The sequence below is a fragment of the Carettochelys insculpta genome, chromosome 28 (assembly GCF_033958435.1).
Source record: "Carettochelys insculpta isolate YL-2023 chromosome 28, ASM3395843v1, whole genome shotgun sequence".
Classification (NCBI taxonomy): Eukaryota; Metazoa; Chordata; order Testudines; family Carettochelyidae; genus Carettochelys; species Carettochelys insculpta.
The window spans coordinates 1907842-2175208 of NC_134164.1; the positions used below are offsets into that span (position 1 = coordinate 1907842).

The 267367-nt window shown below is 56.6% G+C and overlaps 14 protein-coding genes across 43 annotated transcripts; 8 read left to right on the top strand and 6 right to left on the bottom strand.

Annotated features, from left to right (window-relative positions):
- Positions 1 to 408: 408 nt before the first annotated feature.
- Positions 409 to 16200, bottom strand: SNX11 (sorting nexin 11). 5 transcript variants are annotated; one of them, XM_074979165.1, is made up of 10 exons: positions 16128 to 16163; positions 14487 to 14725; positions 13716 to 13848; positions 12713 to 12915; positions 8154 to 8205; positions 7551 to 7637; positions 6163 to 6263; positions 5523 to 5621; positions 5035 to 5244; positions 2449 to 3589 (listed from the first exon to the last, which is right to left on the bottom strand). In XM_074979165.1, the coding sequence occupies exons 4-10, from the start codon at positions 12808 to 12810 to the stop codon at positions 3472 to 3474; spliced, it is 765 nt and encodes a 254-aa protein (XP_074835266.1). In that variant the 5' UTR covers positions 12811 to 12915; positions 13716 to 13848; positions 14487 to 14725; positions 16128 to 16163; the 3' UTR covers positions 2449 to 3471. The 5 variants fall into 5 exon arrangements, with proteins under 5 accessions (XP_074835269.1, XP_074835268.1, XP_074835267.1 ...); XM_074979168.1 differs by lacking the exons at positions 2449 to 3589; positions 12713 to 12915; positions 13716 to 13848 and adding exons at positions 409 to 741; positions 8426 to 8597; XM_074979167.1 differs by lacking the exons at positions 2449 to 3589; positions 12713 to 12915; positions 13716 to 13848 and adding an exon at positions 409 to 741.
- A 4439-nt stretch (positions 16201 to 20639) lies between these two features.
- CBX1 (chromobox 1) lies at positions 20640 to 40593 on the top strand. 2 transcript variants are annotated; one of them, XM_074979255.1, is made up of 5 exons: positions 20640 to 20822; positions 31122 to 31297; positions 31975 to 32152; positions 33147 to 33241; positions 33781 to 40593. In XM_074979255.1, exons 2-5 carry the CDS (start codon positions 31158 to 31160, stop codon positions 33923 to 33925), a joined length of 558 nt encoding a protein of 185 aa, XP_074835356.1. In that variant the 5' UTR covers positions 20640 to 20822; positions 31122 to 31157; the 3' UTR covers positions 33926 to 40593. The 2 variants fall into 2 exon arrangements, with proteins under 2 accessions (XP_074835356.1, XP_074835357.1); XM_074979256.1 differs by lacking the exon at positions 20640 to 20822 and adding an exon at positions 25717 to 25936.
- A 151-nt stretch (positions 40594 to 40744) lies between these two features.
- On the bottom strand, positions 40745 to 59093 carry NFE2L1 (NFE2 like bZIP transcription factor 1). 5 transcript variants are annotated; one of them, XM_074979250.1, is made up of 7 exons: positions 58988 to 59093; positions 56539 to 56750; positions 55725 to 56236; positions 45935 to 46150; positions 45010 to 45099; positions 44446 to 44607; positions 40745 to 43850 (listed from the first exon to the last, which is right to left on the bottom strand). In XM_074979250.1, the coding sequence occupies exons 3-7, from the start codon at positions 56232 to 56234 to the stop codon at positions 42531 to 42533; spliced, it is 2298 nt and encodes a 765-aa protein (XP_074835351.1). In that variant the 5' UTR covers positions 56235 to 56236; positions 56539 to 56750; positions 58988 to 59093; the 3' UTR covers positions 40745 to 42530. The 5 variants fall into 5 exon arrangements, with proteins under 5 accessions (XP_074835351.1, XP_074835353.1, XP_074835352.1 ...); XM_074979252.1 differs by having other exon boundaries at positions 59016 to 59064; XM_074979251.1 differs by lacking the exon at positions 58988 to 59093 and adding an exon at positions 58373 to 58456.
- An 11055-nt stretch (positions 59094 to 70148) lies between these two features.
- Positions 70149 to 85193, top strand: COPZ2 (COPI coat complex subunit zeta 2). 4 transcript variants are annotated; one of them, XM_074979207.1, is made up of 10 exons: positions 70149 to 70409; positions 71458 to 71532; positions 75390 to 75471; positions 75968 to 76059; positions 76442 to 76497; positions 77171 to 77248; positions 78032 to 78083; positions 78194 to 78219; positions 81394 to 81432; positions 84013 to 85193. In XM_074979207.1, the coding sequence occupies exons 1-10, from the start codon at positions 70302 to 70304 to the stop codon at positions 84053 to 84055; spliced, it is 651 nt and encodes a 216-aa protein (XP_074835308.1). In that variant the 5' UTR covers positions 70149 to 70301; the 3' UTR covers positions 84056 to 85193. The 4 variants fall into 4 exon arrangements, 2 of the variants coding, with proteins under 2 accessions (XP_074835308.1, XP_074835307.1); XR_012642726.1 differs by having other exon boundaries at positions 70151 to 70409; positions 71464 to 71532; positions 78194 to 78314; XR_012642725.1 differs by having other exon boundaries at positions 70153 to 70409; positions 78194 to 78314; positions 84013 to 85192.
- A 31006-nt stretch (positions 85194 to 116199) lies between these two features.
- Positions 116200 to 127870, bottom strand: CDK5RAP3 (CDK5 regulatory subunit associated protein 3). The gene is made up of 14 exons (XM_074978859.1): positions 127804 to 127870; positions 124849 to 124894; positions 124079 to 124210; positions 123468 to 123568; positions 122832 to 122880; positions 122039 to 122217; positions 120964 to 121100; positions 120250 to 120394; positions 119445 to 119573; positions 118958 to 119036; positions 118182 to 118270; positions 117253 to 117458; positions 116892 to 117063; positions 116200 to 116501 (listed from the first exon to the last, which is right to left on the bottom strand). Exons 1-14 carry the CDS (start codon positions 127807 to 127809, stop codon positions 116436 to 116438), a joined length of 1536 nt encoding a protein of 511 aa, XP_074834960.1. The 5' UTR covers positions 127810 to 127870; the 3' UTR covers positions 116200 to 116435.
- Positions 127871 to 134689: 6819 nt separating this feature from the next.
- Positions 134690 to 141235, top strand: PRR15L (proline rich 15 like). Its single transcript, XM_074979062.1, has 2 exons — positions 134690 to 134918; positions 139161 to 141235. Exon 2 carries the CDS (start codon positions 139183 to 139185, stop codon positions 139492 to 139494), a length of 312 nt encoding a protein of 103 aa, XP_074835163.1. The 5' UTR covers positions 134690 to 134918; positions 139161 to 139182; the 3' UTR covers positions 139495 to 141235.
- A 4238-nt stretch (positions 141236 to 145473) lies between these two features.
- Positions 145474 to 154889, bottom strand: PNPO (pyridoxamine 5'-phosphate oxidase). 2 transcript variants are annotated; one of them, XM_074979226.1, is made up of 7 exons: positions 154785 to 154889; positions 152828 to 152952; positions 150884 to 150983; positions 150230 to 150283; positions 148759 to 148887; positions 148483 to 148553; positions 145474 to 147869 (listed from the first exon to the last, which is right to left on the bottom strand). In XM_074979226.1, exons 2-7 carry the CDS (start codon positions 152881 to 152883, stop codon positions 147704 to 147706), a joined length of 576 nt encoding a protein of 191 aa, XP_074835327.1. In that variant the 5' UTR covers positions 152884 to 152952; positions 154785 to 154889; the 3' UTR covers positions 145474 to 147703. The 2 variants fall into 2 exon arrangements, with proteins under 2 accessions (XP_074835327.1, XP_074835326.1); XM_074979225.1 differs by having other exon boundaries at positions 154717 to 154852.
- Positions 154890 to 155039: 150 nt separating this feature from the next.
- LOC142002635 (uncharacterized) lies at positions 155040 to 164553 on the top strand. Of its 7 annotated transcripts, XR_012642696.1 has the most exons (8): positions 155040 to 155074; positions 155856 to 156140; positions 158502 to 159172; positions 160554 to 160624; positions 161181 to 161387; positions 162373 to 162619; positions 163778 to 164049; positions 164420 to 164553. XR_012642696.1 is itself a non-coding variant. In XM_074978880.1 (7 exons), exons 2-7 carry the CDS (start codon positions 155926 to 155928, stop codon positions 163885 to 163887), a joined length of 1521 nt encoding a protein of 506 aa, XP_074834981.1. In that variant the 5' UTR covers positions 155040 to 155074; positions 155856 to 155925; the 3' UTR covers positions 163888 to 164093. The 7 variants fall into 7 exon arrangements, 6 of the variants coding, with proteins under 6 accessions (XP_074834981.1, XP_074834986.1, XP_074834985.1 ...); XM_074978880.1 differs by lacking the exon at positions 164420 to 164553 and having other exon boundaries at positions 163778 to 164093; XM_074978885.1 differs by lacking the exon at positions 164420 to 164553 and having other exon boundaries at positions 162373 to 162603; positions 163778 to 164093.
- A 1606-nt stretch (positions 164554 to 166159) lies between these two features.
- On the bottom strand, positions 166160 to 185287 carry SP2 (Sp2 transcription factor). 2 transcript variants are annotated; one of them, XM_074978879.1, is made up of 8 exons: positions 185225 to 185276; positions 181197 to 181359; positions 174264 to 174340; positions 172885 to 173838; positions 171222 to 171522; positions 168087 to 168261; positions 167813 to 168006; positions 166160 to 167408 (listed from the first exon to the last, which is right to left on the bottom strand). In XM_074978879.1, exons 3-8 carry the CDS (start codon positions 174324 to 174326, stop codon positions 167308 to 167310), a joined length of 1788 nt encoding a protein of 595 aa, XP_074834980.1. In that variant the 5' UTR covers positions 174327 to 174340; positions 181197 to 181359; positions 185225 to 185276; the 3' UTR covers positions 166160 to 167307. The 2 variants fall into 2 exon arrangements, with proteins under 2 accessions (XP_074834980.1, XP_074834979.1); XM_074978878.1 differs by lacking the exon at positions 181197 to 181359 and having other exon boundaries at positions 185225 to 185287.
- A 27139-nt stretch (positions 185288 to 212426) lies between these two features.
- SP6 (Sp6 transcription factor) lies at positions 212427 to 218294 on the top strand. Its single transcript, XM_074979257.1, has 2 exons — positions 212427 to 212481; positions 217217 to 218294. The coding sequence occupies exon 2, from the start codon at positions 217254 to 217256 to the stop codon at positions 218292 to 218294; it is 1041 nt and encodes a 346-aa protein (XP_074835358.1). The 5' UTR covers positions 212427 to 212481; positions 217217 to 217253.
- A 5429-nt stretch (positions 218295 to 223723) lies between these two features.
- Positions 223724 to 229662, top strand: SCRN2 (secernin 2). Of its 3 annotated transcripts, none has more exons than XM_074979210.1 (9): positions 223724 to 223787; positions 224798 to 224972; positions 225122 to 225303; positions 225609 to 225808; positions 226338 to 226553; positions 227090 to 227255; positions 227728 to 227908; positions 228189 to 228358; positions 229054 to 229662. In XM_074979210.1, the coding sequence occupies exons 2-8, from the start codon at positions 224799 to 224801 to the stop codon at positions 228345 to 228347; spliced, it is 1278 nt and encodes a 425-aa protein (XP_074835311.1). In that variant the 5' UTR covers positions 223724 to 223787; position 224798; the 3' UTR covers positions 228348 to 228358; positions 229054 to 229662. The 3 variants fall into 3 exon arrangements, with proteins under 3 accessions (XP_074835311.1, XP_074835312.1, XP_074835310.1); XM_074979211.1 differs by lacking the exon at positions 223724 to 223787 and adding an exon at positions 223812 to 223832; XM_074979209.1 differs by lacking the exon at positions 223724 to 223787 and adding an exon at positions 224121 to 224469.
- On the bottom strand, positions 229632 to 236812 carry LRRC46 (leucine rich repeat containing 46). Of its 4 annotated transcripts, none has more exons than XM_074979213.1 (9): positions 236560 to 236812; positions 236200 to 236302; positions 235482 to 235590; positions 235226 to 235333; positions 233969 to 234015; positions 233323 to 233432; positions 231747 to 231816; positions 230501 to 230676; positions 229632 to 230144 (listed from the first exon to the last, which is right to left on the bottom strand). In XM_074979213.1, the coding sequence occupies exons 1-9, from the start codon at positions 236567 to 236569 to the stop codon at positions 229738 to 229740; spliced, it is 1140 nt and encodes a 379-aa protein (XP_074835314.1). In that variant the 5' UTR covers positions 236570 to 236812; the 3' UTR covers positions 229632 to 229737. The 4 variants fall into 4 exon arrangements, with proteins under 4 accessions (XP_074835314.1, XP_074835313.1, XP_074835315.1 ...); XM_074979212.1 differs by having other exon boundaries at positions 235181 to 235333; XM_074979215.1 differs by having other exon boundaries at positions 229846 to 230121; positions 235181 to 235333.
- Positions 236813 to 236954: 142 nt separating this feature from the next.
- Positions 236955 to 244826, top strand: MRPL10 (mitochondrial ribosomal protein L10). Its single transcript, XM_074978888.1, has 5 exons — positions 236955 to 237040; positions 238473 to 238639; positions 239782 to 239946; positions 242136 to 242280; positions 243447 to 244826. The coding sequence occupies exons 1-5, from the start codon at positions 237001 to 237003 to the stop codon at positions 243716 to 243718; spliced, it is 789 nt and encodes a 262-aa protein (XP_074834989.1). The 5' UTR covers positions 236955 to 237000; the 3' UTR covers positions 243719 to 244826.
- Positions 244827 to 247825: 2999 nt separating this feature from the next.
- On the top strand, positions 247826 to 266866 carry OSBPL7 (oxysterol binding protein like 7). 5 transcript variants are annotated; one of them, XM_074978912.1, is made up of 23 exons: positions 247826 to 247964; positions 254607 to 254764; positions 255185 to 255307; positions 255937 to 255990; positions 256235 to 256348; positions 256595 to 256717; positions 256848 to 256974; positions 257140 to 257243; positions 257712 to 257816; positions 258058 to 258187; positions 258354 to 258481; positions 258999 to 259169; positions 259564 to 259695; positions 261124 to 261208; positions 261584 to 261897; positions 262690 to 262827; positions 263161 to 263224; positions 263343 to 263421; positions 263494 to 263638; positions 264061 to 264205; positions 264566 to 264692; positions 265234 to 265356; positions 265818 to 266866. In XM_074978912.1, the coding sequence occupies exons 2-23, from the start codon at positions 254642 to 254644 to the stop codon at positions 265924 to 265926; spliced, it is 2763 nt and encodes a 920-aa protein (XP_074835013.1). In that variant the 5' UTR covers positions 247826 to 247964; positions 254607 to 254641; the 3' UTR covers positions 265927 to 266866. The 5 variants fall into 5 exon arrangements, 4 of the variants coding, with proteins under 4 accessions (XP_074835013.1, XP_074835012.1, XP_074835014.1 ...); XM_074978911.1 differs by lacking the exon at positions 247826 to 247964 and adding an exon at positions 249266 to 249349; XM_074978913.1 differs by lacking the exon at positions 247826 to 247964 and adding an exon at positions 249266 to 249349 and having other exon boundaries at positions 264061 to 264142.
- Positions 266867 to 267367: the final 501 nt, after the last annotated feature.

The following is a 267367-nucleotide window of genomic DNA, read 5'->3' on the forward strand; positions in this document are numbered from 1 at the left end:
GCTGGGACTAGTCTGCCATGCGAGAGCTTGCTCAGGCAGCTTTTGCCACCTCCCCGTTGTCATTTTGTGAAGTTTCAGTCACAATGTGCAGCAGCTGTCAAAAAGCAGATAGAATGTTGGGACTCATTAAGAAAGGAATAGAGGGTAAGCCAAACAGTATCTGATTGCCGCTATATAAAGCTGTGATACGCCCACAATCTTAAATATGGCCAACAGATGTGGTTGCTTCATCTCAACAAAGATATCTTGGCATTGGAAAAGGTTCCGAAAAGGGCAACAAGCACAAATAAGGGTTTGGAAGAGATGCCTTATGAAGAGCAATTTAAAAGACAGATTTTTCAACTCAGAAAAGAGGAGACTAAGTAGGGACAGGAGAGAGGGCTATAAAAATCACAACAGGTGCAGGAAAAGGGAATAAGCAAAAGTTATTTACTTGTTCCCATAACTGGGATTCAGCAAATTAACAGGTAGCAGGTTTAAAACAAACAAAAGGAAGTTTCTTGTCCCACAGCCCATGCTAGGCTTGTGGAACACCCAGCCAGAGGCTGTTGTGAAGACCAGGACTTTGACAGGGTTCAGAAAACAACCAGCTAAATTGATGGAGGTCCATCAATAGCTGTTAGCCAGGCTAGGCAGGGATGGTGTCTCTGGCCTCTGTCAGGAGCTGGGAATGGGCGACAGTCGGGATCACTTGATGACTCCCTGTTCTGTTCACTCCCTCTGGAGTACCTGCACCGGCTACTGTTGGCAAACAGGATACTGGGTTAGATGGACCTTTGGTCTGACCCACTCTGGCTGTTCTTATGCAGGCATCAAAGCATTCCCTGGAGTGGATTCCCTTAGCTGCAACCCCCCCAGCACCAGAATGTGGCATATAGCCAGGGGCAGGGAGGAAAGCACCTGCTAGCAGGGAGGCATTTAGGAGGCTTCAGTTAGTAGATTTAGCCAACACATCCAGCAACTGAGTTTCTGGTGAGCTGAGTCTTTGGGCTGCTGCCCTGGAGGGACTGAAATCCTGCTCAGCCGATTAGCAGAGCACCCACAGGTGTCAGCATAGGTTTGTCAAGGTCATGTGCATCCACACCTGCTGCAGTGCATATAAAACTTACTCCCCACACCCATGGAAAAAAAAAAATCAGAGGTAATTTTGTCTGGTGAAGGCTGCTGCACTCAAACTGGTGTTGAAGGGCAAACCCCAGGGCAGGCTGTGCCCTCGCAGGTGTCTCTGAGCCAGACAGGCCCTGGCAGAGCCAGCCACATGCCCCAATTCAGTACACCTGGCCTCAGTACCCATTGCTCTTGGCTTGCCTAGAGGTACATGCCTGCCCTGAGTGCTGCTGGCCCTGCTGCTCAAACCGCCACTGCTGGTGCAGTGTGGGGGGCAGTCTGGGGAAGCAGCCACCCCCCACTCCCACCAGGTCTGGCAGTTTTGGCTGGGCAGCCAACCCCACCCGCTCCTGGCTGGAAGTTTCTAGATCAGAGCTGCAGGCACAGCTGGCCTCACAGCTGCACCATTTGGAGCTGTGCTCTATGAATATTCATGAGGCAGCCCCAACCAATCAGCAGAGCAGCTACCATTAGCTAGCATCTGTCAGGTTTTTTAAATGAACTTCTTTTGACATTTTAGATTTTCCTCTGTAGGTTTCGCCCTCCCCTCCCCCCCACATGCCCAAGTAGAGAAGGGGGCAGGGGGAAACAAACCCTCCTGCAGGCTGACACCTGAGTTACACACTCTCTACAAGGTCCTATGCCCACCCAGCCCCAGCCATGAAACTGCACCCAGTGCTGGGTACTCTGCCAGCCTGGCCCCAGCAGCAGGCACACTGCTCGCTGTCAGGGCAGCCTGGGCTGGCACACTCAGGCTCTGCTCACATGGGCTGCGGAACAGGGCAAGTGCTGTGAGGGAAACTGAGTCATGCTGGGCAGTGTTTCTGCCTCGAAGGTGGCCCTCACCTGCCCCCACCCAGCCCTTAGCATGTGCCTGCTCCACTGAGCTCTCACAGGACCAGCCTGCAGCCCCGGCTGGTTCTCAGCCCCACGCAGTAAGCCCGTAACATGGCAGAGGGAACAAAAGACTGGTTATGCACCTGCAGCTGGAGAGGGCTGGCAGGGCGGTCCCAACTTCTGTCCCCTTGCTCCCCATCTCCCCCCAACAAAGCCATACACTGGCACCTCAGGAACCAAGTCCCTCTGCTCCCCCTTGCCAGGGGAGCCCCACTGTGTCATCTCCCCTAGTACCAGGTCTGCTGTCCCAGAGCCAGAGAGAAGCAGGTTCTCTCCCAGGGGGCCACCAGCATACCCTGCCACGAGGAAGACCCCTTCTCCAGGTGCTGCTGGAGGGCCCCACTCCCCACTGTGAAAGCCATCCAGCTCAAAAAGATGCATTTCCCCCTACATGTCACAGTGCTGCCTCCCCCAGGCTGCCAGACACAAAGCACCAGCACCATGTGGCCTGTGTATTCACTTTTATTTCAGGCCAGAGCAGCTCTGCTCAGGGCTGAGGCCAGTGTGCAGTGGGTGGAAAGGCACAGGGAGGTGCCAAGAGCAGCAGCATCAATGGACCCAACAGGCTGAAACAAGAGGGTAGGGCAAGGGGGATCTTTCCTCAGCTGACAGTAGGGATCACCCCCTCTCCCCCTTCACTCTTTCATTGGCTGGTCAGCTCTGACCAGTCCGTGCTAGCCCAAGGTTTGGTCTCCAGCAGAGAAGCAGCTATAGACTTCCCCTGCAGAGGGGCACGCAACCAGCCTTCTGGCCTCATCCTCACCCCCACCACCCACAGCAATGGAGGAATCAACCCTGCTCTCCCCCCACCTCCATGGGAGCTCCCTGCACACCCAGCTGTGCCAGGAAGTGCCCAGGTGTGGAGGTGTATCTGGACCCAGCGTGTGGATTTCCCACTCAGCACAACTGAGGGGAGGCCACCCTGCAGCAGCTGTTTAAATGTGGCTCTCGGGGTGTGCAAAGCAGCACCACTGGCACCTACACAGCTGCTGCCAAGGGGAACACAATGCAGTCTAGCTCTAGAGACAAGAATCCACTGAGCACTGCTGGGCCAGCTGACTGGCCTGCTACAGGGCAAGGGAGGCAGCCACTGGGCCCAGGGATCCAGGAAACAGCTCCTGGAGGATCTGATGAGCCTCAGCCTTCAAGATCCTGCTCCAAGGGGACAGAGGATCAAGCAGCTGGATTTGGGTTCAAACTCCCCCACAAGAGAATGACCAAGCCCTTGGGAGGAACAAACATGGGCTCTACTGAGCACTGGTTCCCTTTGCACAGAGCTCCTGCATCAGCCGAGAACAAGCCCAAAGGCAGCAGGAGGTGGTCAGTAGCTGCTGGCAGTGGAGGGGCTGAGGAAGAGGATGACATGCCCCATATGGTCCCAATCCTTCCCTGCTGGCTAGATCCCCATCTCTCCGCCAAACAAGAGCCATTGCTCCCAGACAGGGCATGCAAGATAGTTGATGCCGCTTAGTCCGTCTCCAGCCGCTCCACCGGAGAATCCGAGTGGTTGTCTTCCATGCCGAAGTCGTTCCAGAGCAATGGGGGTTTCAAGCCACTCTGAAGAGAGGGAGTCCCCAGACCAGCGCTGCTCCAGAGAGAAAGCACAAGAGGGTGAGGAAGGAAGAGGGGTTCCAGGCTAGAGGCTCTGCCTCCCCACTCCAGAACAGACCTGGATGCTCCACCCAGCCTGCCCTGGCTAACAACCTGGAGCAGTGAGGTACTGATGCAGGAGTTGCACAGGCCCTTTGCTCATTCACCCTGCGCTCAGCTCCTGTGACCGCTGGTGCCAAGCGGCCAGCAGCGTTAGGACCTGTGCAGGCCAAACCTTGCTCCCCGTCCAGCTGACCCCCATTGGAGCAATCCTAGGGGGAGCTGGCGAAGTTGTCATTCCCCCACCCCATCACACAAACGCGCCTGGGGGAGGGGGGGGGGGCGGGGAGAGCATCAGGTGGCTTCCTTTCAGCCACCTGCCCCCACCTCTGTGCCATGGGGGCCTCTTCTGCAGCTAGCCGAGGGGCCATACAGAAATTGGTACTAATCCTGGGCACAAGACAGTTCTCTTGTTAAAAGATCTACCACTGTAGCCACAGGTGGGGGAGACAGGAGCTTGGCTGGCATCCTTTCCCCTGCTGAGATCTGTCCTCTCACCTGTGTCAGTCTCCTCTCCTGGCCACTCACCCAGAGCAGAGCCTCTTCAGCCACAAGTATCAGAGAGGTAGCCATGTTAGTCTGTATCTTCGAGAACAACAAGAAGTCCTGTGGCACCTTATAGACTAAGATATTTTGGAGCATTAAGCGGGTCTTTGCCCACGAAAGCTCCTGCTCCAAAATATCTGTCAGTCTATAAGGTGCCACAGGACTTGTTGTTCAGCCACAAGGTGGCTTTGCTACTGGAGCAAGACAATCACTCATCACCCTGGCCATCTGACAATGCTCAGGATGCAGACTCAGCTGAGCTGGGCTGGCCTTGGGTCTAAACCAGGAGGTGTAAGTCCCAAATGTGCAGTGAAGCCAAGGGAAGCAAGGTAAGGGATGAATCTGGTGGGGGCTCAGCACTTAACACGGGGAGCCAGAAAGGAGCCATACAGGGAGCTGAGCCCTTTGGCACATGCAGTCCCTATATTTCCAGGCCTACCGATGCCTCTGGTGCATTGCACATGCTTGTGCCTGCTGAGCACAGATGGACTCTGGACTGATCCTTCCTAGCAGATGGAGCACATCAAGGGGAAAGACTCCAAGCCAGCCAGGACAAATGCTGGAGATCACGTGAATTAAAGCCTCACCGCTCTTGGGAGGATCATACCAAGCACATTTGACTCCACTTGGTCACAACAGCTGATGCAGTGGCTGAGCTGTGGTAAGGCCGATAGCTACATTATGAGCTAGGCTATTGGGGTACTCCTGCTTTGTTTGGAGGAGGCACAACTACACCTGATTAACACAGACCAGCTCCACAAGGGGATTGATGCTTTGCCTGCTCGCAGCTATTGGTCTTGCTGAAAGCCAACGCACTCTCCACTGCCCCAGTACCTGCCATAGTGTTCTGCCCCGGCCCCAAAAGCAGGGCGGGCATCTTCCTGCACCCAGCCGCAGTTTGACATGGCGTAGTGGAGGATAGCATCCGTGACGGTCAGGGGGCTCTGGCCCTGCACGCAGGCCTCTATCTCAGGCACGGACAGCTGGCTCTGCAGGAAGAGATGCAACTGGCTGTCTGACAGGAGCACCACGTTCTGCATTACCCTGGAGAGAGACAGAGTATATACAACACACTGGTCTGCACAACACCATTTCTGTCCCATGGCAGTGTTACCTCCTCCCAATCCAGGCTCCCTGGTGTGAACGTGCCTCCCTGCTTCCCCTCAAGCCAGGGAAACTGAGGAATTAAGCAACCTCTGTCCTACTGGGAAGCAGGGCTGAGAAGTGAATAGCCCCTCACCCATCTCCCAAACCCATTTCGGCTGCACAGTGGAGCAAGTGCCAAGCCAGCCATGTGGGAGAACAGTATCTCTTCCACTCACTTCTCCAGGAACTGCTGGAGCCCCTGTCTCCGATTCTCAATAAACTCATCAGTGCTGCATGCAAAGAAGGTGGATTTCCCTGGCAGCTCCGGGACGGGCCTGAGGGAAAGAGCAGAGGAGGGAAAACAGCTCAGGAGCTGCTGGTTCCTACATCACAGGAAGAGGTGAGGCAGGAGGAGTGGCTCAGCGTCTGACACATGCAAACAGCAGAGTGTGTTTTTACTCACCCAACCTTCAGAGACTGCAGAGATCCTGGGCCCAGCTTTACACAGCCAACCAACCCCTGCTACAGTGAACAGGAAACCCCCAGGGAGAGAAGTCCAGTTCTCACAGAGGCAAAAATTCAGATGCTGAGCTGAAGGAAACCTGGCCCTTGGTTAGGTATGTACATTGGTGCTGGGCACCCACTCATGCCAGCCCAGCATGACCAGCCTCCAGTCAGCTACTAGGGCTCAGCTCACCTGACTTCCACCACCCCATAAAGGAGCCTTAGACTTGGAATTGGTGGGTGCAGTCAACTCTATGGGCCAGTTTCTATTGCCCCAGCTCTCCACTGCCTACAATGCCTCATCCTACAGGAGGGTCAATCTACCCCACATCTCTGCATTCAGGAAGTGAAGAAGGAATTTTACACACTTACACTAAACCAGCATTTTTCTGCAGCTGCTTCCTCAGCCACACAAATTCACGGTACCGTCTGCGCACACACGACGTCTTGGCGGTAAAGGCCTTACTGTTGGTCTGTGAAAGGAGACATGGGAGCAGTGTTCTCTGTAAGCTGAGCGCTTGGGTGGCCGCCCAGGAGAGATTCATTGGATGCCACCCAGCTGATTGGCAGAGCACCCACAGCCGGTGTGTGTTTCTATTGGTGGTGCACATCCACCCATGCCTCAGTGCACATAAGATGTATTCCACACATGGATGGGAAAAAACTGAGAGAACGCAGTGTGGGAGGAGCTGAATGGTCAGAGATGGCTCCTTGTAGGATGCCCAGAGGAGTGGGGGGGGAAAAACAGACAAGCCAGCTCATTCTTCCGATAATGCCCTGCTGTGCCATGTGACCAGGGGAATGTTCTGATCTGAACTAGAACATGACATTAAGTTGCGAGCAGAGCTTCCACACTCATTGACATCAGTGGGAGCAGCAGGACTGAAAGTGCAAACTAGCAGGAGAGTAGGGGGTGAGCATGACTTCATGGCCTGAACGCGGAGCTGAAACCTCGCACAATGCTCTGATCATGGCCCCAACTTGCTGCTGGAACTTGTTCTGACACCCAGGCAATGGGGTCATAGAATCCTAGAACTGGAAGGGACCTCGAGCAGTCATCCAGACCAGTCCCTGCTCTTACATCACAGCCAAGCACCATCAAGACCATCCCAACAGGTGTTCATCTGACCTGCTCTTGAAAATCTCCAATGATGGAGATTCCACAACCTCCGTAGGCAATTTATTCCAGTGCTTCACCACCCTGACAGTTAGGAAGCTTTTTCTGATATCCAGCCTAAACCTCCCTTGCTGAAATTTCATTAATAACTGTAATTACCTAAAGAGGTGCCCACAGAGGCAGCTTCCCCTCTGGTTGGGGGCAAGAGATAAAAGATCAGCTAGTTAAAGCCCAGATAACTAGACAGTGCTAAGCAAGCCCTATGCAGAAGAATGCTGCAGCCACCTCTGCAAGGGGATGGGATCAAACTGCATTAACTACAAAGGGGAATTTTGGCCAAGGAGCCTCTTTCAGAGTTACTATCAGAGCAGACTGGGCAGTCTTCTCGGAAGCCAGCATTGAATGTGTCCAGCTGGAAGCACGGACAGGCAGAGCTGACCACACTGGGATTTGAAGTGGCTGGAGTGGAGCAGCCCTGGGGCTGAGTGTCCAGCGCCCTGCACAGCCTCGTACACCACTACAAAGCAGTGCCAGATTGGAAGGTAGCATTTTACACCTGGCTAGGCACTGGGGATGGAGACACCCCAGGGCAGTGTCAGAGTCGGGGCCATTCCCACAGTCCCCTCAGCCGCTCTGCACTCACATGGAGGAAGATTTTGTAATCCACATAGGAATTCCAGGAGCCTTCGTTCTGGATCCGAGGGTCCTGAACACGTACAGTGGTCAGCTCCTGAGGGCAGAGAAACATTGCCTTACTCCAAGGAGAGGTTTGCAACAGTCCCATGCAAGCCTGCTCGTGACCTCCTTTCACCAAGCTGTCACCTGCAGCCCAGAGCAGCCAGTGGCAAGGCCTGCAAGTGAAGTGACAGAACAGGCAAGTGCTGCTGCCTTGGAGAAGAGGGTAGAGAATCTCAGGAGCACCTGACTCCGGAGAGGAAGCAGGCTGAGATTCATTCTCCCTGCAGAATCTCCCCAAACTAGTTCTCCCACCCCTCTGACCCTTTCAGGCCCACACTGCAGCAGCTGTACTAGGCAGACAGCACCTGCCCTGACCACCCCTCCTGGCCCTGCAAACCATGCTTGTCAGCCAAGGGTTCCCCACATGCACAGCTCCCGGTTAGCTAGCGCTAACTCACTCACCACTCCAGTTCCCCCTTGGTTTGACTTCAAAGCCTCCATGCGCCCCGCAACCTGCCAGCCCCCCAACCCCAGAACAGGAGAGAGCAAAAACTTGGGAGAGCCTTACTTCTTGCTCTTGATTCTCCAACATCCTACAGCCAGAGCCCAGAGAGAAACATCTGTCCAGATGAAAGCAAACAGACAGACCCCCAGTTAGAGGAGGCAGATCTGACACTAGGAGACAGGTGTGTAGACTTGCCACTGGCTCACATGGTCAGTTCCCCTGCACTCCTTCCTCTCTCCACACCAGGTCCCACATTTCCCTCCCCCCACCAGAAAGATTCCCCCTACACCAGGACTCCCCATTTTCTGCCTGCTCAGTCCCACAGCTGTGTGCACCTCTCTTCTGCCTTCTCTCATGCCAGGGTCCTCCTTCTCCACCCTGACGCCAGAGGTACCAAGTGCCCTTCTCCGACTGGTTACTTCTCTTCTGTCTGGGAGATCACTAATTCAGGTTTCTTAAGCAAAGCTGCCTTGGGATAAGAGGGAACGTCCTCTCATGGACTGATAACTGGTTAAGAGACAAGAAACAAAGGGTAGGGATAAATGGTCAGTTTTCAGACTGGAGAGTGGTTAACTAGTGGTGTACCCCAGTGGTCCATATGAGGACCAATCCTATTCAACATATCTATAAATGATCTGGAGAAGGGGGAAACAGTGAAGTGGCAAACATCTGTAGGTGATACAAAACTGCTCAAGACAGTTCAGTCCAAAGCAGACTGAAGAGTTTCAAAAGGATCTCACAAAACTAGGTAACTGTGCAACAAAAATGGCAGATGAAATTCAATGTTGATAAACGCACAGCAATGCCTACTGGAACCCATAATCCCAACTGTAGATATAAAATGATGAGAACAAAATTAGCTATTATCAGTCAAGAGAGATCTTAGAGAGTCACTGTGGATAATTCTCTGAAAACCATCCACTCAACGTGCAGCGGCAGTCAACCAAGCAAACAGAGTGTTGGGAATCATTAAGAGATACTAAGACAAAGAATATCTTTTTGCTGCTATATAAATCCATGGCACACTAACGTCTTGAATACTGCCCAAAGATGTGGTCACCTCATCTCAAAGATATCTTGGCATTGGAAGAGGTTCAGAAGAGGGCAAGAAAAAGGATTAGGGGTTAAGAGCCTTGTGAGGGGAAATTAATAAGAGAGGGACTTTTCCTCTTAAAAAAGAGAAGACTAAGGGGGGACATAATAGAAGTCTATAAAATCATGACTGGTGTGGAGAAAGTGACTAAAGATGAGTTATTTACTCCATCCCACAATGTGAAAATGAGGTGTCACCAAAAGGAAATAAATAGGTAGCATATTTAAAGCCCACAAAAGGAAGTATTTCTTCGCACAATGCACAGTCAACCTGCGGAACTCCTTGCCAGAGGATGTTGTGAAGTCTAAGACTATAAACAGGGCTCAGAAAAGGGCTAGATAAATTCATGGAGGACAGGTCCATCAATGGCTCTTAGCCAGGATGAGCGGGGGGGGAGCCCCTAGCTCCTTCTGGTTTGACGCTAGGAATACCCAACAGAGGAGAGATCCTTGGATGATTCCCTGTAAGGTCCCTGTCATTGCCCACTGTTGGAAGACAAGACACTGGGTTAGATGGTCCCTTGCTCTGACTCAGAATGGGCCTTCTTATGCACTAAACCATTTGGAGGAGAGGCACAGCAGCGATGGTGGGGGTTGTTCTACTGGAAGAAAGTAACAGAACTCAGCAACGAGTTCTTTGCTGTACAGCCTGTTTGCAGATGTGCTTGAAGCTGTGGATCTGGTAAAGGGTTAACAAAGTCTCTGTACCTCCCCCCTCCCCATTTTCCCCCCCAAAAATGCGATTCTACCCAGAGATGTCTATTGATCAGACCCCATGTTCAGAAGCTACCATGTTCTATACATCATCAGACTGAGTGCCCTGCCTTGTAAGTTCAGCCAACAAAGGTGCAAGGGGAGTCCCCCATGTGCCCCATGAACAGAATAATGCACAGGAAAGGACAACATGTCAGATCTATATTAGCCTCCTCACATCAATGGGGACAGGGGTTGAAAAATGAACACCACCAGTGATGTAGTGATATGGACCTAACACCCCAGTGCAGACAGCATGATGTAGATAGCACTTCTGCCAACATAGATACGTCTCTGAGAGATGAACTGAAGCACAGTTCACCCATCAGAATAAGAGCATCTTCACGAAAGCACTACAGGAGCATGGCCACACCCTTTAGCTCATCATGGGAAGACGCGTCCTCAAGCAGGCCCTCCTAGCAGCGATGCTCAGCCCTGCCGTATGGGAGAACTGGGTTCACAGCTGAGCATCTCATTGCAGCAAGGGGAACTGACTCTGTATCACAGATGCTGCAAGGGTGCTTGGGTCTGAATAGCAATAGCACCCACACTGAGGGACAAACCTGCAGGTGGATTGTATAGACCATTCAAAAAACACTTGTGGAGAGAGGTTTTACCTTTTTGTAGCACCTCATTCCACAGCCCTTTCCAGTCTGTGTACACAGCATACTGAAATGCTGCCAGCTCTGGTGAGGAACAATATTCCACAGCTGCACAGCAGTATCAGAGACTGATTTAGGTAAAGGTCCTTTCATAAGAAGAGTGACCTAGGATCTTTAGCTATGCAGGGCTGAAAGAACCCTGCTTTGAAGGTCTAGTCCAAATGGCCTGCATGCAGGATGTGTGGACTGTCACTTTACCTTGGAAAGGTGAAGGGTTGAGTTAGCCTCACTAGATTTTTTTTTTTTTTTTTTTTTTTTTTTTTTTAAAAAACTGCTGCCAGCCACCTTTTCGTCCCCTGCCTCCAGGTAATTATTACGCTTTGCGCCCCACCCCAAATCTTCCTTTACAGATAGGCTGTTTCTGATTAGAAATGCAACCTTTCTGTTCTGTGTATCGCACCTAGCACAATGTTGTGGTGATGCACATCATAGCAACTGGTGCTCCGAGAGGAGCTTAGTTGAGTTCTCCAGACTAGGGCTACGTCTACACGTGCCCCAAACTTCGAAATGGCCATGCAAATGGCCATTTCGAAGTTTACTAATGAAGCGCTGAAATGCATATTCAGCGCTTCATTAGCATGCGGGCGGCAGCGGCGCTTCAAAATTGACACAGGTTGCCACCGCGCAGCACGTCCAGACGGGGCTCCTTTTCAAAAGGACACCACCTTCTTCGAAGTCCCCTTATTCCCATGAGCTCATGGGAATAAGGGGACTTCGAAGTAGGCGGGGCCCTTTCGAAAAGGAGCCCCGTCTGGACGCGCCGCACGGCGGCAAGGCGCGTCAATTTCGAAGCGCCGCTGCCGCCCGCACGCTAATGAAGCGCTGAATATGTATTTCAGCGCTTCATTAGTAAACTTCGAAATGGCCACTTGCATGGCCATTTCGAAGTTTGGGGCACGTGTAGACACGGCCTAAGAGCTCAGTTGAAAGGACAGTTCCTAGCTACCCCCTTCTCAGACCTTTGTGGCTGTTTTAATACCAGCCATGCAGGTGCAAAAACATAAGCCTGTGGTTTGGATTCATCAGGTGCTGGATGTACGCAGGCTGGAGGATGGCTAAAGATGGGCCTCAGCTTCTGTTACACCGCAGAGGAAATAATTCTCTTAAAATAACCTGTTACTTTCCTTCACTCCCTATGCTGAGAACATGACTGATTTTTTTCAGTTCACCCTAACAAAAGCTCTGCCCAGCCCAGTAAATTCCTGTGGCAGAAAGACAGCAAGCAGATACCCCAACCTCAGAAACATGATAACCCTCCCCAGCCCTGGTTTTTAGTCTCATCACAATGTACCTGCCTCAATTGTGTGTTTTGCCAACACCCACGCAACCTCTGGGGAAGGATTACACTTCAACCTGTGCTAGCCTCTCAAGCAACGTCCCTGCTAGCCTTTTCCATCCCTGGGCCGGACTGTTTTCATTCTTGTGCAAATGAAACGTTTTACACCATGCACCTACTTGTGTAAGTGTACACCACCAGCAGAAACAAGACCCATCCCAGAGCGCCCACAGCTAATTAGAAGGGCAGCATTTACAACTGAGCAGCTGCACACGTGCGGCTTATACGGAACACTGCTCCCAAGTTGTCCTGATAAGCGATTCAGTGGCATCCGTGTCACATGGTGGTTAGAGCAAGAGACCACACCACTATCATCAGCTCTTGGACAAGCAGCACAACCCTTGTGCCTCACCTTCCCATCAGTAATTCAACATTTGTACTGCTGTAGCCCACTGGCCACAAGCCAGACCCCACGGTGCAGTATAAACACCCATCTTTGTCGCAACAAAGGGTTAACCAACTTTTGTAAAGCATCTGGGAAGAACTGAATAAGAGGCGGAGGCTCTTGTAGTAGCCACCAAGCTTTAACAATTGAGTTATATCCATTATGTACCACTTCCCTTGCTCTACCCCTTCAGTGATTCCCAGCTGTATTTGCTGGCCCATCAGTCAATTTGCTGCACCATTAAGTGCTGGCTGTTGGGAATACCCATTCGCAGCATAATTGGCTTCAACTCTCAATAGTTTGAAGAGAAACAAAGTGAACAACAAACTGTGGCCACAGTCCAGCCAGTGGGACCCTGCAGATTTGCAAGATAAGGCTCTGAAACCAGTTTAACCTGCTTTCTATGTTGCAGACACATTTGGATCCCTCATCAGGGCAGCTGGAGCGTGTCCTGCATTCCCTTCTTCCAGCTGGATAGTCTGCAGCCTGCATTTGAGGGATAGATGTATGGCTTTGACTGCAGTGTTGCTGGAGTGACGTCTGTCCCAGAATATTAGCAAGACAGGGTGGATGAGGTAATTAATATTGGACCAGTTTCTGTTGGGGAACAAGACAAGCTTTTGAGCTTACAGAGCTCTTTGTCAGGCCCAGGAAGCACATGCAGTGTCACAGCCAAATACAAGCTGGAACAGATTATTTAGCATAAGGAGTTAACCCACAATTCAAGAGCCCATTCCATGTGAAGTGATACATTACCCCCTCTCCTGTCATAGGGGCCAAACCCAGGATAAACACCTTCACCAAACAAGCTGGGTATGGTACTATCTTTTATCCAGCCAAGGTCTGTGGGTGGAAGAAAGACACCCAAAAAGGACACTCTGCCAGCGAGTTAGATCATATCCAGGAAAGGGCCATCCCAACACTCTGAACCTGCTTCAACACAGAAGGAAAACCAAACTGAACCACACATCCCTATCTATCACTCACCATCCTGCCCTGTAATTTATCAAACTACAACCCACACTTAACAGGGCAACATCTACACAAAAATCCATCTTGAACCCCCTTGGCAGGCCTTCAAACACCCCAAGCTCTCCAGGATCAACTTAACACAGCACCAGACCCTGTCAGCACACTTCAACACATCTCCATTGTTACAATGGCCAACGCTGTGACGAATCTCTCTGGACTAACATTGTGTGAAAAAAAGAAGAATGAGAAGGGACAAAACAGCTTTCAAGTATCCAAAAGGTTGTTACAAGGAAGAGAGAAAAAAATAGTCTGCTTAACCTCTGAGGACAAAACAAAAGGCAACAGTGTTAAATTTCAGCAAGAGGTTTAGGCTGGACATTAGGAAAAGCTTCTTGTCAGAGTGGTTAAGCACCAGAATAAGTTACCTGGAGAGGTTGTGGAATCTGCATCCTCAGAAATATTTAAGAGCAGGTTGTGTGCAGAATATATGTGAAAATATGGCCCTGGCTTTGAGTGCTGGCCACCTGAACAAACAAGATGTGGCATATACATCACCCCCTGGGGAGAACATGAGAGAACAGATCACACATGAGATGATAGTCACATTGCTTAATGCAATAATGGAAGTTGCTCAGATAGTACAGTGAGGAAGAACAGATCAAAACATATAGAAGAGAACCAGCACCAGATGGCTTAACTCCCATGATCCCTCTCCTCCCCAGATATGCACAGTTAACACTGTTGCACCCAGGAAGTAGCTTAAAAGCATCAGTCCTGTTCTCATAGTCTCATATATCCAGAAGGGACCACTAATCTGATCTCCTATCAGTTTAGCTAAATTAGAAACACATAGGCAGAGACGAGGGGAATCAATAGTTGCCAAATAGCATCAAATTGGAAAGAAGAATTCAATTTTCCAGCAACTGAATGGCAGAGGACCCAGCCTAGCCTATGTGCCCAAATGAGACAGAAGCCGGAGAAAAAAGACTGAGGGATGATAAGACAGATTATTTATGGTGTGTTGACATGGGAGATGATTTCTGATCAGTTCCATATACATGGATACTCTTACACCTTATCTGAATCAGCAATGGATTAAGATCAGGTGCAGAATAAAGCAGTTTTACTCTAGAATAAGAGTATTTACACATGGAGTTAATCAGGACCAGAGAATCCATCTGAAATTGACACCTTACCTTATTCCTGATTCATTTTCATGCCATTAGAAGAGGTTAGGTGCAAGGGGAAACTTTTGGATCACCGTGCAAAGACTATCTGGACCTCTCAGAATTTCTTTTGAAGACCTGGTCATGATGATTTTTTCCTCTGATAGTCCCTAGGGCACCTGCTTACTGGTTTTAGGGAAGGCACTGCTGTCTGGTGTTCACTTGTACATTAGAGATGAGAAGGAAATATAAGGTGGTGCTCTGAGGCCCTATAGGAGACAATGTTATACTCACTGTGTAGACAGATCTTAACCCCGTCATCTCTGGCTGTGGAAGAGCACTTTATATAACCAGAAACACGATTTTAACCAAGTAGTTAGTAACATGTGCTTTTAAAGAAATTTAATGCCTCATACTAGGAGTGAATTTTTAATATTCAAGTTGTCACTCTGCTTTTTGGTGGATTTTTCAGAGGATAGCTTTATGTGTGTTTGTTTTTTGTTTTTTTTTTTTTTAAACAAAAAAGTTCTTAGCCCTCTTGACTGTGGAAACTGTGCTTTAAAATGTGACCCTTAGAGACTCAAAACTAAAAGCTAAATTTTAAAAAACTATTCTCTTTGAATCTCAAGATTTTAACCTGATCTCATGACTGACTCACGATTCCTAAACAGTTCCAGTTGACAATGCTAAGGGTGTCTTTACTAAGTTTAGCTAAATCAGTATGTGAACCAATTTAAAATTCAATTAATGCCACTCTGAATACAGGCCAGGGCCTTAGTTTTGTTGTGAAGTATAAAAGACATCTAGGAGACCCTACAGGAAAATTTAAGAGTGTTTTTTGGTGGTGGTCTTTTTTTTTTTTTTTTTAAGGCCTTAAAATAAAGAACACTAGCTTGTCTCTTTTGCAGAAGAGCTTCCCAGAAGAGTCAAATGTTTGCTTGAGGGCTCTCACATCCTCTTCTTCCTCCCTAACTGAGGGTGTGTACTTCCTTGGCCTCCCCAGTGTTTGTTGAGAAAACATTTCAAAATCCCCAAGGTTTTTTTAAACCGTCTGAATGAAAGTTACCACCACACTGTGTACAAGCTTTGGCCACACTGGGCATTTCTGTCCAGAAACCCCCACCAGTTCCATTACCTGCACTGCTAACCTGGTGTTGGCATCCCAGTTAATGGGGGGATTCAGACCCAAGGCTGGGCCAAGACTCCAAGCAACCTGGAAGTCTCTGTGCCAAGAGCCAACTAAGATCTAGATTCCCAAGGAAAGTCTTGTGGGCTGGGTTTGCAGGAAAAGAAGGGAACCGGTCCCACTTCATTGCTTCTTTTGCAGGACACCTTCAGATTAAACGTGTTTGCTCAGGACCGTCTTTCAAACGGGGTCGATTCCAAAGCCAGACTTGACTCGCCTTTGACTCTCCCTTCCCGAGAAGCTGCATAATTTGATGGCACCCCGTCCCCCTCAAGCCTTTGGAAAAGGGAACAACCCCCATACCACCCCCTTTGGACATGACTCCCTCCCCATACCCAATACCCCCCTTACCCCCTCCCCACTTTGGACACGGGTCCCGCCCCCAAGTGCCCCCCACACATTTTCCACGTGGTTGCCTCCCCGCTCCACACCCCCCAGCGCCCCCTGACACCCCCGGCCCCTTTAAAACTGCCCCGACTGCTCACCTCCTCGGCAGGACAGCAGTAGCTAGCCAGGGCGGCGCCTTTAAGAGGCGACAGGCTGGGTCCTGGTCCCTTATACCGGTGCACCAGGGCTTATTCCGGTGAGAGCCCGGGGCAAGCTGGGAGCTGTAGTTCTAGTCTTGCAGGGCTCCGCCCCTTCGCCCGGTGGAGAGGCTGAGCAGGAGAGAAAGCGAGAAAGCAAGAAACTAGGAAAAGAGAGAGAGGGACACACCAGGGTGACAGACAGACATAAACAAACAAATAAATAAATAAATAAATGCTGGTGTGAAGAGGCAGGCAAAGACAGGGAAGAGGTCGAAATGAAAGACAAAGGAAGAAGAGTGAGAGAGATGGACAAAGGAGAGCCTGGGAGGGGCTGGGAGATGAGTGTGCTGGAAGAAAGAAGAGGTGGAATCCACCACATGCTCTCACATCAACACAGCCCTGTCTATGCAGGGTTACAGTTAGTAAAAGGAAATCTGAATAACACCTTTGAAAGACAAAGCTGGGAGCTTAACTTAATCATTTTGCTTGATACTCAACATGATGGACTGCATAGGAACACTGGATTTATTAGTGCTACAGGCTAAACCCCCTGCCCCCCCCCATATTCCTCCTCTATTTCCCTTCCTCCAAGGTGCAGCAAAGGGGACTTCACTTTGGCCAGGTCTACACTGGCCGCAATTTCCTGGGGCACCATTTTGTGCATGCACGAAATAGCGCATTCTGGGGTCAATGTCAACCCCAGAACACCTTGTGAGCTGCAAGGATTGAGGAATGTCAGCAGGAGGAGCACTTGCGTTGACATTCTGCAGTGAGAACAGGGACCAAAGTCAACAGCTGTAGAATCGATTTTAGGTGCACAATTGGCATACCTCAAATTGCACAGCAGCCATCAACATTCCCGGTAAGTGTGGATGTAGCCTTTGAATAGTCCCTTGACTTGTGGTAGCTGCTTACGCTAAACAATCTGTTCAGCCGAGTACTCTGACTACATTTCCCAGGCCTGAAGCAGAGCACTGAGAAGCTTGAAAGCTTGTCTCTTTCACCAGCAGAGGTTAGTCCAATAAAAGACCTTACCTCCTCAGCCTTGTCTCTCTAATATCTTGGGACGAATATGGCTACTAGAATACCACATATCACCAGAGGACAGCAGAAACACCCTTCCCCAGCCCTCCATCCATCTTATAACCCTCTCCTATTTCACCAAGTCCTTTGCCACTTAGTCCATAGGGGATTTTTGGACATAGGACATGTAGCCAACTACCATTCTTTTGTCATAATTCTCACGTCATTTGACTTTTTTTTCTGAAACCATCTTATTAGGTAGGAATTTCAGGTTTCATTTAAAATAAAGTATATTTCTAGCCCTCATGAGTGCACAGAAGGTTTAAACATATGAACTGAGTGAACTCTACAGGCTCAGAAAACAGAACTCCAGGCTCAAAGCCAGAAGAACAAAAGGAGTGTTCTCTTTTTTCTTTGAACAGGGTAAGCAGCCTTCTTTCACATTACATGTGGTTAGTACTACAACCACTTTCTCTCCTGTTTCAGTTTGCTTTAACCAACATAAAACTACCCAAGCAGCAAAGTGTTGAAGAGAGGATGTGATGGTGTAACTACCAACAGGTAGACTTGAACCTAGGCCTTCTGGAGCTTAGTGCTTGGGCACCTACAGTTTGAGCTAAAAGTCATCTGGCTGGCAGTTAAGACTATGTAGGAAGCTAGTTCTTTCTCTGTAAGTGGTTTAGGTACTACCACATGGGACAATAAGTGTGTGCGTTACATCAGGAATGTTTTGTTCAGGCCCAGTAACAGGAGTCTCTAGGGAGTCAATATCCCTACCACCTGACTGTGCCAACCTTTGGTAAATCAACTTTCTCCATCCATGTGCAGAATAAATTTTATGTGCACCAAGGCATGTAAGACTGTGCGCCACCAGGAGAAACACATGCCTAACTCTGGGCACTCTGCTAATCAGAATTTCTCCTGAGTAGCCTCGCAAGCACACAGCTTGCAGGGAACATTGAACTTGACCCATTTTGCTTGGCTGAGTTCTGCAAATACAGATCATTCCCGTGTGTTTGTCAGTAATCATCAATGTGGTACCCTGACAGGTCTCCTATTCCATCTATAATGATAATTGTTCATCTACATGCATATGCTCCCTCTGTATATTATATTAGCCCTGTGCAATTGGTTAATATAGTAGACTCCAAGAGAGCCCCAAAGGACTACAAAATCAGAAAAGGCTCAAAGGCATCCAGCCAGGTTTATTGTCAAACGAAGTACAGTACTAGTTGTCAGCAAACTCTACCAAACCACTATGCATATGCACCCTGTGACAATGGATTCAGCTCAGACAAGGAGAGGTCTTGCTGCCCTATAGGCAGTACCCCTTGGAGTACATTTTTATACATAGGTACAAACAAGTTACACATCACTCCTGAGGTGTCAGGTTGCCACGCTCTGAAGTTGCTTAGTTACAGCTCATTACCTTGTGTGTGAGGGTTCTGTCACTATCTGTCATGAAGTCATTTTAGACCGTGTCCTGAACCTAGGTTGGTATATTCCCGTTATCTGTGAGGTATGTGCCGGTACTGAGATGTTTAACAAGGTGTTCTACTACACTCCCTCTGGAATGGGTTTATGGCCTGTGCTCAGCACCTCTTAGGTATGAGTGTTTCCATAATATCTGCCCTGCTCTTGGCAACTTCTGTGTGTAAGAGCCTGCCTCTTTTCTCACAGCTTCCCTTTTCTTTCTATCAGCAAAGTCTTGACCATTGTGGTCTAAGCCTCAGGCCTCACACCAGACCTGTGATACCTGGGCTTATGTTTCAGGCCCACACCTTTCATACATGCAGAAATTTGTGGGTATGCATGAGCATGCACAACCCATCGGTATAATGTATATTGTAGTTCTCCTACAAAGAATTGCTCAAAGATCTCACCACCATTAAGTAATATAGCCACAGGGGAACACACTGGCATCGAAGCTCCTGGGGCCTTTTCTTCCCAAATAACAGTGGCTGTTGGGTATCTTAAGGTGTTTTATCAGTGTATTGTTTTCTAGTATGTTACAGTGAACAGTGTTGTGTTATATCTGTGTTATATTATATTAAGCACCCCAATGACCTCGGTCAAGGGACTGACGATGATGATATTATATTGCATTGTATTGTTTTTTGGTGTATTGTTGTGTAATGTGCTCTAGTGCAACCTTTCTCAACCAGGGGTACATGTACACTTGGGGGCACTCAGGTCTTCTCAGGTACATCAACTTGCCTAGTTTCACAGCAAGCTACATAAAAACACTAGTAAAGTCAGTACAATCTAAAAGTTCATTCAGACAGTAACTTGTTTCTATTGCTTCATATGCCTTACGCTGAAATGTGAGTATTTCTATTCCAATTTATTTATTTGATAATAAGCTGGTAGAAATTCAGCAAGATTTCATTTGTTGTCTTCTGTAATAATGGAGCTGCAGAGGTGAGGCATGTGTCCTCCTACCGCCAGCTGACATTTGTGAAATCTCCATCACTGGCAATAATGAAGAGCAGGATGGGCATATGTCAGGGATGATCTAGATGGTGCTGGGTCTTGCTGTGAGGGCAGGGGACTGGATTTGGCCTCTTGAGGTCTCTTCTACTTCTAGTATTCTATGACTCTCACATCTTTCTCTGAAGCATCTGGAACTGGCTACTGTCAGAGACAGGATGTGCGCTAAGTAGACCTCAGGTCTGATCCACTCTGGAGAGTCCTGTGTTCCACTGGGGCAGGGCAGGTGGGTCAGGTTTTCATGTGAGTCTTCCTCACTGGGAGGGTTGGAATTTCCTTTTTGGGGGAAACTGGAGAGTCTCCCCTTATCGCCTGCCTCCTGGAGCTGGAGCATTAAGCCCCTCTGTCAAGGTCCACCCAAACCTTACCCATCATATGCATATAGGACCCATACACCTAGGGGTGTGGGTCACTAGCTCATGCGGTGGCACCTAGACAACTTACAGAACAAGTCCCCTCAGCAGCCTTTGCCAAGAGCCAGCTGGCATTTAGAATCATAGGATCCTAGGGCTGGAAGGGACCTCAGAAGATCACCAAGTCCAGCCCCTGTCTGAAGCAGGATTAACCCACCGGAGGCGGGGGTGTTAGTGTCTGCAGCAGCTCCGGCACAGACGTCCTGGGTTCGAGTCTGCCTGGGTATTTGGGGGGCTGGGAATCCTGCTATTGTCCGTCACAGAATGTCGTAGCCTTCAATTTCCTCACGTGCTATTGAGAAGGGCAGAGGGGGCAGCCCAGGACAGGGAGAAGTGGCTGGGACTCAACACAGCGAAGTTGCGTGGCGCTGCCAAGCTACCCCTACGCCCCACCCGGACTACGACCCCCAGCAGGCAGCGCGGCGAAAGGCCCGCGGCGCTTCGCCCGCTGGGAGCTGTGATCCGCGGAGAACTTCATATCCCATCGTGCGGCGCGTGGGGGCGGGGGTCGCTGCGCAGGCGCAGTGCGCTCGGCGGGTACAGGGAGTTGCTGGGCTCTTTTGTTTGGCGGAGGCGGAGCGCGAGCGGCCAGGCCTGTGGCGCGGCGCCGACGGTAACGGTTCCCCGCCGCCCTCCGTCGCCTCAGCCCGGCCCGGCCGCCGCAGCGCGCAGCCCCCCCCCCCCCGGCTCCGTTTCCCCTCGGGCTCCACTGGCGAGGCTGTGAAAGGTGAGCGGGGGCGGGAGCTGTGGGGTGCTGGGACTGCTGGGGGGGCAGGCGGCGGGGTAATGGGGGGGGGGAGCCAGGAGAGCGCCCGAGGCTGGTGGGGGAGGGGAGCTGCAGGGGGGTGGGGACTGGTGGGGGAGGGGAGCTGCTGGGGGGTTTGGCTGGGGGGGCTGCGGGGGGGCCGGTTGGGGGGAGGTCAGGGAGCTGCAGCGGGACTGTTGCAGGCCCAGGATTAGCCAGAGCCTGGAGCTGTGGGAGGTTCTGGGGGAGCTGGATTTGGAGGGAATTGCAATAACGGTCGGCGGGGGAGCTGGCAGTGGGAGCCACGTGGGGGTAATGGGGAGGTTTGGACTTGGTGGAAGAGGGCAGATGCTCGGAGACATTGCAGAGCTGGCGCTGAGTGGGGGGAGCATGGGGAGTTGGGTGCGGAGGGGAGTTACATCAGAGGTCTTGGGTGAGGTGTGGTTGTAGGGTATGAGGGCTGCATGAGGAGTCAGCGGGAGTCGGGGGTGTGCTTGGAAGGGGAGCTTCACAGAAGAGAGAGCCCAGGTGGTGGCCTAGGTGTGGAGCTGCAGCTGGCTAGGAGCTGTGGGAAAGGGAGAAGATACAGCTGCACCATGACATTTGGAGAAGCTATTTGTGCCAGTGGAGGTGCTGCTCCATGGTGGCCCAAGAGTGTGGGGGCAGATGGCGCTGCACTGAGGGCTGCCTTGCAGGGAGGGTCGGTATGGAGCTTTGGGAGGAGAGGACAGAACAGACTGTAGTGGAGTGGGTCTTGTGGGCAGGAAATGTGGTAGTGGAGCTGGTCTGAAGAAACAGGGTGGGGGCACTGGACGTGGAGCTGCCTTCATAATGGGAACAATGGGGTATGTAAAGAAGAAGCTGTGCCTACAAGGGGAACCAGGCTTAGGGGAGATGAAGCTGCACTGGGAGAAGTGAGGATGGGGCAAAGAAGTGGTGTGGAACTGGATTCAGCTCCAGAGTGCCAAGGAGGGAAGAGAACAAAACTATGGAAGGTGGGAGATGGATGGTAGGAGACAAATTGCTTGATCGCTGTCTTCGGTTCACCTCCTCTGGGGCATCTGGCATTGGCTGTTGTCAGCAGACAGGGTACTGGGCTAGATGGACCTTTGGTCTGACCCAGTATGGCCGTTCTTATGGAGCAGCACCAGGAGTACTGTGGATATTTGAATAGATGGTGATGGTACAGCTGCACCAAGGGGACCTAGGGAGGCATTGAGATTGGTGACGAGTTGGAACTGTATCAAAAGTTCCTGTGTGTTGAAAGTGGGAGGGAACGGGATGGGTGAGACTGGGGCTGACTGGAAACCTGAAGGTTTACCAAGGGTGTCTGCTGGGGTAGCTCTCCCCTTCTGAGACGGTGGCCTTGGGCTGGGAGTGTTGGGGATAATGAAGTGGCAGAGGCGAGGCATGTGTCCTGTGACTGCAAAATCAAGTGGTACAGTAAAAGGACTGTTACAGTGTTTTGGTTCTAAATGTAGGTTTTAGTAATTAAAATAAAATTGCTTTTTAAAAACTTAACTCGGGATTCATAGAATCCAAATTTTTCTTATGTGACAGAAATTTGCTTGGAGTAAGCAGCTCCTGCCAGGCTTGCAAACTGACCATCACAGCCTTTTGTGGGTGTGTCTACACAGTGAAGTTATTTCAAAATAACTTTGCGAGCATCTACACAGTGCAACTGCTATTTCAAAATAATTTCAAAATAACAGATGCCTCATTTTGAAATTGGCAAAGCTCATTGTATGAGGAATAGTGCCTGTTCTGAAATAGGGGCTGTGTAGACCGGAAACAGAGCCTGACCTGAAATAAGCCATAGTGCACCCAATGCCTCTGTTTTGAAACAGACTATATTATGTGTGGATGCTCTATTTTGAAATGCATTTAGTGTGTAGCTGCACTATTTCAAAATAAGCTATTCTGGAAAACCCCTTCTGGAGTAGTTTATTTCAAAATAACACTGCTCCGTAGAAATAGCCTGTTAGTGCTGGAGAGCTAGGCAGTGTAACTGACTAGAAATAGACAAGTCAGGCTGTTGATTAATTGTTTTCTCAATCTGAAATAAAAGAATAAGAAATGGCAGGTTACTTCCTTTATTCACTTGCCCTAAATTCTCCATCAATGCTGAAGATTTCATCTTGCTTTGTCTCAGCCCAGGCTGTTTGAGTGGAAGTTATGTTCAGGTCTAGAGAGTGCAAAACTTGATACACTTGTTCCCATTTCAACAGAAACCTGTGTACTGTCTTTCCCTTGGCAAATGCTGAATAAACTTGGCATGTTCAGAGTCATCAAAGAGGAGTGTGATCCTAGCCAAGTTTGGCAAGGGCAATTGGGGGAAATTAAGTAATAAAGCATTAAAGTTCCACTTAATTTTTAATCCTCTGAGTCAATGGAGTTGGACTGAGTGCATTCAAATGAAAAAAATCTCTGAATCTTCACTGTGTTTATGTTCACTTAGTCTTCTATCTGTAAGTTATCGAAGTCTCCTCTAAAGAAAGCACATTTTGCAGCTAAAGAGGCTGATGCTCCCTCCATCCAATACATCTGTTTGCTTTTTCTTGGGCTTGCTTTGTAATTCTTTGGCTACCTGGATGCTGCTCTGCAGCAGGCCATGCAGTAAAGTGTGGTCGTGTTGTTGCCAGAGTTGAAGTCTTACCCCTCTGTCTGCTATTCTTGTCTCGGTAAAGGAGGTTTTTGTATATACTTTAGGTTGGGCCCCTTTCCTCATTGCCTTTACTGGGGTTTGAATTCTTTCAAGTGGTTTAATGTGTCTTGGATTTTCCTTTTAACTGCTGACATGAAGCTCTTCTCTCCCTTTCTAATGTTCTGTTTTAGCCCTTATAAAGAATGTCTCTTTATCCCCTATGCTGGTGCTTAACATGGTCCAGTGAGGGTGGGAAATGTTATCAGTTAAGTCCTTTTTGATCTTGGATCAGAAAATCACTTTAATGCAGAGTTGGCTGTTTCCCAGACAATAAGCAAAAGATAACTGAAGCTGAATATTAGGAAGAAAATCTTAAATGTGAGGATTAGACTGTAGAATAGCAATGAACCTGGTTAGATCTGACCAATTTCACCAGGAAAGTAGTGGGGCACACCCTATATTGGATATGAGGGTGGGAAAAGTGACTTGGTATCTCTTCTAACTGTAACCTTACGTGAATGAATATAGTGATAGTGAAATCTGTTTGCTTGAGGACTCTGGAGAGCAAAGAACAGGTACAGCATGGGTAACCCCAGGACAAGCTCACTCTTCTCCCCATCCCATCCCTCCCCTCCATGCTCCATCCCCCCACTCCCACAATTGGTGCATCAGTCCTGACAGGGGTGACAGTGCCATTTAGCATTTCTTGCCTCTGGTGCTGAGGTTACTTGTTCTCTGGTGATGTGGACACTTGTTCATTAATTTCTGAGACTGCTGGTGCACTCAAGTCATCAAAGGATCTGTGCCTTTAAGGCCAAAATCTCACTGGAAACAGGACAGCTTCTTAACGGAACTTGTCCATTTAGGGCTGGTCTGCAGTAGAAAATTCGGTTGGAATTACTATATTGGTTAGGGGTGTGAAAAATCCACTCATTTGAGGGGTATATTTACTCTAACCAGGCCCCCGGTAGATGAAAGAATTCTTCCATTAACCTAACTACTTCCCCTTGGGAAGATGGATTGCCTTTGCTGGTGGGAGAATGTGCTGCTGTCACATTTAAAATTTAGACAAGCCCTTTGATTACTCTTCGGGAAGTGCAGGCTCTGAGTTTTTACTATCACTGGAGGCTGTAGTGTCTTCTCTCTCAAACTTCAACAGGGTTTGTCATTTTATTATGGTTAAAGACACTGATTTGTTTAGCTTTCAAAGTAGTAAGGACAATATATGCACTATGTGTAGGAATAGATTGGAACTGCAAGCTGTAGCCAGTTCATATATCTGCCCAAAGCCTCTTACTGGATGCAGGCAGTTGAGGGCAAAGCCAGATGCAGTTTCTGGCATAGAAACTATTCCAAAAGGAACACCGTCAGCATGTCAGGGTCTCTGCAGGAGCAGTCACAGCGCTGGACGATAGTTCTGCTAGTCAAGAATCAATCTCCGGAAAATCAGCTGTCTGGTGACTGTTATCTTGTAGTATCTCAATTAAAATTGAGACTGCACCAGCGCTTCGTGTCTCATCTGTGCTGATCCAAAGCACATTATGTGGGAAGTGTACTGTATAACACAGTCCATGAGCTGGTTGCAGTAGGTAGGCTCATCGACCACAGAACCAGTTGAATGATCTCCCTAGCTGAATATTAGACGCTTTTTGCAAACACGCTCTGTCTCTAAGCATTAATCACAGCGTCTGCAGCATCTGTGACTGAAATTCACTAGGCCTATGGGGAAAAAGTGTGTCCCTGCAGAGAGACTGGAGCCCCAAGATCCAATCTGGTTTCAAGTAAGTCAGGTGCCGTTGCTGAAGCATGGAGCCTCTTGGAATTCTCCTTTTACCAGCAGTGCCTCAGGCTCTTCATTGCCTCCCTTTGTGGCACCTCTTCCTGTATTTTTGCTGTAGGGAGTGGAGTATTAAGCTGTCGCCTGAGGATCTGCTGGAGAATTCCAGAGCCCTCTGTGAGTGAAACCTGAGCTCTCTGCTTCCTGCTGCATTGCTGGCTCCTTCTGGGGGATTAGATGTTGGTGGTCAGAGTCTGTGCATTGTTGGAGTGATGTGGTGCCAACCAGCCTGGCCTCCCTCAACAGCAAGACCGCAGGCAATCCAGAGCCTGATTGCTTTGGGTTTGCCTCTGTTTGGCATCTGATGAAAGGCCCTGTCAGTTTGTATTTAAACCCAGGAGTTTAGAAGGAAGCAGCCTTGTTGCTCACTCTTGATGTGTTTTTCTCAGATGTCTTTTTAAAATGCTGCTTCCGCATTCCAGCCGTCCCTGATGAATGAGATGCTGCGTGCCCTCAGTGCCCAATGTCAACAACAGTGCAGGCATCGGCAGAGCAAGCTTCCACCACACGACCCTGCCCTTATTCCTGACCTGCAGGAGCCAGATATCTGTAGCAGGAGAAGATCAACCTTTGACCCCACCACTGAGGTTGCCAGCAGTGGGCTGGTTAGTTTAGGTGAGATGTGGGGTGGGTAAGGGAATAAGATTAGATTTGGGCATAAACTTTTGCACAAAGTTTATTATTCAAAATGCAGTCTTCGGTGAGGTGTACACACATCCCTCGTTTAAAGAGTACTTTCCTGTTGAGTACTTGCTAAACGGAGGGACACGTATACCCACCTATGTTCACTAAATGAGTGAACTTCCCCCACTAATATGAGCAAGCCACGTGGTCCCTAGCTGGGAAACAGAGAGACCTGCACCCCCTGCGGCAGCCCTAAACTGCCCCCAGCCTTAGAACCCCCCTGCAGCCCCAAACTTCTCCCAGTCTTAGGCCACCCCATCCCTAAACCTCCCCCAGCCTTAGATTCCCCGAACCCGATGACAGCCCTAAACAGCCCAAGCCTTAGACACTCCTCCTCCTCCTGTAGCCTCTTCACTGGGACTGCTAGGCTGGGTGGCTCCCAGCAGGTAACAGTCGTTAAAACCAATTAAATCAAGTGTTAAGCTTTCAGCACCTAAGCATAAGGTAATTGCTATCTCTAGTGATAGACATCTGCCTGAGGCAGCAGTGTTAAGAAACTGCAAATGGCTTCTTTAACAGCCACATGCAGCTCTGAACTGCTCAGCTGGTGACCTTAACAAATCTAATAGTGATCCATGTTTGGGTCCCAATCCCTAGGCTGGGAATCCCTGCTCTACATACATATACTACATCCTATTTCTGGTGCCGAACTATTCAAATACATCACAAAAGTACCTGAAATGAACTGGTTTATATCAAGTTACAAGCACTTGGAACAAATCAGAGACTTTTACATGTATTTTAATGGGAATTTAGTTTCACTCTTACAAGTTTTCGCCTACGAGCAGAAATTTGGGAACCAGTTGTGCTCATATGGTGAGGGATGAGCATATTTGCAAGTTTGGTGTAAATTCACCAGATACATTCAGCCACACTATCTTTTCAAGGTTGAGGCACTGCTCACCAAGTATGTGCTGGGAGGGAAGGACCTACTAATTTATAGCCCAGCAGTTAGTGTTTGGCAAACTGGGGTTCAGTTTTCCCTTCTAGCTGATGTCAAGAAGGGATTTGAACTTGGGTCTTTGGTGTTGTAAGGGAGTGGCATGGACCCTGGGCTGTGGGATATCCGAATGCAGATTTCTCTCTCCCTCCTCTTGGGACTGGGCTGCTTTATATCAAAAGTCTTTGAATTAGGCGCTTGAATTTGAGCCTGCCACGTCCTATGTGAGTGCCCTGACCATGAAGCTATAGTCATTTTCACTTTGTCCCTGCTCCAGTGGCTTTTTAATGATCTATACAAAGTGGAGCAGCTTTCCTGTGAGATACTGAGTCTCCCAACCCTGCCCAGCAGAAGATTCCCCAGGCCGGTATCTGTGGCGCTCACCTAGGGTGCGGGCAACCTAGTTCAAATCCCTTCTTCACATTAGGCAGGGTGGGGGAGGGGAGTTAAATGTGGGTCTCCAAAATCCCTGGTGAATGCCTTACCCACGGTGTTAAGCGTTAGTGGGCCAGAAGCACAGGTGGTACCCTTCTGATAACACACAGCATTTTGTGTTCACTGAGGTTTGTTTGACACCCCCCCCTTTTTTTAATTTGCCAAAACTTTTTGCAAATTTCAGGTTTAGTTCATTGCAGTTCTGCATATTTTCGAACCCCAAACTCAGTTGTTTGCCCAGCTGTGCTTGTGTTGTGGGACACTTAATCACTTGAAATGGCATTGGGACTCCTGGCGGGCTCCAAGGTCACCGAACAGTAATTGGTGTAATGGATCGACCTAGTCTAGATTCCATTGCTACACCTGTGAATACCCCATTCATAAATGGGGCACAGCTTTCAGCATTAAGGCAGAGTGCTGCTGAGGGCCAGCTCTTTGGGAATCTCCGTTATCAGGAAATGGCTAGCCCAGATTCTGTGGAAGTGGTTGCCTGATGCCTGTGCTCAGAGCAAGGCCCAAAGGACAGGTTGCCTATTGGCAGCTGGAGCTAAATTCTGTCTTCCAGCAAACCCAGTTCCAGTTGCTGTGGCTGAGATGACAGAAGGCTTGTAGTGCGGGTATTGGGTCTGAGTGACAAGCTAGGGTCCAGAATTGAGCAACTGAGATCAGTGTGAGAGAGGGTCACAGGGCCCCACATCCAGTGAGTCATGGCGTTTGCCTAAGGGAAAAGCCTCAGAGGCTCTGCCTTTCCAAGCACCTCACTGCACACAGAGCATCTAGAAGAAATGAAATAGGGAAGTGAAGCAGCGCATCTCTTGACTGTGTTCTTGACTGTGGCTCCTAAAAACTCGGCCAGCGGTGGCTTTGGTGTTTCTGAATTACACTGCCCACAGTGAGGTCTGTTTGGTTTACACCTGTGCCTCCCTCCTCAGCGGGTCTTGTCAGTTGAAGAAGAACTTTGTGTGGCTCAAAAGCTTGTCTCCCTTACCAAAAGACGTTGGTCCAATAAAAGATGTTACGTCACCTACCTTGTGTCTCTCATTGTCAGTTGCATAGCCTAGCACTGTCATGAGCATCGTGACCAACTGTGGGGTACATACAGAAACAATACTTGAGCTGTTGAAACAGGTCCCTCAGTGCAGAGGATGGCCCACAGGCTCAGCACAGTTACAAGTCTCTTAATTTTCTGCTCTTCAAGCTAACCCAAACTCTCAAGATTTTTGCGAGTGGCTGTTTCTCACATGCAATACAAAATGGCCTCTCTGTTGGAGAAAATCTCTTGACAGGTGACATGTCTGACCTCGCTGTAGTCGTTTGCTTGGCAAGGTTTCTTTCATTAGGATCAATGGCATATTGTTCCATAGCACTTAGGCTGCAAAAACTCTGCCAGCTGCACAAACTGTTCTGGTTTGACTGGAAAAGAATAATTCCTACTGGCAGCGTGAGCATAGTGGTTAAGGTACAGGACTGGGAGTCAAAAGATCAGCATTCTAGTCACAGCTTTCCTGCCGCCCTCACGCAGATAGTGTGTTGCACTTTGTAGTATTGACCAAAGACTTGCTGGTTGTAGATTTCTGCCCTCCCTCCCTTACCAGGGCAGATCCCCAAGATCTATTTACTTCCAACTAACATGGGGCAGCCACTATGTTGACTGGACCATGCTGCCCTAGTGTCATGCTAAAATGTGAGTGCAGCTACTAATTGAGACCAAAAATCCTTGGTGGCTCAGAATGCCACTTAGATGGATGGTGCCAGAAACACCTGTACTGTAGGGAGGATAGAGGCATGGGTATCAGAAGGCCTTTTCATTGTAGGAATCAAGATCTGTGATAGGGAGTCTCCATTCCTGGGAAGGTTGAGGCACAGGCCCCATGCATGAGCGGGAGGTGTTTGCAGAGCTGTCGTGTTCTGCTCCTGGAGCATCCTGTCAGTTGGGCAATGAATTTGGCTTGCTTGCAAGGCCCAGCTAACACTTGACATGGATGTGCCTTATTTGCAGCAGACTCTGCTTGTGTGACGAGGAAACACAGAAGCCAGAATATTTGCCCGTTATTGCATTCCCTTTCCTGAGGAGCAAACTATCAGAGGAATTAGCCGGTGGCCACAAAGTGAGTCAGTGTCAGAGCTCCCTGCCCACGCCCTCCACTGCTTCCTAATTGGTGCTGGGTTTACATGGAGCAGCTCATATTTAAACAGCAGTCGAACATGGGTGACACCCATAGCTTGGGTAGGGAGCTAACTAAATATCCCAGGCTAAGCATGATCTAGCACCTTCCCCCAAAGCAACAAAAGGGGAGTTGATTATAAGGGAATGTGTCAGGAAGCTACCTTGGAGAAGAAGCATTTCTGATACCTGTCGTGCTGTTCTGCTGCTGCTATCTTGTTTGGAAATGCTTTATGCAACACAGAGGTTTGCACACTGAGTTGAACTAAGTAGCTGAAGTGAGGAAGGCTGGTCAGGTGATGAAGGCATACAATAGGAACAGCTGTACTGGGTCAGATCAAAGGTCTACATAGCCTGCCTTTCTATAGTCGCCAATGCCAGGCACTTGACAGAGCTTGGGTGACCTGCATTCTGTTTGTGGCTCTGTCCCAGACTCCCTGTGGGGTTAGGTAAATCATTTAGTCTCTGTGCTTCAGATTCCCATTGGTAAAATGGGAATTTCGCTGCCACACTGGTGCGTTTTGAAGATAAATGTAGTTGTGGAAGTGGAGGCAGGGGCTATAAATTTCTAGATAGGAGACAGAAATGAAGCAAGACATGGGAGGCCATTTCCCAAGAGGGGTAGTTCTGCAGCTCATTGGAGAATGGCTCAGGCCTGTCCTGAGTGTGGCTGTTTTGTAAGGAGGAAAATTCCTATTGCTCTGCTATTGGGACTTTGCTCTGCACACAAGCTGGTATGGTGGCAGGTACTATGAGGTCAGAATTTGGCAGGCAGGACAGAGATCCCTGAAGGTGAGGATGGGCAGCTTGAATGTGATGGGGTAAGAGATGGAAACTGAGGGTATGGGGGGGTTTGACTGTTTTGCCTGGAGAGGAGACTGGATGTATGTGTATCTGTTTAATAGCATTATCCAGTGGGAAGCCTCTTATCTTAAATGAGCAAGATTATTCTGCCAGGCAATCGCCCTCCGCCTCTTAGGCGTTGAACCTACGGTAAACCCCCAAAATGCGTAATTCTGAGTCGCACTTAACTTGTGTTAACGCGAGTTAAGCGCAGCTCAAAGCTGCTCTGTGGCTGTCTGCTGCCCAGCTCCCCTCTGCTGGTGGAAGCCAGGAAACTGACCACTGGTGTGCTGGTCTGTTTCCTGTCTCCTGTGAGTGGCTGGAGCCTGGCTCCCAGGAAACTGCACACTGACCAGCACTGCTGCACTAGTCAGTTTCCCAGCTCCTGTCAGGGGCTGCAGCTGCTCCTGTCAGTGGGGGCAGCCCAGAGTCCGGCTCAGCTGCTGCCCAGAAGCACAGCTCTGCAAGCAGAGGGGAGCCAGGCTGCTTCCTGTCCCCAGCTCCCCTCTCTTACATGGAGCCAGGAAATTGACCAGGGCTTGTGCCCTCCTCAGTTTCCTGGCTCCCCCAAGTTGTGCGGGAAACTTGACTTACACAGGGATTGCAAGCCCCGCATAAGTCGGGGGTCTACTGTATGTATGTTCTTTTAGAAAGCAGTATTAATGTCCCAGCCTCCTTGCGTTGCAGCTCCTCCCACTCCCACCCTGACTTGTTTGTGTGTCTCCCCACTTTAGCAGCGTCGCCCTTAAGCTGAAAAACTGGCCAGCACAATGGGAAAAAAGCAGAACAAGAAGAAAGTGGAGGAGGTCTTAGAGGAAGAAGAAGAGGAGTATGTGGTGGAGAAGGTCCTAGACCGACGAGTGGTGAAGGGCAAAGTGGAGTATCTGCTCAAGTGGAAAGGCTTCTCAGAGTAAGTGGACAGGATGCAGTCCAGTCTGTGATCCCTCCTTGTGCTGACAGTGTTTCACTGCTAGTCTGGGGCTTGGGAGGCCCAGGTTCAGTTCCCTACTCCGGTACAGTCTCCATGTGTGACCTTGGGCAAATCACATAGTCTGTCCGTGCATCAGTACCCTGGCTGTAAAATAGGGATTATTGCCCTGCCCTGCCGAGGCTTGTGAAGATAAAGATGATATACTATATTGAGAGAGCACCAGTCTAGCTGGGTGGGCAAGAAGGTCTCACTTCCCTCCTGTGTGAGGAACCTTTGGAATGGGCTGGTCAGAGACCATGGCAGTCCCCAGCCCCACCGTCCTCTCTCGACTGGATGGTCAACCCCACTTGGTATATGGGGGAGACATTGCCTTAAAGGGTTCCTCTTCCTCTCCCTAGAAAGCCAAGTCTGAGCTTGTCAGTGAAGTGTTGCTGCGCTGGCATGCGAGTGGATTACATCTACCCACCAGAGCAAGTCTGTGAGGGGCAGCAGCTTTGACATCTCTCTCTTCCCCCCCAGTGCAGGGACCCAGAACTCAGGGTGTAGAGAGCTAAAGTTCTGGTAGCATCTCTGTGGGCTCATATCCAGGGTCTCCCTTCACTGACTCTGAGCCACAGGCTCTAGTAGTGAGAGCAAGCTGTCTCCTTTGTTTTCAGCGAGGATAATACATGGGAGCCAGAGGAGAATCTCGACTGCCCCGACCTCATCGCAGAGTTTCTCCAGTCCCAGAAAACTGCGCATGAGAGTGAGAAATCGGAGGGGAGTAAACGCAAAGCTGAGTCTGACACAGAGGACAGAGGGGAGGAGAGCAAACCAAAGAAGAAAAAGGAAGAGGTGAGGCAAGACAGCTGGGGAGAAGCTCTCCAGCCCCTCACCTCCAGGGAGAGTTGTTCCTGGATTCATCACTAGTCGGTAGTAGTGAGAGAAGAGGGCAGGGAGCCAGCCCTCTGGTTCTAGGTGCAGCACTGCTGCAGACAGCCTGTGATGGTAGCCAGCCCCCTTCCCCACTCAAAATAGGTGATAGTGGATGCCAACCCCAGAGAGGGGCTTGTTGTGTCTGGGAAGTGCTTTAAAATCCAGAGCTGCCCCAAAATGTTCTTTCTCTTCTCCCATTCCCTGCTCAGGGGCAGGGGGTCAGAGATCCAGCCACCCCTCCCGAGCCCCAGGGGTCAGCTGATAAGTCTGAGGCAGTGCTTAGAACCAACCTGAGGTGCCCTCCTGGGATAGTGGGCAGAGTGCACCAGTGCAATGACGGTCCCCACACCAACCCCAGGAGTCCCTGACTATGGGGAAATAGTGTCCAAAGGGGACTGGGGTGCCGGTCACCAGGACAAAACAAAGGAAGCGGGTGGGGGCACAGAGCAGCAAACCCAGGCAGTGCCCGCTGCCCCCAAGGGTTGGTGGAGTCTGCAAGTTATGTGCAGACGAGAGAGAAGAAAAGGGCCTCACTGCCACGGACAGCATGGGCATGCGTCTCTCTCCTGGTCCAGCTTCGTCCTCTTGGCCTGATGACTAGTGGCAGGAGGGAGTTGCCAAGCAAGGTTTCAACTTTGTATGACCACAGCCAGGGAGATCAAACAAGTCCTTTTCTGTACATCATGGGCAGCAGCAGGCAAGCCCCACTGCTCTGCCTCAGACCTTGCAAACCTCCTCGTAGTTCGTGGGGCGTTGAGCATGCACAGCCCATTCCGCTCTCTGCAGACACACACAGCCTGAGGGGTGCCCAGTCACCCACTCAACAGTCCTCCAGCGAAGTCTGCATCATTGATGGCACAGCAGCTCACGCATGCGCCAGCAGCTTCTAAAAATGTCCCTCTTTGTCTTTCAGTCAGAGAAACCACGAGGCTTTGCCCGGGGGTTTGAACCTGAGCGGATCATTGGTGCCACAGATTCCAGTGGGGAGCTCATGTTCTTAATGAAATGGTGAGTGTCCGTGTCCATCACTTTCTTCACTTACTCTGGCCAGAGAGACAAGGAGCGGCCCCCCCGGGGCGGCCTGGCTAGCTGGCCTGAAATCTCTCTCCATGGCGCTGTCAACAGGCAGAACCTTTGAGAGTCCTGAAGTCTCTGCCACAGGCACTAACTTGGGCAGAGGAAAGCCTCCTGTTCTGTGCCTGGAATAGAGCCGCACCAGACACAGCTTCCCCCTCAGTTGTGTCAAGGAGCACTGGGGCAAGAGGCATCTAGGTCTGTTTAATCCAAGCTGTGGCCAGAGGTGGGAGCTCCTTGTCTCGCTGGGTGTTGCCTACTGCAGCTGAGATGTATGGGGACAGGTCTCCAGCTTTGACCACTGCTCCCCACAATCCTCTTGTTTGGTGGGCTTCCTGTCCTTCAGCCATTTGGAGTGTTGCGTGGAAAACCCATCTGACTGAGGCCTTCCTTGACGTACCTGCTGCCTCTCGGATCACTCCAGTGATATCTGCTTCCAAGTCCCTTCACTGTACCTCTGCTTCACCCTGTAGGAAGAACTCTGATGAGGCTGACCTGGTCCCTGCAAAGGAAGCCAACATCAAGTGTCCCCAAGTGGTCATCTCGTTCTATGAGGAGAGACTGACATGGCACTCGTACCCCTCGGAAGACGACGACAAGAAAGAGGACAAGAACTAAGATGCTTGTTCTGGCCAATCTCTGTACAAAGATCAGATCAGACTGGGTTTGAGCGATGGTGAGAATGCACCTCAACTTAGAGAAGAGGTGGCTTGAGAAGATGCCCTTTGAAGAGTGTGGTTTCTGTGCCCTGCAGCTGCTCAAGTGTTCCATGTAGCTCAGTGGACACCAGTGTCCAGCTTCAAACCAGCCGGAGGGGAGGGGGGAGGGGTCATGTTTCAAGGCTGTTTGTTCTGCAGCTTTCTGGAGAGGAAGCGAGAGCCCCTTCTGTGAAGAATGGTTCCTGGTGATGGGTAGGCTGGGGAAAGGGAGAGCAGACGGATACTGCATGTTCTTCAAAGACCATCTCAGCAATCCACAGCCTTCTTCCCCATAGTGTTAACTCTGCATTTTTACAGCGTAGCATGTGTGTAGGTTTTTCTTTTTGCTATTACTGGTGTATGTTTGTGGGGGGAGGGGGGTCCTTTTGTTTAATGGGGTGGGAGGTGCGGTTGACAGTGTTCCAGATCCATGACCAGAATCCTTTTTTATAATCCTCTTTAACTTAAACCCCCAAGTATTGATAATAGGACTAGGGGGCAGAGACAGTTGTATGAGTGTGAAGCTGTGAATGTCCCTAGTGCTGTTGTGGGGAGGCATGCAGCAAAGGTGCAAGCCTGTAATTAGCAATGTCTCCAGACACACAACTGCCAGGGCTGCTGACATGTGCATTGTGAGAGGGAGGGAATTGGTGCCAGTTCCCTTCACAGCCTTTCTGCCCCTTTTCCGTTCAGGTGCTATTTCGTGACATTAGAGAAAGTTCTGATTTCTCTTTGATTTCTTCTCAACCCCAATGGGTTCTGTCCAGCCAGCAGCATTGGGAACTCCTTTATTCTCTGTACGTATGTGATCTGTGCCTCCCTGTTTTTAATCCTATTTGTGTAATGTGGGAGGGAGATGAAATCAGTTCAGAATCCTCCATCACAAGTGATTTGTTTTCAAACCCAAACTTCAGCACCGGAGTCAGCTCCGTTCCTCTGCTGAAATTTTTTAAATCAAACGGATTTATTAAAAATACTGAAATATTTAATGTTTGGAGTCATTAGCGCTCCTGCAGGCTCCTGGCACCTCCTTGTAGGGTGATCTGTATCTAGAACTGCATTGTACAAACCTTTTTTTAAACGCATGTGTTTAGGTTTCTGTGAAAACATTGTTTAAATGTAAAGTAAGTGTTTGGATTTTAACTTCATACCAAGCTCTGTCCGTTTTTTGTCTCAATAAAATTTTAGATTTATAATCCTGATTTTACTTCTCTCTCTAAATTGCTCCCTTCTGCAGCTGTTGTGATGGAGTCTTCCACAAGCATAGAACAGTTAACGTGTTGCTGCAGCTGTCTGCTTTCAACAGGCCTGGATTGCTGGTGCAGAATGGTTTATGGGCCTGTGCCTTTGTAAATCAGGTGGCAACGGAGGCAAGAATTCAGACCAGACAGCAGCCTATTTATTTTTACTTTCCATCTGAAGGGAGCAAGTGTCTGGGAGGTTAGTGTCAAGTGCAAGCTCCTGAGTCAAATCTCCTGGGGCTCTAGCGTTTCCTGTAAAGGAGATGCGCCTTGATTTTGGTAGTCTCTGACCAGTGAGTGTTATGTCTGGATACAGTTTGCAGCAGTGGAATTGCATGACCATATATATGTAACATCACACCTTCCCATGCTCTTCCCTGCTTTGCCACTGTGTGGGGAGGTCACTTAAGTAGACTGGGCTACATTTTCCCAGAACCTGGGAGCCTGTCCATGAGGCTTCCTTCGTGTGACAGCCAGTGCTGTTACGAGGAGGAGGGAGGAAAAATTATTCTCCTTGGCCTCTGATGATAGGACAAGAGGCTTAAATTGCAGCAAGGGAGATTTAGGTTAGACATCATGAGAAACTTAGTAACCATCAGGGTGGTAAATCACAGGAGTAAATTGCTGAGGGAGGTTATGGAATCTTTGTCACTGGAGACAGAGAAACACCCATCAGGTATGATTTGGTGCTCAGTCCTGTCGTGAGTGCAGTGACTGGACTGGATGACCTCTTGAGGTCCCCTCCAGTTCTTGAATTCTGTGCCGTGTCATCAGCTTTTACCTCCCTTTAGCAGTGCTTTTTATAAAGGTCTCTTAATGGGGCCAGGGTCCCAGGAACTTCAAAACAAATCATACCGTAAAGCCTCCCTGAGTCCTGTACTGACCCATTAGGACTGACAGAATGTTGCAAACTGGCAAGCAAGAACACACGTCAAGAGTTCTGCATCACAACACTTACGTTGGCATTTTGTTTTGGCCACCTCACATGTCATGGTAGAATAGGAAATGTGCTGTTGCCTCTTCTGACACTCTTTGAACCTTAACACTGGGGTCTGCTGTTACTGGGAGGCAGACCCAATGGCCGAGACATTAGGTTTTGGAGTTATGTAGTTAGGGCAAGAAGAAAGAGTGAGTGTCTAATTGTTGATGGCCAATGACAGCAGGGTCAGCCAATCAGAGGGCTGCTGGTTTAGTGACATGAAACTACAGCCAAAGGTATCAGAGAGGTAGCCCTGTTAGTCTGTAGCTTCAAGAACAAGAAGTCCTGTGGCACCTGATAGACTAACAGAGATTTTGGAGCATAAACTTTTGTGGGCAAAGATCCACTTTGTCCGATGCATGAGTGGGGTTGTGCACCTTCTGAAGTCCTGCCCACAAAAGTTTATGCTCCAAAATGTTAGTCTGTAAGGTGCCACAGGAGTTCTTGTTCTCTACAGCCAACTGGAATCCAGGTTATATGTGCACTTTGCCTCTGCTGGGGCAGTTGAGGGTGTTATGCCTGTATTAGTGTCCAGCCAATGGAAGGTAGTAAGGGTTGGATTCCATAAAGGGTTCTGGTGAAATAAATTGCAGCAGGTAGCAGAAGAGGCTTTAGTGTAGTCAAGTGCCCATGGACTAACTTGCTTATGAACAGGCTGTCTGGCTTTCCTCCTAATAATGTTAATCCTGCAGCAAGTGGCTGGAATGGGGCAGGGACTGATGAGCTAGTGTCTATTCCCACCACTATTAGGAGTGGGGCTTTGAGGGACTCTTTCAGGAGAGCAGAAATGATTTCCCCAACAGTCAACAACACCAAGCCTTTCACCAGAATCCTACATTGTCTAGGGGAAGTTGGGGTGGGGAGGCTGCCCTCCAGGTGCTTAATGAGACTGTTAACATTGAACTGGCTGGCCCCAGGGGTGAGTAACAACAGAACAGCCTGATGCCTGTTAGAAATGACATTCCCTCACAGCTCTTGCTGAGAGCATAGAAACAATCAGTGGAGAAATACTGCCTGCTTTTGAAAACAAAGAGCTCCACTTCACCTGATTACAGAGCAGCAGGGAAGCAGCTTGAGCCATCCCGTGCTGCCTGAGGGGGAAGGCAGCAAGAGAGATTGTTGGTTAAGCCCCTTCCCCTCTACCTCGAGTTTGTATTAAGAGGCCAAAGTCTGGCTGCCCAAAGTGACACTTGACAGCTTTGGGCAAACAGCCCAGAAGTGAATGGAACTGTCAGGGAAATATTCCTCTGACTTGCTGCTTTGAAACTCTCTGGCATTTGAGGCAGAAGTAGCTTTTTTTTCACTTGTGGTCTGTGTGCTGGGCAGGCTGGGAAATTCTGACTAACTCTCACAAGCACAAATTTCAACCTAGGCTCAGCCACAAAGGTGGGGAAAAAAATACCCTGTTGGAATTGAGCCTTCCCCCACTGCTTTCTGCTGGACATCAGCTGCAAATTAAGAACCAGTTCCATGGTCAGACACACAGGTTCTCTCTCTCTCTCTGTGGTCTCAGGAAAGTTAATGACTTGAACTTGCCTTTCATACAAAAAAGGAGGAACCTCTGCTCTCCCAATCTAGCTTTTAACTGAGCATTGAGAGCCTCTGGTGAAAGGTACCATCCCCAGGCACCATCAGCAGTTGTAAAATGAAATCCTGGAACCAGCCCTGGGGTAAGTGAGCTTTGAGCTGTAGCTCTATTTGCTCATTTTACAACAGAGTTCACAGGGGCAGGCTCCAGCCTAGAAGGATGAAGGCTAAGCAGGAGGGGGGCAGCTCCCTCTTGTAAGCATTTACAAGAGCCAGGGGCTCACCTGCAAATGCTTATATGGCTCCTGCTTAGGTGAGTTTCACCCAACAGGGAGAAAGGTGGGAAAAATGTAACAATTGACAGGGTGTCTCAGCTCTGTGTGCAACCTTGGAAAATACTTCACCCTGACTAGCTCTCAAACCAGGAATGCCCCTGTTGCGTCAACTCCAAGTAGTAGTACCTCCTCGGGAGACAGCAAAATTTAGAGTGGAACTACCAAAACTCCTCTTGAAAAATGCATCTGGCGGCATTTCTAATACTTAAACAGTTTTACATTATCTGCCTTATCTCCATTCACTTTGGAGCAAAACTGGAGTGGTTCAAAGTCCTCACAGAAAGACACACTCATTCTGTGAAGGATGTTCTAAATCCTGCAAAGAAACCTGTTGGTCTCACGCAAATACTTTTGTATAAAATCTTCACTTTCCTCAATCAGGGGTGGGGGCCTAGTTGCTATTTTGATGCACTGAGTAACAACAGTGGCAGAGATAATTTTGGAAACTTCCATCAGTTGCATGGCTTCTAAAGCTGGTGAGACTTGTTTGCACAGGAGGCCCCTTCTGCCCTATGTAGGTATTGCTCAGACAACCCTGGCAGTGGGTGCTGTGCTAATCAGCAGGCTGCATTTGAATTTCTCCTGAGCAGCCACAAGAGCAGCCTGCTTACATGGAACTCTGCTCCTGTCTCCTACTGCTCGCTAAAGGGAATGAACAAGTTTATGTAAAGTATCTGGCAGACTGTCATAACAACCTGTCACCCTTTAGCCATGGCTGCTGCTGAGAAGTGGGGGGTTCCTGGGAGCAGAACAGCAATGCTGCCTTGGCCTCTGACACTTGACACTTAATAGTAATGGATGGCCCTGGCTCTGTTTTAGGCTGCATACACAGAAGCAGGATGCCTGGTTTCTTTTCATGACTGTCCATGACTTGCAGTACGAGCTTAGGACAGAACACACCACTACTGCAACCTAGGTCTGTACTTTTCCCTCTCTGGTTTAATCAGCAGTCAGTTGGTCATACCGAGAAATAGAGCAACTTGTTGCTTATTGAAATAGTCCACAGTAGGCTGCAGTGTTTGCAGCGTGAGGTTATTCCCCATGGCAGGCTGCAAGCATCAGTCCAGGGCACATGCTCCCCATAATGTAATACAGCTTGTCTAAGGGTACCTCTAACTACCCCATAGATTGACTCAGTCAGGGGTGATCTTCCAGGGTTTGATTTCACATGCCTCGTGGGGACACGTGAAATCAAACTAGCAGGGGTTGACAGTCAAGCCCCTGTACACCTCAAATCTCAAGGAGTAAGGGAGGTGGATGGGAGACTCTCCTGTCCATCACCCTGACAAAAGCCCAGTAAGTCAATCACAGCTACACAGATTCCAGCTAGGCCACTTCCCATAGCTGGAATTGCATATCTACAATCAATTCAAGGTCTAGTGTAGATCTGGCCTAAGCTGCTATCAGGACTGTGTTTTTGACTTGACTGGCACTAACCTCTCTCCTATTCCTCTTCCCTGTCGCCAGCTCTTGTCCCAAGAATTTCTGGAGAATTGCTGCAGCCAGAGGCAAATCAGGCCTTGCTGTCACTTGCAACTCAAGGGAGCCCTGCCAAACCCATCACATACTAAGTCACCCCTCTGCCAAACTACTGCTGAGTAGGTAGCAAAGGAATTGGGCTCAAGGAAGCCCTGCATGTGACCACTGAAGAGCCCATAACAGTGCACACCAAGTCCCTCTTCATTCCTGAGTTAACCCTGCCAAAAACCTCTCTATACACTTGCCCAATGCAAGAAGTGGTCACAACTCTGCCCCGCTGACTTTGTCCTAGGGGAACCGTTCTTGCATTTCATTTGTACTTGCAGAGTGCCCTGCATTTCTTTTTGCTAGACAGTTGAGACTGCTGCACATAGGTGGCCAGCAGTCCTGCTCCCAATATATGCTCTCCCAAGCCACATCACTCTGGGCAGGGAAGGAGGTAAGATTTTAGCAACTCGCAGTTGCCGTACAAAAGGCAGCTCGTCTGAGCAGCTGTTTTCCTTGGAACATCCCTACTTGAGCCCACCCTCCCTTTCATGCTGTTTTTCCTTAGTTTATCCCCATCAAGAACCACCTGCCCTCAGACGGCTGGGGAAGATTAAGGCCTCAAGGGTCCTGAGCAGTTGATAAAGCATGAAACCTTTTAACCCACTAACCCAAGTCTGTAGCTTTAGTTTACCAGAATTAAGTTCAGTTTGGTCAGGGACACTGATGAAAGCCTTACAGCAGCAGCTGCTGCCTGCTGGAGGGTATCCCAGCACACTTAAACCAGATACACAATTCCTTTGAGGATATTTTATTTTAAAAGTCTGAACCAACAGTGAGGGAGGCACAAACTGAGGTAGCACCAAGCTTTTTTTTTTTTTTTTTTTTTTTTTTTTAAAGTGATAGGCTCTCCTTTCTCCTGGGGAGGCACCTGTTAGCTAGAGGCTGCAAAGAAGCCCATTTAAAGGGTTTTTTTATAGTTAGGAATAAGAATTAACCCAACTCCCAACCCTTCAATAGTTAGGCCCAGTTCATGCTCAAGGGACAAACCAACTTTAGCCCCAGAACATCTGGCCATGGAGAGGAAGCAATTGTTGCCGAAAGGGCAGTTATACAGGAAAGTGCCACATAGGGTCATTAATATTTTAACTTCCCTTCTTCTAAAAAGAAAGACTCCATGAAACAAATGCACATACAGTGAATAAGCTATTTTATTTTTGTCCTGTGCTCACACTCTCTTCTCCTCTCCCTGACAGGTCACAGATCATTAAAATAAAGTCTCTAAGAGGAAAATAATTTAAAACATACACTCACAGCTCTGTTCCAACCTCCCTGCCCCCAGCCACCTCTCCACTACTTGTGCTTCATCTCATCCATGTAAGAAAGTAAAGCCATTGAGACACGGAAGTTAAGGTGGTCCTAGCTGGCCCACCTCCTACTGTTCCACATGAGATCATGGTACAGTGAACATAGTAACCGAGTGCCCTAGAGCTCTCGTCATGATGCACTCTGACAAGATGCAGCCGCTTTTGAAACAGCCTGGAATACATGTTTTAAGACTGATGTCTTCTCCTTCTGCAGTGCTGTAACATGAAATCAAATGTCTGCAGCAGACCTCTGCCCTCACTTTTCACTGCAGACACTGCCTCCCTCACCCTGGTCTGCATCGGATGCACAATCTCCCTTCCTAGGTCCTCACACCATATTACGTGCACAGGAGGGGCTGGGAAAGCCATTTTGCTTTTCAGTTGCTGGTAAAGTCAGTACACGCCCAGCTGTGCTATACTGTAAATACAGCTCCGAGCATTGCCTTGGTCTCACAGGCCAAGACCATCAGCAATCCCAGCACTAGGGCTTCTCTCTCTCTCACTCAACACAAGCACTCCAGAGCCTTTTGGGAAATCAGGGCAAAAGCCCTAACAAACGAAGCGTGGTTAAGAAACAGGAATTCTGACGGCTATCTACTTCTATTTTAACAAGCCCACTTCCTGGGGTAGGAACCATCTGCCCCCCTTCTTGTGTTGTATGCCAACCAGAATTGCTACACCCCAACACTATACGTGTCTCCTGTCAGGCTGTCCAGCAGCCAGTTCCACAGCCTCCTGCAGCTGGAAAGGAACTGACTGCAGGCAAGCTTTAGACTCAACTGCACCCACCCCCTTCGGCCCCAAGCGGATCCTCAGCCAGTCAGTGGGAGAAGACAGCGTTTGCATGCAGACTACTGCTTGCCATCTCATCTAACACCAGGATGCTGGCTCATTGGCAGTGACATGCTCGTGAGGGATATATCATCACACTGGTTCTATTAACCCTTTCCAAGTCCACCTACCCCAAAGATGTTGTGCAGTTGCTAAGGTCCACTGCCCAGGAAGGGTTAACAGCTCCTCCAGAGATGGTAGGAGCGCTCTCCTTCCTCCTAGCCCCGTCCATGGTTACTCAGACTGGAAAGGGTTAATGAATGCCTCACCATTTGGTGTCTGTGTGCACACTGGTCTGATCTAGGAAGGGAAGTTGGTTACGGGAATTAAATCAGGTTCTCTCACACACCAATGTCAAAACTGGTTCAAAAAATAAACCAACTACCTGAAGTCACAGAACTTTGGAAGTTCGGAAAAGTCTCTCTCCTCTAACTTTAAGTTCATTCGCGTAAATCTTTTTTAAAGCCAGTTCCTAAACAGTAGTTTCTCTGTCTCCTGCAGATCCTCACCACCAAGGATGCCAGCTCAGTCCCCATACTCAAAGGGTTCCAGGCCACAGAGGGAGCTGGGCTCACCCAGTTCATTGTATGTTGCTCCCTGCTCACTCCCAGATGGGAGCCATCAAACTCCAGGTGCAGGTCCCGGGCCCTCCCCCATGCAGCAGTCTCTTCCTGTACACTGACCGGCAGCAGTCACGTCTGAGAAGATATATTGGATAAGAAGGCATGAAAGTTCCTCTAGTACTTCCAGGCTCAGCCCTTCTCCTCCCCGCCTCCCCGGCTCACTTCCTCCTGTCCTTCTGTTTCCTCTCCTGCCGCCTAGCCTGCTGGTCTGCCAAGGCTCGAGGTATCAAGATCACACTGCCGTCACTGGCATACTGCAGGGAGTATCGATTTGGAGGGTAGGGCTGGCCATTCTCATCCCGCAGGCGCCCAAACACTTCCTGGTACAGGCTTTGAACCTTCTGTTTCATCTGGCGAATGGACTTGAGGAATTCCACCTTCTCCCTGAGCAGTTTGGACTTGTCCCTCTGCAAGTCTTCCACATCCCGTTCCAAGTTCAGGATGGTGTCCAGTTTTCTCTTGCGGCAGTTTTGGGCAGCCATTTTGTTCTTGCCCCGCCTCCTGATGTCCCGGATCAGGCTCAGCTGTGCCTCACTCAGCTGGTACTTGGAGAGAAGTTCATTGAACTCCTCCACTGGGAGGTTTATGATCTTATCGTTGGTGAAAGGGATCTTCATGGCTCTAGCGCGATGCTCATCCCGGCTCATCTGCTTATCCAGGAAGTCTGACTGCTTCTCCTTGCTGCTTTTCTTTCCTACGTTAGGCAGCTGGGGCTCCTCAGGGTCCAAAGCCTCAGGTGCCATGTTATAGGTATGGTTGTGACCAACATGCTCCAGGTAAGGCAAGTAGCGTAGCTCTGATGGGTCTTGATAGCTCATGCGGCAGAACTTACTGTACTCCGGCTGGTATCCAACTGCCCCTTCTGTTTCTTCAAAGTCCACGTTTTCAGAGTCTGAGTTATAGCCTACAGCTCCTTCCTCAGAAAAAGAGGAAGAGGAGGAGGAAGAGGAAGAAGAGGAGGAAGCTTCTGAACTACTGAGAGAAGCAGGACTATGGCTAGAGTCCAGAGAAAGCCCTGAGTCAGAATCAAGCTCTTCTTCCAGCTGAGAGGCTTGCACTGGGTTGAAACCTTCTTCAATAGCCAAGTCCATCAAGCTGATCTCATCAAGCATGGCTTCATCTAGAAGACCCCCTAAGGGGTCCGGCAGTTCAGGGCCGGTTGTCTCATTGACTGTGCTGTTCAGCTGTGGTGGGAAGAAGATCCCACTCAAGTTGGTAGATCCAAAGGTGGTGTTGAGGCCAGTGGAGTTGTCAGGAGCCAGCTGGAGAAGGGCTGAGCTACTATCCATGGAGGGGCTCTCAACCTCTGAGCTGAAGAGGGAGGAGAGGTCCTGTGTGCAGCTACCCAGAGAGGCCTGATGCAGGCTGACATTCTGATTGATGGGAGTGTTTGGAGCGAGACTGTAGTTAGCAGTCAGCAGGTCTCCAGTTGTGCCATTGTACAGGATTTCTGCACTTGTGTTGTTCACTTCCATAGCCTGGAAGAGATCAGAAGCGGGTCAGCAAACAAACTGCTGTCCTCCCCCATTTCCCATGTGCACTGCAACTACCACCAGAGGTGGAGAAGGGAAAAGGGAGCAGCCCGCAGAGATCACAGAGTGAGCTAGTTCCAGCAGCACTCGGGGAAACGTGCAGGGGCTGCAAGACGTAATCAATGAGAAATTCCCCTCCCCCATAGTCCCGTTCCTCCTTCCCCCCCCGCCCCCCACCACCAAGATGCAGTTTTAAAACTGCACACCAGGGGCCAAGTCACAGTGGCTGCAGCTACGGCCCCCAGACTATCACTGCGCAGAACAGTCGTCCAAGCACTACACCGAGCAGCAGCAATTACCCTCACCTAACGGTCATTCGGCACGTTGATGTACTTCCACTAGCGCAAAGGGGATGGAGGCATGTGCATGGAGCATGTCCAAGAGCAATCCTGCTCTGCATCCACACATGGCTCAGGAATGGCCATGATACACGGAAGCCCCTCCGTCAGGCCTGCTGCGGGAACCCGCTGAGAGAGAAGAGGGAGCCATGGGGACCAGACAAGGAACCACCATCCAGCTGTGAGCAGGAACAAGAACAAACCTGCATTTCCATTATCGACATAAGGTCCTGCCACTGCTGCTCCAGATCGAAAGGGGACTCTGTCTCTGGCAGCAAAGGGGACAGGAGCCCGTTCTGGATAACTGAGGAGGCCCTTTCGGTAGGTACAGCTTCGCTGAGCTGGGAGGCATCTGCAGCTGGAAACTAAACACAAAGCGCTGTTGGTCCACATCTGGTCTGTGAGGGAGGCAGCTCAATAAAGCCCTGAATGCCGTTCAGGCCCCACTCTGCTTTGCTTTACCCCAGCCTGAGAACTAGCTGATGGTACTCCCTACAGTTTACTGCAGACTAATTAGAAACAAAGTCAGAAGCCCTTAATTAATTGTGACCATCTTCCCCACTGGCTGCTTCACAGGAGCTGTGCCTAGAGCCTTCTTAGACAGATTAACCCAATTTACTGCCTCTTTAGTGCTCTCAGCTTTTTGTCTTAAATGGAAGGCAAAAGGCATCAAATCCCAATGCCCCAACAAGCACAGGCTCTGGATCGGTCACTCTTAGAAATGAGTAATGGAGAAGTGGGCTCCCTCTGCCAGGGTGAACACTCACCTCCGAGTTCTCCCCAAAGGGGAAGCTGGCTTCCAGCAACCTAAGGCACTCCTCCAGCGACAGGGCCGTCTGATCCGCCACGCCAGGCACCTGGAACAACAAATCATTTCAGCACAGTGCACTGAAGGTTAAGGACCTCCCTGAAGGGTAGCACACAAGTTTCTGAACCAAGGATATCAGAGGCCCAATGGCTTAGCATGTCCTTCAGATAAAGTCCAAACATCCAGGATCCCCTACACTTCTGCATCAAGCTGCAATCACCATCCTGCTAGCCAAAGAGCACCTGCCATGACTCTCTGAAGCTAGTCCATAGTGTCCCTACATGGACCAGGGGATCACATGGAGTCCCATTTGAGTTAGTTTCCTGCTTTCTTTTCTCAGTTAGCTTCCCTGACACCTGCTGCAGAGGGAGCGAGAGATTCTAACTTCCCACAGCCTAGCGAAGAACTGTCAGTGCCCCACTCATCACAGTACATTCTGCTTCTCAGGCCTTTGTAGAACAGGATCCAGTGACTCCCACTCCCAAACCACTTACTGGAATGAAGCTTTGTCAACTTTCAGAGACTCTGGCCTTGTCTTACTCTGTTTAGTAACTCTGGATGCTCCAGCCCACCTCCCAATAGCAGATAATCAGGCTGCCAACAGCTTCCTAGTGATTTCCCCTAGTTCATCTCTGTATTTTGAGAATCCCAGGCCTGGGAGTCAAGCTGCTCTCCAACATTGCACCCTGTTATCCAGATGGGTGGTGGTCCTCTTTGTGTCCCTCCAGAGCTTCCTTCCAGCTGCTGGGCCAAGAACATCTCCACGTAGTGCCACCGCCAATAGCTAGCTAGGTGAAGGTTCACTCTCCTCCCGAGCTAACTGGATCCCAGAACACTGCAATACCCCTGCAAGGAGGGGTAAGCCCTGCTCAGGAGTCTGTTACCTGCGCAGGGAAACTCTCCCCCGTCTCTCCATCCACTAGCACGTTTCTATCCAAGGTCTCATTCCCTCCGCTCCTCCAGCTGTCCCCGGGCTCCCTCCCATCACTCAGTTCTTTGTCCACTTCGCTCTCCTTCTGGCGATGGCTGTAGTCAAAAATCTCTCGCCCAGCGCCGAGATCAATATCCTGTCTCCACAGGATGTCAATCAAATCAATGTCCTGAAAGACACAAGATTTCCTTCAGCACCTGGCAGACTCATCTACCCCCTGCCCATGGAGGGAAGACCCTCTTCTCCCTTTGCCCTCACTGCTGCAGCACAAGGTCAACCTCCCCAAAAAAGCATTCCTTCCACTCTGCAACATAACGCCCTCATTCCAACCACCCTTCCCATTCCAACCCTCCCACCCACTGCAATGCCTTCCTTGTGGCACAACAGCCTGTCCCCACCCCTCCATTAGCACCGGATATAGTTCCGACCTTCCACGATGGCTCCTGTCACATACCCCCACCCGATACCAGTCCTTCACCCCGGCCTTGCACAGAGGCCAGCAGCTGTACCTCCTTTGCACAAGCAGCTATGGTCATTTTGCCCTGCTAGGTCTCTTAACAGCAGGCAGGCAAAGGAGCCAGGCTGGAGAAATATCAGCACTTCTTCGGAAAGCGACTTTAGCCGACTCCTCCCTGTTCTCCATGCTCCGCAGGGCCCGCCTCAGGAAAAAGGAGCCTGCAGCTTTAACGCCGCTGGCTTGCACGATGCTGGCTGGATGGCGAGAGCCAATTGTCATGCAGCATTGCTGCTCCACGGAGGAGCTTGCATCAGCCTGTGGTACCATTCTCCACATTTGCATAAAGGGGCGGAGTGCACTGGAGAGGAAAAACCCTGCATTCCCAGCCACCTGATGCAACTTGAGATCCTGGCCGCCAGCTTGCTGCCGGCTCCCCACTTGTCTACAGACCGCAAAGATGCCAGCCGTGCCCAAGCCCCTCAGCACCCAACGAGAGCTAGCCCAGCTCCCGCCCTGCCACTCCTTTAACCCCATATTGAGAACCCTCATCTCCCCCACTCACTGCAGGTCCCAGTGCAAAGCATCTGTGTGCCGGAGTGTAAGGGGAAAGCCCAATATGCATCTCCTGCTCCAGAGCATCAATGTGATCAAGAACCCAAACCCCATCATGTCATGCACCTGCAAACCCTTCTGTCTCCTCACAGCCACTGCTACCCACAAACCCCTCCTCCAATGCAAGCCTAACTTAGGGCCCACCTCAGCCCTGAACGGCCTGTGCTGGTTCAAACCTCAAGGGCCTTTTAACAGGACCAGAACCCCAGCAGGCCTTACCCTAGAATTGTCTCCTGAGCCTGGGCAGTGCAGATCCCACCCCGCTGCATCCCACAGCACAGATGGTTTATGTTACTGAAAAATTATGGCAGCCGATTATCGCATAGCTATCAATGAGTCCATAGTGCCCTTCCCCACACCTCAAAGCAAGGAGGCAGGACATCACTGCCTCCTTAAAGATCTCCCCCGCCCCCACTCCCTTGAAAAACGCTCCCACAGCTGCCATGCCATTTGTGACTTACAAATATGGTCCAAAGGAACCCAGAATATCTCCCCCCACGACTCCAAGAAACACAACCAGACCCCCTATGTACTAACCTCTTGTGAGGTCAATATCACCATAGACCATGTATGAAGTATTGAGGATCTACAATGCACAGCATCCTAAATGCTACCATGGAAGCATCCCAGCCCCCCTTTTCAGCCCTGAGTGGTCAATATCACACTCTCCCCAAAGACTGGTCCCTCAGGCCCAAATGTCTCATCACCAAGACATCAGCCTCCCCAGGGAGCCTCTCTCAGACTGCCCCAGGTATCTCCTCTGATCCTGTCTCTGTCTCCTAGGACAAGCTTCCTGGGTCTCTCCCCACCATCTCTGCCTTGCCTGCAGCAGCACAATCAATGCCAGAGCCATAGAAGGGTTAAGGTAAGTGATACCTTTTTCATGTCCCCAGCTGCTGCTCATGGAGCTGTCCCGGCAGATCATGGTCTATGTGGGGCGAATTCCAGGCAGGCAAAGCTGCGTGACCCAGCCACGATGCCGCACAGACATCTCCGAGTTCAGTAACTGAGCTTTTTTTGGCAGGTCAGACCTCTGGCTGTTTGGAAGCCCCCTAACAGCATGTGATCCACAGGTGCTGTGCTTCAGCCAGCCAGGCCTCCACCCCCTCCTCCTTCCCTAAGCCAGAGATCCAATAATCTGCCCGGCTTGTTGCTTAGGCAGGAGTTAGACCGAATCCCCACCCCCTGCTCATTGCTGAGGCTGCAGCGAGATGGAATCCCCACCCCATGCTCAACGCCTAGGCTGCAGCGAGACCAAATCCCCTCCTCCCCCGCCTGCCTGTTACCTAGGCTGCAGCCAGAGCCAATCCCCTCCCCCAGGTCACCGCGGAGGATGCAGTGGGAGCCAGTCTCCTCCCTCTGCTTGTTACCTAGGCTGCGGCGTGAGCCAATCCCATGGCCCGGGTCACTGGTGAGGATGCAGTGGGAGCCGGTCTCCTCCCCCTGTGCTCGTCACCTAGGCTGCGGCGAGAGCCCAGCTCCTCCCCCCAGGTCGCTGGAGAAGCTGCGGCGAGCAGTGTCCCCCCCACCTCACCCCACCCGAGGCGCTCAGCTGCTCAGGGCTGTGTCTCCTTGAGGAGATTCTCCCACCACCCCACTGCCCCCCCAGCTGCCCCACCCACAGATCACGGGGATGGTGCAGGGGAGCTGGGACAAGGGGGGTGCTGAAAGCTGCTGAACCAAATGATGCACGTTGTACAGACTGGAAACCACTTAGAGGCGGAGCTGCTGCAGCGCCCCACTCCCAGCACCTCTGGGAAGAAGGGAGTACAACATCCCCCAGTCTCTCTCCACCCCCTCCTCCCTCTCCATACTCCACAGGGGCCTGGCCTGAGGTGTCAGGGGGTTTGGCTGAGTGGCAGCTTTGCCAGGATCCTTTACATTCTCCCTAGAAGTTACCAGCAGCTCTGCTTCGCCGTGTCAGGCGTGGAGCCTTCCCTGCCCCCATTTCTCCAGGGCAGGGGAAGGGACCCAGCTTTGGTGTGGTAGGGGCCCCATTTCCTGCAAGACCAAAACCCACTAGAACATGGGCAGCTGGCCTCCCCCACCACCAAGGGAGAAATAGGTCAGAACCAGAGACAGGGAGTCTGTGCCGTCTGCACATGTGCAGTGTCGTCACTGGAAGACGGGAGGAGTCGCACATCATATTTGCATGCAGAATTGAGCAAGCATGAGCCAGTCATGGACCTGCACTCATCACTCCCACACCAGCAGGAGAGCGAGTGACAGGCAGTGCTATTCCAGTCAGACCACTGTTCTGTGCACCTCGCCCCGGGCGCTGCATCCCCAGGGACAATAATATTCTTCAGGAAGGTGGAGCCCTTGCATTGTACGATTCTGGAGTAAGCTGCTCATAAGAGAAGTCTCTGCCGGTTCTGCAGACCCCCAAGTTTCACCTCACTTAAAAACCACATGCTTACGAATCAGACATAAAAACCAAAGAAAAGCATCACAGCACATTGACTGAGAAGTTGCCGACTTTCTCATTTTTAACAGAACTGTAAAACAAAACGAGCGCTCTGGAAGATAGGGTCAGAATTCAAGATGATCTGGCGAAATGGAATGAGTAAAACAGGACGAAGTTTGAGGAGGACAAATGTGAAGTACTGCACTTAGGCAGGAACTATCAGTTTCACCCACACACCATGGCTTAGGCTACACTAAGGAAAAATGTTGGAAAAAGATATGCAAATTGGGCACCGCAATTGCTTTGCTTTCAGGAGAGGCTTTCCCAAAGTTTGGCCCGTCTGCACAGCACCAAATTTCGGAACCCCTGAACTCGTCCCACCCCCCATCAGGCCATCCCTTCTTCCTCATCAAATGAGATTTACAGGGATGGCAACAGAATGTGTCTGCTTTGATGTGTTGTTGAAGATGGCAGACCTTTTCCGAGAGACCTCCAGTAGCCCAGGAAAGGGCTGCAGTCTAGCTCTAGCCAACGGGAAGGGACTCCCTAGGGTGGAGTACTGCAGAAAGGCATCTAGGGGTCATACTGAACCACAAACTAAGTAGAAGTCAACAGAAAGACACTATTGCCAAAAAAGCAAACATGATTCTGGGGTGCATTAACAAGAGTGTCGTGAGCAAGACAGGAGAAGTAATTGTTCCACTTTAGTCATCAATGATTAGACCTCAATTGTAGGGCTGTGTCCAGTTCTCTGCACCATATTTTAGGAAAAATGTGGAGATACTGGAGAGGGTCCAGAGAAGAGCAACTAGAATAGTTAAGGTCTGGAAAATATAACCTATGAGAGACTATTAAAAGAATTGTTTAGTTTGGAAAGGAGAAGGCTGAGAGTGGACTTGAGATGGTGCATCCCCTGCACTTGCCTCCAGCCTGGGATGTTCCTGCACCCCACAGGGCAAGGCCCATCACCTTGCTCTGGATATTGCAGTCTGGCCTATCCCCTCCATTGTTACAAAGGGGCATCTTAGCCAAATAAGAACATCAGAACAGACAGACAGGGTCACCCAAAAGTCTGCCAAGCCCAGTGTCCTGTTTTCCAAAAAGAGTGGCCAGCGCCAGGTGCCCCAGAAAGAATGAACAGAACAGAAAATCATCAAGTGATCCCTCCCCTGTTGCCTATTCCCAGTTTCTAGCAAACAGAGGATAGAGACACCATCCCTACCCATCCTGCCTAGTAGCCACTGCTAGACTTATCCATGCTGCAACCACACACACCTGGTAGCAACACGCGGAACAGGGAGCCGTATTAGGTCCTGTGGGACACAAACTGCTGCTGGGGGGGTGAGTCACAGACACAAAAAACAAAACATTCCCACATAAGTCATGCTACTCCTGCTCTGACAAACCTGTCGCTTTAATTATAGGAAAGAAAGAAATAAGAGTTCCCAGTTCACTTTCTCTGTGTCATTCATCCCCCACCACCTCCTGTTCCCCCTTATTTGTCCCCTCCCCAATCTTAAACCCTAGCCTTTTCGATCTCTTTATAAGATTCTGTACAAGTTTCAAATCGTTTTTGCTCCGAGTGTCTCTCTTCTGTTTCCACTATGTCCTTTATCAGAGGGGTAGCCGTGTTAGTCTGGATCTGTAACAGCAACGAAGGGTCCTGTGGCACCTTATAGACTAACAAAAGTTTTGAGCATGAGCTTTCGTCAGCACAGACTCACTTCATCAGATGCTGGATGTCCTTTAGTTATCCAAGTCCCCCCACCAGTTTTAAGTACAGGGGACATTCCCTGGCTCCCCGTGGAGCTCTATGGAAAACTCTTGAACATTAAAAATGCTCATTGTGAAATATCTATTTTTTGATCCTTATCTGACGCAGGTCATAACATCTGGATCCCAAGCTAATGTCTGCAATACCAGTGCTCGCAGATGCTGATCTAACCTCTAGTTCTGTGTGCGCGCACACATGCAAGCCTCCCCTCCACTGGTCCCCCAATTCCACTCCTTCCCCAAGCTCCAGCCCCAGAGCACAAACTGAGTCAGTCTGCACCTATGGCAGAGCTAACCCTCACTGCCTGCAGTGTCTGTCTTCCACTTCCAAATACAGAGCTACTTAGAGGCCTCTCAGAAGAGCCAGCATGCAGAGTGGATGCAGTTTACAGTCTTGTGGCAAGTTAGAACTCAGGACTGAGAAGCCATAGACCTTAATTATATTCTCAGCTCCACATCTGGCTGGCTGTGTGATACTGAGCCTCTGTGCCTGTTTCACCACCTGTGTAAAACGGCAATAGTTGGCACTGGATTTTGTATCCACAGATCTCAAAGCACTTTAACAGAATGAGAAGATATCTTCATCCTAACTTTACAGATAGGTAGGAAATGTGTCACCTGTTTAATGAGTTTTCTTTTTGAAAGAGCTTTGACATCTACAGAAACAATGCATAAGCAGTAAATGCTATTTCAATACTTAAAAGGCAGTTCTATATAGGATTGCACCTCCCAGGAGTCTAAGCAGACACCTAAATCCTCTCAACCAAAAAAAGGAAGACCCCATTATCCCTCATCGTTAAGGTTAACTGAAACAGTATGTCCTCAGCTGGTCACTATCTGATAGCCATCCCTTAGGAACTGACAGTAAACAAGCCTGCTCAATGCAGACAGCCAAGTGTAAGCAGATCTTACCCCCGTGCTAATACTGCTACCAGAGCAGTGGTTGGAGGCGGGGGCTTTGTCATACCGGGATAATACCTAGCACCAGCAGTTCATCACATGTTCCACTTGGCTGGGTATTTTTATCCTCCTCTTGTGGAAATGTTAGAGGGACTTCGTAATCCACAGAGCTAGTCTTTCCAAAGACCAGTCAACAAAACAACAACAATTCTCTCCCACAAGCTGCACTAGAGAAGGAAAAAAATCTCAGACAAGAGACAATCAGGACAAAATAACACCACTCTTGGGATGCTAGAATAGCAAAATGAGGAAGAACAAGCACTGGGTTACTTCCAAAACCTCCCCAGGAAATCCCACCCCAAGAACAGTCTCCCCTACTCCTGCAACCAGCTACCTAACACTATCCCTATCTGCTTCCCACAGGATTATCAGCAGGAGAGTCAAACCTCCAGCCTGGCTCAGGTGAATTTCAATTACAGCGTCTGCCAGGAACTGCAAAGCACAACACAACACACAGTTGACAGAAAAGCTTTTAAGTCCGGCTACATTTACCAGCCACATAACTGAAGGAGGTTCAAGGTTCCAGTCAGAGAAAAATCATCACTTGGACTAAAATAAATGGGCTTGTTTAGTTTAGAAGAGAAAACAAAGAGTGGTTTTCAAGTACCTAAGAGAGAGGTACAAGGAGGAGGGAGAAAGAAAAATTGTTCTCCTTGGCCTCGGAGCATAGGACAAGGAGCAACAGGCTTAAACTGCAGCAAGGAAGGTTTAGGTTGGATGTCAGGAAAAGCTTCCTAACTGCCAGGGTGGTTAAACACTGAAATAACTTGCCTAGGGAGGTTGTGGAACCTCCATCATGGGAAGATATTTAAGAGCAGGTCAGACAGACATCTATTGGGGATGGTCTAGCCTAGCTTTTCCCAAAGCATGATCTGGAGAACAGTACTGGTCCTTGGAAAAAAATACTGATCCTTAGAAAATATACAAACTACCGCTATGTACTATTATTGTTGTGAATAAATAACACACAGTGAAAATGTGTACTTTAAGACGTGTTTATATTTTTGGGCTGCAAAACTTGTACTGAAAAACCTGGTCCCAACTACATAAAGTTTGGGAAACCCCGGTCTAGACAGTGCTTGGCACTGCTGTGAGGGCAGGTGACTGCACTCGATGACCTCTCGAGATCACTTCCAGTTCTAGTGTTCTGTAACGACTGGCATCAAGACTCCATGGTTTGTTCGTAGCATCACATCAGCCACAAGCACAGTCTTGCACACCACTTGGGGATTCAGAGGGAGGTATGATACACAAGCTCATCGGAAGAGGAGGGTGGGAGGCAGGATTTCCTAGCATTGCAGGCCATCAGAGCTGAACGTAAACGGGTGGGGGGGAGGGAAGAAGACCAGGAAAGAACAGTGTCCTAAAGGAAGTCAAAGAGCATTTTCTGGGTACAGGTTTAAAGAACAAAAATCTGTGAGGTGTGAACCTGGGTTCTTAGTGACAAATGGAACAGAAGAGAGGAGAAAACATGCACTTGAATATGTAGAACACAGAAGAGAAAAGGTTAGGAAGTCATCACTCCCCCTGCCCAAAGAAAGGGGAAACAAAAAAACCACCAATGATGGTAGTCCAGACAAGGACACTTTCTACAAGGCTCGAATCTTGACATTCCAGAAGACTCGATTGCAGTGAATCCAGTTTGAGCTGGCCAGGTTTGCAGCAGGATCACTGCAGCCTGAACATGGAGAGCTTACCGCTGGAAAGGTATTAAGCACACAATTTTAGTTAAAAAATTACAGCTGAGTGAGCATCAGTAGACCAGTAATGATACCAACCTACACACCACACAGATCAGCAGTAGGATTCTTCCTATAATCAACTTTAGCTCCTTCCCAAATACCACCCCCACTTCATAGTCACATAGTACTTGTATGTGGAGATCTTTTGATATTACCCTCATTCTGAAAGGGAAAGAAAGCCCAAGGCACATAAGGGGCGATCTTATGGTGAAGCCACAGGATGGGAACAGGAGATCTGAATTTCTTTCCCGACACTGCCACAGACTCTGTAGACTTTGGGCAAGTCACTTCATTAACCTGTGCCCCAATTTCCCATTTCCTCTTTCATCTGACTGGTGAGAAGCTGGATTTGTGTCAAGATCAAGTGTTCTGAAATCCTCAGATGGAAGGTGCCATAAATTATTACTTATCGAAGATCACACAGGAAGTAACAGAAATGGAAGTAGAAAGTACCTCTTATTGGTGTTTAGAGCAGGGCACTGAGAATAACACTGCCAAACTTGGCTCTTAGACCAGGTCTACATTAGGACAGGGGAAAAAAAAAAAAAAACGATATAAGATATGCAACTCCAGCTACATGAATTGCTTAACTGGAGTTGATGTACCTTACATCGATTTTCAATGCTGTCCCCACAGCAGGAGGTCAATCAGAGAGTTTGTCCTGTTGACTTCCCTTACTCCCAGCAACTACAAGGAATATCGGATTGACAGAGGGATGGGAGGTGTCCCTACTAGACCCACTAAATCAAACCCAGGAAGATCAACAAGCCGTTAGCCTTTGCTCTTCCCCAGGGCAGATGCACTTTCTAGTGGGCAGGAAAAAAGAGTCCCATACTCAGGCAAGTTATGCTCCATGCAGGCTCTGACAAAATTGTACCATTCAGTAGATTATATCTAAAGCAAGTTTCACCTTTTTCCTTTCCTGGATGAATATTTTACCATTAGACACACCAACGTGATTTCATGCCTACAGCTGTGCTGAAATCACATGACAGAAATCCAAGGCAACCTCAATGGCTGCCTGAAAAATTCCCCAGCTTCTGACTCTAGAGCTCTGCCCCTGAGCTTCATCAGAGGAGATGAAGGATCAGGAGAGTTTGGAAATTTCCATGCCTACTCTCCACCCTACTTAATAGCTCCTCTGAGCTGCACAGTTTAGGAGAGAGGTTGCAGTACTCATGCAGACATTTTCCACTGGAATTCACTGCTAAAAGCAGAATACGACGACACAGGAAAGCAAAATCTGAACATGCCTTGACAAAGAAAGCAAATGGAAAAAGTGTAGCAGCTGCTGGAGGGGGCCAAACACGCGACAGTGCCATAGCAACTAGGCGAATACACTCAGATGGAAAAGAGCCACTTTCTAATTCACCATCCTCCCCACTCTATGTTGACAACCAAGCTGTAAACATTATTTGGACAAACTTCAGAGCCAAGTAATGTACCACGCACGTGATTCATGGGCCATTACCCAACACTGGGAAATAGAAGGTGCTAGTGTATTATTCTCATAAATACGAAGTCTCCACTCAACCTGAATTACTGACTAGCCTCCCAGTTTCAGACAAGACACAGCAAAAGAAAATGCCCACAACATCCAAAGTCAATAGTCAGTTCAGTGCCATGCAAGTTACAGATTTACAAGGGACCCGATATTCAGAGATCCTGGGCATGCATGGCTCCCACTGACTTCAGGGGGAGTAGAGGAAGTCACAAACTCCTTCTCTCTCACCGAAGTCCTCAGAAAGTTCCCTTTCTTTCTCATGCATCTTTCTTAGAAGGTGCTGCTTACCTCTTTGGTCAAGTCTCCATTCACAGGAGGAGCCACTGCTCCCAGGTCTTCCAATTCTTCACCAAATCCTTGCTCAGCTCCACTCTCCCTCAACCCATTGTCAGGACTGGTCCCATCTTGTAGGCCACTGCCATTCTCTAGGGTGATAGCTGGGCTGGACTGGGCGCTGGACACAGAACCCTCGGGGTCTCTATGCACCAACCAGGCATTTACTTCAGTGGTGGGCACCTGAAACCTGTCCAGGGCCCTCACCTGATTGAGAAGCCTGCGGGCTGTGAAATAATAGTCCAGGTCTACACTTTTGGGATGGATGCCATATCCATCCAAGGTGTTCCGCAGGTTGTGGAACTGGGTCTGGGTGTAAGCAGAGCTCTGGCCCAGGATGATTTCCCTCAGAGGGGGAAGCTGTGAATTCAGGTAGGTATCCACGTCCACACGAACACCTATCAAGCTGAGTAGAATGGTGAATTGGATGAGTCCTTCAGTGAAATATTTCTTCAAAGAAAGCATTTCTGGAGGAGGAAAAAAGCAAACATTGGTGGAAGGTTAAAAATAGCCACAGCAAAACCTGAGAGCTCAAAGTATCATAATTCACCAAACTTAAAAGTTTAAGGAAAATTCAAAACTCCAGTTTCAGTTCTAATTGTTCAAAAGTCATCAAGTTACTCAGACGAGCCAAATTTCTGATCTAAATCTCCAGAAGGAAGTAATTTATACCCCGGTAAACAACGTTAATTCTCCAGTGTTCTCCCCTCCAGAACTAGAACTGTTTGATAACAGCCTATGAGGGTACATATAAACCCACATGACTTACTGTCTCAAAGTCCTCATGCAGTCACTTCTTCCCGCCTTCCTGATTCACCACACTGCTTCCAGAGCAGGGTGCGTTCTCTGTGACAGCTAGCTACTGCTCCTCTGGCTCCTCCTGGTTTGAGAAGCTTCCTGAAGGCAGACGGAAGACTCAAAGGTTTTGAGCAAGGAAGCGTTCGGTGCCTCCTCCAGTCCTGGCTGCGGTTGCATCAGAAGCTGAAATATAACCAGAGAACAGACACCATAAGACGCTGACGAGACATCGCCCTACACATTACACATGCAGTTACTATACTGGGAAGCATCAGTTTCACGTTGGTATACAAACCATGTACAAAACCTATTTCCCTCGGAAGGGTGGTTTGCTGACAAAACAGCCACAAGCACACACAAAGCAAAAGTTATCTTTTGTGTCAGGCTTGTCCGAGTACCCCTCCCTGCTCTATTCTTAGGCTGGTGCATCAGCTTCCACTCTCTGGAGCAGGAATTCAGCTCTGACTCCCTTTCACTCTTGTTTTCAGGAGATTAGGATCATTAACAGGACTTTCCAAAGCAAATAATTAACTCTGACTGCATCCGCCAATGAAGGCAACATTGCAACACACTAGGGCTTGCTACCTTCCTATGCAGTCCTTTCTCCTCTGCCTGCCATCACTCACAAGGCAGCTTTAAAAAACAAACAAACCAAAAACATGCTTATGATGCCTTTATTCCAACAGGAGACTTTCCTGTGCAATTCACCAGCACAGCAAAGCATCCCAACTGCGAAGAGCGCAGTCTCCAATTCCATAGCAAAATTTACACCCACCATCTGTCCCTTCAAACACCTGTCCCATTTCAATGCATCTTGAGGATGTCATAGGGTACACCCCTATTCTTCTCCTCTACCTATGTCTCTTTTTTTTTTTTTTTTTTTTAAAAACAGGTGTCAAAGGTTGCCAGCTGCGGACTCACCGGCATCTGAGCACAATTTGTTGACATATTTCTGTTCTCAAACTACCAACACTGGTAGAAGTGTTTAAATTAACCCCTACTTCCCAAACCTCAACTGCACCTTCTGTTACTATCTGCAACCAAGTAACCCATCAGAGCAAAACAAGCACAATTTCTATTTCTGCCCCCCACAGTTGTTAAAAGCAAACATCTAGTTAAACTATAAAAGAATTCTGCCCAATTTCCAACATTAATTTAATCTTTGAGCATCTTTTTTCAATTGTTATCAATTTAAACTTTCACAGTTGTAGGAAATTATGAGGCATGTCAAATAATTATTTAACAGCAGTGGATGTTAAGATTCAACAAGTTAATGCTTTATAACCATTAAAACCCAAAATGTTGACATCCCATGTCAAAATACATAAAGTCAATATCCTTAAATCAAACGAATAAATTCTCATACTATTTTTTCATCAGTTTGCATATATATATATAAAAAGAAATCAATATTTACTGAAGTTCACAGACAAAAATCTACTTCTTCCAACCCTCCTTGTAATTACAACTCTCTCACTTACGAGATCTCTTAATCCAGTAGCCAAAATATTTGTGTGTGTACTCGACAACTTTTTATGATTTCAGTTGGCCACAAAATGGAAAGGAACACGGAGCCCCTCCCCACCCACTTTCGGTTTCTTTTCAACACTTTCATTCCAGTGTCTAGGTCACTCTGCTTTTCTGAGCTTTCCTTCCCTAGAACAACAATTTGACCCTTACTAAATCTTCACAGCGACTCGACTCGACCCAACCCCACCCCCATGGCGCTCCTGGCAGCAACAGGAACTCCCTCAGCGCTCAACATTATGCAAAAAATTCATGAGACCATAGTAAGGGGCGCCCACCTCTTCTTTAAATAGCATCGTGGGGTCCGCAGCACTCAAAGCCACCCACCGCACACCTCAAGACTCTTTCGTTCCCGTCCACGCCTAAAAAACCATCGCCGCTTAACAATTCTGCTCCAGCTGTTTCACCCCATGCCCTCCTCCGCCCCTTCACCTCCTACAACCGCCTGATTCACCTCCCACCGGACCCCCAAAACAACCCCCCTCCCCAAAGCCACCGGGGGAAATACTCCCACACGCGCCCCGGTAGAACCCCGGGCCGGAAGGGAACTGCCCCGTAACACGAGTGTGCCTCCCAACCCGCTCTCAAGACCTGCCCCCCACTGCGGAGGGGACATGCACCAGGGAGGGGGCAGCCTCCCCGTATCCCCAGCTGTCCCACGTGTGCACACGCACCTCCCGCCCGGCTTCCCCCTCACCCTCCCCACGAGATCGCCCACCAGCCGATACCCCCCTTCCCTCGCCAGTCCCGCCCTGCACATACCCCTGCCCCCCACACTGCCCCTCCCCCACACTGCCCCCCCGCCCCTCCAACACCGACCCCTCTCTCACCCCCCCCCCCCCCCACTCTACTCCCTTTCCGCCCCCACACCCAGCCCGGCCGCTGCCCGGTACCCGCTCCGCGCGCTCCTCAGCCACTAGCCTCCAGGCCCCGCACGTAGCCACCGCCGGCCGGCCGGCCCCACGCTCTCAGCCCCAACAGCCCCTTCCCTGCCACCGCGGTCCTGAGCCCGCCCACATGGGCCTCGCTTCCAATCCGCCTCCGAAGGGATGGAGACTGACACGGCGGTTATCAAATCGGGAAACGAGGAGTTACACCGGCCCACCGCGGCTGGGGAATGACAGCTAAAATACCCAATTGGAAATCGGCAAGGTCATCCTCTCCCCCCCCCCCCACACCCGCCCTCAACAAACGCCACTTCAGTGAGGCAGCGCCTAAGAACAAGTGCGCGCTCGCGTCACATTGAGTGACACCACAGCAGACCAACCGCATGGGCAACTCGTGCCCAATGACAGCAGTTCGCACCAATCCTCATACGCACTTAAACACCGCCCCACACAGCTTATATGACGGCATCATGGACCAATGACCTCATGCGGATCAACGACTACTTCCTTTTCCCTGGCTGTTGCCATGGGCGACTGGGTGCTCCGACCTAGGCCCAGCAGCCAGGCCTGGGGAGACGGAGGCTGGACCCAGCCATGTGCCAGCTCTACCATATCTCAGCTCTCCCTGACAGCCCTCCCCAGACGCCATATTGTCACTCATGTGACTCCTGTTTTCCATCCCACTGGAGGGCCTTGAAACTGCTTCGAAGTGGCCCACTGCCAGCCCCAGGGCCTCCAAACCACACACTGCCATCCTGGGGAGTCTTAAAAACAACCGCCATTATTCCAGGGCCTGGACACCACACGCTGCCACCCCAGGGGCCTCGAAACCATCAATTTCCGTCTCGGGGCTCTTGAAACCACACAGAGACCTCAGAGCCATCCTTAAACTGCCCACTGCCATCCCAGGGTCCTAGAAACTCCTATTTAGTCCCAAGTAGTAAAAAGCCCAAAGAAATTCAGGGGCTCTAATCTGAAATACTATGTCTACAAAACAACTTTATTTAAAAATAAGCTATTCCAGAATATCTTTTTTCAAAATAGCCCCTATACCCTGTCTACACAGCCCCTATTTTGAAATAGGCGCTATTTCTCGTGGAATGAAGTTCACCAATTTTGAAATAAGCCGACAGCTATTTTGAAATTATTTCAAAATAGCGGTTGCGGTATGTAGATGCTCACAAAGTTATTTCAAAATAGCAGCCATGATTGCAAAATAACTTTGCTGCGCAGACATACCCTAGGAGACCTCATGTACCATCTTCTGCATACCCCTAGGGAGAAACATTCCCCTGCCTAGGAAATTTAAAAAAAAGTGGATTAAGGGACAGATTTACCCAAGGTCCCACAGTGAGTCAATGGCAGAGCTGAAAATAGACTAAGAACCTTGCCTGCCAGCTCTGGGCTTTAACCGCTGACTCTTCATCCTCATCTCAGGAGCTAATCACTGATTTCTAAGGTCCTTGATCTAGTGCCAAGGTACTTGTTTGACTTTTTTTTTTTCCGGTCCTATGCCTTTGCTAAGTTTCTTGAGTTTCTGACCGTTTTAGACTAGGCACAATGCAGTCCCCTGAGTTCCATGGCCTTGACTATGCAACATTCTGCTTTAGCACCTTGGGCAGAAACTCTTCTTTTCAGATCTCACTGTTAAGTCCTTCTTGTTCTTAAGATTTGTGCTCCGAGGGCCTGTGTATCAGTGGGGCCAATATTCCCAGAGAGGTAGCTGTGTTCGTCTGTATCTTCACAAACAAAAAAGCAGTCTTATAGTACTTTATAGACTAACAATATAATCTATTAGATGAGTTTTGGTGGGACAGACCCACAAACCATGGAATTGTTCCAGGAACACCACCCAGGAACTGTGTTCCCTGTAAGCTGAGCACTTGGGGAGCCACCAAGCAGAGATTCAGGTGCTGCTCAGCTGATAAGCAGAGCACCCACAGCCGATGGGGTGTGTTTCTGTTGGTGGTGCACAGCCACACATGCCTCAATGCACATAGCAAAATGTATTCTACCCTGGGTGGAAAATGTTAGAGGGACGGCAGCCCAGGGTTCTTTCCACTGATGGATACCTTGTAAGTTATTTAAATAAACAAGCAGAAAAGGGGTTTTAGTGTCACACATCATCCCATCCCAGCAGGTAATCTGTATCTTTCCCAATTGATCCTGCCAGCCACAGCAGTGCTTGTCAGGAACACAGCAAACCCACAGGGTCAGTGAAGCCCCACATGGGTTTAGCACCAATACTCTTCTCTGAGACACAGAACAGGAATTAGTACCCAAGCCTCTCTCCCACTGTCCCTTTGGGAAAGAGGCACATGGTGAGTCCATCCTCAGCTCCTCTGGTCAGCAGAGATGCCACTTGTGGATATGATTTTTTTCCTACAGCAGACAGCTGCAACTGGGAGCTGGGCTCAGCCCATGACCCTACTTCACATAGGCCAACAGCTGGACTCTGCACACCTGGGCAGGATTTGAACATGGCAGAGAAAGGGGCTCTGTGATGATCCCCTGAGCAGTGTGTGAAGCAGCACTATGGGCTCCAGGGGAGATTAGGCAATTCCCTCACTGGAGGTTTTTACAAACAAGACACCTGTCAGGGATGGCTGAGGTGTACTTGTGTAGCCACCCACAGGTAGACTTGAACCTAGGACCCTTGGGAGCTTAGTGCAGGAGCCTGTACAACTTGACCTATAAGCCAGCTGGCGCTCAGCTCAGCCAGTAGAGGAAACTCACTGGCAAGGTCGAGCACCTCACGGTGAGCGTTCAGGTGTGGGAAGGCCACTGGGGAAGTGATCCCCTGCAACGGCTGCTGCAGTCTGCCACCTGGCCCCTGCCCCAGGGCAGGGGGGGATGTTAGGGCTTTGCTGCAGGAGGGTGCCAGTCTGAGCATGGGTGGAGGTGTCCTTGGGCTGAGCCAAATGAGAGGATGGGATGGGGGTGCTGTTTGGAGGGCCAAAGTGAGGGGCGGCTGGAGAGGGGGCAGACAGTAGGGCCAGCTGGAGAGCCACAGGTGGAGGAAGAAGGGCAGAGCCCACTGTGGAGAGTGTTGGTCCATATTTGAACACCTCGGCTACGTCTACACGTGCACCCAACTTCGAAATAGCTTATTTCGATGTTGCGACATCGAAATAGGCTATTTCGATGAATAACGTCTACACGTCCTCCAGGGCTGGCAACGTCGATGTTCAACTTCGACGTTGCTCAGCCCAACATCGAAATAGGCACAGCGAGGGAACGTCTACACGCCAAAGTAGCACACATCGAAATAAGGGAGCCAGGCACAGCTGCAGACAGGGTCACGGGGCGGACTCAACAGTAAGTCGCTCCCTTAAAGGGCCCCTCCCAGACACACTTTCATTAAACAGTGCAAGATACACAGAGCCAACAACTAGTTGCAGACCCTGTATATGCAGCACGGACCCCCAGCTGCAGCAGCAGCAGCCAGAAGCCCTGGGCTAAGGGCTGCTGCCCACGGTGACCACAGAGCCCCGCAAGGGCTGGAGAGAGAGTATCTCTCAACCCCCCAGCTGATGGCCGCCATGGAGGACCCCGCTATTTCGATGTTGCGGGACGCGAATCGTCTACACGTCCCTACTTCGATGTTGAACGTCGAAGTAGGGCGCTATTCCCATCCCCTCATGGGGTTAGCGACTTCGACGTCTCGCCGCCTAACGTCGATTTCAACTTCGAAATAGCGCCCGACGTGTGTAGACGTGACGGGCGCTATTTCGAAGTTAGTGCCGCTACTTCGAAGTAACGTGCACGTGTAGACGCAGCTCTCCTGGCCCCGAAATTCCTGCATAGGGACCTGCTGTGAGAGGGAGCTTTCCCGGCAATTGTCTGAAGATGGGTGGCTCACAGAGGGTGGATCCGTCAGGAAGCTAAGGCATTTAGCAACACCACCCAGCGGATGGCTATTTATGTAAGCTCAGAGCCGAAACAGCTGCCTAACTCAGCCTTCCTAAGCTCCTGCCCCAGGGAGGGAGCTTACAGCCTGGCTGACAAATGGGACGTCTGAGACACCTGTTCAGGCGGAGGAGGGTGTGGAGGCCATGCTGTATAAAGCCAAAGCCTAACGAGGCTGGGTTACCTTGTGGCATGGCTAGCAACAGAGCCAGCATCTGTCCCAGTGCTCACTTCCCCAAGGGGTCAGTGCGTTGGTCATTTCAGGGGCAGGCAAACGGCTGCTAAGAAGGCGGAGAGCAGCCAGCAAATGAGGATCCCAGTGGACACAGATCTGCAAAGAAAGAAAACCCAAGGGACACGCCTGGAAAGCTCTGTGCAGCTTTCCCAGAAGTTCCTGACTGCAGCAAGATTTTGCTCTCAGCTGCAGGTCAAGGTGAAGCCAAGTCTGAGTTTGTTCTATATAGGCCAGGGCTGCCTTACCAGCTGCAAGCTGCAGCTCTTAGCTTCTGCTCTCTGACAGCAAGCATCACTCAAATATCAGGGAAGCCAGGGTGTGGCCTTCACCGAGGAAAAGCTCCATCCCATACTCAGTCTGATGCAGTAATAGCAACACCCTCACAGTCCCAAGCACAGCGAGGGGGCCTTCACACCCAGGTGTGTGACTGGGCAGGGCTGGGAAAGGAGTCAGGCTGCCAAGTGAAACATCTAGTGAGGAGCCAGAGGGAGAATGGGCAACCCAGCAGCATGAAAGCAAGGAAGGAAAGGAACCCTCCCTCCCTGTTCCTGCCCCACTCCCCACCTAGGAGGAGCCATGAGGTCCGATTCTCCATTGCTCTGCCCTGTGTGCAGCCATTTACACCAGTGCACAGTGTGCACAAGGCTTTGGAGAACTAGGTTCTACTCGGTGGCTGAACATGAGTTGCCCTCTGAGCCATGCAAGGCAGCCAAACAATGTTATAAATCTGCTGGTCTTATTTACATACAACTCCCCTGTTCTGTGGCCAGCCTAGCTGGGGCAGAGTACTTATGTTCCAAGCTAGACTGAAGGTCTGACCACTGGCTTGGGACACATGACTCCTGAGTAAATCTAGGAGGCATTTTTTAGCAACTTTTTGTTCTGGGTGAAAAATCAGATTTGGCAGGACCAAAAGATTTTGCAGATTCATGTCCATTTCACCCTTGTTTGGAGGGGTGGGGAGGGGGAAAGCCCTACCAAAAATTCAGAACCCCCTCACGTGGTCCCTTTTTTCCATTCCAAAGGACTTCTCAGTTACAAATTTTCTTCTCTGTTCTTTTAAAAACCTTTTAAACTTAGAAATCGAGACAAAATGCTTGAAGGATTAACAAAACGTTTTGTTTGTCACAAAACTAATTCCCCTCGCTCCAACTTTTTAGGTCACCACAAAGTTTCAAAAAATTGTTTGTTCGTGGTTTGTCCCCAAAGGGGTTTTTTTCTTGTTTCTCGGGGTGGTTTTGTTTTGTTTAAATGTCCTCATCCAGCTGATGCTGCTCTGGAACTCCTAGGCCAGATTTTTGTCACCTGCCCTATCTCTTTTGTGCCTCTGGAAAATCACAAAGCAACCAGAAACTGACCGGCTCTGCTAGGCACAGTGGGTGGAGGCAGGGGCAGTGACCCAGAACACATTGTGCTCCAACTACCTCTGGTTGGGTAATGCCAACAAGAGCAGCCGGCACTTACAAATCACAACCGGCCTTCAGGGTGTTCCTATTGTAATGCACTTCTCTGACTGCCTCTGCCTCGGGTGGGGCTGGTGGAGAACTGGGGAGCAGCATCACCCTCCAGCAGGGGTGGGCAATAATTTTTGAGGAGGGGGCCGCTCCACAATACTGGTAAGTGGTCAAGGGCTGTTCTCTTCCATATTTGGGGAGGGGACGCAGAGTTTGGGATGGAGGTTGGCTGCAGCAGCAAGCTTGGGGCAGGGGACCGAGTGCAGGTGTCAGGCAGTGTGGGGCCTGAGAGGGGGTTTGGGGGAAGGAGGTGGGTTGTGGTCCAGGGTAGGGGATTGGGTGCAGGGTCCAGGAGGGGACATGGGTGCAGGAGAGGATTCTAGCCTGGGGGAGGGGTGTAGGAGCAGGTGCAGGGGCTGGGAGGCAGTTGGGGTGCAGTGCTGGAGGCAGGCGCTGGCCGGGAGGCATTCTCTAAGCAGGTCCCAGCCAGCAGCACCCTCCCGCTGGTTTCCCTGCCTGCCAGGAGCCCCAGCCCACTGGCTGTTCCATGTGGCTCTATGTTCCCCAGGGGAAGGATTTTGCACACTGCTCCCACCCCCAGCAAAATCTCTCAGCTCCTACTGGCAGGAAACCTGCCAATGGGAGAGGAGAGATTTTGCTGGGGGCAGGGGCAGCGCACAAAGCCCTTCCACTTCTGCAAAGATCTGCAGGGAGCAGTCGGCTGCTTTGACTGGTGCTGCTCCCTGCCGCAGGGGGGGTCACCACAGGCCAGATTAAAAGGCTTTGTGGGCCGGATCCAGCCTACGGGCTGTACCTTGGCAAACCTCTGCCCTGGCTGGAGGCTGCTAAATGGTGAATCGTTTCACAGTAAAGCCCAACTATTGATTATAGCAGAACGCCAGTGTTCCAGTCTTCATAACCGTGAGGAGGTGGCTTTTTGGGTGCCCTGCAGGGCTCCAAAGCTTTGTTTAGCTGTAGCTAAGGTAGCACCACTTGTGTTGCAGTTTAGGGGTTCTATGGGAGCCGGCTTCACTCAGGGTCTTCAGCAGGGCCATCAGCCCCCCAATGAAAGGAATCAGAGCAGCCCAGCTTACAAGCCCGAGCAGCCCTGCACACAAAACTGACAGAAATGGAAGCGGCACAGAGCGCGCACCCGAGTGTATGTTTTACAGCTTGTCCTCCGTGAATCCCCAAAGATCCGGCGTAAGCTCCTCCGGGATGGTTTGGCACAGACAGGCCTGCTGGATCACTCCGGAAGGGTGATTCCTTCTAGACTGGCCACCAGGTCTCTGATTTCACACCCCGCCTCAGTCTCATTACAGTTGGGGTGTCCACCCCACGGGGGTTCACCACTTTACAAAGAGGAAAGGAAACAAACTTCTGTCTGGAAGGTCAGTCTTCTGAGCAGCAAAGCCAAGGGACAGCGTGGAATTCAGTTCCACCCACCACAGAGGCAGCCCTGCAGAGACAGGAAGCCCAGAAGGGGGGCAGGGGGGGCGGCGTGTTTTATGCCATCCGATCTAGCTGTCCCTGGGTGGGTTTATTTTTAGTTTCGTTTCTAAGCTATTTGAGGGGAGTCGTTCATGTCCAAGTCATGTGATGATTGATTAAACTCCGCGGCCGCTCCCTGCATCAGCCTGCGCTCTGCAGTTAATCTGACATGGGGAAGCTAAGAGGCAGCTGAGACAGGAATTCTGTGCCCCAATCCTGGACTCCAAGCCAGGCAGGTGCCCACACGCAGGCCCCACGAAATCAATGGGCAAAAACCTGCCCACACAAATCAGCTGTCAGGATCACAGCCTGCTTAGGGACCCAGCGCTAGAATTATTATGTGTCACGCAGTAGCAGCTAGTCATGAATCAGAACCAGTGTTCTCTGTAAGGTGGGTGCTTGTGCAGCTGCTCAGGAGAGACCCCAATGCTTCCCAGCTAATTAGCAGAGCGCCCACCACAAGGTTTGTGTTTCTACTAGTGGCACAAATTGCTTCGTGCACAAAACAAAATTTATTCCACACATGCCTGGAAAAGGTTAGCGGGAACATTGCTCGAGAGCTCAATGTGCTAGGCGCTGTACAAACACAGACTGTACAGATGGCTTCTGCCCCCAGAGGTGACATTCTAAGCAGCCAGAGTGCTCAGCCATGTTTATTTGAATCTTAACTACCACAGAACTTCTTTTACCCAAAATATAATCATGCACCACAATACTCACCATTTGCACTGATTATTCTCTCAGTTCCTGGAACCCTCAGCTATGTAGATTAATTGCCTGTTTCTCATTCCCATCAGCCAGTCATGGTCTGGCTGCAAATCATGTAATTTAGGCCTTCCCCAGGTATTATATCGATGGGGCTCTGCTGGACTGGTCTAAGCACCCGAATGATGTCTCTCAATCTGGAGCTGGACCTGTCAATTGCATGGCAGGATGCCATCCATTCCAGTTCAGTCTGGCTCAGTAGAGGCTCAGAGTCATTATTACAGCTGTTCAGTGGAATGAGTTTGGTGGGTCTCAACTCTCAGGTCAATTTCCAGTGAATAATTGTTCCTCCATTACAAGAGCCCACAAATTAACATTTTCTTATCGGTCTCAGGCCAGAGGGAGAGAACTCCAGCTGCTGTTTCATCAACCCACACTTCCATCAGGATATTCTGTTTTAAGGCTTCTACTCTCCATCCTCTTTTCATGCACAAACACCGTCATCTCCCCGAGTGAGGTGCATGCCCTTTTCCCACTGAAGTCAAGAGCAAAGCACCCAGGGCTCAAATCTCTGGTGTTTGCTCTGAGCTGTGTTGTGGGATGGAAAGCACCAACCAGACTTCTCCAGAAGCCATGCGCGGCAGAGGAGAGTGGGTCACAGGGAGCTGCAGGAAATTGCAACAGGCATCAACTGGCTGAATGCAGAGGCAGCACAGCATGGGCACGAGGCTGTCTAATAACCATATGTGGACACTTCTGTAGCATGTTCTGGGCCCACCTCTGTGCTGTGGATGTGCAACAGAGAGGGAGAAGCTTGGGAGAGGAATGGCTTTAAGCAACCTTTCTCCTGCAAGATTTGGGGCAGCTCACAAGTCAGTGGGACTCCTATCATAAAACCAGCCTCAAAGGCTGCTTTAACTCACAGATCTGCCCCTCTGGCTGCACGTCCAAAGCTCGGCCCAACATGCCTCCTTGACAGTCGCTGGCACCTCAGGACTACAATGGAGACTGCCTCTATGTACAACCTGTGGTCAATAACTCCCCTCCCCAGGCACAGGCATGGGAAGAGGTGGGTGAATGGACATTAAGACGCAGCACAGCCCCAAACATTTGGGTGTTCTGTGCAGCTGCGTATTTTGCATATGGGTAAGGATGACTCTGCTGCACCTGTTTACCCAAACTGACCTTGGCCCACAAAATTCCAGGGCTTAAAGGCTGTATGTAACATGAAAGGAACAGGGAGCCTAAATCTCTAATCCTTGCTCTGCCACTCATTCTTCCTGTGGCCTGAAGCAAGTCTCCATGCCTCAGTTTCTCCACTGGGCAAAGGAGGACAATGATAACTAATTCACGGGGGGACTGTAAGGCTATTCGAGACACTGTTTTCTGCACCTGACTGTGAAAGGGCTATTATAATCTGTTGGTTCAGTGGTCTACATATGAGGATAACGGCCTACTGTTGCTGCCAGTTAATGGCTTTGCTCCTTTGGCTCAGCAGTCCAAGTCTATTATGTATTTCGTCCAGAGGGTCTTGGGTGCAGTCCCTGCTGATGACCCATGTGGTGGATGGGAGGTCATTGCACAGGTGGTTCATGAACAAAGAGAGACGTGGGTACTACACAGTGCAGGTTGCCCTGAAAGTCGCAACCTCAGAAGGACAGTAAGCAATTGTTCTCCATGCCACTGAGGATAGGACAACAGGGCACTAGTTTAATTAGCAGCAAGGGAGACTTAGAATAGATACCAAGAAACACTTTCTAACTCCCATGGTAGTTAAGCTTTGGCCTAGGCTTCCCAGGGAGGTTATAGTAGCCACACCATGGCTGGGTTTTCAGAAGAGGCTGGACAACCACTTGTTAGGGATGGTTTAGGTTTACCTAAGCCTGCATTACCCCAGGGGAATGAACTTGATAGCTTCTTCAGATTCCTTCCACCCACCACTGCTATGATACTAGGCACAAGAGAATGGTGCCCAGCACTGTGAGGTACAAAAGGGAAGACTGCAGACAGCAAGATAACTTTTCCTGCACTGACAAGATTTTGTGGATGGGTCTTTCCTAAAGGCGGGGCCGGGGTGTGTGTGTGAATCCTGCAGTCCGCACTCGGGCAGAACTCCCAGAGACAGCAGTGGGAGTTAAGCCTCGACCAAAGGCTGCAGAATTTGTCTCATGGGGCGCTAGTGGAAATTGCCCATACTGCCTTCAAACATGCAGTGCAGAAAAGTCAAATACTGGAAACAAACAAGGCCAGATTTGCAAAAGAGCCCATCATCCAGTGCTCAGGGCCACTGTGTCAACTGTCCCCTACTCTGATCCTCAGCATCCAAAATGCATCCAATGTTCTGGGAACTTTGGGGTATCCACCCCCCCACCCCGGTAACCAGTCCCAGAGTCTGTCTCCTGCAATCCTAATGGTTACAGCGAACAAGGAACTAAAACAGGTGGCATTTCTGCAAGTCACAAATCTGACCCCTCCAACTCACACAATGCCGTCCATGTCTCCCTGCAGACAGGCTCTTGCTCCTCACCTGTTTGCTCCTCTTTCTCACTCTGGCATCTTCCCGAGCTGATCTGTTCCTGGGCACACGCACACGCACACGCACGCACATACACACGTGCGCACGGTCTCCCAAGGGTCTGTTTGAGTTCTCATGCTTTCACGGCTCCCACCCGTCGCTGGCATGGAGCTGCCTGAGTTTGAGCTGCAGGATCCATAGGTGGGGTGAGCAGTGAGCTCATCCCCAGTTGAGCTACAATCCTCATCTTCTCCTGCCTGCTGCAAGGCCCTGGGTCAACAAAGCCCTGGGCCATCTGCCAGGACAAGTGACCTGTGCCTGTTGGGAGGGGGGCAAAGTGAGGGCACGCAGCTTCAGCAATTAACATCCAGGGGCATATCTGAGCCATCTTGAGGTGCACCTCTAGGCCAATATTGACATCACTGGTGAAGATATTGAGCAGAATCAGTCCCCAAAACAGACTCCTGAAGAACCCCATTTGCTCTGCCCTTCCAACTTGACTATGAACCATGAATAACCACTCTCTGAGGACGGTTATCCAGGCGGTTATGCAGGCACCCGATAGTAGCCCCATCTAAGTTGTATTTGACTAGTTTATTGATAAGAAGATCATGGGAGGCCACATCAAATACCTTACTAAAATCTAAGTATACCACGTGCGCTGCTTCTCCCTTACGCACAAGGCTTGTTAACCTGTCAAAACAAGCTGCCACATTTCCTGGCACCCATATGCCAGGGCTTCCCCGCCCCCCGATTGCAGAAGAGGTCGCTTGTTGTGTTGGGGGCACCTCCCCCTAGGCCCCTCCATGACTGCAGATTGGGGGGAGGGTCCTGCTTTTAGCCAGCCCCCCCCCGCCCGTTACAGGGCCCTTGCGTGGGACAGGCTCTCACCTCTGGGGAGACCCCGAACCCCCGTTAGCGGGCGTCCTAGTGAGAGGCGCGGCTGGCCGGCCTCCCCCGCCCCCCCGCGGCAAGGGCGGAGCGCCCCGGCCGAGCGCTCCGTGCAGCGGGATGCAGCGAGCCGAGGCCCGGCCACGTCAGCAGCCCGAGGGGGCTGCACCGGGGGGCGGAGGCGGCGGGGACCGGGCGGCTGGAGCCATGGAGCCCCCGGGGCTGCTGGTACGGGGCTGCGCGGACGGGCTGCGGGCGGCTCCCCGGCCCGGGACGGGGCTCCCGCCGCGATGCCAACTTCCCGGCCGCCGGGCGAAACTTTCTGCGCGGGGAGCCCGGGGCCAAGGACCGGAGGGGAGCCGGTGGGGGGGCCCGGGGGGAGTTGCCTGGGAGGGCTTGCAGGGGGAGTACCTCGGTGGGGTGCCCGAGGGTTGCAGGGGGCTACCCGGGAGGGGGTTCTGGGGAGCGCCTTGGGGAGCGGGGCTCGCAGGGGGTTCCGGGCAGGAGCCCGAGGGGGCTTGGAGGGGGAGTGCCGGGGGGAGTCCTGGAGGCAGGGCTGGGGAGGGAATAGCCCGGGGGACTTGCAGGAGAGTCTCTGGGGGAAAGCACCTGGGGGACAGGGCCAGGGAGATGATCCTGGGGGAACTTGCGTGGGGCATCCCCTGGCCGAGGCTGGGGAAGGGACCCCCAGGGGATAGCCCCGGGGGGAGCCAGGTGCTTGCAGAGGGAGTCCCCTGGGGGAGAGAAGAAGAGGGGAGTCCCAGGAAGCAGAGCCCTGGGGAAGAGGGCAGTGCCAGGGGGCTGCAGGGGAGCCAGTGGCAGCTGCAGTTCTTGGAGGGGCTGAAGCTCAGGGGGCTCTGGGGCCAGGTCTTTGTGAGCCCTCCCAGTCCAGATTCTGGGGCCAGGCCTCTTTCTCAGTCTCTGCTCCGAGGCCAGGCCCGCCTCAGTCCTCTCGGCCCAGGTTCTGTGGTACACTTGGACTCGGACTCTGGAACAGTCAGTGCATGACAGAACTTGGGTTTGGATGGACCCTCTCGCACACCGCCCCCGGCCCTCACGCCCCCACTGGCTCCTCGAACTGGGGATCGGGCATGGAATGGGGCCTCTGGCTTGGTGGGGAAGGATCAGAACCAAGCCATTGGCAGAGTGCGCCAGGCCCTGGCAGGAGATACCACTGCCTCCCCATTTCAGCCTAAGCGGTCTCTCAGGGGAGGTGGGAGCTCACAGGCCCAGTCCTCCTGGGGCAGCCTCTGGCTTCACACTGTCCTTGTGTCAGTTTCAGGAGCCTTCCCTCTACACAGTCAAGGCCATTTTCATCTTGGACAATGATGGACAGCGACTCTTAGCCAAGGTAAATGCCCCCTGCCCTCAGGGAAAAAAATGCTTAATCCTCTGTCTCTGGCCTCCCAGGGAGATAGGGATTAGCTAGGGATGCACCCAGAGTTCCCTCTAATTTTTATCATCCATGAGTGGAATAAATTTTATGTGCACCGAGGCATGTGCAGATGTGCACTAACCATAGAAATAGAATAGTTTGTGGGCACTCTGCTAATCAGCTGGGCGGCACCTGAATCTCTCCTGGGCAGCCACCCAAGCACTCAGCTTCCAGAGTGGCGAGCAGCAAAGATGGGGCTGTTGCTTTGTGGAGGCCCCTGCCCGTCCCCAGCAGTTCTAGCCAAGGTTCATTTCTCCTTTGCAGCAGCCTGATGTGCTTTAGGAGATGTATAAAGCTACCTGGGCAAAAGTTACATCCTTGGCCACAGGGACCAGCATAGAGGGCACCTGTCAGGACTTCAGGTTCAATGCTTGGCACTGCATGACCTTGGGCAAGTCATTTAAGCGCTCAGTGCCTCAGTTTCCCTCATCTATAAAGTGGGAGTCATGACACTCACTCTGCTCTCAGAAGCCCTTCGACAAGTCCAGCCAGGAAGCACAGATCCAGGAGCAGGATCAGATCCTTTGAGTAGAGTGTTCCCGTGCTCATCTCCCCGCACCCGGAAATCAGCCACTGACCTGAGCTGCTCTTGCTTCCTCCATGAGGCCTAGTTATCTGTAGGTACTTGCTAGTAAGGCAGCAATGTAATGAGCACCCAAGACCTGCAAGACAATCGCAAACAGCTAATGCAGATCGTAGATCACCACAAGAGAGAATGCTGCTGTAGTGACTTAACTGCTGGTAAGGACAGGTAGCCACAAGATGCTAGTCTGACCACAAGAATGACATGGTAACTAGTTGACGTGTATGCTGCTAAGCTTGAGTGAGTCAGGCTAGTGAGCTATCACAGAAGGGCAACCGCATTAGCAGGGCGAGGAGATACAAAGCAGGAAAAGGGGGCTGTGGATCTAGCATGGGCAGTGTCAGCATCCCACCTGCGTGTGCGCCTCGGGAGAGGCCAAGTTGACAAGTGGTGATGATGATGATGATGATGGTGTAAAGGAGGGTGACACAGCTCGGGACCTTTTGCAAAGAATGGGGGGAGCCGTGGCCGCTCAGCTGCGCGTGTCTGTATCTGCACTGCCACATTGGAGCGTTTGTAGCTTTGTTATCTCTGCTAACAAACCAGTGCAAATTTGGAAGTGTGCGTCTGCGCAATGCACTTGTGCACGTTGGGGTTCCCAGCTAAACTTTAATCCTGGGCAGTGGGTGGCACCACAGCTTGTTGGGGGACAAGCAACGTCAGCCTCATCCCTTCCAACCAAGGCCCCCACCCCCACTGTGGCCACCAGCCTCTGCCGTGCCCCCACCCTCCCAAAACACACACACAATGGGGCTTGCTGGCTCCCAGCCTGGGATAGCATGGCTCTGGAGAGCCGGTGGGTGGTGCAGCTGCAGCATTCCCCAGCCCCCCGCCCCAGCTTCTGCCACCACAAGAGCAGGCTGGGGGAGGGAACCTGGGGGCCTCCAGCAGAGCATGGCCACTGCCAGGTGAGGCAGTTTGAGAAGGCATTGCTTTTCCCCGCCTCCTGTACATGCCACCCATGACTTTAATTCTAATATCAGCCTGTTCTTGGGACAAGAACCTACCAAACCCTGGAGTCTTAACTGGGAATTGTAGTACAGCAGATTTACTGCCGTGGTGTCCTCACAGGTCTTTGGCTCCGTCAGTGATGATAACCAGAAGGCTGCTTGTGTGTGTAAGTGAGTGCGTGCGTGAGTGCGTGCGTGTATATGTGTGTTCAATGAAGCAGGTCCACTGACCACAGACCAAGTAAAGATCGAAGGCGCCCAGCCAGGGTTTGCTGCCAAGAAAGATATAAACAACAGTTGTCACATATATTATGCTGATACACTGTACAGATGTACCTGCAGCAATGGACTGACACAGCCAGTGGGAATTCCACTGCCCCCTAGGTCAGACAAAGACGGTCTCCCCAAAACATCATGTTATATACAGGTACAAACAAAGCGCCCTATACTGCTGAGGTTTCAGGTTTCCACCCTCTGACATTGTCAGGTTACCACCTTCTGATGCTACTTAGATACCACCCATCTCCCTGTACCTCGTGGTTTGGTTAGATCATCTCTACCCATCATGCTGTCATTTTAGACTCTTTCCTGAACCTGCCTCTGTATCTGTAACGAGTAGGTATCAAGGTATTTTTTAATGAGCTGGTGAGACCTTGTGATTTCAACTTATACCAATTATTGTTCTGCACTTGGACCAATTACCAAGGAGTGTCCTATACTCTCAGCCCCGTTTGTGCCAAGTCCTGTTAGCAGAGGCCTGCCTCTTGCTCACAGCTTAACTTTGCTTTGAGCTGTGTTTTGTCCATTGTTGCTGGGCCTCAGGCCTCACACCAGGACTGTGCTGTATGGGCTTAGGCCTTCCGTCCTACTACAGGAATTCTTAAGTAATCAATGCCATGAATACACAATTCATAGATCAGGCAACACCAATAGACTTCTCTACAATTGAATGTTACACACACACACACACAAGCAGGCCTGCTAACAGGGCAGGGCAAAGGGGGCAGTTGCCCCGGGGTCTGGTGTTTCAAAGGAGCCCAGAGCTCTCAGTGCTGCCAGCTGGCGCTCCAAGCCACTTTGAAGCTCCACTGCACCCAGCTCTGGGGGTAGGGGAGGGAGCTGACTGCCACAGGACCTGCCCCTTCCACCCCAGGTCATGCCCTTTCTGAGGTCACAGCACTGGGTCCCCCTCCCATCTGCTGTCAGGCCCACATGGAACTTTCACATGACAGATAACAAAAAAAAGTCCATCAACCACTTGCTGTGCTGCCTGCGTTTCACCCAGCCCTGGGCTGTTCAGAGTACGAGCTTTGTCTTTGTAGTGGTCTGTAAGACACCTGGCAACTTTCTCACTGTAATAGCATTTAAAGACAGAGTGGTATGTTCTGATACCTCCCTCAGAGGGGCAGGGCTGCTTCATGTGCTCTGGCTGAGTGTTGGGCTAGTGGCGCTTTCTAATGCCCCACTTCTGGGAGAGTCACGGGGGCTCATGGAGCAATGGACACAGATTGCAATTTCTGTTATGATTGGCACTGCGGTAGCAGCTAGGAGCCACCATCATGGACAAGCACAGAACAAAGACAGTCCTGCCCTGGAGTGCTCCAGTCTACATCTACAAGAGACTGAGCAGTGCATGGAGCACATGGAAATCGCACAGAACGGGTGGGCATGCTAGGAAGGGTCTCCCCACACCTATTCTTTGTCCAGGCTCTGCAGATGCCACCACCTGGGGGAGTTTCTGGGAAGGAGTTGAAGTGAGACATTGAAGTGGCCTTGATGTGCTTGAGATAAAACAGGGATCCCAGATCTATTTAAGTGATGATTTCCAGCCACTCCAAAATGTTCTTTTATATGTCTGCCAGCACAGATAGCCTTTTGGGGGTCTGTATGGATTCTTTATCCTGGATCTCCTTTGTAGGAGGTCTAGGTTGGATATTAGAAGCAAACTATTTCCCTACAAGGGTGGTGAAGCTCTGGAATGGGTTATCTAGAGAGAGAGAGATTGGAATCTCCATCCATGGAGTTTTTAAGTCCCAGCTTGACACAGCGCTGGCTGGGGTGATTTAGCTGGGGTTACTCCTGCTTTCAGAAGAGGATTGGATTCAGTAACCTATTGCGGTCTCCTCCAACCCCCTGATTCTGTGATTGGTTCCTTCTAGCCAAGCTCACCTTCCTTTTTCTGCCTGTCCCTTTGGCTGGTTCCAGGGCTGCTCTAACTCCTTTGCTCCTGTCCTCTGCAGTACTATGACGCCACCTTTCCATCCACGAAAGAACAGAAGACCTTTGAGAGGAGCGTTTTCAACAAAACCCACAAAACGGACAGTAAGTAACTGAGCTTTGAGCTGGGGACCAGAAGATGGAGAGGAGGGTCTTTCCTGTTTGTTCTTCAGGCCACTGGCTGCTTATATCACTGAGTTAAGATTAAGTTTGCCAACAGTTGGGTATCCCTTGGGCTACATCATAATTTCTATTTCCATGGGCCTGGCAGCCCAGGAAGGGTTGCAATATTGATGATAATACTCTCAAAGCAGTCAAGAGAAATAGCGTGAGGACACCAGCAAGGCCCAAACAATGCCTCACATCTGTGCATACAACAGCTGGCCCAGGTGGTTACTACACCTGTGATGAGGCTTCAGCTGAGCCCTGCTGGGACTGTGAGAAGTGGTTTGGTCAGTCCCCTTTGCCCCGTCCCACAGTTCAGCACGAGAGCTTCAGGAGTCGCACAATGCTCTGGGACAAAAGCAGTCACAGGCTGGCAAAGACTATTACAGTGCCAGCCCGACACTGCCTCTTCTTTCTCCTTCCCCCGTTGCGGCAGGTGAGATTGCCTTTCTGGAGGGGCTGACCATCGTCTATAAAAGCAGCATTGACCTCTTTTTCTACGTGGTGGGCAGCTCCCAGGAGAACGAGGTAACTCGCTGCGGCCGCTCCGCCCTGAGGGTCAAGGAGCAGGCAGACCAGCCCGGTGCTGGGTGGCTCTTCTCTCCCCAACTCGACCTGCCCAGGGGCAGATAGGTGCACTGTTCCCAGTCACCAGGACCTGCCGTGACCGCCTTGGGCCCTGCCCTGGCGTGCTTGGAGGAGGACATTGTCTCTTTTTGATGTTCCCCGGGGTCCTGGTACACAAGTGTGTTCTTAAGAGACTCACTGATGCTGCAGCCGTGATGTCTGTCCAGCTGCCAGGACTGCTGTCCGTCAGGCACCCCAGAACCAGGGGCTGCTGGCAGGGAAGTCTGTTTGGGCAGGAGTGCAGCTGTGTACTGCACTGACCCATGTCTCTCTCCTCCTTTAGCTGATGCTGGTGGCAGTTCTTACCTGTCTCTTCGACTCCCTCAACCACATGTTACGGTGAGTGGGGGCTGCAGCCAGAGCTCCCGATTCTGTCCGGTGAGATTGCCCAGGGACAGGCTCCAGCTCTTTGCTTTGCCCCAGACCTTGCCACCCCAGGTCTCCAAGCGCTGTACCCACGTGCCAGAATCAAGTCTCAGAGCCCAAACACCACTGAGGGGCTCTGCGTCCTCACTGGGTACGGGCAGTGGCTAGCACGCCCTGGGTGCAAGCAGAGTTCCCAGAATTCCCTGGGGTGAGGGCTGTTACACTCATCACTTTACAGATGGGGCCAATGAGGTGCAGAGAGGGAAAGTGACTCACCCAACATCACCAAGCGAATCAGTGGCAATATCCAAGAGTCCCAGTTCCTATTCCAGGCGGTAAGCGCTAGCCCACACCTGTTCTTGTGGCTGGAAGGGAACCCAGGCGTCCTGGCTTCCAGCTGATTGGTCTCAGCATGAGACCCCCATGTGATAGGCAGAGCGCTGGAGCATCACCCATCTGGGACACACCAGGGCCTCTGGTCCCCCAAGCAGCTGGCGTTACTCTGTTGGGAGGAGACGGGGCTGGGAGTGGCGGTCGGGTCTCTGCCACTATGGTGAGATTCGGTGCTCCGGAGCAGTGGCAGGTCTGGGTGTTGGTTGTACAGAGCATCCCGCATGCTCACCAGCTTATGCTGCCTTGTCCACAGGAAGAACGTGGAGAAGCGCTTCCTGCTGGACAACCTGGATGGGGCATTCCTCGTGGTGGACGAGATTGTCGATGGGGGGTGAGGCACCGTGTGCTCTGGCTCTTGGGGGCTTCGCTTGGAACTGGGGAGGGGCAGTAAGGGAGAGGGCAGATGGGCTAGTCAGGCAGCGAGTGGAGCAGGGCTCAGAGCTGGGTCTGTCACTGAAAGTCCCAGGGGTTTCAGGTGCAGCCTGGCTGTCCACTCAGGGTTGGAACCTTCTGCCCTTGGGTCTCCAGTTCAGACCCAACCCATCATAGTAGTCAGAAGCCTTCACCATCAGGTGGCTGTTGATGCCAGCGTGAACTGGGTTTGGCAGCTGTCAGGCCAGCCTCTGATGGGTCAATTACAGCCACTGTTGCTGCTTGCCAAACCCTTTGTCAGCCGAGCACCAAACACAGCAAGAACATCATTAATTCCACCTCCCCAGCTCTTACACCCCGTTCGCTATCCATAGACCTCCAAGCACTTTGTATCGCCACCCCCATTTTACAAATGGGGAAACTGAGGCACAGGGCAGGAAGGTGGCCTGCCTAGGGTCACTCAGCAGGCCAGTGGCACATCTCCTGAGCCCCAGTCTAGTTCCTTTTCAGGGCAGAGGTTTGCCGAGGGAGGAAGCGGGGAGAAGCTTGCCCAGTTAGTGCCTGCATTGTACCCCTTCCTGGGGCAAGGATGTTGGGGCTCAGTTTCCATGGCTGTTCCTCTGGCCCCTGGCCCTAGACCAGAACTCATACCCCTGTTGTAGCAATGGGGAGCAAATGCATCATGAAAGGGCCCTTAAGTGAGCCATGATCTGATGGGAAAATCTCCTTGTCCTGTTTGCAGGGTGATTCTGGAGAGTGATCCTCAGCAAGTGATCCAGAAGGTGAACTTCAGGGTGAGTGTTTTCTGGAGCCCAGCCCCACACTCTGCACCACGGCTCCCCTTCACTTCTCTGCCCTTCCAGCCCTCAGCTCTAATCTCCCTCTTTAACTCTCTCCAAGCCAGGCGGTCTCGGAGCCTGCGGCGTACGGGTTTGTTCTCTTTGATTACATCACCGGTAACTCAGAGCAGAGTGACGCACTGCCTGCCAAGGGCAGCAAATAGGCAGCAGCCAGCGGGGAAGCAGGTGTGAGGTCACTTCCTTCTAAGCATGTCACCCGTGGCCCCCCTGCGTGGCCCTGGAGAGCTCTGGTGGGCTAGCTGGGGAGGTCACGCCGTCTTCTGCATGACACAGATGATTTTGGAGTGGCAGTCAGGCTTGGAGGGATTCTGTTTTCGTCAGCGTGTGTTATCCCTGGTCAGTGTCTGCCTCCAACCAAAAGTCTTCCCCAGACAAAACTGAGGTGGAGGGTGGGCGGAGGGACAGATGTCCCCATGGACACATCCCTCAGCAGCTTCCCGTGAGGCAGAGCTGCTGGGCTCAGAACACTTTTCAGAACATTCCCAGGGGATACCAGAACTCAAGTCTCTTGCTGCCTAAAGCTGCGTCTGACAGGTCTGAATATGGAATACTCACAGTGGCAGACGACTTTTATAATCAGACTGACTGCCAATCTCCCAGCAGACCAGAGAGCCTGCTGGGCTAGGGCTGTGGGGAGCAGCTCTGGGTGGAAGGGGTGGGGCTGAGGGCAGCCCACCCCGCCCCAGCCTTTAGCACTGCTTGGAGCATGCATCCCTGCGCTCCAAATTTAAAGGGCCTGGGACTCCAGCCACCACTGCTGCTACTGCAACAGCAGCTAATGCCCTGGGCCCCTTTGAATTGCTGGGCCCTGCGGCAGTTGCCCGACTCCATCAGCAGGCCTGCAGTCTCCACTGATGCTAAATTTTGACTGCCCAGCAATGAGCATCTATCTTCACTTCCTGCCAGGATGGAGTTATTTGATTAAAATATTCTTTAAGAAAAGTCCTCCAGAATAAACCTCAGTTGCCTTCCAGAGGGGTTAAAGCTGATGGGATCGTTCCAAGCCTGGAGTAGCCGTGTGTGCCTCCTCTGGGCCTGTCCTGTTTGAACTCTGGGCTCAGAGGAGCTGGTCACAGTCTGAGCAACACTAATGGGGTGAGAGTTTCGCAGCTTGTTCAGGAGTTTTTGGCAATACCGGTTGGCAGTGTTCTCTGTAAGTCGAGCGCTTGGGTGGCCACTTAGAGGAAACTGAAGTGACACCCAGCTAATTAGCAGAGCACCCACAGCCAGCAGTGTGTGTTTCTATTGGTGGTGCACATCCACATGTCCCTTGGTGCACATAACAAAATTAATTCTGCCATGGATAGAAAAAAATTAGAGGGCCCACTGCCCGTCAGATCTGAGATTGTCCCCAGACATGAGTTTCTAACCTTGTGGGGTTACTGCGTAACAGTTCTGCCCAGGATGTGATTACCTGGTCATTAGCAGCCTGAGACATTGTCTCGCTGTGGAGTTTGGAGGGTCAGAGATATAATGAAAGTAACCAGTCACTCTGCCTCCCAGGCTGCTAGCCAGGAGGATATCCTCAGAGCACATTGCTGTTGGATCCCAGCACCGCATGTCAAAGGCATCGTGGGCTGACCTAGAGAGCTTCCCAGCATGCGTTGTTGCATGGTGGTATGGAAAATCCAGCATGGTCGACACGGGACACCCTGGGGGAATGGTGCTCCAGGGACACACTGAATGACCTTCTCTGTGTGCTGCCAGCTGAGCTTCACTTGCTCTGCTTAGTGCCACGGTCTAAGCTGGAAGCAACGACAAGTGAAACCGTCCCAGGCAAGGCTTGCCTCTTCCGTAGCATCTGAGCCCAGAGCTGCCCAGGCATGTCACTAGCTGGAGCGGAGACGATTGTTCTGTTTAAGCAGAGAGTAAACAAATGCAGCGGACACGCCAGCTGCACTGGCATTCCCTAATGTAGCTCCCCCAAGATTGTCAGAAACAGCTGGGATGGACAGCGCTGCTATCTCTGGCTCTCTGTGTGTACACATAACCCAAGCCCTGGGCAGAGAGTGGCGAAGGAGAGTGGCATTCCAGCCCCATGACATCACCCTGGAGTGGGGTTACAGGGCAGCGTGGAGAACTGAACAAGCTCTCTTCCTTGGTTCTCTTGCACTGGGTGTGCGCACGCATGGGCGGGGCGGGGGGAGATACAGTAAGAATAAGCATCGTAATACCAAGCATGGCTCTGTCTGAGGATCCCAAAGTGTGTCAGCTTGTAAAACTTGCATAAGGTCAGGGGTCTGCCAGGTTCAGACTACCCCTGGCTGAAATGCAGCCACCTCTGAAGTGGAACATGGCGGCTGTTTTAACAGGCACTCAGCACAACAGGAAGTGAAGCTGGATTCATTCAGATTTGCCTAGAGGAGGAATTTAGAATGGTAGATGTGATCACCTGAGTGGCATTGGGGTTAATGATCCATAATGCCCAGGGGTCTTTAATGCTAGCACACCATGACCTCAGGTTGGCGTGTCATCCAAGATCTGACCCACCAGAGATCAGCTTACTCTAGCCTCAGGCACTGACCCCAGGGGTATGCCAAATCCCTACCATGCTTTTGGAAAAAGCCTCCCCAACCACTCCCACAACCTCAGTGGGGCTGATCCAGCCTGCACCTGCTTAGCTTCCTTGGAGTGACAGGATGCCAAAGGGAAAGAGCAGATGAGGTAGGACCCAAGGGGATTGGTGCAGGCAGATGGCTCCTTCGCAGAGGCTGAAAGCAGGTGCCATGTGGGGCTTTGCCCCAGTGGGATTCCCCAGCATGACTCCCGGGGGGCTGTGTGCCCCACAGCCAGCATGCTCGCCTCCCCCTGCACACTGCCCAGGCCCAAGCTGCCCAGACACAGAGCGGCTTCCCACATGCAGCAGAGACACCGTCTCTCTCCAGAGCCCCCCGTCAAGCCCCGGTGAGCAGCTGCAGCTCAGCGAGGAGCAGGCTGGGTAGAGCCAGGGAAGCCACAGTTTGGTCTCTGCTCTTGCCTTTGCTGGGGAGGCTGCAAGGTACACTGAGCTGGGTTTGAAGTGGCGACCCTTGGGGTGCCCTGGCTTAGCTCCCGCTGTCCCTTCTGGTCAGAGTTACATGCACCATGAACACACTGTTGTCCTGCCCTCTGTCAGAGCTGCACCCCTCTGCCTGTATGCTTACACCTGCTCTCCCCAGCACGTGCCTTGTCTGATTCACCCCCCACTGGCTCCCCTCCCCACCCAGCTCCCTCCTGAAACCTGCCTGTCTTTGCCTTCCTTTAGGTGGACGACAGCCCTCTGTCCGAGCAAAGTGTCACCCAGGTGAGGATCCCGTGACTCCCCTTTCCTCTTTGGGAGACTGGCATGGGCAGGCAGTGACTGGGCAGTGGAGGGGGCCTGGCACAAGGGCACCAGCATGGAGGAGACCGGCACTGCACTGCAGAGATCAGCTCCTGGGCACATTGGAAGTACCCCAGCCAGGCTGTGACACACCAGGAGTGTCCCAGTACCAGGGGGCACACATGCTGGGGGTGGGTCTTCTACCCTTTGGGGCTGTTTGCATACAGGTGCTTGTAAGAATGCCCTTAGGAGCCGTAGCCTCAGCACCGCACCACCCGTCAGTAGGAACCCTCAGCTGTCTGCATTTAAATCCCCAGGTCCCACTCACAGCAGTGTGTGAATGTCCCTGTCTTTGGCCAAGGCAGCTTCACAACCCTCCTGGATGTGTAGCAATGTTCTTATTGAAAGACATTGCGGCACCGAGAAGGGAAGTGAATTAGCCCAGTTCACACAGCACATATCAAATGCAGGAGAGGAGTTCTCCAGTTCTGAGTTACAATCTGCTTGAAATCCCAGCAGACACACATCCCCCTCTATAGCCCAGGCATGCTGATTCCCCTTCCCCTGGCTCTCACCACTAGGCAGCACTTTGGGGTGGGAGGGCAGGAGAATGCTGGAACAGAAATATGCTTGTGGGCCCCAGCAGGCTTTGCTCTGCTGAGTCCTGCCTGGTAACAATGTGCCTGAGCGCTCATAGCAGGTTTCTGAGTCACCCGACCAAACAGCCGTTCGGCCCGGGGAGTGGGTAGCTGGGAGACAGGGTGGCTTTCCCTGGGTAGGCTGCTGGCATGACATGCCAGGTGCGGCAGGTCTGTCTCCCAGCCAGCCTGGGGAGTACCAGCACAAAGCTCGCAGTGCCCCTCACACGCTCTCTCCTTGCAGGTTGTTCTGTCTAGGCTAATCCTGTCAGCATGAGCCCAGGGCTGAATCTCTGTCTAACCCAGCACTAACCAGCTCCTCTCTCCAGGCAGAGTAAGTGACTTCCACAGCTGGGGCTCATCTCTGCACCAGCCCCTGTTGCTTTTGGCTGCTGGACCCAACAGTCACTTAACCCCTTCCTTCCCTCAACTCCAAAGAACCAGAAAAAAGAAACCTCCTAGTCCTGGTGTCTGCCTTGTAAACACAGTGTGGCCAACGCATTCAGTCGCCCGCTCACCTCTGTAAGGGCTGGCATCGTACCACTCACTCCCAGGGAGCTGTACTAACCTTCTGTACTAATTCCCCATGCCCAGGAAGCTTAGCAAGCTTAGACAAATCACTGTGCCCAGCGCTGGGTGAGCCGGGTGGCTGGCACAGAGAAGCCACTTGTGATTGGAGAAAGAATGGTTGGAGAAGGGCACGTTACCTAGAGAGGTGGTGGACTCTCCATCACTAGAGGTTTTTAAGTCTTAGCTTAGCAAAGCCCTGGCTGGGATGAGTGAGCTGGGGTTGGTCCTGCTTTGGGCAGGGGACTGGGCTTGATGACCTCCTGAAGTCTCTTCCAGCCCTAGGAATCTCTGAGTCTAAGGAGTGGGTAAGAAGAATGTTGAATCGTGACTAGACTTAGGGGGAGTTGCCCATTTTCTTTGGCAGTATATGGTCAGCTGTTGTAACGTTCCCAGCCACTGGATTCCTTTTGCTGCCTCTCTAGACATGCTGTTGTATGTCACTGCCATGTGCATCCAGGGTGATCGCAGCTTGGAGTGACTGGACAGGCTTATAGGTCTAAAGCCATTTCCTGTCCGCACAGGTGAAAAAGCCCCCCCCCCCCAATCTGGATCAGGCACTCTGTTTGGGGGTGCCACTGTGAGCCCTGGCTTTAAGGATCAGTTCCGCCAACGTTTCCGCCCAGCTGTGACATGCAGACCCCAATGGGAAGCTCTCCTGATCACAGGCGGCTCAGTCCACAGGTTCTTTTTAGGATCCAACTCCAGCTCCAGCAAACTCCGGGGCTGGGTGGCCCCTGCGGATTGGTGCTTAGTGTCCAGGATGTCCACTGAGGCTAGATTGGGGTTCCTGAACATACGTAATTTCTGGGAGTAGCATTGCTGGCATGGGTAGAGCCTCCATATGGAGGGAGGGGAAGAGGAGAGAGATATGCCCCCTCCACCCTGCTGCTGCAAAACTGCGGCATCTTTTTGGGCTCTGAGCCCAGACAGCAGCCTGGGGGCTTTTGAGAACATGGGAAATCTGCAGCTTTCTGGGAGCTGGGTCCCTGTTTCCTTCCAGGCAGGGAGGCAGCTGGCTATAGATGTACTCAGGCTGAAGGAGCTAAGTCACCCCCTTTTCTGGAGACCTTGCACCCAGGTGTCACCTGCATCCAAGAGGCATGTCTGCCATCTAGTGGCTATTTGGGGGAAATCGGGAGTCCAACCACCCTGCTTATGTCATGGATACACACCAGGGATCTCCCTCCCTCAAAGGGGCAGGTTTATGCTGGCACTGAATGGGTCTCCTGGTGCCCATGAAGGAGTCCTGCTAAGTTCATATGGAGTTGTAATCCCATTTGCAGAATCCGTGAGGCTGTGGGGCTTAATGTCTCTCTGTTTTTCTTCTTCTTCCTCCCCCTCACTTCCTTAATAGGTTCTGCAATCTGCCAAAGAGCAAATTAAATGGTCCCTGTTAAAGTGAAAGTCCCAGAGGAGAGTGCCTGGATCCTCCCCACTGGGGGGGTAAGAACTGTGACGACAAACGATTCCTCACCCTATTCGATCAGCCGCTTGCAGATTGGCATGAAAAGTCCAATAAAAGGTTGGGGGAAGGGTGCAATATAGCTGACAGGCCTGCTGGGGGGCTCCCACCTCAGCAGCATGGAACTCTGCATGCTAAAGGGGAGGGTTTGGGGGCGGGAGAATTAACTGGTTAACAGCCCAACGTCTGTGCTGAAGACTAGATTTGATAGCGATGTAACAGCAGAACTTGGCCCAAGACCCGGGAAGAACTGCTAAACGACGCAGCGTTGTTGCTTTTATTTCAGGAATGAATAGGAGGGTTGGTTACTCATATTTACACCACCTGAAGTGTGGCCGGAGCATCAGCTAGAGTTGGTTGGGTACTAGCAGAGCCAGAACATACTAGTTGACTCTTCCATGTCACCAGTGCAAAGCTGTCTCCTTCTTTTGAAGGGCTGTTGCTAGCACTTGCCCGCTTGTTGATCCATGCCACGAGCCAACTTGTGCTTCTCATTGAGGGTCTTGGGCCCTGTAGGCACCACCTGAGACTTTCAAAAGCAGAGAGGAGACTTGCACGCCCTTTTCTCATTCATCTTGGGCTTGTTGCAATATCTCAGCCACTTTCATAATCTCTGCCTGTCTCCCAAGGTAGCCAGTGCTTTGATCCCAGAAGGGAATGGCCCTGCCTGTGCAGAGGGTCAACATGAATAAATGCCACTGTCACACCCTCCCACGTACAGCATGCACAGGAATAATTGTCACCCTGTCGGAGTTAAACCAGAAACATCCCAGGGTCCAGCACGACTAACCCCCAGCTCTTATGAGGTGCTTGTCATCAGTAAATCTCAAAGCACTTCACAAAAGGAGGCCAGGTCATTGTATAGATGTGGGAAACTGGAGCAGTGATTTGCCCAAGGTTATCCAGTAGAGTCAGGAGTAGCACCCCAGTTTCCTGAGTTCCAACCCAGCACTCCACCCACTAGGCAGCACTGCCTCTCGTGTGCAGCTTTTGCACTTTTGTAAAAACAATCCTGCGTTTACAATCCACAAATAAAGTTTTATAGCACATGAGTCATTTTTCCCCTTTGGTCTTGCCTGTCTGTATTGCATGTGGGGCTGGCAGGCTCCGACTGCTGCGCCACACAGAATTAAAGCTGTGTCACCTTTTCCATTACCAGGCTAGATTTTTGAGGGGGTTATAACTCAGCCATTGCAGTCACAGTGGCCATACCACAGCATTGTCCTGGGACATGTCTGTTTTCATTAAATGTTTTGCCTTCGCTGGTGGGAGAGCTCCCGGAGCGCCTGCGTTTGTTATCTTTGCAGTGAACTTCTGTACCCTGCAGCTTCATCCCAGAGCTATGAGGGTGCTGAAATATTTGTTTTACTTTGAGACAGCAGATTTGTTTCATGGCTTAGTGTACATGAAAAATGGTCCAATCTGCCGTCAGCCAGCATGGCGACTGTGTGTGTCCTCAGCCCTGTAGGGGCAGGTGGTCTCTCTCTGAGAAGAAGGAACAGCCGGTGATGTTTTATCAGGAGTCTCCAGTAGCAGCTCTGATCACAATCGAAGTGCACAGGGCCACTGTCTTCACATCTTGCCCTTTTGCAGGGGCAGGAAGCATTTTTGGAGTGGGCCCAGGAGGACAGAAAGGGGAAAAGCAGCAGCACTGTCACATGGGCAGGGCTCCAGGTAGGGTGGTCGGTAAGGGTGAAACATTGGGAGGGGAGGGGGGATAATAGGGGTCTATGGTCAGTGTTGCCTCTATTTTTTCCATATATGGACAGAATAAATTTTGTTAGGTGCACCGAGGCATGTGCAGATGTGCACCACCAAGAGAAACACCTGCTGTGGGTGCTCTGCTAAACAGCTGGGTGGCACCTGAATCTCTCCTGGGCAGCCATCCAAGCCTTCAGCTTCCAGGGAACACTGTCTATGGCTGTAGTGTCCAATATGTTTATTGTTGGCCACATGTGGCGAAGAGGACACAGTTGTGGTGAATAAATGCGTACCTAACTTAGAAGATGGGGGTGGCCATCCTGCAGCTCTTGAGTCACATGCATCTGTTGGAGCCTTTAAATGCGGCTCCTCTTGACGCTGCATGTGAGGAGTGCTGGCTGCCTGCTCCACACATCCACCCCACCTTTTGGTGGCAGCAGCCTGCGGCAGCAGCAGCAGCCCCAGCAGCTGTAGTGAGTTGCCTGCATTGAATCAGAATGGGGAAGGGGGCCTGGGAGTGCCTGGCTCTGGGGGAGGGGGAAGGGCACTTGTTTAGCTACCAGTATTAAATGATTGAATAAAGTTCCATGTAACATAACGTGGTAATTGTGGAAAGACAACAGCCACAAGTGTGGCGAGCTTTGAACTCCTATTGGACACTGCTGGTCTACGGGGTGGGGGGTTATAAAGTTCTAGGTACAACAAAGCTGCCCAGGTAGGATGATCTGGATGATATTAGGACGGCCAGTCACCCTAGTGCCAAATCATGCTGTCTGGGGCGGCTGTCAGTAGAGTCAGACCTGGCCCCTAATTTCTTGGGAGCCTCATTCACGTGGTCTGGGCTCCCCCAAGATCTCCAGGTAAAGCCAGGGAGCTCTTAGTCATGGCTTACTTTTCATTCCTTTTGTGACGGTCCCTAACGCCCCGGCTTGGGGCTGTCTCTTGTTCCTCGCTCCCTTGCGTGAGACAGAATATTTTCATATCCCCGCCCCTAGCCACATAGGGCCACGCCCACAGCCGTGAACCCCGCCTCTCCCAGTCCTATGGGTCCCGCCCCCCCGCAGCTCCACATTCCTGATCCTGCAGCGCCACCTGCTGGCGCAGAGTGGAATGTCACTGCTCTGGGAGCAAGCCCCATCTTCAGCGCCCAAAGAACCCCAGTCTCCACCCCTACGCCAGCCAGTCCCCCCATCACCACCCTGCGCCCCATAGCCCCCTGCCCCAGGCCCTCCCTCTTTCCCTCTGCCCCATTGCCTTCTGCTCCAGGGCATCCAACTCTGTCCTTTGCTCTGTAACACCCCCCTGCCCCTGCCCAATCCCTTTAGCAAATCTATTTGCCCAGCCCGAGCCTCCCAGGTGCTGTCCCAAAGCCTTGCACCCCAGCCCCTTCCAATCCAGAAGGCTTCACCTCCTGCGCCTCTGCCCAAACCCCACTGCTTCCCCACTCTCAGCCCCATTCTTCTCCACCACCAAGTGGGAGACACAGATGTCTCCCCTTTCCCTCCACCCTCACCACTGGCCCGTGAATCCTGCAGGCTGGGCTGGAATGGGGGTCGGGGAAGGGCGTCTTTAATTTCCCCAGCAAACGTCAGCGGCCCACCATGCACAAGCAGCAACCCCACTACTGTATAGTAACAAACCAGCGCACACAGCCCAGCCTGAGGAGGGACATGACCCTACAATAACAAACCTCAGAAAACAGCCCAGACTTGGGGGAGCCCCTAAAATGACAAGTTAGCAACCCCTGTCCTCACCAGCCACCCTACAATGACAAACCAGTAGCTGGGAGCAGCCCCACTGTGGCTAATGAGCACACCTTGTGCAGAGCCAGGTGTTAAGGGTTCATTGAGCAGTGCCCGGAGGAGCCCACTGCGAGGTGTGCGTATGGCTCGACCTTGCTGTGGGCAGGTGCGGGTGCAGCAGAAGCAGGTTGGGAGCTCTGATCCCCCACTTGAGTCAGGGCAGACCCTCTTCCCAGCTCAGACCAGCATTTCCATCAGACCTCACAGGGCCACCATGCTTCAGGAGCCCCCCTCTATGGCAAAGCTAGGGGCTTGGGTACAGCTGCTGCTTCTCTGGGCCTTTGCTGGCTGAGGACTGGGAAGGGGGGACTTGCCTCCCCACTCCTGGTCTTTAATTGTGGTCCCCCACGGCATTGTCCTGCTAGCGCTGCTATGAGCTCCTTGGGAAATTCCAGCAGCTCCAGCTGCAAACATTCCTTCTAGCCCCTGCCCGGGACTGAGGAAAGAATCTCCTCTCCCTCCTGAATTTCCTGCAGCCAGTCAGCCAGCCATTCTGTTGCCTCTTGTCCTTTCTTTCCTCAGGTCCACCCCCCACCCGGCTCCCACTGCCTCTGACATGGCAAAGATGCCAGCGACCACCACTGCCTGACGAGGTGGCTCTGCTCCACCGACCATCTGCCATGCAAACTGTAGCCCCATGAAAACTGTACTGCGTGCGAGGCAGAGGGTGGCTGGTGTAAACACAGCCCCAGTGGCTTATGGAGTTGAGGTTTGGGAGCTCAGTGTTGGCTCTGAAAGCAGCAGGTGCTCTGGAACCAGGCATTGAAAATCCAGCAGGACCCTTTGTCCCTGCATGGTGGAAGCACTGTGACCCGTGCGCGTGGCCCCTTCAGAGCAGATGTAAGGAGCCTGCTTTGCACTGAAAACAATCATTAGAGATGTAGGACACTGTGTGGCTGCAGAGCGAAGGGCCTGTCTGTGGCACAGGGGCTGCATGCGAGGGCATTGGAGTGGGCACTCAGAGTATGAAGGGTTCTGCCACTGCCTGCCCTGTAATTTTGGGTATCATAATGCGAGGCTGCTTTGGCTCACAGCCCTGACATCAGGAGCCAGTCCACAGGCAGAAAGGTCTTACCTTGGCTTCCATCGACCTCCTTACTCCTGCCAGGGCAACACTACTGGGGTCCAGTCGCACGTCTCCCTGAGTTCTCAGCTACCAGACACATGGACTTTCCCCTCTGGCTCGTCACCCCTGGAAGAGAGAAATCTGCCCTCAGTGCTCAGCTCATGATCTGCAATGGCCATGCACAGCAGAGACCTGGCAGGTGGGGAGATAAAAATAAACAGAAGGAGTATTGCATAGAGAGACCACAGCCTCCAAGCTGAAGTAGTGAGGGACAGCAAAAACAGATGAGCCACACATGATGCAGCCATAGGCTCTCCTCTCCCCTACGAGCTACATTCCCTTTGCTCATGTACAGTCCGTATTGCCTCTGGACCGTGTCCCCATGCACCCCAGCATTTCATCGACACAGCCCTGCCTTGGTGCTGGTCCTCAGTTTCTGGCTGTCCCTTAGTTCAAATCCCTTCTCTTTAAAGGCTTTGCTGTTCCTGTCCTTTCACCCAGACTATGGTGATTCACAGTGGGGGCAGTTCCTGCCTCTCTTTGGGTCTATCTACACTTGAATGCTCCCTTTGGTGCAGGAAATTCACTGCAGGAGCTAGAAGAAGTCTTCCACTGCCCCTGTGTTGTCTACCTGGGGGACATGGCCTGGCTTAACTATGCCACACAGGGGAGTGGATTTTTCACACCTCTGCGTGATCCTGTTATGCTGAGCTCATTTTCTAGTATAGACCAGGCTTTAGTTTTCCACAACCAGGGCTTTCGTTTTAGTTTCAGCTTGTTTCCCTCATGCCCTGCAAGTTCAGAGCATCACAAGCTTCCATAGAAGACCTGATGGGGCATATTTTAATGCACAATAACCTTGTGTGCAACTCACTGACTCCATCGCTTATTCCTTGAGGTTCAGAACCCTTGTTCTCCTCTTGGAATGTCTGCACCCCTATTGTTGCAGAGTCCCACCCCAGAAGCAGCTGCATTTCAGGGGCACTGAAGTTCTGCATTGGAACGTAAGAGCTTATGTTAAATTGGAAACAAGTTTGAGAGAAGCGGGCATGGGTGAGGGAAAGGGGAGCATGGTGGGGGTAGCTCCTAACAGCAGGTGCTGCAGAGAGGGCTCTGTCCCTGTGGGGAGACACAAGGTGAGGTGGGCTGGAGGGCTGGCAAGACCAATGGCATGAGTAGAAGGGGAATGGGAGAATCTCCACCCTATAACTGAATAGCTGAGAGTTCCTGCTCCCAACGCCTCACCGATATTCTCCATGGAGACGGACTGGCGAGCACCAGTCACTCAGCCTGGCTGCCAGCCAGGGCCCGTTCCTGCTGGCACCAGTCTCCCCAGACAGCTTCATTAGCGGCTGGCAAGTGGCTGGCTTGTCTCAGCTCAGAGACAGAGCATGCGGGGCAGCAAACGGGTAGGAAAGGCACAAATTGCCATCCTCACCCACCCACGTATTAGCTGTGCCTCACAGCTGCTGCTCAGCCACATGGCCTCAGCAGGAGCAGGGCCCAGGGATCTGCCTCCTGCTCTCCCCATCGCATTGTCTTAGGCTCTTCTCTGTTGGGGAGGGCTTCTCGCTCCTGGCCCTGACCTCTCCAGCTGGGCTCATGCTAGACGCAAGCTTAAAGGAAACTGGGAGGCTCGAGGGGTGCAGGGGTTCCGGGGTACCACGCAGCACTCAGGTCTGGTGTGGGATGCAGGTGGTGCTGGGTTGCAAGGAGTGGTACCAGGGCTCAGGGAAGTCACCTTGTGAGCAGGTTCAGGGGACCAAATCAGGACTCCCTGTAAGCAATGCACCGGGGCGGCCGCTCAGGACAAGTTCAAACCCCACCCACGTAGCTGAGTAGCAGAGCACCCACCACTTGGCGTTGTCTCGCTTCTGTGGTGCACTTTTGCACATGCCTCAGTACACACAAAAATTATTCCACACATGGATGAAATAAAAGGACACCCACCATCAGCAAAGACTGGAGGGACCATTGGACACCAGGCAGCTCCAGGGGCTGGGGTACGAGGGTGGGGCAGCGCTCAAGTTCAGAGGGTGTAGGGCAGCACTGGGACAGGGAGAAGAGAAGAGGCAGGGAAGCACACGATGGATGAATTCCATTCAGCTCCCTGCCCCCCACAAAGGCTTGCCGCCTCTCCCTGAACCCCAGTGCTTCTCAAACGCTGGCCCCACTCTGCCTTCCCCGGCTCTTGATGCCACCCACACACCACAGGTCCCTGGGGGGCACCCTGCACACACCCCAAGCTCCAGGGCTGCACTCTGTCCCACAACCCCACTTACAGCACAGCTCCTCTGAACCGCAGTGCTGCTTTTTGCCCCCTTGAGCACCAGCACCACCCTGACGGAGTCAGGGGCATGGGAGGATGCAACTTTGGGGGAAGCAGAGGGCTACCCACGCTGGCACTGGGGGTGCAGTGCAGCTGGAGGCCTTGTCATCCACTGGGCCTGGTTCCCTACAGCACCAGGAGCTCCAGTCTTGGCAGCGTGGGGAGGGAGAGAACATGTGTACCTGCCAGTCGCTCTCACCTGCCCTTCCCTGGCCTGACCCAGCCTCACAGCCAGCAGGACCAGCCCTGACTGCCAGCTTCCTCCACTTTTATAGCCACTTGCCCTCTTGTCATTGGCTGCCTGGGGCACAGCAGCCTTTGCCTGATTGGCCCCTGCCCAGACATTGACGAAGGGCTTTGCCTGTGACTGGCTGCCACCCAGGCGGCGCCACTGGCTGCCCAGCCCCACCCCGCTGGAGGATGCCTGGGTCCCAAGCTTGAGCAGCAGCCTCCTAATCAGGCTGCCCCCATCCCCCTTCTTGCCCTAAGCCTCATCCCCCTGGCTGGGCTCTGGCTGCTGGAGAGGGGGCGCCTTTCCCTGAGCCCCTCTGCCTCCCCAGCATCAACCAAAGAGCACCACATTGTCCTTACCTCTGCCCCGCACTCAGAGGGGCTGTCTGCATGTTCCCCCCGCCAACTTCCTGGGGTCCCCCTCCCCCACACCAGGAGGGACTGTCTGTGTACACCCCACACATCCCAGAGTTGCCCTGCCCCACGCCAGGAAGGGCTGTCTGCGTACACCCCCACACATACTATTCCAAGCTCTCTCTGCCTTATACTAGGAGGACCTACCTGAATACGCCAACACATATATCCTCATGCTCTCCCCTGCCCCACACCAAGAGGGGCTGTCTGGATATCCTCCCCACATCCCTAAGCCCCCTCTGCTCTGCATCCAGGTGGGCTATCTAGTTACGTACCGCTCCAGAGTCTACCAGTGGCCCACACTGAGGGAGGCGGTCTCTCCTTTCCTCCCCTCCTTGGAGTCATATGACTGTCTGTGCCAGTTTGTGATGGGGCTGGTCTTACTGGATTATCTTGTGTGCCCCCCACCAAACACAACCCTCTTGTAACCATCGAGAAGGGCAGAGTATGTGGGGTGTGCAGGGGAGCATCCTGCTGGAGAAACACTCCTTCTCTTTCACAACACAGAGCCATGGGGCAGGGGAAGGCTCGGTGTGTCCCCAGCAGATGGCAATGCAGGATCAACCCGTCTCTGCAATGTCCCCTAGAGCCCCAGAGAGAACCACACGCAGACATCCAGGGCCCACAGGCCACACAGAGAGGTGGGAAGTCATATGAACAGCACATGGCGAAGTCCAGGACCAGCTCCCCTGGAATGCTGGATTCACCCAGATGTTCAAACCTAGCTTCCCCAGCAGCTCCCAGCCTTACAGCCCCCGCTCTCTCCATGCCAAATGCTTCCATGCATGCTCGAGAATGTTCCCAGTCCAGACCACTTTGCATCAGGTAAACAACCAGTGTGAGCATTTTCCCCCTCACCCCCCAACCACCCAGAACACTAGCTCCCAGGCGGGGAAAGCCTAGGGCTGCCAAAGGACTGGTCTTTCCAGTCCAAGCGTGCAGGGCTGCGCTGTCTCTGCATTTTGTGGCTCGTGGGGGCTTTTCATACATATGTAATGGAGGGATCTGTGTGAGCCCAGGTGAGAGGCTGGGGCACGCTGCTGGCACTGCAGTGCAGCTGCTGGGAGGATGGGCATCTCCCCAGGCCTTGCCATGACATGGGATGGAGCGGGAGAAGTGGGCCAGAGAAAGGGACAACCCAAGAAATCAAAGACCTGGAGAGAAGCAAAGGAAACAGCCTCCCAACCGCTGCTGCCTCCTCTCTCTGCCACCTTAACTGCTTGCAGCCAGAGGCCAAGCACAGAACACTGTCAGGAACCCCCTGAGATGACAGGGCCTGTCCAGTCAGGTAGGGACCATATGGGAACAGAGCTGTACTGGCTAGAGAAACTCAACTCCATTGCAAGTACCGCCATCATTGCAGGAGTCGGTTCCAAGTTCCACTCCTTCTCTTACACTGTGTCTACTACATCAGCAGTCCCCCCCTCCACACAGTGGCTGTATTTGTCACCATGGTGTGGTACGCCAGGGTGTTACCCCCGCGGTACAGCCTGGGTACTGAGTGACTTGCCTGAAGTCACACCAGAAGCCTCTGGCACAGCATGGAATTGAACCCTAGTTGTCTAGGGGTATAACCCCTACACCGCCCTTCCTCCCCAGCCCATGGGCTTGCTCCCACCAACCTGAGTCAGACTTTTTTTGGTTGCCCTGTGACCCCAGCTGAGCTGGTGCAAAAAGGCCCCAAGATGGCCCTACATCTCTCTCCCCCTCTGCTCCCGCCCAAAGAACCCCCAGTGCAGGGATCCCCTCTGGCTAGCGTGGAGGCCTGGCATCAAAGACATCAGGAGGTGATGCGGGGCAGGCTGCTTAAACCCTCTATAGAACAGATTCTGCCAGCAGCAAAGAGGGGGAGGAGGGAGAAGAGGGAAGCCCAGAACAATGGCTGCATGCACTCTCCTTTCACTGCCTGCAGCAAGTTTCCACCCCTCCATACCCTCGGTGACTCACTTTACCCCCTCTCCTGACCTCCCAGCCAACAGTTCACCTTTGACAGGCACACTGACAATGACAGAGCTACAGACAATCAACTCAGAGGACCCTGACAAAACACATTGCTTCCAGTGCGGTGGGGGTAGGGGGCCGCCACTGTGCCTGTCATAGATGATGGCACATTGCCTTGATGCTGGGGAGGGGTCCTGGCAAGGCTCCCAAGCGGGCAGGATTCTGGCTCCGTGCCTTGGGAAAGCAGAGGTGGCTCTGGATTTCAGCTCGCTGGGCGGTGGGGGGGAAGCTGGAGAGCGGAGGGCAGAGAACAGAGCTCCCCTCCCAGCCAAACTGTGACAGCTGGTCTATACATCAAAGGAACCCCTTCTGCTGGGCAGGCCAAGAATTAAGTGATGATCCTGCCGGCTGCCTCCGATCAATGGGCTACTGCCACTCTTACCTCCGCGTGGTCGCTCCAGGATGAGGCACATGGGTAGGGTGGGAAGGGGCAAGCTCCCTGAAGCCGTCTGTGCCGCCCCTCTTCTGGAGACAAAGAGGTGTGTTTTGTCTCAGGGCTGTGAACATGGGACCTTCCACCGGCACTGGTTTGTAGCAAGGTTGGGTCTTGTTATTAGTGTTCGGGTAATACTCCTTGTGCTGCACGATGGGGGATTTCTGAGCCGAGTCAGGCAGTAGGTGATGTTTTACAAAAATCCCCAGCTCCTGGAGCCAAAAAATTCCTAGGGAATCTCTGGTGTCATTGTAAAGGAACGAGCAAGTGATCTAGCCCTTGCGGTCGCTGAGAAAGGTGTGAACGCTTGACTTGAGGGTCCTCCAAACCGCTACAAAACCAGAAGGGATTTTTGTTTTAAATCTCATAACTTTGCAGGGCCGGGGTGGGGAGCGTCTGAGGAATGATTTTTGAACATTGGGGTCAGGTGGGGAAAAAGCTGCTGGTGCATTGGTGCCACTACCCACCCCGCTGACCAACGTTACTGGATCGTTTCCTTGTACGCTACCATCTATTTGTCTGTATCCGTCTGGGCACTCATGTCTTAGATGCTAAGCTCTTTGGGACTGTCTTTTTGCTCTGTCTTTGTACAGCACCTAACACTCTGGCCTCCTGGTCTGTAATTAGGGCCCCTAGGCAGTGACGGATTAAACACTGGATCTATGGAACCCTTGCCCAGCTGCCTCAGGCAACTGGGGGGCAGGTCCCTGGAAAAATGGGCACTCCCTCACCTTAACCCACTCTGCCCACCTGGTGCTCCCGCTTGGCAGTGGGATTGGGGTGCAGGGCCTTGCCCCACTTCCCCAAGGAGGCTCCCACACCCCAACCCCTCACCCCAGCAAGAGTGCTGGGGAGTGGGGAGCAGAGGAATGAGGCTGGACAAGCCTCCATCCCCCAGTTCCATTTACCTAGCAGGAGCATGGGGCAGGAGGGGAAAGGCAGGCGGAAGGGGTGGGGAGGGCTCCCCACTTGCTCTGGCCCAAAGCCCCACAAACCCCTATATCTGCGCCTGCCTTTCAGCACTGCAGCAGTGCAAGGAAAGAAAGAAATGTTGATCGTAAATAAGTAAGAAGGAGGCCTAGATCCAAGAACGCAGGCCAGTCAGGTGCGGTCTACCACCTACACCACAGACCAAGCCCCCAGTAAGCACACCCTCTCGCCTGGCACAGACAATGCCTCTTCACGAGCAACCCTCAATACCCAGATGGAGGCTTATATCTGCCTCCTGCATCTTTCCCTTGCGTCTCAAGAGAGGCCGCTCAGATACGACGGTCGCTCGGACTATATGCCAGTAGCCCCCAGCAGGGCTGTGGGTTTGTGCGCGTGTGACCGCCCTGTTGTGCTGGCGGCCGTGCAAATGCGCAGGAAGAGAGAGTCCCTGCCCTCAGGAGCTTTCAATCCAAACCCAGCAGTATCAGAAATAGAGCCAGACAGGAATGGGGGAGCCAGCCCTACCAGCGCCATCCGCCCCCCCAGGGAGTACTCACAAGGTAGGGAACCTCATCACAGGCACTGAGCCGCCGTTGCTGACCCTATGCCATCCCTCCCAGGATTCCCCGGCTTGGAGGCAGCGAGGGCCATGCCCAGCAGCTTCCTACAGTCTGGTTATTCCCACCTGCCCCATGGGCTCATGAGCTGTAGCTTGGCACAAGTTAAGGCAACCTAGAGATCAGGGAGGCCCTGCCTGCCTTCTCACTCCCCGTGCTGGCAAACAGGAGCCAAAGGAAAGCGGGGGGACTGGGAAAGGAGGGGCAGGGGAAATTACAGCTCCATTCCAGCTGCTGTAGGCACTGATGGTTGCACACAGAGCCCCCGTCCCCTGGTGGAAAAGGCTGAGGGCAGGCAGCCGAGATGCCACCGCAGCCCAAAGATCCGGGCCCTCCAGTCCCCACAGCCGAGGCATCGTTCTTCTCCCCAGCCCGTTCGCCCGGGTGGCAGAGCCAGGCCTCAGGGGGGCAATGAAAGCTGCCTCCCATATGCACGCCGGCTCTGCAGGGCGGGGGGCAGGGGCTATCCTGGGGGACTCCCAGGATGGGGGTGGCGGGGATTTGATTCCAGCCCTGGCCGTATGGCGCGGGCTGCGGAGATGGAGATAATCACTGAGCCAGCCAGGCAAGGCAGAGCAACGACAGCAGGAGGTCTAGGCAGTCGCCATGGCAACCGAGGCCTACTGGGCCACTTGAGCCTGGGCCTAGCTCCATTTCCGCAGCCCAACATCTGCTTTCCCAAGGGCTGCTGGGAATTTGGGGAGGGCTGGTTGGGGGGGGGGGGAGGCGGTGTTTCGCCGTTAAAAAAAAAAAAAAAGCGGGGGGGGGAGTGGAAATTAGGCCGAGTGTCCAATGAAGGGAGGGGAAGGCATTTATTAGTGCCAGGGAGAGGTGGTTCCGCCGGCCGCTTTGATTGATGCTCCAGCCCCCATCTTGTCAGTCTGTTTTTGTCTCCGGGATAGAGGGGGGGAAGGGGGTGGGGGGCTGCAAAGCACTGGGGCTGTTAATGGGAGCTGGGCGCTTTTTCATGTTTCCCGAGGCTGTCACCCTTGATTGATAGTTCAGACAATGATTGGCCGGCACAGGGACCGGCTGCTTATCCGGAGCATCTTCCGAGGAAGGGAGAGAAAGAAGCGATTCTGGCGGAGGGTGCGGGTGAGGGGAAGCAATTAAAGAGCCGGGATTGTGCAGCGTCCTCTCTACCTGCCGCCTCTTTGCTATGTGTGGGGGGAGCAGAGACAGGAGGTGCCTTCAGGTTTTGAGAGCCACTGCCCACCAAATCGGAGGGCAGGCCTTGTCACACGGGGCAGCCGGGGTCCTGGGAAGCTGGCAGGGGGCAGGTTGGATTGAAATGCCACTCAGGGCCAGTGTGTTTATCACGTGCTTGGTGTGACAGCTCAGATCCAAGACTGGCAGCTGTTCCTGTTCCATTAAAGCCCCCACCCAGCACCTCAGAGCCCTGCATCTCTCTTCCCTATCCTCTGTTCCTCATCTTCTCCAGCCTTTTCTCCCCCTCGCTACAGCCTCCGTTTTCATCCTTGCTGCGTATCGCTCCTAAGCTCAGCCAAAGCCGGGGACACCCGCCCCCGGCCAGAGCGAGGGGCAATGTGCACTGTGAACAAGTCTCCTCCTCCCTTCACCCTGTCTCTCACGCTGCGCCTGACAGCCAGGCCATAACGTGTGGCCTCTGCCCTCTAACCCACTTCACGGCTGGGCGTTTTCCCCCTAGCTACCACACAGAGAGGGCCGGCTTCTGCTCCCAAACAGCAAATCTCCTGTTGACTCTGTGGAATCAGCTCCGTGGTTTGTAATTTATTTTCCCTGCTCACCATCCGATCAAGTCTCTGTGCAGGGCAACCATGCCTCATACGTATCTCTGTCCTAATTTACACCACCCTTGTTATTAAGGCCCTCAGACACCCCCATGCCATCCTTCACCAGTGCTGCCAAGGCACATCCTCACGGCATGCAGCATTCCCAGCTGTTCCAGCCCTGTGCTTACGGCACGGCTTTGCCAAAGCTCTATAGCATTTGCCGCTGACCCAGTACCAAGCCACATTCAGCACCATCCACACACCTACCCACATCATTTACTGCTAATCCATTTAAGGTGGCCCCATAGAGCTTTGCCAGTACAATTTAATTCTGATTTACCACCAGCTGTTCCAGTCCTGTGACCCCCCCACAGCTTTGCAGATAGCCTTTTGGTGTCCACTCACAGCTCCCCAGCCCTGTGTTTCTCTGAGGCAGCAATTGATAATCATGCAGGAGAAAAAAAATAGGGTTTGGGGGATGTCAGTGAAAGGGCTGGCTGAGCCCACCAAACCTGTGTCATGTCCATAGGATTTAAAGCCAGGTATTTAGAGATGGAAATCCGGGTAAATTGGGTAGCTCCTCCAAGGTTCTTTCCCTATAGGGAGAATGGTAGGGTCACCTTGGCGTTAAAAAGCAGGGACCGGGGTGTTTTTCCTAATGTGGTCAGGAGGGAATGTTAGTTAGAAACCAATGCCCAGAATCAGGGTAGATGCAGCAGCTTTATCATGCTCTAGTGTTTGCTGGCACGGAAAGTTTCTATCTGGAACCCCTTTGGAAGGACAGGGAATTCTGCCGTGGTTCAGATGATCTGCGCATCTTGACTTTTCCCAACCTTCTTTGTGTTCTTTTTCCCTTTGGTTTTGGGAGGGAGGTGGGTGTTTCTAGAGCGGTAAAGTGTAGACAATGAGGGCTCATGCTATGCAGCCCAAGCTGAGCAGGGAGTGGTAGTGTAAGCGACAACAGAGCTCTGGGTAGGGCATTTCCTGCAGGATAACAACCACCAAGGGCCTTAGGCCCCTAGATCATTAACAGCCAGGAAATGCCAGGACCCAGAGGTCATTGCTACTTGTTATGAACCAAGGAGATTACTTTCTCCCTGATTCTTTCCTTGTGTCTGAGGCGCCGCATGCAACAGCTGGCACAGCTTTTTGTTTGGGTTTCAGGCACCAAACCAGCTCCCACAGGAGTTCTGCCACTGACTTGAACCAAGGGCAGGATCAGACCTTCTGTTTTTAATAGTTAAAGGCTGGTGTAGAGCACAGTGATCAATGAGTGGGAAGAGGGGTTCATTCTCATATGGATAAGATGCTTTGAATATTTGCTTTGGAATGTAAGAAGCCTCCATTGGGTCCCTCATGTGTTTGATTTTTAAGGGCTCAGCAGCCTCCCTCCACCCCCCGCGAGGCTGTATCCTCAATACATCTCCACTCCTGTTTAAGCATCTAAACACAGGCCAGATTTTGGCATTGCCAGCCACGACATTTCCAAAATCTCAAGTCTGACTAATATTCCCACATCCTCCTCCCCTTGAAAAAACACCTTATGAAGATGGCATATTGCTAGCCAGATTTACAAAAAAAATACTAGTATGTTTGGGCCATGATTCTCAGAGATATTTCTGGGCATTTGAAATCAATGGGTATTAGGCACTTACATACCAGTTTTCTCTGTAATCTGAGTGCTTGGGCATGTGCCCCGGTGAGATGCAGGGTGTTGTGATTGGCAGAGCACCCCTAGCTGCCCACAGATGGCAGGATGTGTTACTATGGGTGGTGCACATCCGTATGAGCCTTGGTACATATAACAAAAATGATTCCTCCCATGGATGGAAAAAATTAGAGGGAACCCTGCTACACACCCACAAAGGGCTAAATCTTTGGGTTCCATGTGTTTGCCTATTGGTTTTTGAGCCCTGGAATACACTCTCAAGCTATTTTCTGCAACCTGCCAGATGCTTTTTTCTTTTAAACCAATGCTGCAATTCTTTCTTCTTCACATGACTCCAGCAGCCAGGGCTTTAAGGAAAATCCCACATATTGCAAGGACTGGCAATACTCAGCTTTTCAGCAGTGCGCCAGACTTCCTGGCACCTGCTATGATGTCACCATGACAAAATCTTTGGACAGTCTAACTCTTACTTTTGTTGCTTATTGTGTAGGTGGGCTCTTGAAGAAACCAGCAAGAGATCGAACTGGGACAGAACATAATACAGTGACTGGGAGTGGAAGCTAGAAAAATTCAGCCAGAAAATAAGGTGTAAAATTTTGACAGTGAGGTTAATTAAATATTGGAATTATTTTCCAATGGCTATGGTGGATCTTCCACATCAGACAATTTTTAAATTAACTCTGGATACTTTTGTGCCCCAGGAATTAGGTCAGGGGAGTTCTCTGACCTACGCCATACAGGCATCAGATGACATGATCACAGAGGTCTTCCCTAGCCTTGGAATCCATGAATTCATGTGTATTTTCTGATACTACAATTGCCCAGAGAGCCTGAGTCCCCCACAGGGCTTTTCCTACTTTGGAGGGTGGATTAGATAGCATATAAATAGGCTATATGACTTTCACGCCAGGGTAAATGGAGACACAGATAAATCAGTTTACTTGCCCAGGTCACACAGTAACAGAACCAAAGAGGAGGAGTCCTGGTTTCCAGGCTCCTCCTTTAAAACCAGACAACACTCCTGAGAGATTCAGCATCCTTACCCAATATGCTTTTCCACCTCCTACACTAAACAATAGCATGGCTGTGAAACAGCTGCCAAATTCCACCCCAGAGGTGATTGCATTTCAGAGGCAGATGAAGAGATCTCTCCATGTTACTTACATTCCTACCTGGGCTGTTACAATGAGAGAGAGCATTGTCTAGCACAGTGGTTTTCAGCCTGTGATCCATGGACTTCTGGGGTTCACAGACTATGTCTAAAATTTCCAGAAGGGGTCCACACTTTCATGTGAAAATGTTTAGGGGTCCACAAATGTGAAAAACACTACTCTAGTGCAGGGTTCCAACTATTTTCTTCCATCCATGGGCAAATAAGTTTTGTTCTGTGCCCCAAGGCTTTTGGGGATGTGCACCACCCTTGGAAACATAAGCTGCTGATTGTGGCCACTCGGCTAAACAGCTGGGTGTCACCTGAATCTCTCCTGGGCAACTGCCCGAGAGCTCAGCTTAGAGGGAAAACTGGTCTAGTGGTTAGAACGCAGGCCTGGCTTTCACGCTAACTTGCTGCATGACCTTGGATAGTCATCTTCTCTCTCTGCTGCTCCAGCGCTTTGAAATCTTCAGGAACAGAGTCGGTGTTCAGCCCAGTGTGCACCGTTCTCCCCTGGCTGTTCTGTTCGGAGGCGGGTGGGTACGTCAAGTCGGTAGGACAGACATTCTACAAAGAAAAGCTGCCTTGCACTGTTTGCAGAGCTGGACCTATAATACATTTGTCCCAAGATGCAGTGGGGCATCTGTCGTGCAGTTAAGTATTGTTTTAACAGGAAGATTTAGAGCTCTTTAAGCAGCTGTATTGTCTACATGTAAGAAAGCAAAGGCAGAGTAAATGTTACCAAGGGGGCTCTGAAGTGGGAGGACAGGAGGCCGGGGGAGTTTGAGGTATGGAGGAAGGAGCAGAATGGGGGGAGGGTAGAAGAGTGAGGTGTACAAACCATATACACAGGAGGCGGCACAGAAATTGGCATCTTTGCTTCCTCTGTTCTACTTTCTCCTCATAAAAATATTTCTCCAAGGCCTGGAGCGCTTGTGACAGACTGGGGTGTGGTGAGACAGGTGGACAGAATAATTGTGGGGGAAGGAGATGGGCAGAGGGTCAGATAACAAGGGAGGGCAGGAGAAGAATAGAATGTGTTAGGGATTGTTCCCTGTAATCTTTCCCATCCATGTGTGGATTCTTTAAATCCATGTGCAGAATAAATTTTTATGTGCACCAAGACGTGTGAGTGTGCACCACACAGAGAAACACAAAACCTAGCTGGGGGACTCTCTGTTAATCAGCTGGGCAGCCTTTGAATTTCTCCTGAGCAGCTGCCCAAGTGCTCAGCTTATGGGGAGACACTGGTGTTAGGCTCAAAGGGGAAAAAATGAACAGCGCAGGTGGGCTGGTCAGACGCGGCAAAGGGGACACAGAGGAGGCTGTGGAGGGCCGGAGATGGATGGACCCTTTGCGAGGTGGAGGGACAGACGGATGGAGGTGGGGGTGGAGCTGGACCCCCAGATGGACCAGCCGAGAGGGCGCCCTGGGGTTGCCTGCATTCTGCTGTGTTTAGCAGCTAATTGAGTGAAACTGTTGTCAGCAATGTAATTAAAGGGGAGCGGGAGCTTTCGGGCAGGCCTCAGACAGATGGAAGGCTCTTTAATTGGTAATTAAATTCCCGCCTGGCAGGTGAGGTGGGAGCTGCAACCTGAGCCCCACAAGGCCGCAAGAGGCCTGGGCTGCTCTCCGAGGTGTGGTGGGGGGCTCTAAAGTGTCCTTGCTGCAAACCAAAGCAGGCCAGCCTCCCCTGGAGCTCCTGCACCTTCCAGGCAGGGGCAGCCAGGTGTGTTCCAGCCCCACGGCCGTGAACATACAGGGGATGTGGTTAAAGGATCAGCGCATGCATGGCAAAGGGGTTCTGTCAACACCACCCCATTGCACCCAGCATCTCTGCCCCAAACAGCTGTGCCCATGGTATCAGGCTGCTATGTGGACCCATGCAGGGCACCTCTGCAGAGGGGTTTCCCTGTCTGTTGTGGGGATCAGGCAGCTTGTGGCATCTCTGCTCACCCAGACCCCACTGAAGACATCCCCCTCCTGAGCAGCATCCAGCACAGCTGCTCCTGTTATCTGCTCGAATGATGCCCAAATCACTTGTTCCTCTGGCATAGGCATGGTCAGTTGAGTTCACTGGCTCCCAGTCAGGCTCAGGATTTGCCCTGCTGGGGCTTGAACTCTGCCAGCCCCATCCACACAGCTAGGCCACCGTCTCCACACCCACCGAAGGGCAAACCTTTGACCCACCTTGCCAGGATCATCCAGGTTTCCTCGCACAGATTTCAGCAGTGTGCGTCCTTTGTCCCATAGAACCAACCTTTCTCTCACTTTTGTGCATCCTGCGTCCCAGGGCAGGGTCCCCTCCATTTTTCCATCCATGGGCAGAATAATATTTGTTTTGTGCATCAAAGCATGTGCAAATGTGCACCACCAATGGAAACATGCTGCCAGCTGAGGGCGCTCTGCCAATCAGCTGGGGAGCCCCTGAATCTCTCCTGGGTGGCCGCCCAAGTGCCCAGATCACAGGGAACTCTGGTCCCTGGCGGGGTGGGCTTTCTGTGTGGCCCCAGGGTGAGTAGAACCCACACACCTATGGACGTGGTTCTCTGGCCCACTTACAGACAGAGAGAGAACGGGGATGGTAGAAGAGCCAGCTGGCTTTTAGCTCAGACTTAGAGGCTCCTGCACTAAGGTCTTAGATTGGAGTCTGTTGGCAGTGGCTCTAGTCTGTAGGGGCTGCAAAGCCAGCCAAGTTTCCCTCTGTGGAATGCCCCTCATGTAAAGGGATTCCCTGGCAGCACTAGGCTGGCAGCCCAGCTCCCAAAGCCCGAGCCATAAGGGATGCAAGGGGCGTTTCTGCGGAAGGCAGCAGCAGACATGCAGGGCGAAGGAAAAGTTGTGGCCAGAGTTACTGCTCACTGGCCATTCCGGGCAGCAGCTCCCTTGAGTTGTTGCAGCCTCTTGGGCTGCTTTAGGTCCTGCTGGGAACCTCTGTGTTCCCCAGCTGGACCCGACTGTGCTGAGCACACTGGGGCCATCACAGCTGTGCTTTACCCCAAAACTTGCAGCTCAAAGGGGGAGTTGTGGGTACCCACACAAAGAACTGTCCAGGACATGGTTACCTCAGGAGTGTAGGCCCTGAGGGCAGCACCTCATTCTCAGGCTCCAGGAGGGTTTCACACAAGGCTGGCATGTCCTTGATCCATGGAGTCTACAGCCAGGATTGGACACCCTTCTCCTGCACGCTCTGGCTCTGTCACAAGAGCAGACTTGTCCTTCCAGGCCCCTGGCCACAGACCGACCTGTGTTAGCGAGATGCACCTAGGAACACAATTTCTTGGGGGGGGAAGAGTTAGTGGGTCACATTCCCAGCAAGCCAGGACCTCCCCCTCTAGGATTTTCACCACTCCTGAACATTGTTGCCCCAGTCTGGAAAGAGCAGGGAAGAAAGGCAGCGCTCAGGTGGGATTTGCAGTGAACCAGTCTTACTTAGTGATTAGGGTGCTAACTTAGTGTGAAAGGCCCAGGTTAAACTCAACTCTGCTACCGCTGTTCTATGTACCCTTGGTCACATCCCTTACAGCTGGATACACTATGCTGTTTAGAAGCCAAGCCTCCATTGATTTCACACCTTTGAGCTTCTGGGCCTGAAATGGCTCTGTGCCTTGGTTTCCCCATCTTCACAATGGGACTAATCGCACTGCCCAACCTGACGAGGCGGAATACATTAGTGAGGCACTCAGTTCCCATGGTAGGTTAGGTTAGAGACGTATTCAGGAGAGGTGCAGAGAGCTAGACCTAGTGCTGCCATGGCTGAGCCAGCGTTAGCAGTAGTGGGGTATGTGTGCCGTGCTTTCTTGGGGCGGACAAGGCCTTGGGCATCCAAGCTGGGTGCCTGAATCATGATGTGTAAAATCAGGGGCCATTTTTTGAAAATTCAGCTGCCTACAGCACAGGATGACCCTGGCCTGGAGGAGAGGTGTGAGGCACTCAGCTGCTGCGCTGACAGGGGACCAGATACAGTGGATCCAATGAACGAGGTTTCAGGGGGTTGATCTCTCCCTACCAAGCTGCTCTTACTGATGATTTTGCCCAGGCTCCTGAAGCCACCGCAACGGGGGGCTTCACATTTGTGAGACACTGGGTGAGATTGATCATCGGCTCCGCTTTGCATCACGCCAGTGCCAGGGCTTTGCTGAGCATCATCAGGAGTTAGCACGATGCAGCCCTGAAGCAGCACACTTCCTCCCTAGGCGCCCAGATTCTGATCTTCCTTCTGCTCCCTACACCCCACCACTGGAGCCCACGGGTGTAAGACTGGTAGAAGTGTGCAGCAACTCCCTCAGAAGTCCAGGTGCCCCCCCCCCAGCTGAGTTGCAGAGCACCCGCAGCTGGCAGCCTGTGTTTCTAAGGGTGGTGCACATCTGCACGGGTCTCGGTGCACATAACAAAATTTATTCCCCATGGATGGAAAAGATGAGAGGGAACCTGCTGGAGAGCCAGACAGCACTGTCCTGGGAGCTAGGAGGGGCCTTCCAGCCCTTCCCTCTGGGACATACCACTTTATGCTTTCCTTTCTCTGCAGGCTGGGACTGCTCCGTCCATGCTGCCCCAGGCTTCAAAAGACCCCAGTGTCCCTTCTGAGTGCAAGCCCTGCGTGCTCTCACAGCCAGGCAGTGAATGGGAGAGCAGATCCATGTGGAGGAAAAGGACAAAGCTGCCGGAAGGTACAGGGTTGTCCAGCAGCTGCAATACAGGAGGCTGGTGACAACCTTCCCCCACCACATCCCTGGGGGATCTCCAGGGGAGACAGGGATCAGCTGAGTCTAGAGAAAAGCATCCGCAAGCCTGTCAAATTAGGGTGATACGGGGCATCTCCTCCTTTCCAGCCACCTGTTCCCACCCCTCCTCTTTCCAGCTTGCGCAGGAAAAGGGAATCAGCACAGAACAGCATCTCTGCAGCCAGTGGGGGGGGGGGGGGCTCAGTGTGGCTATCTCAGCTGGGCCCTGTCATCTGGCGTGTCAGAGCACCTCAGAGTCCTTAATGGGTTTAGCCTCACAATCCCTCCTGGGAAGAGGGCAGTGATTCCCCCAGCTGCTGCTGGGGACACTGAGGCAGATCAGCTAAGCGAGTTGCCCAAGGGCACAAGGAAGCATGATGGCAGAGCAAATACTTGGACTTAGGTCTCACAAATTGTAGCCTAGTGCCCTGGCCCCTGGCCCAGCCTATTTCTCACATGAGACAAAGGCTCACGGGATACAGGAGCCCCCCACTGGGTAGTGCTGCAGCTGAGCTAGGGTGGCTGAGGATGTTGCCAGAGGCAGCTCCTTCTTCAGGGCCAGCTGACCCTCCCATTCAGCCAGCAGGAGTAAACAAAGGATCTGGAAAATAAGCTGCCCCAAACAAGCAGAGATTGTGGCTCAAGGTCCCACTGGGCTCCTGAGAAAATAACCCTCAGCTCTTCATCCATAGGCCTCAACCTGCACTGTTACTACAAATGGGGTAACTGAGGCATACAGCGGGGCAGTCACTTGTTCCAGGTCACCGGAAGAGCCAGACCTAGGACCCTGGAGTCCAGGCTCACAGCCCAGCCCCTGCCAAGGGATGTTCAGAGGCTCCATGCCGGCCCAGCAGCCTCTTCCCCACTGCAGACTGCACAGAGGGGCAGCACAGCTGCTCCATGGCTTAGGGGGTCTGCAGGGGCTGACAAGGAGGATGTCCCACACCCCAGCACTGCTCCAGCCACTTCTGACCCCTGGGCTCTGGACGCAAGGCATGCCAAGGATGTGTCTGGGGCTTATCGCTCCAGTGAGAGAGCTTCTCCCTCCACATGTCTTTGTCTGCATGGGATGGATGGTGCCAAACCAGAGCCCATTATCCCTGCAGCTGCCTGATAAAAACTCGCCCAGCTCTGACCACCGGGCTGCAGCGCCATTAATCTCTGACCGGCCAGCTCAGGGTGACAGTCATGGGGCAGGCAGTTAGGTCCTGCGTGGCTCCTGGGATAATGGCAGGTGGGGTCAGAGGTCCTCCAGCTGACAGCCACGGATGAGCTGGCAGAGGAGAGCCACAAATCTTCCCAGAGGGAGCTCGGGGTGGAGGAGGGCAGGTCCCCTTCTCATGACACGGCCCATCAGCTCCGGACCAGCCCCTGGGCACGTCTGCAAAGGGTCACCCGCTCGTGGCCACTGCCCCGCCTGTGCTGAGGCTCAGAGCGCGCCTCAGAACTTCTAAATGGTCATTGCCATGCATCCGGGCTCTGCACACAGTGCATGGTGGGAAAAGCCAGCTCCAGGAGGGGCCAAGCCCTGTGCTGGGAGGGGACCCAGCAGCACCAGACACAGCAGGTGTTGCTGCTTCCTGGAGAGGCAGGTGAGAAAACCTGGGGGCCATCTCAGGGCCCGGGAAGTGGCACCTCCGTGTTGGGTTCCCTGCCCTGACTCCCTGGCCCCTGGAGCTGCCATGCTGTCCATCTGCACAGTCTGCAAGGGGGCAGAGGCTGCTGGTGCAGCATGAGCCCAGAATCAGCCCTTGGGAAGGGCCAGGATAGTGCCCAGCCAACACTAGGGCAGCCACAGCCAGGCTATGCTAGAGCCACTAGGCCGGGGGGGGGGTCTGTGAGTCCATCTGGTGCTAGGCTGGATACACAGAGAGCTGTTGGGGTGTGCAGGTTGGGGGCAGAGAATCAGGGAGTAAGGGGCAATCTTTTGCAGCAGGGGAGTGACTGTACCCCACTGGGGGACATTGTTGTGCGTTTTGTGGGGCAGGGGCAGGGGGAAAGGGTTTAACCACATGGACAAGGCCCTGGTTATTCCCGGGGCTCGAGCGATTTCTTGGTAGCCGTCCTGCTGAGACCAACCGCATTGCTGCTCAGCAGGGATTCCCGCAGCCTGCCCCGGGAGTGGGGTCAGGCCAGAGGTGCCCTTCAGGGCTCCCCGGGCCTCAGCTCAGCTAGGCGTGATGCACAGGCCAGGGCCGGCATTGTCGCGCTGCCTTCAGTCAAGCTCCAACTCCCACTGCACTGAGAGGAAGGGCACCGTGGGCACAGCCCGGTGCCCTGAGACTGCAGGCCCGCCCCTCTCCGGTGCCCCACACACCGGTCCCTGACGGGCTCTTGCTGTGCTGTCCCCTCGGGGTGCGTGCCCAGCAGCCCAGCCATTCCCAGGAGCCCCCGCGCCTGGCCTGGGGAGCGCCTGGCTCTCTGGGCGGCGGGCAGGGCGGATGGTCTCCATTAGCTCCTCAGTCTTGCGAGGATAATGCATTGCCGAGGCGCGGCTGTGCGGCTCGTTTGGGCAAGGGGAGGGGGCGGGGGAGGCGGCGGGCGCCAGCAGGGGAGCGGAGAATGAGGATGGAGAGGCAGGCATGGAGCAGAATGCAAATGAGGAGCCCAGGGCAGGCTGGCCAGCGTGGGGGGTTGGGAAGGAGGGGAATTGAGGGGCTCACCCCCAACAGCTCCTCAGCTCCCCCTTCAGCCAGGGAGCTGGTAACGAGGGGCCCTTGCTGTACGGACACAAGCCCGTCCGTCCCCTCCTCACCAGTGGCCAGCCCCGGTGCTGAGGGTCACGCCACTCGCCCGGAAATGCCGTATGGTGCAAGCTCAGCTCAGGCCTCTGGGCTCCCTGGCACTGCAGCCCCCGGCCAGTCTGGGAAACTGCCGAGTGCCGAGACAGGCACATGCAGGCGGGGAGAGGGGCGCTTGCTTAGGGGTAATCTGGACCATTGTGGGGGTCCCCCCAAGCTCCAGCACTGCTGCCCACCCTGCCTGCCCTGCAGAGCAGCGCCAGGTTCTCTCCTCTCACACCACCCTGACAAGCCCCCTGGCACTGCCTTGGTAGGCCTGGCTCCTCTCTCAAGCGCCTGCTGCCTTGCTGGTGGGTCCCACGCCACCTCCACAGCTCCTGCCTCTGCCTGCCGAGTGTGCCCTCAGCAGCCTCGCCCCAGGAGTCCCGCCATCCTCTCCGGCTGTGGCAAGGCATCAATCGGTGCTTCTCCACTGGCGCAAGCAGGGCAGATCCCACAGCTGGGGCCGGTCAGCGCCACACCACTGGACACCAGTCAAAGACCTGGAACTGGCCCAAGAAGCCCCGTGGAAGCTGGCCACCCCCAGCGGAAAGGGTGGGGGTAGCGTCCATGCAGCTGGCATGGCGAGGCAGGGAATGTGGGTCGAGCCTCTGGGGCGAATGCCCTGCCCTCACCAAGGAAGCCACGCACACCGGAGTGCATCTCAGATGTGAAGAGTCCACAACCAGCAACGTACACAGGACTCCACACACAGCTGGCCTCTCCAGCAGCCCATGGCACCCATGTGCCTGAGAGCTGGGCTGCTGGGCAAGGCTACCCAAAGCTTGCCCCTTCCCTTGGTGGGTCAGTGGGAAGACCTCCTTCCCAAGGACCTAGCTCTTAGGGAACACCCCGCCCTGGCTGGTTGTGGGAGACAAGGACCTGAGCCTTCAGGCCAGCCTGGGGTATCGTGGAGTTTAGGTCTGTACTGCTTGGAGAAGTGCCGTACCAGAACCCAGCAGGGGCAGAGACACCAGAGTGAAAAGTAGATAGATAGATTGTATGGGGATGGCTGGACGGGTAGAAGTGATGTGTGGGGATGAATAGGTGGAAAAGGAGTAGATAGATAGATAGATTGTATGGGGATGGCTGGATGGGTAGAAGTGATGTGTGGGGATGAATAGGTGGAAAAGGAGTAGATAGATAGATAGATTGTATGGGGATGGCTGGATGGGTAGAAGTGATGTGTGGGGATGGATGGGTGGAAAAGCGGTAGATAGATAGATAGATCCCATCTGTCTCTAGCTTTCCCCTCCTTTCCTTCTGTTTACAGCTTGCCTGAGTCCTCAGTGTGAGAGACAGAACCTGCCTTTCTCTCTCTCCCTCTCCCCCCACCAGCCCAGAATACTAATTACTGCAAGCTGGGGAAGAGGTTTATTTTATTTTTCTGTCATTATCGCCCGGGAACGCTGGAGATAATGGGAACAGCGATCGACATTGGAGGCCAATATTTCATGTGTGCTCCGATCGCGGGGACGGGGCCCAGACAGTTATATTAAGACCCGACCGGCGCGGCATTCTAATCAAACACTTCTTGCAGCAAGAGAAGTAATGGGGGGAAGGGGGGTGAGGCGCCAAGTGGGACGTATTAAATCGTACCAGTGGGCAACAATAGTAAGAAGGTGGGCAGGAGAAGGGGGGATCCGGCAGACCCCCGGCTGCTTCCCACACAATAGCCAAACCCAGCAGCACCGGAGCTGCTGAGAGTCTTTTAATTTCCCATTAAAAGGCCTCCCCTGCCCCAGCCCTCTGGATCCCACCCTTCCTCCCCGCTCGCAGCTGTGCCCCCCAGGGGGAGAGAGTGCTGCCCTTTGCCCTCGGCCTGCCCCCCCCACCCCGGGAGGCCAGGGTTTGACCCCTGCGCTGACCCTGCCATGTGAGCGGAGGGACAGCTGCAGCGCCCGGGGCGCGGCCGGCCCCCAGAAAGTGGCGCGGGGTCACGGGGGGTCGGGCGCGGGGCTGTGTGAAACTCCCCCCTGGCCTTTTGTGAGCCCAGCCGCAGGGGGGGGTTAGTTCCACAGGCGACTCCTGTGTCTGCCGAGAAAGGGGCCATTATGGATGGGAGAAAAATACACTGTGCGGGATTCTTCCCTCCCGCCATCGCCATGGAGACCGGGAGGCTTTCCTGACTCATGCACGGAGGGGGGACACCTCTAACAATAACCCCACTGCTCTGTGCCCTCCCCTCACCCCCCCACCAGGGCAGCCCGTGACAGAGCCAGCCCCTCCTGGCCGGCTTGTTCCCCAGCCCCCACGAGGTGCTGAGCACCGCTAGTGCTCCTCCAAGCCAACGGGAGCTCCAGGGCTCAGCGCCAGGCAGGAGCGAGCCTGCTCCTCCCACCATGTAGGAATTGCCTAAGGGGTCACATCCAGCCAGCCAGGGCCCATTGCTTGGAAGGGCGATCCAAGACACCCAGAAGAGACCCTTGCGCCCTCGCTAATGCCCTGGGTACAACTCAAGGGGTCCTGTGAGCCGCCCCAGCCACGCACACCAAGCCCGCGCTCGGGTGTAGCAGCTGGCATCTGGAGGCGAGGCCAGGCCTGGGGTCAGGCTCCCTGGCGAGCCAGCGACCTGGGCCGCCTGCAGCATCTGCCGCTCGCGCAGAGATCGGGGGGCAACGGAGCTTCCATCTAGGCTGGGTTCTGTAATGAATCCTGCACCTGGATTCGTCCCGCGACCTGGGGCTGATCGCACAGCCGGAGCCGAGTGCCAGGAACTGGACGCTCTGACCTCAGCCCTGCCTCTGTCTCGGGCTGCCGGCTCCTCAGCTTCCGTGGCCCCCCTGCAGGTTTGCCACCACAAGCAGTGGTTTGGGGGGGACCCACCCTGAGCAGACTCATCAGGCCCTGGTTCGCAGAGGGCAAGTGCTCTGGCCACTTTCAGGCATTTTTGGAGGGGCAGCCGATGTCACAAGCCACGCTGACAAATCTGGCCTGGCAAGTGGCTTGCCCATTTGAAAGCAGCCATGCGCTCCTGAGCTGGGGGGCTGAGTGCAGCAGTGACCCGGTGCTCTGGCTCACACGACACCTTGGAGGGGCAGGGGGGTTCCGTTTTGAGATGGGAGGCGCCCCAGCACAGCACTGGCATCCCAAGTGAAACCAGCTGCCTGGCTGCTGTCTGAGCCCCCAGGATAGGGACACAGCTGATCCCCTGCCAGCGATGGCTGGACACATTGCAGCCCGTTCCCGCCCTGGGTGGCGTTTGGAGAGCTGGTTCTCGGAGCCTGTGGAGTGCGCATGGGGAGCTCTGTGGCACGTGCCTCAGGGTGCACAGCATGGCAGGGGCACCCCAGAGCCCAGAGAGGTCCTGCTGCTCTTTGCAAGAGCTGGGACTATGCCTGCTCCCCTGGGCTCATCTGCTCTGCACCTTTCTTCAGCTACTTATCGGCATTTCTACCAGCAGCTCCTGTCAGGCACTGGGCCCCCATGGTGCTAGAACAGAACAGTCCCTGCCCCAAACAACTTGCAATCTGCCTCTTGCTACAAGCCCTGCAATGGTGTAAGCTGTCCTGTCATGTGTCTGTGCTCTGTTAAATAGCTGGCGCGCTCTTCCCCAGAGGCAGCTGCATCCCACCTGTACAGCAGGTCAACTGATGCCGGATTGGGGTCCTCCAGGACGGCCACCCCTGTAGAAATGCACAATGGTCTTGCTGACCGGTCACAACTGCTGTGTCCTCATCTGTCTGCTGCCCTCTGCTGGTTGGATCAGGACTGCACATAAGCCCCCTACTGCTCCCAGCTAGTGGAGATTCTCCTTTTGCTCATGTAGGAGAGGCCTCCCCAGAGCACGTGGAAATGAGCTTTGTTGCTACAAAGTGCTGGGCATGTGGCACAGCGACAGGCAGGGAGTACGACTGATGATACGCCACCTGCTTCACCTCCCTGGGGTTCACAGATTGAAGGAATGCTGGGGGAGAGCCCCATTCCCCCAGCTGGAACCGGGGTATGCCTGGCACGGGGCCCTGGCTGAGACCATGTAAAACTGAGCCTGGGTAGCAGCCAGGGACCATGCAGCAGGCTGAGAATTGGAGGTGGAGGGAAGGGAAGGGAGGGGAGGAGAGAGGACTGTTGGGCTCAGTACCCCCCACTGCCCACAACCCCAGGAGATGGGAGCAAGGTCCTGTCCTGTCCTATGCCACCATCCCTCCTGATCGACAAATTACTCCGTGAAGCTCAGCCCTAATCCTACCTCTTCCCATTCACTTTGAAGGCCTGTCCGCCTGCACTGCCCATCACCTGGCAGCCACTGCCTGGGGCACCCCACAGAGATACCCCCGCTGGGAGAGAACCCCCCTGCCAAGGGCCAGGCGCTCCCACCCACCCCGTGAGCACCTTCTTGCTCAGCACCAGGGAATCTATCAGAGCAGCCCACAGGGGGCTGGCACCACCTCCATGCAAAGGGGGCAGGGCTTCTCAGCCCCTCCTGCGCTGGCTGCCCTACGCCTGCTGCCCACAGGTCTTGCTGGCCTCCCCAGCCCTTATAAGCTGGGCCTGGAGGCAGCCTGCAAGGCGAGGGAGGGCTGCAGACTGCCTCTGGGTAATGAGCCCTACAAACACCTCCAATGATGCCACCCACACCCCCGCCCCCCGGCCAAGGGCAATGCACAGCCAGCCCCTGCCTTGGGGCCTGACTGCCAAGACTGCCTGGGGAGGGAACGGGGCACCTGGTGCAGGCACAGGACTCCTGGTTCTCCTCTGCCAGTGATTGTGCCCAGGGCACCGCCCTGCTCTGTGCCTCCATTTCCCCATACATACAAAAGGAGGTTACTTCCCCAGCTGCCAAGTGATGTCCCCAGCTTGCCTCTTCGGGGTGGGCCTGTCTCCATGGCAGCTCCCGCGCCAGGGCAGAGTGTGCAGCAGGGGCTTTTGGGGCCAGTGGAATGCCCCCCGCCCGCTCTTTGCAATGGGAGCAAGAGCAAATCTGCCCCAACTGCCGGGGTGGGAGAAACGCAGTGACTACTGCCAGGCTCCACAACCTTGTGCTTGCCTGGGTGGGCGCGGGACCAGGCTCAGAGCAGGGCTGGGGCAGGCAGGAACCCCACAGGCCCCTTCCCAACCTGGGGGTGGCTCCGCCTTCCCCCCCCACACCCTGGGCTCCCTGCCCCTCTCCTCACGCTGATCAGGAAGGAGTTAAGGGTGCCATTTAAGTCCCGTTCAGAGGAGTAACGAGCAGCTCCCCCAGCCAGGGTGTTTCTCTGCAGATTAAGCAGCAATTTGCATAGCCCCTTTATTCATCTTCATGTCCCCCGCTGCAGCCGAGCACCACCCACGCCAGCGCTTGACAAATGGGCTCACGGCGCAGCAGGCCGGGGCAGTGGGGCGACGTTAATGGATCGCCGAGGCGGGAAGCAGCCTGCTAGTCCCACCTCACTGGCAGGCAACGGGGCAGGGAGAGCACAGGGAGCCATTGGGGTGTCTCGGCCATGCTGGGGTAGGGCCCTGGGCTGGGGACGGGTCTCTCTGGCCTGTTGGGGGCAACAGGGGAAATGTGGGGCTAGGGCACTGGGGGGTCCGGCCAGGGACTCACTCCCATTGGCTCCATGAGGGGCAGGACCACATGGGACCCCTGTGCCAGCCCCAGCCAACGCTGATGGGAGCAGGAGGAAGGAGGTGTTTGGAGCTGCAGAATTGTGGGGCTGGGTCCCCCGGGATTGGAACAGGCCCATGGGGTAGGAGTCGGGGAGAAGGAGATCAGGTTCCTGCTGCAGGAGGGATCCTGACAAGGCTGGGCCAAGGACCTGCAAGTCCAGCCCAGTCACAGGCCCTCGAGTGCTGACATGAGGCAGCCGATGGAGCTTGGCCTGGTGCAGGGGGGGCTGGGAGCAGGGTGGGTGGAGGGAGCTGCTGGGGAGGTGAGGACAAGGGGTGGCAGGGGAGCTGCTGCAGGCAGATGTTTCCAGGATCTGGGCTGCAGCCACATCTCCCCTGGGCTGCCCTCTCAAAGCCAGCCTGGGGAGGCAGAGACTCAGAGGCAAAGCTGGGGCTGAGTGGACAGGGAGGCTCTCAGGCCAGGCCCAGCTCAGACAGGGACCCCGCCCTGCTAGCACTCCCTGCAGCGGGCAGTGGTGGCTGAAAGCGGTTGCCTGGTCAGAGTTTGCCCCAGATCCAGCACCTCCAGCCACTTCTAGACCCACCCAGCAGAATACAAGCATGGAGGGAGGAAGGAGCCACTTACATCCCCCAGAGTTGGGGCCACCCCTAAGTGAGGGGATGGGCCCAGAGAAGTGGAGGGGGAGGAGGCTCCCAGCCAGGCGGAGATGGCACCAGTGCCCCTCTTGGCCCAGCCAGGGGCCTGCAGAGCCTGGAGAGGGAAGCTGGGGACCCTGTGCTGACTGGGACAGAGCCTGGCTTGTCTGCACAGCACCAATTGCCCTGGGCAGGATGAGGTACACAGGGAGGGGGCAAGTGGAAATGGCTCTTTGGGGCCGTGCAGCTCAGCTGGGGTTCAGGTCCCTGGAGAGAGGCACGCTGGCAGACTGAGCTGGGATGAAATCAGAGCTGGTGGGTGCTGCTGGGGTCTCGCTGGTTCTGGCGGAGACACAGCACAGGGCCCTCAGGAAAGCTGCCCTAGCAGGGCCAGGGGTTTGAGGCCCACAGCTGAAAGCAGCCCCACGCCTGCACAATGCAGTGCCTGCCTCAGGAGCGGGGCCGTCCCGGCAGCAGGAGGCTGCAGAACAGGCAAAGCTGTGCCACTCGCTGGGGGACTCGCGCGCAAAGTGCCAACCAGCTCCCCCTCTGCCTCCAGAGCCTCCCGCGCAGCCAGGCTGGGGCAGAGCTGTGCTGCAGCCCAGATGAGTAGCACCTGTGCCCCTGCGCCAGCCCGCTCTGCTGGCCCCTGGACTCGTGGGCTCCAGGTAGCAGCAGCAGCGCCACATTACAGACCTAAAGCTCTCCCCCCTCCTGGCTCCAGGGGATGTCTCCCTGCGCAGGGGAGGCGCCTTCCAGCCCCACCCCCAGGGCACTATAGGCTACAGGCAGCAGCTGTGGCTGCGCCAGGCGTCATGGGGAAGGTGGGGACAGCAGGGTACCCCAATGCACTCTGCTCACTCTGCATCTTTGGCTGCAGCACAGTCAGTCTCCAGCTTCCCCACACACTCAGGGCTGGCCTCCTCGGCTCCTGGCACCAACAGGCTCCAGGCCACACACCAACCCAGACACATAGGGCCTCTACACCACTGCCAGCACCACTCCCCTTCCTCTCCCTGCTCTGCCCACAGCTAGAGCTTCCTTCCTGGTTGGGGGCTGCATCCCTGCTCCCAGGCCAGCCGTTCACATGGGGAACTCATTGCTGCAGTGGCGACTGCTTCGTTCTCCACAGCCCAGCTCTGTGCCTGTCGGGGCACTGGCCCACCGGCTGCCTGAGGTCAGGGGACACCCCATGCTGGGGAGGCACAGCTGGAATGGAGGAGGGTTCTTTGGAAACTCCAGGGAGGCTCCAGCCCAGCGCTGGAGGAAGAGGAGCTGGCAGGACGGGACAGGACCACAGGACTGTGCAACAAGCAGCCACCAGGGGGAAGTGCCCCCTGCTTGCAGAAGTGCCAGGAGGGGGCTATGGGGCTGGCGATCATGGACCAGGCCCCCACCCCGGATTCCCCCACCTCAGGGACTCCACTGAGCGCTGCTTGCCCGGGGCTCCTCCGCCCCCACCCGGCAAGGCCGAGGGGCTGGGAGGGGCGAGGGCGCTTGACGTTAATTGATCGGAGCGGCTGCTGGTGCCTTATCTCTCCCCTTCTCCTGCGGATAGCGTGTCCGCCGGAGTGCGCGGGGTCGGTGATTAATAGGGGCCATCACTCACTGTCCGGGCCGGCTGAAAGGCAGCGGGGGGGTGGCCCTCCCCACCACTGAGATAACAAGCAGCAGGAATAATGAGCGGTGTCACTCCACTTTTCATTTTGATGGAAAGTCATTACGGGCGTCAACGCCGGCGACAAAGAGCCATGAATCAACTGCTCTGCTATGAAATTAAACCTGAATCAGCCCCGCGGCTGCCCCTCAGCCTCACCCCAAAGCGGGAGGGCGCAGCAGGGAGGGGGCATTTGCCAGCACTGCTGGCCCCACATGCACCAGCTGGGCACTGCAGGCTGGCAGCTGGCCGTCTCGCTGTGACGGCAGTGGCTTGGTGGAAGGGCGCCTGCTGGGGCGGAAGGTTCACTGGGCCAGCCCACAGCTCGCCTGACCCTGGGCCCATCGCTGCTCTTTTTGGGCGGGGGGGACGACGGACAGACTCTAGGAGAGGTACAGGGGGTCTGCCCTGTGCAGGGGAGGGGCCAGTGTCCTGGTCAGACACACAGGGGAGGGGTCTCTGCCCTGTGCAGGGGAGGGGCCAGTGTCCTGGTCAGACACACAGGGGAGGGGTCTCTGCCCGTGCAGGGGAGGGGCCAGTGTCCTGGTCAGCTGCGGCGGGTGAGAGAAGAGGGGCAAGAGCCCAGTGAGACACTGCAGGCCAGGCCAGAGCAATCAGGCAGTGAATTCACATGTGGGTGGGATGGGTGGAGAGTAACAGCTCCCCCAGCTTTATTCAACTGCCCATCCGGGCTGCACAGAACCCTGGGAGGGGTAAGAGGCGGTTCCCAGCCTTTGCCGGTGCAGGTCTGCTCCTTACACTGCGAGCAACGAATCAGCAAGCCCAGGCTGGCAGCACCCCGGGGAAGCTGTCCCCCACTTGCGTCCCGGGACCGTGGCTCTGTGCTGCTGAGGGGGCAGCGTCGCGGTCACAGGGAGGCGCCCATCAGATTCACAGGTCGGCCCCCGTACCGTTGGGAAATGTCCACTTCGATCTGAAAGGCAGGGCCGCAGGATCAGGCCCGGGGCGAGGCTACTGGAGGAGCAGGCGCTCCGCATGGGGAGAAGTGCTCAGGACAAGGACAGCCCGTTACACCGGCCAGGGGCTGTCGTGCGTGAAATCCAGCTCGGGCCAGGGGCTATGTGGGAGAGAAGGCGGGGGCCATGCGGGCCAGATCTGACGGGGGTCACAGGGAGGGGAGGGGGGCTGTGTTGTGAGCTCTGACTGGGAGGACCCACGTCATGGGGGCAGGCCCGTGCAGGTGAGATCTGAGGGGGCGGGGGGCCCCATGTGGGTGAGACCTGACGGGGGCTCCACCTCCTGGAGCCAGGCCCCACCCAGCCATCCATGTCCCCGGGTGCCACGGCCCTTCCCTGTTCCTCACCAGTTTCTGCAGCTCCTTGGTTCTCTCCCCCAGCAGGTCGAGTTTGGGCTCGAGGGCGGCCTGCTCCTCCAGTGCCCCCTGCCGCTTCTGCGCCGCCAGCTCCTTCTTCAGCACCAGCAGCTCCGCCTGCTTCAGCTTCTGGCGGAGGAGCTCGCTCAGCCGGTCCACGTACCTGCCCCGCGAGCAAGACTGAGGCCGTCAGCCCCCTCCCAGCTTGGGTCGGTCCCCTTCAGCCCCACCCAGAGCACCGCCTCCACAGGCTGGCCCCCAGCGAGCTTGGCCCATTTCCCCTCACCCCGAGTTAGGGTCACCTCCCTCGAGGACGCAGCTCCCCCGCCGCAGGACAGAGCCCCCCACGCACCTCGGGGACGCCAGGATCAGGAAGAGGTGCTGCATCCGCAGGCTGGTCAGCTGGCCGATCAGCTCCCGCACAGCCGCCGCCATGGCCACCACCTTCCCCAGGGTCTGGCCCTGCAGGACGGGCGGGGCCAGCTGGAACTGGCTCACCGACACCACGTCAGCCTCCTCGCCCATTTCCACCAGGCGCTGGGACAGGAAGGCCTCCAGCTGGGGAGGGAGGCAGGGAGTGGGGAGCAGGCCTGGGCGCCCCGCCGGATGCAGAGCCTGGCCCTGGGAAGCCCTTCTGCCCCATGGAGCACAGGGAGCTGCTGCAGGCTGGGGGGCACTGAAGGGGCCTGGAAGGCTCTGGAGGGCACTGTACTTATATGATGAACCCCCAGAACCTCCGCAGGCTTCAAGCTGCAGCTCATCCCAGCCAGACAGGGCGGGCCCTCGGCAAGGGGGGCCCAGGTGCTGCCTGTCCCCAGAGCGCTGCCCTCCTGCATCAGCTACACAGGCCCAAAGGCTGCAAGGTCCCAGAGAAAGCAGCTGCCCAGGCTCCCATCTGGGACCAAATGGGTCTGGCCAGATGACCGGCTCCCAGAGTGCTGCTGGGAGCTCTCCCATGCCATGCTGGGCACCAGGGGCCACTCCCGCCCCCAGCCAGCTGGAACAACCTCTCGGGACTGTTGTGAGTCCTCTGGGGGGTGGAGGATGATGGTTAGAGTGGGAAAGGGGGCATCTGGATTGCTGGATTCTGATCCCCACCGGGCAGGGGCCGGCAGAACCAGAGGGGCCAGAACACAGGCTCCCAGGTTCTATTCCAGGCTCTGCCACTGAGGCAGCATGTCTCACGCTGACCCGTGACTCGGTTTCCCCAGGTGTCAAAGAGGGATAGCCGCCTGCCCCACTCCCCCTCACTTCTGGGTGCTAAGCCCTGTGCCGGGATACCTCCATCAGCTCGTCAATGAACTGGCTCCGGGTCTCGGGGCTCTCCAGGAGGGTCAGAGCATCAGGCCCTCGGGCGACGCCGTCTGGGACTGCAGAGAAGCACGTGGGGTAGAGTCTGGGACACTGGCAGTGGGGCAGGAGGGGTACCTCCTTCAGCAGCTGCCAGGGGTTTGCCCCCCTGGGAACCACATTGTTTCACGTCGCGGCCCCTCACCATGGGGCTCCATGTGCTCTCTGGGGGCAGAGGCCCAGAGAGCACCTTGGGGCCCCGCTGCCCCGGCCAAGTCCCCCAGGGAGCAGGCAGCCCAGGACCCTTCTGCATTCAAAGCCAATGGGAACCCGGCGGCCTGACGCAGGAAGTGCCATCCCCCGGTGCCCTCTAGTGGTCACCTGGTTTTCATTCGGCGCTGACTCCACCCTCCGGCCAGGGCCAGGGCCAGGGCCTGACCCCCCTCCCCACCCCCCACCCCGGCCCAGGAAGAGCTCTGCTGGCCCGACTCGTTTGGGAATCTCAGCTCCCACTGTCGCGTCACTCCGACACGCCCCAAGCCCCGCCAGGGAGGCAGCCCCCCCACGGCGTACCGGCACCTACGTCTCAGCTCAGCTTGGAGAACGGGAAGCAAAACAGACTGGCACAGGGCCAACTGGGGTCGGCAGAGGTTATGGTCCCCTCTGCAGTTCCCAATGACATTCTCCCGCCGTCTCCATCCCACCCGCCCGCCTCACTGTGCTCAACTGCCCCAAGGCTCCAGGGAGGCAGAGAACAAGCCCCTTACCCTGGATGCCAGCCTCCAGCACCGTGATCTGCACCGGGTCACCGCCATCTCCCCAGTCTATCCCGTCAGCGCTGTCACCCTGCAGGGAGTCACACGGCCTCCTGTGAGAACGGGCGCTCTGCCCCACAGTGCCAGGATGGGAGCCCGGAGCTGCCCTCACCTCACCAGAGAAGCGGCCGAGAGCTAGCATGTCCCACCAACAAACATATCACAAACGGCATTACATAGGATTAGCCCCATTTCAGAGATGGGGAAACTGAGGTACGGGGAGGGGCGGGACACTGGCTTGCCTGAGGCTTGTGGCAGTGCTGGGAAGAGAACCCAGGTCTAAGACCTGGTCCTGTGCTCTAGCCACTCAGCATCACTGCCTGTACAGTCTATACCTTCCCCCAGAGTCCCAGCCAGACTGGCTACAGCCCAGCTCTGCCTCAACAGGCAGGGTAGCCATCTGGCCGGTGGAGGGCTGAGGGGTACAGCACACACCCACCTCTGGGTCAGGTTCCAGCGAGATCCCCCAGTCCACCTCCTCGGCTTGAGCTCTGTCCTCCCCAGAGAGGCCGTAAGCAGCTCCCATGGGGGCAGGTGAGGACTGCACCTCAAAATCCCCCCAGTCAATCTGCAATGAGAAGAGCAAGGTGCCCCCCGGAGGAGCTCTCACTGGCACCTGCCCTGGAGACCCCAGAGCACGGGCCGGCCGGCCTTTGTGCTCTTGCGGGTGCACAGCTCCAGGCTCTCTGCCCCATGGATACACCTCACCGCTCGCTGCTCTGGACCCCCCGGGGGCTGCCCCTGCTTGCTCTGGAGCGCACTGCCCCAGCACCCCCTTCGCGCCACCCCAGACGCTGCACATCAGACCAGAGTCCTGGAGGAGCAGCCGGTTCTTGGGGCACTCCAGCAGGGTAACCCTGTGTGTACACTGCACCCAAGGACCCCAAAGTGCTGGGGATTCCCTACCCCACCCATGAAAAGCAGCCACTTCTGGGGCAGAACCAGCACCCAGCACCGCCTACAGTGCTGGGGGGAACTTTCCAGCCCAGGACACAAAAGCAAAGCCCAGACCAGGTCCTGGGAGCTCCATGCAGAGCAGAGAGGACCCAGTTTGCTCATATCTCTACCTGCCAGCGACCTCCTGGGATGAACTTCTCCCCTTGGGGGAGCATTTGCACTGTGTCTGCCCCGCTGCCCCCTGCCAGGAGTCCGTGGCTGCCCCACACGACCCCCCTGGGGCAGGAAGGCCCTCCCGCCTCGGGCCAGAATCTGTTCTAGTTGATGGCAGCCTGGCCAGCACCTACCACGTCCTCGTCCTGCGGCTGGGGCCCCTCCTCTGCCAGGGGGCGCTCCACAAGCGTGGGCTCCACCCCCCTCCTCCACTCGTAGACGGTCGTGTTCCCACGCGCCTGCACATGTCGTAACAGGGGCACCACCTGCTCCGTGGAGCTGGAACACACAATTACCAGGGCAGCACGAGAGCAGCAGGGGGCAGGGGTGTTGAGCTGCACCCCCAGCTGGGGGCACACGGAGGGCTGCTGTCTCTCCTGGACCGGATACCATTGCCCCAAATGGCGTCTGGCCAGGGAGAGTTGGCAAACTAGCCACAGCTGCAGAGCCCTGGACCAGTGGCAGGACCCTGACTGACAGCAGTGCCCCTGGGGCTGGGGGGACCCCAGAGGGGTCGCCTGGAGGCCAGGACCAGTGGGGCCAGCAGAGCCAGTGGCAGGCTGGCAGCAGGGCCTGGGCACGGGGAAGCCGGGTGCTACTGCATTCCCTGCACTCCTACTTCCCACACCGGATGCCTTTTCCCTTCCCTGGCTCTGCTCCGGCGAGCAGCAGCCACACACACAGCCCCGAGCACCCGCAGCCCTGGGGGAGCAGGCTGAGGGTCTGTGCGACCCGGCTGCAAGAGAACTGGCAAGGACCCAGCTCGACACTCGGGCATGGAGGTAACGATTCCTTCTCCTGCCCAGGGCCGGCACCAAGGGGGAACAGGGAATCCCGGAGGGGCTTACCTCTCGCACACAAACTGCACGCAGGCCTGGTAGAGCTCGATGGCTTCCGAGAGCGCCTGGGCCCCAGCCCCAATTTCGGCCAGCAGTGCCGGCAGGTCCTTCACCAAGGCCAGCAGCTCCCGGCGCACATTATCCCCCTGCACGGTGAGAACAAGCAAGGTGCATCAGCGTGGGGACACAGGCCCTCGGCTTGTCAGCCTGCCCCAGCCCAGCAAGAGCTGCGCAGGCTGCAGAGTGGGGCCAGGGACACTCAGCAGCTCATGGCAGAGAGCAAGACCAGGAGACCATCCCTGGAGGCAGAGGGAGTGGAGGGGGCGCCCAGGCGTGCAGGTTGCAGAGCACACAGCAGACAGGAGCGAGTGGCTGGGACCGTCCCTGCTGTACACGGTGCTGAGCCTGCAGGTGAGGCGCGAGAGAGAGGCAGACGGATCTGCAGGTGGGCGGTGGCAGCAGGTATAATTCCATGGGCACAAACCTGGCACCAGCGGTGTGGGAAATGGCTGTCTCATCTGCTCAGGCTGCCTTCCAGGGAGCAGCCCAGGGTCCCGGCAAGAACCTGGGGTTTGGAAACTGGGCAGGCTCCTGGTGACTGGCCACTGGTAAGAGGCAGGGGAGGCAGAGCTGGGGGCAGGGCTGCTCAGGGCACTGGTGGCAAAGGCAGGACTGTGCAGGAGACTGAAAGCCCAGGGATCGAAGGGACCAGGAGAGGTGGAGGGAGCTGGAACCCTCTAGCAAAGGAGACACCCTACAGAGAGCTCAAGAGCTGGGGCTGCAGGGGGCATACTGCCCAGGAGGGCGCTAGGAGATCAGCGCAATGCACAGCAGTGTGTACACCTCGCTGAGGGTACACGGTGAGCGCTCCGTGGGGCTAAGGCTGCACCCCCGCTCCCCAAGCCGGCCCGGCCGCGGGGGCACATGACAAGCGCTGGGTGGGGCTAAGGCTGCGTCCCTGCTCCCCAAGCCGGCCTGGCCCCGGGGGCACATGATGAGCTCTGGGTGGGGCTAAGGCTGCGTCCCCGCTCCCCAAGCTGGCCTGGTCCCGGGGTTGCGTGATGAGCACTGGGTGGGGACTCACAGTGATGCCGTGCTGCTTGCAAGAGGCATAGAAGCGCTCCCGCATCTCGGCGGCCCCCAGCTGGCACTCCTCCTCCTTGCGGCCGTACTCCTGCTGCAGCTGCCGGCACTTGCTGATCTGCTTCTTCAGCGATGGGACCTCGTAGCTCACGTTGCGCACAAAGAGGCTGGCGAGTTCCGCTGGGGCAGCAGGGGGGTAGACGGACAGACAGGAGAGCAGACACATGGGGCACTGTCCTGTCCCACACGGAAAGCCACGGCAAACGCTGGCAGGCACCCAGGCTATGGAGCTGGCCTGCAGCCCCCCAAGGCAGGGGGCAGCTGGCCAGCAAGCCCTGGCCACAGGGGGATTCAGACCCCCAGCGCTGACCCTTGTCCCAGCCTTACCACTCGCTGCCAGTAAATCTAATTCCAGGGCTGCCCAACAGGCCAGGGGAGCGAAGACTCCCACGTGAGAATGGGCACAGTGCTCACTCCACCACTGCCCGTCTGCCCGACGCCGCTCCGCCAACGTGCCCTAGACCTGCCACTGCCATGGCGGTTCATGTGGCTGGCACAGAAGGGTTTTGGCTCGATGTGGCTCTGGGCATGTGCCTCGTTTAGGCTGACTGCAAAGTGCTAAGGAAGCGGGGATTGGATGCAGGGACTGGGCTCATGAGAGATCTGACACCTGCCAGCAGGGAGCACTGGGGACCTCGCATCACACAGACGCCATCCTCCGGCGGTCACACCCAGGAAAAAAGCAGCCTCTGGCGAAGCAACTGTCCCCAGGAGGCGAGGAGAGGCTGCCTTACCTAGGTAGGTGTTTTCCTTTTCATACAAGGACACGATCTCCTGCCAGTCCTAAGAGGGGAGCAGAAAAAGAGAGGCTGAGAAGATGGCAGATGCAGCCAGAGAGGCACAAAGCCCCCGAGCAGCTGGTCTGTGCAGTGCAAGAGCCCAGGAACAAGCAGCAGGGCACGTGAGCACACCTGGGTGGCAAGTCAGAGTTCAGTGCTTGGGAGCCTATCAGGGAACGGCAGTGCAAGCTTCTCCCGGGCCCTGGCTCAATGACAGTCCGGACTGAGACTCGAGAGACCTGGGTTCTAATCTTGGCTCTGCCACCAGCCTGCTGGGTGACCTTGGGCAAGTCACCACCCCACTCTGTGCCTCAGTCTTCTCATCTGTAAAAGGGAGCTGATGGTACTGCCTGGTGATGTAAAGCACTAGATATAAGCAGGGGTTGTTATTGCTCAGTTAATACAAGGGACCACTGTACAGGCATCCGAGAGAAACAGCTTTTACCTGCTGTCGACACCAGCACCCCACAGACAAACAGAAAAGTCTGCACATCACTCTCACATCCCGTCCCACCTCACCCCGACTTGCTTGGAAGGAGCAAATTCCAGGCCCAGCCCCACCACCCGGACCTGCCTCTGAGGGCCACTCACCTTCATGCGCTGGGACGAGTAGCGACCAAAGATGTTTTTACTGGAGGCCTCGGTCCCTTTAAGAATTTCCACGATCCTCAGGCAGTGAAAATAGTGAATGTCTGAAACAGGACAGAGCGCGCTCAGATGGCCAGGCCAGGGCAGCACAGGGGACACAACACTCAGTCACCAGGGGCATGGGGTGGGGATAAGGATCCTAGGTTCACTGTCCAGCCCTTAGTGTGGTACCTGGGGCAGTGAGAGGGGAGAGGGTTCGTGTCACTGGGTTGCCGTCTCCCTTCTAAGCCGGGATGCTGCTGGTCCCCAAAGCCCTGGGGGCTGGACTCTGGCGTTTCAGGCCCACTGCAATGGGCCTGGTGCACGGGAGAGGTGACTGGGGACAAGGAGGGGACCTCATCCCCAGGATGGACACATTCATGACCCCCATGGTACAGCAATCACAGCCACCAACCTCTTGGAGCACCAGGAAGCCGAGCGAGCGAGCAGGCCCCACGGGCGTAAACGCACCCTCGGTATGAACAGGATCCACCATTCCTGCTTCAGACGCCGGCGCCCAAGCCTGCATCAGGGAGACCCTCCCCACGCCCCCTGGCTGACCCAGCCCCACTCACAGGATCCTGAGAGCAGCTGCTTGATCTCCTCGTTCTCCGGCATGTCCTGAATGGCCGCGTTGATCTTCTCGCGGATGGTCAGCACGTGGCTCTGCCATTTCAGGTTGCAGTGTCTCCTGTCCACCAGCCAGTCTGCAGCAGGGACACACGGACACTAACCACCAGCGAGAGGGATGGGAGCCCAGATAAAGGGCACTGCTGGGAGGGGAGAAGGGAGGGCTCCCCAGTTACTGGCTCAGGGACGGGAGACCCTCACCTCTGAGCAGCTGGTGCAAACACAGCCAACATGGGCAATCGCTAACCTCTGGTGGCTGCTCAGTGCCCCTTCTGGGCAGGAGCTTCCTGGGGGGCTGCACCACAAGCTCCCCTGCCACCCGACTCCTTGCTGGCCAGCCCAGCAGAGGCACAAAAACTCCTGCCGTACCTCCCAGAGCGAGGAGGAGGCAGGCCAGTGTGCTAAGGGGCCCCCGCCCAACCTCTTCGGGGGACTGAGGGAGGACGCTAATCGCCCGGACTGTCAGACCAGCACCCCACTCGTACGCTGACCCTACTGATCTGCACAGCTCTGCCACGCTCCCGCCGGGGGACAAGGACAACAAACTCGCCTTGCTCCTCAGTTCTCCTGAAACCCAAAGGCAAGTTGTGCGCAGGCTGACAGCCCCCCGGCCCTTCTGCCCCCTGCAGCACATGCCCCTCCCTCAGGGCATAAACACGCACCCCACAGCCCCCTCCCTTGCCAGCAGAAGGCGGGAGAGCCGCTAGTGTCCTACCTAGCAGCTTGCTCGTCTGGATGTCAATCGGCAAATTCTGATAGTCCTGGTGAAAAGAGAAACATATTTCAACAACCAGGGAGATCGCAGAGTGAACAAAGCTGCATAACACAGATAAAGCCACAGCCTGGCCTGTAACCCTCCCCGTCCAATGCATCTGCCCAGCCACTCCCCAGCACCTGCCATCTGCCCGCACATCCTGCTCCAAGCCCAAGCAGTCTGTCTCAGACAGTCTCCAGCTCCGAGCAAACAATGCTCCCCTGTGCTTGGGTTCCATGTCCTAACAGCAGGGAAAGCTCTAGCCTGCCGTGGTGCTGATCCAAACCCGGATACCCTAGTCCCTGGACAGACAGATGTCTGGGGAGAACTCGGCATACATTGTCACTGCAGCACCAAATCCCCAGCGGGCACCACAAAGGCCGTCAGGACTGCATGACAGCAGGGAGAACGGGAACATGCTGGCTGGCTGCAGCCGCCAATGAGCAGGATGGCTGCACGGCCAAATGCATTGCTTGTGGCTGCAACAGCCCACAACATGCAGGGGTGAGTCCTTCAGTTATAACGCTGCCCTCAACTAGCAGCTATGGCGAGCCCCCCAAAACCTCGTACAGCTGAAAAGGCAAACAACCCCCACTGCCAATGCCTCCCCCCGACAGAGCAGTAGCATCGCCCTCATTTTCAGATGAGGAACAGAAGTGCCTTGCCAAACAACAGCAAATCAGCAGCAGGTAGACTCCAACCCCCTCTGGCCTACGCTAATTACTAGATCCTCCTTGCTCCACAGGCCTCCACATGCCTCAGTGCACATAACAAAATGTATTCGGCACATGGATGGAAAAAGAGTGGGAAGCCTGCGAGGGATCTCACAGCACTTAGCGCTAAAGGCAGACGTGTAGCTCTCCAACAACAAACAGCTCTACGCGTGTGCAAACAGAGTCAATACAGCCCATCGGTGTGTTTATGTTTGATTCCTCCAGCAGCAAAGCACAGAGGTTACTGCTTTCTCTGGAGGATCTGGCCTTACCTGGCTGCTGGGTACCTAGCGCTACATCTACACCAAAAGCAGGTGTCTCCAGAAGTTACTGGTGGAAGAGATGTTCCCACAAAGCTTGTTGACAGATTTGTGACTACGCAGGAAGGCGGATCCACCTTTTGACCCGCTCTGTCAACAAAAGGGCCCACACAGCATCTCCACGGCCTGATCAACAGTTTCTGCCGACAAAATGCATTTTGCGTGTAACTGCTCCACAAGCTTTGTCAACAAAACTCTCTAGCGTAGCCATCGTCTCAGTGGCAATTCCCATCGGAACCAACACAAGGCAGGCACCTTAAGTACCATTGGGATATGGGCCATGGGAAGAACGAGGCATGCAGATCAGAGCAGTGGTTCTCAACCTTTACCCACCGGGGGCCCGTTGAGCCGGTCCATAGTGGAAGACCCTTCCAGCTAACAGAGACCCCCTTCCCGTTTATCGGGGAAGGGCAGAACGGGGGCTGCTCCCTTCACCACCCCCAGCTCAAGAAACCAGGCCTCAGAGAAATGTATCTGAGGCCAACCCAAGATACCCAACAGCTCCTGAAAACGAAGGGATGCTTTCTAAGGCTGCTTCCCAGACATCACTACCCCAGATTCCAGCCAGGCTCCTCCCACACACAACAGGGGATGGATTTTTTCCTGTATCCAATTCACTCTCCTATTTGACTTTTAAAACAGAAACAACTTGAACAAACAAATTAGGGAGTCCCAGAGCAGCAAGAACAGCCCAGAGGAAGAATCCAGGACTGGCCGGTAGTTGTGACTCAGCCTACCAGTCACCAGGGGCAGGGTTGGCTTTTTAGTGTGTGTTTGTGCAATGCCTGGCACCGTGAGGGCCTAAGCCAGGATGGGGGCTGACAGGCACTGCCACAAAATAAATAATTATCAATTGTAACGTAGTGGGGGGATTCAAAGTGCCTGTGTAGAAGCAAATGGCCTGCCAGTGGCACCAAGGCAGCAGGTACAAGGGCCAGGTGCACACTCACGCCATGGGGCTGGGATATGGGGCACAATGTTACTGTATGGTGCTAGGGCCTGGTGGGACCCCACCTGGTGTCAGGGTAAGTCCAGTTAGCTGTGCTGCTGCGGGGGGGTGAGGGAAAACAGCTGCATGAAGGAGAGAAGATGGGAAGAAAGAGGGAGGGGGTGACTGGGGCTCCCCAACCAGCACTACCAGCTCAGGGGGGCTGGATAGGGAGCTCACTCTCGGTGGGGGGGGACCAGGGTTGGATGGGGGGGGTCACTCTCGGAGGGGGGGGGGACCAGGGCTGGATGGGGGGGGTCACTCTCGGGGGGGGCGGGGACCAGGGCTGGGGTGTCACTCTCGGGGGATGCCCTGGCAGCGGGGGGGGAGGCTGCTTTCCCGGGGGAGCTGCCCGGGGGGGGGGTCGGTCCGGGGCTGGATGGGGAGGTCACTCTCCGGGGGGCAGGGAACCAGGGCTGGATGGGGAGGGTCACTCTCGGGGGGGGGACAAGGGCTGGATGGCGGGGTCACTCTCGGGGGGGGGACCAGGGCTGGATGGCGGGGTCACTCTCCGGGGGAGGGGGACCAGGGCTGGATGGGGGGGTCACGGACCAGGGCTAGATGGGGGGGGTCACTCTCCGGGGGGGGGGACCAGGGCTAGATGGGGAGGTCACTCTCCGGGGGAGGGGGACCAGGGCTGGATGGGGGGGTCACTCTCCGGGGGACGGACGGACCAGGGCTGGATGGGGGGGGTCACTCTCCGGGGGAGGGGACGACCAGGGCTGGATGGGGGGGTCACTCTCAGGGGGGCAGGGAACCAGGGCTGGATGGGGGCGGTGGGAGGGGGGAGGGTCACTCTCGGGGGATGCCCTGGCAGCGGGGGGGGGGGGGGCTGCTTTCCCGGGGGGGCTGCCCGTGTGGGGGGGTCACTCTCAGGGGCGCGGCCCGCTCCCACCTGCATAACCCCTCCGCCCGGCTCCCTCCGGCCTCCCGCGCAGCCGCTCGCTTCCGCTCCTCCCTGTCCCCGCCCCTTCGGCGTTTGGAAACTCCGCCCCCCCATTTCCAGCCAATCAGCGGGCCGCGCCCCAGGAGGGCACAGGCAATACGCACGCGGGCCCCGGCTACTCGCGCCCAATCGGCCAGAAGCAAAGTGCAACGTGCCGGCGTTCCGATTGGCTGGAGCGAAGGGCCCCACCCACCAATTAGAACAAGGCGGGGAGGGGGCTGGCGGTGACTGCAGCTGCCCGGCAGGTGGCACCAGTGAGCTGTGGGGGCGGGCCCGAACGGGAGGGGAGGGGAGGGGAAGGCGTGAGCTCAAGTGCGCAGGCGCGTTCTCGGCAACTTACCCACGCTGGGAGTATGTGCCTGGCGCTGGCCCCAGCTGGCCTGGGAGCAGCCGGGGGTTCTCGGTTCCCGCAGCGGTGCGGGGCTCAGGGTGCCCACCCATGGGCAGAATAAATTTTGTTATGTGCACCAAGGCAGGTGCAATGTGCACCACAATATAACCCCAAAAGCTGGCTGTGGGCGCTCTGCTAATCTGCTGGGCGGCATGGGACTCTGTCCTGAGCAGCTACCTGAGCGCCGGGCCTACAGGGAACGTTGTTGGGCATTCCCACAGTCTGCCTTTCTCTCCATCAGACTTCGGGCCAAAAACAAGATGTGACCCGCCTAGTCTCAAAGATGGGGATAACTGCCCTATTGGGGAAAACCTGGATGTGGGCTGGAGCAGCGGGCATCGTTACAGCCCCATCCCGTTTCAGCCCAGGTGGCATTCTGGCGTTGGCTGGGGCTGGCAGAGGAGTGATGTGATCGCTTGCCTGGTCAGGACAACTCTTAGAATCAGGACTACAAGGACCTGGGGCCCAGAAAAGAGAGCAGGTGGCAGACATGATAGTAAAACTTTCCAAGGCCATCCCTACCAAAGGCAAAAAAATGCGGTCACCCAGGGCACCACAAAATTTTGCAAATTGTCTCAAATTTTGTGATGCCCTATGCAGCTGCATGCTGTGTATACCATGTTGTGGACTCTAGTGGCCAGCCTGATTCCCCAACTGAGTGCTCAGCAAGGTCATCCCTAGAGATGTACATAGCTAGGACACACATCCCCACACTGCTCCAAATCCATCCCTGCCCCCGTGTAACACTGGCTGGGGGACTAGTAGGATCCCCCCACAGCTCCTGCAGCCCTGAGTGCAGCCTCTCACAGAGCAGTCCCCACACAGGGCACCTCATAGGGCACCAAAACTTCTAGGGATGGTCCTGCCTCCAACTATTCTTTCATACAGCTGTTCTTCTGTCCTCCCCCAACCCTCGCCAAGTCTTTCTCTAAGGGCCCAAAAAAGAAGTGATGGGTGGATAAGCCCTCCTCTTATTTTGTCCACCAATTAGGCCTAATACCTGACACACCACTACTGGTTCATTCATTTCTGGTCGACTACTGGTTTCACCAAGCATGATTGCACCATAGTCCTTGAATCATATCAACGTGCCTTTTTTTTGTTTGTGCTCATGTAACGTGTCTGGTTCTCTTGAATCTGTTCATTACACTTAGTATTGAAAAACAGCTTGACCTACTTTCCATCAACATTTGTTGTTTTACATTATTATTGTAATGTCTTAAGAACTTTTGTGTACTTTTTACAACTGATCTTATAATTAGGGTAATTTTATGGCTGCAATGATCACAAAAGCAAAATTCCCACCCCTATCTTTGGACCAGCACTTATGGTGGTGGAGGGGACCTTCAATAAATAGGGAGCTGGCCACCTCCTTGATTTTGTTTAGAGGCTTCTGGTAGCCAAGCCTACCAACCCCCAGGGGATAAAGGGGCAGCTTCCCCCAGGCCTAGTGATGCAAATGGGCCTCCGGCTCCTGGTCATCACCACCGCTGCTATGGTGGCAACGGCAGCAGCTGGGTGCCATGCCCTTTAAATTGGTGCAGCCTGCACCAGGTGGTGCTGAAGGGCCGCCTGTGGGGCGCTAGCCCATAGCCCCATCCCTTTCCACCTGAGGCCACGTCCCTTCCAAGGACTTGACGCCGTCCCTCCACAGCTCACCATGGTCCAGCGAAGTCAGCCGCCCTGCCCGTAGCCTCCTGCAAGAGTTGTCTCATTGTGTAACCTTGGCACATGTGATAGACTAGCTGGCACAGGGCAGGTTGCCAGCTGCTTGTTGTACTGCTGCAGGGCCTGAGAAGTACTGCTTTTGAGTGACTTTTTTCTGCCTTTCAGTCCAATATATGCAAATACACTGCATAAACATGGGGAAAGAGGGTTTATTTCCTTGCAGGTATTTTAGGCTGCCTTTAAAGCCACCTTAAACCCCAGGCACTCTGGGCTGTTATCTAGAAGGAACCCTGAGTGCTGGAACTGCTGCGTATGAGTCTAAGTTAGTTTGTGGCCAGCATGGGAGCAATGGGAAGCCACGTTTTGTGCCCAGTATGGAGCAAGGGCACGAGGGACTAGATTTATATAGCTGTTGGCTTTCTTAAAGGGGAGGGAAAGAGGCAGGATGCTGCGTGAAGGCTCTCAGGGACAGGATTCATTTGCAGTGAAAATCTAACCCTGGAATGCCTGTATTGGGAGCAGCTGGCTAGCTCCAGGACTGGGGACTGAATGAAGAGCCTTTCACCTTTATGGGGTCTGCGGAAACCAGAGGCAATGAGTCCAGCTGGGAAAGAAGCAGATGAACCACTCCAGAACTCACTAAGCTAGTGACTTTAGGAAGAAAAGTCAGGAGCACACAAGGAAAGGGCTCCCCAAAATGAGCCCCCCAGAGCCCCCCAGACCCGTATTCCCTCTAACTCGATTTCTGTGTGAAATAGATGTTGTACGATGTGCCTCAAGGCATGTGTGGATGTGAACTACCAGTGGAAACACAGGCTGCTGGCTGTGGGTGCTCTGTTAATCTGGCTGGCCCCTGAATCTCTCTTGGGTGGCTGCGGAAGTGCTCAGCGTACAAGCAACACTACCTGGCCAGGCTGGCAATGGGGTGTTGAGTGGCACATACCTGCAGAGCCATGAGCACATTTGTACACGCCCAGATCCGTGCACACACACGTGCTCCCAGGCCCACACTGAGCTACGCCTGCTACATGCACCCACAGGCCCCATTCACGTACACCCAGGCGAACCCTCCCTTGCACACATACTCAAATAACCCCTGGCTCCTAGATAAAGCGGTTGTTCTCTGCTGCGGCTGTTTGCAGCCTGGGGCTTAGGCTGACCCCCTCGGTCACTGTCACACAGCACGCCGGAGTGATGCTGATTGCCCTGCTGTGATTGGATCTGTCTCTGTGATGAATGGGGCCAGGCAGCCCCCTTCTGTCTAGCACCATGTGTTCAGCCCTCAGGTGGCAGAGGTCTTTCACCTGTCAGAAGGGGAGGTGCGGCGGCGGTGCCTGGGACAGCTGGACAACAGCAGCACTGAAACGGCTTTCAGGAAGGGCAGCTCAGGAGGGAGGCTCCTCCCCCGGGCCCTGACACAGCCCATTTCCATAAGAGCCTGCTTGCTGGAAAGGCGCTGAAACCAGGCAGTCCTCCCACAGGAGACAGAGGGCACCCTGCAGGCTGCCAGTCAGGAGGGAGACCTCCAGACCAGCGCTTCTTCTAACCTGCTTGCCATCCGTGCGCGGAATAGGTTTTCTCCTATGCACCGAGGCATGTGTGGATGTGCACTCCCAGTAGAAACACCGGCTGCCAGTTGTGAGCGCTCTGCCAGTCGGCTGGGGGGCACCTGCAGCTCTTCTGGCGGCCACCCAAGTGTTCAGCTTCCAGGGAACACTGCCCCAAGCTCTGCCCGTGGACAGGCCCCGTAGTCTCCCGCCAGAGAAGAGACTCAGCACAGGGAGAAGTTCCCCAGAAGACGCCGGCAGTCAGAGCCATGTTGGCACCACTGCAGGACAGGGATGACATTAGGTACTGTTGTCCCAGCAACACCTCTGGCAAAGCAGAGCCCAGCTTCCGGCCCAACCCCAAGTGGGGTGGAGAACACACAAGAGGCACGTAGGTTTGCCTAGGTCTGCTGTGTTCCCTGTACGCTGAGCACTTGGGAGGCCGCCCAGGAGAGAATCAGGTGCTGCCCAGCTGATTGGCAGAGCGCCCACAGCTGGCAGCCTGTGTGCTACTGGTGGTGCACATCCCCTCAGGCCTCAGTGCACAGAACAAAACTTATTCTGCCCATGGATGGGAAACAGTGGTGGGAGCAAGGCCCCTGAGTCTTGGAGCTTGGCAAGGAGATCAGAGCTGCAGCGATGCTGGCAACAGAGCTGTGAAAAGTTCCCCGGAGTGGGTGCTGGGTGGGAGTAAAGGGCAGCTCAGCCACTAGCATGGAGTTAATGCGCTTTCTGTAGCTTCCCGACGCTGCTCTCCCGTCCTGTGTGTGTGTTCAGCAGCCCTCAGCCCCCTGCCCTCATCTGCACCCCAGCAGCGGGAGCAGCTCCCCTCCCCCAGCTAAGGAACCTCCTCGGCTCCAGGAAACACAAACCATCCCCACAAAGGTTTCCCCGGAGGAGATCAGCCCGTCACTACCTGGGCAGTCCTGGACAAACCCACCCCCAAGACTCCAGCCTGGCCAACCCACAGGCCACACGTGCCCCTGGCCTGCCTGGCCTGGAGCCTTTGCCCTTCCATCCTGCACATAGCTTGGGAACCAGCGCCACCTAGTAGTGAGAGCCAGCGCTCAGGACTCCTGGGTTCTTTTCACAGCGCTGCCACTGATTCACTGTGTGAAATCAAGCAGTCCAGTGCGCCGCTGTGCCTCAGTTCCCCAGCTGGAAGAATGCCAAGTCCCTCATCTGTGACGATCCAGGGCCATCTTCTGAGGGGGGTAGCAAGCAGGGTTCCCTGTCAGCCGACTGCTTGGGCAGCTGCCCAGGAGAGATTCAGGTGCTGCTTGGCTCATTAGCAGAGCACCTGCAGTCACCTGGAGGGGCAGCTGCACTGGTGGGGTTACACATAAACTTCTTCCAGCCGGAGCGTCCGGGGCTGAGGGTTCTGCTGTGCCCTATGGGAAGGGCACATTCCTTTGATTTACACGCAGGTCTCAGATTCACCCCATGGAGGTGAAAAGTCTCCACAAGTCACCTCTGCGGGTCAGTGGCAGAGAACCCAGGAGTCCTGACATCCCGTTCCCCTGTGCTGCCCTGCTTCTGGCGTGCCCCATAACCCCAGGGGCTGGACGATGAGCAGAGAGCGGCTGGCCCAACGGAAGCACTGCTTGAGGCAGCACACGCTGAATGTGTCAAGCTGGCTGCCGCAGGGGAGAGGGCTGGAGCGCCAGAAGGGTGGTTAAGGAGTCCGGCGGTGGAATGTGCCGCAGAAGAGCATTGGGTGGTTGAAGAATCACGTCCGCAGGGGAACCAGCTTGGACACGGTGAAGCAGAGGCCCTGGCCTTCCTTTCTGTGGCAGGAGATTGCCCGGCGGTGGGCAGGAAGATGCTTTTATGTGTGGGACGGCACAGCTGGGGTGCACCTCCCAAGCACTGGCCAGCAGAGCAGCTCTGCCTGCATAAACCACTAGGCAGAGCTGCAGCAGCGGGTCCATGTCCTGGGCTGACAGGGGCTGACAAGGAGCCCACTGAGAGGAGCTTTCATCATGAGGTCTGTGCATGGGAGAACAGCTGGCTTGGGAGCTCCTTCCTGGTTCTGCCACTCCCTTTCTGTGTGGTCTTGGGCAAACCATGTCCCCACCTGTGCCTCAGTTTCCCCTCTGTAAAATGGGGGGCAGGGATCTGGCCCACCTTTGGAGAGTGCTTTAAGAGGTATGGCTGGAGAATGCTAAGCACAAGCCCAAAATGGCTGAGAGTTTAGCTCTGTGGCCTCTGCCAGGGGCCAAGCTGGCCTCCTGCGCTTCAGGGCTGACACAGGGCTGGTTCAATCCACCTGTTGGGGGCAAAATTCATGGCAGCTTTGGACCCAACTTTACTCCTTCCCTCGAGCCACCCAGCCAGGCAGTGTTCCCTGTAAGCTGAGCGCTTGGGCGGCTGCCCTGCAGAGAGCCCAATGCCACCCAGATGGTTAGCAGAGCACCCACAGCTGGCAGGGCATGTTTGTATTGGGTGGTGCACATCTGCACATGCCTCAGTCACAGAACAAAATTTATTGCACATATGGATGGGGAAAAAATGGAGGGCACACTGGGCTGGGGTTGCTGAAGGCTGCATACGGCTCTACAAAGAGAGACAATTTCTGCTTTCAGGAGCCTCAAGTGTTATCTCAGTCAACCCACAACAACAGAGCCGATTGTGAGAGGGCACTGCAGCTGCTGGGGCTGGGGCCGGGGCTGGGGCCGGGGGTCCTTCGTACCGTGCTCCTCCGCTGGCCAGGCCGCCAGCGTTGCCCCGACATGCCCAGCCCATGCCGAGATGAGACCCTGGGCAGCAGAGCACGGTGGGAGTCAGGACCGCAATGAGGCGCAGGCCTCAGGCCAGGTGTGGAGAGGGGGCAGGCTGCAGGGAAGAGCGGCTGGAGGAAGGACAGCGAGGCAGCGTGCGAGGAACCGGTCTGGCAACCAGTTCAGCCAGAGTCTAGTTTCGACTGATCCTTCAGAAGGGAAGAATAGCAAAAATACAACATTGTGCTCAGCACCTGGCCCCAGCCGCTTTAACCCTTTGCTCCCCACACATTGAGGTGCAGGGCCACACAGGCACCCGGCCTTTGGGCTAATCCCCACCGGCAGCTGGAGGCTGGAGATGCCCCTTTGTGTTACCCTGCCCACCCCTTCCCTTTGCCCCTGCACCAGGTGGGAGCAACCTGAGCTGCCTGTAGGAAGCCAGTGGCAGCAGCCGCTCAGGTTGGGTTTCGCCTCTCATGAATATTCAGCGCTCCCCTGGCCCAGCCTCTGCTCCTGTTTACTTAGGCAGGAGCGGCTGGAGCGCAGATTAACCTTGACACAGAGCAAAAGAGCAACAGGTACAAGAGCAGCCCTGCACCTGCCTCTGCATGCACCTGAGATGTGACAGCCGCTGCCCACACCCGCTCCCCGGTTGGTGATAGGGCTCTGGCGTGATCCCCACCCTTGGTCGCTTCTCGCCTGCCCCGAGCGCACCCAGCAAGGGGCCCACTGCAGCAGGTAGGCTGGCCTGGGGCTGGGGGGTGGGGGGAGCAGGAGAGGGAAACCTGAGCCCAGCCGTCCTGCCTCAGTGCCTCCATGAATGTTTCATTGATTGGTGCTGCTGGTGACGGGCCAGCTGGGCACCTTTGGCTCTGTGGCAGTTGAGGGCGCTCAGCCCCTGGCAGGATCAGGTCTAAAGCCAGCTCCAGGGGGTGGGTTGCTCAACAGCTCTTTGTACCCAGCCAGGCTTGGGTGTGAGTGGGGAGGAAGTGGGGTGCATGCCTGGGCAGCCGTGGGGTCAGGGATGGGAGTCGGAGCCTGGCTCCTCCAGCGTGGCCTCTTCAGTGCTAGCCCCAGCTGACAGTGGCAGAAGCTGCTCCTGTGTGATTGGGGCTCCATGGGGGCGCATCTTATGGACATTTGTTTGACTCTCGTGGTGCCCTCTCAGTGCATGGCCCAGGAGTCAATGGGCCACGGTGACCCAACTCTCCTCAGCTGTGGAGCTGGAGGCCCGGGGGGGGAGATGGTCTGGGGCACAAGTTGCCCAGCCGTTCCCCTGACTACCCCAGTCTGTGGCTAGCAAGGGCCATCGACCTTGCTTGGGCTGAGCCTGCTGGTGGAACACACAGTCCACAGGACTAGTTGTTGTTCTCGAAGATAGAGACTAACACGACTACCTCGCTGACACTGGTGGAACAGGCGGCTGCAGACTGACAGCCGACCCCCCACTCCCCCCAGCTCCTATCTGACTAGAGCTGCTGCTGCAGTTCAGGGCTGGGACAGCTCATGACAGCAATGCCGCAAGTGAGGGGGTTTGGAGTTTGCTCCACACAGAATGACCTTCTGGCTTAATGCCTGGCATGTTGGTAGCCAAGGGACTGCTGGGTCGGGGTGTAGAGATCCCGGCCTTTTGCAGCCCCCAAAGGGTTATACTGGCGTCCCCTCACTGGGGCTGTCCCCATTCCACACAAACGTGGGCTGCAGACGGCTCAGGGTCCCCTGTCTGGCACCAAAAGCAACCGCGCCGGACCTGGATGGCACATGGCAGCACCTTCTGTAGGACTCTCTGGCCTGGGGCAGGGCCTCTCTGCTGGGCAGGTTTCAGGGTGGCCGGGGGAGCGTCCGAGGGTTGTTTAGGCCAGAGGAGGAATCAAGGGATGCGTCTCACAGCCCCAGGTAGAGCGGCATGGGGCATGGGCTCTTGTGCCATCTGCAGAGCACACGGGCCACCCAGCCTGCTGATAGTGCGTACGGGGGAGGCAGAGAGCTCAGACTTTGGAGACCTTCCCCGCAAGCCATGAGGGACTGGCGCCCCCACCCCCCACCTCCGCCTGGGCTCCGCTATCGTGTTCAATGTTTAACTTGCTGAGCTACTTGATGGACCTGGCCCAAGGTTACTGCTACTTCTCATGTGATGAGTCCTTACCATCCCACCACCCCCGGAGCCTGCCCATGCTGAAATCTACCCCTCCCTCGCCCCCCACCTGCTGCTGGTGTAACACCAACCTCCCAGCTGACAGGGAATCCGCGTCCAGGGGCTGAGAGGGGAACTGACAGCACTGGGGGCTCAGGACTATGCTTGGGGTGGAGGCGAGAGGACGGCTGGGCAGGGACACAAAGGGAATTTCCGGCCAGCCAGGCTGGCTCCCACCTCTGGCAACCTCGCTGTGTCCCAGCCTCTCTCTCCTCCCCAGGGACAGGCCTTCACACTGACTGTGGGGTCCAGCCCCCAGAGAGAGCCCGGGAGTGACGCTGGCTGGGGTTTGGCCATTGGCCTCCTTTCTTAGTGTGCGCACACGGGCCGAGTACCTGTCCTTTGCACGTACCCAGGCAGCTCTGCGTCCGTGGGGGTCTGAGCACACACGTATGTGCAGCCATACGGTACGGCCTTACCTGCATTCTCAGCCAGTGCGTACGTCTGCAGAGGCGTGTACCACGCGCGTGCCCTACAAGAGCTCACACAGACAAACAGCACTGTGAGCGGTAGGGGCTCAGCACGCCGGGCTGAGGGTGCACAGCAGCTCTGCAGGGGATGGTCTCAAAGCAGCTTCTCGCTTGAGCGGGCTGGCAGCAGAGCCCCCCTGGCTCCCCAGCCTGCAGCTGGAGGTGAGAAGGGGCAGGCCTGCAAAGGCGCCTAGGGAGAGGCCGTCAGGCTCTGGGCTGGAAAGGTCCAACCTACACATCTCGCAAGGGGCCTGAGTGTGACATTTCTCCTTGCTGCCCTGCCCCCCTTGGCCCTTCTCCCCCAGACAGTGACCTAACCTCACAGGTGGCTGGGCAAAATTCCCCCGTCCATCACTCCCACCTTCCACCAGGCCCCCCACCAGAGTTCACCCTCTGTGGCCTACGTTCCTGCCCAGCCAAGTCCAGACGAGCTGTGCTGGAGCTGAGGGCAGGGCCCTGGCTCTAGTGGGGTGACTGAGAACAGAGCGCCTGCCGCCCGGGGGTGCCATTGTGCAGAGCAGCCCCCGCACTGCACACTGGCTGCTATGGACTGAGCAGGGCAGCCCAGGGAGCAGGCCAGGTTTATCCTTCCTTCATTTGCTGCACAGACCAACCCCAGGAGGCCACCCAGCTGCGCTCACAGCAGGTGTTTCTGATTCACTCCAGTCTATTGCTCACTGGAGCTCTGCTGCTTCTCTAGGTCAGGCAGTGCTGAGCTCGGGAGCGTGTGCTTCTCTACAGGCCACCCTGCCAGGGGCTGACCCTCCCACCTGGCTGCCACCCTGGCTACACAGCGACCGAGTGGTTTTGTACAAACAGCTGGAGGGAGTGATCAAAGCGAGAGCTGCACCCTCAGCAAACAGCCAGCTGGGATCCGGCTGGAGGCTGCTCTGCCATCCAGGAAAGAGGCAGGGTGGAAGCCAAGGGCTTAAAACCATCCTGCTTAGTGGCACCACATTAGCTCTGGTTGCACCTGCTCCAGGTGCCAGGAGCCGTGGGTGCTATTTCTGGTTCTACCCTTGGGGCAAGTCACTGGGGCATGACTCAGTTTCTCCAGCCGAACAATGGGGGTGAACAGAAAAAGGCTCCCTGTCACTCTGGCCAAATTTCCACCAAAGGCAAAGAGTGAGTTTAAAGACTGGGTCTTTTGAATGGATAAAATGCAGACAGGCACCAAAGATGGCCCCATAGAACAGCGTTGGTCAACCAGATCTTCTGGTTATTTGGGGCACACTCAGGCACTGTAACAGCCACAGCCCCAGAAGGTTTTCAGTCACTTTAAGACAGGAAGAAACAACTGGGAGTAGCAAAGAATCAGCTGCGGACAGCAGGGCAGAGAAGTAGCAACAAGAAGATGGACTCACGTGGGCAAAGCTGAATGGGTTGGAGGCAGCTCTCAAGCACAGTAGCAGCTACAAAAGCCAGTCAAGATCTGGGGCCCCGTTATACTCGGCGCTGCGCAAACACATCACGAGACAGTCCCTGCTCTGACATTTAAGTAGGCCAGAAAAGCAACAGAGGAGAAACAGGCACAGGCAGGGTAGCGATGTGGCCCATTGTTGCCAGTGGCTCAGCTGGGAATGGAACCCTGCAGGCCTCCTGCCTCCAACGCTGGTGCCCGAGCATCTTACAAATGAGTCGTTCCTGCTGCGTGTTGCCCCAGGCTGCACCGTCACGCAGCTGCAAACAAACTTCTGCAGCGTGATAGCTGGGGGGCCGCAGCTTCTCCAGCTTGGGTCTTGCCACAGGCCTCGCTACGACTTGGCTGAGTTCTGAGCCGGCGCTTTCCCTCGCAGCAGCAGCCTCCTCAGGAAAAGCCACGTGGGGGGTGCCCCACTCATTGGCTGAGCAAGTAGCACTCTGCCTTGCCCCATGCCAAACACAGGCCCCATTCCTCCTCCCCCTCCATTGTTGGCCTACTTGGCCCTCTGGGAGGCAAGGCAATGGCTCTCTCCCTCCAAGTCCACAGGCTCTGAAAGGAATCCAACAGTCGGGCTGTCCCATGACCGGAAAAGGGGATGGGCCAAAGTGGGGAAAGATGAGATGGTGCAGAATAATGGGGGAACAGTGTAACGTACTGACTTGGGTGCACAAGCAATGCTACCCTCTAGCGATCTGCCCCCAGGGCAGGAAAGGGACCTGTCTGTCCTTACTTGCCACCTGATGGCGCTCCCCTTAGCACAGCCAGCAGCAGACTGGCTTTGGAGCTGGAGGTCTGGGGTGCTCATCTCTGTTCCCAGGAAAGGCCGGGTGTAACACACACAGGACTGTCCAGACACCCACACAGTCCTGCTGACATATCTGCCTTCTCTCTAGACACCAGGCAGCAGAAACCGCCATGGCAGAGAACTACAGCTGGTGGAAGCTCACCTTCCTGCGGAAGAAGAAATCCACCCCCAAGGTCTTGTACGAGAGCCCAGACATCTATGCCCAGGAGAATCAGCAGGAGGCCGTGTGGACGGAGGCAGAGAGCAAGGGGGGCACCGAGAAGGAGTTCAACGCCCGGCTGGAGAAGATTGTGGATAAGAACACAAAAGGCAAACACGTCAAGGTCTCCAACTCGGGGCGCTTCAAGGAGAAGAAGAAAGTGCGAGCGACCCTGGCGGAGAACCCCAACCTCTTTGCCGACGGCGAGCGGGAGGAGAAGTGAGATGGGCAGAGCGGGCCTGGGAACCGACCCCTGGGGAACCCCGCCCATGGATGCTTCACGAGTCGGAGCCAGCCTAGATGTCAGTTCTCTTCTATCCGCAATTGAAGTAATGGGGGGCAGGGGCCCCGCTGTCGATTTCAAAGCCTTTTGGTCCTGACAGGCACTCAAGGAGGAGAAAGGACTCGATAATTTTTATTTAATGCAAATCATCCTATTTAAAATAAATGCCGCAGGGTGATTGCCATGAGCTGCAGGCATCGACTGGGTCTGGCTCTGAAGCCTCAGAGGCAGGGAGGGATTGGACCACTCAGCAGCTCTCAGGCCTCTTGCAAACCTGCTCAGTGGTGCCCAAGTACCTCTGGCTCCAGGCTGTGGTTGATGCCGGGGGGCCATGAGATGGGAAGAGCCAGCTGAGTCTCACCCTCCCTGTTGTCCTACCTGTGCACCTAGCAGCTGGTTGAGGAAAAGGCTGGGGCCTTCACCTGGCTCTTCCTTGGGGAATTCCCAAGCAATGAGCCTCAGCTCCACTGACACAGCAAAGGGAAACAAGCGGCCGTGGAACAGGGATGCACCTTTTCACACCGCACCCCTAATGGCAGAACTGGGAATAGGCCCCTGTCCTGCATGGCCGCACACAGCCAGAGGAGCTAAAGGAGAACCACCCTTGGCAACAGCAAGAGCCTCTCTGGACCTCCAGTGACAACAGAGCAGCACTTGAGTAGATCGGCTCTTCCAGCCAGTGGGGACACTGGGGGCATGGAACGAAAGAGCCCTGTGGTTGGAGAAAAAATTGCCATGGGTGAGGGGCTTGGGGCCTTTGGAACGGCGTGATGGCCCTGAGAGCTGATTTTCTGATTCATTTTCTCTCCCGGTTGTGCAATGGGTGAGATAGGAACCAGCTGAGTCTGCTAGAGTGACTCTGAGAGAGGCCAGAAGGGCCGGGGTTAGCACAGGAGCACCCGGAACGAGAAAGCCTGGATTCTAGTCTACTCTCACCTCTGCCACCAAGTCTATGCCTCAGTTTCATGCTCTAAGCAAGGAGGGGCCATCTTTCAAGTCAGCTTGCTGACCATAATCATACTTTCAAGTTGTCTTCTGCACAGCAGAAAAATGCTAATGGACCAATTCACTTTCCAGTGACTTAGAGGTTATTTTTTAACTTCCATCCCTGCATAAATCGGCCTCTGCGTGGCTACCAGCCACGCTTATGCAGCAGCCCAGGTGGACTTTAGCAGCAGAGGTACTAATAACTCACTCATCAAGCCATTTTGCACTCATAAAATGTGCATGTTTTGCTGAACTTTGTGCATCGGAGCAGCTGCTGAATTCACTTTTGCTTCTGGCTGAAGCGCCTGACGCAGGGTGCAGAATTCTCCCTCCCCGCCCACTCCGGAGTTACGAAAGGAAAAGTTTGCCCTTTCCAAGAGCCATTTTGCTGCTGCTACTTTAAAGGCATCAATCTTCCTGGCTGGTGCTTCCTGCATGTTCAGAATCACTAATTCGGGGACGGGCAAGTTAAAAGGCAAACTGTTCCCCATATAAGTGAGACTGAGGTTTGGCAAATTCTAGGCCAGTCAGTGCAGGGTCTTATGGGGTGGGGGAGAACCTCGCACCCTTAAGAGACAAAACATGCGTGTAGCTCAGTTAAGGCTCATCGCTAGAGCCTGAAGACAATTTGATTTTTGCAGATGCATCTTTTGTAAGCGGTTGTAAATGTTCTTTGTTAATAAACACCTGTGAAAACAAAGGGAGCTCAGTGGTTGATCTGCACAAACAACCCAGAGCTTGGATCAGAAACAAAAACACACACACACACACACACACACAGAGAGATATATATATATATATATATATCATGGGACCCCAACTGTTCAGCACTGGAAAAGGAGCAGGTGCCAGGCTCTGTATGGAGAGAGGTGATGTCTTCCTCCCTGCGGGTGGTGAGGCCTAGCGGGTGCCACGGCTGAGCGTATGGACGGCGACGTGCAGGGCTCTCTTGCTCCTGGCAGGAGAGCTGAAGAGGGCCTGGAGACACCGTGGGGAGCGCTAGCGCCATGAGCAGTGCTGTCACACAAGGGCGCGGTTGTGCCGAGATCTCCAGCCCCAGCACCCCTTGAGACGGATGCATTCAGAGGCCATTACCCATCCTGCCCTGTTCATCTCACGTTACCACTGCCCAGAATGGACTTTTCCCCTGGTACCAGGAGTCACCCTGCTGCCTCAGCAGACAAGCAGGTGAGGTGAATCAACAGGGGCCCCTCCTTGCCTGAACATAGTGATCAACACAAATAGTTTCATGGGGACACTGAAAAATTTTTATTAGGAGGGAGCGGCGGAGCCTGAAGCTGAAAGGAAGCAGTGCTCTTCCAGTTATTGCAAAGGCCATATTGTCCCACCAGCTTTGAGTGGAACACCCCTTTCCTCCAATAATCATTTGCCACTCCCCAAACACACCACACAACCCCTAAAAGATAAACCAGGGCATTGTGTTCCCCAGTTGCCTCCACCCTGATAGTTACCAAAACAAACAGAGGAAAAACACTGCAGACACACAAGGTGTTCTTTGTCCCAGGCACGGGACCAGGGAGAATCAAGGCTCCTTGAACAGGGGAGCAGAGAGGAAGACGGATATAACTCTTGGCTAAGACCTATGGGGAGGGAGGAGGAGCGGCTGCAGGAAAGCCATTTACCCGGTAGCCCAGGTAATAGCACTGCCATTTGAAAGCAAAATTCACACTGCAAGGTGCAGCCTGCTACACACAAGCTGTGGGGCTGGGGAGCGAAACAGGCTGGGAACGTACTCACCTTTTATAATCAGCCTCTGTAAACGGACAGTCCTTGTCTACTTCCCCCCATGGTCAGCATCGCCGCTGCTCTCCCAGCTGCCCTCAGCGCCACACCAGCTCACGCTTGGCTGCAGCCACCGAGACTGAAAAAGCCGCAAGGAGTGTGGGAGGGGGAAATAGTCTCATCACTTAGTCCGCCATTGCTCAGCTTTCTAACACCCTCTGTGAAGACAGGGATATGGAAGAGTTCAGTGGGAAGCGGCCATTGTCAGCTTCACCTGTTTGTACAGCACCTAACACAACGGAGTCCTGGTCCCAGTTAACTGGGGCTACTAGGCATCACTGCCATGGGAACAGGGGGAGGGGCAGAGCCAGTCTTTTACTGTCCCTTTAAGATTGGTTGTGTATTTTGGGGGAGTTTCTTGTCTGCGTTCATTCATCCAGGCGTTGCTCTTTCATCCCTCAGAGTGGAATCTGCTCTCCCCAGTGTCTCTGTCCACAGTTCTGATCTCCTCTTTCTCATCCCACTCGCTGCCCCCAGGGGCTTACGCAGCCGCCTGACTCATGGCAGCAGCACAGGAAATGTTTTCATCTGTTTTAAGGACACGACTTTGAAATGTGACCGGTTTAAAACAGCTGCGCCTGGCCTCATCTCCACCGCTTCCGCGTCTCGGTCTTCGCAAACCCTCGGGAGCCACGGCTAGGCTGTTGGCTGCTTTTACAGCTGGGGAACTGGGGCTCAGAAGGTGCATCTACACAGCAAAGTTATTACGGAAAAAGAGTCACTATTCCAAAATAACTTTGCGATGGTCCACACGGTGATTTCAAAATAGCGGCCAGCTTCTTTCGAACTTGGCAAACCTCATTCTACAAGGCATAGCGCCTATTCCGAAAGAGAGATTTCGGAAGGGGGTTGTGTAGACAGGGGCTAATTCAAAATAAGCTGTAGTGCTCCCAGGGCTCTAAGCCGAAATAGGCTCTGTTGTGTGTGGACGCTCTACTTCGAAATGCATTTTGTGCGTAGCTGCGCTACTTCAAAATAAGATATTCAGAAAATCCTTCTGAAACAGCTTATTTCAAAGCAATGCTGCTGTGTAGCCATAGCCAGAGAGGTTAAGATCCGGCAGTCAGCCCCTATTTCCCAGCTATTCCCAGGGGGATTAGATGCCTACTTCACTTGGAAGATTTGGGCCCAGAGGACTTTTCCAAGCTCACCCAGGACATTTGTGGCTGCACACACAACCACATGCTGGTGCTCCACCACCCTGGATCACCATTCCTTTTTAAGATGAGTCCATTTCCTGTAGGCAGCTAGGGCAGCCACAAGGAAAAGAGCTGCCCAGAGTCTTGGGTAGTATTTAAAACCCCAGGGATCCCCCTCTTCCCTTGTTCACAGCAGCTTCATGGACACTCCCCCACACTCCCCCAAGGCAGGCAAGTGCTATTGCAATTTGATGGCTGGATGGACTGTGGCCTGCAGAGCTGGAAGGGAGCACTCCAAGGCCACACAGTGAGTCGGTGGCAGAGCTGGGAAGGTCACATGAGGATCCTGCCACCCAGTCACCTGCTCCAGCAGTTGGGCCACACACCAAAGGGCCAGAGGAAATGATCCTCCACCTTGGTGAAGGCACAGCCCTCCCACTCCCATGGTGCAGTGGTCAGAGTACGGAGCAGCAAGTCAGGAGCTCTGGATTCTAATCCCAGCTCTAGCACACCCACAGCCTGGTGATAACAAGGGGCGGAGGTCAGGAGTCCACAGTTCCATAGCCAGGTCTACAACAGCCAGGCAGGTCATTTCACCTTGGAATGCCAGGAGATCCCCTTGGAAAGAGCCTAGGGAAAGTTCTAAGCATTTACAAATTCGAGTCACGCCAGGCAGAAGTTGCCAGGACATCCACTGCAACAGCCACCAACAGCTGACAGGCTCACCCCGCCGTCACTTGCTAGTTTCACTGTGAAACAGCTCAGAAGGGCGGAGGCAGCTCACAGTTACTTGGCCTGTGCTGGATATTACCTCTGCCCTTGGGACTCCCACAGCCCAGTGCCCACAAGACAGGCAAGTCCTTCTCCCTACCCTAGGTAGACTGATTGCCCTCAGGGCCTGCAGTGCTCCTCTGTTTGGTTAGCAGAGGGCGTGGAGCCTGACTCACTCCCAGGCTAATTTTCCACCCCCATTCACACAAAGGGTGGCCCATGCTTCCCTGCTGCTCAGCAGAGCCAAATGACAGCCCACCCCAGGCAGCTCCCATGGGCGCAGCCAGAGGCACCCACAGGATGTATTCTAGGCCATGCGTGTCCAACCTTTTGGCTTGCCTGGGCCGCACTGAGTGAAGAGGAATTGTCTTAGGCCACGTACAAAATATATAATAGAGTTAATGTGTATAAATCACATAATAATGTTAAAAGTTTACGATCTTGTGGGGCCGCATTACTAGCTGTCCAGGGCTGCATGCAGCCCCCGGGCCGCAGGCTGAACACGCCTGTTCTAGGCCAACAAAACTGCTGCCCATCTGGATCAGAATTTAGTGCCCCTCACCCGCCTAGCTTTCCCAGAGCTGCACCCCCCCACCCCACCATTAAAAGACCTGCTGCTCCTTTCCCAGCCTCACACCTTCATTTGAATAGGAACAGAGGAGTAAGCCTATGCAAACGTGTGTGGAGGGTGAAACCTGTCTGCAGCACACCTGGCTCTCTGAGCCTCCCTGCAAAACAATAGGCCAAGCCTGGCACTCCACTGCAACCGGCTGCAGGCAGCCGCCTACCAGCCTCGGACCAGTGACGTCAGGAAAACAGCCGAGGCTTGATGGGAAAGACAGCCAGCCTGTCACTGGGCAGGCGGCATGTGGTGGAGGGTGGGCTGGTGGAGAGGGCTGCTGCAGCAGGGAAGGCCACCCTTTGAACGCTCCGGCCCCAGCTATTTTAGCTTACGGGGTGGGGTGTTTGGAAGAGGGTTTGGAGTTCAATGAGAGATGCACAACTCCGGCAGCTCTCCTTCTCCCACCAAGCCTGCTGCACGCAGCCCTGGGGGCTTTAGGGGGACATGTATCAATCACCTCTAGTTCATGGGGGTCAGCCCAGCCATACAACTGGCAAAGCTACACCCTAATTAGCTCTACAGCCAGATGGTAACAGAGAGGAAGCCGTGCTAGTCTATACACTATCAAAACAAAAAGCAGTCAAGTAGCACTTTAAAGACTAGCAAAATAGTTTATTAGGTGAGCTTTCGTGGGACAGACACACTTCAGATGAAGGCTGATGGAGGCATGAGAGCAGGCCCAGCCCCTACACCTGTTCCCCCCAACACCCCTTCGGGACAGCGGACAACTACAGAGCAGCCATGCAGGGGGTGGTTGGAAGCAGTTTCGGTTACATCTCACTGCTGAACTTGGCAGCCATTGCCCCACTGTTCTGGTCCTTCTTAAGAGCCCCCACAGGTGGGGATGTGGGGAGGGTGCCCTTGTTTGCAAGCACTTACTGCAGTGCTGGCAGACATCGGCACTCTTCCCATTTGCAGGCACCAGATTCTGTGGTTGGTCTCACGCAGTGATGAGGTGGCAAAGGGGCTGGGGGTGGCTAAGGGAGAACCCTTGGCTAAGGGGGCAAAGAACACGCTCAGACTGTGCAGTAGGCCACTCACCCTGCTGCATGGGAACCCTGCCGCCAGCGCAACCAGCCCCCAGATTGGCTGGGGAGGAAGCGAATGACTCAGAGTGCAAACATGTGCAAGGAGCTGGGAGAGGGCAGAGGTTATCAGGCTGCAGTTTCACTGGGACACAACCCAAGAAAGCGAGAGTGAACCTAGGGGAAAAAAAAAAAAACCCTCCCATGTTACAGTTCAGAGGCTGGGAGACCAACGCCCTCTGCTGGGGGCTGCTGGCCCCGGACACTGCCTGCCAGCCCAGCACCCCCTGCGGGAGAGACAGAAGACCACAAGCCAGTCGCTCCCTGGCACAGGCATGGTTCTTCCCTTTCAAAACTGTGACAAGAGTTAATGTTAAACCAAACCCCCTTCTAGTTCCACACGTCAGCTGGGACTTTATTTGCAAGTTTATACACTTGGGGAGACTTTACGCAGCAGCATTGATGACAGCAGCTCAAAGGCCAGAGGCACTGAACTGACAAGCCAGGCCCACGCCAGTATCCTGGGCCTGGAGCCTGACAGGAAAACATCCTTATGCACAGAGATTGTACGACTTACAGCCACACACATCACTAACACCACGATGGCGCCGTCTGACTCCGGAATGGGTTACGCTATCACACCCAAACCTGCACTGGGCAAAATTAAATAGAATTATGGCTCCCACCCACACAGCACCTTTGCTCCCTTCCCTGCGCTGGCACACAAGCCCGAGCAGTTAAAACAGGGAGGGCAGGAGGCATTTACAGAGAGGCTGTCCAGGAGAGCCAGCCTGTCTGTGGTTTGCTCTCACCCTATCCACTTGGCACCAGTTCATATAATCAATAGGAATATAACATAAGAAGAGCTAGGCTGGCTCAGACCAAAGATTCACCCAGCCCAGTGTCCTGTCTTCTGACAGCGCCCAAAGCCAGGTGCTCCGGGGAGAATGGACAGAACAGAGGATCAGCAAGTAATCCATCCCGTCACCCATTCCCAGCTTCTGACAACCAGAGACATGGGGACATCCTGGTAGGAACCATTGATGGACCTGTCCCCCAGCAATTACCTAGATCCTTACTGACCCTCATAAAGTCCTGGTTTGCACAACACCCTCTGGCGAGGCGTTCCATAGGCTGACTGTGCGTAGCGTGAAGAAATACTTCCTTTTGTTTTAAACCTGCTACCTATTAATTTCATTCGGTGACCCCTAGTTCTTGTGTTATGGGAACAAGTAAATAACTTTCCCTCATTTACCACCAATCGCGATTCTCTAGACCTCGCTCGCACTAACCCTAACCCTTTTCTAAGCTGAAAAGTCCCAGTCTTTTTAATCTCTTAAGCAAGACGACAGGAATATCACTAGCCCACGGCCTTTGTGAAATGAGTTTGGCGGGTCTCAGCTCTCTGTGAACCAGCGTCCACGAGACACAAAAGCCACCACAGCTGCCGCTACTGATGCACTTCCCTGGCAGGCTCAGCAGAGGTGTCACAGATGAGAGGAGCTCTGGAGACTGAACCGACCCCATGCCTGGAGCGGTCGCTTCACGTCAGACCACACATACCTTGGCAGGGACACGTGGACAGCTTCAGTCTCCAGGACTGCTCACTGGCACCTCTGAGCACCCACGTCACCTTGTGTTGTAAAAGTGAGGAGCTGCTCTGTGAAGGGCAGGAGCAAGGGGGGTCAAACCGTCTCCGCTGCCGCTCTGGGTAAGGGGGTGGTTGCAGGGCAGGCCAGAAGGGCACTGCCAATATCGCAGGTCCTGCTGTGAAATGTATGGAAGCTTTAAGCTCTTGGCCTTCAAGGGGCGAGCCTCTCATACACCCAGTTCCCCTCCCCCTTGTGCGTCATGAGTCCCAGGGGGGCAGCAGCGTCCCGGAGGCGCCGGAAGACGATGCGGTCGTGTAAGCGGTTGGTTTGGCCCTGCCAGAACTCCACAAGGTCTGGTTTCAGGATGTATCCCCCCCTGAGGGAAAACAGAGGCAGTTAGAGACGCCCGCCCTGCAGAGCAGCAGCCTTCACAGAAAGCCAAGAGGGAGGGAGAAGTTCCCGGTGGTGACGAGGGTGGAGCTAGGCTCTTACACAGTGCGCCTCACAAAGGGCTGCGGGTGCCTAAGGAGAGCATGAGGAGTCTTAGCACACACAGGCACCAAGCCCAATGTGATGCAGCCTGCGCCTTCTGGCCGGGAAGAGCTCTAAAGCTGGCCAAGCTCAAGGCTGACTAGCTCCCGCAGCATCCTTACAGGAAAGCCCAGTTTGGCTGGATGTGCCAGCCAGCTGTATGGAAGCTTTAGGTTCTAACCCTTCCCCTGGCCTCACCGATGCTGCAGGGCAGTGGTGGGCAGAGGGAGAGGCAGCAGGCACACTGCAAAAGCACCACCCTCTGGAAGCATGAAACATAGCAGCTGTCTGTCCATCTCGACCAGCCGGGACTCTGGAGATCTTCTGGCAGGTTTAAGGAGGCTGACATCCCCATTCTAACAGCTGAGGCTGGGGGCTATGGCAGAGGAATAGCAGGGGAGTGGGAGACCAGGCCTAGCTTACACGAGTGCTCATCTCACCCCGCAGCCATCACTCACCAGTATGTGGGCTTTGGCACGGTTCTCTCCCGGTACAGCTCCTCCAGCTCTGCGTTCTTCGCCCTTAAGTACTGTAAGGGAAGGGGAGCCAGCGTGAAGGCCTGGCCTTCCTGCCACAGAGCACCCATGCACAAGGGAGCAAAGCGAGGCCTCAAGCCCTCGCAGCCCCCACCAGGAGACAGGATGCACTGCAGCACATGGGGAAAAATCCAAGACACTCAAGGGGCAGAAATCCCACGTAACCCCCTCCCCAGCCCCGCAAGTGCCACTGCTCACCTCCCTGTCGGGAATCACAGTGCTCTGGTGACTCACAACGGCCCCGATCTGGCTGCTTCGGGGACGCGATTCGAAGTAGCACTCCGATTCCTCCTCCAGGAGTCTCTCCACAGAGCCCTCGATACGCACCTGCAACGGCCCCAGTGAGATGGGATCAGAGCCCAGGAAGGTGGACGTGCTCCTGCCAGGGCAGATGAAGTTCATTTTGCCAACAAGATTAGGACCCAGGTTTGCATGAGGAGAAAGGCGGGGCACTGGTCTATCCTCTGCAAAGTGCCCATTGGCCAAGCGCTCACCCCGGGCCCTGCTGTCATACCAGGTGAGGATCAACCCGAGATGGGGTCTAGAGGCACCACCACATCCTGCAGGGCAGAAAGAGCCTAGCTCCCCTGGAGGCAGCAACCCACCAGCCCCCACCTCAGGCACGGAATTGAGGAGAACCCATCCAAGACACACCTAGAACTCAGCCGGCCTCTCCCCACAGTCCATGATTCTAGACCCAGATTCCCTTCCCCCATAAAAAACCAGCTGCTCCCTCCCTTTTTCCTCCTGGAGGTAGCTGACCTGCCAATAGTCTCCCGCTCTGACCTGAATCAACCTGCCATGTCAACTCCACACACCCTCTTCTCAGGGTTATCCTTCAATTTCGCTTCGGAGAACTGTTGGGCAAGATGCTGAGTGCCAGCCAGCCACTGTCACTTCCTGTCCCAGAGGCAGCTGCTTTCAGTGGGGCGTGAGCATTCTCTGCGAGCACAGTTCATAACCGGGGGGAGCTGTCTGTCCCAGCCCACTTCCAGAGTGGCAAGAATCCCTCCAGCTCTCAAACCTGCTGTCCCTGGGGGAGCTGAGTCCAGTCACCCGTCTCCTCAAGAGGAAACCTACTTCTGATCTCCTAAGGACCTCCCCAGGGCCAGATGAGCAAAGAGCGTCTGTTCAGCACAGTGGTCTGCACTTGGGAGCGTGGGAAGCCTGCAAGCCTCTGAAGCAGATGGCACCAGCCATCTCCCCTAGCCCTTCACTCAAACATGCTTCACGAAGGCATCCAGTGAACGACACGACGCCGTGTTTAGGGTAGAAGCAACCTTCCCCCTACGTTTCCTGCCTGTGCAGAATAAAATCGTGTCTACATGCACCGAGGTCTGTGTGGAAGTGCACTACCCGTGGACGCCCTGCTAATCAGCTGGGCAGCATGTGAATCTCTCCTGGGTGGCCGCCCAAGGTCACAGCTTACAGGGATACCAAGTATCAGAGGAGTAGCCATGTTAGCCTCTAGCCGCAAAAACAAGAAGTCCTGTGGCACCTTATAGACTAACAGATTTTTTTGGAACCTAAGATTTTGTGAGCAGACTTGCTTCTGATGATGCATCTGACAAAGCTTATGCTCCAAAAAATCTGTTATAGGTGCCGCGGGTACCAAGCCCAGCCTTTCTGTCACTTCCTCCCCTGATTGGGATCCGAACCTACAACTCACCTGGCGGTTAAGAGGCTCCCAGTAAAAGACGACTGTGGCAAAAGGATTGGAGTCCTGAAGAGTGGGGAGGCAGCGGAGGGGCACAAAACAAAGGGCTTTAATTAGCCAGGTCACGGTGCAGAACTAAGAATCTAGCGAAATCACCCACCTCTCCCAACTTTGACTCTGCTCCAGTGGTTTGGGACAGGGAGGACTGTCAGAGTACAAGACAGACGAAGCCAACGCCATCACCTTAATTAAAGCGGGAGGGCAAGTGGTGGTGGGGGGGACAGACAGGAAGACATCACCCTGCTGCTTTCTGATCCCCACCCCTAGGATCAGCAGGACTGAGGCATATTTGTGGGCTGCTCTTCTGCACTGAAGAGAGGCAGCTGCAATCTACTTGATTCGTTGCATGCCTGCTGCAGACTCAAGTAGTTGGCAAGACACTGTCATGCTCATCTAAGCAAAGCTCAGGAGCCCACAGAGACATAGAAAATACAGGCCAGTGGGCAGTTTACCGGTGCTCTGGTCACCATCCTGTGTCTCAGGAAAGCCTTCCTCCTAGCTGCTGGTGCCAGGCCCACCCTCCATCAGAGGTGCCAGAGGGTGACCAAAACCTGCCCTCAAAAATCCATAAACGACCTGGTCTGTGCCCCAGGAGGAAGTCCTCACCAGCTCCTTTCCTTTCCGGCTCTTGTGGTTTGTGAAGAATCGAAAGCCCTCCTGGCTAAACCCCTTCAGGAGCACCATGCGGGCAGAGGGCCTGCCATCCCTAAAGCCAGAGAATAAATGCCACCAATCAGCACAGAAGAGCAACCACATACACAGACACATCCCAGAGACCATCATCCCACCCATGTAAAGGAGAAGGGAATCTACCCTTTTTCCAGTCACTGTGCTAAATGTAAGAATAAGGCCTTTCTCTGCAGTCACATCGTAAGGCTAAAGCCTTCATCAGCAGACTGAAAAAGCGGTCACTTTTAGCTGAGAAGCTCCAAGTTACATCCTCATTCCAGCTAAATGACATTAAAATAGTGCAATATCAGGTTGGTAAGAAGATGATCCTGTCCTAATAGCATCTAATACCCCCAAATAAAGAAACGGATCTTAAGAGGGCTAAAGAAACCTTAGTTTGACTGCACTCTGTCTACTAAGAATCTACTTGTCAATAGTTTGGAAACCCTTATTTATTGTTCTGTAATTAGGGTCCCCACTTCCCTATTGTTTGTCTGTATGATTCTGTCTTTGTTTGTTTGATCTATAATTAATTGTGATAGGTGCGAACCAATTAAGGTGGCAGGGTCTGCTTGGTTATAAGGCAGGACACAAGTTTCACTGTACAAACTGGGGTCTAAAAGGAAGTGCTTTGGGAACCAACTCCAGGATGCAGCTCCAAGGTCTGAACTGCCAGACCTCAAGCCTGTGCCAATGACTCTGTGTGGAACCTGGAGTCCTCAGATGGGCCTGATCCGGAGTGGCCATGGAGAAAAGCTCACCTGTCTATTGAGAGCAGTGAGCACTGAATGCTTAGCTGGTGCAGTCTGGGGTTTTGGTGATTGTTAACAAACAGAGGTTAAGTAGATATTACTGTGTAAGGCTCTTTCACTGGCAAAGACCCGGCAAACCCACGGAGTGTAAGGCTATGCCTGAAGCCACAGAAGGGTGATGGTGGATGCCCCAGAGGGCATGAATGATAGAATTTTGTGCGGGTAACAAGGACTTCATCACCACTGAGATCAGGAAGGAAGATTCACCACCTGCTCTCTCAGTACAGGGAGCTGCGTATTACAAACTTTCGTGCCTTCCTCAGAAGCAGGCATGGGCAACCCCAAATAGCAGGGGGGCTGTGTGACTGTTCCTACACCTCAGTGGCCCACAGCAACCCATGGCCCACTGGAGCTCCACCTGCAGCCACACGGCCCCACTCACCACGCACCTCTCATGCCCTGGAGCCCGGCACCTACCTGTTCCTCCCGCTCCTTCCCAACACTTTGGGAGTGCACTAATTGCCCGATTTGTGCTCTGTCCCCAGCTCTTCCCCACCCCTCCCTCCCAGTGCTGGAATGCTGCAAACAGCTGATTCACCTAAGCTGGCTTTAAGCTGTGGGAGGGAAGGGGAAGAGCAGAGACGGAGCCTGAATCAGGAGATTTATGGCTCCAAAAGCCCTGGTAAAGTAGGGAGGGGGAGGTATAGGAAGTGCAGGGCCCCAGTTCATGAGAGGAGCATGGGGGAGGCGGCCAGACAGAGGGTCTGCAAGCAGAGTCCCAGTAGATCACATGCAGCCCACAGGCCGCAGGCTGGCCACCACTGCTTTAGAGCATTTGAGATTGGGCCCTGTTGGACCAGCACCATAGGCTGGATGGGCCAGCTGCCAGACATAACAGGGCAAAGGCCCAGTTCCCTCCCAGCCCACAGTTGTGCCCTGGCCTGGTCCTGCTCCTCACTATCGACAAAAATGAACCACAAGCTGTCTTCTTCCCTACTCGCCAGGCTACCCAGCCTAGAACAGGGAAGTTGGCAGGGCACCTCGCTGTAAGAAAGCCGCAAAGGGAATGACCCAAAGACACAGAGAGAAGAGACTCTGGACCAGCCAGCAACTCCCAGGCACAGCTTACCCGGTGCACGTGGCCAGGCACATAGCATTGGCTTCTCCGATTGAGGGGCACTGCATGGCCTCTTCAAACCACACAGCAAACTGCTTAATTGGGTCAAAGGAGGCAAGATGTTTCTCCTCAAATGCCTGCACAGGACAGCAATGGGGAGAGAAGAATTTGAACGTTACCTCCTCACGCTTCAGTTTTCAGGATCCTTCAGTTCTGCATGCATCATCTCAAATCCTGCTATCCCTGTAGCAGCAGGAGCAACAGTTAAGGATGATAGTCAAGATGCCTAGAGATCTCTATGAGCATCTCTATGAGCATATGAGTTTAACTTCACCACCGAACGGCCTGATTGCCCATGTGCGAAATGAAGCACATTGCTCAAAGTCACACAGCGAGCCAAGGACAGAATAAAAACTGAACCTGGAGTACTAACCCAGCCCTGGCCGTCATCCCCAGGCTAGCCACTGGAGGACAGTCCTTGGGTTTTTATTTCATTCATTGTTTACTGACTTTTATTATTTTTTTTAGAGGTTGGCATCTGTTTCACAGGCTGCGTAATGGAATGGCTTGTCTTCAGCTTAAAAGTATGGCCTGGGAGTCAGGAGACCTGGATTTTAGTCCCAGCTCTGCCATTGACTCGCTGTGTGACCTCGCCCTCCTGGGGCCTCCGTTTCTCACATAAGTTAGGCATAGTATTTAGGTCCTGCACTGCTTGTTATGAAGGTTGATTCACTGGATCTAACATGTTTGGAACCTTAGAGTCTGTCTACAACGGAAAGCTTTACCAGTTATCCTGATATAATTATACTGGTGTAGTTTCCCACATGGACACATTTATTCTGCAATAAATGAAGACGTGGGGGGCAGATTTTTGGTTTAACATCAATATTTCCCAAGTGACACAAGCGAACCTGACAAAATGCCTTTTCACAGCACAGTAAGAGTGACCACATCAGAGTAAGTCCAGTACAGATACAATATAAATTCACGTGTTAGCTTATATCACTATAACTCTGTCATGCAGCCAAGTGCTGAGACAGGACTATTAAAGCGAAGCAAGACCCTGAGAGTAACATAAGAACTGCCATACTGGGGCTATATCAAAAGGTCCATCTAGTCATGTACAGCGACTAACATGAGGTACCGCAGAGGGAATGCACAGAACAGGCAATCAAGTGATCCATCCCCGGTCACTTGCATCAAGCGATCCCAGTCCCAGCATCTGACAGCTGGAGGCAGAGGGAGACCCTGCCCAGCTTGATTAATAGCCATTGATGGACCTGCCCTGTGAAGTTGCCTAATTCTTTTAGAACCCTGCTGTATTTCTGGTCTTCCCAACATTCCTTGATGAACACCCCACGATGACTGTGGGCCCCTGGGCCCCAGAGATGAACAAGGATCAAAGAGGGCTTTTCTGGAATCCCTTCTGACCCCCTTGGGTAAGAGCAGGGCAGGCTCTGGGGGGAGCACCACACTTCAACGGGCAGGAGGGTAAGCCCAGATCCTCAGCGGGGCCACAGAACCTGTGGGGAAGGGGTGACAGGGTGCCCCATGGGGAGGGGCAAAGATTTCCGATTCTGCCCCCTCCTCCCCCTCTAGCCTTCCTACTGGGCCCCCCCTTGCCCCTCTCCCTCGCCATGTGCCCCCCACGCCCCCCAGCTGTACACTGCCTCCCATGTGCCCGTCAAGTCCTCTCCCCACAGGGACCCTCCCCCGCTCAAAGCCCCTCCCCCAGACGCGCCCCTCCCCCACAGAGACCCCGCCTGCCACGGACCCCCCCCGTCAAAGCCCCTCCCCCACAGAGACCCCGCCTGCCACGGACCCCCCCCGTCAAAGCCCCTCCCCCAGACGCGCCCCTCCCCCACAGAGACCCCGCCTCCCACGGACCCCCCCCCTCCCACCTCCGCGTCCCCCCGGTAGCTTTTCCTCAACGGCCCCAGGTCCATCGCGGCGGCCGCCCGCAGCCCACCGCTACGGGAGCCGAGCCAGGCCCAAACGCGCAGCGCGGTCCGCGCTACGTCACGGATCATCGCCCCGCCCCTTGGGCGACCCAGGGCACGGGACGTGCCGCGCGTCGGGGCGGGGCGATTGGGTGACCTCGCCTCTGTTGCCGCAGCCAATAGAAAGCCGCTTCCTAGTGTCCAATCAGAAGGGAGACGGGGCCTGGCCTCAGCCAATGGGCAGGTGGCAAGGGTGGGACTCGGGGGACCAGGAAATGGTGTCAGAGCTGTAAACAGGCACATGGAGGGGATGTTAAAGGTACAGTGGCCGCGGGGAGCGGGTAACAGCAGGTGGGGAGGGTAGAGGGGCTCATAGGGGGAGGCAGGAGGAAGGCAGGAAGGAGCAGGCAGGGGACGTGTGGAAGGAACAGAGGGAAGGCGGCAGACGGGACGTGTGGCGGAATAGTGGGAAGGGGAGACGGGACGTGTGGGGAGCGGGGAAAGGGGCAGACGGGGGACATGTGGGGAATAGAGATCAGGGGAGACGGGGGATGTGTGGGGGAATAGAGGGAAGGGGAGGGGGGACGTGTGGGGGAATAGGGGAAAAGGGTGGGACGTGTGAGGGGAATGGAAGCAAGAGGAGAGAAGGATGTGGTGGGGGGAATGAAGGGAAGGGGCAGATGGGGGATGTGTGGGGTGAACGGAGGGAAGAGAAGATGTGTGGGGAAGTAGGGGGAAAGGGGCAGCCTGAGGGAGGACAATGTCTCAGAACAGGCCACGGGCTGGTTTAGACAGGAGTTGGAATCGGGTTTGGGCGAGGCGGGAGGACGTGGATCTGAGAGTGGGGAGGAAGATGGGGGAACCAGGTCTGGGGGGGTCAGAGTTATGATGCTAATCAGGGAGAAGAATGGAAAGACAAACAAGCCCTAAACCAAGAGGCAGTGTCTGTGTATGTGTCTGCCAGGAGGTGGAAGGTGGGGTTTGATCGACAGGGCCAGTGGTGAGAGTGTCATGACCATGTCAGACCCGCAACTGGTATTTTTACTCAGTTTCTTTTCTCCTGCCAGTATCTTCAGTCTCTGTCTCCCTTCTCTTGTCAGCAGGTCGAGTTTCCCTCCCTTTCCCCCCTATCTGTTTCTTTGGGGCTGAGAGCTGGGATTATGAGAGCCAATGTCTGCTGGTGCCACTGACTCGCGGGCTCTGCAAAGCCACCTCCGGGCCATGGAGCAAGGGATGGGAGATGGGGAACAGCCAGATGACCACCTGCTGTACAAACTGCCGGAGCCTGGCCTGGAAGGTGCTGCTCTCTGCAACCCAGACTTCCAGCAGCCCCAGGAGCTGGAGCTCCAGGATACTCAAGGACACATCCCCCCTGAATGCACCAGGTATGAGGGTCACATGCTGCAGCAGATTCACCCAGCTAGATCCACCTAAGACTGGTGGGAGGGCACAGTCATGGAGACCTGATTTGACTTCTTAAGGAAGGCAGTACGGCTTGGAGGGTAGAGCATGGGAACAGGACTCAGAAGAGCTTGGTATGATTCTGTGTTTGGCCACTGGTATGTTGGATAACCCTGGACAAGCCAATTCCCTTCCTTGTGCCTCAGTTTTCCCAACTGTAAAATGGCGATAAAATATGGCCCTCCTCTGGAAAGTGCTTTGCGAGCCTTTGCTAAAGAAAAGCATTATGTATGAGAGCTAGCTGTTATTTAAAGCCCCCCAGGCACAGGACTGGGTGAACAAAGTCCATGGCAGAGCAAGCTTCCCTGGTAAGTTCAGCGGCTCCTGAGGAAGGCCTCCTGTCGTGGTAAAAGGGGAGGTCATTCTCCATCCCACCCTGACCCTCTTCACTCAGACCTCCAGCTTTGACAGTTGCTGCTGTTAGGAACACCTGCCTCCCGGAGAGCTGGACAACAGCTCTGAAACTCATTTCGTACAAACCCGAGCTACCAACAGCTCGTACCACCAGGCAGCCCCAGGGCTAAACTTGAACTGGCGCTGACAGGGGCACCTTAGCCCTCTTGCCCTACTCTGCAGGTCCCAGCTCCTGGGAATGCTCTCTAGGGCCCCCCGAAGTAGCTGCTACATGGCAGAACTTCTCCTGAGCTTAGCTGGACCCTGAGCAGTGAGTCCTGCCGGGACTTTGCCTGGGGCAGTGGCAATGAAAGGCACCTCTGCACTCTGCCTACCACTGGTGGAGCTGGGTAGCGGTCCTGGTCCCTCACCAGGCCCATTTGGAGGGTTGAAATGCATCTAGCTCCTGCTGAGAGAGCATGCTGCAGGAGCAGGCGGTTCCGAGCCAGCAAAGAGGCACCTTGGCCCCAGCAGGTCTGTGTCCCAGTAAGGGGAGCAAGGAGGGCATAGTGGATAGGGTGCTGGACAGGGTTCCCTGTAAGCTGAGCACTGGGGTGGTCACCCAGCTGATCAGCAGAGCGCCCACAGCTGGCAGCGTCTGTTTCTATGGTGGTGCACATCCACACATACCTCAATGTACATAAAATTTATTCCACACATAGATGAGGTTAAAAAAGAGGGAACGCTGAGGCTGGACCTGGGTTCTGTGCCCATTTCTGCTGTGAACTCTCTTACTTCCCTGCCTGTACCATAGGGATAATACTTTCCCCATATCCCAGGCATGGCTTGAGGATTCAAGTCCAGTCCTGGTGTCCACAGGGCAGAGGAGGAGTCAGAGAGGAGCCACGTGAATGAGCAAAGGGTTGGAGAGCGCCTTGTTGCCGTATGCTCAGAGTGCTCCATCTGGTTTGTTGCACAAAGGGAAGGCTAAGGGGTAACCTGGCTCTCAGTACCTACGTGAGGGACAAGTATGTAGTCTATGGGGAGAGGTCTAACGTGCTCCCAGGGCAGGAGGCTGAGGCTTGACAAAGTCAGGCTGGGAATGAGGGGGACGTCTGGAATACTGAGGCTCATTAACCGGTGGAACAGTTGAGCAGGGGGTGGGCTGGAGTCTCCTCTGCCGCCCCCCTTTTACACAAGGTTGGGTGTTGTCCTGGAAGCTCCACTCTGGGAGCTGTGGTGGGGGAGTTCTCTGGCCTGTGTTCCGGACTTGAGACCAGCTGATCGCAACTGTCCCTGGAATCTGAGAGGCCACTGGTAAGGGCTGGTGCTCTGAGGCTGCAGCGGGGAAGTCCCTAGAGCCGGCAGATACAGTGTCTTTTCCTGTGAAGAGCTGCATGTCGCCAGGATCGGTCTGGTCTCCCAAGCTAAGCAGAGCCTGCTGCGGTTAGTCTTTGCCTGGGAGACTCTCACTGGCCGCCCAGTGTGGTAGTTCAGCTGCACAGCAGGAGGTGTAGGACAGCAACTTCGGGCTCGGTGTTCAGAAGCGCCAGCCACCTGCAGCTCTCACTGAAGCCACAGGGGCTTCGACTACACTGTCTTTTGAATTCGCAACAAGTCACAATCCTGAATAACTGTGGTCATTAAAGACCCTCTGGAGCTTAGCGCAAGAGTCAGCCTCAGCAGCCTGCCCAGTGGCGGAGTCCAGCTGTTCCAATCCATCTCCAGAAATTCCCCTGATGCTTTGAGTGTAGGTAACTTTAGCTTCCTACCTTCCGTTGTTATGTTAAATACATGCCATGTACCGCCCCAGAGGTAGCTGCATTTCACTGGCAGGTGACCAGATTGCTGCACAAACCTGCACCTGCTTTGTACAGAATTTGGAGACAGTAAGGGCTGGAGAGATGTGTTTTAATAGGACTCCTTCCTTCTTGCTTTTTATCTGCTCCCAGTGCCCAACCCCAGGGAGCCCTGAGCAGCCTCGGGAGGCCCAGCCACTCTCTGCTGAGTGCGGAAGAGGAGATTAAGAACCGGAAAAGACCCAGGCTCTCCAATGGACCTCAGGCCAGCCCCAGCTTTGTCTCTCAATTCCCTCATGCACTATGTGGGTCGGAGCCCCAGGCCCTGCCCCCCTTGGGACATGTCCTCCACGGCAATGGCCTGGATCTTCACAGCAGGCGTCCGCAGGAGGGGCTGCAACACACCAGGATTTGGGACAATCCCAGAGCCATGCGTTCTGGGGCCCCGGCGCTCTACAGGCCCAGCGCAGAGCTGCTCCGTTCGCCACCCCTGAGTTCCGGACTTGAGGATTGCTGCCCAGGGCACGGCCAGGCTCCCTCGGGAGGCGGCAGCATTAGCTGCCGAGCCGGCAAGGTGACAGGTCTCTACGCTGAGCTGGTCAAGGAGCTGGAGCTGCAGGTGGCTGAGCTGCGGAATCTCCTCGCCTCTCGGGAAGAGGCTGCCCTGTGGCAGGAGAGGAGGATCAGGGAGCTGGAGCTGGAGAACCAGCAGCTGAAGAGCCAGCTCCGGAACCTAGAGGAGCAAAACGACCTCCTCTCCAGCAGCAACGGGGCCGGGGCAGCAGCAGCTGGGGCAGGGCTGGGGCCCAGAAGTAGCTGTGTTGGTAACTGACTCCTCCTTCACCTCCTGTCTCGGCATCGCAGAGGCAATTTGCAGCGGTGTCGGAGATGAGGCCACTAACTCAGCCTCGGGTTGCAAGGCGTCAGCTGGCCTCTGTGTTCCCCACTTAAAACAGTGCCCAGAGGCATCAGGGCGTGCATGTGAGAGGGGCTCCTTATCCTGGATGCAGCAGCTCAGGCTGACGGAGAAACCTCCTGATAGGGCCCTGCCCAATTCACAGCCATGAAAAACACATCACGGACTGGGAACCCTGGACTAGGCAGATTTCCTGGGATTTCTCAAATTGGCAGCTGGGGGTCACAAGGTTATTGGGGGGTGGGTGGGGAGGCTGCAATATTGCTTCTATGCTGCCCTCAGAGCTGCTGGGTGGCCAGAGTGTAGCAGCTGCTGACTAAGGGCCGAGCTCTGCAGGCAGCAGTGCAGAAGGGTGGCAATACCATCATCGTAGCATAGAACTGGAAGGGAGCACGAGAGGTCATTCAGTCCAGTCCCCTGCCCTCACAGTCACCACCCTGACAGATTTATTTCTTTAACTCTGACCTGCCCCAGACCCTTAAAAGGCTCCCTCGAGGACTGAGCTCCCAACCCTGGGTTTACAAGGCCAATGCTCGAACCACTGAGCTTTTCCCTCCCAGCTGGCATCAGCCTTACCTGTGTCTTGCTGCTGGCAGTAGTTCTGCCTTCAGAGCTGGGCATCTGGCCAGCAGCTGCCACTCTCCTGTTGCCCAGTGTTGAAATGCCATGCCCCCTCCAGCAGCTGCACAGGAGTAATGGTAGCAGTACTGCAAGCCCCCCTGCAATAACCTCGTGACCCCCCCCAACTTCATTTTGGATTGGGGCCCCGACAATCATAGCCCTGGGAAATTTCATATTTAAACAGCTGAAATCATCCCCTTTGTGACTTTTAAAATCCTGTGGCTGTGAAGGAGACTAAAGTGCACCATGAATTTGGTAGGGGCCTACTCATGGCCCTAGCTTAGGGGCAGGAAAACCCACGTGTGAGCTCAGGGCTCAGCCGCAGACACCTTCCTTCCCTGGTGCCTGGCAGGGTGTTTCGGGAGCTCCCTCCTCCCGCTCCAGCATGGGGAGTTGGAACACTAGCCATTCAGCCTGGCCAGCTATCTGGGAGGCTACCAGGGTGCCCGCTGTGCAGAGAGGCCGCTGGGCGGGATCAAAGGGACAGGACCTCGAAGAGCTCTGTGCATGGGGCAGGCTTCAGGTGACCAGCAGGGTGGCCGGGAAGGAGCCCGGGCCTGTGGGCGGGTCTGGGACTCGCATGTCACAGCTCAGCCTGGCACGGGATGGAGCTGGTTTCCCAGGGATCATTGTGATGCTCAGCTCGGCCTCTGTGTGTCTCTCTCCAGACATCAACGAGAACAACATCCAGTTCCTGAAGGGCCTGGTGGGGCTGCTGGAGAGTCACGCCGCACTGCAGGTGGGTGCCCCAGCCCCTGCCAAAGGCTTCCTTGGTCCACCTCCCTGCCGAGGGTGTGCGTGAATCAAAGAGGCAGGGGGTGAAGGAGCTGCATCAGAGCCCCTCAGCTCTAGCAAATGCTGTCCAGGGGGGTTCTCAGCATCATTTCAACCATCCCAGCCAGGGGGCATTTTGCTGCCGGGGGAGGCCCTGAACAGGCCTGCCAGGCCCTATCCTAGTTAAACCCTACTGCACCACTTCTGGGCCAGGCTGGGTCTCTTGGGACCCTGCTTGGTGTTTTACCTGGTGTACACGTATAGCCTGTTAGCCAAGGCACCAGTTGAGCTGCGTTTCTCCAGCCTGCCCCGTGCTCGGGGCTGATCCTCCTCGGAATACCCTCTGGATTCCTCCTGGCATCAAGCAGAGAAGTGAAAGCAGCCCAGCCCCTCCTGGGAGGTGGGGCAGGGCGCAAGCGGGAGGGGTAACTCGTACATCACCCCGCATGCCAGGCAGTGGTATCTCCCCCAGCCTATTGCAGTTCAATGGCCTCCAGCCAGTCTCCTCTCTCCACATGGAGGAGCAGAGATGCAGCCCAGCTGACGTCCCTCAAAGCCCCCCGGCCTGGAGGCTGCGAGCCGGGGTCCCAAGCAGCTTCCCACCCTGGATGAGCACCGAGGAGAGCTTGGGGAGCCCCACCACGCTCAGCGACACCACTGGGGTGTGGGAGGAGAACGTTGCAGATACGCTGCCCGACGGGACCCCGGTCTGGGCGTCGCCTGTGGAGGTGGGTGATCCGTAAGTGGCTCCTTGGAGGGCGTTGTTCATTGAATCCACAGGATGCTGCTTCATGGGAGCTAGGGGGCACTGGTCAGAAAGTGGGTGGGGCGCAGGCTGCGGTGGGGCGTCTCCTGAGCCAGGTGCATCCCAGCCTTGCAAGGACAGGGGGACCCGTAGGTGTCCCAGAGGCAACACACACTCCCTGGCCCTGCCTCATCTGGGCAGAGTCCTGGGGTTCCACTGCCACTTCCCAACTCCGCTATGGCAGCTGATCCCAGGGGCTGGGATCCCCTCCCTCTTCGTTCGGACGCAAGGCCCCGTTTACTCTGCCAGCTCTTTTTAACGGGGACCCAGCCAGACTGAGTGGGTTTGGGAAGGGCCGTGACGGACAGCAAATGCCGCATGGTTCTTTCTTTTACCGATCAGCCAGCACGCTCTTGGCTCAGGCTTCCGGGATTCCCCCATGCTGAGTGCCAAACCCGCAGCTGCTCCAGGTGCCAGGACTGCCCCGCACTACGGCAAGGGAGCAATAAGCCTATCGGAGCTGAATAGAAGAGGAGGCTCCTATTGCTGGGGTGGGAGTCAAGCACTGTTCTCTCTCCAGAGCATGACAGGGGGCATGGTTACCCCTGCAGCAGCAGGGGGGTGTAAGGCAGGCAAGAATCCTGGGATCTCATCCTGGCAGTAGGATGGAATCTAGTGGTTGGAGCAGCTGAGCCAGGACTCATGGGTTCAATTCCCAGCTCAGCCAGTATTATGCTGTGGGACCAGAGGCAAGTTACTCAACCTGTCAGTGCCTTGGTTTGCCCCTCTGTAAAATGGGAGCAGCTGTCCCTCTGCTGAGATCACTGCAACTGGGCCTGAGGAAGGACAGCTGGGGTTAGCACCTCATCGCTTGTTTAGCCTCCCTGGTGGGGATGGATTAAGCCTCCCCAGGCTTCAGGGCCCCACAGGGAGCAGAGTGACAAGGTGCATCTCTCCCTTCGCCGTAGGAGAATGGGAGGAGCAAGCTGGAGTTGATCCCCAACTCAGGGGTCTACATCACCCACCACCAGCTGGACGACCTCTCACAGGTTCCCACCGACAAGCCCAAGCTGATGACTCGGCGCCTGTTGGATTATTTCTTCTCCCGGGAGACACTCGCCAGGTCTTCGGCCACCGGCCAGCGCATCGCCCATAACAACACCACCATGGAGAAACCCGTCCGTCTGCCGGTCGCCGTGGTAAATGCTATCAAAGGTAGGGGGTGGGGAGGGGGCTGGGGCTCCTGCCGCCACACAGGAAGGGACAGGAAGGTGCTGTTTGACCCTGGCCCACGGCTCCCTTCCACTCACCTCGCCCAGCAGGAGCTGTTTGGTCTGGGGCAAAGTGGGATGGCCTGAGACTGGCCATCCCACACCAGTGCACCACGGCTCAGGCCTGCCTGGGTTTGCCTCCAGCAGCCTCTCCAGTCCTTTCCGTTCTCAGCTACCCGCTGACACTGCCAGGCTGGTGGTGGTGGCTGGAGGCTGGGACCAGCCGTCTCCTGGTAATCAAACTGAGCCAGCCCCCCGCGACCCCTTCGCCTTGGCCATGAACTGCCGCAGGGAGAGAGTGATTTTCAGTCTTGATCGGAATTGTAGATCTACGGAAGAAAAGATCTGAGCCCATTCCCTAGCACTGGAGCTCTCCCCTCTATTTGGAGACATATTTTCCCAGTACCCTCACCTATGCCGGTGTAGTTCTCCCTTGTGCCTACTTCCGGACCCCAAACACAGCAGTGCAGTACTCCCAGAGAACCAGCTGCAGCCAGAGGCACGCTGGGCCAGGCCCTGCGAACTATGAACCGCAAGCCTCCAGCATTAACAGCCAGCAGCACGCGAGGCTGCAGAAGGGGTTTGCTTGCATAGCCCCAGGCGGGGACGAGGGAACGTCTTACTGCACAAATGCAGGCCATGGTGTGCACAAAAGCTCCGCCCGAGACACCCCAAAGGGACCTGAGCGAATTGCTTACTGAAACGCCCCCCAAAGCCACGCCCGGATCCGCAGGCTGGCCCCTGCACTTTTCACAGCTTCACATCCCTTCTGTCCCTGATCTGGTTGATCAGCCGCTGTCACGCAGGTCCTGGGATGTAGGCATCGCTGCCCCCTTGCACAGCAGAGGGCTCAGATGCAGGGGATAGGAGAGGCACCAGGTGGATGGGTGATACCCCAGGCCGCATAGCAAGTCAGCAGCACACCTGGAATGAGCGCTGAGGACCGGGGCCTGGCGCTCCACTCTCTTCTGGCTCCCATGTGCTGCAGGGTCCCGGGGGCTCTGCAGGATGCAGCTGGAGCCGTTCATCTCAGGGGTTCATAAAAAGCCAGAACTAGCCTGTTCGGGTTTTACTTTTGCCTCCATTTCTCCCCCTGCCCCAGAGTACGTCACCAAAGCGTGCGGCCGGGGCTGCAACTTCAACGCTGTGATCAACAGCAAGTGCGGCACCTCCCGCCGGGCCGTCAAGAAAATGATCATCAAGATGGAGTAACTGGCGGTGGGACTGCACCCAAACGTCCACTGAGGCAATGGCGAGCCAGGCACAGCTCCGAGGCTCCATGGGGCCCCACACCTGCCCTGAGCCCAGCAACGCTGGCAGAGCTACGCGGCGGTGCTGGGGGACCGGATTCCCTTCCAGGCAGCTGCACTGGGGGTGAGCATGGTGGAGGTGACCTGCCCTGCCAAGCTCACGGGGGCAGTCGTGGTGTCCTTCTCTTTTGCACTTTGCACCCCAGGGCTAGAGGTGTCCGGCTGCCCTCAGACATTCAGTCCCAGCCTACAGAACCCGGCGAGCACGTTCCTGGGAATGGGTGACTTGCACCTTCTAAGGCCACCTCTGGGCTTGGCTGTCTGTGGAGGAGAAGAGAGCTGGGGAGACAGGCCGGTGGGGGTGTTTGACTGCACCAGCTTCCGTGTTCCCATCTAATGAGTCCCTGAGGAGCGAGGGCTGCTCCAAACCCAGGGGCTGCACTTGCCTGTGGGAGAATCTCCCTCCTCTTTCAAAACTTGTCATTTTCCTTCAGGAGTGTGGGCTGTATGACGCCCAGCTGGCGTCGCCTCCCGCCACAGCAAAGGGAAGAGGGACCGTGCAGTAGGGCCTATGCTGGAGTCGCAACTGGGGATTCTTTGGCCAGAGCAGGGAACTGCTGCGTGCCAAGATTTACCAGACTCTTTACAGCCTGGGCCTGGAGAAGAGCCCAGCCACCTGTGGCAGAGCCGTACTCCGTATCCTGCACCTGGGGAGGCTCCTGGCGTGGCACCAAAGGCCATTCCTCTGCTCACCTTAGCTGTAAGACTTGAGCTGCGGGTGAGATGCTTCTTTTGTCTGTGAAGAAAGTCCCCCTGAATAATCTCTTTCTTGTAAATGAGAGTCCCCCTGCTGCCCTAATAAAGGCTGGAACGCCCCAGTGCAGGCTTGGCTCCTTCTGCTCCCCAGCACTGAGGGGACAGGGGGATAGTCACGGTCACAGGGGTGGTTCTAGAGATGAACATGAGCTGCCTGCAGTAACCACAGCCAAACCTGGCTGGCTAATTTTAACCAGTACTGCCTTCCCTCCTCCCCAGCAACAGCCCAGCGGTTTCCAGCTCTGGGTGGAATGGTACGTGCCCCAGGATGTGCAGCTACGCACCACCGGTAGAAACCCAGGCTGTGGCTGCTCTGTTAATGAGCTGGGCGGCATCTGAGCATCTCCTGCGTGGCCACCCAAGTGCTGGGCTTACGGGGAGCACTGATCCCCACCTAGCTGTCCCTCTGAGGTAGGATCCGGGCTGCTGCCTTTCTCAGGTGCTCGGAAAGAATTCTAAGTGGCCAGTTTGCTGCAGCTATTGGCCTGCTCTGGCAGGATCCAAAGGGAGCCACTCCCACCCCGAGGATGGGCTGACCCTGGGGGCTTTAGGAGGGTCTGTCTCTGGCTTCCAGGAGATGTAAACTGGGCACAGCCAGAACAGTGTGTGTGTGTGTGTGTGTGTGTAGATGGCAGTTGGGGGACACTGTCCACTGGCACCGCCCCCCACCTCATGGAGCTGTGTTTGAAAGTCACTAGCCTTAGCTTTTCCTGCTCAGTGCTGGTGAGGAGCTCGAGTGCCTGCCTCTGGGCAGCCCCAGGACAGGGACAGCATGGCACTTCCCCAGGGGGTTGAGGCCCCTGCCCCCTCCCTCTGGTTTTTGGCTGAGAATGAGGGGAACGAGATGAGCGCTGGGGTGGTTCATCTCAACACGGACACTCATGGGGAACCAGCAGCTTGTTTTGCAAGGACGGGCAGGTCACAGGGTAGCGCTTGTCGTGACCCATCCAGGGAAGAGCTCGCGCATGGGGTTCTGAGGGCTGGCCTGCCTGCACTGAGAAGAGCCCTTCTGGGGCAAACCGGGGGAGGATTAAAGAGAAGCAGCCAGTGGCAAAGCTCTTTGCAGCTGGGACTGTCTCTTATTCAGCCACACCGCAGCTAGCATCAAGGGGGCTCTAACACAGCTAACCATGTGGGCCAGCACATGGGGCATTGGCCTGGGAACCCGGACACCTGGGTTCCATATCCTTCTCCAACAAGACACTTCCCCTCTGTGGGCCAGTCCTTGCCCTCCCATTCTTTGCCTTGTCTAAGTGACTGTCAACTCTCTGGGGCAGAGACAGACAGCACAGGTGACCCCATGGGCTTGGCTGAGCTCTCCAGCTGCTACTGTAATACAAACAAGGGACGTACCACTGTCGCCGCTTCCGCCAGCTGCTGCTCTCTGAGCAGGCATCACGCTTACGAGATAAAGGCTCCTCTCCTTCCCACACTGGGTTTGCCTCTGGCGACTCAATTTATTTAGCAAGAAAAAACTCTTGGCTGACTCCATGCCAGCCAGTTACATAGTTAATAAAGAATAACAGATCTGTCACTTAATTCATAAAACATACCTCAGGCTGTTACAACTAAAAATAAAGTGGATTTTTTTTTTTTAATTTAAAAGCTCAAAAATAACAAGCCATATGTTTTTGAAACATGTAGTAAACACGAAAGCAATATAGTCTATGATACAATATACACTATACACAGTGGCGGGCCAGGGTTGGGTCAGCATGACGGGCAGAAGAGGATTTAAGGATCCAAGATTCAGAAGGAAACGCCATATCACTTGGAAAGGAGAAATAAATCAGAGAAGGGAAAAAAACAAACCTCTTCCGTTCGTTATTGGAAAAGAACTGTCTGGAGAGGGCAAGGGGTGGGGAGGGAAGAGCGATGACCGGGGGAATTAAATAAAAAAAGCACTCACAAGACACAGTGTTCGTACTTGGGCGCTGGGGGCGTAAGGCAACAGTTTCCATAGAAAAAAGGACCTTCCAGAGGAGTTTCTCTAGAGATATTTATAGCTATTTATAGATTTTAAATACAAAGTAGGAATGTGCTGCACAGCACAGGGCGGCTGGCTGTAGAGCACTGCCCCCTGCTGCATCGAAGCTTCATAAGCGCGGGGTGTGGGCGGGCGGGGGGGCACCACGAGAAAGTTTTGCTGGCATCCTCACGCCATCTGCACGAGGCCGGCGTGGCTCTAGTCGTTCCGGCCCCCAAGCCCGCAGCGCAGCGAGGAGGGCCTGCCGCTTGCCCACACGGCAGCATGTTCCTTTGGAAAGAAAGGCTCCTCCTCCCTCCCGGCGATTGGCGCCCGGCTCGGACGCGCTCTGCGCAGGGAGGAGCTGGGTTCCCAAGGACTGCGCTGGAAGGTGGGTGGCTTCCCAGGAAGGAAGATCAGCAACGACGACTCTCCCTGCACGGGGCACCTCTGGGAGGGCATCGAAGCCAGGAGTGCGACTAGGGCTGCGGAGTGCCAGGCTGGCCACTAAGCCCTGCCCTTGCAGGGACTGTCCAGGACTGCGCGGGCTCAGCCAGCACCAGAGGGCCAGCGAGTGGCCCCATCTGGCTGCAGCTAATCCTACAAGTTCTTGGTGACCAGGTGGGTTTTATAGTGCTTCGTCAGATGGTCGCTTCTCATGAAGCGCTTTTGGCACTGCGCACACTCAAAACGTTTGTCACCTGCCAGGAAACAAGAGCAAGAGTCAACGTGCCGCAGACCAGTGCAGCTCACGGGCCCCGCAGCCTCGACCTCTCCAGCTCTGGACTCGGGCCCTGCACGTCAGGGAGGTGCAATGCAGTGAGGCAAGGTCCCCTTCCCGCCTAGCCCCCTGCATGCAGAGTGAGCCACCCGGCCTTCCCCCTGCAGGGAGAGGACTGAGCTGTGCCAGGCTGCAGCTGGGGCGACGGGAAGGCAGCAGAGTCCCCACACGCTCTGGCTGCCCCCGGTTCAGCAAAGCACGTGGCGGACAAGGCAGCAGCATGCCGGGGGAAGCAGGGGAGGGGTGCGAGGGTCACACGAGCCACCGCAGGACTCTCCTGCCCACACGCCAGACCGCCCGGCAGGAGGGCGCTGAGCGACAGACCTGTGTGCGTGCGGGCGTGGCGCTGCAGCTCGTCGCTGCGCGTGAACCTCTTCCCGCAGAAGACCCAGTTGCAGACGAAGGGGCGCTCGCCCGTGTGCAGGCGCACGTGGGCCCGCAGCAGCGAGGTCTTGCGGAAGGTCTTGCCGCACTCCGGGATGTGGCAGATGTGCTTCTTCTTGCCCTGATCCCCGGACCTGCAGGGACACCGAGACTGTCACCCGGCTGCCGGGGCGGGGCGGGGGGCGGCCCGCCCTGACCCCCTCCACCTGCTCACCGTTTCTCCCCGTCCTTGCAGTTGGGGCAGGTACAGGCCATGCGCCGCCTCTTCTCCCCAGGGTGGATCTCCCCGGACAGCGCCTGCTCCATCTGCAGCTGGATCTGGGTTGGGCTGAGGCCACTGATGGTCAGGTTGTTGCCAGACACGTTTTGCACTGTCAGCTGCTGCTGGCCTGCAGGGGAGAAGCAGGGGAAGAAGAGACTTGAGGCTGGTGTTTGGCATCCCCCTCGGGTGCCCCCAGCTCCATGCGGGGGCTGCAGGCCCCCGGCTGCTGGTGCAGTACACAGCTCTTCGCCCATGTCGGCAACGGTCCATCTGTCTAAGCACTATGGGCTCAAACCCTTAAAGCGGGGCCCTGGGAAAGGACCCGGCTCCAGTAACATGGCCAGTCCCTGCTTGGCTCCCCCGGATTTCTCTTCCTGTCTCCTCGGTACCACCCCAGCATGCAGGGTCACAACAGCCCCCCGCACCCCATGGTGCTGGCCCTTCAAGCAGGAGGTAAGTCCCTTTTTTCTGAATATACTGTGCGGTTTTTCAAAGTTTTCAGTTTAACCCTTCGAGGCGGGGAACGATTGGAACAGGAAACGAAAAAGAAACTTTGAAAAAACGTGCAATATATTAACAAAAAAAACGGGACTTACCCGGGACCCTGTGGGGCCAGCACCAAGCTCTGGCTTCAGGGACGCAGGAGCCTCGCCACACTGGGGGCTGGAAAGAAGAAAACTGAGGTCAATTCAGTGGAACTGATCCTCCCGGAGCTGTTGGAGGACAGAGCCGACATCTTTCAGTGCTGCCGAAAGAAGCCAGGAATCTGCTGAGCGGATGCAGCATTAACAGGGCTTTTGCTTCGACACTGCTCTGGAGGGGTCCTTTCTCTGTAGTGGAGAGGGAAGCTTGGCCACCACAGTCCATGGCTTCACCACAGGCCCCACCAACCAAGTGGCCAGTAAGTGCCAACTGGGGAGACTTCTCTGTGGAAACTGGGCCGAGACACTCATCAACTCATCTCACGTGTGGAACAGCCAGCTGGGGCTGGATCTGAACTTGCAAACCTAGCAGTGGAAGGTTCCATTATCATTTCAGGACGAGGCCTCCTTGACCACCTACCCTGGTCTGGGAGCTGGTCATTTATTGTGAAACCGCAGCACCATGGTGGATGATGCAGACGGGCGAACACCTGCCAGTGGTTGCTGGTTTCAGGTGAGATCTGTACATAAACCACCAGGATTCCCAACAATTTTTTTTCCATCCATGGGCAGAATAAGAACATAACATAAGAACGGCCATACTAGGTCAGACCAAAGGTCCATCCAGCCATTTTGTTCTGTGCACCGAGGTATGAGCAGCTGTGCACCTGCAGTAGAAACACAGGCTGTCGGCTGCGGGCGCACTGCTAACCAGCTGGGTGGCACCTGAATCTCTCCTGGTTGGCCGCCCAAGCGCTCATCTTATAAGGAATTCTGTGAGCCACTGATCGTGGCAGTTCACTGCACAACTGGCTCCGATTTTACACTGCCTGGCTTTAGCCAAGCCAACAACAGCAGCTTCCAACTCAAAAACCTGGCTGGGAATCTTGCTAGTTCCTGTGGAGGAGGATCCTCCTGGACAGATCCATCTGGATCAGAAAGCAGATGGCCTTTCCCCAGACACCACTTCCTTTCCTCATGCTCCCCACAGCAAAACCCTCCCCTGCGCGCTGGAATGCAGAACCCTGCCACGGAAAGCAACGCATCCATCTACCACGCTGGGTGGGCACAGATGGAGGCATGGGGGAGCATGCCATAGGACGGGGCTCCCCTTAGTCAGCTATGTGAGAAAGTGTCTATGCCTGTAATGTCTCCTGGGAACAGACGCAGTGGAACACACTGAAGTATCTGTATCTTCTCTGTTACCAAAGCGGTCCAGGGACTCAGGTAAGACTCACCATTACCTCCAGCCTCGGCAAATGCAGGGGGCACTGGTGGGTTTGATATTTACTCTGACAAGGTGGTAAAGCCACGTGCTACAGGAAGGGGACACGGGGCTCTGCCCTGAGCTGCACAGCAGGGGCACTGTGATTACCAAGAGTGTCTTCCAAGGGGAGTTGTCCTGGCTCAGACACAGTCACTCAGAATTCATTGGCTCACTTTCTGATTGCTAGCTCAGGACCAGCACTTGGAAAATCTGAGGGCATCTGTTGTGGTCTGAGCGCTGGAAACACCTGTGCAATATCCTCCCCCATGTGGCTGTGGCTGGGCTAACTCGTCACCTGCTAGATTTCACAACTGCACTGCTTGGAAAGCAGGATTCCAAACCTCAGGGTGGGTCAAGTCCCTAATGGCTTTGTTTTAAGCAGTTGCTGCTGAGCAGAGAGAGCTGACAGGCAAAAGGATCACCTGGAGCGATGGTCTGGGACCCTCTCCTGCCACCTGAGAGGGACAGACTGTGTCTGGTTTTCACTACACCCTCCCCACATCGAGCTAAGATATGAAACTCCAGCAACATGAATAGCGTGGCTGAAGTCGATGGACTTAGACTGACTTGCCGCAGCATCTTCTATGCAGCGAGGTCGGCGGCTGATGCTCTCCCATCAAGTCAATGGGCGAGTACTCAGAGGTCGACTTAGCGCAGCTGAGCGGATGCGATAAATGGACAGCTGGTAGGTCCTTCGACTCCCAGACAGTGGAGACGAGGCCTAGGCCCAAGCAGGACTCCCAGCTCTCGAAGGCAGCGCCTCTGGTCTCGGAGCGGTCGGGTAAGTGGGGGAGCTCAACACGCACTGGTACCCACGTCTACCAGGACGCTTTGGAGACTGGTTCAGAACTGAAGAGAGCAAGTCTTAACCCTCAGACAGGCAGACTATTAGGCGCTGCATTAATTAACTCTGCAGCCCTGAGGCTGGGCCTCAGCCCAGCTGTGCCAGGAAGCACCTGGAGCCGTCTCCCGTGGGGTGCAGAGAGATGCTGTTGGGATACAAGGGGCCACACAACCACAGGACAACTAACACCCTGCAACACTCCGTCATGGGCACCTGGGCGTGGCTTAAGAGAAAGGGTCCAACTTCGAGTGACGCTGCCTGCTAGAACGCTACGGCCTGGGGAGCTCAGAGAGTCCCACCTCCCAAGTACCAGTGGATAACAGGGCACAGCCCACCTCCTGTGTTGGTGATGGTGACAGGGACGCCTTGCACCTGCACCCCGTTGATGTTGATGGTCTGCATTGCCTGGGCCGCAGCTGCCAGCTGAGCCGCGTTCAAGCTGATGATGCCCCCGGCAGGGGCGATCTTTGGCAGGGTGCGCTCTTTGCGGGGGGCTGGCTTTTTGCAGCTGCCTCCTGCTTGAGGGCTGCGGGACACAGGGCTGCTGCATGAGGTGGCAGAAGGGGCCACGGTCACAGCTGGGGCTTCCTGAAGTAACACCGTCTGCAGCTCCCCAGAAGGAGTTTTGAAGTAGACCTGAAGGAAGAAGGAAACAAGAAAGGAATCAAACCAGCTGTAGCTTCGGCAAAGCGCAAATATGACCCCGTGTGACCCACAGGACTGGAATCGTTGGCTTTGGGTCCAGGAAACCCAACAGAGGGAGGAATTAAATGCAACTAACATACACGACAGCCAGTCTGCTAGGGGAGTTCTTTGCACTCCCAGCAGTGGGGCCACCCTGGCTCCCTCCTCCTAATCACAAACAATCCAGCGTCCGCGTAGGCCATGTAAAACTAAGGCAAGTCCAGCAAGGATCCATCACCAGAAGGGCTTCCACCACACAGGAAGGGGGCTGCTGGAAACTCACCAGGGACCTCAGCCCAGACAGACAAACCCAGCACCATCCAGAGGCATATGCAGCTGCACAGGGCACATGAAAACTGGGGCACCTCCAGGAAGGCAGGTAAGAAGGGGGTGGCTCCCACCTACCCAGAGTACACTACAGTCTGCTTAGACTGAGGCTGTATTCACAGAACCAAATGCACCCAAGGGAAGGACAAGGGCATGTCTGGGGGGAACTGTGACTCTCCCCGCTGAGAGGCGCGAGAGGAGCCAGGCATCTTAGTATTGTCTGCTGCCTTATCTTCTCCTCCCGCCCCGCAGGCTGCGAGCAGTGTTTTCCGCAGGCTGAGTGCCGCTTGGGCGCTGCCCAGGAGACATTCAGATGCCATCCAGCTGATCAGTAAAGCACCCAGAGGGGGCAGCACGTGTTTCTGTGGGTGGTGTACATTTGCACATGCCTCGGTACACAGAACAGAATTTATTCTGTGCAAGGGTGGAAAAAATTGGGTGGCTGCAGCATCTGCTGCAAACAGACCTCTGTGTTTCAGCAACGAGGGGATGGGGGTCTTCTAGGCACACTGCGTAGGGCCCCAGAAATCCTAAGGATGGCCCAGAATAAGCCTTCCAGCTCCATCCCACAAGCACACTTGCCTAACACAGAAATTAGGCTTGCAATACGCAGCCTGAAAGGAGAAGCTGCCCAGGTGTTTCTAAAGGCAAACCCCACCAGGAAAGAGATTCCTGTTTTCTGCAGTGCCGCCAGCTGGGCTCCCTGCAAGCTGAGTGCTTGGGCAGCCACTCAAGGGAGGTTCAAATGCCTCCCAGCTGATTAAGAGAGCGCCCGGAGCCGGCAGCCTGTGTTTCTCATGGTGGTGCCCATCCACACATGCCTTGGTGCCCATAAAATGTATTGTGCACATGGACAGAAAAAATTAGAGTGAACATTGATCCCCAGGTTGTCGTCTGCCTCTCCTGCTCCCCTCCTGGCTAAGTCAGATCCTTGGTGGATCTCCAAGACACAGGGGCACCCCCAAGAAAGGGTTAAGGAGGTGGTACCTGCGTAGGCGTTGGCTCAGCTGCCTGGATCTGGAAGTTCTGCGAGGACTTCTGGGGGACAGTAGGGAGGGTGGCAGAGGCCGCCTGGACCACTCTCAGGGCCTGCTGGGGAATCTGTACCACCTGCTGCTCTTGCTTGGGTTGGACCACTTGGACTTGCTGCACCACGGCGGGCTGGCCAGAGCCAGGGCTCTGCACTATCAGCAAGTTATTTCCTGCCTGGATGATGTTATCTGCCGTCGTCTCTATCAGCACCGTTTCAACTTGCTCAGCCACAGCCATGGCTGTCGTCTGGGCTGGTGACAGAGCTTTCTTTCTAGTCTTTTTACAGGGCTTGGAGGGGCTCTCGGCTACAATCTGAGCCGCAGCGCCAGGGTCAGCGGCATTCACCAGGTTATTCACAGGCAGGGTGAGCGTCACGTTGCTGCCACCGGCCAGCTTGACAACACTGCTTGCACTCTGCACGGACGACGCCCCGGTTTTGTGCGCAGGAGCTGGCTTGATCGGTACCGGCTTGTGCGCGGAGGAGGAGGGGCTAATTATGGCTTGGCTGGTGCCAGGAATAAGCTGAATCTGGTTGGCTAGGTTCTGCTGCACCTGTATGGTCTGGCCCCCTGTTGTCTGAATCTGTGGGACAGTCTGGTACTGGATGTTCGTAGATGAGCGAGCCCCTTTGTTGATCACGGTGGGATTCTGAATGGCAAACACCAGCTGGCCCCCAGGGTAGGATGTCCCAAGCTGAGAGCCCTGGATCTGGATGACGTTCCCTTTCGAGGACAAGATCCCAAAGCTGTTCTTACCGGAACCCAGCGGGACTGGCGCGGGCTTGATGGGGACAAGTTTTCGAGGTGTGGGCTGCGGCGGGGCGGGAGGAGTGACCGCAGCTTCCACCGCGGGAGGACCAATTTTGCTACATGTCGCGGCAAGCAGGGCTAGTGGAGATGGCTGAGAGTCCTAGAGGAAGAGGCAGGGATGAGAAATGGGGATGAGTTGAGCTGGTTCAGGTGGCACTGGAGATCGGTTTCAGAGGTGCCGTAAACACGAAGCTAGCATCCACGGTTTCTGTACAGCTGCCAGGGCCCTCCTTACACATCAGCACTGCCTACGGCCTCAAGCATTTTCCTAACGTACCCTCACGTCTCATAGGCCAGTGTTATTGACCCATTAACCAGCTGGGAAAAATGAGACACCGAGGAGAGACTTCTCCAAGGCCACAAAGTCAGTCAGTGGCAGAACTAGGCACCACCTCTACGGAGTCAGGGGAGAAGCCCTGCAGGAGATGCTGATCCCCCAAGGGCACAGGAGAACAACCGCTAATGGTGTCACGAGCACGTAACACAATTGTGAGCGGTGTCTAGTGTGTGTGCAGGAGTTCTCACCTGTGCTGTGGAGGCAGCAGGCTGCAGGTATTCACTAGGACTGACTGCTGCAGTGGCGGCCATACTGTCCTTTTGATCTGCAGGAAGGAAACGCACAGAGGGAGGAATAAGGCTGATGCTGACAAGAAGGAGAACGGTTCTCTCCTTTCTGCATCCTCTCATCACCCCGGCATGCAACGTTCCAGTCCTCTGAACGACCCTCGCCCGCCTGACCCACGAACGGTTCCGTTACTGGCAGCGTGAGCCCTAATGCAAAGGGGGATTTTGTTATTTCAACCTTTGCTGACTGTAGCTGGGACCATTACGTTACCGTGGGCAGCAAACAGATGCACAAGGTCAGAAGACAGAAGGAAAGGGCTAGATCCCTCAATTATCTGTGTGGCTTAGACATGCCTAGCAGTGGCCCAACTTCAAGGCAGGGTTTCTGTGCTAGGCCCTGTAAAAACACAAAGGAAGAGGCAGACAGTCCCCACCCTGAGGAGCTTACAGTACACAGAGCTGGGACAGAGGAAGGATGGCAGGGGAGAGAGAGGCACAGAGAGTTGTCATGCAGCAGGTTGCAGCAAAAAGGAGTCACAACCAGGGGTCCAGAGCCTGGATCTGTAGATAGCCGTGTAGACATTTCAGCTTGGACTGGAACTCAGGCTCTGAAGCCTACCCCACTGCCCAGGCTTTAGCCTCCAGTCTACACAGCTGTTTTCAGTGGCGCAGTGTGCGATGTAGTGGGGGAAACGTGTGGGGCTCACAGAGGGTGGGGGGCTCCTGCTGAGGATAACCCAGGCAACCAGATGGCACCTCTGGACTGCAGACAAAGGAGGACATGGAGCCTGAGAGGTCTGAATTGGAACTAGGAGTTGGAAAGTAGTTGGTCTGAGCTGGGAGAGAGAGACAGACAAAGGAGGGGGCAAGGCCCTGGTCCTGGGGGCCCCTCAGGGCCTCCTCTCCCCAACACAGATTGGACTGGCTATCTCTGATTGCTCTACTGACACTTCTGTACGAGGCTGTCCCCCTATTGGCTAATAAACACACTGTTCTCCTGCTGAGTGAGAGTCATTCCTGCCTGCGGATGGGGTGCAGAGCTTGGGGACCCCGAATGCCACGATACTGGTGGCAGGTGTGGGATGTACTGCACCCTGTGGATGGAGCATCCGGCAGTAAGTGACTGGGGCACAGGAGGAAGAAGGGGGGCCAGCGAGACCCAGGTGTAATGAAGGGCAGTGAGGTGCGGGTCCCCAAGGTGGAGGGCCTGTGGCTGAACCCAAGAGAGTGTGGTTGTGGTCCTCGAGAGGGGGTGTCACACCCAAGGAGGAGTTACTCCTAGGAGTCCCTTGGAATCAGTCCCAGAGGGCGGAGGGCCTACGACCTAACCCCCGGGAACATGTGACCCGCAGGGAGTCTGATACACTGAAGGGATTCTTCCAGGAATCGTGGGGTGCAGCGGCATCGGCCTGTGAGTCTGCAGCCCCCCTCAGCAACTCTGCTGTGAAGCAGCAGCGCCTGGAAACTGAATTGAGATTAAAGATGGGAACAACTGGGAGGAAGAGAATGGCAGCATGAATGTGCAGTGGCAGAGCTAAGGGTTAAGGAAACTCCTGCAGGGGTGAGCCCAAATCAGGGCAGAAAACCCTGGAGTGCATGGAGCTCTGAACCAAGTGGCCTGCCACAGCTCAAGGAGGGGAGGAGGAATTCCAGCCCATTGTCTAATAGTGGCCAGGACAAGCCTGCAAAAAGTTTTCCAGGCCTGGGCCGAGGAAGGTGCCTGTGTGACTGTGCAGGGAAGCAGCTTGTCCACTGAAAATGGCAAGTTGTCTCTGAGAGAAGCTGCTTCACCTTCTGGGTGTGTCTGAGAGACAGAGGAGAGTCTCTCTGATGGGCTGAACAGCAGCAGGCCTGGGGAGAGAGCAGAGCCTGCGTTTGAGAAAAGTACCAATGAGGAAGCTAGTCCATTGTCTGAGGAAGACTCCCCCAGCCTCGGGTGGCTAGAGAAGGAACCATGAAAGAGCATTCCAGGTGTGATTCTGAATCCAGCCATGGTGACTGGAACAGAGGTTATGTCTAGGATGGGCAGTGGCATCCCGGGTAAGGACACTGGTCCTGGTGCAAGGAAGGTGCTTCTCCTTCTGGGGAAGCTCGTTCTTTGCCTGAGCCTCGGGTGGCTCAAAAGGTGGTACGATCCCAGAGCGGGATCTGAGTGCAGGTGAAGCCCAGAAGAAACTGGTTGTGGCTCAAGGGAGCAGGGTCCTGTGAAGCCAGATGGAGGTCAGCTGTTGCTTGAGGCAACTCCTGAGGAAGGGGCTCCCCCTGGAAGTTTTCCTGAGCAGTCTGCACTTACAGCAGGGGATGGAAGCACGGTAAATGAGAGCGATCAGGAAAGCTGCTTGTCTGTAGAAGGCAGCAGTTTGTTTGGGGAGAAGTTTGTCTCAGTTCCTGATGGCCAGGACCTGCCTGAATGTGACACCACTGGCTGTGCTCTGCCAGGGTACGGAGCAGGCAGTGCAAAGGTGTCTCACAAACTGGAAGCTGGTCCAGGTGAAAGCTATAAGGGAGTGTGAGTAGCTCTATGATAACCAAGGGACTGGTGTGACCAGCTTACTGGGAACGTGGTCCTGTTCCAGGTCACTTGCAGGAGAGGGCCAGCAACTCCCCATCTCCAGATGCTGGGAATGCTTGTACTCTTGTGATGGGCTCCACTTCTGATTCCATGGGGAGGCAGAAGTTGGAGGTGGAAGGACAAAGGAGCTGGGGGTCTGGTGGGCCAGTAAGGGATAAACAGGGATTCCTTCATGTGGATTCTGCATCTGGGACTCACAAAGCAACTTTCAAAAAGCAAGAGGAGCAGCAGGTCTTCCTGAGGATCAGCAAAGGCCCAGCTATTGCTAGAAGGGAGGGCACACCCAGAAAGCTCATATTTCCATCCCACAGGGCAAGGGGGAAGGTTAGAACTTGATGGTGCAAAGAAAGGCCTCAGCCGCTTAGCCCCAAAATGCCAGATTCTCAAGGATGCTAGTACATTAGCCGGAGACGGGGTGAGAGAAGAGCTCGCCTGACACATTTAGCTGATGGAAGCAGAGATCACAGTAGCAACCATGCTCTGACCACAGTCCTGTTACGCGGCATCAAATTATGACATGTGCAGCGATCGCTGGAAGGTTCCGGTGGTCATCCGCAGGGAAAAGGTTAATCCTCTTTGCATTTCATGGCAAGGCCTGTGCTTCCCCATTAAACACCCCTCTGAAGGAGCAGGCAACTTCTCAGCCCTAAGCGGGCTCCAGTGAGACACAAGTGAACGAGGAAGGTTGCTACAGCAATCAGCACAGCTGGGAAGATTGCTTTTTATGGGCTTACGTGTAATGAAGTTGGGGTAAGCCCCTCCTAAATGCTTAGAACTTGCAGTGTCTTTTGTCCTAGAGTAGAAGATATTGTCCATGGTATTTCCTGTGGCAGATTCCCTCGTCTTCCTACCTAACGTGCATGAAGTGACTCAATAGCTTGCTAACGTTTACCTAGATGCTGGGCCAGTGGGAGCTTTTCTAAGCCTGGATCTGACATGGGGGGTTACGGCCTTTGGAGGAACATGGCTGTTCACAGCCGCTCTCCCAGCTCAGAGAGACCAAAGGAGGGGTGATCCTCAGCCTAGAGGTCTGGCAGGCGCTCTCAGAAACACTGTCCATACACTAGCCCCACCAAAGGCTGCATCTGCATGGGAAGAGGAAGTTTGGCTTTGCACCACCTGGTAAGAGCCCAGTGTGGACAACGGAGACTGTAGTTTCACAAGTGTTGAAATGAACACAGGGAGGGCCTAAGATTTACCTGGACTAGCTAACGCATCTAAAACCAACAACTGCCTAATCCACATGAGCACAGTAATAGATGAGTCTGAACCACCTCTCTCTCCTGGAGAAGAGACAGCCTCCCCGTGAGCAGAAGGCGCATGGTGCCGTCCACGACAAGCAATCCCCTCCTGACAGAGAGAAGTCGAGTCTTAGCAAATAGGGAGGGGAAGTGCACAGTTCCAGCTTTCTTCGCTTTGCTGCTCTGAGCAAAAGCAGCCCACTAACAATGAGGGGGACAAGTTCCCACAGCCGAGCACGGAACGAGCACAGAATGGGTAGGCAGCTCGTACTCCGCCCAGCTGTCCAGCTTTGGTTTCCAGCCCCGGGGAGACATACAATACCCATGCACTCTGCACAGGCGCTGAGCTGCAACGGTCACACCAACAGCCACATCACCCAAGAACAGCACCCTAAGTGAAAGCGCGAGGGAAGACGCCAATGGGAGAGAAACAGAACGGCAGGCGCTGTCTGACATAAGAGACACATGGCACACAGCTCAGCCTGTGAAAGGAACACAGTACTGACATGCCAGGAGCGTGAACACTCAGGTCATATGCTATCAGGTACAAGTAGCTCACACTACATCTCTGGGGACTCTCACAAGCCAGATTGCTCTTGACCAGGGCTCGACGGTCCCTTCCACGCTGCCGCTCACACACAGAAGGAGGAGGCCTCAGTAACTTCACTGACCTCCTTCAAACCCTCCTGTGCCATGATGCCTCTAAAAACCTTGACCAGGGTTAGGCAGCTGGTGTGCAAAGGCCCCCACCCATCACACTGTCTAGTGCTGTCTTATTGTTTCCTTATGCTCCCCCGTCTGCCCGTGTCCACTCGTTGTCTCATTTCTTATCTTCAGACCACAAGCTGTTTGGGATGGGATCCTTGTTTTGTTCCGTGTTTGTACAGCACTCACGCCATAGGGCCCTGGTCAGTGCCCAGGGCTCCTACAGGCTACCACAACAAAAATAGCAAACAGTACCTATATTACCACATCTACTGATATTTATTACAGGGAGACCAATGGAAAGTCCTAGGGAATTAATCCCATTAAGCAGCACAGTGTGTTACGTCAGTTTAGAGAGAACTCTAGGAATCAGCGTGTCTACACTTGACACAGGACCCAGTCATCAGATCCTAACACAGCTCAGGGCTAGGGGAAAGCTATTTATGTATTTCATATGCAATTAAAACCAGAACACTTAGTAATTTCAATATCCTTTGCTCTCATTTTCCTGTTTGCCGTTCTGGCTGCCCTGCCATTACTGACCAGTCTTCAAAATGATTGCTGGTGGGGGCAGACACAAAAATACTCTCTGGGCAAGGCTAAGCCTTGCCCCAAACTGAGTAGCAAGGAAACTGAGCTAGCAGGCTCCACTTCCCAAGAGCAGACAGCTCAACACTGACTAAGGGGAGGCTCCAGGCTTCTCCCGAAACTACGGCCAAGTGCATAAATCCTCACAGAGATCCCCCGGCCTGGCACATCATAAGATGGAAATTATTTGCACCAGGTCTTATAAAAGTGCATCCGTTCCCTTCAAGCCAGAGTTGCTTGTTCACTCCCAGACCACAGCCTCAGCTGCTTGTGCTCAGCTAGCTGGCCTTTGATAAAAGGGCACATTCTTCCCAGAAAACCAGGGCTTGAACTGCTGCCCAACCTCAATGCCAGCACTCCCCCCTTCAGCAGAAGCAGGCTCTGCTACCGATTAACTTCTGGGATGGTACATGAATGACATTAAGCCAGGCCAAAAACCGAAGCTCATTAGAGGGAAGGGGGGTTGTTAACCTTTATAAATCAATTAGGAGGTTAAATGTGGAGAAAAAAGTCATCTCTCGCCATTTGCTGTTTGAACCCAGTGTTAATCTGACACCCAGACATGTCCCCCAGTGACAGACATTTTAAAGGCAGCAGCATACAGAGACCTTTACAGAGTGCTAAGAGCAATGGAAAACCAACAAGAAGTCCTGTGGCACCATACAGACTAACAGATCTATTGGAGCATAAGCTTTCATGGGCAAAGACCCACTTTGTCAGATGCATATGAAGTAGGTCTTTGCCCACAAAGGCTTTTGCTCCAATAGACCTGTTAATCTATATGGTGCCACGGGACTTCTCAATGTTTTTGCGGATACAGATTAACACAGCTACCCCTCTGATACTAAGACCAATGGGCTACTTCAGCACAACTGCCAGGAGCTCATGTCTCCATCCAGTTCAGAGCTGGGGACAGAACCAGCATTTACTGCAGCAAATGTTTCCAAGCCTGTGGTCTGCTGGGCTACAGACCTTTCTGAAAAAGCAACGAGGGGTCCTGTGGCACCTTATAGCCTAACAGAAATGTACGAGCATAAACTTTCGTGGGCAGAGACCTGCATCTGACGAAGTGGGTCTCTGCACACAAAAGCTCATGCTCATACATTTCTGTTAGTCTATAAGGTGCCACAGGACCCCTCGTTGCTTTTGCAGATCCAGACTAACAAGCCTACCCCTCTGATACTTGAGACCTTTCTGAGAGGCAGGAGAAGTTTCTCCTTGGTAAACTATCAGCATTTGTCACCAGTGAACAGCAGTTTGCTGTGAGCCACTATTTATCCACTAAGAACAGTTCAGTCACTTTGCCCTTCTGAAAACCCACAACTACAGTCAAGCACCAAATGGAAAAGAACATCCCTAGAGCATGTCAAAGTTGGGGGGTCACTCATAAAGGGACACTCTCCCTGTCCACTCCATTCCCACTGTGCTTTGACTCTCTGCTTGCCATGGGCATGCTTGTGTGCAAAGAGTGTATCAAGAGGTAAGTCCAGTCAGAACCAGGCACATGAAGTCCTCCTACACCCTTGAAACAGACACACCTTGAAGGCTGCTGGCTGAAGAGTTGTTCCTTTTATCGAGTTATTTGAGCAAATATACTTAGGACTTGTTCCCACCCCAACATATCCCAACAGGGATATGTGCGCACTAGCTAACCGTCGAAATGCTGAGACTTTATGCACGCAGGCTAAGCCGCTCTCAGAAACCTTCATTAGCTTATAAGGCATTTAAAAGCTCCGCCGGCCTGCAATCGACGCAACTGAGCAATAGAACAAGAACAAGAAAACTTACCAATCGCGCCAGCCAATGAGAACCCATTTCCAGCCGGTAGTAACGCCTGTTAGAAGCCAGCTGGAACAGTCACACCAGCACGATTGGTAGGTTTTCTGAGAGGCGACTCCTTCACTTGTCACAAGACTTAATTTTTTGAAACTCTGCCATTATCTTCAACAGTCTACAAAAGATATAAAGGGAAGAGTGGTTTGTTTTATTTTTCCCCTAATGATAATTGGCCCCTTTCATTGAGGCTCTGCCATCAGGGACTTTTCCTTTATAGAAGCACAGAACACTAGAACTGGAAGGGACCTCAAGAAGTCTGAGGCCAGTCCCCTGCCCTCACAGCCAGACCAAGCACCAGCTAGACCATCCCTGCAGGTGTTTGTCTAACCTGCTCTTAAATATCTCCAGTAATGGAGATTTCACAGCCACCATAGACAGACAGCTTATAGCTACAACTTCCTTCTCAGTACAAAGAGCCCATGCAAATACTTACATCAGGCACCTATACATACTTAGCCTGGCAAGCAGCAGAATATGTTTCCAGTTTGGCAATCTGGTCTGCACAGACAGTCTCATATATACATACAAAGACTGTGCAGGTGTAAAAGGTCTATCTATGGTACTGTAGGATCCAAGTGACTCACAATCTTTCATGTATTTATCTTCAAAACACCCATCAGGTAGAAAAATATAGGCCCTATTTTATAAATGGGGAACAGCAGCACAGAGAGGCTAAATGACTTGCCCAAGGTTTCAAGGAAGTCTGTAGTGGAACACGTACTTAAACTCATGTTTCTTGATTCTCCCCGCCCGAGCCACTGACCTAACCTCCTTCCCATCCATATGGATCCCACTGCATGGCTGGAGCTCATGTGTGAAAGAAACTACACTGGAAATAAAAAACAAAGGAACATCCATCTATACATCTGGCAACAGCAGACCTCATCAAATCACAGCTGTAGTTAACATGGCTCTGTTCATAGCAGGGACAGGGCCTAAAAACAGAGTAAGATGGAGACAGCAGCTTCCTCTTTTGCAGAGGATTATAAATATGTTTACTGCAGTCAAGCAGCAGATTCAGGAAACTTAAAAATAATTATTAAAACCACAAGTCAGCTGAGAGAGAAATTCATTTTATTTCTCAACTCGCATTCTTCACAGTTTTTTTTTTTTCTTTAAATGTCAACACGATGCTTGGAGCTGCACATAGTTTATCAAGATGCTTCTGGTAGCTGAGCAGAGCTCTGGTTCTACTTTTAATAGAATTCCAAATATCAGGTCCAAAATTTATGGCTAATGGAGAAAAAAGGGTTTGTAAAAGAACCATTTATGATTAGCCTGTGATGAAAAATTTACGCCCCTCAAAGATGCAGTAAACTGACTTGACCCCCAGCACAGACAGTGGTACATCAATGGAAGAATTCTCCGGTCAATCTGCCTGGATTACCTACAACCACAGGAAAAACACATGTTGCCATATCATGCATTTACACTGGAGCACTACAGCTCTGCAGTTGTGCTGATGCAGCATTTGAACTGCAGGCCCAGCCGAAAAGTTCTTCCAGCATATTTACTCTGTGGATTGACCAGCCCTTTGTGTTTTGCTGGTTTCATTGTTACCCTATAGAGCAGTGGTTCTCAATCGGAGGTACACACACCCCTAGGAGTATGCAGAGATATTTGCGTCATCTACATATTTGCCTACCTTTACAACCAGCTTCATGAAAAGCACTAGCAAAGGCAGTGTAAACTAAAATTTCTTTTATATTGCTTTGTAAACTATACACTGAAATACAAGTACCATTTTATATTCAAATTGATTTATTTTATAATTATATGGCAAAAATGAGAAACTCAGCAATTTTTCAGTACAAGTGAGTGGAGACACTTGTATTCTTAGGTCTGATTTTGTAAACAAGTAGCTTTTAAGTGAGGTGCAACTTGGGGGTACACAAGACACTCAGATTCTTGACAGGGGTAGGGTAGCTTCCAACAGTAAGGAACCACTGAGGTACAGGCAGCTGGCAAAGGAGAAACAAATGTTATGAATTTAAGGTCTGAAGAGACCACTGCAATCATTCAGTCTGATACAAGCCACAGAATTTCACCAAGTGGTTGGGCATCAAGCCATAATTTCTGCTTGAGCAACAACATATACTTGAGAGCAAAAATCCAACCCTGATTCATTAGAAATCTGAAGTGATGGAGACTCAAATGCATTCATAGATAAGTCATTCAAGTGGTTAATTACCCTCCCTGTAAAACGTGTTCCTTATTTCTTATGCCTAGATATTATTTAGTGCAACTTATTTATAAAAAGCCTTACAAATGTTCATAAACTGAAAATATTTTACACATAAATATCCCCCTCCCCAGAATTTAAAGGGTTGGTGCTTGCAAAAAATTGATGTCAATTTCAACTTATTAGTCCACCTTTAATAGTCTTAAGTGTTTATCACTAAGGCAAACTGTTTCTAAGATATAGTAACAGAGAGGTAGCCCTGTTAGTCTGTACACCAACAAAAGAAAACCTCAGAACTGTAGCACTTTGAAGACTAACAAAACGATTTATTTGGTGATGAGCTTTTGTGGGAGTGACTCTCTAGCACCAAAACTTTAGAACCGATGAAGAAACTTTGGCTCTTGTAACACTGTCTTCTCACTCCAAGAAGAAAGATTTCACTATATCCCAATTTGCAACCAGCACATCAGGCTGCACTGAGACAACACAAGACTTTTACTGCGATATACATCGGCCTACTATTTGTATTTTTCCTCAATAGACTTTTTAGTAGCATCCCCCATCCTTACAGCTTCGTACTGAGTGTAACAATGGGACTAGTAATATGAACAAAGTACTGGTGGCTACTAGTGTTGTGACAATATACATATGTCATGTTATACAAATGACTGGCTCCCAGGTCAATAACTGTAAACTACTGCCCTAAGTGAAGAAATGTTTTGTTTTTTTTTTTTACACTGATTAAAAATATCACAACGAGGTTTAAAAACCATCAGAATGCCAAGAGTTCTCTCTCTCTCTCTCTCACACACACACACACACACACACACACACACAGTTAGACTTTCCATAGTCCTAACCCCAAGATATTGTTATGAACCACTTGGGCCCAGACTCTGGTCTCCAAATCTGTACTTCACAGATTCCTTATAACAGGCAGTAGGTGACATATGGAAGGTGTGCATATTTTAACTGTTTGACAGCAAATACCACAGATTACATGGAGCCCTTTGGACTGCACCAGTATAAGAAAATGAGCAGCGGGGGGGTCAGGCCCTACAGAGGTTTCATCAGTCCTGCTGCACCTTATGGCTGCCAGAGCATCCCATGCAGGTTATGTTCCCCAGCTCCATGCACCCAGGGACCACGAATCCCTGCAAACCCCATCAAGGTCACCCCATGTACTGTAGAGAAACAGATCACCTGGAAGCCGCCCCATGCGCCCTGCTCATCCCCTTCCCCGAGGTGACCATAGAAATCTTCGCACCTTCCAGCACCAAAGTCCCTATCCCAATGCACTGCCCAATCCCAGTGTTCCCAGTGCACCGGCGGGCCCTGCAAACCTCCCTTCTCCTGCTCACCCCCATGCACCGGGACCATGCAAACCGCCTTCCTCCATCCACCCCAGTACCCCCGAGTCCAGCCCAAAGCACCGGGGCCCCCGGCAAGCCCGCCCCCAGCCCTGCCCAAAGCACCGGGGGCACCACGCAACGCCCCCCCCCGCCCCGGCCCGGCGGTTCCGGCGCAGTCACAGCTGCGAGTCTCCGGGGAGGCGGGTTAACGCCGCCCGTCCCGCCTCCTCCCGGGCCCCGGAAGCGCCGCCCGCCCGGAGCCCCACGCCCCCTTCCGGGTCCCCGTTCCAACAGGGCCGGGGCCACGGCTCCCCCGCCCCCGTCCTCGGGTCCAGGCCCGGCCCCTCCCCCTGGCTCCGTTGGCTGTCCCCGGGGCGGAGCCTCCCGTGCGCTGCGCTGCCCGCCCCGCCCCCCGTCCCGGGCTGTGGGGAGCGTCGCGCACAGACCCGGCTGGAGCGGAGGCGGCGGCGGCCCCGACCCCCTCACGGCGCCATCTTCCTCCTCCTCGGCCTCCCGGGCACCGCCCTGAACGCCCCGCCCCCTTTGCTCCTGCATGGCCAATCCCCACCCGAACCGCGCTTCTTCTGGCCAATGGGAGAACAGTCATACTTGATTTGCCCAATCCAGCGCCACTGTTGCCTGATTGACGTCTGCACCAATCAATCGGACCCCGTGATAGAGGGCTAGCGGCACCAATGAGAGACTGATTTGAGAGTGACGGACGGATCTGGAAAACCAATAGAAGGCTCTATTTATGATTGACTGCGCTACTTACCAATAGAGAACAGACTCAGACTTTCGCCCACAGGTAATTGATTGACAACTGTATGGAGGGGGAGAAGGGGACTTAAAATAGGCGGGATTTTTTGAGATGAGCTTCTCGATTGGGCGCTTGAGAATATGATTGATGTGTACAATAGCCAATAAAAAAGCCAGACGGGCCACCTCACTCTCCTATTGGTTTTTCAGGATCAGCTGGGCTGAGAATTCTGGAAGGTTAGTAACAGTGACAGCTGTTCCACCTCAGAGGTGGCTGCATTTCATTGCTGGGTCTTTACTTCTGTATATATGCATAATTGTTCCCAGTTAGTCCTGGGTGCTGGTGCCCAGCTGGGAATTGTCAGAGGTGCTTAGCACCCAGTGCTCCCAAGGGCGAATGGGGTTTGTGGGTGCTCAGCACCTCTGCAGTCTTGCAAACACCCAATTGACTGGCCCTGTTATGTGGGAAGTAATGCAATCGGCTGCCCCGTTCTGCCCTAAAGGTGGTTGCCTTTCAGGCCAGCCCCGGCATTCCAGTACAAACAGTGCTGTGGGATCTTTTGTGATAAGGGAAGTTACTTCTTAATATGTAATAAATTCATTCCCATTAGTAACATTACATACAGATTACAGTAGTATGAACAGTACCACCCACTGCAGGCTTGCATAAACACTCGAGAGGTGTCCTTGCTAGCAGAAGTTAACAATCAAAGAACAAGCAGAAAAGGAAAAGGAAGTTAAGGGAACAGGCAATGTAAATGATAGATCTCTGGTTTTTAGAATCCTTTGTCTCATTCCTGGCTCTGTTCTTGAGGTCACATGATCAAGAGATTGTCAAATATTCAGCATGCAGGACTGGAACAGGTTTTTAAAAGAGTTCAACTCCTGTTTAGGCATTTAAATAAGCGCCAGATTTTCACAAATGCAAAGTATTCAGCATCTCCCAACGTGACAGGACCAGGCAGATGCACCTGTTTACATGCAACAGCTAGATTTGATTTACCATCATCCCTTGTGTGGAATCGAGAAGGACTGGGGCCAGCTCTTGAAAACTGTCTGCTGAAGCTGGCTGAAAAGGTCATTCTGAAACTCCAGGGGGCATCAAATACTTCAGAATTTGCAATATAGTTCTCAGGATTCTTGCAGTTCTCGCTCTGTCCTACAGGACAGTGTGATTGCCAACCTGAGGGTCTGGCCAGAATTTGAAAACATAGGAAAAAATGTCTTCCATCCATTCATGCTTCCTTTCTTTTTATAACAGTAAGGGCCTATTTGGTTGTTCTGACAATTCACAGAGCCCACAAGGTTGTGCAATTGCCTAAAGGTGCTACCTAACCCCCTGCCTGAATATGAGATCAAAATACAATCTGTTAGACGCAGCTGGCATGCCTTTGGGCACTGCACAAATGAAATACTGATTATTAGAGGTTAATAATGTTAACTTTCCCATCAATAATACTCAAACTCAATCCCAGATGTTATTTATTATTATACTATTTGTATTGCAGTAACACTTACTAGCACCTGTCCCATACTAGGATACCTCTGCACCAGGCACTGTACAAACAGAGAACAAAAAGACAATCCCTCCCCTCAAGAGTTTAACCCTAAGGGCCCAATCCTGAGCCCACTCAAATCAAAGTGGGGGATTTGTCATTGACTTTGACAGAACAAGATAGGACCTTCTGTCCCTGATCCTGCTTCTTCCCTCAATGGGTGGACCCAGCTCCCATGACATCAAGGGGAAGATTCCCACAGACTTCTGTGGGAGTTGGATCAGGCTGCAAACGGGCAAGAAAAAAAAAAAAAAGCTGTGTTTTTCCAGCCTGTTGGGAAAGTCAGCTGCAGCTGGGGACCAGAAGAGCGTTCTCTAAGCTGGAATGTAAGTAACACCACCTGGGCTACCACCCATCCTCCTGGGGAGAAAGCCATGAGGTCATCCAGGAGTGCAGGTAGGCAGGACTTTACATCTCACCAGAAAGCACCTGCATCCGGACAGCTGCCCTCTGAGCAGCACTGTAGGTTTCCATTCTGCACTAGACCAAGCAGTGCCTGTGCACCGTGACCTGCAGTCTAATGCACCCTAAGGTCAGTGCTAACTTGGTACCCCCTCCTGTATCATCTGTGCTGCCTTGTGCTGCACCTGAAAGAGGGGGTCCTTGGTGCAAGCCCCATTTGGGGCTCATTTTAAAGCCCAACTGCACAGCCACTCACACCCCCAGCCAGTCAAGTTGTTCTCAGCTTTGATTCTAACTCAGTGCTTCCTCCAAGACCTGAATCAGCGCTGCCACTTGCATCTTGTTCTCAGTGCTCAGCCTGGCAGAGCTCTCCACTCCCTGTCCCAGGCCCACACTCCACCTCTGCTGTCTCATGCCTGTGGGCTCTGTGCCCTAGCAACTGTGTGTCCTGCCCCTGTCAGCCCCTCTGCCCCACAGCGCAGCCAGAGACAGGCAGTGAGGCAGACAGATGCTGCCCTGCACATCCCATGGACAAGAAGAGGTGATCCAGACCAGCGCAGCCCCTGGAGGGGAGAGCTGTTTGCCAGCCTGCCCCAGATGTGTGGAGTCAGCAGGTGCAGGTTGGGTTGCTGGCCACATCCACGTAGCATCCCAGTTCTGCCTCGCGAACCTCCCCAGGTCCTGGGAACAGGCTCCCCAGGTGGCCTGAGAGCTCAGTGCATTGCTGAGATTTGACTTTAATTCCAGCGGGAGCCTGGGCTTTGATCTACCTTCAGACAGGAAGCAGGCGAAGGATTTTACAGACCTCCTCCCTTCCCCTTGCACCCCCCCCAGGCCCACTCCCCCCAGGCCCACAGACTGTGGTAGGGAAGACAGGTCCCAGCCTGCCCCACAGTCACAGGATGGAGGCGTAATGGACTGAAAATAGAAGCTTTCTCCAATGCGCTCTCTAGGCCCCTAAAGCCTCTGGGCAAGAGGGGGTAGTAGGAGAAGTGGGGGTGCCCAGGGCCTGAGGGGCAGAGAGATGCAGGGAAAGCCCCATCAGGCCTTTCCTGGTGTAACCTGAGGTGCTCAAACCACTGACAAGGGAGAGGGAAGTCTGCTGTGTTGGCTTGGCTGATAGGCAGCTGACTTAGCTCACGCTGCAGAGGCTCAGGGCTTTAGCCCTAAGGTCCCAGGTTCTATCGCACCTGGCCAGGGTCTGTCAGCCTTACACCTAGAGCTCAGTGCATAAACCTCCCCAAAGTGACAGGGCTCCCCTTGCACCCCGAGGAGATTACCATGCAGCCCAGCGGTTCTCACCACTCCCTAGCAGGCGTGGCTCAGCACAGGGCTGCTTTGGGACTAAGCGGGGGGCCCCTGGGTGCACTCTGGAGGCTGGGGAAGTGCAGCTGGAGTAGAATGAAGCAGGCAGGGCAGAGTTGCCAACTTTGGTGGGATGAATTCCTGGAGATTTCATCACATGACACAATGGTGACTTAATGATTCATCTTCAATTCCTGGAGACTCCCAGACAGCCTGTCCTGGGAGGGCTGGCATGGCCACCCCAGGGCTGGGAAGGGTCAGGCTGGAGGTGGGGGTCAGAGCACGGAGACAGAGAAAGGGGAGTCACTGCAGGGTGTGGGGGCAGGGCAGAGCAGGTGGGAATCGAACAGGGATGGGATGGGGAAGATGGGCATGGAGGCACGATAGGAGACAAGGCTGGGACAATAGCTGGTGGCTGTCCTGCACCTCTGGAAATCAGCTGGGGCTGCCTGGGTTAGTGGTTAGAGCACAGTGGGGGATGAAGGGCATAGAGGGGCTCAGGACTGCTGGGTTCTGTTCTTGGCTCTGGGAGGGAATCCTGACCAGTGGTTAGAGCAAGAGGCCACTAAAGCCCCTGGGCCCTTTTCCTGGCTCTGGAAGAGACAATGGGGTTGGACTTCTGGATTCTCCACGACACCTGCCACTGCCCCGCTGGGTGGCCATGGCCACAGGGGGCTGGGAAGAAGCAGAGCAGCCTGGATCTCCGAGGGACGCGGGCTCAGTACCTGATGGGCCCCTCACCCAGAAAGGGGGAGACAAGCTGCCAGGCAGCTGGGATGTCCAGGCAGCTGAGGGTCCATCCTCCCCGCCCATGCAGGATCACAGCAGTCTGGAAGGCCTGGCAGGAGGGGGGTGAATGCCACTGACTTGGCAGCGTGGGAGCTCCTGCCCTGTGGCTGATCTCCATGGGTCAGTGCACCCTGTTGGGCACTGTCTGGGTGGGAGCAGCGCAAGTTACTCCCTGCAGCCAGGAGGCTCCTGGGTGGATCACCTGTGTGGGGGCGGGGGCTTTAAAGGGGCTACAGCCCATCTCTGCATCCCTCTTCTGTGCCCCGGGGCCCTATGGGTGCATGTGCGGTGCAGAGGGCAAGGGCCGTCCGTGCTTTGGCTGGGGGTGAGGGGCTCTTCCTTAGCTGCTCCCCTTTCTCTGGTGGGCAGGGGTGGCCTTCTCCCCCTCCCCCCAAAGCCTCGAGCAGGGATGGGGCAGGATTGGCAGGTCTGTAGAAATTCCTGCAGCCCCCGAACCGCCTTCCCCACGGCTGCCTGAGGCTCTGGGACAGAGTTTGGGTGTCAGAGGGGGCCTGGGGCGCAGGCTCAGGGAGGGCATGTGCGGCTCATATGGGGCACCTCCTTGTGGGCCAGGTGGGGGTTCTCCGCATGCTGCTACCCATAGGCGCTGCTGTGCAGTTCCCACTGGCTGCAGGTGCACTCAGGGCAGAGGCAGGGCCTGGAGTCAGCCCCGGCAGAGAGCCACTCCAGCCCCACTGCACTGCCAGTGGCAATGGCCAGGGCCCCCAGCCCTTCTCAATTGCCCGAGGGATGCGGGGGCACTGAGGGCTGCACTGCGGCAGGGGGAGCAGTACATGGAGGCAGCTGGCAGGGCCGGGGGAGAGACCCGGTCCTGAGCCTTGCTGGAGCCAGGCTCCAGGCCAGGAATATTCCTGGAGCCCAGACGCCGCAGGCCCATGGAACTTGCTGCCCCGGTGGGAGAGCTCCGGCTGCTCGCAGGTCGTGGGGGTAGCCACAGGCAGGCCACTAGGCACTTTCTTTGCTTGAGCGTCCGCAGGCCTGGAGCCCTGCCACTCTCAGGGGCCACGGTTCCCCAGTCCCGGCCCAGGGGACCTGGGGAGCTGCGGGAAGTAGCGGTGGACCTCGTGCCGCTTGGCTGAGAACAGAGAGGGGAAGGGAACCCGGATGGGCCAAGCAGCCGGCCTGAGACTGGAGGGGTCCGGGGGCAGCTCTGCCAAGCGTGTTACGACCCCCAGCACTGGCGGGACCCACTGAGGCCCAGCTCCGAGTCCCTGCTGCATGGCCCAGACGTGCAGCTCCCGTCAGATAACTCTTGTCGCTGCAGAACTGGGCCGGCTGTAGATCTCCCAGGGGGTCACAGGAGTAAACGATCCCTTTAGAGAGATGAGTCGCCTCCCGGAGCAGCCCAGCGCAGCTGTCCCCCCGCCCATGATAACAGGCAGCTCTGAAATAGCCCATTGGATGGGGTGGTGCAGGGGCTGTGGCAGGTGCATGCGGAGGAGGGGCTCGGAATCCCTGCCCCCCTTGCTTTCAGGCAGGCAGTGTTGTCTGGGCCAGGGTGTCCTCTGTGTTTTCCCATCCACAGGCAGAATAAGTGTTGTTCTGTGCACCGAGGCCTGTGTGGTTGTCCACCACCAACAGAAAGACACAGGCTGCCAGTGGGGGGTGCTTTGCTGATCAGCTGGGCGCTGCCTGAGTCCCTCCTGGGAGGCTGCCCTAGCGCTCAGCTTACAGAGAATGCTGCCCTGGGTTCCCCTGGCCTTGGGGAGTGGTATTCGTGCTGTCATTTCAAGAGGTGGGTAAATCATCGGCCAGAGAGCTTCCTAAAATCCCTGGTCACGTCAGGCAGGTCTTGCTGGGTGGCCAGGGCTCAGACTGCAGATGGTCTCTTCTAGCTTTCCAGGCATCAGAGTCCACATGGCTCCTTTCCCGTCTGTGCGTTTACCACCTGCGGCTGCTGTGTGACCAACGGGCTGCGATGCCCTCGGAGGGCCAGCTCAGTACGCGGATGGAAGGGGGCGAGATACGGGAGGAGGTCGCAGCGACAGTAGCTCCTCCCACTGACCCTGGGGGGTTCTAGAGGGCGTAGGGAGAGGCGTGGGGAGCATGAAGCCACGTCCTCCCCTCTGAGTCACCACTGAGCAAGAGCTCCGTGTCTTTGTGACACAGCTCCCTGACAAGTCCAGAAAGCTCTCCTAGAGCTTGTGCAAGCGCACGCAGAGGAAACGCCCAGACTCTGCCGACCTCTTCTCCATCGGCAAACTTCAAAGCACTTTGCAAAGGAGGTCAGGTGCATTAGCCCTGCTTTATAAATGGGGAAACCGAGGCACTGCAGGGCAAAGTGACTTGCCCTAGGTCACCCAGCAGCCCAAAGGCAGAGCCAGGAGTTGAACCGCAGCCCCCAGAACTCAGGATCCAGATGTGAGTGGGAGGTTTTGAGGCTACCGTACTCTGGCAAGACCCTGGCGGTATAGGCCCTCACTCCGCTACAACCATTACGGAGTCGGGGGCACCACAGCTGAGGCCCCTCCCCCCGTAATGCCCCTCAGGGCTTTCTGAAGTTAGACCCCAGGTTTGGGAACACTATTGTCCCACGTGGGGCACCCCTCGCACAGACACTGACGGTGCTACCTGTGGGGACAAGTAAGGGCTTTTGCCCACTCTGGGCTGCAATGGAGGTGGTAATTCTGAGGCATTAAGTTGCTCCTGCAGCCCCAGGGGCTCCTCCAATCTGGCATCTGGGCCTAGTGTGACAGCAGCTGTCCCTCTCAAATGGGTGGGCAGCCGTGTGCCCTGTGAGTTGGGCGCTTGTCCAGCCCCTCAGGGAGAGGCCAATGCTGCCCAGCTGATTAGCAGAGCACCCACCACCAGGTTTGGGTTTGGGTTTCTCCTGATGGTGCACATTCACACATGCCTCGGTGCCCATAACATTTTTATTCCGCACATGGATGGGAAGGACTCAAGAGAACATTGCTGGGGGCGTGGCTTGCACCTACCCCACAGCTCCTGTGAGCGCCAGGCTGGGTCGCTGCTTTCTCTCCTCCACAAAAGGAATTCATCCCCTTGGAAGGCGACAGCTAGGCTGGCTATGGAGTTCTCCCATCAGCCTGAAGCTGTCCACGCTAGGGGTCAGGTTGGCACGGATGGGTTCTTCTCAGAGACGTGGCTGTGCCAGTGTTAACTGTCAGTGTCACCCGGCTCTGCTCTTTGGGCCTGTTGTTCCTCTACACTTTGTGTCTTTGGCCCCACGTGTGTCAGGCTGGGTGCCTTACCATGATGGCTACCAGGGAGGCTGGAGCAGGTTGCTATGCATGGCACTGGGGCTGCTGGGTGTTCCCATACTGGTTGCTGTGACAGACGTTGGCCGTGGCTGGTTACCGTGTCAGGCGCAGCGCAGCCAGGATGAGCAGCTGTCACAGGTGTCAGGAGTTCGTGGCTGCTCACTGCATTGGGGGCAGCACATCTGAGGTGGGTGCCTGTGACAGGTGGTCAGAGCAGATTGCCATCATAGGTACGGGGGCAGCTGAGGTGGGTTGCTATGATGGCTGTCAGGCCAGCAGAGCATTCCCGCATGAGTCGCTACAATGACTGTCAGGCCAGCCGAGTGTTCCCACGTGGGTTGCTATGACGGCTGTCAGGCCAGCCGAGCGTTCCCGCGTGGGTCACTATGATGGCTGTCAGGGCAGCCAAGCATTCCCGCGTGGGTCGCTATGATGGCTGTCAGGCCAGCCGAGCGTTCCCGCGTGGGTCACTATGATGGCTGTCAGGGCAGCCAAGCATTCCCACGTGGGTTGCTATGACGGCTGTCAGGCTAGCCGAGCATTCCCGCGTGGGTCGCTATGACGGCTGTCAGGCCAGCCGAGCGTTCCCGCGTGGGTCACTATGATGGCTGTCAGGGCAGCCAAGCATTCCCACGTGGGTTGCTATGACGGCTGTCAGGCCAGCCGAGCATTCCCGCGTGGGTTGCTATGATGGCTGTCAGGCCAGCCGAGCATTCCCACGTGGGTCGCTATGACAGCTGTCAGGCCAGCCGAGCATTCCCGTGTGGGTCGCTATGACAGCTGTCAGGCCAGCCGAGCGTTCCCACGTGGATTGCTGTGACGGCTGTTAGGCCAGCCGAGCATTCCCGTGGGGGTTGCTATGACAGCTGTCAGGCCAGCTGAGCATTCCCGCATGGGTTGCTACGACGGCTGTTAGGCCAGCTGAGCGTTCCCGCGTGGGTTGCTATGATGGCTGTCAAGCCAGCTGAGCATTCCCACATAGGTTGCTATGACGGCTGTCAGGCGAGCCAAGCGTTCCCATGTGGGTTGCTATGACGGCTGTCAGGCCAGCCGAGCGTTCCCGCGTGGGTTGCTGTGACAGCTGTCAGGCCAGCCGAGCTTTCCCGCGTGGGTTGCTGTGACGGCTGTCAGGCCAGCCGAGTGTTCCCGCGTGGGTTGCTGTGACGGCTGTCAGGCCAGCCGAATGTTTCCGCGTGGGTCGCTATGATGGCTGTCAGGCCAGCCGAGTGTTCCCGCGTTGGTTGCTACAACGGCTGTTAGGCCAGCCGAGCGTTCCCGCGTGGGTCGCTATGATGGGTGTCAGGCCAGCCGAGTGTTCCCGTGTGGGTCGCTATGATGGGTGTCAGGCCAGCCGAGTGTTCCCGCGTGGGTCGCTATGATGGGTGTCAGGCCAGCCGAGCGTTCCCGTGTGGGTTGCTATGACGGCTGTCAGGCCAGCCGAGCGTTCCCGTGTGGGTTGCTATGACGGCTGTCAGGCCAGCCGAGCGTTCCCGCGTGGGTTGCTGTGACAGCTGTCAGGCCAGCCGAATGTTCCCGCGTGGGTCGCTATGATGGCTGTCAGGCCAGCCGAGTGTTCCCGCGTGGGTTGCTACAACGGCTGTTAGGCCAGCCGAGCCCTTCCCGTGGGTTGCTTGATGGCTGTCAGGGCAGCCGAGCGTTCCCGCGTGGGTCGCTATGATGGGTGTCAGGCCAGCCGAGTGTTCCCGTGTGGGTCGCTATGATGGGTGTCAGGCCAGCTGAGTGTTCCCGCGTGGGTCGCTATGATGGCTGTCAGGCCAGCCGAGTGTTCCCGCGTGGGTTGCTACAACGGCTGTTAGGCCAGCCGAGCCCTTCCCGTGGGTCGCTTGATGGGTGTCAGGCCAGCCGAGCCCTTCCCGTGGGTCGCTTGATGGGTGTCAGGCCAGCCGAGCCCTTCCCGTGGGTCGCTTGATGGGTGTCAGGCCAGCCGAGCCCTTCCCGTGGGTTGCTTGATGGCTGTCAGGCCAGCCGAGTGTTCCCGCGTGGGTTGCTACAACGGCTGTTAGGCCAGCCGAGCATTCCCGCGTGGGTCGCTATGATGGGTGTCAGGCCAGCCGAGTGTTCCCGCGTGGGTCGCTATGATGGGTGTCAGGCCAGCTGAGTGTTCCCGCGTGGGTCGCTATGATGGGTGTCAGGCCAGCCGAGTGTTCCCGCGTGGGTCGCTATGATGGGTGTCAGGCCAGCCGAGCGTTCCCGCGTGGGTCGCTATGATGGGTGTCAGGCCAGCCGAGCGTTCCCGCGTGGGTCGCTATGATGGGTGTCAGGCCAGCCGAGCGTTCCCGCGTGGGTCGCTATGATGGGTGTCAGGCCAGCCGAGTGTTCCCGCGTGGGTCGCTATGATGGGTGTCAGGCCAGCCGAGTGTTCCCGCGTGGGTCGCTATGACAGCTGGTGGTGTCCCAGGCAGCTTGATGCCTTGGTTGCAGCACATCCATGGAGCATGGGTGGGACGGGCTGGGCAGCCATCCTGGGCAACTGGGTGTGTCATGGTGGCTGGCCTCTTTGGTGGGGTGTCAGGATGAACGCTGACCCTGTCCTCCCCAGAGGAACCCTCCTGCCCAGCTCTGCTTTGGGACCCTCGGTGCTCAGCCAGTCCTTGCCCGGCGCGCACAGCACCCTGTGGCCTGGCCACTGCCTCTGCATGCCCTGGACAGGAGGGCAGGGTTGGGTGGGCAGCACCCCCGTCCCCTGTGGCACAGAAGGTGTGGGCAGGGGAGGGACCGTGGCAGCTCACCCACACTGTGCTCCCTGCCTGCAGCATCTCCTGGTGCCAAACCTCTGGGAAGCCCCAGGGTGGGCAGCTGAATGGGACCATCACCTCCCACTGGAGCCAAATAATTGCTCAGTGCTTTGTTGTGCAGTGTCTATGGCCTCAGGGCCTTCATTTGCGGGAACTTGCTGGGGTTGAGCCTTGCTTTTTAATTACCTTCCCCTCCACCCTCGCTCTGCTGCTTACTCACAGCCTGGCAGCGGACGCAGCTCCCAGACCAGGCCCTCTGCTGGGCCCCCCACTGCCCCTTACTCTCCTTCCCCCACCCACTTCCACCCCACACTCCCACATCTCAGTCTGTGCTGGCAGCACAGGTGTGCTGCAGGGCCGGAGCAGCAGGAGGGCTCTTCCCAGAGCTGGGAGGGAAGTAGGGACTAATGGTCATAGAAGACTGGAGCAGGGGAGGCTGGGAGTCAGGACTCCTGGGTTCGATTCCCGACTGTGGTCTAGTGGCTACAGCAGACAGAAATGGAAGCCTGGGATTTTTCTCCTGGTTCTGTATGTGTTGCCTGGAAGTCAAGGCAGGTGGAAGAGGAGACAGAATGCTGGTTCTCTTTGTCGGTGTGTGGGGGCAATGCTGCCTAGGGGTCAGAGCTGGGGGGACAGGGAGGTGAGATTCAGGTTCATTTCCCAACTGGGCCACTGATTAACTCGGTGACCCTGTGCAAGTCACTTGACCCTGTTGAAGTGGGAACTAATTTTCCCCCAGCACCTCCCAGGGTTGTTATGATTCTCAGCTGATGTATGCGAAGGGCTTCACAGGGATGTGAAGTGTTCAGGTAAGGCTGAGGCAGCTCCCCACAAACTGATCTGCCCCTGCCACAGAAGCTCACTCTCACCTTGTGTCAGCTGAGGCCCCCACCCCTGGAGACGGTCCCCTCTCCACCTCCCACGGGAGAATTCCAAACTGGCCCAGAAATGGCCTGTCAAATGCTCAGAGGCTGCAGTAAAAACTAACCTAGGCCTGGGGATCTCACGCCAGAGCCATTTCTGGGTGCAGGTGTTGAGGTTTGCATTTCCGTCTTCCCGCCGGGAGACCCGAAGTGGAAGGCTCTGTTTTGTGTGCAACCAGAATGAGGTGTTGGGCTTGGAAACGCTGTTTCTGGGTGAAAACATCCAATATTTTTGGCTTCTTTGAGTCAACGGTTCCTCTTTGAAGCTGTTTTCTTCAGCAAAATTTTGCATCATGGCTCATTTCTGACTCTGAAGAGAGACGAGTGTGGAAGTGAAGTCCTGAGCACTGGCTGGTAGTCAGGATAAGTGGGGAGGGTGTCCCGGGCCGCTGTTTGCCAGGAGCTGGGAGTGGGCAATGAGAGGGATCACTTGAGGATTCCCTGTTCTGTTCATTCCCTCTAGGGCACCAGGTACTGGCCACTGTGGGAAGGCAGGATGCTGAGCTTGAACCATTGACCTGACCCTGTCTGGCTGCACTTAAATATTCAGTTTCCTGAGCTGTTCTTCATTCAAGAAACAGGATCCAGCACCCTGCTCAATTCTGTGATTGCCCAAGAAGGAGCCAACTGGCCCAAGAACCAACAACCCCATCTCATCAGGGCCCCTAGTAATGGCCCTGTCCCAGAGAGAGAGGTTGCCAATCACTCAGCACTCACACTCAGGGCCAGATTTGCAGATAAGCCACGTTTCCCTTCTGGGCATCCACATAAAAGCCAGATTTTGTCAGCACCCACAGGGTTCAGACAGGTGTACATAACTCCAGTTCACCTTCAGCAGGCGCTGAGCAACCTACATGACTCAGGGAAAGCAGAACAGATAACACCGGGGAGCTAATTTCCTGTCCAGGTTGAACATCTCTAGTCTGGCACTCTCTTACCCAGTGACATCTGTAATCCAGCATGATTTGAGTTAGCTGGACGACCACTTCTCATGGTTGTGGCCACATTTCACATGGTCCCATAAAGTTTATTTATAACTAGTCCTGGCTCTCAGTGTTCTGCACTGTTCTTTAGCTCAAATTTACCCCCAAATGTCTTCTAAGAGCCCAGTCAGCAACGGGAGCGTTGGTGATGTGCTAGACAATATTGACCTGTTGTCTGGCAAATTTCTTGTTTGCACCGGTCAGGTCCCAAGGGTGCTGGACAAGAGAGAGTCAACCTGTCCTGATATTAATAAAGCTCAACCCTCCTCCTGGAAATGCCAAGGGATCTGAATTCAAGAATGTCCTACAGCTACATCTGCACAGCAGCGTTATTTCGAAATAATCCATTCAGAAATAGCTGTTCCGAAACAGCTTACTTCGACATGCTGCAGCTCCACACAGGAATGCATATGCAACTAGCCCCCATCTACTTTTAAGTAACATGGCCAGACATGGGACAGTGCCCTTGGGCACCCTTCTGGCTTATTTGAAAGAAAAGAGTGCTAGTCTGGGTCCGAACAGTGCCTATTTCAGACCACCGATGTCGGAATAGGCGCTCTTCCTCCGGTGATGCAGCTGACAACGTTCAAAGTAATTCACTGGCTATTTGCAATGTGTTTTGAACCAGCGAGTGCACAGTGTAGATGCTCACAACCTTACTTCAGAATAACTTCGCAGTGTAGACGTGGCCCACGTGGCCCGTCTTTTCACAGCCCGGGCTCCTCCCCACCCTGATCTGCCGCTCATGGAGATTTACAGAGGAGGAATAAATGAACTCATGAGAGAAAGCAAAAGTTTCACAGGCATGGCGCTGGGATGCCTGGACTCACTGCTGGCTTCAAGAGGGACTGTAGTCTAGTGGTAAGTGTGGGGTACCCCAGAGCCAGAACTGCCATGGGAGGGTCTAGTCTGGGCTCTGCTTGTGACAGTAAACAAGTCCCTCCTTTCACTAGGGGTGAGCGTTGCAGGTGAGCCATGGGGGAGGAGGGGGGTTGCACTTTTCTTTGAACACCAGCAAAGTTTGGCTCTGGATTCAGGTTTCGTGTCCTGAGTGCACAACCAATACCCAGCTCCCCTCCCTGCTGGGGGCTTGGAGGGTAATGAATACAAGCTTGGGGCACGCGTTGAGACCTGCCAGCTACGGAATGGGCAAGGCCTCCTCCAGCAGGGCTACATGGAGGGTGAATGAGGGCTGATTTAGCTGCCCTTGTTTCACCGTGAGCTGAACAATAATGCTAGTTTTACCCCCGTGGATCTGAGAGCTCTCTACAAAGGAGAGCCACATCTTCAGTCGCAGGAAACCGAGACACTGGGCAGCTACACCACTGGCCCAGGATCACCTCGTAGCCAAGTTTGGGCCCTCAGCTAGTGAGCTACCCACTAGACCACACTGCCTCTCTAGAAGAGCCTGCTCTGAAACAAGCCAGGACTCTCCAACTCCTTCCCCCAGGGTTGTTTACTGACATCTGAGCCCATAAAAGACCCACCTCCTGATCCTGCTGTCAGTGACCTGGGTGTAAATCTGGAATCACCCACTGAACTCACCTATAGACACTCAATAGCACAAATCAGACCCCATGTGGGTAAATCTCTCCTTGAAGTGGAAGGGGATTTTGCCTGACTAAGTGCTTGGGCCCCAAGGCCTCTGGGCTCCTCGTACGTGGCATGGCCGCCTTTGGAAACCTTACCTCATCTTCCCTGGGGCTGCGCTGCTCAGGGTGTAAAGCTGCCATGAGAACCAGAGCTGTGTGACCAGATGGAGAACCTGTGACTCGAAAGAAGCTGTGACCTGTGAGTGCAGTGTGTCTGATGTAGCTTGGATCAATGGGTGCAGCACTGCAGGGGTGGGCTGTGAGTGCAGTGTGTCTGATGTAGCTTGGATCAATGGGTGCAGCACTGCAGGGGTGGGCTGTGAGTGCAGTGTGTCTGAAGTAGCTCTGATCAGTGGGTGGGTGCAGCCCAGTGGTCTGGGCTGGAGGCAGGGTCATGCCATGGGGGCACCTCTCCCCCAGCCCCAGCCCCAGCCCTTTTCTAATTCGGTCAATGCGCTTTCCAGCGCCACAACAGCTGAGTCACCGGCCCGGCCAGACCGGGGCTGCTACGCCTCGCTCCCTCGGGCCGCCGAGGCCCGGCCAAGGAGAACGTGCCCGGCACAGCGGCCCCCTCCGCAGCTCCCCGGGGCGGGAATAAGGCGCCGGGGGGAGCCGAGGGAGGCGGGGGTGCAGCCCCGCGTCGGTTCGCAGCCGGAGCAACCGCTGCTCACGGGTCCGCCCAGGGCTTAGGAAGCGGCTGGCGGGGCTCGGACCCACCGCCCGCTCGGCCGGGACCTGGATCGCTCATGGCCCCGCGCACCGCCCAGAGGGGTCCCGGTTGCAGACGGCGCGTGGGGCCCGCGCGATGCCCCGGGCAGGCCGGGCTGGGGCTCTGCACGGCGGCTCCCGCGCAGGCCGGAGCGGGAAGGCCAGGCCCGGGGTGCGGGCGCCCCGCTCAGCCGCGTGCGCCGCCCGTCCCCGCCGGCGGGGCAGGGCGGGGGGAGGGGCTCTCGGCGCCACGTGCCCGGGACCAACCACGTCACTCGCGGGGGGTTGGGTGTCAGCTCCGGGCAATGAACAGCGGCCGGGGCTGGTCCCCCCGACTCCCACGGAGCGCCTGACTCTGCCCTCGCTCCGGCGTCGGGGCGCTCAGAGCCGGGCCCCAGCGACGCGTCGCGCCCCCGCGGGGGACCGGGCCCCCGGTGCGGTGGGTGGTTCTGGTGCACGAACGCCGAGTCCCGCCCCCTCGGCCCCAGCATCGCCCCGGCGCTGCGTCTCCCTCACACCGTCCCCGGGCCCCAGCTCCGTGGGCCGCCCCACGCCCCGCCCCGCCCCTCCCCTCCCCCGGCCGGGCAGCGTCCCACGCGCCCCGCCCCGCGTTCTCCCGACAAAGACCAATGTGTTGGATGCCGGAGAAGGAAATTGCCGGATCCCCGAGCGCCTGGGGCCCCTTTGTAGCTCTGCCGCCGCCGGCCTCGAATCACCCGCTCGCTGCCGCTGCCGGGCCGGGCCGGGCCGGCTGGTAGGAGCCGGGCGGGCGGTGCTCCCGCGGGGGCCGAACCTCTCCCCGCCGCGGCGCCGGGAGCCGGGGGAAGGCCGGGCCGGGAGTGTAAACGAGCCCCCCAGGCTGCGGCGCGGGAGCCCCTCTGGGGACGGGCGCAGGGAGCAGACAGCCACTGGGGGGGTCTGAGCACAGGGGCGCCTCCCCCGGCCCCTCGAGCCCGCGGGTGCCCTCGCTCCTCCTTCCCCTCGTGGGGCCACCCCCTTCGCCCCCACAGCCCTCCCTGCTCCCCGGCTGAGCTGTCCCTGTTCCCCTCGCTGTGCCCTCCTGCCGTCGGGCCGAGCCCCCCAGCCTTCTGTCATCCCCCACCCCCTTCTCTAGCCCCCCGTCATCCCCCCATCCCCCACCCCTTGTCCCCCCCACCCCCTTCTCTAGCCCCCCACCATCCCCACCCCCTTCTGTCATCCCCACCATCCCCCACCCTCTTCTATATAGCCCCCCCCCCACCATCCTTACCCCCTTCTGATGAGAAGAGCCTGGGAGCTGGGCCAGGAGGTGGATGAGGCAGGCCCCCCTGTTCATAGTTGGGGCTTCAGGGAAGGCACCTGGGCCTTACAAGGGGGCCCGGGGGCTGGGTTAAGGGGAAATGGAGGCAGGGCTGTGGCAGGGTCACACCTGGCCAGCAGGGGGCGCTGCAGGGCAGGTTCTCTCACCCCTCTCAGTAGAGTCACAGAGCAACCCCCGGGGGGAGGGGAGTGTCCTGTCCCCCTGGGGGTCAGCCGGAGTCACTGGCCCAGGCTAGCAGGTGCCCAGTGCTTGTGGGGCCAAAGCTGGATGCTCCACCTTGCCCCAGGGGCGCCCTGGCCCCCGATGTGCTGCCGCTCCCATGGGATAGCCGGGTCCCAGCCTGGTGGTGATTACCATCCCTTCCCCAGCGTGTGGCAAGTTCTCCCAGTCCCACTGCCCTCAGCTCCCGGCGCATCACCCCAGGGTGCCCTGTGCGTGGTCGGTCAGCAAGCAGCCTGATCCAGGGGCCCTGGGGGAGGCCTGGCGGGTTAAGAAGAGAGATGAATCCAGAGAGCTGTGTTGGTGGTGGGGGCAGTGGGCCAGGCTGGGACTGGGCTGCACTGGGCAGGGCTGGCAGGGAGGGAGGGGGACTTCCGGGCCCCGAGCAAAGGAGCCAGGAGGCAGCTCCGGAAGGAGGCACCTCTGCAGAACTGGTGGGCAGCAGGGCAGGGCTGCAGGACAGGCCGGAGGAGATGAGCAGAGCTGGGGGAGGAGATCCCTGGGGGCGGGTCGCAGGAAGGGGCCTGTTGTCCCCAAGAAAGGAACCCGAGAACATGGCCGATCCCGCCAGGAGGGGGCCCAGCAACCTGGGGGTGCCGCCGACAAGCAACAGAGCCACGGAGCTGCCTGTGGGCTGCCTGGAAGGGCTGTGAACTGCAGAGGTCAAACCCTGCCCACTGGCATCCGGATGGGAGCCAGAGCCATGTGCTAAGCCCAGGCCTTTCCTGGCATCCCATGGGAGGGAGTCAGGGTTAGGACAGCTTTGGCCCTTCCTGCTCCTCTACCTGGTTCGGACCGTGGCAGAGGACAGAGGCTCCCTCTCCACAGACCTGCTCCCAGACCAGCATTCCCAGAAGCTGGGCGCTTGGGCATTGCCCAGGACAGATTCAGGTGCCACCCAGCTCGTTAGCAGAGCACTCAGAGCCACCCCCAGCCGGCAGCCGGTGTTCCTATCATCGGTTCACATCTGCACATCCCTCTGTTCACAGAACAAAATATATTCCACACGTGGGTGAAAAAAAATCTAAGGGAGCTGCTCTCCAGAGCCCGATCCTGTAACCTGAGGCGTTTGCCACCCTCTGTGCCCTCCCCGTGGATTGGAGAAGGAGAAGGAGCAGAGGTGAGGCCTCAGGCTGTGTGTGCAGGCTGGAAATGACAGGGGGCCCAGTTCCAGCCTCCCGCCAGGCAGGGCAGGAAAGAAGAGAGCCTCTGGTCTGGGTGAAGCCAGGGGCCTCCCATGTGAGGCGTCCCAGAGCCAAGGGCCTTTGCTGCAAGGGGGGTGGGTGCAGCTGGGCCAGGGCATGGCTGGCCGGCCACATGCTTTTGGGGAAACGGCGCCCGGCGGATGTTGGTGGGGGAGACGTAACTCTGCTGGGGGTGGTCTGCAGTGGCTCCCAGGGCCCGCAGCCCCCTCCTCCGGCACACAGCGCCTGGGGCGCAGGGAGCCCAAAGGCCATGGCTCAGAGGCCCTGCTCAGACTGAGCCGCAGTCAGCTCGGGGTGTGGTGTAGGGGGAGTCGCCCTCACCCTTTCTGCTCCCCACTCCTCTGCCCTCTCCTGGGACTTGCACTAGAGCTGCCTCCAGCTCCCTCTAACTTACAAGCCACTGTTCCAAAGGCCAGGGCTGGGCGTGGCACAGGATAGTGAGCTTCAGCTGGCTTCCAGGACCAGCACAGCCACCTCTCCAAGAGAGCTGGGGCTGGAGACACAGCTACGCTGCTGTGAGCTCGCGAATCTGGGCTTGGCCCGGATCCCATCCTCACTCTGACCCGTCTTCGGCAGGGCTGGCGCGTCCGACAGTGGGAGTGGAACTGGCTAACTTGGCACCTGGGAGGGAGGGAAGGAATGTGCCCATAGCCTTGTAATTTAGGCAGATGGGCTCTGTAATTAGCTGTAATCTCAAGGCCCAGCTCCCTGGTGCAGATGCTCCTGGGGGAGGAAATGCCCCATTCTCCTGTACTAATGTTATTTCCTGGCCCTGGGTGGTCCCAGTAGGCTCTGTGCTAGGGATGGGGGAACAACTCAGAGCCCAAGGGGCAACAGCCTCAAGCCATTCGGCTGCACTGATCCCTGGTATGTGCCTGCAGTGTGGAGTGCTGGTGAACACAAAAGACATGGAGCCGGCAAACCCTCATCTCCTTGGTTCCAGTGTTGCCAAGGCTGCTTCAGCCACTCCTGCCTGGGAATCCCTTGCTCTGAGCACTGGTCATGAGCCATCGCTCCACCCCAGAGGTGGCCGCATTTCTGTAGCACTGCACGGACACAGTTCACAAGGGGTAGTTTTGTTACTCAGTTTGCGGTGGCCTCTCGGAGAACCGGTCATGGGCCAGGGTCCCAGGCTGCCTAGGCACTCGGTAAACACACAGCAAGCAGCTGGACTGGGCCCCAGGGGTTTACACAAGCTAAGCGAATGTCCCCAGTGTGACCACCACTCAGCTCTCCACTGGCCCTGCAGCTATCATTCGGGGGTGTCTGCACTGCAGCTGGTGTGAGCTCAGCCCAGGGCCCCAGCAAGGCAGCCTTTCACCTCCCAAAGCTCTGTGGCCTCGTGCAGTGAGACAATGCAGGCCTGCTGGCCAGCACCTGTCCTTTGTGCCCAGAAGCAGCACTCTGCCGCCTGCAGCCACTCTGTGACCTGTTGTGCGCTATGTCCCTTAGCACAGTATCCTCACATGGGTCATTGTGTTGTCCCATGTTGCTGTGGTACTTCCCCTGAATCTGCGGGTAAAGAGTGAAGGACAGCAGTGTTCCCTGTGCGCTGTCACTTCTGAGGCCACCCAGGAGAACTTCCAGTGCAGCCCAGCTGATTGGCGTCCCGCTCTGTGATGGGGTTCTGGGGTCCCCCAAGCTCTGCACCCTGTCCGCAGGCAGGAGAGTCTCTCACTCAGCAGGAGAACAGCGGGTTTATTAGCCGACAGGACACAGCATCGTACAGAGGAGTCAGTACACCAGGCAGAGACAGCCAGTCCCATCCATGTTGAGGAGAGGAGGCCCCGAGGGGCCCCCAGAGCTGGGGCCTGGCCCCCTCCTTTGTCTCGCTCTCCCTCAGCCCAGACTAACTGCTTCCCAAATCCCAGTTCCAATTCAAACCCCTCAGGCTCCACCTCCTCCTTTGTCTGCAGTACAAAGGTGTTACCTTGTCATCAAGGTTACCCTCAGCAGGAGCCGCACACCCTCTGTGAGCCACTCACATACACACAGGTATCCCCCACTCCATCACACGCTCACAGCTAGGTTTTGTTTCTACTGGTGGTGCACATCCGCACTTGCCTCAGGGCACATAAAATGCATCCTGCACATGGGTGGGAAAAAGTCACACAGAGCTAGAAAAGCTTAGAGGGGACACTGAAGTACAGAATCCCTGGGCTGCATGCATGTTGCTGAACAGGAGAGTGGTTAAAGCAAGGGACTGGAAGAGGGTGTAGGATTTCGGTTCTGTTTCCTACATCACCATAGATGCCAGGTGCAGCCTTGAGCAAATTCGTTGCCCGCACTGTGCCTCAGTTTCCCCACCAGAAAAAGGACATAATGACTAGGGCTGGGTGGGAACCGGATTTTCCATCACTGTGGGAAATTCCATGATGTCAGACTTAATAACTTTGGGCGTTCGTGGGCATTTCTGACATCATGCATCTGACAAAGTGGACTACAGCCACGAAAGCTGAGGCCCAAATAAACCTGTTAGGTGCCACGGGACTCCTCATTGTTTTTGCAGAAACATACCCACCCTCTCCCCCCCCCAAAACACCCTTTTAATATTCTTCGGTTCCAGAAGGGATCGTCCCTCCCCCAGTTTCCCACATGATGGAACTCTGGAAAAAACGCCTCATTTTGGCTCCATGGAAATGTTTCGCTTTGAGCCAAATGAGACAGTTTGTTTGGTTCCCTATTTAAAAACCTGTTCAGCAGATTTCTAAACAGGCCAAACAGAGAACGCAAACACTCCCATCCCACAAAGGGCCGGCGGGACTGTGTGTCGAGGGCCTCCTTCCGGTGCGGCTTTTCCAAGGGAATTGTGTTGACATTCATGAGACAAAACCAGCCTTTTCCAGCCAAACAACAAGCACCTGCCAATCAGGCTGGACCGTGAGCCTTTTCCCAGCGGGCCATTGTTAGGGCTTGTCTGCACTTTATGGCATGGAAAGGCACGTCTGGGCTAGCTCTGAGTACCTGGCACGGCCAAATGTAACAGTGGCGTGAGCTGTACGACTGATCCCAGGGCCCTGGATGCATCCCAGCATTCCAGGCCTTCTGCTGCCGTGTTTTCCTCTCGATGAGGACCTGAGGAAGACAGTTAAAAGCAAGCCTGGGTCTGCCTCCCTGAGCAGGACTCACACCTCCAACCCCAGTGGAGGGAGTGCCCTCTGCTCTGCGCATGATGTGCTCTGGTGTGGGCAGCCAATGGGACACCTTGCCAAGGTCTCTTCCTTTGCCCACATCTGCCCCCTCCACTCAAATCCAAATGAATCCATCTAAGAGCCCATGAGAGATACAGGTGATTAGCACAGCACCCCGGCGAGCAGCTTGTGTGTCTGCCGGTGGTGCCCAGCTGCATAGGCCTTGTAGCATGTAACAAAATTTATTCGCACATGGCTGGAAAACTTAGAGGGAACCCGGCCCACCACCTTCTCCAGGCAGAGAAAACCCACACAGCTGCTCCCTCGAGAGGCAGACCTGAGCTGCTTGGAGCTTTTCCCAGCCACTCCAGCTCTTTGGGGATTAAAGGAAAATCTCCTCCACAAAGGATCTGGCAAGCCCAGGGCCTCTCCTCCTCGCTGGGAGTGTCTCTGCCCTAAGACCTGGGACCCCCCCCTTAGCCCACACTGCTCTGCTCTACTCTGCGTGGATGGAGAGAGCAGGCTGGGAATCCCCAGCCCTCTCAGGCTCAGCGTGTGGATGGGGGATGCTCCCAGCTACTGGGCGGGTCACTGGTGAGCCTGCAGGGGGCGCTCTTCTCACCCCCACTGAACCCAAGGATCCAGCCCAGACTGGGCTGGGGGGCTGCTTGTGTCAGGCCTAACACTGAGCCCCTGGTTCACGCACAGTCCTGGGTGAGTCCTGGGCACCTTCTGCAAGAGCCGCCTGGCCTGGGACTTGGTTCTGCCTTCGAGCGCGGCTCCCGTGGGCTCTGGGAGAGCTCAGGCCGACCCTTCAGAGCTGGCCGCGGTGTGTTTTCTATGCAGCTGTGTTGCCCTCCCTGCGCTCCACCCCAGGAGCAGCTGCACGTCAGCGAGCGGCGAAGCCATTGGCGCACAGTCTGTGAGATGAAAGGGGGTTGGGAAATCCGAGGGATTAGGAAGAGCAGTGAGTGCTGCTCTCCAGAGCCAGACTAATCCCGTCTGCAGGCTGCAGCAGTCAGCCTCTGAAACTCAGCCCCGGTACCATCCCACGCTGCAGCCACAGTGCAGCGACGCATGACACAGGGCCTCGCCTCACCCCCAACAGCTGCTCCCTTTCTGCAGCCACGAGCTCGCCCCAGACTGAAACCGAAACCACGCAGCTTGCCAGACCGTCGCTGCCAAGTGCCATAAGCCAGGGCGAGCTCCCGCAGCAGTCGAGTGGTGCCAGAGCCCAAGCAGCCTGTTGCCCACTCGCACTTAGTGTTGTTTATACTAGAGTAGGGCCTGTAGGGAGGTGCTGTACAAACAAATAGGAGACACTGACTACCACAGGGAGTCTTGACTGGACAAGATGGGAGGGAAGTACCTGAACTGGAATTCATCTACAAATGTAACAAGAAGTCCTGTGGCACCTTATAGACTAACAGATATTTTGGAGCATGAGCTTCCGTGGGCAAACACCGGCTTCATCTGACGCATGACCCCACTCTTGTTGTTTTTGAAGATACAGACTAACTCGGCTACCTCTCTGATATTTACGTATTTGACACCATCAACCTAAGCCTGAGTAGAGATCTCACCCGGCTCTTGCATTCACATTTCTCCATCACATGCTGTGAGTGAGACACAGCCAGCTTACTTTTCTTCATTAACTGGTCCTACCAATGCCCGGGAACTGCCTTTTCTTGCTCCTTTTTGCTTCTACATACCCCCTGGATTCTGGGATTTCACTCACCTGAGGATGGTGGTTTTACCCTGGGAAGCTCCTGACCTTATCAATGTGCTAGTCTCTAGGGCACCACAGGACTGCTTGTGATCTGTAAAGCTACAGGCTCACAGGACAACCTCTTGGAGACGTTTTGCCCCGGATTGCCCACTGGCAGAGCTGGAAGAGAGCCAGGCTGTCCTGAATCCCAGTCCAGCAGGCCCCAGGTCTCAAGGGCAATAGCCCCTAGTGAGCTGTGGGATTCAGATGCCCTATTTTCAGACACAGGAGCAGCACAGTGAAAGTGTTAACCCTGAAATTCCCCTTCACTCAGGAACAGCGTGACCCTGGGCCAGGTCCCAGCCTGAGCCTCGCCCTGCTTTGCATAGAGGCAATCACCTACTGCCTGCTCTTCCCCCCTGCAGGCGCACCTTGGGAGGGGCGGAGGGCAAGCAGTGCCCCTGTCAGCTGAGCACGGGGGCGGCCGCCTAGGAGAAATTCAGGTACCACCCAGCTGATTAGCAGAGCACCCCCAGCTGGCAGCGTGTGCTTCTCTTCACGGTGCACATCCACACTTGCCTCCATGCACATAACAATATTTATTCCACCCAGGGACATGAAACATTTGAGGGCACCCTTGGTCCAAGGCACAGCTGGGCCTCCTGTCTGCAGGGCTGTTGTCACTAGTTCACAGGAATCCACAGCCTTCATCTTCTCATGGGGTTGCCTGTGAAGTTAGGAGCCAGCGCTGGGGTACGTACGTGGCGGGGGGGGGAGAACACCAAGGTCTGGTGCTTCTGGGATGCAGGAGAGGGCTTGATTCCAGGCTACAGATCCAGTCCAGCACCTCCCCCTGACCCTGCAGCCGGGGGATTTCCAGAACATCAAGCGTTATTGATGCTGGAGTTTGTGAGTGGTGAGCCTGCGAGATCTTCGGGGCAGGGACTGTGTGCAGGGCTGACGGAATAAGGAGATTTCGAAGTGGGCGGATTTCGAAAAGGATCCCCATCTGGACGTGCCACGCGGGAGCAAAAAGCAGCAATTTTGAAGTGCCGTGGCCGGCGGCAGGCTAATGAGGTTATTTCAAAGATTTCTCTGAGTGTAGACATGGCCTAATAGTCCTACTTACAACAGCTTCATTAACAAATAAACAAAGAGGCCGAGCTTTACCATGTAGGTGGGGATTGGGAGCAGTAGCTGGTCTTTGCTTAATCCACAGGCAGCCTGGCTTTGAGCAAGCTGCCAGCTGTGTGTGGGGAGAGGGGTGAGGCTTAGCTCCCACCTTGCATGCAGATGAAAATCAGCTCATGTGCTGGTTGCTGACGCTGGGTTATACTCGCTCTCGGCCCTCTAGTGCACTTCCTCCTGAAGTCAATGGATGCGGGGGTCAAAGAGGTCATCAGCCACCTGCACGTGTCCTTAAACAGGGATGTCCCCAGAGGGAAAGAGGGACAGGACTTGATTGGACGGATATGCACCAGCCGGTGGGCCCAGTCTGACGCGGGCTTAGAGCTTCAGGCTGGAAGGGCCCATTAGCTCACCCATGTGACCTTGGGAATAGCACAGGTCAGACTTCACCCACTTCCTTCACCCTGCCTGGAGCTCAGCTGGTGCTGGACAAACACTCAATGGAGACTCCACTGAACCTGGGGAGTTGGATCGGGGCCCAGGAGGGGTCTTTAGAGGGGCCGGGTAGGGCCTGGCCAATACTGCTGACCTCAAAGGCCTGTGCCTCCGAAGTGAGGACACCTGGTGTGCAGCCGCATCTCACCAGTGTGACCCACAAACAGCCTCTATGGTCCCCCTGGCCTGGGCAGCAGTTTTCCTGCCAGTGGGCTCTGTCGGACATGTGGTGGAGAGGGGGGCGAGTGCATTTCCTCGTATCCAAAGGGAAAGTGCCCCTGTGTTCACCCACTCAACCAAACAAGTCCAGAGACCAAAGAGGTGGCTCCGGCTCAGCTCGCAGTGCCCTGCCGTGACCGCTGGCTGACCCAGACTGGGCCTTGGAACGGGGTCAGCTGCGTTTTGCTTTGGGGCTTTCTCCAGACTCCGCCAGGAATGTCGGCAGCTGTCAGGCGCTCACCGGGCAGTAACCTCAGCCTGGGATCTCCTCTGCCACCTGCAGCCACCTCTGCTGCTAGAGCACCCAACCCCCTCTCTTTTGTCTGAGCTCTTCACTCTCCTCTAACCTGTACTGCTCTGTCCCCCGCTATACACCTCTGCCAGCCCCAGGCACGCCAGCCTGGTCCTCCCCATGGATCTCTCAGTGCTGTCTGTGAACCCCCGTGCAGCAGGGAGCCCTCGCTGGTGCTCCAGCCCGCCCCCCGAGGTCCTCCCTGTGGGGGGGAGAGCCCTGAGCCCGCAAGCCAGATCTGGCTCACGGGGGGAAGAAGCAGCTCCCATGTGGCAGCTCCCCTCCCCCGGCTGGAGAATGGCAGTGCAGGAAACCACTGGCGGGAAGCTTTCCCAGCTGCTCCCACTGGCTGGAATTGCAGCCAAAGTTGGGGCAGTGCCTGGGAGCAGTGGATATCACAGAGCCAGGAAAATGCTCCCCCGGTCCCCTCATGCCAAGATCCCAAACCTCCTTCTCCCTCACATGCCCCGCTCGCACCCAGATCCGCCAGCCCCAGCCCCCTCCTGCACCCTCCCTCCTGCCCAGTCCCCTCACTCCCATCCCCTTCCTGCACCCTCCTTCCCGCCCAGCCCGCTCGCTCCCATCCCCCTCCTGCACCCTCCTTCCCGCCTGGCACCCCCCCATCTCCATCCCCCTCCTGCACCCTCCTTCCTGCCTGGCCCCCCCATCTCCATCCCACTCCTGCACCCTCCTTCCTGCCTGGCACCCCCCCATCTCCATCCCCCTCCTGCACCCTCCTTCCTGCCTGGCACCCCCCCATCTCCATCCCCCTCCTGCACCCTCCTTCCTGCCTGGCCCCCCCATCTCCATCCCACTCCTGCACCCTCCTTCCTGCCTGGCCCCCCCATCTCCATCCCACTCCTGCACCCTCCTTCCCGCCTGGCACCCCCCCATCTCCATCCCCCTCCTGCACCCTCCTTCCTGCCTGACCCCCCATCGCCATCCCCCTCCTGCACCCTCCTTCCTGCCTGGCCCCCCATCGCCATCCCCCTCCTGCACCCTCCTTCCTGCCTGGCCCCCCCATCTCCATCCCCCTCCTGCACCCTCCTTCCTGCCTGGCCCCCCCATCTCCATCCCCCTCCTGCACCCTCCTTCCTGCCTGGCCCCCCCATCTCCATCCCACTCCTGCACCCTCTCTCCCACCCAGCCCCCCCAGCCCCAGCCCACTCCCTTCCCTCCAGAACTCGCAACCTCACCCCCTCCTACACCCCACCTCCTGCTCAGACCCTGCAGCTCCAGCCTTGTCTCTGTCCCCAGTAGCCCCCCTCACACACTGATCCCCTCAGTGTTGGCCCCACCCCAGAGCCTTGGAGGGCCCAAAAATCTGCTAGCCCTGGGAGCCCAGAGGAGTTAACTGGGCCTGTGGTAAAGCCCTGAACCTCCCTCCCGCTCCCCCGTGGAGCTAGACCACAAGGGGGGTGAGGTACCAGCCAGGGCCCATCAGTGCGGGGGGGTTGTTCTCCCCTTTGTGGGGCCCCCAACTGATCGGTTTGTAGATCAGTCACCCAGAATAGTTCCCCACCCCCACCACAAAGAAGAGGATGTTGAACTCTTTCGCTTTGGACCTGAAATGACAGTTCCCTTTCCCTCAAAGGGGGCTGGTAAATTACCACAAGAGATCTAAGAAGATGGAACAAGGGGGCCCCTCCTTCACAGCTGCCTTGCTCTGGGGACAGGCCTGCTCCAGTCACCCACTGCCAGTCATTTCCTGTCTCAGGGACCTGGAGGCACAAAGGCATTTTGCCATCGTGGGTGGTTGGCGGGTGCTGGGCGGAAAGGCCTGTGCCAAGCAGGTGGGCCACCAGACAAACCTTTGAGAGCCACTGATCTAACCCCAGGCACACCAACCTCCCCATCCCCATGGGCAGGCATCCATCTAACCCCACAGACGCACAGCTGTCTGTCCCCATGGATACACATCTGTCTGACCCCACAGACGCACAGCTGTCTGTCCCCATGGATACACATCTGTCCGACCCCACAGATGCACAGCTGTCCGACCCCACAGACGCACAGCTGTCTGACCCCACAGAGGTCCATCTGTCTGTCCCCATGGATACACATCTGTCCGACCCCACAGACGCACATCTGTCCGACCCCACAGACGCACAGCTGTCTGCCCCATGGACACACATCTGACTAAGGTAGATACACATCTGTCTGACCCCGGGGACACAGGGGTGTCTAACCCAGTGGTTCCCAGCCCGGGTCCGGGTGGGCGCTGCAGGAGTTTGTGAAAACACTGGAAGAGAACTGAAAACGAACAGAGAAAATCAGTTGTAAACACTTGACAAAGTTACAATCAATTCTTATTTCTAAACTCAGCTTCTTCCAACCGCCTTGCCATTCGCTGTCCGAAAATCTGCCCTGCGGTTTCCTTTCCCTCTAAGGACGTGCGCTCGGCCGGGGGCTGCGGGGTGTCTGAGGGTCCGCGCTAGTGACAGGTGGAGCCCCGAGACGCACCGCTAAAAGCCCCGTACACCCGGGTCTCCCACCTCCCATGAGCCCAGGGGGCCGGCGCAGGCTGCGGGCGGGCAGGGCTGGGGCCAGCTCTGTCGGACGCGGCGCACAGAGGCGCTAGACGGACCCGGAGCCCCGGGCCGCAGCCCCTGGCCCTGGGCAGGTTGCCGAGCGCCCTGGGGCTGGGGCTGGGGCCGGGGCCGGCCGGACCGTGAGCGGCGCTGGCCCCTGTCCCCCGCGCCGAGCTGCGAAGGGGCCGGTCCCTCCCCGGGCTTGGGGTGCGCGGCCGGCCCGGAAGGGTTAAACTCCGGCGGCAGGTGAGGGCGGAGCCGGGCTGGGAGGGAGCGCGGCTGGGCTGGGGCCGGGACGCGGCGCGCTGGCTCGGCTCGGCTCACCAAGCCGCGCTCGCTCCGCGCCCGGACCGGCTCTGGCCAGCAGGCGCGGGGCACTGCTCTGTCTGCGGGCCGGCCTGGCGCCCCACGCGCGGCAGCTCGGCGGGGAGATCGCGGCCCCCCGGGGCCCCCTAACCTGGTAGGTAGCCCAGATTCGCGGGGGTCCCTCGGCGCGTCCCGGGGGCTGGTCCGGGCGCAGCGCCCCCCAGGAGCCAGGGCTCCGCAAGCCTCCGGGCCGGGGCCTTCCCCGCCCACTGGGGACACCTGCTGCTGCCCGGCCAGCTCCTGCGGGGCGGGGGTGGGTCCTGCCTCTTCCCCCGCTAGTGCCTGGGGAGGGTCCCGGTCGTGTGCGGCTTCCCAGGGCTGCAGGGGAGACGCCCCCAGTCCCGGGGACAGGGGGCGCGGCGGGGTTTGCTGGAGAGTGGCTCGGGCCGGGGCGGGGGGCTCCCCAGGCCAGTCAGGGCCCCCGCCCGGTCCCTCTCCACGGGAGGCGAAGGGGAGTCGGATTAGCTCTCTGCAGCCCCAGACCCGGCGGGCAGAGCTGGGCCCAGTCCAGCCCCCCCTGCAAATGGTGGTTGACTTTAGCGGGGGCTGGATCGGGCCCCTGGGTGGCGGCTTCGGCCCCGCCTCACGTCACCGGCAGCTGGTTCCTTTCTCCCCTCCCGCTCAGAGCCTCGTCCCGGCCCAGGCCTGGCTCCCTGCCTCAGTTTCCCTCCGGTAAGGCGGCTGCTGCCGGGGCGTACGGCCGGGGCCGGGGCAGGCGCCGCTTCGCTCCCAAGTGTCGACCTGAGAAAAGCGTCCGGGGGCCTCTGGCCGGATGGACGGACCCCTGGAGCGCGGGCGTACGGGAGCCGCTGGCTCTGTTCCGGGTGAACACGGGCCGCGCTCGGCTCGGGGCCCTGCGCCCTGGTGGCGTGTTCCGAAGGAGATGGAGTGGAAGGCGGGACGGAAACCGGAGAGTTGCTCCCCGCCCGGCTGCAGGGCCGAGTGAGCCGCAGCTGGCAGCGCGCAGCCCGGCTCGGGGTGGGGGGTTCGTGGCTTTGGGCGGGGGCGGCTCCGTTGTCCCCGGGTAGAACCAAGGGGTTCCTGCAGTCACCTGGCGGTAGCCCGGAGGGAGCTCGAGTCTCCCGGGAGCCCGCCGAAGCGCGGGGCCCTGGCGGAGCCACCCCTGGGGCTCCGGGTTTGCCCCCTACGGACGGAGGCCGGGTGTGCGTTCGCGGGGGTGTCGGGCCCTGTCCGGCTGTTACCAGCGGAGGGGCTGGGGGAGCCCTGTGGGACCGGGAGGGGCTGGGGCCCTGTCCGCGCACCCCAGCTGGGCTGAAGGGGCCCCGCGAAGGAGCCCAGCGGTAGTGCCAGAGCCTGAGCGGTCGTTCAGAGAGAGCTGAAGGCTCTCGGCGCCACTCAGCTGCGGGTGGGGGGCTCTTTCTTCCCTGCTCCTCTTATTAACCCTTTGCTCCCCCGCCCCCAGGGCTGGATCTGCTCAGTCCCGTGGGGCCCAGATGGCATCAGGCCCCTGGTCCCTCCCCTCGGGGCTTTTCCCGGGCGCTGTTGCCTCCCGCTTCCCGGCGGTGGATGGTCCGTGGGCCCGCCCCTAGCGAGCCGGGGTGCACGCCGTTTCTCCGCTGGCTGGCTCGGAGGGGCCAGAAGGGTCACCGCCGCCTGGGACCGGGCGCTGGGAGCCGCCCCTTCACCCGGCCCGGGGCTGTGATTTTGTGGGGTGTGGCCACAAAGCCACCCGGGCTGGACGCGCTGTTCAGACCTGGGCCGCAGCCCCAGCGCGGGCAGCGTCAGGGCGCGCTTGGGTGCCGAGCTGAGCGGGTGCTGGAGCACCGCCACCTGGGAGTGAACTCCACCCGGCGCCCTCCCAGCGCCTTCTGGTTTCGGCGGACGCAGAACTGGGCTGGAGTCTGTGGGTGGGCAGAGAATCGGGTTTGGCGTCTCCCTTCCCAAGCCACCGGCCGCCAGTCCTGGGAACTCCCTCCCGGCTCGGAAGCGGAAAGAAAAGTACCGCCAGGCTCTGGGCCTGTCCCAGTCCCCTGACGGGCCCCCTTCTCCTGAGCCGCCCAGGGGAAGCAGGGAAACTGACGAGCCCTGAAACTGACGAGGCCCAGAGCGCGGCACAAGAGGCCGAACCCAGGGCCGTGTCTCCTCCGGTCTCCGCTCTCAGTCGCTTCTGCTCGTGCCACCGGGGGGGGGGCGTGGGGCAGATCCCGGCTGGGCCGCCCCGCAGAGACTCCCCGCGCCCGGCCTGTCCCTTTGCTTGTAGCTCTGGAAGTGGCTGGTTCAACCCCGGTGTCCGGGCCCGGCAGCGCCCCGCCGCGCCCCCCGTGGACACTGCTAGGAAGGGGAGTATCGGCTTTGCGGGGGGTCACGCTGCGGTTGGGCGCCCAGTTAACATCGCTGCCGGGCAGGTCCAATGCCTGAGAAAAGGAACGGAGCTTTCCCAGGGCCCCCAGCCAAAGCCTTTGCCAATGGGTGAAGGCCGCTCCGGGCCGCTCCCAGCAGCAGCCCGCAGGTCCCTGTGGCCAGGGGACGGGGTCTCCACACGCTGCCCCGGCTCCGCATCTCCTATTGGCCAGGGCCCCTTCCCCGGGGCCCAGAACCGCCGCGTGCGGGACTCGCCCGTGTCATCTCCGCCGGCAGCGAGGCAGGCAGCGGGGGAGCCGCATAGCAGCCGGGAAGGGCCAGAGGATGCGGGCACCGGGTGCCCTACAGGGCGTGCAGCTTCCCCGGGGCGCCGGGCCTGTGCAGCGGGGACCGGCCTGTCTGGAGGGGTCGTGAGCGGGAGGGCGCGGGGCGGAGAGCGCGGCCCGGGCGGGGGCAGGGTGTCCCGGCAGAGCAGGCCTGGCGGGGGCAGGAGGCCGAGCCGAGCCGAGCCGAGCCGGAGCTGCGCCCCAAGGAGGCGGCGGCCGCGGCCGGTGGGAAGGTGAGGGGCGGGGAGCCGGGCCCGGCAGGTGGATTTCGACACTGGGGCGGGGCGCCTCCCCATGGGGTTTCCTCAGCTCGGCGGGGTGAGTCACCGCCCGAAAACAAGCGGGGAGCTCGTGGGACCGGCGCAGGCCAGAGCCCGGAGCTCAGCCGCCGAGCAGCTGGGCAGCGCAGCGCCCGGGGACAGCGAGCCCGAGGTGAGCGAGGAGCTGCCGGGTCCGGGGTCGCTGCTGTGCAGCGGGGGGGCCCGGAGAGGTGCTGGGGCCGCGGGCCGCAGCTGAATCCGAGCTCGATTCCCCGCTGGGAGGCCTGTCCCGGGGGCGAAGCTGAGCCCTCTGCGCCCCGCTGCCAGCCGCAGCAGGCTGCTCCCTGCACCGCAGCTGCGGCCGCGGGAAGGGGGCGGTGTCCGGGGGCTGGTGACCTGGCCCGGGGCCGTGACAAGCAGCAGGTCCATAGAGGGGCCCTGAGCCGCTCCCCAGATCTCCCTGTGAGGGCACCCGGCGCTCCCCGGGCTGCCAGCGCTGTCGCCGGGCGTGGAAGGGGCAAAGGCCGCTGCGAGTGGGCGGGCGGGCGGCCCAGTGGTTAGAGCGCTGGAAGGGCGGCCGGGCTGTGCTGTCCTGCGCCTCGCAGCGGCGTCCCCCCGGTGACCGTGTGGGGCTGGGAAAGGCGCATAGGGGCCGGCAAGTAGTTCCGAGAAAGAGCTGGAGGGAGCCCGGGGCGCGGGCCCGGCGCCTGAGGCTGGGATCCCACCGCCCCAGCTACTCTGGCACCCGGCAGCGCGTGGCGAAATCAGGCGGGGCTGTGCTGGAGAATGAGGGAGCTCCAGCTGGGACGGACCCAGGGACCGGGCGTGGGTCCCTCGCTCCCTGGGATTAGCTGCGCAGAAGGGAAGGGCAGGAGGCTACGGCCTGGGAGTCAGCTCCCGGCTCTGCTGCAAGGGGGGACCCACCTTCTGGCGGCAGCCTTGTGAGCGGGGCCCTGTTCGGTGGGAGAGCCCAGCAGCTTCTTCCATCTACTGTAAACCCAGCCTCCTCCTGGGCCCGCAGGACTTCCCACGCTGCCCGCCACAGCGCTTCGGAGCTCAGCCGGGCCAGAGCTCAGGTCTGTCTGCTGCAAAAGGCGCAGCCGGGACCACTCAAACCCAGGAGACCGTTTGCAGTGCTGGGCCTACGTCACACAGCTGAGCAGTTCGGACTCCAGCCAGTAGCATCAATGGGGCAGGGACTGAAATAAACGGCGGCAGGGCTCGGCTCTCACCCGCTAGAGAGCAGGGGGCCGCTCTGCCCCGGGGGAGGCCAGATCCTGGTGGCTGGCGCTGGCAGGGGGCAGCTAGCCGCGAGGGACTCCGCGAGGAGGGCGCTGCAGGAGGGGCTGTGGCCCAGACCGGGCCCGGGCCCAGGCCCAGGCCCTCGGGGGGCCCGTGGCGGGACAGCGCCAAAAATACAGCAGCGGGTGTCCCCAGGCCCAGACCGGGGCTGTGGCTGCCGGTCCCTGAGCCTCTGTAATTACGGTAATGGGCCGCCCAGGGGCTGCCCGTTAGAGGGGCCGGTCTCGGAGGGCCCCGGCAGGGGCTCTGCGCACTGGAGGGAGCCCAGGCTGGGACCCCTCTCCCGCAGGTCACCAGAGGGCAGCCCCAAGGGGACAGAAGCAGCGCCAGCTCTGGCGCTTCCGAGGCGGGAGTCACGCAGCCCAGGCCCACCCGCGGCCTCTCCAGCTGTCTCCCCGCATCAGCCGAGGCGGGCTGCGGACTCGGGCGCCCCGGTTCTAGCTCGGGCCTTCGATCAGCTCCATGCCTCAGTTTCCCCTCCGAAGCCAGCCGAGGGATACAGCCCTTGAGGTCAGCGGGGTCTACCATCCTCCCTGGTCTGTTCGTACAGCGCCTGGCACCGCCGGGCCCGATCCCAGCTCCCTGGGGCGGGACTGAGCGTCTCTCTCTCCCGCTGCAGGTCTGCCGGAGCTGCGGCCCGGCTCTGGACGCCGGCAATGCTAACAGCAGTCTGCGGCGCTCTGACCAGCCAGCGCTCCGACCCGCCCCGCGCCTCCTCCCCGGGCTCGGACCTGCAGCCGCTGCAGCCCTGCCCGCCGCCCGCCAGCTCCGAGGCGGGGGCCGACCTCCCCGCGGAGCTCCAGCCCCTGTCGGCGGCGGGCCCGGGGCTGGAGTTCGCGGCAGCCCCCTGCTACGCTCTGGATGGCTCAGCGCGGCTGGACCTGGAGGGCGACGGCCCCTACTCCAAGCTCCTGCAGCCGGCGCCCGAGATGGGCCACCCCTACGAGCCCTGGTTCCGGCCCCCGCCGCCCGGCGCCGAGGACGGCGGCGCGAGCCCCTGGTGGGACCTGCACGCGGGATCCAGCTGGATGGAGCTGCAGCCGGGCCCGGGCCCCGCGGCGCTGGGGGGCTACGGCTCGGCTGAGCCCCAGCTGTGCCCGCCGCCGCCCCCGCTCCCGCTCCCGCTCCCGCCCCTGCTGGCCCAGGAGGGGCTGAAGCAGCTGGACGCGGGCCCGGACCCCCCCGGGCTGCAGCCGGCGCCGGAGGGCAGCGCCCGGCCCAAGGGCTCCCGCCGCGCCGTGCCCCGCAGCTCAGCCCAGGCCGCCTGCCGCTGCCCGAACTGCCAGGAGGCCGAGCGCGTCGGCGGCCCCGGCCCCGGCCCGGAGGGCGCCCGCAGGAAGCAGCTGCACAACTGCCACATCCCGGGCTGCGGCAAGGCCTACGCCAAGACCTCGCACCTGAAGGCGCATCTGCGCTGGCACAGCGGGGACCGGCCCTTCGTCTGCAACTGGCTGTTCTGCGGCAAGCGCTTCACGCGCTCGGACGAGCTGCAGCGGCACCTGCAGGGCCACGCGGGCGCCCGGCGCTTCCCCTGCCCCGTCTGCAGCCGCGTCTTCCTGCGCGGGGACCACCTGGCCAAGCACCTCAAGACGCACCAGGGCGCCCGGGCCGGGGCGGAGGGCGAGGGCAAGGGCGGGGCGGGGCCCCCGGGGCAGCCCGAGGCCTGCGGCTCCAGCCCCGCCGCCCCGCCCAACTGAGCCTCTGCCCTGCCCCCGGGCCCGGGGGGCGCCCCACGCTGGGCGGAGGGGGGCGTCCTGCCGAGGCTGGGCCCGGCCCCGCACCCGGGCTCCAGGCGCTTCCCACGGAGCGGCGCAATGGGAACCGGGGGGTGGCGGGACGCGGCAAAGAGGGGGCCGCTTCCGACCCCCCCTCCCCCACCCACTGCCTCTCCCCTCCCCTCCCCCCGCCAGGCGCTGCCCCGCGGGGGGCGGAGCTGCCGCCGGTGGGCAGGTCCCAGGTGGGAGCCCGGCTGCCCTCTCCCCCCCCAGCCCCGCCTCCCCTGGGCGGGCGCGGCCTTGGCCAGCCCGGGTCCCCTCCCCGCTCTCCTGGGCAGTGGCGGCCGCGGCCCAAGGGACAGGGGCGCCCCCGGCAGCAGCCGCAGCGGCGGGCTGAGCCGTGCGTGGCTCTGGCCCTGCGGCTTGCAGGCCCGACCGGGGTGCGAACCCGCCCGGCCGGCCGCGCCGCTGCTGAGCCGGGGGAGGCGTCGGGGGCTGCCGGGCGAGTTATACAACACCCCGGCCCGTGTGCGATTGCCCAACGGGCGCCGCGGCTGCTTTCCCACGCCCGCCGGCCGCCGGGGTAGGCGAGCCAGCGTCGGGAAGCCAGCGGAGCCGGCAGCAGCCGGATTCCGATCCTATGGCCCAATGGGGCCGCCCCGCGCCGCGCCCGGGGGGAGCCTCAGGCCGCCCGCTCCCTCCGCTCCCCGCCCGGCCCGGCCGCATTCCCGGAGCGCTCCCGCTGCCCGGCGTGGGGACCGCGGCGGGTCGGCTGGGGTCCCCCCCCCGGCCCGCTCCTCACACCGCCGGGCGGGCAGCGGAGTCCGGCCTGCTCCGCTCCCTCGGGAGTGAAACGCGGGTGCCCCCCCGAGCCGGCCGAACCCGGAGCGAGTCAGACCGGCTCTGCCGCCGGCACCGCGGGGCTGTGGGCCGGGCCGGGCCGGGCCTCTCTCGGCAGAGCTGGGGGAAGTTTCAAAGGAGCCTCGCTCGGGCGCCCAGCCGCCCCCGCAGCGCCTCGGCGCGGCCCCGGCCTGGGACTTTCTTCTGTCCCTGGGCAGCTGAAATCCCGGCTGGGCCCTTCAGTGAATCCCGGGGCAGCCGGGGCTGGGGGAGATGCGGGCCCGGCTCTCCCGTGACACCGGCGGGGTCACTGGGCTGGGGCGGTGGAAGCCGAGAAACAAGGTGCATTTCCTGGAGGTCTCGGGTGGGCGCCTGGCCGGCTGGGCCCAGCCCTGGTCCCGCGTGGGCTGCGGTCCGAGCCGTGCCAGCTGTGCGCGGCCTGGGGGAGAGGGCGGAGAATTCAGCAGCTCTCGCCGGCAGCCGAGGGCAGAGCCTGCCCGGGTCGGGTCCCTTCATGGGCAGGGGCAGGGCTGGTCTGGGCCTCCATCCTCTAGCGCGTCCTTGGCTGGTAGCTGAGACCTTCCCCTCCCGGCCGTCTGTCCCTCTGGCCGGCTGCGCCCCCCTCTCCTCCACCCGGTTGTTTCCCTTCTTCTCCGCGGCCGCTTTCATCCTCTCGGGAAACTCCAGGGCGGCAGAACGAGTCACGGTTCATCCGACATAACAAAACCCTTCCCTGGATCGACTGACTGACTCCCAGGCAGGACAGAGGCATCAAATGACGAAAGAAAGGCCCGATGAATCCCCCCATTAACTTCAGGGGCGCAGTTGGCTCCTGATCCGTTTAAATTTCCCTCCTTGCAAACTTCAGTGGCCTTTTTTTAAACCACTGCTCAGTGGGGAAGAAATTCTCCCTTATGTCTATTTGCCACTGAAGAGCCAAAAAACACAAACAAAAAAAAAACACAAAACAAACAAACAAAACAAAAAAACCCACCTCAGCAAAGCTGGGTCTGTGCTACAAACTTCTGTCTACGCAAGTCACTGTCGACAGACTTTTGGCAACAGAACCGATCTACAGAACACGTCCACACCTAATAGGGTCTCCCCAGTGTGCACCCTCTGTCGACAGAGAGGCAGAGAGGGCCAGACAGCCCAGCCCTCTGTGGCAGAACAGCCTACCAGAAGCTCTGAACAGGGTTGCCAGGGGAACTGGAAGCCCCCTCTGTAGACAGAGCCCCCTGTCAGCGTCCACACTGTTTTTCTGCTACAGAATCTGTCTGCACAGACACTCTGCCTCCAACTTTGAAGACAGACCTGTGCCGGGAGAAAGGTGGTGGTCTGTAGACAGATTCTGGACACACCGCGTTTGTAGTGTGCACCCTCCCTAGTTTTGTCGACAGAAGGCCTCTTCTGTAGACAAAACCTTGTAGTGTAGCCACCACTCTAGTGTCGCTCCCTGTACCGACAAGGAGCCTGGCCTAGATTCTACGGACTAACTAGGCAAGCGAGGTGGGTTGTTTTTGCAGCAAAAGCCGGGCGGGTGTGGAGCCAGGCTCAGCGTGTCCTAGCCCCAAACCAGAAACACTGGGGGAGGGACGGGGCCAGCCCTGCGCTCTCCCAGCAGCGGGGCTGCCCAGGCCAGGATCCCAACCAGCTGGGGCGGTGCTGGGGGGCCGTGCGCTTCCGGGCAGAAGCTGGGCCCAGCTGGCCGGTGCAGGGGCAGTTCCCCCCGGCTGGCTGCAGCACAGCCGCGTCTGAGGGCGGACAGGGTTGGGGGCGTCCCCCTGTTGTGGCTGACGCGGCAGGGGGGAGGCAGCCTGCGGGCTTCATCCAGGCGGCAGCAGCCTCCGGGCACATGGTGGCTCGATTCAGGGTGTGGGGCCACTGGCCCTGACTGCAGGGGTAGGCAGCCGGCAGCCGGTCCTCCGTGCGCCTTCCTTCGCGGCTGCCTCTGGAGGCCGGCCCTGGCCTCCACCCCGAGCGAAGTCCCGAGCAAAGGGCGGGCCCCTGCCGGGCCAGGGCAGTGTCCAAAGGAACTAGCTCGGGGCAGGGAGGGCAGGTGCTCCTGTGGCCGTGAGCCGCGCCGGGCCCCTAGCCTCAGTGTGCCGGAGCCCGGCAATGGGCGACAGGGAGGGATCACTTGCCGGGGCGCGGGGCTGGGGGGCAGGAGAAGTCACTGGCCCTGGCTAGCGGAGCCGTTGGCTGCTAGGGAGCCTGGGGGCTGGGCAGCGGTCCTGCTCCCGAGCGGCTACCGCAGGAGACGCCTAGAGCGACGCCGGGGGACCGGGCGCGGCTGGGAGGAGCCCCGGGCTGCGAGTTGGTGTTTTGTACCTAATAAAGTTGTGTGTTTTCCACCAGCCGAGCTGTGGTCTCCCTGCCGGTTCCAGGCGCCGGGCCCCAACTACCGCTCCGACACCACTGGGCCCCGGGTGGAGCTGGGTCCGGTCCGGGGCCCGCGGGGAGGGAGCCCGGCTCTGAGGCGCTCTCCAGCCGGAGGAGCTGCCGGGGCCGGGCCAGCCGGGCCCCTTGAGAGGCGAGGCTGTCTCCGGAGCAGCCCGCGCCCCGCGGTACCCACGGGTTGCCCCGGCCGCGCCCCGCATCCCTTCGCAAGCCGGGACGCGCCCGCCGAGCTCGCAGCCTTCCCCGCGGCTGTCCCAGGCTCGGCGGGCCGAGCTGCTCGGCGCCGCCGAAGGGGTCTGGTTTCTTCGCGCGGGGCGCCGCCGCGGCACCGGCCAAGCGGGGAAGTTGGCCAAAGCCCCGCTCCCGGGATCCGCTCCTGCCCTTGCTACCCGGCACCCCAGCCACGGGCTTCCACCGGGCTGGGGCTGCGCAGCCACAGAGGCACCGTCTCTGCCCGGAGAGCGGGCAGAGGAAGGGGGAAACTGAGGCGCGGGGGAAGTGACTGGCCCAAGGTCCCGCAGCCGTCAGTGGCAGAGGTGGGAAGAGATCCCTGGGCGCGGGCCCTGCCCGCTTTACACCTCCCCCTGGCAGTGTCACCAGGCCAGCTTCCCTCAGCCCCCCACGCGGCCTCGGCCCCAGCCTGCGCTACGGGACCGGATTCCCCCCCCGCGCAGGAGCACAGGCCTCTCGGCGCTGCTGTGACAGTACCACCCAGCAGCGGCAGCTGCCTTCCGGCCCCGGGGCGCTGGGATCTGCGCAGCCACCTCTGGGGGGGACGCTGCGGCCGGATTAACAGCGCCCAGCAACCCCGCAGCGCCCCAGCCAAGCGCGGCAGCGCGGTGGGACTCGAGGGGCGGAGGGGAATGACCGCGGGTGTCCCGTGGCCAGGACGGGGCGTCCCAGTGGCTCCGGCGCGGGGAGACCGAGGCCCTTTGTCTGCCCCGGGAGACACGGCCCCGCGGCCGGGGCGGGAGCTGTGCTAGGGGCCAGAGGGGCGCAGAGGCGGCTGCTGCCTCCCCCCGATGCCTTTGGCCGGGCAGGCCACGTCCCCCGCCTGCTGATCCGACCTCCCCACCCCCACCCCGGGCTCCGCGGCGCTGCGAGTGCGGGGCGGCGGCAGGGCCGGGGGAGGGGGGCGAGCTGGGCCCCGGGGCCCTCGCTGCAGGACGGGGCCGCAGAGGCTGCACCGCTCCGCCCGCACACCGCCCTTCCCCGGGCTCCCGCGGCTGCGCTCCGGGGGCTGCACCCGCCGCCTGACCTCGGAGGGGCAGCGCGAGCCCAGGAGCCCTGTCCCCGGCCGGCGCGCCCGGCAGAGGCGGCAGCCCTCGCGTGTTCCCCCCGCCCGGCAGCGGGTCTCCCTCGCTCTCCGCAGCCGCTGGCCCCTGGCCCGGCGCAGGGCAGCGAGGCCCGCGGCTCCCGAAGCGGGCGGGACCCCGGGGGCGCAGGGCGCGTGGGAGTGACCAGAGGCGGGTGAGCGGGGGACCCCACGCAGTCAATGGGGTGAACGGGGGACCCCACGCAGTCCATAGGGGGTGAGCGGGGGACCCCACCCAGTCCGTAGGGGGTGAGCGGGGGACCCCTCGCAGTCCATAGGGGTGAGCGGGGGACCCCACCCAGTCCGTAGGGGGTGAGCGGGGGACCCCTCGCAGTCCATAGGGGTGAGCGGGGGACCCCACGCAGTCCGTAGGGGTGAACGGGGGACCCCACGCAGTCAATGGGGTGAACGGGAGACCCCACGCAGTCCATAGGGGTGAGCGGGGGACCCCACGCAGTCAATGGGGTGAGCGGGGGACCCCACGCAGTCCGTAGGGGTGAACGGGGGACCCCACCCAGTCCGTAGGGGGTGAGCGGGGGACCCCTCGCAGTCCATAGGGGTGAGCGGGGGACCCCACGCAGTCCATAGGGGTGAGCGGGGGACCCCACGCAGTCAATGGGGTGAACGGGGGACCCCACGCAGTCTGTAGGGGGTGAGGTGGGGGAGTCCCAGGCAGCCCATAGCCCGGGTCCCTGCCCCCTGAGCTGGGCCTGAAGCGGGCCTGGCACGGGCGCCCCCTGGTGGTGGGGTGAGCTGCGGCCGGGCGGGGCGGTCCGGTGCGCGGGGCTCCCCCGGCTGGAGTTCAGCCTCGCCCCGCCCTTGCCGTAGCAGCCTCCGGCCACAGGGCGCCGCCGCTGCTCGCTCCGAGCCCGGAAGGTCTCGGCGGCGGGGGGCGCAGAGCCCGGAGCGGAACCTGTCAGGTGCGGAGACCCGCTCCCGGCACTGCAGCGCTGGCGTGGGGGGAGGTGCGGGGAGACCCCCCCGGCCCGTGCAATGCAGGCGGGGCTGGGGGGAGGTGCGGGCAGCCCCTGGCCCCTGCAATGCTGGGGGGAAGTGTGGGGAAGGCCCCGGCCTGTGCAATGCAAGCGAGGGAGGAGACCCCTTCCCCAGGCTGGTGCATGTGAGGGTCTGAGATGCTTGGACTAGACAGGGCAGGGCTGGGAAATGCAGCTTTAAATGGTGTGAAAGCAACAGGGGTGTCAAATGGGGGGCAGGGAGGGGCCGAGCCGCAGAGGGGGCATATGGCAGTACAATATGGAGTGGCCCAGTGTGGCCCTGCTGGGACAGCTTAGTCTGAAACGCCTTTAATCCCAGGACAAACATCTGGTCGGTCTCTGTTTGGCACAGGCTGGCCTGGGTTAAACCAGGCTGCCTGAGAGCTGGTCCCCTCCAGCCTGCTGGCAAAGGGCAGGGTGAGCTCATGGCCTGCCCCAGATCAGCCTCCCCCTGGCAGGACAGGGCAGCTCCTCTGAGGGCCAGGCTCTCCACTGGGCTGAGCTCCTGCTCTGGGTTCGGCTCCTCTGGCCACGTGAGCCAGGGAGAAGTGCTGCCAGGTCTCTTCTGCCAGCCACCGGGGCTGGAGCTGCTGCGGTCCGGCTGCGAGTGAGTCCTGCCACTGGGGGCGTCTACACTAGGACCTTATGGAGGCTGCAGGGATGACACAGCCACAGCTGCGGAGTGGGGAAAAGGGGTGCCAGGGGGCCCCCTCTCCTGCTGCTCCCTGCGGGTTTGTGCCCACCCTGTGCCAGTGCATCTCCTTGGGGAGGTGACTTTGGAATCAGTGCCAGGCGGGCAGAGGGGTGAGCAGATTCCAGGAGGATGTGGCAGGGGAGGGCTGGGACTCCACTGGCTGGTGAGCGCCGGGCAGGGGGACCCACTTGAGAAATGGCTGGGGCTGTCACCCACCTTGTCTCTCCCTCTGCCTGCCTAGCATGGCCGAGCAGAACCGCCCTGCGCCCTCCTCCTGCGACTGCTTCGTCGCACTGCCTCCAGCCACCGCCTCCAGGGCTGTGATCTTCGGCAAAAACTCAGACCGGCCGAGAGAGGAGGTCCAGGAAGTCATCTACTTCCCAGCCGCAACCTACACCAGGGGGGAAAAGCTCCAGGTGAGCCGACCGTGTGCTGGAGGTGAGGGGCCGGCCTTAGGACCCAGTTCTGGTGGGGAGAGTGGGGTGCTGAGCTCTGGGATTGAGGAGAGAGAGTCCCCTTTGTTGCAGGCCACCACCCCATTGCCTGTGCTCTGTCCCCCTCCTAGTGCACATACATAGAGGTCGAGCAGGCGGAGAGGACCCATGCGGTGATCCTGAGCCGCCCGGCCTGGCTGTGGGGTGCCGAGATGGGAGCCAATGAGCATGGCGTCTGCATTGGGAACGAAGGGCTGTGGACCAAGGAGCCCCTGGGGGAGGAGGAGGCCCTGCTGGGAATGGACTTGGTCAGGTGAGAGGAGCTGGGTGCTGCAGGGAGACCAGGAGGCGGAGGGCTGCTGCAGCTCTGGTCTGCATCCCTGGCCCTGTGTCAGGGGCAATGTAGCATCACTGCCCCCCTGCTCAGGGGGGTGCATTGAGTCCCATCCCCTCTGTTGGGCTGTGATCTGGCAGCAGCTGCCCATGCTCGTTTGCCGTCCGCTCCCTCCCTCCCTGCACTGTGCAGGCCCCTTCCTGCATTTGTGCCTGGCTGGGGCAGAGCGCAGACCCATGGCTCCCCACCCAGCCCCCTCTCTGGAGCTCCTCTGTGTGCCGCAGGCTGGGACTGGAGAGAGGCAGTTCCGCTCAGGAAGCCCTGCAGGCCATCACGGCCTTGCTGGAGCGCTACGGCCAGGGCGGCAGCTGCAAGGAGGAGCCGACCCCTTTCGTTTATCACAACTCCTTCCTGCTGGCGGACCGGACGGAAGCCTGGGTGCTGGAGACGGCCGGCCGGTACTGGGCAGCCCAGAGGATCCGAGGTGAGCAGTGGAAGTCCCCAAGAGAGACAGGAGTCCTGGATTTCCTGGCAGTGGGGGGTAAGAGAGCCCTGTTACTCCAGTCCCAGCTGGCCCCAGCAGCAGGTATCATGGGGGAGCTGTCAGTCTTGTCTCAGCAGGGACCTTGTCTGCGCTGAGGTGGAGGAAAGAAAAGCCCTGTTGGGAGAAGATCTGGGCTGCAGGGGGCTGGACAGTGCAGAGGGCTGACCTCTGCCTGAGCTGGTCTAGTCCAGCTGAGCCTGCTGGTTACCCAACTTTGTTCCCATCTTTGATGGCCTGTGTGATTGGTTTGGTGGGTCTCAGCCCAGTTCACATCCCCTTCATGCCCACTCCTCTGGTTGGCGATGGCAGCAAAAAGGCCAAGGATTGAGCAGGCCGCATGGTGAGTTGACTTATTCTCACTCTTAGAGGCGTCTCTCTGGGTCAGGCAGTTTCCCCTGCCCTGGTGGAGGATAGAGGTGTCTGGCCCCTTAGAGAGGCCAGCCCAGGCCCTTTCTGTTTCTCATTGCAGAAGGGACCCGGAATATCTCCAACCAGCTGAGCATTGGCACGGACATTACAGCTGAGCACCTGGGGCTGAGACGCCATGCCCAGGGCCAGGGCTGCTGGAGCGGGGACGGGGAGTTTGACTTCAGCAAGGTCTTCTCTCTGATCCACCAGCCCGTGCGGATGGAGGCGGCCAAGGCCCGGTACTGTGCTGGCCAGAAGATGCTACAGCAGCACGCAGGTGGGTGCAGGGTCCAGGGCGTCGCCCTGTGCTGGTGTGGTGACTTGTACTGTTCCCATCCATGAGATGGACCAAAGTGTCTCCTGGCTGCTCAACGTCACCCTGGCCGACGGGGTGCGTCCACACTACAGAGTTATTCCGGAACATTGAAAGACCCTGTCCCCTGCCTGCTCAGCCCCTGCGCCGAAGCGTTTGTTTCACAGTAGGCGCTGTTCCTTGCTGAGTGAGAATTCAAAATAAGGCGTCTGCTGTTGGGAAGCATTTCCAAATAGCGGTTTTGCTGGGTGGACGCGCGCAGTTATTTTGGAATCACAGCCGTGCTTCTGAAATATCCCTGCTGTGAGACACGCCGAGATGGGAGCAGGTGTCAGTCGGGGGCAGCTCCTCGCAATCAGGAAAGGCCTCTCTGTGCCACTGAGTGATCGCTTGGTCTCATCCCCTTGGCCATAAATATGGTGACCTAATCTACTGGTGGAGGGTAAGAATGAACTGGTCCCCCCCCCATATCTTCCATCCCTTCCCTGTCGGACTGCCAGGCAGCATCACAGCTGAGACCATCATGGACATCCTGCGGGACAAGGCGAGTGGGATCTGCGTGGACTCGGAGGGCTTCCGTACCACAGGGAGCATGGTGTCCATCCTGCCCCAGGACCCCACCTCGCCCTGCGTGCACTTCTTCACAGCCACGCCTGACCCCTCCAGGTGAGCACCGGGGCTGCCGAAGGGGCAGCTGAGCTCAGGAAGCTCCAGGCTGTCGTGGGAGATGGGCTGTGAAGGTTAGACATACCTGCCATATCTAAGAGGCTGGAGGCCCTCCAGCAGCATCTTCCCTGAGAACGCTTGGTCTCTGCCAGGATCCTGGTGGGGAATGACCTGGGATTGGGCCAGTGGGAATCCAGAGCCTCATCCTGACGCTGCTCAGTGCACAGGAGATTGCTGGGAGTTCAGGGATCTAGTCCAAGATAAGCCCCCCAGCGAAACTGCCCAGCTCAGCTTTGCAAACCCTGGCAGTGCCATCTCCTGTGGGTGTGAGCTGCTCAGGAGGCAGACCCTGGGCAGCCTCTGGCTGGAACCCACCGGCCTGAGCAAAGCTTTGCCCTCGATCAGCTTAGCAGGGCGGGGAGTTGTGGGGGCGTGGAGACTCCCCTCATGGCCGCTGCTCCCTCGCCGGCAGGTCTGTATTCAAGCCCTTTGTCTTTGTGGCCAACGTGACCCCGGCCCTGAAGGCAACATCTCCCAGCTTCGGTGACGAGGACCCCGTCAGGAAGGTCCCTCGATTCCAGAGCAGGGTTGATCGGAGACACCAGCTCTACCGAGCGCATCAGGCAGCCCTGGAGCTCATGGAGACTAGCCAGGTAACTGAGCGCCCTGCATTCTCCTCCCCTCTCAGATGCTCAGTGAGGCTTTTGATGGCCTTGCTTGGTGCAAACTCCCCATCACCTGGGGCCCTGGGGACATCCCCTGGGAGGCAGCTGGGCTGCAGAGCTCCCAGCAGCTGAGTGGGAGGGTTGGTCTGAGATCAGGGGCTGTTTCTGCGAGGTGCAGTGGATGGAACCAGGCTCAGGACTCACTCCTGACCTACACCATCCCCACGAGCAGTGGCTGAGGCTGCACATTTCTCTTCCACTGACCCAGGAACAGGGCCAGAAGCTCCAGCAGACCATGCGGGATCTGGAGAGGCAGGGCCTGGAGGCGATGAAGGAAATGCTGGCTGGGGGTATCACCCTGGACCTGGAGGAGCTGGCCGACCTCTTCTTTGATTGTGTGGACACAGAAATCAAGTTCTACAAATAAGGCTGAGGCAGGTGGGTTTTGCGGGGGTGGAGAAGGAAAGGAGAAGGATGCTGCAGAGTGGATGGATTGTTGGGGGAAGCTTGCTGGTCTCTCTTAGGGCCTTCCCTCTGTTTTACCTGGTCTGTTTGGGGGTATTACCTGCATGGGTTTCCTTGTCTCCATGCAACACTGGCTGCCCCCTTTCCTCTGCTCATTAACACCCTCTACTAAGCAAAGCTGCTGTGGGCAGCAGCCAGGAATGCACTGGAGCAGAGGCTCCTGGGAAACAGTGTGGAATTACCCCGTGGCCTAGGATCCATGTGAAAGGCACAGTGCCGTGGTCCCTGAGGGGCGCACTGCGTGCCTGCGTCTGCGAGAGCATCAGCCTGGAACAGCCCGTCTATTTGGGACTGGGGAAGGAGGCCACGGGGGGCTGCACGGCTCACTCGCTGGGATCTCACTGGTCTCCTCTTGGGAACCTGAAGCTCCTTTGTCCTTAACACCGAAACGTGGCCCGTAGAAATTACAGGATCCACCATGCGACATCACTGAGTTGGCCAAAGCGAGGTAGCGCACTGCACTCTGGGGCCTGGGCTCAGGGGGTGCTGCACCGCCATAGCGAGCAGGTGATCTGGCGGCTGCTGGAGGGAGCAGCCCTTCCTACTCGGGTTCTTTGCGAGTCCTGCCTGTCTGCCCTGTCAGCTTCTCTCCCCCACTTGCCTTTCAGCTCCGAGCAGCGCAAAGGAACAGCAGACGCTTCATGCTTTCTGCTGCCACCCATCTGCCCAAGTGCTGGTTCCTCACCTGATTGCTGCTGTCCCCTCGGCCTGCACTAACAGGACTGGAACGCCTGGAAAGGAGCCATGTCACGCCACTGGGCTCCTGGCTTTGGCATGGTGCCCTCTCTGGACCCTCCGCCTGGCATTTCCCAGCCCCATCCAGGCGCCTACCACCCACTCCTCGCACTAACTGTCATTCCTCTTAAGAGTCCAGAACAGCAGCTTGACCAGGTCAGCTGTTCCGAGCCCGGCTGCATGGGGCTGGGGAGGGGAGAGCCTGAGCTAGTTAGATGGAGCTGGGTCACCAGCGACCACCGGGCTTCTCCTAAGAGGAAACCCTGCCTACTGGTTAGGGCACAGGACATCTGGGTCTCGTCCGCGCTTAGGAACCAAGCTTGGGTCACTTTTCCCTTCTGTAGCTGAGGGATGAGCCCCCCACACCTGTCCTGTCTGGAGCCACAATGCTGCGCAGGCCTGACCCGCCAGGACAGCAGGACAGACAGCCCCAGGCAGACAGACCAGTGTGGAATAAAGAAGTTTTACATTTCAATCACAAACTCCACTGCGCTGTTTTGTGGGGGCTGGCCCAGTCGACCCCCTGGGGCGCTGCAGCAGGAGTGGCTGAGCTTCAGTCATTTCTTTGCTGCTTTGGCTGCAGTTTTAGCTGCAGTGGGAGCCGCCCCTTTTGGGGCCTTGAGGCCGGCCCCACTCCCGCACTTGCTCTGCCCAGGTGAGGGGAATGTGCCAGACCGTGTAGAGCCGCCGGCCTTCCGTAGAGGAAGCAGCCGAGATCCTGAGTTGGGTGTGGGGTGTGGCTGACATAGCCTAGGGGCTGGTGATCTCCCTCCTGTGGCTCCCTCCTCCACGGGGCTAGGCGCCAGACGGCCCTCCTGCCTTCCTGGGCACAGACTCCCTGGCAGCTGCATCAGTCTCTGTCGCTCTGCGAGCTCCTCCAGCCGGGCCTGGTGTTCTCTCAGCGCCTCCTGCCTCCTCCTCTGTGAGCGGCCAGCCAGCTCCTGGTGGAGACCCACAAAGAACTCTGTGGGAGGGGAGTGGCAAAAGTTAGAGTCCATCTCCCTCTGCAGCCAGCAGCCGGAGCAGGCCGAGTAAAGTGCCTCCTGTGCTGCTTCACAGCATCTGCCTATTGTGAGCCGGGAGCGCCATGTGCCAGGCCCTCGGCTGGGATCCCGGGGGGGGCTGCAGAGCAGAGGGGTTTCCCATCTTTGCAAGGCAAAATGTCAAATCAGCCCCATTCCCCCTGCACTGATATTCATGTGCGTAGCCCAGGCCTGTGCAAATCAGGGGGCAAATGCCTTTGTCTGGGGTTAGCCACAGGTACCAAGAGCAGAATCAGGCCCTGTGGTCTTAAGTGGCTGACAGCAGCTGCTTGATTACCTTTGTCTGTACAGAAAGGACCAGTCAGCTCAGGGATATCATCATCTTCCTCACTGGCACTGTCTTCAGAAGCTCCCGCCTCTTCCTCCTCCTCTGCTGGGTAAGGGTCTCTCCAGCTGGAGATCAGCTGGGCGTCCAGCATCTTGAGACGGGGCAAGGCCCCGAGCACCAACTCCCTGGAAAGACCCAAAAAACTGTGTACTTTGCATCCCTGAGGATCCCAGAGCGGTTTGACAACACGCATACTGGTTTGCACTGAGCGGTGCTGCAGTGCAGCTGCCTCTGGGGTGGAACATGGCACCAGACCATGACAACTCCACACAACAGGGTTGGGCAGAAAGTGACGCTTCCACAATCTGTAGATGGGGAAGAAGGGAATTACCCCAGTTGGCATTTGGGAAGGACACCTGCTTAACATCCTGGGCTCCTGCAAAACATGCCATGGTGTCTTTAAATGACCAGGAGAGAGACAGCACCAACTAGCATGGGGGGAGGCACTGGGTCAGAACTGACATGGGAAACAATGTGCCTCCACCTCCCCCAGCTCTGACCTTGTAGGAGCTGCAGGAAGGCAGAGGAGCACAGGTGGCGCAGACCAAGCCAAAGGAAGAAGCATTAACAGGCAAGCAGAACCAGGGGCTATAAATAGGAATGTGCAATGAAACTGATGTAGCATCTCTCCACAAGGGCAGGGCGAGCCGAGGGCCAAGGCCTCAGCGCCCAGGACAGGAAGAGACGATTTGCATTTTGACAGAAACGCAAAAGTGACATGAACGAGCCAACAAGAAACAGCTCACGGAAGGAGCCCGCTCCCTGGTTGTTGCCATTCAGTTCCTGGGCTTCTTTGCTACCTCCCTGCGTCTCACTAGAGGGGGAGCCCTTTGGGGGCTCAGTCCTGCCCTCAGCTCCACGTACCGTGGTCCAGATGCTCCACGGTGTTTAGGCTCCAGACTCCACTGATGTCAGTGGCAGTTTAGAGCCCAAACAGTTTGGTGGATTTGGGCCCATCTAAATAACTCCCCCCCTTCTTGTGAGGCTTAAATGACTCTTAAATTACACTTAAGGCACAGAACTAACCAACAACCCTGCCCACCCCCAGCCTGCACTGGAGACACCTGCATAAGAGGAGGATTAGGTGCTCGGGTCCAGACCCTCAAAGCAATTAGGTGCCTAACCCCTGGAGTTGCCTTTGAGGAGCCGGGCTTCCCTTCTCGAAGGAGGGGAGACTTTCTGCTCCCTCTCTCACCTGTAACCAGCTTGGTTGGTGCATCCATTCCCCAATAAGTTCAGGATGAGGAGGGACTGGGGGAGCTCATCTGCACAAGACGAAAGAAGGTGAAGGAGTAAATCTGAGCGGCTGGCTGCTAAGTAGGTGTTAGAGTGCGTGTCCGCTGCAACCCCTCTGCCCTCTTCTGCTCTGGCACCTCCCTGCTGTAGGTCTGCGAGTACTTTACAAGCATTAAGGCAGCCTCCTGACACCCCTTAGGAGTAAGGGAGTATCATCCCCCTTTCCCAGCTGAGAAAACTGAGGCATGCGAATTACAGTCTCCAAAATCATCCAGCGATTGTGTGATAGAATCCAGGATTCCTGCTTCCCAACATCCTGCTCGTATAGCGGTAAGACCCCGGGTTCCCTGGCCGATTTCTCCCTGCCACAAACTAGGGGCTGAGCTGGTCATGCTTTTTGCGAATTGGTGTGTATTATGAGAGGCCTGCTGTGGGCGGAACAGCAAATTGCAGGACAGCTTTTTGCCCTGGAGTGTTGCACGTTTTGCCCTGGAAGCACAGAGGTGGGTTTGGCATTCATCTGTGTTTAGGTTGGAAAAGCAGAGCCCAGGGGAAGGGCTGCTGTGTTTAAAAGTTAGAGACAATATCGACCATGGTCACCCCTTATCTGCTTCCTGCCCAAATGACACTGAAAATAAACTTGAAACTCTGATTCACAAAGCATGGCCAAGTCAATAGGTCATAAAATGCACTTGGACGCTGCACTGACTCAGAGTTTTGATGAGGATACAAAATGCAAGACAGGCCTGGGCGTTTCACAGAAAAACATGATGGCCTATTGGGTTGTAGCGTAAAATCCTGGCCAAGGTAAACTACGCAGGGCTGTTTGAATGGGATGGCGAATATGAGCTGGATTCACGCCATCATGAAGAATTCCTTCACATGAACGCACAGCTCGAGCTTTTTAAAAGCTGCTGCTCTTTCAGCAGGAGGCACACCCGAGTGAGCTCCCCGTTTGATCTGCACAGGCTTTTCCCACATTGGTGCATTTTACCGCTCATGTTTTACCATGAGCGATGCACAAACCAAAGGCAAGACCAGAAGGGCTGCTGCTTTTGAAGAGGAAGAAAATATTCATCATGCAGAAAAGAAACGCATTAGGGAAAGAAATGGGAATGTGGCCTAGTGGCTAAAGCGGGACAATTGCTGTCAGAACTTGTGGATCCTATGCTCAAATCAGGGAAGGCCAGGGGCCTAGGGGGTCAGCAGAGGGCATTGGTAAGCAGGACTCAGGTACTAATCCCAAGTCTGAGAGGGAAAATATACCAGTGGTTAGAGCAGAGTAGTGGTAATCTGGACTCCTGGGCCCTATTCCCATGTCTGCTGTAGACTCACTGTGTGACCTCAAGAAAGTGGCTCAACCTGCCAGTGCCTTGTAAATGGTGATATGACCATCTCAGCACACTGGGTGGGAGTATTAGTTTGTTCCTGCTTTGGTGTTCAGGATGTGCACAACTTGGAGAAGGATGAGCAGTTATCAACAATGCATGTGTCTGAAACAGTCCAATAGCAGCTGCCGCCTGCATCTCTCCTACCAGGGTCCAGTGTCTTGATCTGGTTCTGTGACAGGTCCAGGAACTGCAGCTGCTTCAGGTCCTGGAGGTTCTCCAGTGCACGGATGCGGTTCCCAGCTAGTGACAGGAACCTGCAGGACATAGGGGGTGAGGGGAGAGATGTTGCACCTGTGAATGAAGAGGGGAACCACAGAGGCTGGGGACTTCTGCAGTGGGGAATATAGCTAACCATCCCCACATTGGGCTCTTATGTAAGGCAAGACAGAACTTGTGTTCCTGTCAAAGGATATGCTCCAATTCCCACAGAAGTCAGTGGAAAAACTGCTGTTGCCTTCAGAAGAAGTGAAGGCAGCCAAAGGATAAATACAGCTGAGTCTCTAAATCACTACTCAGTTTGGATTTGTGCCGGAAAATTTAAAACCAGCAGGCCTAGTCCTGTGTGCCAGGGAACCAGGGCCAAGGTCTTTGGGTTAAACTGCCATAAAGCTGCTGATGTCACTATGCACACCCAATTCTCACCTCCCGCCCATGGAGGAAAAGCCAGTATTATCTTCTGATGGGCATGCCCAGGTTTGGGAAATTCAACCCCCACAAAGCTGCCATGCAATGGCTGATGTGTACATGTGCTCCCAGCACAGTGAATCATGTCGTAAAGAGCCTCACTTACCGCAGGTTAGGAAGACAGCTGAGATTCTCAATGGTCTCAATTTGGTTCTGAAAAATGAAATGTTTTTTTAACTAACTGAAGCCTGTCAGTGGCACATCACATGCTCACACCATTAACTAGCCCTCACGGCGCCCCATGACACTTAGCTGGGCAAATATCATTTTACCGAGGAGGGAAACCGAGGCAATGAGAGACTTGCCCAAGAACACAAAGCAAATAAGGGAAAAGGCTGAGATTAAAACGCACCTGGGAGCTAGCTGAGTGTTAGCTGAGATTGGCCCCGCTTCCCAAACTAGGCACTTTCACATAGAAATCACTCAGGTCCTGCTCCTGGGAGCCACTATGCACCAGGTGGGCCTTTACTCAGGGAGGGAGCTGAGTTTAATAAGACACATGTAAGAGTTTCATGCACACATTTGCAGGATTGACGTCTAACCCTAAATTGCTGTGGCTTCAGGGCAGCAGCTGATCATTGTATGCAGACAGAAGGGGGTCTCCCTGCAGTGTAGGGACTTCCCCTCCCTGGAAGAGAGGTGGATTGACAGAATTCTTCCCTTGACCTAGCACTGTCTACACTAGCAATAAGACCGGCATAGTCCAGTTCACAGGGGATGAATTTTTCACACCCCTGAGCGATGAGACTATACCGATGTAAGACTCCAGTGAACACGAAGCTCAAGACCCCAATCGTGTAATCAGAGTTGTGCAAATGGAACTCGAAGCCTTTGCAGGGAAGCTGCACACCGATCCCAACACAGGAGTGAGGCCTGTGCAGGTACATGATCTCAGCCAGACTTGCTGGTTGGCTGAAGCCAAAACACCACTTCGTTATTTATGAATCCAAAGGGAGCTCATTTAAAGGACAGTTTAAAAAATGGATTTTTTTTTAAACCTGAAATGTTCTTATCAGTGTAACTTAGATGGCTCCATTTCTGGTTCTTAGTAAATCAAAACTAAAAGAATTAACGATCAGGTTTGCTAGTCCTTGGTTTTAGGCAATTGGTTTATTTTTTGTGGTCACACATCTCATAGTGGGAGGCCCATCACTGTGACTTTTGTGTCTTTCAGGATGTGTTCACTGGTTCTCAAGCCCTAGCACTAGGCTGGGACGGTTAGGGGGCAGTAGCTGTAAGGAAATGTTTCAATCAAATCATGCAGCTGTGTTCAGTGATCTTTTTACATTTAATAAACTTTTCTATTAATGGTACATACTTCAAACCTGGGCTTAATGCACTTGCCATTGGCTGTGTTCCTCACCCTTCCCTCCTTTGATCCCTTGTCCTTCCGCAACACACAGCGTTCTCGAGAAACCACTTGCCAGAGGAAAGGGTCTGACTTCACTTCAAAGCCAAAGTATGATCTTGCCTATAATGAAATTTACTGTGGTGTGTGACGTTTGGTTACTTTGAAAAACCGCAAGTGATCTGCAGGGGGTGCTATGTCCCAGCCTGAGAGACATCAGGTTAAAATGCGCGCTAAGTGAAGCTACAGACCAACAAGGCTAGTGCTTTACCTGTTGTAGATAGAGACTACGGACTTCTCTCAGACCCTGCAGGTTGTTGATGGTGCAAATGTTCTCCCTGTCCAAGCGGACGGTGAGCAGAGATGCCAAGGCCTTGGCTCTATGGAGAAAGGCATTCAGAACAATCTTGTGTAGCCACCTTGCGAGAGCTGCTGGCATGCGAGAGCAAAGGCAATCCTTGCACGAGCCCCTTCACAATGAAGGATCGCAGGCAGCTGGGAGAGCGAATTTCAGACCCCTTTCATAAAGTTACAAGCTCATCCACAGACCTTCTGGGTCATGGCAGGAGCAAAGCAACCAGACGCATTGTGGGGGCTGCTCTGCACCAGCTTTAGGCAGGCCAGCACAGAGGAGGCCAGTGGGAGTTAGTCTAGCTCTGGCTCATCCCTCTTCCCAACACCCAAAGCTTTGTGCGGAACAGGATAAGGCTCAGCCCACCTTACTATATAGGGTGATCTCCCATTACTCTGCGTGTGTGGCAAGTCGCTACCTCTGTGCCTCCATTTCCCCCGCTGTGAAATGGGAATACTAATACGGACGTCCGTTGAAAAATCCTTTGCCATCTAAGGATGAAGTGTGCTCGGTACGAGGGAGGATTATCATCACACCTCCCTTCCCGCCGGCGAGGTGCCAAGGTGCCCGCTCACCCCGCTTGCCAGGGGCTCCTTGCACCCCTGACATCCCATTTCAGCGGCGGTGGGACACTCACGTGCTCTCCGGGGTCCCTTTTTCTGCGGGGCAGCGAAGGTTCCTCTGGGCGACGAGGCAGTCGGTGATGCTCCCCGCTTCCCCGGCGGGGCTCTGCCGGAGGCCTGGAAGCAAACCCAGGGTCACTCGGCACCCCCGATCCTGCCCTGCAACGTCAGTGGGAACTTGGCCTTTGCACCGGGGACGGGCCGGGGCTAAACACAGTGAAACCCTCCCGACAGGGGCATACACGGGGGGGGGGGGGGCTGCACCCCGACCCCCCCCCCGCACCGCTGCAAGCAGCCGCCTCCCACCCACAGCCCCGCCCCTCAGGCTACAGTGCCCTGCGGCAGCGGGAGAGGCCCCCGCCCGGATCGCTCACCCCCGAGCATGGCCTCGGGCGGGTTCGCCGGCCCGGGGTGGGGGTGGGGGTGGGGGTGGGGGTGGGGGGTGGGACGGGCACGTGGCCCCTGTACCCCCGGCCCCAGCTCAGCCAGCCACAGGCATTGCAATGGGGGAGGGGGGAGCACGGCCCCGCGTCAGCCCGCCTCGCTGTGCGGCAGCGGCAGGGCTGGGAGGAGAGGGGCCCGAGGGGCTGGGCGAGGGGATCCCTCAAGGGCGGGGTCCGAGCCGGGGCGGCGGGGGCCCCAGGCCAGCGCGTGCCCGTTGCTAGGAGACCGGCGGTTCCGGCTTCCCAGGCGCGGGCTCCCCCTGCCGGCCGGAGGGCGCCCGGCCCCGCTCTTCCCTCCACCCCCCTCTCCCGTGCCGGCTGGCGGGGTCCGCCCGCTTCCCACAACCCCCCTCGGCGGCTTCCCGGCGAAAGATGGCGGCGGTTCTGCGCAGCCGGGGGCCCCGCAGGGCGGGTAAGAAACCCCTCTCCGAGCCCAGCCGCGGCCCGCCCCGCCCAGCCCCCCATCGTCCCTCGAGTCCGGCCCTCCCCACCGACAGCGCCCCGCCCCCCTGCGCCCCTCCCCTCCCCCCGGCAGCGCCCCGCCCCCCTGCGCCCTCCCCCCCCCGGCAGCGCCCCGCCCCCTGCGCCCCCTCCCCGCTCCCGACACCCCGGCAGCGCCCCACCCCCCTGCGTCCCTCTCCCCCCTCCCGACACCCCGGCAGCGCCCCACCCCCCTGCGCCCCACTCCCCCCTCCCGACACGCCGGCAGCGCCCCACCCCCCCTGCGCCCCTCTCCCCCCTCCCGACACCCCGGCAGCGCCCCGCCCCCTGCGCCCCTCTCCCCCCTCCCGACACCCCGGCAGCGCCCCACCCCCCCTGCGCCCCTCTCCTCCCTCCCGACACGCCAGCAGCGCCCCACCCCCTCTGCGCCCCTCTCCTCCCTCCTGACACGCCGGCAGCGCCCCACCCCTCCGCGCCCCTCTCCTCCCTCCCGACACGCCAGCAGCGCCCCGCCCCCCTGCGCCCCTCTCCCCCCTCCCGACACCCCGGCAGCACCCTGCGCCCCTGCGCCCCTCTCCCCCCTCCCGACACGCCGGCAGCGCCCCGCCCCCCTGCGCCCCTCTCCCCCCTCCCGACACCCCGGCAGCACCCTGCGCCCCTCTCCCCCCTCCCGACACCCTGGCAGCGCCCTGCCCCCCTGCACCCTTCCCCCCGACATCCCCAGCAGTGCCCTGCCCCTCTGCACACACCCTCTGAGTTCCCCTAGCATTGCCCCCCCCACCCCAGGAGTGGGCCTTGCCTCTCTGAACCCCCACTACTCTGACACCCCCACTTCTCTGAACACCCCGCCCCATTCCCCAGCTTTACCCCGCATCATTCTGATACCCTTGCTGTCACCTGCACCGGTCTGAACCCCTATCCCTAGCATGTCCCCCCACATTCCTCTGTCCCCCCTCCTCCCAGCAGCTCCAGCTGCTGTTCTCGCCCATGGAGGGCTTTCTGTAGCTACAGCCTTGTCAGTTTGGGGAGAAGCCTGCACCTGATGAATTGCTGTATCCGGGACAGAGATGAGTCTGACTGGATGTCATCTTTCCTCCTACCCCCACTTCCCAGTGCACCCAAATACAGCAGCCTAGTTATTGCTGCAGAGAAAACCACGTGATTGCTGTGCGCTCCCCTGCCCCCAAACTTCAGATGCAGGTCAGAACTTTGCCTCTCAGGCTGGTCAGTTACTGAAGCCTTCTGTGTGCTTCTGCAGCTTAAAATGGCAGGGCTAGGGCCAGACTAAACTTACACCTTACAGGACTCCTGTTGTACATCTCAGGTCATGCGCCAGCTTGGGATCACAGGCCCAAAGCTGAGATGCCTTCAACTACCTCATTTATTTTTTTGTCTGGTACCAGGCTGGCTGCCCACCCTGCAGATTGTCCGCCATGCCAAGTCAGTCACCCGCCACTGGAAGGCAATGCATTTTGAGCGGCAGAAACTGATGGCGTTGACGGAGTATGTAGCCCCCAAACCTGCCATCCCAGAGACGTGCATCACTCCCTGTGTCAAAGCAAACAATGAGGTAAGTTCTGTACATGGGGCTGAGGTGCTTGTCCAGCAGGCAGGGCTGGTCTTGTGCAGAAACTGTGTTGATGCAGGGTGTGTCTGCACTGCCTCTGGGAATGAGCCTCTCAGCCCACGTCGCCATACTTGATGTAGGGGCTTGTTGTAGTAGTAGGCATCCTTCGATCCCGAGGGATCATGGGTTTGCGCCCCGGTTGGACTGATTTGAGCAGCGTCTTCTGTGGCTGTGCAATCCAGTGCGGGAGTGGCTGTCTTTTCCGCACTGTGAGCAGCAGTAGGCAGATGGGGCTCGTTGTAGTGTGCTAAAAACAGCTGCATAGACAAACACCCGTGCTCCAGCCTACTTAGCTGTCTTTCATGCACTAGCATCAGTCCTGCTGGTGTCTGAATGGGAAACTTACTCCCAGACGCAGTGTAAGCACATGTTTGCAGGCTTTGATTATTCACCTGAGAGCTGTGGCTCCAGCAAAGCCTCATTATAGCTGAGATGCCTTTTGTTGCCCTTGCTACTGTTAGGTCTAGACTTCCTTTTTTGTTGCTCTGCTGTTTTTCTTTTTTCCTCTCAGCTTCCTGAGTGGTAGAGGCTGTCTCCATGTTTCTCACCATTTCTACGTCCTTTAGCTTTAAGCTCTGATCAGTCCTTCTGTGTGTGTGCCTGATTCATCGCTGAGGCCAGGCATCCCAGCCACACCTGCTGAAGTATGTATGAGCTGGAGATCAGGCCATATATCCTGGCTGTCCTTCCAGAGCTGGCCTCTTTGTATTCTGCTCTTTCCCTGCTTGGTTCTTGATTTGTGAAAGGCCAAGTCCAGTTCCTTGCCAGGGTAATCCCTTGCTGAGGTCCGTGGCTACAGGATCAAACCCCTAGTTCACATGTTACCATGGGGATTCCTTGGTTCTCTTCCTGGCCCTGCCATTCACAACACGGGACAGTCACTGAATCCCTGTCTCTCTCAGTTCTCCGATCTGTAAGCTGAGGAGGGCACCTGCCCCTGTGAGATCCTTGGATGACAGGAACTCTATAAAGCCAGAGGTGTTCTGCTTACACTGCTTTCTATGCAGCCTTCTGTGGGGCTCTCAGGTTCCCCCCGCCCGAGGTTGTAGAGTCATGTGTAACAAACACATCTTCTCCTCTCCCAGGAGAATGGCTACGTGAAGCTCTTGCGCCGGCAAGTGGCAGAGGTGTTCCGGGACAACCGAATGATTGCTGTGTGTCAGCGCAGCTACACGCCCAGCGAGGAAATGCTACTCATGCAACACCGCCTGAGAAAATACAACATCCAGGCCAAGTTCTTCCCTAATGAGGTATGGTCAGAGTGGCCCAGCAGCTCCACCCAACACCCTGCAGGCTGCTGCAGGCGGAGCGTGGTTAGTTCTGAATGGGGTGCAGTGAAGCCAGTGTGTGATTGTGCCCCTAGAGGGCCAAAGGGGGAAATGGGATCTAGGCACAACTGGGGGTCAAAAGCAAATCAGTATCTCAGATGCCTATGTACAAATGCAAGAAGCATGGGTAGTGTGCAGGAAGAACGTGAAATCCTAATAAACAGACACAACTTTCATATAGTTGGTATCACGGAAGCTCAGTGGGATAACACACACGATTGGAATGTTGGTGTAGAAGGGTACGGCTTACTCAGGAAGGACAGGCACACTAAACAGGGAGGAGGTGTTGCCTTGTATTTCAAAAATGTGCACACCTGGACTGAGGTGGAGATGGATGCAGGAGGCAGACGTGGAGAGTCTCTGGATTAAGTTAAAAGGGATAAAAAACAAAGGTGATGTCATGATAGGGGTCTATACAGACTACCTAGCCTGGTAGAAGAGGTGGATGAGCCTTTCTCTAAACAATTAATAAAATTATCCAAAACACAGGACTTGGTGGTGATGGGGGACGTCACCTATCCGGAGGTGTTGGGAAACTAACACAGCGCGGCACAGACTATTCAGAAAGTTTTTGGACTGCATGGCTGACCGTTTTTTTTTGAGACGGTGGGAAAAGCTGCTGTGGGGAAAGCAGCTCTAGATTTGATTTTTAACAAATAAGGAGGAACTTGCTGAGCATTTGAAAGTGGAAGGTAGTTTGCGCAAAGTATGTCCTGTAGGTTGGGTCTGGCCTGCCAAACATTTTCCTCTGGCCCACCATAACCCTCTGTGTCGGGGCTGGGGGAAAATGTCGACTGCTCAGCAGGCCCTCAGGCTGTCTGGCTGCTGCAGCCACAGCCAAGGCACTGCCGGAAGCCCTGCCGCCGGAGACCACGGGCGAATAGGTGTGCACACTCCTGTTGGAGAGGGAGTCAGGAGGTCTCCGCATCCCAGCCCCACTGGCAGAGCTGCATGAGGCCTTGCTTGCTGGTGCAGGCAGCTGGTTGGGCCCACTGCCCCCTCCCTGCAAGAGGTGTGCAGAGACACCTTTGCTTGTCAGCAGCAGCTGGCAGCTTTGACTGGTGTGGGCCACCGTGGTGTGAGTGCCCTGCTGCGCTGCTGGTTGTGAGCAAGACCCCCACCCCGGGCTGCTGCTCCTCCCTCCCTCTCAGACCCCACACCAGCAGTCCCTCTCCCACACACTGAATCTCCCCCTGCCCCCAGAAGAGGTAATCTGACTTGGGGGTGGCCCTGAACTTCAGTGCCCTCTTCTCCACCCTCCTGCCTGTAGTGCTGGAGTGTGAGGGGCCACATCAGTGAGGACTTCTTGGGGTGTTTTGTTTTGCATCTCACTTTTATGTGGACCCTGACTGATTTTTTTTTCTGAGGGTCACTGGCCCCCGACCTAAAAGAGTTTCTGAGAAGGATTGGCCCCAGAGATGAACCTGGCATTCTCCTGAAGATGAGTGTGCCCTGGTGCCCCACTAGAGGGAGCACGTTCCACAGCCATAGTCCACAGCTCAGCCTCTGCCTTGGCAATCCTGGTATTTCAGTGGACATGAGGTGATCTGAGGCACCTGGGTCCCAAGCCTTGGAGGGCTGCTTCTGAATGCAGCTGTTTGAGGGCAGTGCAGTGCGCATGAGGACATGACACGCTCAGTTTGGCCCTCCCTGCTAATCGGGCTTGTGTGTTTCAGTGCTCGGTGAAGCTTCTGAACAGCCATAGGCATGTGGTCTTCATTCACTTAGCGCAGGGTGTCCGCTTTCCTTCCTCTGCCTCTTGCTGTGAGCTACACGCACCGCCGTGCCAGGCACTATTAGCACGGCAAGGGAATGTCAGAGAAGTGTCTGGCTATTGGAGGCTGATGGTGCTGGCTGCTTGGAGTCAGTGAATCCGATGTGAGGGTCATTTGATGCTGGAAATTCTGGTAGTGTGTGTCTGGAACGTGGTGGTTTCAGATCAGAGGGCCCAGCTCTGTTCTCCTCTGGGCAGAGGAAGGGCTTTAATTTAGGGTGAAAAGGCAGAAGCCATCTGAATGGCACCAGAGACGCACTGATTGCATTAGCCTGACGTTCAGATTAAGTGTGATCTCTCCTCCTTACCTCACGTACTCTTTGCCTCCCTCTTTCAGATTGTGAGAACCTTCCTGTCAGTATCCAAATACAAGAACCTCCTGCCCCTCTTTGTGGCCTGCAATCTCATGTTAGTGAGCCCAGAAGTCAAGGTGAAGGAAATGTTGCAAGTACTGAAGAAGGTGCCACAGATAAACCTCCTAGGTAAGGATTCTCCCTCAGCCAGGCTGATCTGTTGGCCCAACCTGCTTGGAGAGTGTCGGATGTTGTTACTTACACCACACTGTTGTGTAACGAGGCTAGCTGATGTTAGGGTCCTGTCGTGCATGGTGCTGCGCGTACACGTGGTGAGAGGCAGCCCCTGCCTCAAAGAATTTGAGTGAAATGGAGAAGAGAATGGGTGGGTGGTGTTACTAGCCTGGTGGAAAACAGTTCGCTCAGAGTGATGCCACATTAGTGCCAAAGCTGGTGAGGGAGCCGAGGGGTCCCGCCTGCTATTTCACTGGCCCACAAGACTTCTGGATGCATCAGTGAGGGGAGCCTTTGTCTCCAGAGGAGTGGCCCTTCCACTTATGCATCAGGCAGTTTTGGCGCAGCTGCTTTGCCCCCAGTATGTGCAAGTAGGGGGCGGGGTCTGTGTTCCCTCAGTCCCTCGATCCTGGAGCTAGTAGGAGCAGCCGGGCTGGTGCAGCTCCATGGTGGTGGCAAAAGACTGTGGGACCCATGGACCGATGCCCGAACAAGAGGCGTCTGTAGAAGAGAACATCTTTGAACGCCCAGGCTTGCGAACCATGACACCAGCGCACGCTTAGCTGGAGGTGGTGGGGCTCTTTACTGGATGGCTCAAGGGGCTGATGCTGTTTAGGTCACTGAAGTTCATTCCAGGATGGCAGTGAGCCGCACCCTGACCACTTCCGGGCAGCTAGGGGGCTCCCGCTACACTAGCTCTCCCTTCTCCCCTCCTTCCCTGCACATCCCTGCTGGCAGAGGCAGGGGGACCAGGGTCCTGCCCCCCTGAAGTTGGCTTTGGCAGTGAAGCTTGTCCAGCTGGTTCCTCTCCCTTTCCAGGTCCTGTCTGCTGCAGTGAATGCAGGGCTAGGAGCTGGGTGGGGGGGCCTCTTCCTGACTCTGCCACTGATTTGATGCCGAACCTCAACCAAATCATATAATCTTTTTCCTTCCCCCTCTGCAAAGAAGGAAGCAGTCCCCAGGGCTGTAAATGGAGCAGCTGTCCCCAGCATTTAGCTCCCATAACCAAGCACCTCCCTAGCTCATCTGTGGAAAATAAAATGACCCTCTTTCTCTCCTTGTGTTTGCACTGTGACCTGTAGGTTGCACTCGGTGATGTCTGCTACTCTCCTGTCTTTCAGGTGCCTGCATTGACAACACCATCCTAAGCAACCAGGGGGTTGTAAATTACTCCAAGCTGCCCTCCATGGAAATCACTCAGGGGCAAGTGGTGGCCACTCTCTCCCTCACGACCTCCCAGACATGTGCTCTCCTGCAGCGCAGCTCCGCACACCTCACGGCTTTGCTGGACCAGTACCTCAAAGAGCAGAGCAGTAGAACAGGGGGGCCTGACCGACAGGCAGGGGAAGACCAGGCTGAGTTGGGGCCTGCTGCAGGGGCTGCGGACTCTTGATGCTGGCTCCCTGGCACCTTGTTTATTAACCACATCCTGTATGTAGTGGCTTATAGCAGGGCTCCTGTGCAGTGCCAGGCTTCACAGAGGTGGGTGGGGATTAGTGGGGCAGGCCAATTGCCTGTCTGAGCCAACCACAGGATTAGCAGAATAAAGATCTTAGAGGACTAACCCCTCAGCTGGCTACTAATGCAACATGCTTCTGTTTGGGAGGTGGTGGAGGGGGTCTGCACGTTGGATCCAGACCCCACTGTCCCAGCCTGGCATGTGAAGCTGTTCCTCCCTCTGCTTTCTGTAGTTCCCCCTGAAGTACTGTCACCAGTGGACCATCTTGAGTCTCTCGGGGAGAACGGTGCTGTGGCACAGAGGAGTGGAGTGGATGGTGGTGGAAGTATCACAGGCTTCCAGCTGTGTGAATCCCTTGGCTCAGGGTGGCTAGCAAGTACATGAGAAGGTTCGGAGTCCCTCCCTGTCAGGGGAGCTGAAAGGCACCCACCCCCAGGGGTTTAACGACACACAGCATGGGGCCTCACAGTTCTGGAAATGTGAAACAGCAGGCTGTGCTGAGACCCAGCATGGAGGGATCTGCCTTCACAGCAGCTGGGAAGTATCATTCCCAAGGCAGGCAGGTGTACACATCTTCACTGTGGTTAAGCTGCCCCCGAAATGTAGCAGAATGTCTGCCATGTCAAGCTAACCACCTGGGTGTAGTCTCGACTCCCTTGGTTGGCTCTCAGGTGGCTCACCCGTACAGCTATGACTGCACTGCTATTTTTAGGTGATTGTTTAAGCAAAGCCAATGCACATGTGTCCGCGCCAGCAGGGTATTATGAGTCCCAGCTCCTGTGTCGATGTTCCCTTCCTGGCTTGAGCGCTGAGTGAACTGGAGCTGGGTGAATGTTTTCTAGGAGGAAAGTTTTGCTGATGGAAAAGTGGGTCTTTTGGTGGGTTGGGGGGTGGATTTCTTGGAGCAGGGGGCTTCTTGTCTTGTGAAACAGGGAAAGATTTTGGAGCCTTCACTTAAATCCTGAAAATATTTGAAAACAAACTGGTTTTGTTGGTAACATTTTACAGAGGTGAGGATAAAGAAAAGATTAACTTGCTCAAACTTGAGTGACTAGCTCTGCTCTTTCAGGTGGGCCCCAGCCCTGGAGAGTTCCTGCCTCCTGTGATGTAGCTTCCAGTGTGGAATAGGAAAGAGCATGATTACTGTTTTTCCTCTGGTGGGCAGCTCCTGCCTCTTCTCCCCACCCCACGGGAGGGCCTCCCCACGTCTCTCTTCTCCGTGCTATTAACCCTTGCCTTGTAGCGTAGCAACTCTCCATCCAGCACAAGGCAGGCCCTGGAACACCTGCTTTTCCTCAGAGCAATGGCAGGAACCCTGCCCCCAAGTGCCGGTGGTTTTCTACTGAGTCTGACACTGAACCCAGCACGGCGTTAGCAGAAAGGGACGTTAGCAAAATAGAGGCAGCGACAGCCTAGCCGCCCCTTTGCTCTCTTGTCTGGGCCTGTGTAGTGCTGGAGGCAGATTTTAGCCCTGATAAGTGCCTAGTGCCACTGGCGTGGACAGGCTTGTGACTATCTGAAGCAAGGCTCTGAGTGGCATCCTTCATTCTGCAGGGCTGCTGGGTATGATGCCTTGTCCTACCAGTGTCCTCCCCACCAGTTAATCTGTCCGACTATACCCCTATAGTTTCCCCTGGCTTTGGCCCTGCAGCAGCAGTGACGACACTGCCTCTGCCTCCTCCAAAGATGAAGAGCTCTGAAAGGGAGTCCCCGCTCTGGTGTCCTTGTTCCTTTGTAGCAACTGCCCAGACACAGCTCTGTGCTACTGACCTGACCTTTGCAAAGCAGTGAGGCACAGCCCCAGCCCGGCTGTGGGACTGACCTGGGAGGACCTGAGTTAATAAACATCATGTTCTATAATGTTGGCCAGGGCGTGCGTCTGAGGCTTTGCTCTTCAGACTTTTACAAAGCTGTCTCACTCTTGCCGCTGTCTTGTCCCATGTGAATCCTTTGGTGGCTTCCCCCCTGGCTGCAATGGGACCAGTGGCGCTGGTGCCACAGGGCGCTAGCCTGAAGCCATCTTTAGGCAGAGCACAGATTCCCCTGATTGTCAGCCCGGCCTAGGCAGGGAGAAGAAAGGCCATTCCCTTTGCCCATTCGCTCCTTAGCCTCTGCCAAGACTCCACACGTGAAGAATCCTGGCAGATGACACCTCGGTGGCAGAACGTTTCACAGGCCTGGGATGTTAAAGAGCAAGGTCGGTGCTAGCCCAAGCTTCCCTTGGACTCTGCACCGGACTCTCTGGATGCCAGGTGGTGATCTCAGAGATGCTTTCACAACCGCTGCTTAGTTGGTGAAGGAAGGTGACAGTCTTTGGTCTCCAGCAAATTCCAGCCAAGGATCTCGAGCCCCAAGCTGAGGATGGTAATGTGCTGGGGAAGCAACGGCCCAGCCGGGTTGTGACCTGCTGCCCACCATGGGGGATTTCTCCCCAGCCACGTGGAGTGTCATGTCGTGTCTTTCCACTCCCCACCTATACTGATGTCAGAGTTATACTTAGCTCAGGGTAACAGGATGTGGCAGAGCCTGGAACAGAGCCCAAGCCTCTGCCTTGCCTTCCTGCCCGAGAACCACAGGGCTGCCCTTTTGTCTTGAGGGGGGAAGCTGCTGCACCTTCTGAAAGTGGCCTCTGGGAGCACATCCAGGTACCTGCACACCTGTGCGTCTCCCAGGCTGCCTTTGTTCTGGCTTGGAGCCCAAGTCATATGGTATCCCTGAGCCTCAGCATTGCTGGAGGTGGTGGGAGGGGGGCATCCCTTTGTTGCTCACCATTCTTGTTCCTCGATACACGACCCATGTCAAAGCAACTGTGATGCCCTCCTGATTAGCAGGAGGGGGGGCAGATTGTCCCAGCTGCGGCTTGGGGCGGAAGATCAAAGGGAGCTAGTAGCAACCACCCTGTCCACAAGTACAGGAAACTCATGAGGACAGCCTGGTTCCCTTCTCATGAAGGGGAATCATGTTCTGCAAGGCAGCCAGGAAGGAACTGTGTGCAGCTCCTGACCCTTTTGGGTCACTAGAGCAGGTGCCTCCACCTGTGGGGTCGACCATTTCCTGCCCCTCTCCAGCAGTCAGACATGGCCCTGAAAGACCCTTGTAATTGCCAACGGTGACATTGCATTTTCTGATTGCTCAGTAAGTGCCCCACTGCTACAACAGTGTCTGTGGTGCTGTGAGGGGGAAGGATATTTGGCACCATTCACCCAAGTGGAAATTCTTCTGCCAGTGGGTTTAGCACGTGGAGTTTTCAGCAGATTCTCTGATTGCAGATAGTGGCTGTTTTTCACTTGGCAGTATCTGAGCGATAACCTCTCTGAAATCTGCACTGAGCTCGGGGTGGGGAGCAGGTTTTGGTTTTGAAAAAAGTTTCATAAAATCATATCAGTTTAAACTGAAAAATTGCCATTTTTGGTAAAAACCTGCAAGATATTCAAAGGGAAATGTCAATGCAAATGGAAAAATGCGGTTTATCTTTTGTGTTTTTTCCCTTTTAGTGACCCATGAATATAGCTGTGTTTGTCTGCATCCTAACAAAACAGCTGTCTGGTAGCACTTTGAAGACTAACAAAATATTTTTTTAGTCTTTAAAGTGCTACATGACTGCTGTTTCTGTGAATATAGAGTTACTGAAAGCAGAGCCTGGCTTAGGTACTGGATCAGCACCATTCCTAAGCCTCCTTTCTCCTGTACACCCCTACAAACCAATTCCTTCCAGAGTGACTCTTTTCATCCCATATCTCTGTCCCTGTAGCTGTACCCCTGCGGAGCTTTCCTGTTCCACTCTGCAGAGAGCTGAAGATGTTAACCCTGTTCTCCAAATCCCAGCAGGCTGTGGGTCCCGCCTGCCTATGAGAAGCAGCTTTCTCTCCGCTTCACCTTGTGCAGCTGGAGCAGTTGAGATAAGGGTGAACATTTTACAAACTGTGACACAAAATTGGGGTTTCAGCTATATGCAAAGTGGGTTTCCTTCCTGTGGAAAACGATTTTGTTTTGTTTTTGGCACAAGAGCGAAATCCAAAATACAGGGGTGAAAGCCAAAACTATTTCCACTTTGACAGGCTGCAGCTGCTGCTGCTGTATCTGGTGGTAGCTGAGATGCCTCGTGCTCCCCTGCTCCTTGGGCTGAGTTTCCCTGGCTTGGTTTTATTTCCCATGATGCACTCCCCTCCCTCACAAAGAGGTAAGATGGTGCTGCACCATGGGAGACCGCCATGTGGGGTGAAGGGATGTATGAGGAAACACAGCCCCACTAGAACAGAGGGCGGGGGGTTGGCCTAGGTCAGTTGCATTTTTGGCCCCATGCCAGACAGCTCCAAAAAGGCGGCAGCCTTCCTGCAGGTAGCTGGTTGGCTGGTCTGTGTCTAGGCTTGTTGCTGATGTTCTTTCACCACTGAAGCTGGCAGTGCCCAGGCGATCACTGGCCCTGTGGTGGCCTGGCCTGGTAAGTGCCCTGTGTAATTCATTTCATGCTAGTAACACGTGGCTATCGGGATGACCATTCCCAGTGGCCCAGTGTCCATGGAGGTGGTTGGGGGATTCAGACACGCCCCCCCCTTCGCTGCTTTTGTCCTGTGCGTTAATATGGACCATGTGAGGAAATGTTCTGTTCCCCTGAGCACCTCGCTCCAGGATGTGTTTGGTCGGTCCTGGGGACCTGGCGCTGGGTTGATCCCGGGGCATTGGTGCTGGGTCGGTTGGGGGAAGCCAGGGCTGGTTTGGTTCCCAGGGGGTTGGTGCTGGGTCGGTTCCCGGGATGCAGTGCTGGGTTGATCCGGGGGATTGGTGCTGGGTCAGTCCCAGCGAGCTGGTGCTGGGTCGGTCCCGGGGACTCAGTGCTGGGTCAATCCCGGGGACTTGGTGCTGGGTCGGTTCCCGGTACGCGGTGCTGAGTTGATCCGGGGGATTGGTGCTGGGTCAGTCCCGGGGACTCGGTGCTGGGTCGGTCCTGAGGACTCGGTGCTGGGTCGGTTCCCGGGACACGGTGCTGGGTTGATCCGGGGGATTGGTGCTGGGTCGGTCCCGGGGAGCTGGTGCTGGGTCGGTTCCCGGTACGCGGTGCTGGGTTGATCCGGGGGATTGGTGCTGGGTCGGTCCCGGGGACTCGGTGCTGGGTCGGTCCTGGGGACTCGGTGCTTGGTCGGTTCCCGGGACGCGGTGCTGGGTTGATCCAGGGGATTGGTGCTGGGTCAGTCCTGGGGACTCGGTGCTGGGTCAGTCCTGGGGAGCTGGTGCTGGGTTGATCCGGGGGATTGGTGCTGGGTCGGTGCCGGGTGGGGGCCGGTGCTGCCCCGGGTGACGCGGTTCAGGCGGGCTCCGTTGCTCCCCCGCCGCCCCAGGGGCTCGACCGAGGTCCGCGGAGCGGGGCGGCCCCGGCGGGCGGAGCGGAGCCCTGGGGGACGCAGCTGTCTCGGCCCCGCTCGGCGGCTCCCGGGTCCTCCACGGAGCAGGGGGCAGAGCCGAGCCGAGCCGCGCAGGATCGAGCGGGGATTAGGGGCCAGAGCCGCGGCCGCCTCCTTCCGTGTTCCGGCTTCCTGCAGCCGCCGTGCCGGGCGAGGGGCTCCCCAGGTAAGGGGCTGCCAGGGCGCGCCGGCGGCAGGGATCGGGGCCGGCCGGGGGAGGGCTCGGGCTTCCCTCCTGGGCTACAGGCTGCGGGGACCCCCGGCTCGGGATCGCCCAGCCCAGCCCCGGATCGGTCCCGCAGCCCCGGCCCGGGATCCCCCAGCCCAGCCCCGGATCGGGTCCCGCAGCCCAGCCCCTCCGGGTCCCGAGGAAGGCAGAGCCGGCTCTGGCTGCCCGGGTGAGGGGCCTGGCAGGGGCTGGGGATACTGGCTCCCCTGAGCTAGGAGGGGCAGGGGAGGGAGCCTTGTCTGTCTGTCCGTCCGGAGGTCCCACACCCTGGGCGCTGCAGGGCAGGGAGCCCAGCTGTAGGGAGTGCGTCTGGGGGTCTGGCCCCAGTGCCGGGGGTCTCATGCAGTGGGTGGACAGGTACCCATGGGCTGGGCACTGTGCGGCAGGGGACAGGCAGCTAGGACGCCTGGGTTCTGGTCTCGGATCAGGGAGGCAGTGTGTCTAGTGGTTAGAGCCGGGGCCAGCAGGCTCAGCTCTGCCGCTACCTTGCTGAATGGGCTTACGCAAGTCGCTTCCTTTTCCCTGCCTCGGTTCCCCGGTGTGTAAAGCAGAGGTAACAGTTCTGGTAACTAATCCAGACAGGAGGCTCAGGCTGTGTTTGGAAAACGCAGCCTTGTACAAGGGCCTGTTCGTTATTTGCCGTCTTATTGGCCTGGGGTTGTCCTGCCGTCCAAGCCGACCGAATCGCTTGTAACAGCGTTTGGCTGCGTTTCCGCTTGGGCACGGCCTTCTCCTTCCCCTCCTGTCCCAACACTGAGCTGCAGCTCAGTTGTTGTGCAGCCATGCGCTCCGCCCCAGAAGCAGCTGCATTTCGGAAGGCCTGTGGGAGGGGGCGGGACGCACATAGACGTCACCCTCTGGGGTGGGACGCACCGTAGACGTGGCAGGTGGGTGACCTGCGAGTGGGCAGGTGGATCTGACAGGTCGTGTTGAGGTGGCAGCGGGATGGAAGTTTTCAGCAGGGGGCGGAAGGAGATGGGACCTCCCCCGGGAGCCTGGGCTGAGGACACCCCGTCAGTTTTCTTCGCACGTGCTCTGTTGCTGTGTGTGCGCCCAGAGCACCCGGCCGTGCTGGGGGAGGTACAGACAGAACAGCAGTAGAGCGTGGGGCCTGGTTTTTGGAGCGGCTCCGGGCCAGCCCTTGGCACCACTGCTCCCTGGCAGCTGAGAGCTGGGGCTGCCCAGGAGAGGTTCAGGTGCTGCCCAGCTGATGCGCAGGGTGCCCCCAGCCGGCGGCATGCACGTCTTGCAGAGGTGCCCATCTGCACAGGCCTTGCTTCACAGAACAAACGTCTTTCTGCTCATGGATGCAGAAAGCTCAGAGGGTCCCCTGCTTAGCACCCACATTCTCCCCTGCCACCCTCAGCCCCTTGCCATATCCTCCCTCGCCTCTGGATAGCCCCAGCACAGCACCTGGGTCCCGACTCCAACACCCCTCCCTCCGCCTGCACAGACCCACGCACTCCGGGCTTCCAGGCCTGGGCTGACCATTCCCTGCTAAGCTGGGAGGCAGTAAACTCAGTGGGACAAATCTCCAGTGGGGGAAGGCAGCTGGGTCCAGGCTGAAGCCTGGGGGTTGCTGTCAGACCCGGTGGCACCATGAAGGGGAAGTTAGCCGTGTAATCCCTCCTGCCCGCCCGCCCCGGGGCTGGGCCGGTCCCTCGGGCTCTGTTGTGGAGTAGGGCCTGGCGATCCCTTGCAGATTGCCAAGCCTGTGTTGGCTGAGCCCTGTCACTGACGTATCTCCTGCATGCGCCCCCCTCCCCCCAAGCAAGGAGGGCGAGGAAGGGGATCAGCCCTGGTGAGCTGCCTGCAGAGGTCCTGAGTCAGTGCTGGCCATGCGGGCTGGCAGGGCAGCCGAGGAGGCAGAGCCAGGCTGGGCGGAGGCTGCACTCTGAACCCGGCTGCCTGGCAACTCCCCGGTAATTAGCTGTCAAGGGGAAGTTGCACTGGTCAGAAGAGAAGCTGAAATGACGCCCAGGGACTTGTCTCTGCCCTGGCAGCCGGTTCTGGCACCTCTGAGCAACAGCCACTTTGCTCCTCTCCTCTCCAGTCCTTTGCGCTCACAGATTGCCTTGCCCAGGGAGGGTGCCGAGGCACAGGGCTGTGGCTGGTGTCCAGCGAGCTGCTCAGGAGGGCATGCTGGAGCAGGTGGGGCAGAGGTGGAGGACAGCAGAGAGCTAAGGCACAGGATCACCAGCCACCAGCCTTCCCTGTAAGCTGAGCACTTGGGTGGCTGCCCAGGAGGAATTCAGGTGCCGCCCAGCTGATCAGCAGAGCGCCCACAGCCGGTAGCCTGTGTTTCTCCTGGTGGTGCACATCCACACAGGCCTCAGTGCGGGTAACAAAATGTATTCCACACATGGATGGAAAAAATGGAGGGAACCCTGCTGGTCACCCCATCTGCTGTCTCCATCTGTGGCCATCTCTGATCCTCCTTGACAACCAGGCAATGCCCCCTGTGCATGGAGACCAGCGCTACTCAGGCTGGGGCTCAGGAGCTGCCTGAGGGCCCCTTACACACCCCCTGCGGCTCTTTGCAGCGTAGACATTAGCTGGTCTGAGCTATCGCCTTGTCAGGGTGACGCACCTATTAACAGTCCCTGCTCAGTCGGCTCGAGTGAGAATCCTGTATCTCGTAGCCAAGGGCATTCCCATGGGCCTGGCTCTCCTGGCCAGGGCGCATTGGGCTCCAGGCACTTGGGTGCTGCCTGGCAGGGAGGGGCTGAGGAAACGGAAGCCCCTGGGAAGTGGAGAAGCTGCAAACCAGATGCTCGTACTGAGGTGAAGGCTGCAGAACAGGACAAGAGCGTGGCTGGCACTGACAATGCAGGGTGGGGGAGACCCAGTGGCCAGATGGGAGCAGCCAGGGCCTCTCTGCTGGGGAGGGAGTGTCCCTGCCACTCGGCCTCTTGCTCCCCATGACACCTGCACAGGCCCCACAGCCGTTCAGCCCTGAAGTGTGTGTGGGGGTGTGATGGAGTGGGGGGAGTGCAAATGCGAGACTCAGGCTGGATGTGAGAGACAAGCAGCAGCTCCCAGTGGCTAAGGATGACCCTGGGGCTACAACTGGCAGGTAACACCTCTGCCCTGAACAAAGAGCAGGGAGGAGCCGAGCTGGGTTTTGAATCGGGGGCGGCAGTTAGAGGCTAGGGGGAAGAGAGAGCTGGAAGGCAGCCAGCCTGAGGAGGGGGAAGCTACACCCCAGAGGGGCACCCCTCAGGGTCTTCTCCCCAGGGCGGGCTGGAAGGGCTGTCGCTGGCTGCTGTGCTGTCGCTTCTGTGAGAAACTGGGCATCTGTTGCCTAATAAACCTTCTGCTGTACCTGCTGAGTGAGAGTCACTCCTGCCAGCGGACAGGGTGCAGTGCAGGGGGACCCCTGAACCCCATCACAGGGGGACAGTCCCCCTCTACAGGGGAGCCTGTGACTCCTGGCATGGGAGGACGAGGTCTGTGCTCTTCCAGAGGGCTGACCTGGGTTCCAGTGTCAGTTCTCCAAGGGGCTGCACATTGGTCCAGGCTCTGCTCTTCCTCCCGGTTCGGGGCAGCTCGGGACAGGCTGGGGGTGAGTGGGGACGGGCGGGTGCCTCGCAAGAGTCACAGGGTCCCACCTCCCAGAAGCAGCTTGGGAAGGTGGAATCCACGTCTCTCGGCTGGTCCATCTTCCAGCACGGGGGAGAACCTGCGGCCCGTGGGACGCAGCCGGCCCCGGCTTGCTTTGATCTGAGCCAGGGCAAGTGTCCACAGCCAGGCCTCAGCCCCTCTCTCCCCACCTCGCGGGCGCCCGTGCCCCGGCTGAGGGGATTGTCTCTCTTTTTGCTTCTCACTGCTGTGTGGGCCCCAACTCATTTCTCGCTGGGGCAGGGGCCCGACGCTTCCCTTTGTCTTTCTCTTGCTCCTTGTCTCTCATGTCCCTCAGTGTAACTCACCCAGTGCCTCAGCCTTTCCCATGTCACCTCTACGTGCTGGTGCCGTTCGTCTGTAGTCAGCCTTAGCGATTTGTCCACATCCCACTCGGACGGAGCTCCTGCTGCAGAGGAGTGGCGAGGAGTTGAGCCTACTTTTGTGGGTTCCTCTTTGATATCCAGGGCACTGAGGAGTTTTGCTGGCCCCTCACTATGCCTGAGATCTTTCCTTTGCTCCAGCAGATTCACGCAGCTTTGTGCATTGCTGACGGCCCATGAACCCTGGGGCCTGCTGGGTATTCTCGTTATCCATTCTGAGCCTCCTGTCTTGGAGACGCTTCCATAAGCTATTGGCGTCTGCCTCTGAATCTGCTGCCCTGGCCCAGGCGTTCCTTTGCACAGTGCAGCAAACAGACGCAGCTTCTCCAGATCCATGCGAGGGCTCGCAGGGCTGTGATACAGTCTCTCAAGGGAAGTGGGGAAAGCTTTGTAAACGGAGCCAGAGGGGGGCAGGCACATGCCTTGTCAGGAGCAAGCCCCCCGGGACTTGAGGGACCGAACGGGTCTTTTCTGTGTCCCACTCCTGTGCCCTGGGAAAGGAACAGGGGCCAGACCTTCCTCGGAGCAAAGCCCCCGCAGCTCTCACCTGCATGTCTGAGCCAAACTGACGGGCTGATGGGCCAGCTCCTTGGAGCCCGTAAATCTGCGTTGGTGGAATGGGGCTGCTTTTCCCTGCCCGCGGTAGATTTCCCCAGGAACACAGGCAAGTGGCCCTGTGGTCAGTGCTCTGGCACGTAACCCTGAGCCGAGTGGATCCAGGGAACTGGCTGGGCTGGCCAGCCCATGTCAAGACTCTGGATCTTGTAGCCTGGGGTGGAGGGGTGATGCTTGTCAGGGCCTGTCAGTTATGTGCTTCCCTGGCTGGAGGCCCACAGCTCTCGGGGGAGCTCCCTGGTGGGCTGAGCTCCTTGGAGGGGCGAGCTCCTGCCTCTGCATTAGCCGCCAGGAGCAGGGTGGGGAATCTGCAAGTAACATTGTTGGGGGCGTTAGAGATCCCGTTGCCCCTCCTGTACGTGTGACCCCACCGGATTGGGAATGGCGCTGGGCTGGCTGGGAGGCAGTGGCTGGGGTGGGGAAGCATTGGTAGAGCTGGGCTGGGTACTGGCACTGGGCAGGCTGGGGGGCTGTGAGTCAGGAGTGAGGGCGCTGGGCCGGGTTCCAGGACACAGTGTCTCCACGCTGGCGCTCGCAGGGGGTAACCCGCCGGGGCTGGGTTTGTCTGCCCGCAGGGGGCCTCTGAGCAGGAGATGAAGGTGGCGGCCTGATGCCGAGGGCCGTTCCCGAGGCCATGGGCAGCAATGAGAAGGAGCCATCTCCCGCCAGGAGGGCACCGGCGCCATCCCGCTCCAACAGCACCGTGTCGTCCAAGCCCGGCAGCGCTCACCAGGTCTGGCACCTCCCCTTTGCTACGGCCGCAGCGCCGGGTGCCAGGAGCAGGGCGGGACTGGGGGGGCTGGGGAGGAGGCCACTGGAGTCTCTCCCCAGATCTGGGCACCCTGTCCCCCCGGCAGAGAGGAGGCCCCAGGGGAGCAGGGGGTCTGAGGCTGCTGGCCGGTGGCTCAGAGCAGTGGCCAGGAGGAGGCCTGCAGGGGGCACAGCCCCTGCTCTCCCTTCCCCCATCGCACTGGTGCCGTGGCAGCCTCGGGGTGTGGGTGTGAGGGGTCCTGCTCCTTCCAGCCCACACCGCTCATCCCAGGGAGCACCGGGCCACTAAGGGCTTTGCCTAGACGCAGCCTCGTTACGTCCCTGGGCGCCTGGGCACAGGGCCTGTCCCAGTCACGCCGCCCGCCCCGCTCATGCGCTGCAGGGCTCCGAGTACTGGGAGGTGGTGGACGAGCCACAGGGCAGGATCGGGCCTGGCCAGGGCCTGGAGCGGCACGAGGGCTACCTGCTGAAGAAGAGGAAGTGGCCCTTGAAGGGCTGGCACAAGGTGAGCGGGTGACAGGGGGTCACCCCCTCCCCTTCCGCGACCCAGCACCCCTCTGCTCTGGCACAGCCTCCTGGCAGCACAGGGCCTGGGCGAGCTCTCAAACCCCGCAGCCTCGGCCTGGGCTCCCTCGACTCTCGGCCCGGGCCAGCACTTGGCTGGGGGCCGCCAGGGGAAACTGAGGCTGGTGGCATTGCACCAGCCGGGGGCGCTTGTCCCCCTGCCAGCCCTGAGCGAATTGCATGGCAAGGCCCTGGGCTGGAGGGCATCTCGCTAAGGCTGGGGCCTTGGCCAGCTCCCAGCTCGGCTTTTGCATTCTGTCTCCCTGGGCTTTGCCTGGTGGCTACGATTCCTCTTCACCTGTCGCACACTGTCAGGCGGCTTCCAGCCCAGCCCAGCCCACGCCTGGTTGCCTTTTGCTGCTCCGTGGCTGCTCCCTGGGTCCTGCGCTCCGCCCCAGAGGTGGCTGCAGGCCAGTGCTGAGTGAAGCAATGCCTGGGCGCCCTTTGCAAGTGCTTGGGCTCCCATGTGGGACGTGGGCTGCCTGGGGCAGCTCAAGCTGCCCTCTGCCCCACTGGTGGCCCTGCCCTGCACCACTTCTTCGGTCGCACTTACTTCTCCTCTCCCCCCAGAGGTACTTCGTGCTGGAGGAGGGGATCCTGACCTACGGCACCACGCGCCAGGATGTGAGTATGGCCCAGTGCCGTGGCGCTCGGGGCTCGCGGGGGCCGGGCCGGGCCGGGCCAGGCCGGGGGTGTGCAGGAGCTGGCTTGCAAGGGCTCTGTTGAGAGGGACCCCCAGGGATCGCACCCGGCCTCGTATTGGGGCCTTGTGTCCCCTGAACCCAGATGGGGGGGCAGGTGCCCCGCAACCCTCCACACGCCCCTGCGCTGCCCCGTGCCCCGGCATGGACCTCAACCCCCCCCACAGGTCCTCAAGGGCAAAGTGCACGGCGCCATCAACGTCCGCCTGTCGGTCATGTCCATCAATCGGCGAGCGCAGCGCGTGGACCTGGACACGGAGCAGAACATCTACCACCTCCAGGTACCGGCGGTGGGGGAGGAGACAGCGGGGGGCGGGGCCAAGGGGGGGAGGAGGAGGGGGAGTGGGGAGCAGAGAAGAGGGGAGGGGCGGAGGGGGAGATGGGAGGGGCAGGGAGAGAAGGGCTGGGGGGAGGAGCAGGGCTGAAGTGGTAGGAGGGGGAGGCTGAGACTACGGGGTGAGGATGGTTCTGGGGGGGGTCGCATGTCCCATCTGTCCCCCTCCCTCTCACGATCTCTGCCCCCGCAGATCAAGTCCCCGGAGCTCTTTGACAGCTGGGTGGCCAAGCTGAGCTCCCACCGCCTGGCGGAGAAGCCCAGGTGCCCGGCTCCAGGGGGGTCTCTGGCTGAGAGAGTGGGGCCCCCCGCCCAGGTGGGTGCTGTTCTCCGTGGGCCATGTGTAGGGGAGGTACTGCCCTGGTGGAGCAGGGAACCCAGGCAGGCGCCTGGGCCTTGCTCCCCCCGGGACAGAGATTTCCCTATGCTGCCTGTGTGCCCTGCAGGGCTCCGGCTCCTGGCCCCGCATCCTGCCATCAGGCAGTGCCCCGGCCCTCTGCGCGCTGAGCAGCCCCAGGGATGCGCTGCCCACCTGGCGGAAGGGGAGCAAGGGGCTGGACAGGTGCTCGGCAGGTGAGCAGGTGGGAGGCTGGGCTGAGGGCGTGTCTGGTGCCCCTGTCCTGGGGAGGAGGGGGGTTGAGTTGGGGGACTGGGGCCCCCAATCCCAGGAGCCCTTTGGGGGGTGATGGGGCAGGGAGCTTGCGTATTGATGTCCCTGTCTCCTGGCCGCCCGCTCAGAGCTCGCCGAGTGCCAGCGGAAGCTGCAGGAGCTGAACAAGATGCTGCAAAGCCTGGAGACCCTGCCCTGCATCCCATCCACACCCCTCGTCTCCAGCAGCCAGGTGAGCGGGGTCCCGGGCAGTGCTGTGTCAGGCACCCTGCGGGCAGCACCAAGCACCTGCCTCGCTGAGAGCAGAGAAGGCCCCAGGTCACAAGGGGAGCCCAGAGGCGGGATTTTGCCCTGACTCCACGGTGATGAGCTCTGCACAGGTCCCAGGGGCCAGCCAGCCATAGGGGGACTGAGCATCCCCGGGGCTGTCAGTGCGGGGCGGACAGTGGGATGCAGATTCGGTCGCCACTTGCAATGTGACTGTTAACTGGGCCCTGTGCCTCGCCCCAGAGGCGGCTGCAATTTACACTTGGTGAGCGATCCCAGGGCACCCCGGGCCATTCATTGCAGCTGCCTCTGGGGCGAAGCAGGGCGGCTGCACTTCGCACTCACAGCCCTGCTGCCTGAGTCTGCCCCTTGCCCCCCCAGTTCCTCGGTCCCTTCTCCTGCCGGGGGGCCTCATGGTCTCCTGTGATTACAGGCGGCAGCGGCAGCGGCAGCGGCTGCAGACAGACCCAGAAAGGGGAAGCGTTCCACCAAAATCTGGTGCACCCAGAGCTTTGCCAAAGACGACACCATTGGCCGGGTGAGTGGGACGGGGGCAGGGTCCAGCCCGCAGCATGTGGGGAGGGGACCCTGACGGCGCTGGGTCGGGGGCGCAGGAGGCTGGAGCTGACCTTAGGAGAGGTGGGTGGAGGCCGTAGCAGTCCCTGTTCAGTGCTCCAGCCAGATTCAGTGCTCAGTGGCTGGGGCAGGGGATCACTCAGCCCGTGCTGAGGTAGGAAAGGGGCGCCCCGTGGGGAAGCTAACCCCCCTGCACCCCACAGGTGGGCCGCCTGCATGGCTCTGTCCCCAACCTCTCGCGCTACCTGGAGTCGAGCCCGAGCCCGCCCACCTTCGGCCTTCCCCCAGAGTACAGCCAGCTGCAGAGGAGCTTCTGGATCCTGGCCCAGAAAGGTGGGATGCCAGGCGGGGGGGCGGCCCAGCCACGGGGACAGGCCCTGGGGTTGTTGCTCCCTGGATTGTGAGGTGCCGAGCGCATTACCGGGTCCAGCCACCGGGGGGAGACACGCTGCACACGGGTGGAGAGTGGGTGCAGCTTGACCGTGTCTCCCCCCGGTAGTGCACGGCTCCCTGAGCAGCGTGCTGGCCGTGCTGAGCGACGAGCGGGATCGCCTGCAGGAGATGCGGCGGGCGCTGGACTTGCAACGCCACCCGGACAGTGCCGGGACTGCAGCAGCCGCGGCTGGGGTGAGGGGCTTTGCCTGCAGGTTCCCGGGCTCCGGTCCCTGGGGGGGCTGAGAGCAGGGATGGGACCCCGGCTGCTCTGGCTCTGAGGCGGGAGCTGAAGGCCGAGGCTGGAGGGGAGACAGACCCAGGCGCGGTTCGACCCGGCTCTGCTGTGGGTCACTGGGGTTCCTTACCCTGGAATGGGTGTCCCTGGGAAGGAGACCCTGAGCTCCCTGGGATGGGGGAGGTCCTGCTGCCTCACAGGACTGGGGTGCTCTAAGTCGTGGGTTTGAATCCTGCCTGGGGTGACTGGAAGTCAGGGCCATGGGGTGGCTCTTGGCAAGGCCTGGCCGGGTTGTGGAGCACTGGCTGCGGGGAGGCTGGGCTCTGCCACCTGTGATCAGCAGGACCCCGGCAGCCGCTCGCCCCAGAGGCTCCTTGCTGGGGATGCTGGGCTGGGCTCCCCGGGGCAGGGGAAGGCAGGGCTGCACTCCCAGCACGGCTTCCCTCAGTGTTCCCTTGCCTCCTCATGGCCCAGGCCCCCCTGGGGCATCCAGAGCGTCCGCGGCGGTTTCACTCCCTCTCCCTCTCCTCGGACGCCACGCTGGACTCATTCGCCTCGCTCCGCGCAGACCAGGTCGGCACCCTGTGCAGAGGGGGGCTCCTTCCCCCGGGGGGCAATCCAGGTTGGCTGAAGGAAGCAGCAGAGGTACATCCTTTCCAGGCTTCCCACTAATTTTTCCATCGATGGGCAGAATAAATTTTGTTCTGTGCTCCGGGGCCTGTGCAGACGGGCACCACCAACAGACACACGGAGTGCCGGCTGTGGGTGCTCTGCTAATCAGCTGGGCAGTGCCTGAATCTCTCCCGGGCGGCCACCCAAGTGCTCAGCTTCCAGGAGACGCTGGTCCCATCCCCTCCGCATGGGATGTCAGTGTCTCTCCCACTCGGATTCCTCCCTGCCCTGCCCCAGCCCGCCAGCCCCACTGCTCCTGGCTCCCTCCCTGGGGAGTCAATTCTGCCCTGTTGGGAGGGGTCTGCGTCGTGTGTTGCCCCTGTCGTGGTCAGCAAAGGTTTGCCGTGACTGTCCCCTCTCCCCGCAGCCTGAGGCCCGGCCGGCCAAGGGCCGGGAGCAGCAGCTGTCCAACCGCAGCATCGTCTCGCTTGCCGACTCGCACACCGAGTTCTTCGACGCCTGCGAGGTCTTCCTGTCGGCCAGCTCCTCTGAGAACGAGGTGAGGGGCCTGCAGGGCTGTCCTGCCCTGAGCCGGGCTGTGGCCAGCCTCTGGAGCCCTGTTAGTGCCTGAGGGGAATTGAGTGAGATCACAGCCCAGCGCCAAGGTGGGGCCAGCGTTCAGCCGTGGAGTCTGGGCAGCGGTGGGGCTGGGTCAGCTCTAGGTGGGGCAGTGAGAGAGGCACAGGTTCACGAACATCTGTCTGTGCAAACACACACATACTTGTGTGCATAGACTGGCACAATCACGGTGAATGCACACTCAGCCTGACCCACACCTGCACACGCACACACCCATCGAATACTCACAGCCTGACCCACCTCTGCACATGCAGACACACCCTCAGCGTGTACACACACAGCCTGACCCACCTCTGCACACACAGACACCCCCCCAGCGTGTACACACACAGCCTGACCCACCTCTGCACATGCAGACACACCCCCAGTGTGTACACACACAGCCTGACCCACCTCTGCACACGCAGACACACCCCCAGCGTGTACACATGCTTGTACCTACCTCCGCACATGCAGACCCTCAGCCATCATGTACGCATGCCCAGCCCTACCCTTAGCCGCACACACAGCTGTTGTGTCCACACGCACGCACAGCCGTGCCCGTGCCCACGTCTGCCCGCGGCTGTCACACCACCGGCTGCACGCATCCCTGCACACGAGGTGCCAGTGTGGCCCTCAGGGTCGCAAAGTTGAGACCTCTGTGGGCGGGGTTCAGAGAAGGGGGGAGGGGCTAATAGAAGTGGGCGGGGCTACAACGCCAGTCCCGGGCTGAAGCCCCGGGCCAGCTTTGGTTGCAGGCGGGTGGCTTTTGCGCTCATCCGGCCTCTCTCTCTTCTCTCTCCTCTGTCCTCCCTCCGCCCGGGCCCAGCCGCTGCCTTGGAAGCCCCCCACAGCGGTGTCGCCAGCGCTGCCCTTCCTTAGTCCCCCCTCCTGCCCAGACCCCATTAGCGCCTAGAGCGATTAGTGCTAGGGCTCACCGCCCCTCTGCCCCGGCCCTCCCAGCTCTGCCTCCCCCCCGAGCCAGAGGAGAGCCCCTGCCCGCCGACGCCCCAGCGCCCCGGGCGCTGTCCGACCTGCCTGGGCCGTGGGAGGGACGACTGCCTCTGCAGGGCACAGGGGTCCCCGGGGCCTGGGCGCTGCCCACAGCCCCAGCTGCTCTCCCGAGCAGCCCTGCTCCCCGCCTGCTCGGGGGTGACAGCCCCTCCTGCCCTGCGTGCCTGGGGGCTGCTCCCAGCTGGCCGGGCCCATGGCCCCCACCCCAAAGGGGTTTCGCTGCAGCCGCCCAGGGGAGCTGTGCTTTCGCTCCCCCCCCGCTGTCCCTTCCCTACACCACTGTAGTCACCCACAGCCGGTCCCCCCCCCGCCCCCCAAGCTGCCAACCCGCCCTCTGCCCTTGCTGCCCCTCCAGGCCTCAGGGGACGAGTCCTGCATCAGCGAGGAGGCTGCCAGCAGCTTTTCCCCCGAGGCGGGGGCTGAAGGGCGCCCCCCGAGAGGTACCCACCTGGCAGGGGCAGGGGCAGGGGCAGCAGGGCCAGGGGAGGCGCTGGAGGAGCAGGATGGGAGGGGGACAGGCTGGAAGCACTGGGGGAGGGGCTAGGAGGAGATGGAGGAGGGGTTGTGGGGGGCGGGGTGATGGTCAAGGGAGAGGAGGGGGCCAGGCTGGGGGGAGGGAAGGGAGGCAGGGGCCAGGCTGGGGGGATGTAAGGGGGGCGGGAGCCAGGCTGGGGTGGATGGGGGGAGGTAAGGGGGGCGGGGGCCAGGCTGGGGTGGATGGGAGGAGGTAAGGGGGGCGGGGGCCAGGCTGGGGTGGATGGGGGGAGGTAAGGGGGGCGGGGGCCAGGCTGACTGCACACCTCCGCCTCCCGCAGGTGGGGTGGAGGACAGACCCGCGCCCTGCGCGTCCGAGCTGGGAGGGCAGGTGCTGCTGGCTCCCCCGCCCCTGCCTGCGCTGCTGCCCAGCCGGGTGCCCCGCCGGAGCTGCCTGCCGGCCCCCCGCCTGCCCGCTGCTGACCTCAGCCTGTGGAACATCTTGCGCACCAACGTGGGCAAGGACCTGTCCAAGGTGTCCGTGCCGGTGCAGCTGAACGAGCCCCTCAACATGCTGCAGCGGCTCTGCGAGGAGCTGGAGTACAGCGCCCTACTGGACGCTGCCAGCCACAGCCCTGACCCCTGTGAGCGCCTGGTACGGCTCCCAGCCCGGCCCTGGTGGGCTTTCGTGGGGCCGCAGGGGGCTGCCTGGCTGGCAGAGCCTTCCTGACCCGGCCTCCCAGGGGCCCTGATGCAGGAGGGTCGAAGGGCCGGGCAGCTCCCTCTGCGGATGGGCGTCCTCTCCTGGAAACGTCTAATCTGTCCTTCGTAGCATCCACTAGCCCAGTGGTCCCCAGCCTGGTCAGTAGCACGGCGCATTGCGGTGAGAAACCATCCCCGGCCCGGCACCCACCGAGCCGGTCTCCCATAAACCTCGCTTGCGCGCGCACTGACTCCGGTGACCGTCTTCCCCCAGAGGTTTGCACCACAGCCCTGCACCCAGGATCAAACGCATTCATCTTCCAAGCCCACCAGCGAGCACAGCCACCTTTTCCAACCCTGCTCAGCGCCGCGCCGCGCCGCGCCGCACCAGGGCCGGCGAGTGAAAGCAGCTCCTCTCCCCGCCAGCCCGCTGGGGCTGGGATGTGGCATTTAGAGCCCGTCCCAGCCCCAGTAGGCTCCCGCCCGCCCTCCCTGGCGTCCTCTTGACACAGCCGGGCGTGGGGGGCAGGCTCCCCACCCACGCAGCACATGCACTGCCTCCCAGCCCCGGGAGGCTCCCGCGGGGCCGGCATTTCCCCACAGCCCGGGGACGTCCTGGCTCACTTGGGCAGTTCTCACACACGCTGGTTTACAACCACTGGTCTAATTCGTCTCTCCCCGGAGCTTCCCCTCTGCCAGGGGACTGGGTGGATATGGACCAGGCCTCAGTGCCTCTTTCCCTCAGGTCTGCGTCGCTGCCTTTGCCGTCTCTGCCTACGCCTCCACCTATTACCGAGCAGGCAGCAAACCCTTTAACCCCGTCCTGGGCGAGACGTACGAGTGCGTTCGGCCGGACAAAGGCTTCCGCTTCATCAGCGAGCAGGTACTAAGGCCAGGCAACCAACTGACTGCTGGCTAGGGGGCATGTGGACCGCCTCCTGCTGCGTGTGTCATGAGCACTGTACTGCTCGCAGCTGGGGGGGCATTCTCCGGGCCTTATTTTGCAGCTCTCCCCCCGACCAGCTGACGAACAGCAGGGCACCGGCTATGTAGCTGCGAAGGGCGATGTGGGCAAGGCAGGAAAGGGAACGTTCTTGTGCAGAGAAGTGGGAGGACTGCACCGCCCCAGCCTCAGCTCTCTTGCCCGAGCGGGCTCGGCCGCAAGGTGCTGGCCTGGGTGGGGCATAGCTTTTCCTTTCGCTCCCCTCCTCGGCAGGTCTGCCATCACCCACCGGTCTCCGCCTGCCACGCAGAGTCAGACAACTTCATCTTCTGGCAAGGTGAGAGCCGGGGGTCTGGCTGGATCACCCCGCCCCGGCCATGGGACTCGCTCCTGGCCAGGACCAGGGCCAGGTCAGCCCTGCCCTGAGAGCGACACCGTCTCTCTGCTCCCTCTAGACATGAAGTGGAAAAATAAGTTCTGGGGCAAGTCCCTGGAGATCATCCCGGTGGGGACTGTGAATGTCCAGCTGCCCAGGTGAGTGCCCCCCCCCCAACCATCCCCTCCGCACCCCCTCCCCCGTCGTGAGCCTGTCTCCCTCTGGCCCAGGTGTGGGGACCACTTCGAGTGGAACAAGGTGACGTCCTGTATCCACAACATCCTGAGCAGCCAGCGCTGGATCGAGCACTATGGTGAGGTCCTGATCCGCAACGTCCGGAACAGCACCTACCACTGCAAGATCACCTTCTGCAAGGTGAGGGGGCGGCCCCGTGGCTCCCACCCCACGGCTCCCCTCCGCCCCCTACGTCTCCCACCCCACGCCCTCCCTCAGCCCCACAGCCCCCCTCCTGCCCCACACCTCCCCCCCAGCCTCCCTCCGCCCCCCCCATGCCTCCCTCCCCACACCTCTCCCCCCAGCCTCCCTCCGCCCCCCCATGCCTCCCTCCCCACACCGCCCACCCCGCACCTCTCCCCCCAGCCTCCCTCCGCCCCTCCATGTCTCCCTCCCCACACCTCTCCCCCCAGCCTCCCTCCGCCCCCCCCCATGCCTCCCTCCCCACACCTCCTGCCCCACACCTCTCCCCTCCAGCCTCCCACCTCTTAGGGCAGGACCGGACCCCTCTTGTTCTCTCTCCCCTCCCCTCATTGGCCCCCACGTCTCTCCCACACCCACAGGCTCGCTACTGGGGCTCCGGCATCAACGAGGTTCAGGGAGCCGTGTTCAGCCGCAGCGGGCAGGTCGTGCACCGGCTCTTTGGCAAGTGGCACGAGGGGCTGTACCTTGGCGCACCCCCCACTGGCCAGTGCCTCTGGAAACCCCGTAAGGACCGGGGCTCCCGGCCAGCACCCCTGCTGGCGCGGGGGGGCTTTGTGCAGGGCCCTGGGAAACCGCCCCCAGCAGGGACACCCCCACGCTGCCCTCCGCGGGGTGGGGGCCATCCCCTGCTGCTCGGGCTCCTCTGGGAGGCCGGCAGAGACGCTGGCCCCCAAAGGGCCCTTCGGGCAGTGCGCCTGCACACGAGCTGCGGGGGGGCGGGGCAGGAGGCCCAGTCTGGGCTGCAGGCCTCAGGCCCCACTGATCCATGGGCCTGTCCCTGGGTGGGCGTGGAGTCTGCTGGGGTCGGGGGGAGAGTCAGTGCCAGAGGAGGGGACTCAGAGGCCGGCTCGGTGCCCCCTGCAGACCCCATGCCCCGCGAGCACGAGAAGAACTACGGCTTCACGCAGTTTGCCCTAGAGCTGAACGAGGTGACGCCGGAGCTCAAGCGTTTCCTGCCTTCCACGGACACAAGGCTGCGCCCCGACCAGCGGTGAGTGCGGCACCCGGGTCCCCCCACTCAACCGGTGGGTGAGCTGGGGATGTGGGGCAGGTAGGGAAAGGATGTAACTGAGACCCCACAGCACATTGCAGGTGTGATCACCCCTAGGACCTAGACAAGGAGGTGCATGGGGTGGTGGGGGGGGGAGCTGAGACCCCCACAGCTCATTGCAGGTGTGATCGCCCCTGAGACCTAGACAAGGAGGTGCCTGGGGTGGTGGTGGGGGAGGGTAGCTGAGACCCCACAGCTCATTGCAGGTGTGATCGCCCCTGAGACTTAGACAAGGAGGTGCCTGGGGTGGTGGTGGGCGGGGGGTAGCTGAGATCCCCACAGCTCATTGCAGGTGTGATCGCCCCTGAGACCTAGACAAGGAGGTGCATGGGGTGGTGGTGGGGGTAGCTGAGACCTCACAGCTCATTGCAGGTGTGATCGCCCCTGAGACCCAGACAAGGAGGTGCATGGGGTGGTGGTGGGAGGGGTAGCTGAGCCCCCACAGCTCATTGCAGGTGTGATCGCCCCCTCACACTCACAGCTACCTGGAGGAGGGTAATGTGCAAGCAGCAGAGTCCCAGAAGCGCCGGATTGAGCAGCTGCAGAGAGACCGGCGCCGGGTGATGGAGGAAAACAACATCTGCCACCAGCCGCGGTTCTTCAGGTGCCAGCCCCGGCCCTGCACTCTGGGTGCCTGTCCTCTCTGCCCCCACCCCGCAGAGGGGCCAAGGGCCTGTGGGTGGGGGCTGGGCTGGGCATTGCTATGGGGACTGTGGGAGCTGGGGGGCCTGGCTCAGCCCAAGCCACAAGGGGGCCACAGGAAATGGAGCAGGAGCAGGGCTCAGGGCAGGGGTTGAGGGGAGATGAGGAGCCTGGGGGGGGGGGCCTGTCTTGAGATATTGGGGGGAAAAGGGGCAGTGAGTTCAGGGTTGGGGTTATAGCTGAGTGCCCCCCCCCCCCCAGCTCAGTGCAGGTGTGATTCCCCCCCCCCCCCCCCCCACCCCCAGCTAGGGAAGGGGCTGTGTACAAGGAGGGAAGGTACAGCTGAGACACCCCCCAAGCTCAGTGCAGGTGTGATCCACCCTCTCCCCCCCCCCCCCCGCCCCGCCCCGCCCCACTCAGCAGGCGGCAGATGGACCCGAGCGGCAAGGAGTCCTGGGTCAGCAACGGCACCTACTGGACGCTGCGGGCGGAGCCCGGCTACGCCAACCTGGACAGTGCAGTGCTGTGGTAGCGACGGGCACCCCGGCGGGGGGCTGCCCCCCAACACACACGGACTTGTGGGCTGGGAGTTGGGGGGGAGGGGTGCTCCACAGTGCCCCCTGCTGGACGAGCCCGACCTGGGCACCACATCCCAGCGCCCCCTGCTGGACAAGCGCGGCCTGGGCACCGCATCCCAGCGCCCCCTGCTGGACAAGCCCGGCCTGGGCACCGCATCCCAGCGCCCCCTGCTGGATAAGCCCGGCCTGGGCACTGCATCCCAGCGCCCCCTGCTGGACAAGCGCGGCCTGGGCACCGCATCCCAGCGCCCCCTGCTGGACAAGCCCGGCCTGGGCACTGCATCCCAGCGCCCCCTGCTGGACAAGCGCGGCCTGGGCACCGCATCCCAGCGCCCCCTGCTGGATAAGCCCGGCCTGGGCACTGCATCCCAGCGCCCCCTGCTGGACAAGCGCGGCCTGGGCACCGCATCCCAGCGCCCCCTGCTGGACAAGCCCGGCCTGGGCACTGCATCCCAGCAGGCAGGGCACAGATGCCACAGGGGAGAGGCGCATGGCCCCATCCCAGCCCTGCTGGCACTGTCTGCTGGCCAGGCAGCCTGCCCCCTGCTCGCACCCCATGGACCGTGGTGGTGCCAACCAGAGGCCCCCACTTCTGCACCCATAAGGAGAGCAGGGGTGGGGGCAGGTTATGGTTCCAGTTATTTGTACTAAACAAAACTGTGCCCAGAGGGGCCTGCACTGGGAGTCCCGCCTCAGCCCCTCAGGACCCTCTAACCCCAGGGCAGGGCCAAGGGATGTGGTTGCAGAGGAAGCCTGGTAGAGTCCTACAGCTGGTGCCCAAGTCCAGCCCAGCCAGGCAGCAGCATCTAGTGGTTAGAGCAGAGGAGGGTGGGGAGCCAGGACTCTTGGGTTCCGTCTCCTCAGCTGTAAGGATTGGGCAGGTGCCCACCCCCCCCCCCCCCCCCCAAGCCAGCCAGCAGGGAGGGCAGAGTGGGCTGGGGCATGACTGAGGGGGTAGCGCCTCAGGGGCCTGTCTGGGCAGAGGTGGCTTGTTCCCCAGGGCCCCAGCTCCATTTCTCTCCCGTTGTGGGGTGGGGTTGGCCACACCCCTTCAGCTCAGGCAGTGGGGGCTGGCGCACGGCTGGTACCTATGGGGGGGGGCACTGTGCAGGGTTCCCCCTTCCCATGCCCTCACCCCTCGGTGGGGGGCAGGGGCTCCTGGCTGGCTGGGGGGGCGGGGGGGCAGGACAGTGGGTGGGGTTGGCCTGCAGGGGGCAGCCCCTCACCACCTCCTTCCACGCCCTGCCCTGAGGTGGGACCCGCCTTCGCGCTCACCTGCGCCACCCCTCCAGGACAGGAGCAGCACGAGCCCCCTGCCGCCCAGCCCCCCCAGCTCCTGTGTAGTGGTGGCTGCAGGGCCCCTTCTCCCGTGCCCGAGCAGTCAGGCGCCCCATT

What these genes read in the sequence shown, in the direction of transcription:
- MRPL10 (XM_074978888.1), top strand. Translation starts at nt 237,001, where the DNA reads ATGGCGGCGGTTCTGCGCAGCCGGGGGCCCCGCAGGGCGG. An exon ending in CCGGGGGCCCCGCAGGGCGG is followed by an intron (nt 237,041 to 238,472) that starts GTAAGAAACCCC and finishes GTCTGGTACCAG; the next exon opens with GCTGGCTGCCCACCCTGCAG. An exon ending in CCAAGTTCTTCCCTAATGAG is followed by an intron (nt 239,947 to 242,135) that starts GTATGGTCAGAG and finishes TCCCTCTTTCAG; the next exon opens with ATTGTGAGAACCTTCCTGTC.
- SCRN2 (XM_074979209.1), top strand. Translation starts at nt 224,288, where the DNA reads ATGGCCTGCCCCAGATCAGCCTCCCCCTGGCAGGACAGGGCAGCTCCT. An exon ending in CTGGGAATGGACTTGGTCAG is followed by an intron (nt 225,304 to 225,608) that starts GTGAGAGGAGCT and finishes TGTGTGCCGCAG; the next exon opens with GCTGGGACTGGAGAGAGGCA. An exon ending in GATGCTACAGCAGCACGCAG is followed by an intron (nt 226,554 to 227,089) that starts GTGGGTGCAGGG and finishes TCGGACTGCCAG; the next exon opens with GCAGCATCACAGCTGAGACC.
- PNPO (XM_074979225.1), bottom strand. Translation starts at nt 154,845, where the DNA reads ATGATCCGTGACGTAGCGCGGACCGCGCTGCGCGTTTGGGCCTGGCTC. An exon ending in GCTACCGGGGGGACGCGGAG is followed by an intron (nt 152,953 to 154,716) that starts GTGGGAGGGGGG and finishes TGTCCTGTGCAG; the next exon opens with GCATTTGAGGAGAAACATCT. An exon ending in GGGAGCCTCTTAACCGCCAG is followed by an intron (nt 148,888 to 150,229) that starts GTGAGTTGTAGG and finishes GGGCCGTTGCAG; the next exon opens with GTGCGTATCGAGGGCTCTGT.
- LOC142002635 (XM_074978880.1), top strand. Translation starts at nt 155,926, where the DNA reads ATGTCTGCTGGTGCCACTGACTCGCGGGCTCTGCAAAGCCACCTCCGG. An exon ending in AGAGTCACGCCGCACTGCAG is followed by an intron (nt 160,625 to 161,180) that starts GTGGGTGCCCCA and finishes CTCCACATGGAG; the next exon opens with GAGCAGAGATGCAGCCCAGC. An exon ending in CGTGGTAAATGCTATCAAAG is followed by an intron (nt 162,620 to 163,777) that starts GTAGGGGGTGGG and finishes CCCCTGCCCCAG; the next exon opens with AGTACGTCACCAAAGCGTGC.
- CBX1 (XM_074979255.1), top strand. Translation starts at nt 31,158, where the DNA reads ATGGGAAAAAAGCAGAACAAGAAGAAAGTGGAGGAGGTCTTAGAGGAA. An exon ending in AAGTGGAAAGGCTTCTCAGA is followed by an intron (nt 31,298 to 31,974) that starts GTAAGTGGACAG and finishes CTTTGTTTTCAG; the next exon opens with CGAGGATAATACATGGGAGC. An exon ending in CTCATGTTCTTAATGAAATG is followed by an intron (nt 33,242 to 33,780) that starts GTGAGTGTCCGT and finishes TTCACCCTGTAG; the next exon opens with GAAGAACTCTGATGAGGCTG.
- PRR15L (XM_074979062.1), top strand. Translation starts at nt 139,183, where the DNA reads ATGGCAGAGAACTACAGCTGGTGGAAGCTCACCTTCCTGCGGAAGAAG.
- LRRC46 (XM_074979212.1), bottom strand. An exon ending in AGCTGTCTTCCTAACCTGCG is followed by an intron (nt 233,433 to 233,968) that starts GTAAGTGAGGCT and finishes TATGTCCTGCAG; the next exon opens with GTTCCTGTCACTAGCTGGGA. An exon ending in GATCAAGACACTGGACCCTG is followed by an intron (nt 231,817 to 233,322) that starts GTAGGAGAGATG and finishes CGTCTTGTGCAG; the next exon opens with ATGAGCTCCCCCAGTCCCTC.
- SP6 (XM_074979257.1), top strand. Translation starts at nt 217,254, where the DNA reads ATGCTAACAGCAGTCTGCGGCGCTCTGACCAGCCAGCGCTCCGACCCG.
- SNX11 (XM_074979164.1), bottom strand. Translation starts at nt 12,810, where the DNA reads ATGCAGGCTGCAGACTATCCAGCTGGAAGAAGGGAATGCAGGACACGC. An exon ending in CAGAAAAATGCTGGTTTAGT is followed by an intron (nt 5,622 to 6,162) that starts GTAAGTGTGTAA and finishes TCTTTCCCTCAG; the next exon opens with GCCCGTCCCGGAGCTGCCAG. An exon ending in GGGGCAGAACACTATGGCAG is followed by an intron (nt 742 to 5,034) that starts GTACTGGGGCAG and finishes GTTTGCCAACAG; the next exon opens with TAGCCGGTGCAGGTACTCCA.
- NFE2L1 (XM_074979250.1), bottom strand. Translation starts at nt 56,234, where the DNA reads ATGCTTTCTTTGAAGAAATATTTCACTGAAGGACTCATCCAATTCACC. An exon ending in ATGGAGACTTGACCAAAGAG is followed by an intron (nt 46,151 to 55,724) that starts GTAAGCAGCACC and finishes TGTGTCTTTCAG; the next exon opens with GACATTGATTTGATTGACAT. An exon ending in GGGAGAGTTTCCCTGCGCAG is followed by an intron (nt 45,100 to 45,934) that starts GTAACAGACTCC and finishes TTGTTGTTCCAG; the next exon opens with GTGCCTGGCGTGGCGGATCA.
- COPZ2 (XM_074979207.1), top strand. Translation starts at nt 70,302, where the DNA reads ATGCAGCGAGCCGAGGCCCGGCCACGTCAGCAGCCCGAGGGGGCTGCA. An exon ending in GACAGCGACTCTTAGCCAAG is followed by an intron (nt 71,533 to 75,389) that starts GTAAATGCCCCC and finishes TGTCCTCTGCAG; the next exon opens with TACTATGACGCCACCTTTCC. An exon ending in TCCCTCAACCACATGTTACG is followed by an intron (nt 76,498 to 77,170) that starts GTGAGTGGGGGC and finishes CCTTGTCCACAG; the next exon opens with GAAGAACGTGGAGAAGCGCT.
- CDK5RAP3 (XM_074978859.1), bottom strand. An exon ending in CCAGACGAGCAAGCTGCTAG is followed by an intron (nt 124,211 to 124,848) that starts GTAGGACACTAG and finishes TCCCTGCTGCAG; the next exon opens with ACTGGCTGGTGGACAGGAGA. An exon ending in AGCCGCAGGACGAGGACGTG is followed by an intron (nt 119,574 to 120,249) that starts GTAGGTGCTGGC and finishes TTCTCATTGCAG; the next exon opens with ATTGACTGGGGGGATTTTGA.
- OSBPL7 (XM_074978912.1), top strand. Translation starts at nt 254,642, where the DNA reads ATGCCGAGGGCCGTTCCCGAGGCCATGGGCAGCAATGAGAAGGAGCCA. An exon ending in GCTGGACAGGTGCTCGGCAG is followed by an intron (nt 256,975 to 257,139) that starts GTGAGCAGGTGG and finishes CCGCCCGCTCAG; the next exon opens with AGCTCGCCGAGTGCCAGCGG. An exon ending in TCCGCTTCATCAGCGAGCAG is followed by an intron (nt 262,828 to 263,160) that starts GTACTAAGGCCA and finishes CCTCCTCGGCAG; the next exon opens with GTCTGCCATCACCCACCGGT.
- SP2 (XM_074978878.1), bottom strand. Translation starts at nt 174,326, where the DNA reads ATGGCCGCCACTGCAGCAGTCAGTCCTAGTGAATACCTGCAGCCTGCT. An exon ending in CACCATCACCAACACAGGAG is followed by an intron (nt 168,262 to 171,221) that starts GTGGGCTGTGCC and finishes TCTCCCCTGCAG; the next exon opens with GCCAGCAGCAGCTGACAGTG. An exon ending in TGCAAGGACGGGGAGAAACG is followed by an intron (nt 168,007 to 168,086) that starts GTGAGCAGGTGG and finishes GTGTCCCTGCAG; the next exon opens with GTCCGGGGATCAGGGCAAGA.